We start from the raw sequence: 288,358 nt of genomic DNA, 5'->3' as shown, positions 1-288,358 counted from the left end.
TTATTTTACATTAAAATTATGAAATGTAACTGTTGCAGGGGTGAAGGAAGGGCACGGAGACTCGACCTAGGTACATAAGGTTTTATTTTAATGAACATTTTCTTTTTCCTTTGTGAGAGTCTTTCTCGGGCCAATATCGCAGGATTTACTGTTCCTGGACATGTCTGTAGTCTTCTTGGGACTTTTGGGGATTTCTTTGGGTTCTCTATAGACCACTTCTCCTCGGTTGCACCACCATAGGACATGGGGGGGAAGAAATAAGGACCAGTTAGGAATTATCCTTCGCAGACTATTACCACGGGAAACCTGGAGTGATGGGATGGGACACCGCTGGTTTGTGTATTCATACAAATCTCTATTTACACGGGGTGATACGACTGTGAGGTGAGGGTGTTTTGGAAACAGGGTAGAAAGGGAAGGGGAACACACGGAGTATGTACAATGCCCGCTATACAGGCAGTAACCGGCAGAGGTCTCTACTTCTGAAGGGCGCCTCCCCTCCTCCCCAACCAGCCTGATAAGCGCTGCTGTACCTGGTTGAGCCACACTCCTTCGTGAGTGTGGCTGGGCGATTCGCAGTGACGGTGGCCTCCAGGCGCTGGAACGTCCTTCTGTCGTCCCTCCTCTCGTCCTTTTCCTGTCTCCGTCTTGATGTAAGGTTCTTCTCCGTTCTCCTCCTGTACGGCGCTACACACCAAATACGCTCACCCGGTGTCATCACACGCCAAGCTTCTCACTTCCTCCTCTTTGTCCAATCCCGAAGCGTATACGTCATCCGTGGGCGGGGAGTCGTCTTCGAGGTACGCCCAGTTAAAGGTACCTTCGCTTTCTTCATCGGCGTTTTCTCTCCATAGGTACTGGGAGTCCGAGCTCCAATCGTTCTGGGGTGAGTGGAAAGAGGGAGGGGTAGTTGAATCAGTGACCCACCAGTCCACGTTTGGGGCCATCCCTACTGTCTGCCTAGTCTCCCCGCTACACACCTCCCCCCTTGGTTTCTCCCGATCAGGGAGATAACAAGACGTGGAAAGGTAGTCCGCATTACCATGTTCCCTACCTTTCTTGTGCTTAATCACAAACGAAAAAGGTTGTAAAAACAAGAACCATCTGAGGACTCGGGATTGTGGGACTTATTCCTGTACATCCACTGTAGTGGAGCGTGGTCGGTATATAGAACAAATGCTCTCCCTTCAAGATAATATTTAAGTTTCTCCACCGCCCACCTTATAGCTAGACACTCTCGTTCCACTGTGGGATACTTCATTTCTCTGGGGTGTAGCTTCCTGCTGATATAGAGAATGGGATGTTTGAGATTGTCTGATCCGATCTGTGATAATACTTCTCTATCCCTGTATTCGAGGCATCGGTGGCTAAGAAGAAGGTGTTGTTGAAGTTGGGGGCAATGAGAATGGGACTGGTAGTTATAGCTCTTTTTAGATCTTCAAAACCCTGTTTTGCTGTGTCAGGGGGGTGTTGTAGTTGATATGGAGGTACCTCCTTTTTTAGGAGGTCAGTGAGGGGACTGACAGCCTCTGCAAAGTTAGGTATGAACCTTCTGTAGTACCCTATTAATCCTAGGAAGGCTCTTAGGTCTTTTTTTGTGGAGGGGAAAAGGGTACCCAGAATAGCCTTGATCTTCTCCTCTTGAGGGGCAATAACTCCATCCCCTAACATAAAGCCCAGATATTTAACCTTAGAATAGGCAGCTCTTGACTTCTTGGCGTTGATGTGTAACCCCGCTGCTTCTAGTGCTAACAGGACAGTTTGGAGGTGTGTTAAATGCTCTTGCCACGAAGTACTGAATATGACGATATCGTCTAGATAGACTGAGCAGAAGGATTTGTGGGGTTGTAACACGTCGTTCATTAGTCTCTGAAAAGTGGCCGGAGCTCCATGGAGCCCAAAGGGAAGTACATTGAATTCAAAAAAGCCCTCGTCGATGACAAAAGCAGTTTTGCATTTGTTTTCTTCCTGGAGTGGCACCTGCCAATAGCCCTTGGTCAAGTCTAGCGTGGTTATGAAACAGTCTTCACCTAGCCGTTCAACCAATTCATCCACTCGTGGAATGGGATACGCATCTAAAGAGGAAATTGCGTTCAGTGATCGAAAGTCCATAAAGAACCTAGTTGATCGGTCCGGTTTCGGTACCATCACAATCAGAGAGGACCAACTGCTTCTGGATGGTCGTATAACCCCTAGGCATAATATTTCTTGTACTTCCCGTTTGATATCTTGTCGTCGGGCTTCGGGTATTCTATACGGTCTCATCTTTACATGTTTCCCTGGTTCTATCTCTATTTTATGTTCGATTAAGTTTGTTCGCCCAGGAGTATCCGAAAATATGTTAGCGAAAGGTTGTAACACTGTCGCTAGGTCGTTTTTCATTTAAAGCGTTAGTTCCTCATTCACAGGCAACTGCTCCAAGGTAGTCGTACCTGGAGCAGTGGGTAATCGAACTGGTTGTTCTTTGGTATGGGACCCAACCACTTATTTAGGAGGTTTATATGAAAACACTGTTTCCTTGTAGGTGATATTTGTAATCGATATGTGGTATTTCCCAGGGTCTCTATGACTGGATAGGGACCCATCCATTCACTCTGGAACTTCTGTGAGGAGGAGGGCAACAGTACTAATGCCCAATCTCCTACTACCATTTTCCTCCATTTCTTCCCTCTATCATATTGTTGTTTTTGGCGTTGTTGACTCTTTTCGGTATTCAAATACACTAGGTCCCTTAGTTTTCCTAGCTTGCTTTTTAACTGTTGCGTATACTCTAGGAGGGTTTTGGATGCATTCACTACCTCCCTTTCCAGGCGTCCCTAGTAATCTCCAGTAAAGACCTTGGTTGCCTCCCATACAGCAATTCAAAAGCAGAGTACCCTGTACTACTTTGGACCTGAGCTCTTAACACATAAAGAGCCAGAGGCAGTAGTTGGTCCCAATCCTTATGTTCTAGGGTCAACATTTCTCTTAAAGTGCACTTTAAAGTATGGTTATAACGTTCCACCAGACCATCCGTCTGGGGATGGTAATCCGAAGTTCGAATCTGGTTCAGACTCAACATCCTACAGACCTCCCTCATTAGTCTCGAAACAAAGGGTGTTCCCTGGTCTGTTAATATTTTCTTAGGGAACCTCACCCTTGAGAATAGTTCAAAAAACCTTTTGGCAATGTTTTTAGTAGTAGGGGCACGGAGTGCAAAGGCCTCAGGAAAACGAGTTGTGTAGTCAACAATCACCAAAGCATAGGTGTTTACTTTCGTTGTCCTAGGAAGGGGCCCCATTATATCTATCCCTACTCTCTCGAACGGATTACTAATGACCGGCAGTGGCTGCAGGGGCACAGCAGGGGGTTTATAAAGATTCTTTTTCTGACACACCTCACAGGTCCTACAATACTCTGTGGCTTCTTTATATATGCCTGGCCAGTAAAAACATTTTAACATGTTTTGAATGTTTTTTTCTGATCCCAAGTGTCCTGCGGTTAGATGAGCATGTGCATAGAAGAGAATCTGGTCCCTGAAGGCCTTTGGTACTAACAACTGGCTGGGCTCCCCTGCTTTTCCCTCTCGATATAATAGGTCATTTACTATGAGGAACCGTGGATATGGTGTATTTGGATCATTCTGGGTCCTGTGTGCCAACTCCCATGCGTTAAATAGTGTAGCATTTTTAGCTTGAGTGAATCTAAAGTTACGGTCTAGGTCCCATGGTTCGGATGTTGTTAGGGCTGACTTGGGTTTGGATTTTCCTTTTTCTACCTCTCTTACCTCTGTTTGAAATAAAGACAAAAAATCAGGATTGTCTAATCCTATTATTAGATCCTCTGGTAGAGATTCTACAGCTCCCACCCTCACTGTACAAGGCGTTCTCCCTGCAGGGTGTATGGTTATATGGGCTAAGGGGTAAGGTTTTACGTCACCGTGGACACATCTAATGTGTACAACGGTGTCTGGGAGGATTTGATCGGGATGTAGTAAGGATCTTTGTACAACTGACTGCCTGCACCCTGAGTCTAGCAGAGCCTTAATACTTTTCTGATTGACCAAAATACGTACGTAGAATGATGGTCCGATTTCTGCTGTAAACATCACAGTCTTCAGTATGTACCCCACCTCCATTGGTTCTTCCGTCTGTTTTCTCCGGGGATATAGGCGTGCAATGTGGCCCCACTCCCCACAGTAGAAACACTGTGGGCCCTTCATTATAGGGAATCTGATTTCGGTGGGTCTTGTTTTTATAGGCTCAGTCCCTGCTTTCTGCTTTCTCTCTGTTTTTGGTGCCTGTGTCGGTTTAGTGGGTGTTTCATTGTCCCACGGGAGAGCTCTTGGTTGTGCTCTAGTGTAGTTGGCAGCCATTTTGATTGCTTGGGCTGGAGTCAGACCCGAATGTTGCCTTAACCATCTTTGCGTCCCATAGGGAAGAGCCTCCATAAATTGTACCAAATATATACAATCCATAATGTCCTGTTTACTCTTATTTTCTGGTTTTATCCACTTATCAGCGGCGGCTTTTGAGCGAAAAAACAAAGTCTTGGGATTCTCTCCTGGTGTCCCTCTCTCCTTTCTGAATCGGACCCTGTAGGCCTCAGCATCTAAACATAAATGATCCAGTATTATAGTCTTAATCTCGTGGTATGGCGTAATCCCGTTAGTGGTGGCTACCTGGTAGTGGCCTGTGCCTCTTCAGTCAATAAGGGGGCTAGAAAGAACGGCCACTTGTCCTCGGGCCAACCACAGACCCTTGCAGTTCTCTCAAAATTTAGTCAGGAATGCATCAGGATCCTCCCCTGGCATATATTTCTGTAAGGCTACCCCTGAGGGGTGTGGCACTGGTGCCCGTCTTTCTGATATGGCAGTTATTCTGGGTTCTTTAATTGCTTTTTGTAGGGCTTCTATTTGGGCCGCCATGGCGTTATTGAAAACCTCTCGTTCCTCTTGTGCCGAGTTCATCTGGCGCTCAACGGCCCACTCCAGCTTCGCCTGCCCTTTTATTAGGTGTTGTATTAGTTGATCCATGTCAGGTGACCAGACGGAAGGGGATGATCCCACTTCTGACACCACTAGTTGCGAGGGTGAAGGACGGCGCGGAGACTCGACCTAGGTATATAAGGTTTTATTTTAATGAACGTTTTCTTTTTCCTTTGTGAGAGTCTTTCTTGGGCCAATATCGCAGGATTTACTGTTCCTAGACACGTCTGTAGTCTTCTTGGGTATTTTGGGGATTTCTTTGGGTCCTCTGTAGACCACTCCTCCTCGTTTGCGCCACCGTAGGACATGCGGGGGAAAGAAATAAGGACCAGTTAGGAATTATCCTTCGTAGACTATTACCACAGGAAACCGGGAGTGATGGGACACCGCTGGTTTGTGTATTCATACAAATCTCTATTTACACAGGTGGTACGACTGTGAAGTGAGGGTGTTTTGGGAACAGGGTAGAAAGGGAAGGGGAACACACGGAGTATGTACAATGCCCGCTATACAGGCAGTAACCGGCAGAGCGCTCTACTTCTGAAGGTCGCCTCCCCTCCTCCCCAACCAGCCTGATACGCGCTGCCGTACCTGGTTGAGCCACACTCCTCAGTGAGTGTGGCTGGGTGATTCGCAGTGACGGTGGCCTCCAGGCGCTGGAACCTCCTTCCGTCGTCCCTCCTCTCGTCCTTCTTCCGTCTCCGTCTCGATGTAAGGTCCTTCTCCATTCTCCTCCTGTACGCCGCTACACACCAAACACGCTCTCCCGGTGTCGTCACACGTTGAGTTTCTCACTTCCTCGTCTTTGTCCAATCCCGAAGCGTACACGTCATCCATGGATGTGGAGTCGTCTTCGAGGTACGCCCAGTTAAAGGTACCTTCGCTTTCTTCGTCGGCGTTTTCTCTCCATAGGTACTGGGAGTCCGAGCTCCAATCGTTCTGGGGTGAGTGTAAAGAGGGAGGGGTAGTTGAATGAGTGACCCACCAGTCCACGTTTGGGGCCATCCCTTCTGTCTGCCTAGTCTCCCCGCTACAGTAACTTTAAAAATAAAATAAATATAAGTATTTATAATAAAAATGTAGGAAATTACTATAAAAAGAAAGAAATATAATAATTAGTATATTTTAAAATTATCATTTACAAAACCTTAGAAATTCAATGAAAAAACCATAGGTTTCAGGCACGTTATAGTTAGGAAGTAGCATTTAAAAAACCTTGGAAATTCACTGAAAAAACCATAGGTTTCACCCATGTTATAGTTAGCTGGACATTTCTCTCATACAAAGCCATTGAAATGCCTCCGTTATAGTTAGTTCAGCTAACTCATGACATGGTCAGTGACATCACTCATGACATCACTGATGACATCTCAAATGACATCAATGATGACATCACTGATGACATTATCCTTGTGAAAGAGTGGGAGACCTCCTCTCAGCGTAATATAACCTTTGATACACACATTCCAAAATAGAAACTAAAAATGTCAAAACAATGGAGATACCAATACTAGTTACAACAACCTGTTCAGTAATTCCAACATCTACATACACATCCACTCATTCACCAACAGTTCTATATAGTCACACATACATGTACTCACTCATCATATGTACTCATACACCTATACATCCTGTTACACACAATACTCATCCATAGAGTTACTCACACATATACTCACACATGCAAATAAACTATCAAACATCCATTTACTTGCATACATACTTATTCTCTTAAACAATTACTTATAGAAACACAAACTTATTTATATAGGAACTCTTCCAATCTCTCACACTCTCACATATACTCACTTATATACATCAATACTCATATATACTAGTTTAAAACATATGTACTTACTTGTAAAGATACTATTGAGACAGTCGTTCACTCACTAACACACCGATACACACACTCATCCACCCATACAGTCCTGCACACATGCTGTCTTCAAAACACATACAGTGAGTCAGTCATTCATGCATCTATGCGCTAAGTAATACCCCCCACCAAACCATAGACACTCATACTGATACTCAAAAAACCAACTAATAACCCATATAGACACTCATGTAGCTACTCACCAACCCATGCAGCCACTTATACACAAAGTGAGACCCTGATACAGATATTTACATATTTAAACATTACTCGCTAATACATGTATTCACTAAGATAAACTTAATGAGAGCGTTATACAATCAATTTGACAAAAAAATCCATTTAGACACTTACATACCCATTTATTCTTCCATCGACCTTTAGATATACATATATAAAAATATTTATTTTTCATAAAGACACACATTCACTGGATGATGTCCTCAGTGATGTCATCAGCGATGTTATTTGAGATGTCATCAGTGATGTCATGAGTGATGTCACTGACCATGTCATGAGTGATGTAATATGTGACGTCATCAGCAGTGCATTGCGGGCGCGCGAGTTATAGTTAGCTGAACTAACTATAACGGAGGAATTTCAATGGTTTTGTATGAGAGAAATGTCCAGCTAACTATAACATGGGGGAAACCTATGGTTTTTTTCAGTGAATTTCTAAGGTTTTTTAAATGCTAACTCCTAACTATAACGTGCCTGAAACCTATGGTTTTTTCAGTGATATATATATATATATATATATATAAATCCAACGTTTGCTTCAAAGCAAAAAAATGCGCACTCGGTGAACTTTTTTCAGCAGAGATGGTTTATTTTCAGTTTACACGCTACGCGTTTCGACACACCTTGTGTCTTAATCACATGTGAATCACCCAGGTAAGTTCGGCTTGTTATGCACAAAAGTAAACATAAAAGAGGTAACCTAGAAGTTAAACGTATGTACATCATTTCATAATGTCTGTGAGAGGTACCGCCATTTTGTAGTGGAGTACTCATACACTAAAGCATATACTTTATAAAGATGTAATGCCTTCGATAGCCCACCCGCAAAAAACTATACTTGTTGTGAGAGAGACGGCAACCATACCTATGAAGTTCGTGATCGGAACGAGCCGGCGTCACCAACATTACCTCCTAATGCATCCTGGGACTTGAAGGAAATAGAGACGGGCCGATTGACACTCCCGTATGCTATGTCTCCCCAGAGTCGTGACCTGCAAGTCAGCGTAGGAGACCCGGAAAGGAAACAGCACCAACCAATGAAAAGGGACATAGACCAGGAGGCGGTCTCTTGGAGCAACGAGAACGAGGACGGACAAGGAGGGAGAGACGCCGAACGCCGGAGAAAGCCTGGAGAGGAACTGTGGAGTTCCAGAAAAAGACGGAGCCTGCCTTGGACCAGGACGACGACGAGTCGGGAGACCGGTGGACCGAGGAGTGGTGGTACTCGCCGGAGCAGGCTGGAGAGCGGCTGCAACTCACGGAGAGAGTTGCGGCGGAGCCGGTGAGTGGGGCGTACTCCGGGGACTTGGGACTTGGGAAAGGTGTAGAGGAGGGTAGCGGGTAGAGTTGTTATACTCGAGTCGGGAGGTGGGTAGCAGAATCTAACTACCTGAATGTTACATTGCCTTTGCCCGATATTACTTGTAGACGACTATAACACAGCTTCGTGTTCTTGGCACCTCACAGTCCCTCTTATGTTTGCCCAACCACGAACCTGATAGCATCCCACACGATTTTTGATTTACCTTATTTCCTACCCTCCCTCCTCCGAGCACATTTTTCTTAACTCAGCCTCCCTTTACCTACGGTGTGGGGACCGGTTTATTGTAATCAAAAGCGTTACAGAGTGACTGACGGCTCCCTTTATCTCTCTCTTCTATGAGCCTTCGGGGAGACCCCATCCTGTCGAAGAAGAGGAGTCGGGAACACCTAGGATTGGCCACGTTTCATCAAGCAGTTCAGAAGAAGAAGAAAACCAGGATCATAAACCATCTGTATCGCTAAATATCCCCATTACTACAAATAAACCACTTCCTTTTGGATCACATATACAGCCTTCTCGCCTGTTTGTTAAGCCCGTGCTCCCACACTTGTAAATTGAATAGTTAGCAAACAAAACACGTGATAACCACGTATATCACGTCCTGTCCGTATTTATAAAGTAAACAAATACAAACATGGTTGGATAAATATTCTCATCTGAATTCTTAAGGTCTAGTGCCTAAAGTCCGTGCGGGTGCCGTGTCATGCCTATGATTGCCAGGAGGCATACCAAAGTTGTTGGGTATCGGTAAACAGTGAATTTCTTTCGGTCTAGTGCCTAAAGAATAGAATCACATGCACGGGGCTAATAGTGACAGACATTATTAAAAGCAACTCTTTAGAGAAAAGCTGAGCATAACATAAGCCCTACAACCATGGGTAAGAGTGCACAGCTAGGTGAAGTGAAATACAACTTTCATACAAGTGAAGGTGTCTTTCATCCAGGTGAAGGGAAAAGAAAAGGCTCAAGGACCGTGAAGTGAACGTGACGGAAGTAACGCCTCTCTTCCATTTTTCCTACAAAAAACACATAAACATACAGTTAAAATCTCTTCAATAAAATCTTGATTATAAAGAGTTTACACAGTTTTAAAGTTCAAAAACACATTTGAGCCTTGTATTTTCTACTGTGACATGAACCTGTCAACATTTCATCATAGTTCGTTAAAAACATGAAAACATGGCTAGAGAATGGAATTTCGATCTTAACAGAGAGGGGTGTAGTAACTGAGCTTATTCCTCATGAAGATACGTGGCAAGTTCCTCATCGAGGTTGTGCCCCCCAGGAAACTTAGTTTCGAGCTCCATTATCCATCTTGACTCTTTCTTTCTGAGGGCTAGTTCCAGATTTCCACCCCTTCTACCTACGTTCACTTGTTCTACAGCATAGTATCGTAGGAAGGAATTGTTGGATTGGTGGAACTGTTGGAAGTGACGCGCAATAGGATATCTGTCATCTACGTGTGTAATGGGTCTAAGATGCTCTTGCACACGTTTTTTGGCCATACAGGCAGTGCTCCCCACATACCGAAGTTTGCAAGGGCACTCAAGAACGTAGATGACAAAATTAGTGTTGCATGTCAGGAATTGTTTGATCACCCTCTGTTCTTTTCTGCCTGGGATATCAATTGCTTTGACCATCACACTCGATTTACAGGCCTTACAGTGGCCACAGGGGTAAAAACCTTTAAGGCCCTGTATATGCTGTTTCTTTTCTGTGATATCAATGCCCTGGGTTGCGGGAATGGTATCTCGTACTGACAGACTCAAGTCCTCAAGTCCCCTGAGCAGTTCTTAGCCATGTTATCCAATGGGAGGTGGATAACATGGCTAAGAGCATTAGCCGGGTAATTCATGAATATCGCTGACTTTTCAGCGATATTCATGCATTCCGGCCGATTTATATCGCATTTGCGATAAACCTTGTTAATACCAAGGTTTATCTGCGATAAAAATCGCCGCAGCTCAGCGGTAAATTTTTGTCTCTAACCACGCAATAGCGATAATTATCGCTATTGCGTGGTAATATGCCCCACGGTTTTGCCCCTTTTTTAATATGAATATATATATGTACGTATATATATTACCTACTGGTGGTCACCAGTAGGTATATATAGTTAGGATTTTTTCTCTATGGAACTTTTGAAAATTCTATGTCTAACAACTTTGGCGTTTGTGGAAGGAATCGGCTGAAATTTTCAGAAAAATGGCACATTTTGTTTCTGTGCGGCCCCTGAAAATTTGGGGGGGTTCCGTGAAGGGGGGGCCGAGAAAAAAGGGGGGTCCCAAAACGCTTTTTTCCCATTCATTTTTCCATAGGGCCTTTGGCCTCACTTTTAGCTCGAACGGCTGAATGGATTTACACGAAACTTGGCAAAATTATAGGGACTGTTAGCCCGATGTGCCTTTGCTGGGTCTCAATATATGTGCTCCAGTGGATTTTGAGAAATTAACGTTTAAAAAAACAGATATATCTGTGATAGCGTCCCAGATAGCGCTCCAGATCGCGTACTTTTCGCGTAACGGAGCTTTGCGTAGCGAAGCTCATTGGATCTCCGGTGTCTGTCAACATTCTAAACAGTCCGGTGCGGCCGCCATCTTGTCTCTCGGTAGGATCGAGAGACAAGAGGAGGAGAAAAACGAAGGGGGAATTTAATGAAAGGGGGCAAGGTAGACCCTTCTTGACCCCCTAGGAATGATGTTGGGGTTATTAAAGGGTCCCGTGGGGTAAATAATAAAAATTAGATTTTTCGCGGTAGAAGCGCTTCTCGGTTCGCGAACCGGGTTGCAAACTGGTAGCGAAACGTGAATTCGCCATTTTGTGTTTCGATTTAATTAAATTACTAGGTATAAGGGGGTACGGGAGACGTATCCTGACCCCTTATGTTTTCTGAGGGTGGCTGAGGAGGCTCATATATGTTGATACATGTCTTCCAGCGGCTGTGCGTGAGCGTTTTTTTTTTTTTGGTGCGTGACGTCTGTTAACGTTCGATTCGATGGAAATCAGGAACTGTTGACCGCCATTTTGTCACTGCGAGTAAATATTTTGTTAAAAATAATTGTTATAAATTAATCCTTATTGATAAACATTGTCTGCGCCATCTTGCCTTTTTTGCAATGCCACACTTTTGTTGAGCACAGCAGCCATTTTAGGTGCCTTGACCAGACCCACTCTCTGCACGCCGCCGATCCTCAGCATGGCTCCCCACCCTCGCAATCATCTCCCCCACGCACTGGTCACCCCCGCTCTCTCTCTCATGCATGGGCCAGAAACCTCCTCCCATCTGCGCTGTTCTTCTCTGAAAATCACACCCTGTGCCCGCCCGACACCTCCCTTTCACCCTATTCACTACCGCACCCTCTGACACTCCTCTTCCTCTGTGTCCGATTGTCCAGGCCGGTCCCAGGCTATCACCTAGCCCTGCAGATGTAGTTTATGGCCCCAGCTGTAGAGAATCACCCCTCTTCAAAGGAGTTACAGTAGATCAAGGCCCCCACCCAATGAGATCCGTCACACCACACGCGTTCCTACTATCTGATAACCATCCTGTATTGTGCTTGGGGAGGGGATTCTCACTGTGAGGGTGTGTGGGTCCGAGCCTGAAGCGGAAGATTCCAGGGATGCCTCTTTGTACATCAAAGTTTTTACAATTATGTGTCACATTAAAAATATATAGCACTCCAACAAAGTAGTAGGATTATAACACTTTATTAACTTATAAATATATACAACGCTCCAACAAAGTAAACACGTTAAAAAAAACTTTTTAAACAACTATTTACGTGACATTGCTTTAACCAGGATAGACAAAGAAATGACACAGTGATGTAAAAGTTTCTGAAAGAAATGCCAAGAACGTCCCATGTGAAAGTGAATTTTATCTGGCAATTTTTTTCTTTTCCTTCTCATGAAAAGAAAGTTAATGCCAGGTTCGTTACCTGCCTCATCTGCAAAAAAAAAACTCTCGAGAGGGACCGAAAAAAAATATAGCTATGGTAGTCATACCATGCATCGGCACATGGAGAGGTGGCACCCTCTTAATTATTCTAAAGCACAACTTCGAGATTTGATGGATAATCCCCGACCGGCAAAAACATCCACCAATGACTTAGCAATAAGTGAGTCAGAGGCAAGGGAAACGGTCCCAAATCTGTAAAAGAACTTTAGGCAGATGAGATTGACTTGTGTAGCATGTGGAAAATTAATTTCATGCGGAGAGATGAGTATTACTTTAATAAATAGATCATATGAAAATCATCAATGTCCAAAACGTCCTAGAAAGTAATTTTTGTCATTTTTGAGGAAGAGAGATAACCTACAGTGGTACGGGGTCGTTTTCGTTCGTACTAGGGGGGCCAGGTGACATTCGTTCGGGGTGGCTTAGGGGCATTTAAAACAACTTCCCTGACACAGGTAGCATATAAAGTAGAGGCTAAATACCAGGATCTTTATCGATTGCTTTATGCTGTAGAAAAATGAAAAACCCACAACAAACGTGGACCATTCATATTGTCAATGTTTCTGCGTACTATACTTTTTAACCCTTAACTAATTGAGCTGCTTCATTTCACCTGCTTTTTAAAAAAAAAAAAAAAATCGGAAACAATGGCCATTTATTCGAAACTTACCAATCTACGCGTTACAACTACGTTTGCTTTTTCAAAAACCTTTAATAAAAATGTTGGTGCCCAAATACGGGCTTACAACCCGTGGGCCGGCCACGGAGCAGGCTGGAACTGTAAATGGGGGGGGGGGGGGTATTTATTTGTGGAAAACATAACAGAGAGTCAGTGGTCGTTGATTTCATAGTAAAAAGTGTGACAAGTGCAACAAAATCATATCGATAATTCATTGTGAGCAAGTACCAAAAGTGTCGACAATTCGAACCTTCAATAATAAATACAGTAATCAATGATGCATTAGAAGTTAATATCAATTCATTGTTTGAACGTGTAATCAGTACCCGTCCCATGTCAATTCATTGTTTGAACGTATAATCAATACCCATCCTGGATCAATTCATTGTCCGAACATATCATCAGTCTTATCCCATATCAATTCATGAGCTAAAAACTGCATACATATCTCATGATATCAAGGCTGAGCAATCGGGGCACAACAAGGAGTTGAGAGTTTCATTTGTACCGGCTCCATTTTGGGTGAGGTCAGGAAGGTCCAAGTATAGTCAAAATGTCTCCACCAACTCGTGGTTGGACCGGGACCTCTTTCGGCAGTCCAAAAGTTTTCGTTGAAGGGTAGCAGAGGGGACTGCCGACATGAACCATCAGTCAAAGTGGGGTGGGAAGCAACAATCTGTTCTACCGGGTCATACTGGTGTCCCACCGGAACTGATCAAGTTGGTAGTCTTGCAGGATTTGGTGATTTCAAGACTGAGGCCGGCGCCGGCATGGTCGTTCCGTGGATGATCATGGCAGTCATTCCCCATCGGGGGTCGGGGGCCCCCGTGGCTCTTATAGAATCTTCAAAGTTGAGGAGAACGTTTCTGGACGCAGGAAACTAGAAGCGTCGTTGCACCGCAACAGTGGATGAGACCCCCGCTGGGTGAGCGGAGCATCATTGCCTCGCAATAGTGGACGAGACCTTTTGTCGGGTGACTGCAGCGCCGCTGCATCGCAAGAGTGGAGGAACCCTTTTGTTGGGTGAGTGGAGCGTTGGGGGTGCAGCTGAGGGGCCCCCACCTGTGGGAGTGGGAGAGGCTCGTTCGCGCCGCCTCTCCCTCCCAGTGCACCCCACGCCGACACCTGGCGTTGATATCCGTGATGTCCGGACCAGGCGATAAGAGGGGGGGGTCGGAGGCAGAGGCAAGACATCCCCCCCGTGGCCTGCAGGGCGTCGCTTCAGGCCCGAACGGGGAGCTCATATCAAGCACACGTGGGAAGCGGGTCAGCGAGCCAGTCTAGAAGAACACCCTCCGGCCTTGTTGACTGAATCTTCATGGACTCACGCCAGGAATTCAAGGCAGCGAGCACGTCGCCAAGTGTAGGAAAACCTTTACAGTATTCAGCAAACGTGCCGACACCTGGCGTTGATATCCGTGATGTCCGGACCAGGCGATAAGAGGGGGGGGGGTCGGAGGCAGAGGCAAGACATCCCCCCCGTGGCCTGTAAGGCGGCAGAAGAAGGGAATCGGGAGACCAGTACATTTTGGGCCATCCACCCTACGGCTGATGGCGGTTAGCCGGGCCCCGCCCTGCACGTGTCGAGGCCTCATCTTCCGGATGGGCGTAACCGTGGCCCTGTTGCACTTCGGGAGTTTCCGGAATGCGGGTAGGTATCTGCTGATTTGTATCTATTTCATGTTACCGTTATTGGGCGTGGCGGGCGGTGGGACAGACATGCTTGGAGCAGTGGGGGGGTGGCGGAGCCTAGCTACCTCGTGGCTGCCGTAACGTCAAGCTTGGCTTTTTTCACCACTTCTATGTTTCTTATTTCTAGCGAAGTCAAAAACTTATCAGTGGCCTACTGATTTTGTTCGATTTCTTTCCCTTCCTTTTCAAGTGTGTTTCATGTTAAAGTTTCTGTTTATTAGGATACAGTAATTACTTCGTATTTTACATATGTCTTCTTTATTAGGGGTACTCTCCGGTTGAGCCAGATGATGTACCTCTAATAAATGGTCCGGGTGGAACTAGTTTCTCAATCAGTGGGGAGTAGATGGGCATGACAGATTACAACGGGGGACAAAGGTCCGCATTACCCACCCTTCACTACTTGCAAAGACTAGACAGAATATTTATTTTCCATGTTATTTGTGAACAGAGAATACCTCGAAAGAACTATTCCTTGAACAATAAATGTCCAGTCAATCAATCAATTAGTGGGGAGAAAAACAGTCATGACGGATTACAACGGGGGACAAAAGTCCGCATTACCTATCCTTCACTATCTGCAAAGGGAGACAGAATATTCCTATTCTTCTCTGTTTGTAGACAGGGTCCGATTATTGCTCTTTGAGATATTCCCTGTGACAGGGAATATCTCAAAGAGCAATAATCAATAAAAAATTTGCAGGATTATAACACTTTAATAACTTATAAATATATACATCGCAACAAAAACAGTAAACACCTTAAAACATTTTTTATTAAAACAGAGGCAAAAATGACAACTAACAGTAGTGATTTCCTGGGCGTGTGATGGAACTGGGATTGTTAATGGAAAAAGATCTACAGAGAAAGGTATTGGTGAATTATACTTCTCCGGAAATTTAAAACTCACAAATGTTTTATTTGTGTAATCGTTTCAGGTCAAACGGATTGTGGGACAATGTTCAGAATGGAAGAGTCACCGAAAGGCAAAAAGTTCCGCTTGACCCCGGGAGCCGGCCGCCTATGTCGGGTGCGATCTCAGGCTACACCAGGGCAACAAGACTTGGGGAGGGGGTCGGAGCCAAGCGTCTTCTCCGAGTCCGCGCCATCACACCGCCCCTCGGGGGCTTCCGTCAAGCGGTTTAGGGAGGTACCGTATCACATTGTTTTCAAATGCAGTCAGGTCCACAAACTCCCCCCACTTACTTTGAGAATAGTGAAGCTGCAGCAGGTGCAAATAAGGTTTAGACAGTGTTACAAGCGCTGCTCAGAACTCTGAACTATGGCACCCAACATCCAGGACTTATGCCATTTGTGCAAGGCAGTGACATCGAAGCAACTCAGGGACCAAAACCATGAACGAACACTCATGTATGAAAATCTTACTATTGATGCTTGACTGAGGCCAAGGAGATCAGAGTGCATGAGTCTCATGCTCGATCGATTGAGCTAGCCGGATCGGGCAACTAAAAGTATAAAATAGTTATGTAAATAGTTATTTAATAAAATGTTTTACCCTGTTACTTTGCTGGTGTGTTGTATATATTTATAATATTTGCATAGGGTTTCTCGTTATTTTGGGTGGGGTGGGTGGCGGAGCCGAGCTGTCTTGCAGCCATCATCGTGTGGAGCTCAGTTCATCTCACTAGTTTCGTATTTCTCATGAGGGGTTGTTCTTAATGTTTCTATTTTAGCGAGGTCAAAAAGAGATCCCATTAGTGGCCTACTGATTTTGCTCGATTCCTTTTGTTTTTTAAAACGATTTTTCACTATCTGCAAAGACTAAACAGAGTATTGCGACTTGTCTGTTTTTTTGTGGGGGTAGCAGTCATCAATAGAAATTATATTTATAATTTGAAGTATAATGCTGAATGTCACTCATTAGAAACATATTGTGGTGAAATTTTTAACCTATGTGCTGACGTAAGTGTTCCATAAACTACTGCTATGGTAACAGGCAAAATACTGTTTGGGGGTAGGGTATAATACGCAGGAATGCAGTAAAAATAAATGGGCAAGGGCTGTTTTGTTTTCCACTGTTGCAACATAAAGTGATCGATAAAAATCCGATAATCAGGCCTATCAGCGACTAAGACAGCAGGTCGAGTCTCTTTTGCTCAATGGCTCCCTCATGGGACGAAGAAACGCCCTTTTTCACGAAATAGGAATATTTTACTTGCAGGACAGTTGTTAATTTCTCGTGAAAATACATTAGCCTGGAACATTGTTAGTGATAAACTGTAAACATATCTGGGTCCTTTGCTTAAAAAAAAATATATAAAATATATTTGTGAATTAGAATAAGAATATATGTTACAGCTATAGATATTTGCTATTAAAAAAACATTGAAATTCACTGAAAAAACCATAGGTTTTAGGCCATATATAGTTAGGGATTAGCATTTACAAAACCTTAATTTACTCGCACAAAACCATAGAAATTCGCATATATAGTTAGATGCAATAACTATATATCGCGCACCCGCAACCCACTGCTGATGATGTCACATATTACATCATTCATGACATGGTCAGTGACATCACTGATGACATCACTGATGACATCTCAAATGACATCACTGATGACATCTCAAATGACATCACTGATGACATCTCAAATGACATCACTGATGACATCACTGATGACATCTCAAATGACATCACTGATAAAATCACTGATAACATCTCATTTGACATTACTGATCACATCACTGATGATATCATTCATGTGATAATACGATCAACCTCTTCAGACTCTAATATAACCTTAGATACAATCAGTGTAAACAGACTCTCACAGACTGTCACTCATCCATGGAGTTACTCACACACCTAGTCAGTCATGCAAAGAATCAATCACACCTCCATTTCCTCAACTATACTGTTTTTCACACCTTACTTAATCAAACATATACTAACACATATTTACTCTCTTATACAAGCACTGATACAAGTTCACAATGATCCATACAGCCACTCACACATTCACTGGCTCTTATGTACAGTTATTTATATATGTCAACTCTTACATGTACTGTGTTTTACTTATGTACTTATTTTGACATGTAGAACTGAGAAATCCAATCACTCACCAATACACTCATGCAGACAGTCAACCGCCCATACAGCTGTTTCAACATGCACTTTTGAACCCATACATCTAGTGAATCAACTGCTCACACATCTATGCACAGAGTCACACACCTCCCAGCCACCCCCACACACACACTCACTCTCCCATACAAATATTTGGGCAACCAATCAATAACCCATATAGTTACTCATATAGCTACTGATCAACACATGCAGCAGTTTACAGAACTACAGAAATAATGATGCACAAATTAAGACAGTTTAGTCACTAACCCATGCACTCAGTGAGACACATTTAATCATTCCCTCATACAGTCAGTCATGCACCTACTAAATCCTTCATCCAAACACTTATACATCCACTCATTCTTCAATATGTAAGACATATTTTAACTTTACAGAAACATACAGTCACTGGATGTTGTCTTCAGTGATGTCATCAGTGATGTCATTTGAGATGTCATCAGTGATGTCATCAGTGATGTCACTGACCATGTCATGAATGATGTAATATGTGACATCATCAGCAATGGGTTGCGGGTGCGCGATATATAGTTATTGCATCTAACTATATATGCGAATTTCTATGGTTTTGTGCGAGTAAATTAAGGTTTTGTAAATGCTAATCCCTAACTATATATAGCCTAAAACCTATGGTTTTTTCAGTGAATATATATATATATATATATATATATATATATACACATATGTATGTATATATATATATATATATATATATATATATATACATATGTATATATATATATATATATATATATATATATATATATATATATATTACCTACTGGCGGTCGCCAGTAGGTATATATAGTTAGGATTTTTTCTCTATGGGACTTTTGAAAATTCTATGTCTAATAACTTTGGCGTTTGTGGACGGAATCGGTTTCTGAGCAGCCCCTGAAAATTTGGGGGAGTTTCGTCAGGGGGGGGCCGAGAAAAAAGGGGGGTCCCAAAACAAGTTTTTTCCCATTCATTTTTCCATCGGGCGTTTGGCCTCACTTTCGATCGGCTGAATGGATTTGCACGAAACTTGGCAAAATTGTAGGGACTGTTAGCCCGATGTGCCTTTGCTGGGTCTAAATATATGTGCTCCAGTGGATTTTGAGAAATTAACGTTTTAAAAAACAGATATATCTGTGACAGCGTCCCGGGTAGCGATCGGTTCGCGTACTTTTCGCGTTACGGAACTTTGCGAAGCGAAGCTGATTGGCTCTCCGGTGTCTGTCAACATTCTGAACAGTTCGAAATGGCCGCCATCTTGTCTCTCGGTAGGATCGAGAGACAAGAGGAGGAGAAAAACGAAGGGGGAATTTAATGAAAGGGGGCAAGGTAGACCCCTCTTGACCCCCTAGGAATGATGTTGGAGTTATTAAAGGGTCCCGTGGGGCAAATAAAAAAAATTTGATTTTTCGCGGTAGAAGCGCTTCCCGGTTCGTGACCGGTAGCGAAACGGGAATTCGCCATTTTGTGTTTCGTTTTAATTAAATTACAAGATGGAGGAAAAACAATGTGAGAAATAGGTATAAGGGGGTAAAGAGATTTATCCTGACCCCCTATGTTTTCTGAGGGTGGCTGAGGATGCTCGTATATGTTGATACATGTCTTCCAGCGGCTGCGCGTGAGCGGATTTTTATGTTTTTTGCTGCGTGACGTCTGTTAACGTTCGATTCGAAGGAAATCAGGAAGTGTTGACCGCCATTTGTCACTGCGAGTAAATATATTGTTAAAAATAATTGTTATAAATTAATCCGTATTGATAAACATTGTTTGCGCCATTTTGCCTTTTTTCCAATGCCACACTTTTGTCGTGCACGGCAGCCATTTTAGATGCCTTGACCCGACCCACTCTCTGCACACCGCCGATCCTCAGCATGGCTCCCCACCCTAGCAAGCATCTCCCCCACGCACTGGTCACCCCCGCTCTCTCTCTCATGCATGGGCCATAAACCTCCCCCCTTCTGCGCTGCTCTTCCCTGAGAATCACACCCTGTGCCCGCCCGACACCTCCCTTTCACCCTATTCACTACCGTACTCCTCTTCCTCTGTGTCTGATTGTCCAGGCCGGTCCCAGGCTATCACTTATCCCTGTGGATGTAGTTTATGGCCCCAACTGTAAAGAATCACCCCTCTTCAAAGGAGTTACAGTAGATCAAGGCCCTCACCCCATGAGATCCGTCACACCACACGCGTTCCTACTATCTGATAACGATCCTGTATTGTGATTGGGGAGGGGATTCTCACTGTGAGGGTGTGTGGGACCGAGCCTGAAGCGGAAGATTCCAGGGATGCCTTTTTGTACATCAAAGTCTTCACAATTATGTGTCACATTAAAAATATATAGCACTCCAACAAAGTAGTAGGATTATAACACTTTAATAACTTATAAATATATACAACGCTCCAACAAAGTAAACACGTTAAAAAAAAACATTTTAAACAAAGCAACAATGGGCTGCTGAGAGGTGGCGTCAGTAGCGGTCCTTTGTGCGAATAGGCCGAAGGCAGCACAACGCGCTGAGATCCGGACGGCACCCAGGTGATGTCCAGTAAGTTGCCGCACTGGTCTTGGCATCCTACAATGCTGCGCCGAAAAACGGCATGGGGCGCCCTGGGGGGGGGGGGGGATGGGCGGCGCGAACGGGCCTCCCCAGGTGGAGGCTCCTCTGCTGCAGTGGGGCGCCCCTTTACCGTTTCAGTCGCCTTTCAGCTGTTTACCGCTCGCTTTTGCTGCACTGTGCCTCATCCGCCATTCAGCTGTTTACCGCCCGCTCTTGCGGCTACAGCGTCTCGCCCACCATCCAGTTGAGTTGCGCCCGCTCTTGCGGCTACGGCGTCTCGCCCACCATCCAGTTGAATTGCGCCCACTCTTGCGGTGCAGCGATAGGCGGCTGCCACAGGACTCTTAAAATGGCGTCCGGCTCTTCGGATTTGGGCCTGGTCCACTAAAATGGCCCTGGGACACATTTGAACTCGGACATTTGCCTGCTAGGGCTTGGACCCCATTCTCGAAAGCGTCCCCTCAGCCTTGAAGATTCTACAAAAGTCATCGGGCCCCCGACTCCCGCAGGCTTGCGGTGGGGAGCGGCTGCCATGATTGCCACGACGGAGCTACAAGATGGTGGTGCTCTCATGCTGAAGCCAGCTTCAGTTTGAAACATCCAGAAACACTGTAGACTATCAATTCGATGACTTCCGGTGGAGCCCCAACGTGACCCGGTAGGGAAGAACTTGCCCTCTCCTCTTTTGACTGATGGTTCTTGTTGCCTGTCCCCTCAGTTGTCATCTAATGGAACCTTTTTGGATTGGCGAGTGAGAAAAAAAAAGGTGGGGCTTTCATCGTTTGGGGAAAAAAAAAGTTTCAATCCAATGAAAAGTGTTATTTTTAGGTCATATGATCAAGCATTTCATCACTAGGAAACCAAAAGTAAAATGAACCAATGAAAAGTTTTATAAACAAGTCACATGACCTGTTATGCGGCTTTGGGCTATAAAAAGCTTACAAAATGCGTTGGCCTGTGAGGCGGCGTCAGTAGCGGACCGATGTGCGAATAGGCCGAAGGCAGCACAACGCGCCGAGATCCGGATGGCACTGAGGTGGTGTCCAGCAAGTTGCCGCACTGGTGTGGCCATCCTACAATGCTGTGCTGAAAGACGGCGTGGGGTGCCCGGGGGGGGGGAGGCGGCGTGAACTGGCCTCTCCCGCCTTCCCAGGTGGAGGCACCTCATCTGCAGTGCGGCGCCCCTTACCGTTTCACTCACCGTCCAGCAGAGTTGCGTCCGCACTTGCTGCTACAGAAGGCCGAAGGCAGCACAATGCGCCGAGATCCGGATGGCACCGAGGTGGTGTGGGGTGCCCCTTATCTTTTCACTCGCCGTCCAGCTGAGTTGCGTCCGCACTTGCTGCTACAGTAGGCCGAAGGCAGCACAACGCGCCGAGATCCGGATGGCACCGAGGTGGTGTCCAGCAAGTTTCACTGGTGTGGCCATCCTACGATGCTGCGCCGAAAGACGGCGTGGGGTGCCCCGGGGGGGGGAGGCGGCGCAAACGGGCCTCTCCCGCCTCCCCAGGTGGAGGCACCTCATCTGCAGTGGGGCGCCTCTTAGCGTTTCCCTCGCCGTCCAGCTGAGTTCCGCCCGCTCTTGCGGCACAGTGCCTCACCCGCCATCCAGCTGAGTTGCGTTCGCTCTTGCGGTACAGCGTCTTGCCCGCCATCCAGCTGAGTTCCCGCCCGCTCTTGCGGTACAGTGACTCACCCGCCATCCAGCTGAATTGCGCCCACTTTTGCAGTGCACCGATAGCCGGCTGCAACAGGACTCTCAAAATGGTGGCCGGCTCTTTGGATTTGGGCCTCGTTCACTAAAATGGCCCTGGGACACCTTGGAACTCGGACGCTTGCCTGCTAGGGCATGGGCCCCATTCACGAAAGCGTCCCCTCTTTTGACCGATTATTCTTGTTACCTATATCTTCTGTTGTCATTTAACGGAACCTTTTTGGACTGCCAAAAGGGGTTCTGGTCTGACCGCTGGTTGGTGGAGACATTTTGACTATATCCTGGACCTGCCCGGCCTTGCCCAAAATGGCGCCGGTATAAATGGGACTCGTAACTTCTTGTTGTGTACTGGTTGCCCAACCTTGATATCACGAGATACGTATGCAGTTTTGAAGCACATGGCGGGCGGGGACGAGTACTGATTGAACATTTGGACATCCCTATTGATATTAAGTTCTGATGTGCTATTGATTACTGTACTATTGAAAGTTCGAATTAACGTGCCCGCAAATGTATATCTAGATAATTTTATTGTAACTGGCCCTGTCGTACTTTAATTATAAAATGTACGTCCGCCGATTCCGCAACTGTTAGACACCTTAGTTCTTGCAACCTAATGGGTTGCCCGTTACGTTCTTCTACAGTATAAATGTCCATTCATCATATGCGATTCAAGTTTGCTCCGTGGCCGGCCCACGTGGTTATAGGCCCGTATTTGTATACTGACATTTTCACAATAAAGGTTTTTAAAACAAAACATGGTAGTAGTACCTAGATTGGTAAAGTTTTGAATAATAGCCACTGTTTTCGAATCAGTAAAAGGCAAATGAAATAAAGCAGCCCGATTACATGACGGTTAAAAGGTATAATACGCAGGAACGCAGTAAAGATAAATGGTCAAGGGCTGTTGTGTTTTCCACTCCTGCAACATAAAGTGATCGATAAGAATCCGATATTCATGCCTATCAGCGACTAAGACAGCAGGCCGAGCCTCTTTTGTTTAACGGCTCCCTCATGGGATGAAGAAACGCCCTTTTTCTCGAAATAGGAATATTTTACTTGCAGGACAGTTGTAAATTTCCCAGGAAAATACATTAGCCTGGAACATTGTTAGTGATAAACTGTAAATGCATCTGGGTCCTTTGCTTTACAAGTCAGAGTGAGAAAAAAAGGTGGGGCTTTCATCATTTGGGAAAAAAAATGTTCGAAAGCAATGAAAAGTGTTATTTTTAGGTCATATGACCAAGCCTTCCATCATTGGAAAAACAAAAGTAAAATGAACCAATGAAAAGTTTTATTAACAAGTCACATGACCTGTTATGCTTACGTTACGCGCTGCGCACCGCGCTCTGGATCGCTTCCGGGAAGCTGCGCCTCGCGCACCGGAGCACTTCCGGGTGCGCTAACGCGGCGCGTCATATGACGCATTACGCGACAACGCAGGTCCAGAATATAGTCAAAATGTCTCCACCAACCAGCGGTCGGAACACAACCCCTTTCAGCAGTCCAAAAAGTTCTGTTAAATGACAACAGAAGGGACAGGCAACAAGAACCATTAGTCAAAGAGGGGAGGACAACTTCTTCTCTACCGGGTCACGTTGGGGCTCCACCGGAAGTGATTGAATTGGTAGTCTGCAGTGTTTCTGGATGTTTCAGACTGACGCTGGCGTCAGCATGAGAGCACCACCATCTCGTGGCTACGTCGTGGCCATTCCGCGAGCAATCATGGCAGTCGCTCCCCACCGGAAGTCTACGGGAGTTGTAGAATCTTCAAGGCTGAGGGGACTCTTTTGGGAATGGGGCCCATGCCCTAGCAGTCAAGCGTCCGAGTTCCACGGTTGCCCAGAGCCATCTTTGCAGGCCTGGCCCAAGTCTGTGGAGCCAACCGCCATTTCGTGAGCTCCGTAGCAGCCGCCTGTCGCTGTACCGCAAGATTGGGTGCAATTCCGTTGGATGGCGGGTGAGACGTTGTAATAGCAAGAGCAGGCGCAATTCAGCTGGCCGAGCGAGGCACTGTGTCGCAAGAGCGGGCGCAAGTCAGCTGGTCGAGTGAAGCGCTGGGGTGTAGCTGAGAAACCTCCACCTGGGGAGGTGGGGGAGGTTCGTTCGTGCCGCCTCTCCCTTCTATTGCACCCCACGCCGTCTCCTGGCGCAGGTATATGTGATGGTCGGACCAGGGCACCGCAGGACGTGTCTTCAGGTCAAACAGGTTGTGGGGCAAGGTGTGGAGCAGGCGCAATTATCTCGGGGGCCTCCGTCAAGCGGTTCAGGGAGGCACCGCATCACATTGTTTTCCAATGCAGTCAGGTCCACAAACAGCCCCCATTTACTTTGAGAATAGTGAAGCTGCAGCAGGTGCAAATAAGCTTCAGACAGTGTTACAAGTGCTGCTCGGAACCCTCAACTATGGCACCCAACATCTAGGACTTATGCCATTTGTGCAAGGCAGTGACATCGAAGCATCTCAGGGACTAAGTAACATACCATATCCAGAGTCCTTCCCACAACCTCTGCCTTCCTTCTTACCTAGTTATTGTTCTTTCACTCCCACTCCAGGCTTTTAGTCTGTGGATGGAAAACCATGAACCTACTCACCTATGAAAATCTTACTATTGATGGTTGATTTTGAGCCCAAAATACAAAGGCTTGTTTGGATCGATGTTGCAGCAGGCTGCCATGTAAATAGATATTTAATAAAACGTTTTACCCTGTTACTTGTTGATTTTGAGCCCCAAATACAAAGGCTTGTTTGGATCGATGTTGCAGCAGGCTGCCATGTAAATAGTTATTTAACAAAACGTTTTACCCTGTTACTTTGCTGGTGTGTTGTATATATTTATAATATTTGCATAGGGTTTGTCGTTATTTTGGGTGGGGTGGGCGGCGGAGCCGAGCTGTCTTGCAGCCATCATGGTGTCGAGCTCAGTTCCTCTCACTAGTTTCGTATTTCTCATGAGGAGTTGTTCATAATGTTTCTATTTTAGCGAGGTCAAAAAGAGATCCCATTAGTGGCCTACTGATTTTGCTTGATTCCTTTTGTTTTTTTAACGATTTTTCACTATCTGTAAAGACTAAACAGAGTATTGCGACTCTGTGCTTGTTTGTAAATAGAGAATGAACCAAAGAGAACCAATTCCAAAACAATAAATGCTAGGATAACAATCAATCAAATGGAGAGGGAAGCAGGCACGACGGATTACAACGGGGGCAAAGGCCTGTGTTACCTACCCTTCACTATCTGCAAAGAGAGAATACTCCTAAAAGAAAAGAGGAGGGGGGGGGGGCAGCGTTCAAAGCACATCAGCGTGCATAAACACAAAAATGTTTTTACCTACCACGTACTTGACATTTTAAAGCTTTTGATATTTGCTATTAAAAAACCATTGAAATTCACTGAAAAAACCATAGGTTATAGACCATATATAGTTAGGAATTAGCATTTACAAAACCTAGAAAATTCACTGAAAAAACCATAGGTTATAGACCATATATAGTTAGGGATTAGCATTTACAAAACCTTATTTTACTCGCACAAAACCATTGAAATTCGCATATATAGTTAGTTGCACTAACTATATATCGCGCACCCGCAATCCACTGCTGATGATGTCACATATTACATCATTCATGACATGGTCAGTGACATCACTGATGACATCACTGATGACATCTCAAATGACATCACTGATGACATCACTGAAGACATCTCAAATGACATCACTGATGACATCACTGATGACATCTCATTTGACATTACTTATCACATCACTGATGACATCATTCATGTGATAATATGATGAACCTCTTCAGACTCTAATATAACGTTAGATACAATCAGTGTAAACAGACACTCACAGACTGTCACTCATCCATGGAGTTACTCACACACCTAGTCAGTCATGCAAAGAATCAATCACACCTCCATTTCCTCAACTATACAGTTATACACACCTTACTTATTCAAACATATACTAACACATATTTACTCTCTTATACAATCCCTGATACAAGTTTACAATGATCCATACAGCCACTCACACATTCACTGGCTCTTATGCACAGTTATTTATATATGTCAACTCTCACATGTACTGTGTTTTACATATGTACTTACTTTGACATGTAGCACTGAGATATCCATTCACTCACCAATACACTCATGCACAGTCAACTGTCCATACAGCTGTTTCCACCTGTACTTTTGAACCCATACATCTAGTGAATCAACTGCTCACACATCTATGGACAGAGTCATACACCTCCCAGCCACCGACACACACACTCAGTCTCCCATACAAATACTTGGGCAACCAATCAATAACCCATATAGTTACTCATATAGCTACTGATTTAAACATGCAACAGTTTACAGAACAACAGACATAATGATGCACAAATTAAGACAGTTTAGTCACTAACCCATGCACTCAGTGAGACACATTTAATCATTCTCTCATACAGTCAGTCATGCACCTACTAAATCCTTCATCCAGACACTTATTTATCCACTCATTCTTCAATATGTAAGACATAATTTAACTTTACAGAAACATACAGTCACTGGATGATGTCATCAGTGATGTCATTTGAGATGTCATCAGTGATGTCATCAGTGATGTCACTGACCATGTCATGAATGATGTAATATGTGACATCATCAGCAGTGGATTGCGGGTGCGCGATATATAGTTAGTGCAACTAACTATATATGCGAATTTCAATGGTTTTGTGCGAGTAAAATAAGGCTTTGTAAATGCTAATCCATAACTATATATGGTCTATAACCTATTGTTTTTTCAGTGAAAAAAAAATAAAAAAATAAAATATATATATATATATATATATATATATATATATATATATATATATATATATATATATATATATATATATATATATATATATATATATATATATATATATATATATTACCTACTGGCGATAGCCAGTAGGTATATATAGTTAGGATTTTTTCCCTATGGGATTTCTGAAAATTCTATGTCTAATAACTTTGGCGTTTGTGGACGGAATTGGCTGAAATTTTCAGGAAAATGGCACATTTTGTTTCTGAGCAGCTCCTGGAAATTTGGGGGGGGGTTCGTCAAGGGGGGGCCGAGAAAAAAGGGGGGTCCCAAAACGCGTTTTTCCCATGTTAATTTCCATAGGGCGGTTGGACTCACTTTTAGCCCGAACGGCTGAATGGATTTCCACGAAACTTGGCAAAATTGTAGGGACTGTTAGCCCGATGTGCCTTTGCTAGGTCTCAATATATGTGCTTCAGTGAATTTTGAGAAATTAACGTTTAAAACAAGATATATATCTGTAACAGCGCTCCGGGCTGCGCTCCGGTCCGCTTACTTTTCGCGTATCGGAACTTTGCGAAGCGAAGCTGATTGGCTCTCCGGTGTCTGTCAACATTCTAAACAGTCCGGCGCGGCCGCCATCTTGTCTCTCGGTAGGATCGAGAGACAAGAGGAGGCCAAAACAAAGGGGGAAATGAAGGAAAGGGGCAAGGTAGACCCCTTCTGACCCCCTAGGATTGATGAGGGGATATTATAGAGCCACGCTGGGCCCAAAAAAAAAAAAAAAAAATCCGTTTTTTTCGCCATAGAGACGCGTCTTGGTACGCGAACCGGGCAGCTAACCGGGCAGCTAACCGGCAGTGTAACGGGAGTCTGACGAGTAGCTGATTGGCTGTCAACATTGTAAACAGTCCGGAGCGGCCGCCATCTTGTCTCTCGGTAGGATCGAGAGACAAGAGGAGGCCAAAACAAAGGGGGAAATGAAGGAAAGGGGCAAGGTAGACCCCTTCTGACCCCCTAGGATTGATGAGGGGATATTATAGAGCCACGCTGGGCCCAAAAAAAAAAAAAAAAAAAAATCCGTTTTTTTCGCCATAGAGACGCGTCTTGGTACGCGAACCGGGCAGCTAACCGGGCAGCTAACCGGCAGTGTAACGGGAGTCTGAGGAGAAGCTGATTGGCTGTTATCATTGTAAACAGTCTGGAGCGGCCGCCATCTTGTCTCTCTGTGGGATCGAGAGACAAGAGGTGGAAAAAAAAAAAGGTGTAAATGAATGAAAGGGGTAAGGCAAACCCCTCCTGAACCCCTAGGATTGATGAGGGGGCTATTAAAGTTCCCTGGGGGGTGAAAAAAAAAATTGTGATTTTTCGCGGTAAAGGTGCTTCCTGATACGTTAACCGGGCAGCTAACCGGCAGCGTAACGGGAGTCCGACATATTGTGTTTTTTGAACGTTTATGATATGTGCACGTGTGGATTTTGTCTAATTAAGGTTAAAAAAATATATATATATCTTTAAGCGTGTTCTGGCGCGCTTACGTTTTGGGTTTGGTTTGCGCTGCAGAGACGATACGTCACGGTTATGCGATGCATCATGAGGCGTCTCACGGGCTACGTGATATGTCACTTAATAAAGAATATATTTTACAGCTATAGATATTAGCTTTTAAAAAACCAATGAAATTCACAGAAAAAACCATAGGTTATAGACCATATATAGTTAGGAATTTGCATTTACAAAACCTTGAAAATTCACTGAAAAAACCATAGGTTATAGACCATATATAGTTAGGGATTAGCATTTAAAAAACCTTATTTTACTCGCACAAAACCATTGAAATTCCATATAGATGCACTAACTATATATCGCGGACCCGCAATCCACTGCTAATGATGTCACATATTACATCATTCATGACATGGTCAGTGACATCACTGATGACATCACTGATGACAATCAAACACGGAAAGGGGACCTGCCCGCAATAATTTTAGTTAATGGCCTAGGAGAGGTCCTTTGTATTATAAAAATTGTCCTGAACCCAAGCAATTCATATAGCAAGTTAGTTTTTATCAAAATATATTTTTTTTATTTTCATGAATTCATTATCATTGTATATAGATATAAAAAGTTATACATTCAAATAAATAAACATCTTGGCAACAATTAAATGGTGGTTCTGACTTCATACTAACATACCCTTCACATTCTTACAAAAAACATTCACACATCATGCATCCTACAACACTAAGCAGAGATGATTTTCAGATGACAGGGGGACCGATGATCAAATGTCCGGGTTGGTTCAGAAGGTTCCTCAGTGGGAACAAACGCCAACGCGCGTTTCGGTGTATGGCCCCGTCCGGGGCAACACCTTCATCAGGGCAGAGTGGGGTAGAGAAGAAGGAACCACACAAGTATAGAAAATCTGTATGGAGAAACATATTAAAAACATATATTTTAGAACACAAACTTGCGTGGGTTCAAGGCACAATAAGGCAGGACTATATAAATACTCATGACAAATAATGACTAACAGTTTGTACCGTCTAGACTGGGCCCGGAGACAACATTTATGCTATAGAGAAACCACATCAATATATAGACATTTTTTGGAGAAAGAGAAGAAAAAAAAAAGAAAAGAAAAAGCATTTTAATGTCTAGATGGAAATATTAACGAAGGACTTCTCCTTTTAGCCAGATACAATGTTAGAGCTGTCTAAATTTTTTACCTACTGGTAACGGAAGGTGCTGGCGTATGGTTAACCACAGTAGGAGGCAATTTGCTTATGCCTAGGGGAGATCGGGTTGCTGTAGATAAATGGCTGGGATGGAGGGAATCCCGTTCCCACTTGTATGTGGCCGAGTCAATCCCACGGGGGAAAAAAAATGCAAGGATAAGTAAAATTGAGAGTCCCTAGGGTGGAAGAAAAGTTACATCAGTATGCTTGTCTTGCCCTGGGTTCGTTTTGGCCTAAAAGAGGAATGGTAAGGTACAGAGTCACAGTTTTTATACCCGCATACCTTCACATCAAGAGGGAGATATCGTGGAGGACAGTAGGGGGATGCTGACCTTGTCTGCTGCCCGTATGGGATAAATATACCTAAAACATCGGAAAAGGCAGTTTAGTTTCAACGCTAACTATCAGTATCGCCCCAACACCAAGGGAATCACACGTTATAACTAACATGGAGAATTATTACAAGAATACCTTTTCTAGGTTAGGGCGAAAACCACAGATGGATTCTGTTCAAAGCGGGGGCCGCCGGCTGAAATAGTAAATAGGACTTATCTACAAAAGACGGAAGAGAAGGAAGGTGGGATGAATGAGGGTTAGATTGCACGAAACATCGGCTAAAGGTAAAAATCAAGATAGAGGTCAGCCTACCACAGGTGATGTCTAGGGCGAATTCGGCAGTACTACCGTCAGGTTAGTTTCGAATTTAGTCAGGTCCCTTCTGGGCGGAGCCTAGGGGATGACAAACGGGTGTTATCGAAATGCGGGGATTAAACAGAGAAGGCGATTACTTGATTTAGTCAGCAAGCTTACCTGGCGCGTAGGCAAGGGGCAGTCTCCAGTCGGCGGTCCCGGTCGCTCGCACGAGGATAGGCGAAACGTATGACGTTTGGGTGCGACTATATATACTAAATTTGGGAGCCGGTATTGGGTTCAGGTGTGGGGGCGTGAGGGAATCCTAGCGTTTATGTGACATAGAGGACGGGTTTGGAAAGGTGTTCATTTCGGCGGTGAAACCGCGGCGGCCATCTTGTAATGGGGACCCTTCATAGCAGAACAGGGGTAGAGATTTAGGGTACTTTAAAGCGATCGGCGGACCAGAGGGGACCAGACCAGATGGAGGGGCACAATTAAACCAAGATTTACAGTAGGGCATTCGCCCACGGGCATTCCTCGTTCAGGCCCTTTTCCATGCTGTTCAGAAAAAAGATCCAAAAGACCTCACGTTTTTTTCTCAGTGATGTGGGGTTGGTACCTGCAGGAATTTGAATTTTTTCCAGTATGGACCATCTGAGGTCGTTTTCGGAATGCCCCTTGGATATCCAGTGTTCAACTAGAGGGGCTCCTCTTTTGCCAGTGCGTATGTTGGATTTATGCTCTCCAATGCGTAACCTGATCTCCCTTCCTGTTTCACCAACATATGGTGTTTTGCATGGACATAAGATAACGTAAATGCAATTGGAGGACCTACAGTTGCTCATTTTAGAGAGGTGGATGGTACGGGTGGGAGTCACTATTTCATTTCCCACTAGCGCGTTTGGGCATGCCTGGCATTTACCGCATTTGTGGTTTCCCGTCACTGGACCGGTCCCAGTGATGGAACTCTGTGTTAAGGGTTCCGGTATTCGCATTTTACCTTTCACCAAGTGATTTTTGAGGTTTTTATTGCGTTTAAATGCAAAAATGGGTTTTGGTAGCGCGCTTTGGTCTTGGTTTAGATTGAGCAAAAACCAACTGGAGTTGATTGCTTGTCTTAGTTGGTTATTTATGGTCGAGTGTCGGGTGATACAGACAATGGATTCCCTGGGATTAGGGTCCTTGGGTTCGAACATGGCTTCTCGGTTATAATAACGGGCCCGTTTGAAGCTATCCTTAACCAGCCGGTAAGGGTACCCCCGTTGCAACAACTTTTCCTTGAGTACATCTCCCTCAGTTAAGAAATTTTTGATGTCTGTACAATTCCTTCTAATGCGAAGGAATTGACTGAAGGGGATGTTGTCACGTTGGCAACGGGGGTGATAACTTCCATATTGCAGTATGGTGTTTCGGGCGGTGGGTTTGGTAAAGAGAGATACTGTGATCTCCTCATTGTCATGTTCGACCCATAGGTCCAAGAATTCAATCTTGTCTTGACTGAAATGGCTCGTGAACCTCAAATTGGGGTCTGCTGAATTGAGCCATGCAATATATTCAGTTAGGGTGATGTCATCCCCTTCCCAAATGAAAAAAATGTCGTCGATAAAGCGAGACCAAGCTCGCACGTTCTCGTAAAAAGGCGACATCTCATTATATACATGAATGCGCTCGAATTCGCCCATGTATAGGCAGGCAATGCTGGGGGCGCAAGCCGCGCCCATGCTGACTCCGCCTACCTGATGGTAAAAATTGTTATTGAACTCAAAATAGTTCTCCTTTAGTACTATTTTTAAGCAGTCCATGATGAAGTTGGAATTTTGTATCTGAGGGTTGGATGTTAGAATGCCTTGCACTACCGATAGGGCACCTTCCTGGGGGATGTTGGAGTAAAGAGACTCCACATCCAGGGTTACCAGGAGTTCCCTGTTGTGATGATAGGGGGTTCCCTCTACCTTGGAGATAAAATGGCCAGTATCTTTGATGAAAGAGTCTAAAGCTCCGACCAAAGGTTGGAGGAATTGGTCAATGTATTTTGATAGGGGCTCAAGGGCGGATCCTATCATGGATACAATGGGTCTTAAGGGTGGATCAAGTTGGTTTTTATGGGTTTTAGGAACCCCGTAGATAATCGGTATTCTGGTGAATGAAGGGGTGAGGAACTCAGCTTCTTGTTCACAGATATCACCGTTCATGACTCCTCTTTCGGTCGTTTGCAGGATACGACGCTTGAGGGCTGGTTCCGGGTTTCTGGTGATTTTTGCGTAATATTCAGGGGCAGATAGAAGAATGTTCATCTTATCTATGTAAGTAGGAGTGTCAAAGATAACAATGCCCCCTCCCTTATCACAGGGTTTTATGGTGAGTGAATCATTAGTTTCTAGGGACTTTAGGGTTTGTTCCTCAGTGCTGCTAAGGTTTTTGGGTCCTGTGGGGACAAATTTCAAGATTCTGTTGACCTTCAGAGTTACCGTTTTTTCAAACGTTCCTACCTCATGACCGATTTCTTCCAGACTCGGGGTGAAGGTGGATGGAGGTTTGAGACCTGATTTGTTATCAGAGTTTACTGAGGTCGGACGGTTGGAAAAGAATTTTTTGAGACGTATTTTTCTGAAGAAAGAATGTAAGTCCCTCAGGAATTCAAATCTGTTGAAATGGGTAGTGGGCACAAAGGATAGGCCCCTGGTGAGTAGTCCTACTGTCTCAGGGGTCATGTGCTTGTTGGACAGGTTAAATACTGGAATGGTTTTCACCTTGTCCAATATTGTTGGTGTCGGGTTTGTACATATGGCTGAGGAGGACCCTGATGGTAATTCCCTCTGGGGGGATTCCGATTTCTCGGTCTGTAATTCCCCCGGCGGTTCCCTAAAAAACGGTTGGGTCGTGGGGTTCGATCTATGTTATCCTGTCTGCCTGTCTGAGGGTAGTTGGTGTCGTAATTGGGGTCATAGTTGGAATTGTGTCCATCATCACCCTCAGAATCTGTGGTATCAGAGAATGTGGTTATACGTTGATGGCCCCATCTTTGATAACCACTTTGCTGGTCAGAACTATTTTGGGTGTTATAAAAATTACTGGTGAGGTAAGGATAGGCTCTCTCTTGGGTGAACAAGCGGATATCCTTGCGGAACTTATCCATTTTCCTTTTTAATAAATACTCGGAGAATGAGTCCAGTTCTGCTTCAATCTCCTCAAGTTTCTTTTTTCCTAGGTCTACTGCATCTTCAGATTTTAATTTGGCTTCCAATGTCTCGATTTCTTTGGCTAGGAGATCTAAAACCTGCCGGGCGGTCTCAATGATGAGCATCATCCAGTCCCTGGAGCAACGGTTCGCAATGAGAGCCCATTTCTCCAGGAACTGTCTGATCTCAACAAAGAGACCCGGGATGTTCCTTACTCGGAGGCCAATGGGGATGGTGCCTGCCTTAAGGTAGTCCAAGATAAACTTTGCATGTAATTCTGTACGTTTGGATTTTTTGCGGAGATTGAGGAGTTTAGACCAATCCCCTTGTAATCCTTTAGGTAGGGAGAAGGCCGATTCATTACTGGATGCAGCTCCGACCATTTTAGCAAATTCATCGTCGGAAAAGCCAAATGATTTAATACTTTCCATCTTATGATGTCCAAAAAAAGGAGTTGCTGGACGGAGAAACAGCAAGGATACAAAAGTTAGAAAAAAGAGAAGGTTGAATTAAATGAGGTTGAAACAACTACCTGTTAAGATAAAAGAAACAAAATCAGGACAACAAATATTCAAAGGGCCCAGATCGGGTTACGGAGACAATACTGACGTCATACGAGTATAATAGAACCAACAAACCCCCACAGCAAAGGCTGTGAAGAAACTTCAAATCGGAGGGGGACCCCACATCAATTTGGGCAGGTCGATGGGGAAAGTAACAATCAAACACGGAAAGGGGACCTGCCCGCAATAATTTTAGTTAATGGCCTAGGAGAGGTCCTTTGTATTATAAAAATTGTCCTGAACCCAAGCAATTCATATAGCAAGTTAGTTTTTATCAAAATATATTTTTTTTATTTTCATGAATTCATTATCATTGTATATAGATATAAAAAGTTATACATTCAAATAAATAAACATCTTGGCAACAATTAAATGGTGGTTCTGACTTCATACTAACATACCCTTCACATTCTTACAAAAAACATTCACACATCATGCATCCTACAACACTAAGCAGAGATGATTTTCAGATGACAGGGGGACCGATGATCAAATGTCCGGGTTGGTTCAGAAGGTTCCTCAGTGGGAACAAACGCCAACGCGCGTTTCGGTGTATGGCCCCGTCCGGGGCAACACCTTCATCAGGGCAGAGTGGGGTAGAGAAGAAGGAACCACACAAGTATAGAAAATCTGTATGGAGAAACATATTAAAAACATATATTTTAGAACACAAACTTGCGTGGGTTCAAGGCACAATAAGGCAGGACTATATAAATACTCATGACAAATAATGACTAACAGTTTGTACCGTCTAGACTGGGCCCGGAGACAACATTTATGCTATAGAGAAACCACATCAATATATAGACATTTTTTGGAGAAAGAGAAGAAAAAAAAAAAAGAAAAGAAAAAGCATTTTAATGTCTAGATGGAAATATTAACGAAGGACTTCTCCTTTTAGCCAGATACAATGTTAGAGCTGTCTAAATTTTTTACCTACTGGTAACGGAAGGTGCTGGCGTATGGTTAACCACAGTAGGAGGCAATTTGCTTATGCCTAGGGGAGATCGGGTTGCTGTAGATAAATGGCTGGGATGGAGGGAATCCCGTTCCCACTTGTATGTGGCCGAGTCAATCCCACGGGGGAAAAAAAATGCAAGGATAAGTAAAATTGAGAGTCCCTAGGGTGGAAGAAAAGTTACATCAGTATGCTTGTCTTGCCCTGGGTTCGTTTTGGCCTAAAAGAGGAATGGTAAGGTACAGAGTCACAGTTTTTATACCCGCATACCTTCACATCAAGAGGGAGATATCGTGGAGGACAGTAGGGGGATGCTGACCTTGTCTGCTGCCCGTATGGGATAAATATACCTAAAACATCGGAAAAGGCAGTTTAGTTTCAACGCTAACTATCAGTATCGCCCCAACACCAAGGGAATCACACGTTATAACTAACATGGAGAATTATTACAAGAATACCTTTTCTAGGTTAGGGCGAAAACCACAGATGGATTCTGTTCAAATGACATCACTGATGACATCACTGATGACATCTCAAATGACATCACTGATGACATCACTGACATCTCATTTGACATTACTGATTACATCACTGATGATATCATTTATGTGATAATACATCTTCAGACTCTAATATAACCTTAGATACACTCAGTGTAAACAGGCACTCACAGACTGTCACACATCCATGGAGTTACCCACACACCTAGTCAGTCATGCAAAGAATCAATCCCACCTCCATTTCCTCAACTATACAGTTATACACACCTTACTTATTCAAACATATACTAACACATATTTACTCTCTTATACAATCCTTGATACAAGTTCACAATGATTCATACAGCCACTCTCACATTCACTGGCTCTTATGTTCAGTTATTTATATATGTCAACTCTCACATGGAGTGTGTTTTACATATGTACTTACTTTAACATGTAGAACTGAGATATCCATTCACTCACCAATATACTCATGCACACAGTCAACTGTCCATACAGCTGTTTCTACATGCACTTTTGAACCCATACACCTAGGGAATCAACTGCTCACACATCTATGCACAGAGTTATACACCTCCCAGCCACCCACACACATACTCAGTCTCCCATACAAATACTTGGGCAACCATTCAATAACCCATATAGTTAATGATATAGCTACTGATTTAAACATGCAGCAGTTTACAGAAGAACATAAATAATGATTGCCAAATTAAGACACTTTAATCACTAACCCATGCACTCAGTGAGACACATTTAATCATTCTCTCATACAGTCAGTCATGCACCTACTAAATCCTTCATCCAGACACTTATACATCCACTCATTCTTCAATATGTAGGACATATTTTAACTTTACAGAAACATACAGTCACTGGGTGTTGTCATCAGTGATGTCATCAGTGATGTCATTTGAGATGTCATCAGTGATGTCATCAGTGATGTCACTGACCATGTCATGAATGATGTAATATGTGACATCATTAGCAGTGGATTGCGGGTCCGCGATATATAGTTAGTGCATCTAACTATATATGGAATTTCAATGGTTTTGTGCGAGTAAAATAAGGTTTTTTAAATGCTAATCCCTAACTATATATGGTCTATAACCTATGGTTTTTTCTGTGAATATATATATATATATTACCTACTGGCTATCGCCAGTAGGTATATATAGTTAGGATTATTTGTCTATGGAACTTTTGAAAATTCTATGTCTAATAACTTTGGCGTTTGTGGACGGAATCAACTGAAATTTTCAGGAAAATGGCACATTTTGTTTCTGAGCAGCCCCCGAAAATTTGGGGGGGTTTCGTCAAGGGGGGGCCGAGAAAAAAGGGGGGTCCCAAAACGCGTTTTTCCCATGTTAATTTCCATAGGGCCTTTGGCCTCACTTTTAGCTCGAACGGCTGAATGGATTTGCACGAAACTTGGAAAAATTGTAGGGACTGTTAGCCCGATGTGCCTTTGCTAGGTCTCAATATATGTGCTCCAGTGGATTTTGAGAAATTAACGTTCAAAACAAGATATATATCTGTAACAGCGCTCCGGGCTGCGCTCCGGTCCGCTTACTTTTCGCGAAACGGAACTTTGCGCGCAGAAAGCTGATTGGCTCTCCGGTGTCTGTCAACATTCTAAACAGTCCGGAGCGGCCGCCATCGTATCTCTCGGTAGGATCGAGAGAGAAGAAGAGGTGAAAAACGAAGGGGGAATTTAATGAAAGGGGGCAAGGTATACCTCTCTTGACCCCCTAGGAATGATGTTGGGGTTATTAAAGGGTCCCGTGGGGAAAATAAAAAAAAAATATTTTTCACGGTAGAAGCGCTTCCCGGGCCGCGAACTGGGCCGCAAACTGGTAGCGAAACGGGAATTCGCCATTTTGTGTTTCGTTTTAATTAAATTACTAGGTATAAGGGGGTGCGGGAGACGTATCCTGACCCCTTATGTTTTCTGAGGGTGGCTGAGGAGGCTCATATATGTTGATACATGTCTTCCAGCGGCTGTGCGTGAGCTTTTTTTTTTTTTTTTTGCTGCGTGACGTCTGTTAACGTTCGATTCGATGGAAATCAGGAAGTGTTGACCACCATTTTGTCACTGCGAGTAAATATTTTGTTATAAATGAATCCTTATTGATAAACATTGTCTGCGCCATCTTGCCTTTTTGTCCAATGCCACAATTTTGTCGTGCACGGCAGCCATTTTAGATGCCTTGACCAGACCCACTCTCTGCACGCCGTCGATTCTCAGCACGGCTCCCCACCCTCGCAAGCATCTCCCCCACGCACTGGTCACCCCCGCTCTCTCTCTCATGCATGGGCGATATACTTCCCCCCATCTGCGCTGCTCTTCCCTGAGAATCACACCCTGTGCCCGCCCGACACCTCCCTTTCACCCTATTCACCAATGTTCCCTCTAATTTTTTTCCTCTGTGTGCGGCAGTGGAGGGTCTCTGTGCGCTGCAACCATGGCTATGTGCGCCAGGAACCAAACCGCGCGTGTCTGCGGCGCCAAATGGCACTCCAAAATTTGTCTTTAAAAAGCTAAAAGATAGTGCATTTTCACACATACAGCGCCACAATAAGGGTCTTAAGGGCAGTTTGCAATATTGGATAAGCACGCCATGACATGAACTGGTTACACTAGCAAGTACACTTCAAGTTTAGAAAAGCACAAGACTTCAATGGTGGTACCATCATTAGATTTTAATAAATATTCTTAACTGGAGCACAGTTCATTGGGTGGGGAAATGCTGCGAGCCTATACAATATCATATACACAAGAAGGTAGAGGACTGTTCAGACACGTCAAGTGGCGTCACTAGATGGGTGACAGGGTTGCTTCTCACGGCGATCCTTGCCATTTTTCCAGTGCTGATAAACTCGGTCTAGGTCAACTTTCCCGTTCAGGAGGTAGGCCTTTGTCCTCATCAGCATGTCCAAATGCTTCTGCTCTAGTCTATTCCTCAATTTGCTCTTGATAGTATTCATGAGGCTGAATCCTCGTTCACAGTCTGCACTAGATGCTTGAAATGTTGCGCAGACATCAACAAGCTGAGACACGACACTATACTGAGCAGCATTGCGTACAGTGAAAGTCACCATGTCTTGAAAGGTGGTAAATAACCCACCCTTAACATGTTCTGCCACCACATATTTATAGTCTCTGTACTGCCGAACAACATCTTCTGGTGTTTCACAATCACCCAGGGCCAAGACATTTTTATACTTTTCAACAAGTCTTTCAATATTCTCAGTCCCAAAATCAAAATGCGCTTGTGTGGCTATTGCCTGGATCTCAAAACTTGCCCATTCTTTTAGCTCACCCTCAGGGAACCTTTTTTGCATGTGCTCACAAAGAAGGGAAACAAAAGACAAAATAGGCCCACTGTCAAACTCTTGCCTATCCTTGTACAAAACCATCAGCTCTCTTACATTGCTGCTCCAAAAGACAGTGTCCCCCAAATACTGTTGCTTAATTTCAAGACGCACCACAGTTTAACTCAACCCAACAATTACCTCTTCTGCCTGCACTCACGTGCGCCTCTTTAAATGTATGGGGTTCTTGCTGTGAACCTGCAACAGAAGAAAACATCGGTAAGTATATATGGTACTGCAATGTTCAAGACGCACCACAGTTTAACTCAACCCAACAATTACCTCTTCTGCCTGCACTCACGTGCGCCTCTTTAAATGTATGGGGTTCTGGCTGTGAAACCTGCAACAGAAGAAAACATCGGTAAGTATATATGGTACTGCAATGTTCAAGACGCACCACAGTTTAACTCAACCCAACAATTACCTCTTCTGCCTGCACTCACGGCTGCCTGTGCAATTGTCTTTGTAGTACGGTCTCACGAACCTACAAAAGAAAAAAGGGTGCAGATTGTGAATCTATTTACCCAGCAACCCCCAACCCAACGAGGAACGTAAACAGAATTACCTTGTCTTTGTGGTACTGGCACCTGACCACTGTAATCCAAATACCGTACAGACTGGAAACCTACAAGTGAAGACAAGTAAGTCAGCAAACGCCTGAAGAATTACAAACTGTGCATGGGACCGGTCAAGAGGCCCAAGACAAAAAATGACCAAATAATTACCTGGGATTTCAGCCTAGGACAAACAGGGGTGTGCCCATGTGTTCCATTATTAGCATCCATTATCTTAAACTGGTCTATAAATGTGAATCCCTGGGGAAAGCGGCATTACAGAAGGTGTAGCACAAAATACAAATTGCAAATGGTTGAGGTGGGTGAACAAGGTAACCCACAGGATGGCTGAGAAGCACACAATCCATCAAAAGATCCCACCTGAAGCTGCTGCAGTGGCGCGCCAAAATATGATTGGCTACGTTCAAGCAATTCTCAGGCAACCATAAATATGTCAAGATAACTGAAGAATGATGGACCTGCTGCAGAGAGATCTCAGTTTTGCCTACTGGAAGTTGACTCAATAAGTAGCTGAGGAGGTTGAAATGCCTGGCGAAAAGCTGGTGAACCATGCAGGATTGGAAGCAGAACTGGAGTACATCATGTTTGCTTGATGCCAACAAAGTCTTTCTTTGCGCATGGCTACTTGAAGGTTTTCGCTACATGTACTGTTTATATACGGGCTTCTTGGCTCACAAGGCATCTCACCCTTGCTTCACTCTTGGGCTCCCTCTGCGTGCTTCCCTTCCTTGCTGCACTCTCTGTGCTTCTCTCCCCTGCTGCACGCTCGTGCTCTCTAGAGATGTGGCCTAACAACCAGAGCTGCCATCTAAGTCACGTGCATACAAAACATGTTGCACTCCAAATGCTATAGGTGTCACATTCGCAAAAGTTATAACTATTGGCATAATTCATTGTAAATGACAAAGATATCCATTTAGCTATTTTAAAAACCAAAACTTTGTCCTTTACCAGCAAAGATTGCTTGACACTCTAAACTGATTCAGTTAACAGAGAAAGGAATGTTGCATTTCATTCATTTCACGCAGAGCCCTCCCTGCCCCTGTCTACTGTCCTTAAAGTCGAATTCCTTCAATAATCTCCCTGCCCACGTCCAGACAAGTCCTGCCCTGGAGACCCTGTGTCTATTCAGTGCGCTTTATGCCCCAGTGTTTCATTCGTGCCCCCCGCACCCCCCCAGGCCTCTCTTCCTCCCATGTGCATTCGCTGCCCTCCCTGTACCATGATGCATGAGGGCGCTCCTGTCCCACCCCCCAGCTGCTCGCCCTGCCTCATCTACATACAGTACCCTCCCTGCCTCCAAGTGCACTACCCTGTCCACTCACCAATGTCCGTTTGATGCCATCCCTGCCCCAGGTCCATTCACTAATCACTATATACTTATAAAACGCAATTCATGGAAATCTTAAATGTGCTTAAACAACTTACTAAAATAATGACTTTAATAAAAGTGTAAGGACGTGCATGTTTGAAAAGCTGACCTCAGCTCAGCCTTGTCCTTTAGCAGCAAAGATTGCTTGACACTCTAAACTGATTCAGTTAACAGAGAAAGGAATGTTGCATTTCATTCATTTCACGCAGAGCCCTCCCTGCCCCTGTCTACTGTCCTTAAAGTCGAATTCCTTCAATATTCTCCCTGCCCACGTCCAGTCAAGTCCTGCCCTGGAGACCCTGTGTCTATTCAGTGCGCTTTATGCCCCAGTGTTTCATTCGTGCCCCCCGCACCCCCCCAGGCCTCTCTTCCTCCCATGTGCATTCGCTGCCCTCCCTGTACCATGATGCATGAGGGCGCTCCTGTCCCACCCCCCAGCTGCTCGCCCTGCCTCATCTACATACAGTACCCTCCCTGCCTCCAAGTGCACTACCCTGTCCACTCACCAATGTCCGTTTGATGCCATCCCTGCCCCAGGTCCATTCACTAATCACTATATACTTATAAAACGCAATTCATGGAAATCTTAAATGTGCTTAAACAACTTACTAAAATAATGACTTTAATAAAAGTGTAAGGACGTGCATGTTTGAAAAGCTGACCTCAGCTCAGCCTTGTCCTTTAGCAGCAAAGATTGCTTGACACTCTAAACTGATTCAGTTAACAGAGAAAGGAATGTTGCATTTCATTCATTTCACGCAGAGAACTGAATAACATCGAAAGATACTAAAGAAGAAAGGCGCAATGCCAAGGCGTATGCAATAGGGGGGAGTTGTAGACCAAATTGCTTATACAAGGTGTCTGTTCTCAGAATGTTGTTTTTATATAATATAGCAGAAGCATACAATATTGAACAAGTTTACACATTACGAATCTAACAGACAAACCATTTACTGGAGTGATGCTTAACTGCATTTATTAGGTCCTTACTCCTGGAGGCTAGCTCCGCAAAATGATAATTCAGTTCAGTTTATGACCTTACCCCCAACCATGGTGTTAGTAACATGTCCAATAGAAAGCGATTCCATTGTCCAAGTAAAAGCTGGTTGGAAACAGCCAGAGGACATAATCTTAGTATTGGACATATGTATCTTGAAGGTATCCTTATTATTAAGCTAATTGTAATCTTACAGCCGCGGAAGTTGTGGTCTGTGACATTGATACAATGATCAACTCATCAGCGTATGCTACATTATTGATCCGATCCTTGAATGGCCCTTTTTAAAAAGGACCCTTCTCATTAGTCCAAGAATGCTGTCAAATCCACAATGTATAGAGCGAATAACAGCCGTGCCAAATTGCACCCCTGGTTCAGATCCTTGGTGGTAAGAATATTAAGGAAAAGACCCTTGCCTGTACCCAAGTGTCTGAATATAATTTTACCACAAAGGCAATTGGGTTTCGTCATTTCCACAAGATTATAAATTCTAATCTATTATTGGGGTTTCCCCTAGCTGGGCGCAGCTAACAGATTTAAGACCATGATGCTATCCAGAGCAGAGCAATTGTTCCCCAAACCCATGTGGGAGAATTATAACACCGTGTTATTGAGCACAAGCTTGGTTAAATAGGGGTGCTCTCGGTGTCCCGCAATGCTATTAGACAGGAGTTGTTTTGCAGTGACCACGGCTCACCGTTTATAAAATGCCTGCAGAATGGAGTCCGTGATTTCATTACCCTTCTAAGGCGCTCATGTACCGCATAAGCAAACGAGTTAGATACGTTCCCTGCGGGACAGGGCCACGTTGGGGTTGACATTTATGTTCACATAGTAAACTTTGAGACTACATAACGCAAAGGTTGTGACAGAAATAACGAGAACGCATTCGGCGTAAGTGCCTATCTTCTGACGGCCGTTTCACTGGGCGCCGAATAATGGTTTTGCTCTGTAACTAATGAAGGCCTAAGGGGCCGCGTTTCCAGCTTGTTAGCGAGATAACTGTTTTTTGCAGTGCGCTTTTAAAAACTGCATGAGGATACACGGACAAGCGACAGGACATTCACACGTGTCATGGAGAGGCGCCGAGGCGCTTTCTCTTACAGAAGTGTTCTACTCCGAAAAGTAGCTGGCTGTAGTGTCTGAGGGCCTACGACCAGACGCACGACCAGGTGTCTAAATGCCACAGTGAGCATACATGGAAACAAGAGAATGCCCGATAGGCGTGTGTCTAGCTGAGAAATGACTGCAAAGCTTCGGCAAAAAGTTTCACTTCTGTTTTTTTACTTCTGCCCTCTCCTATACCGAAATACAAATGCTGCCAGAGAGGCTCCTCACCCGATAACAGCATTCCCGCCTCCCGCCTCCCGCCGTGGAGAATACATTCGCCTCCGGCTTCCCGCCTCCCGCCGTGGTGAATACATTCGCCTCCGGCTTCCCGCCTCCCGCCGTGGTGAATACATTCGCCTCCCGCTTCCCGCCTCCCGCCGTGGTGAATACATTCGCCTCCCGCCTCCCGCCATGGTAAATACATTCCCCTCCCGCCTCCCGCCGTAGTAAATACATTCGCCTCCCGCCTCCCGCCTCCCGCCTCCCGCCTCGGTAAATACATTCTCCTTACCTGCAACTTCTCACGCCCGCACCGCCGCCAACCGCCGCCACCACCACTCGAAATGTGCTGCATGACATGGTCGCGCCGCTCGCTTTTTAAAAGCGGCGGGCGGCGCGAATCTCTTGCGACGGCCTGTGTGCGCGCTCCACGATAGGTGGTGCGCGCTGACGTCATTGAAGGTGCGCGCGCGCGCGCGCGCGGCCTAGAGGGAACAGTGCTATTCACTACCGCACCCTCTGACACTCCTCTTCCTCTGTGTCCGATTGTCCAGGCCGGACCCAGGCTATCACCTAGCCCTGCGGATGTAGTTTATGGCCCCAGCTGTAGAGAATCCAGACATACCAATCCTCCCGATTCAGGCGTGAGACTACTGATTTCAGTGCTAGTCTTCCGCCTCCCGATTCCTGCAAGGAAAAACCCGGGGGCATATTACCAACAACTAGCGATAATTTTTGTCTCTAACTTGTTTAGAGACAAAAATTATCGCCGCACATCGGCGAATTTTATCGCAGATAAACCTTGCTATTAGCAAGGTTTATCGCAAATGCGATAAAAAATGGCCGCAATGCATGAATATCGCTGAAAAGTCAGCGATATTCATGCATTATCCAGCAAATGCTCTTAGCCATGTTATCCACCTTCCATTGGATAACATGGCTAAAAACTGCTCAGGGCAGGTGTTAGCTTTTGGAGATATTCGCGCTTAGCGCGAATATCTCCAAAAGTTGGTAATAGGAGATAGCGATGGTTAGGGACTGTTTCCAGTCGCTAACATCTTGGCACGCCCACTTTGCATGTCATTAGTGATAAATATCACTGACATGCAAAGCGGGGCCCAATGAATCCTTATTGATAAACATTGTCTGCGCCATCTTGCCTTTTTGTCCAATGCCACAATTTTGTCGTGCACGGCAGCCATTTTAGATGCCTTGACCAGACCCTCTCTCTGCACGCCGTCGATTCTCAGCACGGTTCCCCACCCTCGCAAGCATCTCCCCACGCACTGGTCACCCCCGCTCTCTCTCTCATGCATGGGCCCTATACTTCCCCCCATCTGCGCTGCTCTTCCCTGAGAATCACACCCTGTGCCCGCCCGACACCTCCCTTTCACCCTATTCACTACCGCACCCTCTGACACTCCTCTTCCTCTGTGTCCGATTGTCCAGGCCGGACCCAGGCTATCACCTAGCCCTGCGGATGTAGTTTATGGCCCCAGCTGTAGAGAATCCAGACATACCAATCCTCCCGATTCAGGCGTGAGACCACTGATTTCAGTGCTAGTCTTCCGCCTCCCGATTCCTGCAAGGAAAAACCCGGGGGCATATTACCAACAACTAGCGATAATTTTTGTCTCTAACTTGTTTAGAGACAAAAATTATCGCCGCACATCGGCGAATTTTATCGCAGATAAACCTTGCTATTAGCAAGGTTTATCGCAAATGCGATAAAAAACGGCCGCAATGCATGAATATCGCTGAAAAGTCAGCGATATTCATGCATTATCCAGCAAATGCTCTTAGCCATGTTATCCACCTTCCATTGGATAACATGGCTAAAAACTGCTCAGGGCAGGTGTTAGCTTTTGGAGATATTCGCGCTTAGCGCGAATATCTCCAAAAGTTGGTAATAGGAGATAGCGATGGTTAGGGACTGTTTCCAGTCGCTAACATCTTGGCACGCCCACTTTGCATGTCATTAGTGATAAATATCACTGACATGCAAAGCGGGGCCCAAGATGGTCGCTATCTCCTTTTAGCTGTCACTAACTGGTGTTAGCGACAGCTTGGTAATAGGGAGATAATTTTATCTCCTTTTTTTTGGCTTTTAAAGCCAAAAAAGCGGAAATAAACCCCCTTGATAATATGCCCCACGATTCCTCGGGGGTTTCAGCTGACAGGGCTTGGTATTGTGTTACGTGCTAATTCTTCCAGGAAACGTCAGAGGGTCGATGCAGGGGTTCTAGAAGGGGTGATAAACCATTTAAGCCTCATGAACAAGCGCATGGTCTTTTAAAGATTTGTGAAGTACTCGGGCGGCGGTGTGTGTGTGCCCTCTAGCAGGAGCGGGCGTGGGGGCACTGCCAGCAACTTGCCAGGCCAGACAGTGTTCAACACGTGCATCACCCTTTCTCTGCCTGCTATTGCGCTCCATGCTTCGGAAAGGTAAGAAAAAGAACGTGCATTTGAGTTTGAAATGTCCGATCCTGTAGCAGTACACTTGCAAAGCCCACACATGACAATAACCAGATTCAAGGCCCCATTCACCCGATTTTTTAAAAAAATATAGTACTCCAAGAAAGTTGGATTATAAAACTTTATTAACTTTTAAATATAACGAACGCAACAAAAACTGTAAATATATTTAAACATTTTTTGATAAAAAAAAACAACAATGGTCAGAAGCTGTCTTTTGTGCGAATAGTCCCAAGGCAGCACAACGTGCTGAGTTGTGGAAGGCACCCAGGTGAAGAACCATCCCTTCTTTAAACCCCATGGTGACCAACTATAGTTTCAATGAGTGCTATGTCCCAGGTTTTACATAAAGTAGTGTTTACCTAGAGTGGTGCTGTGTAGGACACTCTGAATGGAAATTAACCAGAACTATAACGATAACAACAACAACAACAATAATATAACTTTTATGCCCAAATTACGCAAACATTTAGCTAATCTGCTAAAGGTGGGAGTCGCCATTTCTTTACAATAATCAATAATGAAAAATCAACATCAATAGGGTTGTCCGTATTCCCGATGCAGCACTATAGTGCAACATACACAGCACCTGGGGTGTCAAGAGTGAACAGGTCCTAGCTGCTTAACCAATGACTGACAAATGCTATATTAAACACTTACTATGTATAATACTTGCGTTCACAATAGTTTTACTTTACTAAACAGAACAAAAGATGTCCCCTGTAAGTAAACCCATATTAGCAGTTTCAGTTATTGAACATCCTAAGGTTTTATGACATGGGGAACAGTGGTGATATCCTGGGCCACCCATCCGTAGCCTCTCTAATCTCCATTACAATGTGTTTCTTGCTAAAATTAGCCAGAACTATAACCATAACAACAACAACAACAATAATATAACTTTAACGTCCAAATTACACAAAGATTTAGCTAATCTGGTAAAGGGGGGGAGTCGCCATTTCTTTGGATAATTTATTCATCCATCCGTAACCTCTCTAATCTCCATTACAATATGTTTCTTGCTGTCGCTAGCTGATGAAAAAACTAAAGTGATAACTTCCTCATCCTTATTTTGTCTTTCTTTGTTCCTTAAGATGTTATCTGTGTCAACCTCTTCCGAGAATGCTGATGCGTTAGGGATTTCCTTGTGTTTCTTAATAGCATTGGTGTCTGCACACTTCTTTGTCAATTCTGTGAACATGATAACTGCTTCATAAACAGACGATATCCTTGTTAAGTCATTAGTGTTAAGTGTGTCTGAAACTACAGTGCCCTTCTGTTTTTCTTTCTTCAGGCTCTACAGAGTTTTGTGTGTTGTTCTTTTGAGCGACAATTATTCCAGAGGTTTCAGGTTCACTTGTTTTGTCCTGCAGTGAGTTAACAGCTTTAGAGACTTCATGTTTATTTGCTATGTCCTGCTGTGCGTCAACTGCTTCAGAGACGTCAGCCTCATTTGTTATGTTTGACTAGATCCTGGACCTGCCCGGCAGCGCCCAAAATGGCGCCGGTGTAAATGGGACTCGTAACTGCTTGTTGTGTACTGGTTGCCCAACCTTGATATCACGAGATACGTATGCAGTTTTGAAGCACATGGCGGAGGCTCGTCTGCTGTAGTGGGGCGCCCCTTTATCGTTTCAGTCGCCATTCCGCCCGCTTTTGCTACACTGTGCCTTTTCCGCCATTCAGCTGTTTACCGCCCGCTCTTACGGCTACAGCGTCTCGCTCACCATGTAGTTGAGTTGCTCCCACTCTTGCGGTGCAGCGATAGGCGGCTGCCACAGGACTCTTAAAATGGCGGCCGGCTCTTCGGATTTGGGCCTGGTCCAGTAAAATGGCCCTGGGACACCTTGGAACTCGGACGCTTGTCTGCCAGGGCTTGGGTCCCATTCTCGAAAGCGTCCCCTCAGCCTTGAAGATTGTACAAAAGTCTTGGGGGCCCTCGACTCCCGCAGGCTTCCGGTGGGGAGCGGCTGCCATGATTGCTTGCGGAATGGCCACGACGGAGCTCCGAGATGGTGGTGCTCTCATCGTGACGCCAGCTTCAGTCTGAAACATCCAGAAACAAGGTGGGGCTTTCATCGTTTGGGAAAAAAAATGTTTTAATCCAATGAAAAGTGTTATTTTTAGGTCACATGACCTAGTCTTACATCATTAGGAAAACAAAAGTAAAATGAACCAATGAAAAGTTTTATTAACAAGTCACATGACCTGTTATGCTTACGTTACGCGCTGCGCGGCGCGCTCTGGATCGTTTCCGGGAAGCTGCGCCTTGCGCACCGGAGCACTTCCGGGTGCGCTAACGCGGCGCGTCATATGACGCATTACGCGACAACGCAGGTCCAGAATATAGTCAAAATGTCTTCACCAACCAGCGGTCGGAATACAACCGCTTTCAGCGGTCCAAAAAGTTCTGTTAAATCTTAAGAGCGGGAGCAACTCAACTACATGGTGAGCGAGACGCTGTAGTCGCAAGAGCGGGCGGTAAACAGCTGAATGGCGGAAGAGGCACAGAGTACCAAAAGCGGGCGGAATGGCAACTAAAACGGTAAAGGGGCGCCCCACTACAGCGTGTCTTCAGGTCAAACGGATTTTGGGACAAGGTCCAGAATGGAAGAGTCATCAAAAGGCAAAAAATTCCGCCGGACCCAGGGAGCCGGCCGCCTATATTGGGGGCGATCTCAGGCCACACCAGGGCAACACGACTTGGGGAGGGGGCAGGAGCCAAGCGCCCCCTCCCAGTCCGCGCCATCTCACCACCCCTCGGGGGCCTCCGTCAAGCGGTTTAGGGAGGCATCGTATCACATTGTTTTCCAATGCAGTCAGGTCCACAAACGGACCCCACTTACTTTGAATAGTGAAGCTGCAGCAGGTGCAAATAAGGTTTAGACAGTGTTACAAGCGCTGCTTAGAACTCTGAAGTATGGCACTCAACATCCAGAACTTATGCCATTTGTGTAAGGCAGTGACATCGAAGCAACTCAGGGACCAAAAGCATGAACGAATACTCACGTATGAAAATCTTATTTGGGGAAGGGGCAGGATCCAAACGCCCCCTCGCAGTTCGCGCCACTACACCGTATGTAGAAAATCTGAAGCCATCGTTCTACAAACTCTCAACGCTTGCTATCAGTGCATGAGTTTCATGCTCGATCGATTGAGCTAGCCGGATCGGGCAACAAAGAGTATAAAATAGTTATGTAAATAGTTATTTAATAAAATGTTTTACCCTGTTTCTTTGCTGGTGTGTTGTCTATATTTATAATATTTGCATAGGGTTTGTCGTTATTTTGGGCGGGGTGGGTGACGGAGCCGAGCTGTCTTGCAGCCCTCATGGTGTGGAGCTCAGTTCATTTCACTATTTTCGTATTTCTCATGAAGGGTTGTTCCTAATGTTTGTATTTTAGCGAGGTCAAAAAGAGATCCAATTAGTGGTCTACTGATTTTGCACGATTACTTTTATTTTTTTACACGATTATTCACTATCTGCAAAGACTAAACAGAGTATTGCGACTTTGTGCTTGTTTGTAAATAGAGAATGATCCAAAGAGAACCAATTCTAAAACAGTAAATGCTTGGATAACAATCAATCAAATGGAGAGACAAGCAGGTACGACGGATTACAACGGGGGTAAAGGTTTGCGTTAACTACCCTTCACTATCTGCAAAGAGAGAGTACTACTAAGAGAAAAGAGGGGAGTGGGGGGGGGAAGCATTCAAAGCACATGAGCGTGCATAAACACGAAAACGTTTTTACCTATCACGTACTTGACATTTGACAGCTTTTGATATTTGCTATTAAAAAACCATTGAAATTCACAGAAAAAAACATAGGTTATAGTCCATATATAGTTAGGAATTTGCATTTACAAAACCTTGAAAATTCAATGAAAAAACCATTGGTTATAGAACATATATAGTTAGGAATTTGCATTTACAAAACCTTATTTTACTCGCATAAAACCATTGAAATTCCATATATAGTTAGATGCGCTAACTATATATCGCGCATCCGCAATCCACTGCTGATGATGTCACATATTACATCATTCATGACATGGTTAGTGACATCACTGATGACATCACTGATGACATCTCAAATGACATCACTGATAAAATCACTGATAACATCTCATTTGACATGACTGATCACATCACTGATGATATCATTCATGTGATAATACCATGAACCTCTTCAGACTCTAATATAACCTTAGATACAATCAGTGTAAACAGACAGTCACAGACTGTCACTCATCCATGGAGTTACTCACACACCTAGTCAGTTATGCAAAAAATCAATCACACCTCCATTTTCTCAACTATACAGTTATACACACCTTACTTATTCAAACATATACTAACACATATTTACTTTACTCTCTTATACAATCCCTGATACATGTTCACAATGATCCATACAGCCACTCACACATTCACTGGCTCTTATGCACAGTTATTTATAGATGTCAACTCTCACATGTACTGTGTTTTACATATGTACTTACTTTGACATGTAGCACTGAGATATCCATTCACTCACTAATACACTCATGCACAGTCAACCGCCCATACAGCTGTTTCCACATGCACTTTTGAACCCATACATATAGTGAATCAACTACTCACACATCTATGTACAGAGTCACACACCTCCCAGCCACCCATACACACACACTCAGTTTCCCATACAAATACTTGGACAACCAATGAATAACCCATACAGTTACTCATATAGCTACTGATCAACATATGCAGCAGTTTGTAGAACAACAGATATAATGATGCACAAATTAAAACAGTTTAGTCACTAACCCATGCACTCAGTGAGACACATTTAATCACTCACTCATACAGCCAGTCATGCACCTACTAAATCCTTCATCCAGACACTTATACATCCACTCATTCTTCAATATGTAAGACATATTTTAACTTTACAGAAACAAACAGTCACTGGATGTTGTCATCAGTGATGTCATCAGTGATGTCATTTGAGATGTCATCAGTGATGTCATCAGTGATGTCACTAACCATGTCATGAATGATGTAATATGTGACATCATCAGCAGTGGATTGCGGGTGCGCGATATATAGTTAGCGCATCTAACTATATATGGAATTTCAATGGTTTTATGCGAGTAAAATAAGGTTTTGTAAATGCAAATTCCTAACTATATATGTTCTATAACCAATGGTTTTTTCATTGAATTTTCAAGGTTTTGTAAATGCAAATTCCTAACTATATATGGACTATAACCTATGGTTTTTTCTGTGAATATATATATATATATATGTATGAAAGCTCTACCCCTCCCGGTCCCGGGTGGGAATAAGGACAGCACACGCGGGAATTCTCGTTTAGAAGCAACCTTTACTTGCACAGACGCGTTTCGGAAGCCACGCTTCCTTCCTCAATGTTTGTTACACCGCAACGCGCGTCTAGGCGCCATTTTATTTCAAAATACACACACAGCTCTAGATGGTAAGCATAGAGAGAGGACTGACGCGTGAGCGCCATATTACTAGTGCATGTCATTCTACAGAGGCATAGCTGTCATTAAACATTAGAATTCCACATTGTTATTGATGTTCATTTAAGAGTAAACCTCGCAAATAATAAAAGGAAATTACTCTGTAATATAGCCGTGGATCGACAAGGAACCTCTCTCATCTATACGATGGGCCGTGGAGTAAGATCTCGCCGTGGATCGGCTTGTGGCAACTCGGAGGTTGCCATTTAATTCTCCAAGACCCCGTATCTCATTTTTACACATCTATGCTGTATGATCAATTCAAAAATATTAAAAAGTTGCAAAATACTTGACAATAATCCTGAAAATACCAAAAGAAAAATATAGTTTGTGCAATATTCATCTGAACAATTGTCCTCTTCAATTGATTCTTAAACACAAAAGCACCATCAGTCACAGAGAGATACGCATGGCAGGTAACGTTTTCATTTCGCTAGTTATTATTACATCTATGGCCATCATGAATACACTGCATGTCATTGCTTTGGTTCTATCCTTAACTTCCTAAGTGTACAGTCAATTCCTCCCCACAATTCAATCCTAGAGGGGCCTTTGTCTGGCAGTCTATAATTTATCGGGATTCTAACCTACGAAGTTTTTGTAGTTTATCTCCTCCCCTGATGTTATCAGAAATTGCATCCAGGCAAAAATACTGTAACAGACTCCTGTCGCTCTTATGCTTAATGGAAAAGTGTCTTGCGACAGGGTATGTAAAATCTCTGTTAACTATGGCCCGCATGTGTTCTAAAATGCGCAGTTTGACGGGATTTATAGTGCTGCCTATGTACTTAAGCCCACAGGGACAGAGAAGGCAATAGACTGCAAGTGGTGAAGTGCAGGTAAGGAATTGCTTGATTTTCTTTTTAGTTCTACACCCCACAATCTCATAGGAATAAACACTTTTACTGTTGGCACAGGCCTTGCACCGGCCACAGGGAAAGAAACCTTTCGCATCTTTTAATTTTCCTGTTCGTGTGGGGATGGGTGACAAATGGCTGTGTACCAAAGTGTCCCTCAAAGAACGTGCCCTTTTGAAAGTGATTAGGGGGTTTACAGGTATGTCACTCCCTATAATGTTGTCACTTTGCAATATATGCCAATGTCTTTTCAAGATACTTCTTAATTGTTGACAGTCTTGAGAGTACGGTGTGATCATTCTAAATTTTTCTGTGTTGGCTGAGGGTTTATTCTTTTTGACAAATAGGGTCTGTCTTGGTGGTATCCTTACCCTGTCTAAGGTATTCTGTAACAGTTGCTTGCTATACCCCCTGGCCTCAAATCTCTCGTTACTTTCCTGGGCCGCTAGCTCAAAGTCTTCATTGGTGGAACAGTTATGTTTCAACCGTAGAAGCTCGCCATACGGTATACTTTTGATGAGTTTATGGGGATGATTACTTGACGCATGTAGCGTGCTGTTTCCAGCCGTTGGCTTTCTATAGAGGGAGGTTTTGATTTTATTGTCGATCACCTCAATTTTTAAATCCAAGTACACTGCCTCACTGGTACTAGCCTGGCCGGTGAAAATCAAGTTGCAATCATTCTCATTCAACACTTTGATATATTGCCAGGCTGTCTCTACTGCGCCATTCCACACTATACACAAATCGTCTATATAATGATACCATGAAACAATACAGTTAGACCACTGCTCTTTCTCAGGGCCCCAGGCCTCCTGCTCCTCCCACCAGCCCACGAATAAATTCGCGTAGCTGGGGGGGAAGCAGGAACCCATGGCAGTACCGGAAAGCTGTCTAAACAAGGCATCCTGGAATAAAAAGATGTTATTATGGAGACAAAATGCAATTAACTCCATCAGCATTACGTTGTGCTGGGCATATTTCAAGGGTCTCTTCCCTAAAAAATATTGTATCGCCTTCATTCCTTGTGCATGCTCAATGCTCGTGTAGAGACTAGTAATGTCAAGAGTCAACAGGCAATACCCTGGATGCAAGTCGACTGATTCAATCTTTTCAATAAAATCGGCAGTGTCTCGGATATACGATTTTAAACCCAAAACTATATCAAACAGAAAGTGATCCAGAAACTTCGAAAGATTTTCGGTAAGGCTGCCCATGGATGAAATAATGGGGCGCCCTGGTGGTTTATCCATCCTCTTATGTACTTTGGGTAAGTAGTAAAAGGTGGGGGTAATTGGATGTATTGTTTTCAAAAAGAAATATTCTTCAGTCTCGAGCATCTGTTTGTCATGCCATTTTTTGAGCAATCCATGCAGTTCTTCAATACTGGACTGATATCTCTGTTTTGTAGTCAATTCATAACAAGACTTGTCCTGCAATTGTCGCATGGCTTCTAGGACGTAATCCTCACGTGACAGGATGACCACATTGCCGCCTTTGTCTGAAGGTTTACAGAGCACTCAAAAGCATTCCCCAAACCTCGCAGCGCTGTGATTCACTCGCTGCTTCCGCCTTGAGTGATCGCTCCCCTCGCTGCTCCTCACAGCGTGGTATCGTATTGCTGCACTGTAACCAAGTTGTGATATCTGCATAGCGCATTGTAACCAAGTTGTAATATTTGCATAGCGCCATTTTTTGTAAGCTTCGTAATTTCATAGCGCTATTATCCCACAGCGCTTACATTGCTTTGATTGCATTGTTGTGTGTGATTTCCCCCGGCGCCCTGCTCTGACCTCCCCTCCATTTTGATCCTGCTGTTGTTGTGTTCCCCTGAGCCCGCCACGCCTCCCAGCTGAGCCGCCCTCCCACAAGCACTCAAAAGCATTCCCCAAACCTCGCAGCGCTGTGATTCACTCGCTGCTTCCGCCTTGAGTGATCGCTCCCCTCGCTGCTCCTCACAGCGTGGTATTGTATTGCTGCACTGTAACCAAGTTGTGATATCTGCATAGCGCATTGTAACCAAGTTGTAATATTTGCATAGCGCCATTTTTTGTAAGCTTCGTAATTTCATAGCGCTATTATCCCACAGCGCTTACATTGCTTTGATTGCATTGTTGTGTGTGATTTCCCCCGGCGCCCTGCTCTGACCTCCCCTCCATTTTGATCCTGCTGTTGTTGTGTTCCCCTGAGCCCGCCACGCCTCCCAGCTGAGCCGCCCTCGCCCCTCCCCCTCCACTATCCATATATGACAGTAGTTCCCGCGCGCAGCGTCCACGCGCAGCGACCGCGCCCAATCCGCGCCGAAGGTGCGCCAAAGGTAAGCCCGTCTACGCCCGTCCGCGCCAAGCCCGCGCCCAGCGCCAGACCCCCTGCCCTTCGCGCTTCCCAGCCCTCTCGCATTACCTACGATGCCGCCACCCTCCTAGCCCTTAACCCCGGTCGCGCCCCCAACTGCGTCCAAGCCGCTCCTGGACGCACCCATGGACCGTTCTCCTGCTTCTCCTGCAAATTTAGCGGCACCGACAACATCTCCGCTACGACCACACCACAGATTCCCGACGCCAACCACCTACAATGCATCCTTCTCAACACCCGATCAGTCCACAGGCACGCCATTGACCTTTGGAACCTACTAGACACCATCTCTCCCGACGTCGCCTTCCTAACGGAAACATGGATGAACGCTTCCTCCGCCCCTGACATCGCCATCGCTATCCCTGATGACTATAAGATCACACGCAAAGACCGCACCGACCATACAGGAGGAGGAATCGCTATCGTCCATAAGAAATCCATCCGCATCTCTACCAGCTCCGACGCCAACCTCGCCAACTCCGAACACCTTCACTTCCAGATCCACATCGACCCCAAGACAACTCTTAGAGGCACCCTCCTTTACAGACCACCAGGACCCCGCGCAAAATTCAGTGAAGACATCACGGACTTCATCACCCCACACGCGCTCCCCTCCAAAGACTACATCCTTCTGGGAGACCTCAACTTCCACCTCGAAAAGATCAACGACCGCAACACCGCCACCCTCTTAGACAACCTCGCCAACCTCGGACTTAAACAACTGGTCACTTCCCCCACCCACATCGCAGGTCACACACTCGACCCCATCTTCACCTCCAGCAACCATGTCCCCTTCAGCCACACTACGGATCTCCTCTGGACTGACCACAGCTGCGTTCACTTCACCTACAACAAGCCGAAACCCATCATCCACCTCCAACCAACTCTACAAAGAAACTGGAACAAAATCACCACGGATCAGATCTCCACTTCGCTCCTTCGAACCTCCCCAGCCCTCTCTTCTAACGCCAACGAAGCCGCCTCCAACCTCACCCTTTGGTTATCCAACACCGCCGACACCTTAGCACCACTGAAAAAACGTCAACACAAACTTGGCAACAAGAAGGCCTCATGGTTCAATGATGATCTCAAGAAGTCCAAGAAACTGTGCCGCTCCCTTGAAAAGGCCTGGAAAAAAGACCCATCCACCAGCAACAAGGACGCCTTCAAAAGCGCCACCCGTATTCACCACCAACTGATCCGAAAAGCCAAGAAAACAGCATTCAAGGATCGACTTGACAACAACGCCCACAACAGCAAGGAACTTTTCAACATCGTCAAGGAATTTTCCAACCCCTCGGCCAACTCCAACGACATCACCCCCTCTCAAACCCTCTGCGACTCCCTAGCCTCTTTTTTCCACAACAAGATTGCTGACATCCACAACAGCTTTGACAACCAACCCGGATGCCAACCCACCCTACCATCTGCTGACCATCTTCCCCCCGTAAACACCCTTAACGCCTGGAACACAATCTCCACTGAGGACACCATCCGCCTGATGAATTCCATCCACTCTGGATCCCCCACAGACCCATGCCCTCACCACATCTTCAACAAAGCAGACTCCGTCATAGTTCCGCACCTCCGAGACGTCATCAACTGCTCCTTCAACTCCGCTACCTTCCCAGAAGACTGGAAACACGCTGAACTCACCGCCCTTCTGAAAAAACCAACAGCAGACCCCACCGAACTCAAAAACTACCGCCCCATCTCGCTTCTTCCATTCCCGGCCAAAGTCATCGAGAAAGCTGTCAACAACCAGCTCGCCGCCTTCCTCGAAGCCAACAAATCACTCGACCCCTCACAATCTGGCTTCCGAGCCAAACACAGCACTGAGACCGCTCTCATCGCAGCAACAGACGACATTCGAACTCTACTGGACAATGGAGACACAGTCGCCCTCATCCTCCTCGACCTCTCTGCAGCCTTCGACACAGTCTGCCACTGCACCCTTTTACAACGCCTCAGAAACATCGGAATCCAAGGAAAAGCACTGGAATGGATCACCTCGTTCCTCACCGGAAGAACCCAGAGAGTCCGCCTCCCACCATTCAAGTCCGAGGCCTCTGAAATCATCTGCGGCGTACCTCAAGGATCCTCACTCAGTCCCACCCTCTTCAACGTATACATGAGCCCCCTCGCGGCCATCGCCCGCCAACACAACCTCAACATCATCTCTTACGCGGATGACACTCAACTGATCCTTTCTCTCACCAAGGACCCCAGCACCGCCAAAACTAACCTACACGAAGGAATGAAAGAAGTCGCCGAATGGATGAAACAAAGCCGTCTGAAACTGAACTCAGACAAAACAGAAGTCCTCATCTTAGGTACATCCCCCTCTGCATGGGACGACTCCTGGTGGCCGGAAGCCCTCGGAAAAGCACCCATCCCGACAGACCACGCACGGAACCTCGGCGTCATCCTGGATTCTTCACTCTCAATGAACAGACAAGTCAGCGCCGTATCCTCTTCCTGCTTTAACATTCTTCGCATGCTCAGAAAAACATTTCGCTGGATCCCCTCCGAAACAAGGAAATCAGTCACCCACGCTCTAGTCACGAGCCGACTGGACTACGGAAACACCCTCTACGCAGGTACCACCGCTAAACTCCAGAAGAAACTACAACGAATCCAAAACGCCTCAGCCAGGCTCATATTAGACATCCCACGCAACAAACACATCTCTGGTCACCTTAAAGACCTCCACTGGCTACCCGTCAATAAGAGGATCACTTTCCGACTGCTTACCCACGCACACAAATCACTCTACGACATCGGTCCAGATTGCCTCAACTCTCGACTGTCCTTCTACACCCCCTCCCGCCAACTTCGCTCTTCCAGCCAAGCCTTCGCCACTGTACCTCGCATCAACAAGACCACCATGGGAGGCAGATCCTTTTCATACCTGGCTGCCAAAACATGGAACTCACTCCCCGCTTACCTTCGCCTCACCCAGAATCACCTAGCGTTCAGAAAGCAGCTTAAAACGTGGATATTTGACAAATAATCCTCCTCCCCTTCCTAAGCGCCTTGAAACCCTCTGGGTATGTAGTGCGCTATACAAATTTTATGACTTGACTTGACTTGACTCTTCGGCCAATGTTTTTAATGCGGTCCGCTGTTGTTCAGTTAAGTTGTTTCTACGTCCCGATGGTTTTTTGTGCATGCGCATTTTTCTTAGATCACTGATCACTAGCTCTGAGAAAGTGTCTATCATGTCTGTTTGTGTTGGAGGCACAAATTTCGACGTGAGTTTGAGACCACTATTAGGAGCCTCTTGTTCAACGTCCACAGCCTTTAATCTCTGAGTTAGGCTGTCCATTGGTATTGCTGTTGTTCCTGCTGTGTTCTCCAATCGTAATTCTTCAAGCAGTTCCAAAGAGGTTAGGTCACTCACTTTCAACAGATCAGTGTCTTTGTAGCGTGATCGAATTAGTTTTGCTTCATCTGTAGTTGGTTTGGTCTTGAAAAATTTGTGCAGGCGAAGTCTTCTAATGAATTGAAACAGATCAATTCTGGTCTGGGTGTATTCGAGGTTACTATCGGGGCAGAAGGTTAGTCCCAATTTGAGGACTGACTCTTCTGAGGGTGAGAGCGTTCTTGTGGAGAGGTTAATGATTGTGAGATGGTCTGTCTTTTCTTCGGATCCTACCATCTTGATCCCCTTTTGGCTCTTGTCTTGCGTGTTGGAGCCTCCGCATTTACCGCTCTCCCTCTTCCTCTGCCTCTTCCGACCGCCCCTTCTGGTTTTTCCCCGTCTTCTGGGGGTTTGTTCTTCCCTCCCCTCAACCAGTGCAATCGGATCACTTGAACCTCCGTTTGAAAAGGGGTATCCTCGGTGTGTTGCAGGGTTCTGGTTTCATCTTCAGATTGTTCACCCTCTGTAACCTCAGACTCCGATGTATCAACGTTCATCGGTGCGGCCGCACCGGCAGCTTTGTTCCTGCTTAACAAATCCTTCCGTGTCTGATCGTACTTCTTAGAGAACGTGAGGACTCGGCCCATAGCATAGTCCCTTTCGTCTCTATCAAATTTTTCTTGTTTCCGAGTGCGTATTTTTAGCTCATACTTTTCCAGTCGTTTCTTCATCTGGGTTCTTAGCTGGTCTTGCTGTACTTTGTCGTCATTGGATGCTAGCTCTGTTTCCATAGTCTCGATTTCTTTGAGGACCTTCTCTCTATCGCTCCAAGCGAATTGAACTAGGATTTCTAGCATCCCTTCGCAACATTTAGCAATATGTGCTGCCCAGGTTTCAAGAAGCAGTGGGTCCGGGTGCTCGTAAGCGGGAATTGTAAATATCCGCAAACCTCTTGGCACTCGTTTAACTTCTATGTATCCTTGGAGTGATGTACCTTCCCACCACTTACGAAGCTCACGCTCGTATAGTTTCTCCAGTTTTCCAAACTGCGAGGCCAATGGACTGGGAGCTTCAGTTGTTTTCGTCACTGGTTGAGTGGTAACGGCAGGATTTTTATTTTTAAACATTCCCGTCGCTAAGTCGCGACGTTGCGAGATGTTAAACATGCTGTTATTTACAGCATGTTATAAACAGCATGTTTAACATCTCGCAACGTCGCGACTTAGCGACGGGAATGTTTAAAAATAAAAATCCTGACGTTACCACTCAACCAGTGACGAAAACAACTGAAGCTCCCAGTCCATTGGCCACGCAGTTTGGAAAACTGGAGAAACTATACGAGCGTGAGCTTCGTAAGTGGTGGGAAGGTACATCACTCCAAGGATACATAGAAGTTAAACGAGTGCCAAGAGGTTTGCGGATATTTACAATTCCCGCTTACGAGCACCCGGACCCACTGCTTCTTGAAACCTTGGCAGCACATATTGCTAAATCTTGCGAAGGGATGCTAGAAATCCTAGTTCAATTCGCTTGGAGCGATAGAGAGAAGGTCCTCAAAGAAATCGAGACTATGGAAACAGAGCTAGCATCCAATGACGACAAAGTACAGCAAGACCAGCTAAGAACCCAGATGAAGAAACGACTGGAAAAGTATGAGCTAAAAATACGCACTCGGAAACAAGAAAAATTTGATAGAGACGAAAGGGACTATGCTATTGCCGAGTCCTCACGTTCTCTAAGAAGTACGATCAGACACGGAAGGATTTGTTAAGCAGGAACAAAGCTGCCGGTGTGGCCGCACCGATGAACGTTGATGCATCGGAGTCTGAGGTTACAGAGGGTGAACAATCTGAAGATGAAACCAGAACCCTGCAACACACCGAGGATACCCCTTTTCAAACGGAGGTTCAAGTGATCCGATTGAACTGGTTGAGGGGAGGGAAGAACAAACCCCCAGAAGACGGAGAAAAACCAGAAGGGGCGGTCGGAAGAGGCAGAGGAAGAGGGAGAGCGGTAAATGCGGAGGCTCCAACACGCAAGACAAGAGCCAAAAGGGGATCAAGATGGTAGGATCCGAAGAAAAGACAGACCATCTCACAATCATTACCTCTCCACAAGAACGCTCTCACCCTCAGAAGAGTCAGTCCTCAAATTGGGACTAACCTTCTGCCCCGATAGTAACCTCGAATACACCCAGACCAGAATTGATCTGTTTCAATTCATTAGAAGACTTCGCCTGCACAAATCTTTCAAGATCAAACCAACTACAGATGAAGCAAAACTAATTCGATCACGCTACAAAGACACTGATCTGTTGAAAGTGAGTGACCTAACCTCTTTGGAACTGCTTGAAGAATTACGATTGGAGAACACAGCAGGAACAACAGCAATACCAATGGACAGCCTAACTCAGAGATTAAAGGCTGTGGACGTTGAACAAGAGGCTCCTAATAGTGGTCTCAAACTCAAGTCGAAATTTGTGCCTCCAACACAAACAGACATGATAGACACTTTCTCAGAGCTAGTGATCAGTGATCTAAGAAAAATGCGCATGCACAAAAAACCATCGGGACGTAGAAACAACTTAACTGAACAACAGCGGCCCGCATTAAAAACATTGGCCGAAGACACATCAATAGTCTGTAAACCTTCAGACAAAGGCGGCAATGTGGTCATCCTGTCACGTGAGGATTACGTCCTAGAAGCCATGCGACAATTGCAGGACAAGTCTTGTTATGAATTGACTACAAAACAGAGATATCAGTCCAGTATTGAAGAACTGCATGGATTGCTCAAAAAATGGCATGACAGATGCTCGAGACTGAAGAATATTTCTTTTTGAAAACAATACATCCAATTACCCCACCTTTTACTACTTACCCAAAGTACATAAGAGGATGGATAAACCACCAGGGCGCCCCATTATTTTATCCATGGGCAGCCTTACCGAAAATCTTTCGAAGTTTCTGGATCACTTTCTGTTTGATATAGTTTTGGGTTTAAAATCGTATATCCGAGACACTGCCGATTTTATTGAAAAGATTGAATCAGTCGACTGGCATCCAGGGTATTGCCTGTTGACTCTTGACATTACTAGTCTCTACACGAGCATTGAGCATGCACAAGGAATGAAGGCGATACAATATTTTTTAGGGAAAAGACGCTTGAAATATGCCCAGCACAACGTAATGTTGATGGAGTTAATTGCATTTTGTCTCCATAATAACATCTTTTTATTCCAGGATGCCTTGTTTAGACAGCTTTCCGGTACTGCCATGGGTTCCTGCTTCGCCCCCAGCTACGCGAATTTATTCGTGGGCTGGTGGGAGGAGCAGGAGGCCTGGGGCCCTGAGAAAGAGCAGTGGTCTAACTGTATCGTTTCATGGTATCGTTATATAGACGATTTGTGTATAGTGTGGAATGGCTCAGTAGAGACAGCCTGGCAATATATCAAAGTGTTGAATGAGAATGATTGCAACTTGATTTTCACCGGCCAGGCTAGTACCAGTGAGACAGTGTACTTGGATTTAAAAATTGAGGTGATCAACAATAAAATCAAAACCTCCCTCTATAGAAAGCCAACGGCAGGAAACAGCACGCTACATGCGTCAAGTAATCATCCCCATAAACTCATCAAAAGTATACCGTATGGCGAGCTTCTACGGTTGAAACGTAACTGTTCCACCAATGAAGACTTTGAGCTGGCGGCCCAGGAAAGTAACGAGAGATTTGAGGCCAGGGGGTATAGCAAGCAACTGTTACAGAATACCTTAGACAGGGTAAGGATACCACCAAGACAGACCCTATTTGTCAAAAAGAATAAACCCTCAGCGAACACAGAAAAATTTAGAATGATCACACCGTACTCTCAAGACTGTCAACAATTAAGAAGTATCTTGAAAAGACATTGGCATATATTGCAAAGTGACAACATTATAGGGAGTGACATACCTGTAAACCCCCTAATCACTTTCAAAAGGGCACGTTCTTTGAGGGACACTTTGGTACACAGCCATTTGTCACCCATCCCCACACGAACAGGAAAATTAAAAGATGCGAAAGGTTTCTTTCCCTGTGGCCGGTGCAAGGCCTGTGCCAACAGTAAAAGGGTTTATTCCTATGAGATTGTGGGGTGTAGAACTAAAAAGAAAATCAAGCAATTCCTTACCTGCACTTCACCATTTGCAGTCTATTGCCTTCTCTGTCCCTGTGGGCTTAAGTACATAGGTAGCACTATAAATCCCGTCAAACTGCGCATTTTAGAACACATGCGGGCCATAGTTAACAGAGATTTTACATACCCTGTCGCAAGACACTTTTCCATTAAGCATAAGAGCGACAGGAGTCTGTTACAGTATTTTTGCCTGGATGCAATTTCTGATAACATCAGGGGAGGAGATAAACTACAAAAACTTCGTAGGTTAGAATCCCGATACATTATAGACTGCCAGACAAAGGCCCCTCTAGGATTGAATTGTGGGGAGGAATTGACTGTACACTTAGGAAGTTAAGGATAGAACCAAAGCGATGACATGCAGTGTATTCATGATGGCCATAGATGTAATAATAACTAGCGAAATTAAAACGTTACCTGCCATGCGTATCTCTCTGTGACTGATGGTGCTTTTGTGTTTAAGAATCAATTGAAGAGGACAATTGTTCAGATGAATATTGCACAAACTATATTTTTCTTTTGGTATTTTCAGGATTATTGTCAAGTATTTTGCAACTTTTTAATATTTTTGAATTGATCATACAGCATAGATGTGTAAAAATGAGATACGGGGTCTTGGAGAATTAAATGGCAACCTCCGAGTTGTCACAAGCCGATCCACGGCGAGATCTTACTCCACGGCCCATCGTATAGATGAGAGAGGTTCCTTGCCGATCCACGGCTATATTACAGAGTAATTTCCTTTTATTATTTGCGAGGTTTACTCTTAAATGAACATCAATAACAATGTGGAATTCTAATGTTTAATGACAGCTATGCCTCTGTAGAATGACATGCACTAGTAATATGGCGCTCACGCGTCAGTCCTCTCTCTATGCTTACCATCTAGAGCTGTGTGTGTATTTTGAAATAAAATGGTGCCTAGACGCGCGTTGCGGTGTAACAAACATTGAGGAAGGAAGTGTGGCTTCCGAAACGCGTCTGTGCAAGTAAAGGTTGCTTCTAAACGAGAATTCCCGCGTGTGCTGTCCTTATTCCCACCCGGGACCGGGAGGGGTAGAGCTTTCGTATTTTAAGCGCGAGGCTCCGACGCGCTTGGACCTGCACCCGCCGTAAGAGTGCCCCGTACCTTGGAGCAGCGAGCAAGGATATATATATATATATATATATATATATGTTCTTATGCTTGTAGTTTTCAATACACTAATGCCATTCTCTGTTTTATGTCATAATGTAAAATGTAAACATTCAAAACTGTATTTCTGTATGTGCCTTCAACTAGCTTCCAATAATACTATCCTTTCAATGCTTAATTTGTAATACTATAAATGAGTCTTCTTTTAAGTGTCAACGAGGGAAAACTTTTCTTTCTTTTTATATGTTTGTGCGCATGCACATCTAAGTATACATTAGGAGTTCAGAGCAGTACAACATGATGTACACCTTCTGAAAAGGTGCCCCTTGCTACACCACCTGCAATCCCTGGAAGATCCGAAGCTGTTCCTTTTCCACAGCTTCCTCAGCAATTATTATTTGGCGAGGAGAAAGCTGGCCTTCCACCCCAAAACCAAGGTCAATCTACTTCATGGATGTAGGCCCATTAAACTTTGCCTTCTAAAACCCAATGAATCCCAAATATGGACTGTGTAGTGCAAGCACCACCAGGTTTATATCAGGCATGGGTTGACTGGGAAGTGTTCCTACCACACAAGACTGGACAAAACATGGTCAGAATACACTGTCTACACCGTCCACACCTTCTGCAGTCGTGCCACCGGTAGAACAACCTGTTCCCCTACCCACCACCTCAGCACTTGCATTGCCTTCCTATCCATCTTCCCTGATCCAATCCTTATCTGCGAGATTCCATCTTCGTTCTGCAGAACCTGTTCACTTCCCTAGCTGATCTAAATATCCTCCCAATATGGCTGCCACTACCCAGCAGTCAGTAGACAAAGGAGGATCGCCCAAGTCATTTCCTGTCATTTCTTTTCTGTGTCCTGTCACCCAAGCTGATGCAAGTGAGTGGTATTTTTCATTTTCATTTATGTATTTTCTTAATTATAATCTCTAAGCTTGCTATAGCAGCTTTGAGTCCTCTTTTATTTTTAACCCATATGCATCATGTTTCACCCGACCAGGCCTTGCCTTAGCAGTTCTCCGGTAGGGTGCATGGAGCTGTGTGGGTGCTGCACAGCATGTTGTACACTGTGCCCAATCCATCATGGTGCATCCTAGTGCCCTTGGGTGATCTCGTGAGATCTGGCATTGGTTAGAAAACGTCCAAAAATTGAAGTTTACATTGGTTTCAAAGCGGTGATGGTTTGTAGCTGTGGTTCGACTTCTTAGTGCGTGCTCCAGCATTTGGAGCACAATGGGGGTGACCGTTGAGAAGCCTCCAGGACCATCGTCAGGGTATCCATCAGTAACTACTATATAATTAATGATTCAGCAGGCCATAGAATTCTGCTGCATTTAGTGCCAGACAAGGCTCTCCTCCAGCAAAGGGGCTTCATTTAGAACCAGTGACTCGCTGATCGTGATTTAGTGGAAGGCCAGAAAAGAGGCTGGTTTATTCAGGAGCTGAAATTTCTGCTTTATTACAGCATTTAATAGATAATATTGCCCTTCCCACTTCCGAACCTATGGTTGGAGGGAGGATTTCCTGTCTCAATACATGCGCCTACAACCGCAGTCCCTTTCAATGCATGCTGCTATCAGGAACAAATGGAGAGAGATAGATAAATCCTCTATCCCCTGTTTTCAGGCAAGGCAGTGGATAATCTGCTGATGAGTTTCCAGCTTTGGTTAAAGTGGACAACCTTATTGAAGGGCTTGTCGTGTCTTAACATCAATAACGACAAACACCAGTACTGTGTGTTCAGGAGATTTATTTCTTGCTTGTTCCCAGTTCCCTGTCCCTACTCTAACTGCCCCTTTCCTGTCTCTGCCCCTCCTCTTCCTCCAACCCCGTGACTCCTCCCAGCCCAACTACTAGACCGTGTACATCATTACATCTCCCCCTTTGTTAACTAATCCGATCATAGTTCTTCAATCAGTCTCTTTGGTTTGGGTATGTCTCTTCGAGGTCGGAAACACATTCCAGCCTCTGCAGGCGCATCTTCCAGTTGCCTGTCACACATCAGGGTTGGACTCGGTTAACTCAGTCCGTCTGCATCTCGTTGTGCTGGATCCCTATCAAGTGTTTCTTTCATGCCCGGAGTGCATTTCTGAAAATGAGACACGTTTCGAGTGATCCTTCTTTTTTCAGACTCGGCGGTGATCATGGTGCCTTTTTGCTGAGTGACGATTAATGGTTTTTCTTTGAACCGACAATCCGTCTTCTTGGCCTGCTCTTGTTTGACCACTACACAGTCTCCTGTCCGTAGGGAGGGAGACTTGGCTCTCCGTCTCGTGTCCACATATGTTTTCATCCTGCTTTTTCCTGCTTGATCAGCCATCACTGTTTCTCGATGGGTGCGTGTTGGGGACACAGGTGTCAGAGGCCCTTCCCACGTCGGGATCCTTGTCCTGATGGGTTGCCCCAGCATGAGAGTGGCAGGACACTTTCTGGTGGTCGCGTGTGGGGTAGTCCGATAGGCTCTTAGCACCTCATTGAGAGCTACTTGTAAGTCCTTCTTTTCCAACGTGGCTTGTCGAAAAGTCTTTTTCAGAGTGGCCATGAACCGCTCAATGGTGCCATTGGCTTGTGGCCACAGCGGTTTGATTTTCCGATGTCGAAAGTTTAGATGCTTTGCGAATTCACTGATTCAGAAAAGGGGGTGGTGATGGACAGAGTATCTGAATTAAACAGAACACTCCTAGCCAGTCAACAGATCAGGGCTTGATCCATCACCGTTTTTAGCTCACTTCACCATCCCAGCTCAGAACCTGGCTACATGCAAATTAGTCTGTCCCTGGCCCAGTGCATCATGGGAACAGGGCAGACCAACCTACCAAGCCAATTCTTATACTGGGAAGGAAACAAGCTTCCGGGGACCGGTTTCTGGCATTACAGCCGTCTTCGGCCCGGCTTGCTTGAATCCTGATGGTGCAGTGAGCAAGGGACTCACATCTGAGTATACCCTTCCACGCTTATGGTGGACAAAACGATTCAGAAAAGGGGGTGGCGATGGACAGAGTATCTGAATTAAACAGAACACTCATACCCAGTCAACAGATCAGGGCTTGATCCATCACCGTTTTTTAGCTCACTGCACCATCCCAGCTCAGAACCTAGCTACATCCAAATTAGTCTGTCCCTGGCCCATTGCATCATGGGAACAGGGCAGACCACACTACCAAGCCAATTCTTATACTGGGAAGGAAACAAGCTTCCGGGGACCGGTTTCTGGCATTAGAGCCGTCTTCGGCCCGGCTTGCTTGAATCCTGATGGTGCAATGAGCAAGGGACTCACATCTGAGTATACCCTTCCACGCTTATGGTGGACAAAACGATTCAGAAAAGGGGGTGGTGATGGACAGAGTATCTGAATTAAACAGAACACTCATACCTAGTCAACAGATCAGGGCTTGATCCATCACCGTTTTTTAGCTCACTGCACCATCCCAGCTCAGAACCTGGCTACATGCAAATTAGTCTGTCCCTGGCCAAGTGCATCATGGGAACAGGGCAGACCAAACTACCAAGCCAATTCTTATACTGGGAAGGAAACAAGCTTCCGGGGACCGGTTTCTGGCATTACAGCCGTCTTCGGCCCGGCTTGCTTGAATCCTGATGGTGCAATGAGCAAGGGACTCATGTCTGAGTACACCCTGCCACACCTATAGTGGCCAAAAACGATTCAGAAAAGGGGTGGTGATGAACAGAGTGTCTGAATTAAGCAGACCACTCTTACCCAGTCCAAAGATCAGGGCTTGATCCATCACCGTTATTTAGCTCGCTGCACCATCCCAGCTCAGAACCTGGCTATATGCAAATTAGTCTGTCCCTGGCCCAGTGCATCATGGGAACAGGGCAGACCAAACTACCAAGCCAATTCTTATACTGGGAAGGAAACAAGCTTCCGGGGACCGGTTTCTGGCATTACAGCCTTCTTCGGCCCGGCTTGCTTGAATCCTGATGGTGCAATGAGCAAGGGACTCACATCTGAGTATACCCTTCCACGCTTATGGTGGACAAAACGATTCAGAATAGGGGGTGGTGATGGACAGAGTATCTGAATTAAACAGAACACTCATACCCAGTCAACAGATCAGGGCTTGATCCATCACCGTTTTTTAGCTCACTGCACCATCCCAGCTCAGAACCTAGCTACATGCAAATTAGTCTGTCCCTGGCCCAGTGCATCATGGGAACAGGGCAGACCAAACTACCAAGCCAATTCTTATCCTGGGAAGGAAACAAGCTTCCGGGGACCGGTTTCTGGCATTACAGCCGTCTTCGGCCCGGCTTGCTTGAATCCTGATGGTGCAATGAGCAAGGGACTCACATCTGAGTATACCCTTCCACGCTTATGGTGGACAAAACGATTCAGAAAAGGGGGTGGTGATGGACAGAGTATCTGAATTAAACAGAACACTCATACCCAGTCAACAGATCAGGGCTTGATCCATCACCGTTTTTTAGCTCACTGCACCATCCCAGCTCAGAACCTGGCTACATGCAAATTAGTCTGTCCCTGACCCAGTGCATCATGGGAACAGGGCAGACCAAACTACCAGTTCATCACCACCCCCTTTTCTGAATTATTTTTGGCCACTATAGATGTGGCAGGGTATACTCAGACATGGGTCCCTTGCTCACTGCACCATCAGGATTCAAGCAAGCCGGGCCGACGACGGCTGAAATGCCAGAAACCGGTCCCCGGAAGCTTGTCTCCTTTCCGGTGAAGAATTGGCTTGGTAGTTTGGTCTGCCCTGTTCCCATGATGCACTGGGCCAGGGACAAACTAATTTGCATATAGCCAGGTTCTGAGCTGGGATGGTGCAGTGAGCTAAATAACGGTGATGGATCAAGCCCTGATCTTTGGACTGGGTAAGAGTGGTCTGCTTAATTCAGACACTCTGTTCATCACCACCCCCTTTTCTGAATCGTTTTTGACCACTATAGGAGTGGCAGGCTACACTCAGACATGAGTCCCTTGCTCACTGCACCATCAGGATTCAAGCAAGCCGGGCCGACGACGGCTGAAATGCCAGAAACCGGTCCCCGGAAGCTTGTCTCCTTTCCGGTGAAGAATTGGCTTGTAGTTTGGTCTGCCCTGTTCCCATGATGCACTGGGCCAGGGACAGACTAATTTGCATATAGCCAGGTTCTGAGCTGGGATGGTGCAGTGAGCTAAATAACGGTGATGGAACAAGCCCTGATCTTTGGACTGGGTAAGAGTGGTCTGCTTAATTCAGACACTCTGTTTATCACCACTCCCTTTTCTGAATCGTTTTTGGCCACTATAGGTGTGGCAGGGTATACTCAGACATGAGTCCCTTGCTCACTGCACCATCAGGATTCAAGCAAGCCGGGCCGACGACGGCTGAAATGCCAGAAACCGGTCCCCGGAAGCTTGTCTCCTTTACGGGGTAAAGAATTGGCTTGGTAGTTTGGTCTGCCCTGTTCCCATGATGCACTGGGCCAGGGACAGACTAATTTGCATATAGCCAGGTTCTGAGCTGGGATGGTGCAGCGAGCTAAATAACAGTGATGGATCAATCCCTGATCTTTGGACTGGGTAAGAGTGGTCTGCTTAATTCAGACACTCTGTTCATCACCACCCCCTTTTCTGAATCGTTTTTGGCCACTATAGGTGTGGCAGGGTGTACTCAGACATGAGTCCCTTGCTCACTGCACCATCAGGATTCAAGCAAGCCGGGCCGACGACGGCTGAAATGCCAGAAACCGGTCCCCGGAAGCTTGTCTCCTTTCCGATGAAGAATTGGCTTGGTAGTTTGGTCTGCCCTGTTCCCATGATGCACTGGGCCAGGGACAGACTAATTTGCATATAGCCAGGTTCTGAGCTGGGATGGTGCAGTGAGCTAAATAACGGTGATGGATCAAGCCCTGATCTTTGGACTGGGTAAGAGTGGTCTGCTTAATTCAGACACTCTGTTCATCACCACCCCCTTTTCTGAATCATTTTTGGCCACTATAGGTGTGGCAGGGTATACTCAGACATGAGTCCCTTGCTCACTGCACCATCAGGATTCAAGCAAGCCGGGCCGACAACGGCTGTAATGCCAGAAACCGCTCCCCGGAAGCTTGTCTCCTTTCCGGTGAAGAATTGGCTTGGTAGTTTGGTCTGCCCTGTTCCCATGATGCACTGGGCCAGGGACAGACTAATTTGCATATAGCCAGGTTCTGAGCTGGGATGGTGCAGTGAGCTAAATAACGGTGATGGATCAAGCCCTGATCTTTGGACTGGGTAAGAGTGGTCTGCTTAATTCAGACACTCTGTTCATCACCACCCCCTTTTCTGAATCGTTTTTGACCACTATAGGAGTGGCAGGCTATACTCAGACATGAGTCCATTGCTCACTGCACCATCAGGATTCAAGCAAGCCGGGCCGACGACGGCTGAAATGCCAGAAACCGGTCCCCGGAAGCTTGTCTCCTTTCCGGTGAAGAATTGGCTTGTAGTTTGGTCTGCCCTGTTCCCATGATGCACTGGGCCAGGGACAGACTAATTTGCATATAGCCAGGTTCTGAGCTGGGATGGTGCAGTGAGCTAAATAACGGTGATGGAACAAGCCCTGATCTTTGGACTGGGTAAGAGTGGTCTGCTTAATTCAGACACTCTGTTTATCACCACTCCCTTTTCTGAATCGTTTTTGGCCACTATAGGTGTGGCAGGGTATACTCAGACATGACTCCCTTGCTCACTGCACCATCAGGATTCAAGCAAGCCGGGCCGACGACGGCTGAAATGCCAGAAACCGGTCCCCGGAAGCTTGTCTCCTTTACGGGGTAAAGAATTGGCTTGGTAGTTTGGTCTGCCCTGTTCCCATGATGCACTGGGCCAGGGACAGACTAATTTGCATATAGCCAGGTTCTGAGCTGGGATGGTGCAGCGAGCTAAATAACGGTGATGGATCAATCCCTGATCTTTGGACTGGGTAAGAGTGGTCTGCTTAATTCAGACACTCTGTTCATCACCACCCCCTTTTCTGAATCGTTTTTGGTCACTATAGGTGTGGCAGGGTGTACTCAGACATGAGTCCCTTGCTCACTGCACCATCAGGATTCAAGCAAGCCGGGCCGACGACGGCTGAAATGCCAGAAACCGGTCCCCGGAAGCTTGTCTCCTTTCCGATGAAGAATTGGCTTGGTAGTTTGGTCTGCCCTGTTCCCATGATGCACTGGGCCAGGGACAGACTAATTTGCATATAGCCAGGTTCTGAGCTGGGATGGTGCAGTGAGCTAAATAACGGTGATGGATCAAGCCCTGATCTTTGGACTGGGTAAGAGTGGTCTGCTTAATTCAGACACTCTGTTCATCACCACCCCCTTTTCTGAATCATTTTTGGCCACTATAGGTGTGGCAGGGTATACTCAGACATGAGTCCCTTGCTCACTGCACCATCAGGATTCAAGCAAGCCGGGCCGACAACGGCTGTAATGCCAGAAACCGCTCCCCAGAAGCTTGTCTCCTTTCCGGTGAAGAATTGGCTTGGTAGTTTGGTCTGCCCTGTTCCCATGATGCACTGGGCCAGGGACAGACTAATTTGCATATAGCCAGGTTCTGAGCTGGGATGGTGCAGTGAGCTAAATAACGGTGATGGATCAAGCCCTGATCTTTGGACTGGGTAAGAGTGGTCTGCTTAATTCAGACACTCTGTTCATCACCACCCCCTTTTCTGAATTGTTTTTGGCCACTATAGATGTGGCAGGGTATACTCAGACATGAGTCCCTTGCTCACTGCACCATCAGGATTCAAGCAAGCCGGGCCGACGACGGCTGAAATGCCAGAAACCGGTCCCCGGAAGCTTGTCTCCTTTCCGGTGAAGAATTGGCTTGGTAGTTTGGTCTGCCCTGTTCCCATGATGCACTGGGCCAGGGACAGACTAATTTGCATATAGCCAGGTTCTGAGCTGGGATGATGCAGTGAGCTAAATAACGGTGATGGATCAAGCCCTGATCTTTGGACTAGGTAAGAGTGGTCTGCTTAATTCAGACACTCTGTTCATCACCACCCCCTTTTCTGAATCGTTGCGAATTCACTGAACTCATGACTGCTGAAGGGGGGGGCCATTGTCTGTCTTGAGTTCCTTGGAAACACCCCACGCAGCAAAGACCTCATCTAATACAGCAATGGTGCTGGAGGCGTTGGTGGAAGACACAAACTGAGCTATTGGGAACCTCGAGTATTCATCCATGATAGCCACCACATACTTGCCGGATTGGAGGGGCCCATAGAAGTCCATGGCAAGTTCCTGCCATACCCCACTGGGCAATTTAGTCATTTGAAGGGGAGTCGGGGGTTCTCCAGGCTTCACCAGTTGACACTGGGGACAGTCCTTGAGGGTGAGCTCTACCATTTGATCGAGTTGAGGGAACCAGACTCGCTCCCTTAAAGCTCTCTTGGTGGCAACAACTCCCCTATGGCCTTCGTGGGCAAGATTGACCACTCCTTGACGTAGCTGCCTCGGGATGACAATCCAATGGTCCCTCAGTAGGAGCCCCTCTGAGGTCGCTGACAACTCGTCACTGACATGTCGGAATGCTTGCATTTCCTGACGGATTTGTGGGTCACTTACTTCATCCTCACTGTCATGTCTCCAGCGATGTGTGCGCAGTCGGCGCACTACCTTCTGAAGGATATTGTCTTGCGCAGTAGCGTCCTTGATCACTTCCAAAGGGACTGCCGGTGGCCGGGCTACACCTACCACAAAGTGTATGTACTCTTCAGTTATCGACGGGTGTGAGGCGTGAGATGCTTGAGGGTGTCTGGACATGTAGTCCGCCGGATTCTCACCCTTCCCAGGTTTATGAATGATGGTGAACGTGTATTGCTGCAGACATAGACCCCACCTTTCAATGCGGGGCGGCATCTTGGCTTTGGGATTACCGAAAATGGTGACAAGAGCCTGGTGATCCGTAATCATGGTGAAATGTTTGCCAAAGATGAACACATGGAAATGTTTGCATGCCCACACGACCGCTAGGCTCTCTTTCTCGGGCTGAGAGTAAGCCTTCCTAGTGTCGGATAGGCTGCGACTGGCGTATGCCACAATGTGACGCCGATCAGTGTCACTATCATATTGAGCCAGGATGGCACCCAACCCCACTGGACTGGCATCCACCATGATCTCCGTCTTCCTTTTGGTGTTGAAATAGGCCAGATTGTTCGCCGATTCCACCGCCTGCTTGATCTCTTGGAAAGCCCGTTCACACTGACGGCTCCACACAAATGGTTGTCCTTGCTTAGTGAGGGAACGAAGTGGATGACTGATCGTGGCATAGTCCTTGATGTATCTGGAGCAATAGCTTGCCATGCCCAGAAACGATCTTATGTCACTCACATCGTGAGGGCTCTTAGTAGTGTTGAGCGCTGTTACTTTCTCAGGGTCGGGCTTCATTCCAGCCCCGGAGAACACATGACCGAAGAACTTACGGGTGGACTGATGGAACTCACACTTGTCCTTGTTAAGAGTTAAATTAGCTTCAAGGAGAGCATGGCACACTCGATCCAAGGCTTTGTCATGTTCCTGCGTGTTTGATCCTTATATCAAAATGTTGTCACTGTAGATCAAGGAATTCGGGATATGCCTGATGGTTTGGCGTATGATCTCTTGGAATATTTCTGCTGCAGAGGAGATACCGAAGCTCAGCTGTTTGTAACGAAACAAACCCAGATGGGTGGCAAATGTTGTAATGTACCTTGATTTTTCGTGCAACTCTAGCTGATGGTATCCCTTATTTAGATCAAGTTTTGCGAATACCCGGGCTCCATTCAGTGCCGATATCATATCGCTCAGGTGAGGCCCTGGGTGACGCTCTCGTTCTATGGCCGTGTTGGGGAGCCTCATGTCCACACATAGCCGTACTTTCTCCGGAGTTCCCTTTTTCGGAACAATTACGACCGGTGACACCCATGGTGTGGGGCCATCCGTTTTTTCAATAATGTCCGCTTGAAGTAGTTCTTGAATTTCTTCCTCTACTGCCTGCTGAAGGTGGAAAGGCACTCGCCTTGGATGCTGAGCAATAGGGCGCACTTGGTCGTTGATGTGTAGGCGAATCAGACACTTGTTCATTTTTTCCAAGCCCACTGAATAGCTTGGGAAACTTGCGTACAATGTCCGGATTATCATGGACCCTGTACAGGATCTCAACCAGTCTGAGTCGCTCTGCTGTGGACAGGCTGAGGAGATAATCAGCCTCCGGTCCCTCAATGACGTGAATGTACGCCGATACTGCTGTGGATTCGTGCTTGAGCGTCGTTGCAAACTTGCCCAGGCAGGGAAGTGGTTTCTTCGCCATCCAGGTGAACACCCTGACATGTGCTGGACTCAGGACAGGCGTTGGCTTCATCTTGTTATATTCGGTCACAGGCATGTAATTCAGTGATGCCACACTGTCAAGCACAAATTTGGTGGCATGAGTCCCCACTTTGATATCTAGCGGAGGATACTTTTTTAGCTGGTCCGGGTCGGCCACCATGCATATATATTCATCTGTGAATGTGGTCTCCTGAGAGGTCGACCTCGATTCCCTCGACGGTGACCTTCTGATCCATTGAGATCTGTGAGAGTCCCTGCTGCAGTGTGACGAGCTAGAAGATAATAGCGCTATGTCTTGGACAGCTTTTGCATGGTGTCGCTTGTCCTCGGGCGAGATCTGGTTGTCTCACTCCTTCTCTCCTTGCTGTATACTCCACACATGACTTCAAAATGGTTCTTACGTCCGCATTTTCTGCACTGTTGGCCCATTGCTGGGCAAGTGTCTGTGTGTGGAAATCATACCCACATAGGTAACATTTCCGTGGACGTTCTGGCCTCTTGGCGTGGTTCGATTTCTTGTCTCTCCTTCTTGATTCATAGCGTTGATGACGTCTGTGTGTGTGTCTGGATGCTGGACGAGACCTTCTCAGATGATCATTTGATCTTCGCTGAGCGTTGGTGTTTTGAGTCCAATATGCTTGCTCCTTTTTCTCACCACGCCCTGTCTCCATGTTCTTGGCATGCTCTTCTGCCTGGTCGTATACTCTCGTCATTTCCTCTATCTCGTCCAGATCATGGCTTTTCCTTAGCAATCGCCTTCGAAGTGTCTCTGAATGACAACCCTCAATGACTCTCAGTCAAATGGCATCCTCCGTTGAGAACGAGTCAAAATTGCAATACTGCGACAGTCGGCGTAGTCGCGATATGAATGTGCTCATCATTTCATCTTTGTTTTGACGTGCCTGATGAAAAACATATCTCTCGTAGTCCACGTTTCTTTTGTGCACAAACTTTCTGTTGAGTGCGTCTTGCACTTTGTCATAGGTCCCTTTATCATCCGTCGGTAATTCTTTGATCACTTTTCCAATCTCTTTGCAAACCAGATTGCGGAGTGTAATTAGCTTGTCTCTGTCTCCTGTGACTTTCGACCCTTCTAGGTAATCTTCGAAATCCTCCAACCACTCCTGCCATCGAGGGCCCATGCTTCCACCAGCCACAGGGTCAGTGGTTCGGGGGGGCGCAGATGCGAGACTATGGGCATGACAGGGGCAGTCACAGCTGCACCACCTCCGTTTCGGTGCGGTGAGTTCGACATGGTTGACCTGGCTGACCAACGGACTTTCTGTCAGGTTCTACACTTGCTAGTGCCTGCTATTGCAGTGACCAATGCTTGTTTGTGCACTTATCAATGTTTGTTTTGTAACCTTCACTGCTTGTTTTGTGGTGTTCAATGCTTGTTTTGCAACTTCTTATTTTCAAGTGCTTGTTTGCAATTGTCAATGCTTGTTTTGCAACTTTCAATGCTTGTTTTTGCAACTTTCAATGCTTGTTTCTTTCAGCCGGGTGCTGCGTGACTTCAAAATGGCCGCTCATGATTTTCACATAGGGTGTCCCAATGGTTGCCTGACTCTAAGATGGCCGCCGTACATGAAATCTCGATCCACACGAGATTTGCTTTCATTCAGGCATGCTCACTCTCCGGGACTCACCGGCAGCCGATTTCTGCACGCGATATCACTTGTCAGTGTCCCTGCGCTCCCAAACCTTCAGGATCTCCAGGTAGACACAGGGAAATGCTCTCAGCGTCGGTGGATGCTGGACCGGCTGTCTCTCACGCATCGGGGGTGAGACGTCTCTTCCACGCGTCCTGGCGTTCTTCGTCGGGACGCTTTTACACGCCTTGGGCAGCACCTCACTCGCTCTTTGACCGCTGGGGCAGTAGGCAGAATCGGGGTAGGCACCCGACTTCTCCTCGTGGGTCGCGCACCAGTTTGCACGCATCGAGGGTGACTCGAGGTTTTGGCGCGAATCAACGCGCCGCTTCAAACACCCCAGCCCTCGATGCCGCTTCCTCCCTCAGGGCTCTACGCGACTGCCAGATCGCGGAGCAGGGGCAATGACTGCTAGCCTCTTGTTCTGGGCGGCAGACCTACTTCAGCCACACATGGCTCCCCAGCGTTTCCTTTTCTTTCACGCTGCCGGGACAGGGACGCTTCTCCTGGGGGTTCCTGTGGGTGGCTGACTGCACCATCCCACCCTCGTCACAAGTTGTTGTGTCTTAACATCAATAACGACAAACACCAGTACTGTGTGTTCAGGAGATTTATTTCTTGCTTGTTCCCAGTTCCCTGTACCTACTCTAACTGCCCGTTTCCTGTCTCTGCCCCTCCTCTTCCTCCAACCCTGTGACGCCTCCCATCCCAACTACTAGACCGTGTACATCATTACAGGGCTGTCCTTGCAAGGGAATATTATGGCAGAAAATGCATCTCCTCCGGAACCAGTGGATAAAAAGGTAGAGGGAGCGGTTAAGAGTTCATATACAGCCTCTAATTTTGTCCTCGGAATCTACACCTATAAGACTTACAAGGTGCAGTCCCTCTTGAAGGACTTTCTTCACTTGGCTGACAATATGGCTGAGGGAGCAATCTGTTTATGTCTCGACTGTCATGGAACAGCAGGTCTTTTTTATGCACATTTATCATTCAATAATCTTTGTGCATCCGCAGCAGCTTCAGGGTCAACCGTTTCAGCATGCTGTCACCTATAAATGCAAACATGGAAGGTGGATAAGTCATAAAAATCCTGCTTTATATAGTTTCCATTTGATAGTTGTTCTTTTTTGACCAGCAATTAGAAAACATGATTAAAAGACTGGAAAAAGAGATGGTTTCTCCAATAGTCTTTTTTCTTCCGCTTCTACAAGAGGCCCTTTGCAGAATGGGGTCGTGGCCAGGGAGCCCCAAATCCTGACAAATCCCATTTTCAAAGTACTGTTTCCTCCACCAGCTCTGCAGCTTTGTCTAAGCACAGACAATCAAAGGAATTGACCAGTGGGGGGGCCGGTTGTTTTATTTCAAGGGCATGCGGATACAAACAATTTCAGATCAATGGGCAATCAGTCAGGTGTAAGAAGGATATTACTTGGAGTTGACAGACCTACCTTCAGATCATTTTCGGCCTACCCCACTTCCAAGGGATCGACAGAGGAATCTTGCTCTCTTGGAGGGAGTCCACAGCCTGCTGGTGAAAAACGATATTTGTCTCGTGCCACCCCTCTAGCAGGGCAGGGGTTATTACTCAATACTGTTTTTGGTACAGAAGCTTTTAGGCGGCTTTTAAACTGTGCTCAACCTCAAAGGTCCCAACAGCTCCCCAGAACATTGTATGTTCAAAATGACCACACCACACATCACTCCTTTTACAGGGAGATTACCTGGCATCCTTTGGACATGAAAGATGCTTAACTCTATCTTCCCATTTTTACACCTTATCAATGGTTTCCGCGGGTTGCTGTGGGCCAGCATTACCAGTTTCAGTTATTACGAAGCTCCAAAGGTTTTGAGGTATTCCACTACCTTGATGACTGGTTAATCATTTCTCCTTTTTTTAAGGCAGAGAGAGATGTCAAGGAGGTGTGTACTCTTCTTCAAACCTACGGATTTCTCATCAACTTTGAGAAGTCGCAATTCATCCTGACTCAGACTCTTCAGTTCATCAGAGCCTGGTTTTGGATGGACATAGGGGGAGCCGTTCTGTCACCACAGCGATCCACAAGCTATTTTCCGATCTAGAAGAACTGTTGCAGTGTCATCAAGCACCGGCAAGGTTATGGTTGCCCTCTCAGGGAGAAATGGCATTGACCCTGGCCATTCTTCGCCGGTGCAGGCTTCACCTTTATCCATCGGTCCATCATGTCTTGCCCCATTGGGATCCTGTATTTCAGAACTACGAGGCACAGATTCCTGTTATTCCACAGAAAGATTGGATCTTCAGTGGTGGCTCAGTCTACACAGCTTTACAGGGCAGACCAGTTGAGGCAGTCATCTTCAGTGGTCATTTCAACAGATGCCAGCAAGATCGGTTGGGGCAGTTCAGGGGTCCCCTACAGCCCAAGAGAGATGGACACTTCAGGAATCTCAATGTTCACCCAATTGGAGGGAAATGGTGGCTGTCAGGTCAGCCCTGTGTTTTCTTTCTCCCTCAGATCAGGCAGCAGAAGGCTTGCATTCAGTCAGACAATCAGGTGGTGGCAGCCTATATAAACCGTCCGGGGCGATGATCCGTTAACTTTATTGTCTCTACAAGGAGATATGCACTTGGGCAGAGTCCAGTCTTCTTTCTCTAAAAGTAGTTTAACTTCTGGGAGGGAGAATGCGTCTGAGTAGAGGTTTTCCATCCTTGGTTTTCCTTTGTCTCTCTCATGCGATCTTTCAGGAAATTTGCTGCCCATTTAGTCCTCCATGGTTGGACCTATTTTTGAACAAAGAGAAACCTACTTTTCGCCATGTTTGCTATTTGGTCATAGCCAGGGAGGCATGGCAAAATATGCGTTCTCAGTGAAATGACCTCCTGGTCTTTACTGCTTCCCTCTCATTATTCTTTTTTAACATTTGTAAAGCACAGCGTTCACACAGCAGGCATCTTGGTGCTGAGTGTCAGTCTACACCGAGGTTTCTCAAGGGAAATGCAGATGGGGGAGCTGTGTAATACTTTGGCTAAGTAGTAAAAAGCCATGCCTTCAGATTCCTGCTAATGCTCAGCACGTCTGTGTTTGTTCTCAAGGTAATTGGTAGTTTATTTCAGATTTGTGCTGCTTTTACTTGAAAGGAACTCCCACCAAACCATGTCTTTTTAAAACTAGGCACACAGATCAGGCTTACTGAAGACCATCTTGGGGTGAGGGTTTATATTAACAACATTTATTTTGTAGACGCCTAGGTCCAATTCCATTTACGGCTTTGTGCATTATGCACATGGCCTTAAAGATACATCTTTCCTTATCTGGTAACCAGTGGAGTTCTTTCAAAGTGCCAGACCCTGAGTCAAACCTAGTCTTGTTCACCGCTAATTTGGCAGCCAACACTTGTATCCTATAGTGCCTTTTGAACAGATATTCTAGAGCTCCTTTCAAAAGAGAATTACAATAATGTAGCCTGCTTAACACTGCACATTGCACTACCAACTTCATAGCATGTTGTGGTAAAAGAGGGGCACTTTTTCTTAAGCTTGTCAGCAGTCCATGGCAGGTAGCCATTGTTTTGTTAACCCGAGCCTCCACAGAAAGTTTTTTATCAATCTGGACTCCTAGGTAGGGCCGGACTGGGAAGAGAAACCGGCCCTGGCAAACTGCTCAGCCGGCTCCCCCTTGGGTGAGGGGGAGTGCAGCCGAGCAGTTTGCGAGGGCCGGTTTCGGATGATTTTGTTACAGGGGGCCGATACTGCCGACCCCCAGTAACAAAAACGGCCCCCCAGGGTCCCAAAACCAGCCCCCACCCTAGTGGCCCACCGGGGAAACGCCCGGTGCCCTCTATGCCCAGTCTGGCCCTGCTCCTAGGTTCCGGACTGATTGAACGGTTTATAGGTCTTTGCCCTTTGTCCACAGCCAGAAATCTTTCAGACGTTGTCACTGTAATTTCCCCGGGGAACAGCACAGGAATTCAGTTTTGCTTCTGTTAAATTTAAGTATATTCCTATTGAGCCAATTAGCCATCTCAGTTAAACAAACATGAACGTTTTCTAGCTGAGTAGAATCATTATTATATAACAATATTATTAATTGAGTGTCATCAGTGTAGTTTATAAATGAGACCACAAAGGATTTGATCAAGGTGAGAAATGGCTGAAGATAAACATTAAACAGAATGGGGCTCAAGGATGATCCCTGTGGTACTCCATGTTGGATTTCTTTAAATTGCAACCCAGAAGGGAGGAGGAATATTGCCTGAAGTTTTCCAGAAAGGTAGGAGTCAAACCAGTTAAAAAGGGTGCCACCTACCCCAATCCATTTTAGTCGATCAAGTAGGATCTGGTGGTTTAGGGTGTCAGAGCTGGCCAAAAGATCCAACAGGACCAGGACCGCTCTAGCTAGCCCTATGGGTAGGGCGTATCGTAGGTGAAAGGTAGGACATGTACCTCAAGTGTGTGACATGTCCTGGTAGTGACAAACAGCCATTTTGGTTTCTCACTGTTGTGAGGCTGCCCTCCCATAGGAATGCATTGGGGATACCCTGATAAGAGTTTCAGTGGTAATTCCTTATATGAGAGGAGCAGCATGGTCAAGTTTGATATATTTGAAATAGTGATAATAAATGCTACACAATGGTGTGCGCAGATTTATTATACCTATTTTAGAAATGCCACTTCTAGAAGTTGGCATTTCTGTGTGCTGTGTGTCTGCCTGCCTGATGTGGATTGCATGTCTGGCTTTGGAGTGACGGGCTTGTGAGGTGTGTGTGGCTCCAGGGAGGGCAGGGTGAGTCATCGCTAGGCTGAATAGGGGATCTGCATTTGGAGTAGTGGGAGGAGTAGTCCCCTGACCATGAATAGGTCTGTGTCTGCCTGTGTGAATGCTGGCTCTGCCCCCCTGTGGTGGTCTGATGACTGAGTCCCCACCTGACAATGGGGAAGAGGATCCCTGTAAACAGAGTGCTCTAAACCTCCACAGAACCACCAGTTCAGACTGGTTCTCCAAGCCCTGTGCCAAGGGCAGGCAAAGGAAAATGGGATATATATATGCTAGGGCTGTGACCCCAGGAAGGGGTTCTTTCTGGCGACTTGGGGGGAGACTTGCTGCTGCTGGGCCTCAGGAGGAACCGCCATGAGGAACCGCCATGAGGGACTGCCTCCCTGCTGGAGGGCCCTTGTGCTGGCCTCCCTGGGCCCAGCTTTGCCCCCCCTGAACTCTGGAGCCCTAGTGCCTTGTGAGAGCTATATTTTTATTACTGTAGCCCCAGCCCCAATCCTGCCAGGAGAAGGAAGAAGCATGTGTGTACTGCAGCGCTGGGCTGGCTGACGATTTAGGGGGATTCCCGACGTGGGGATTCCCCCGCATTGCTGGCATTTTGTGGGTGTCCTCCCCGCATGGATGCTTATTTAATAGCGGGAACCCACTCCGTGTTTTAGATCCTTTAGCGGGATCCCACCACATGTTTGTGCTCTTTTAGCGGGAGCCCACCCTGTGTTTGTCCTTTTAATAGCGGGAGCCCACCCCGCATTGAAGAAGACGCGGAGAAAGGAACAGCCGAGATGCAGTCTCCTGTGCGGACCGGAAGCCAGGCTGGGAGTGCCTGAGCTGGGGCGTAGCTAAGTGGGAAGGGCTGTGCCGGAGGAAGTCAGGCAACATGGCGCCTGATGTGAGGCGAAGCTCCTGTATCAATGGAGAGAACCCCATGGAGTCCCGAAGTCAGCGTGTACCTGAGCGGGACTCCCGTGAGCTGGAAGAGAGCCCCACATGCTGCCAAGCCTGACTGTAGAAGTGAGGAGAGGCTCCGGGAGCGGGATCCGCCGATGCACATTGTCGGTGCCTTCCGGCTAACAAGAAGCGGGGGCTCTTTGATGCATGGAGTGTGCCGGGAGCAGCGCCAGAGGAGACCAGAAAGTCCCAGAAGAGCCCGGTGAGTGGGGGCTGACCCAAGAACATTGTTTTGTGCTCCTGTGGCACATTTAGTGCCAGTGCCAGTGCCGTGATTGTTGCACATTTTCTTTTTGTGATGAGAAGGGAATGAGACACACTCCCTCTCCCCCAGCGCATTGCGCACCTTGACTTTGCTGCTTTGGCAGCCAGAGAGCTAATTGAGAAGGCCTATCTTGAGCTCTGACATTTTGGACATAGGGCATTTGATCCCCATAGGAAGGCCAGTTGGCCTGGGGTTTTGGTTTACGCTCAGGTGCTGTGTGCACTTTATCTGTGATGATGCAGAATGTTTTCGGATGTTTAGGATGTTTTTGCATAAGGTGTTCATGCCTACAGATATTACATAATGTGTTTATGCTATGAGGTTTATGCATAATGTGGTTAGTCCTAATATGGTTGTTGCCTAATGTGTTATGTTGATGATGATGCCAAAGGTTATGCATAATGTGTTTTATGCCAATGTGATGCAGACATAATGCGTTTACGTTGCAGGTGATATTGCTAAGTACAGTATTTTACCAGTAGTTACTGGTTGTGTTCTATATGTCATTCTAGTGCTTTCTAAAGGTTCTGACAGTGGCCCGATTGGCCCTGTCCTGTATATAACCCCCTGTGAATATTGCCTAGTGCCAGTTGGCACAGTGTATAGTGTGTGATTTTGATTCTAATGTGTTTATGATAATACAAAGGTTATTTTTGATGTAACCTTGTGTGGAGTTTCTTTTGTGGTGCGCCTAGTGTGTTGCTGCTGTGTGAGTGTGTTGCGCAAACGCTTTACACATTGCCTCTGGGATAAGCCTGACTGCTCGGGCCAAGCTACCAAAGGGGTGAGCAGGGTTATCTTCAGCTTCTAACTCCCTTGCCCTGAATAGAGTGATGGTTGCTACCTGGCTTAGGCGAATGCCCTAGCCAACCAGAACTCCCATTTCTAACAGCAACCTTCGTTGCATTCACCAGGGCCTTCATAAAAAACAAAAGTTGTGTCCCTACCTTAAAAAACAAATGTTTATTCCTCAAACACACACTCTGAACTTCTGAACAATAGCTAGTTCTTTTTGATTTTCACCAGTTCCACCATGGGATCTTCCCGTGGTTCCTCGAGTTTTAACTCAGCCTCCTTTTGAGTCCCTTGATTCAGTTGATCTCAAGCTTTTGACACTAAAGCTGTTCTTTCAGTGGTAATTTGTTCAGGGCAGTGAGTGGGGGGCCTTGCTTCCACTTTCCCCTTTTATTGTTTTTTTTCCAACCACAGTAGCTCTTCGTCCTAGTCCATCCTTTGTGCCAAAAGTTGCATCTGTTTTCCACTGTTCTAAGGATATTTTCCTTCCAGTTATTGTGCCTGAGGCCTCCTCAGCTGAGGAAGAAAGGCTTCATAGTTTGGACGTACATTGAGCCTTGTATATTTATTTATGCAGATCCAATGCATTTCGCAAGTTGATGCTCTACTTGTGACATATGACTTGCCAAATAAGGGCTCTCGACCTTCAACTTCAACCCTTTCTAGGATGATTAAATCCACTATCATGTTATGGGTTAGCTCACATTCCTCTCCCTTCAGTTGTTGATGGTCGGGCCACTAGGGGTTGTTCAGCCTCATGAACCTCTTTTAAGGGAGCTTCTTTGCGGGGCGTTTGCTTTTCTGCCACATGGCAAACACCACAAACTTTCCAATTATCTACTTCAGTTGAGGGAAGGTTTTTCTACTTCTTTTGGGGATTGTGTATTGTGCTGCCACAACCGTTAAAATGTTGTTTAATTCAGAGCTTTTTTTCTAAAGTATATCACTGCCACATTAGTACCCTTTCTTTTTGATTGACATATTTTAAATTAGCATTTTCATATAAAACACTCACATCGTTGCACTCTTATTATTTCTTGCTTTTTTTCTAACATTTTCTTTTAGCTTTTACTGTCTTAACTAACAAATGCCTTGACATAAAGTGACAGTAAGTATCAGTGCACTTACTAGTAAGAACAATTCCGAGTAGGTTTCTAAACTTGAGACACTATGAGTGTTCGCTATTGACTGTGCGCAAATTGTGTCCCCAAGAATATGTGTTTGTATGTATGTGTATATGTATATAGTTATCAAATCAAGCTTTATTTGACTATTTGCAAAATAACCATAAAAGCACAGTAAAAATAAGTTAAAACAAAACATGTACAAGTACATTCGCTAGGAAAACTGGGTGAGCAAACACAAACTTTATAGCTAATCGTTAAATTCTCAAAATTAAAATTAAATTAAATTAAATAGTTATCAAAAAGTACTACCTGCTGGTACAGGGAACTGCCATGGGTACTTCATTATACTAACCTATGCTAATCTACTAGTGGGTTGATGGGAGGCAGAGATAACATGAAGTGAGGAAAACAAATTGAAGATGGAGCAGATAGCCTTGTGGGTTCCTTTTATTGATGATCTATTTTTAATTTGGGAAAGTGATGAATCTAACTTGGAGTGTTTTTTGCAATCATTGGATAACAGCAAGCTGAATTTCAAATTCACTTATGATCGTCAAGATAAGGAGGTCTGTTATTTGTATAATGGGATCTACATTGAAAATGAGAAATTTTGCACAAAGTCATACCGAAAACCCACGAGTACACATAGCATTTTACACACTAAAAGTGGACATCCAAAATTATTAAAATGGAGCAAGCCCTATGGTGACTTCCTCAGAGCCAGGCGGATCTGCTCAGAGCAACCTATCTTTGATCAACAAGTAACAGAGATGTAGGAACGGTTAAAAATATGTGGGTAACCAGATACTATGTTGTATGATGCTCTGCAAAGAACCAAAGCAAAGAAGTGTGAGACATTACTGTTAGTTATACCAAAGGAAGGGTCAACAGTTGATAATGATGATAGCATTAGTACATTACAGATTAGGATTTGGAAAATCAAGATACAAGAGAATTGTTAAAACAAAATTGGAATTTCCTCAAAATGGATGAGGATCTCAAAAGTATATTAACTGAATCCCCTAACATAACAAAGAAAAACTGCATAATTGGGACATCTGTTAACTAACAGTTACATGAAACCTGAATGTCTGCAGTCAAACGTCAGGGCATAGGCCCCTTGCTCACTGACCCACTGGATTCAAGCTAGCCTGGCTGATGAAGGGTAATACCCAGAAACTGGTCCCAGGATGCTTTTTTCCGTTCCAGAGAGGGCCCGGCTTGGCAGTCCGGAATGGACTGTTCCCATGAGGCACAGGGTTAAGACTGATTTACATATGGCTGGATCTAAACTTGTGTGGCATGGTGAGCAAAAGAACATGGATTTAACCCAGATCTCTTGACTGGGGGTGTTATTCGGTATTCCGTCCATCATTTGCTTGCGTAGCACTATTCTGCTGTGAGACACGTTTTTTTTGCCACTTCTTTGTCTTGAATGGTTTTGTAATATTTCTGAAACCAACTTGCAGGTTCGTTGTGCTGGTTCAGTGGAGTACCCTTTAGGTATCGGCTGTCTTTTTGTAGATGTATTTATTCATTGCAAACGCAAATAGCAAATGCAACTATACAAAGTCTGTTTTCCACATTGAACACAGATTTAAAAAATCTTCTACTAGAAGGTGCTCACAGATAAGATTCCTGGCAAGCAATGTTTCAGACCTTACTTCTCTCCTAGGGGTACCATTGTTTTTTTACTTACAATTTCAGTGCTGATATAGTATACTCTGAAAGGTCTACAGTGTTTTGTTTGCAGAGACTGTTGTATGTATAATTAAATAGCCAAATATTTTACTTCGTCCAACTTAATTTTAAATGGAATCGCACTGATTCGGTTGAGCTGTTTTTGTATTGCAATTTGGGACAAATTGCACACCGCTCTCTTCCCTAACCCCCACCACATACTGAAATGACTTACTTTACCCTACCTATGTTTATTTTGTTAAATAAGTCTTTGTCAATGAGCTAAAGTCTTTGTATAGCACACTGCCATACTACATGCACTCACTAGGCACAAAATGTACACACACAGTAAGTCTGGGAAGCCCAGTCCCTCCACCCTGGCAAACAAAACAACATAAATAAAAACCATTAGCGGGGCGTGGCCAGCAGCCAATTGGAATGGCCGCACACTAGCGAGGCTCTGGAGCACTCGTCCAACATCCATCACGAATCCTGATAAAAATTTGATTCTGAACCCTGATACTGGTGAACTTCATGCCCTGGCGGTGGCGAGTACCCGATGCCCACGGATCTAATGCCTGCCGGCATGAAAACCACCCAAAGAAGTGGGGGGCTGCGGGGTGAATAGGCTACAAGATGGCAGCTCGGCGATCGCACTGACATTGCCATAAAGCAGCGAAACCCCGACCCGGCGGTGCTTTGAATTTGCCTTGTCTGCCTGCTGCAAGGATTGTGGACGTGTCCGATCAGGGGCAGCCCGCGGAAAGAACTCTTCCCCCGAGGTGAGGGAGCGGAGCCGGAGTGCTTGCTCTCAGATGGCAACACGCCGGCTCGGGAGAGGTCGGAGCAGACGGGAAGCTGTCCCTGGGTCCTACAGTCGAGCGGTGTCCTGATATTGTGGCTGTGCCCACCTCGGCCTAATTTGTGCCCGCACAGGCGGGGGAGGCCCCCCTGCTGCCCTGAGGAGCAGCCCAGAGGTGAGATCACCGGTGCATGGACCAGAAGAAACCCACGGCAGCACCCGCGGGAGGCCGGTCATTGACGAGGGAGCTGCGACTGGAGATGTGGTGAGCCTTCCAGTGAGGTGGAGACAGTGATCATAGTACTGACCTGAGGTATGAGACACTAGGTGAGAGCCCATGTGCCAGTTCCTGGGTCAGTGGCTGTATGAGATCATAGGTTGGCCGGATAATCTAGGAGGTCCCTGAACTGCACTCCTGCGGCCTGCATGATGGTCCCCCACCCTGAGACTCCGGTGGGGAAGCACGCTGCTTCACTATACCTGTATATACCAAGTGGGGCCTTCATAACAGTTGCGAAAAAAGGACCCCTCGACAACTTCTCCTGCCACAAAAGTCAGTAAAGGGAGAAGAGGGGCACCTGCGTCCATCGTTTTACACCACCTGCGAGTACCCGGACCGGGAAACCTGACAGGCCGCAGGTGGCACGTGTGACCCGGGCTGGCGGCAGAGACTATTGCTCCTGGCCCCCATTACGTCTCCTATTGTCTGCCGAGCATGGAAGGATCATGGCGGGGGGAGAGGTACTAAAACTTTGATGCAGACTAAAATCGACAAATTTGCATGGTCTAAATCTGGAGAAGACCAGGGGGTCTCTCAGTCAGAGGTCCGTGACGAAGTGGGGTCATCACCCACTCCACAAGACCTAACGCTCCAAGATATCATGACCGCCATTACTGGAGTGCGTACCTCCCTGGAGACCCGAATTGACGTAGTGAATGTTGAGGTCTCACTCATAAGGGCAGACCTCCGGAAAATGGACGATAAAGTCTAAAAGATTGAAGAGGTCACAACGCAACTCACAAAGGAAACCTCCCAACTTAAACGAGAAGTACAGCGGCTGGGCGATGCCCAAGCAAAGATAGAGGTACAACTGGATGACCACGAAGGGCAGGCATGGCGGAACAACATACGCATCCTGGGGATTCCAGAACGGGCCGAGGGTCAGGCTGCTAAACTCTCTTTGGCGAGGACTTGATCTCCAATAGCCTAAAGCCAAAGGGACTATCCAACTACTTCTCTATTGAACGGGCTCATGGAATCCCGGGGGGCGACCTAAGCCTGGAGCTCCCCCTCGGCCAGTAGTATTCAGAGTCTTTAACTTCCGAGATCGAGATGCTATCTTCCAGGCCGCACACCTCTGCCCGCCACTCTCTATAGAGAACAGTGCCATTACCATTTTTCTGGGCTTCACCACTAAAGTCCAAAACCAAAGGTGCTGCATTTTAACGGTTAAGAAGGTGCTACGAGAACCGGACATTAAATATGCAATGCTCTTCCCGGCGAAGTCACGGGTTAATGCAAAAGGAAAAACCTGGTTCGTCTCCTCTCCTGAGGACAAATGGGACTGGCTTGAAGGGTGGCGCCGAGTGGGGAGGCCCGCAATGGAGAAACCCATGACCTGTTACACAACAGGATGAACCCCCGCCACTGGGTCCCGGTCCGATCCTGCTGCTAAAGACACTGAGCCGCCCCCTGGGAGCTGAGGAACCCTTGGACCTTGACCTACCTTAAAGTCGAACACCACAGCTAAGTGACTCTGAATGCGTCTGTGTTGTATCCGTATGCGAATGTTTGAGGTCCATAGTCGGGGGCTCTGTCTGGACACTGCTGAACCATGCAATGGGACGCAGAGTGTTTGCCTACTGACTTTTCGGAAACAAGAGGGAGAATACTTTTTCTATTGTACTTGCCATGTAGCATACTTTGGGAGGAGGTCCATAACTAATTTGCAGCTTGTTTGTTGAATGATGTTCAGATTCGGGCGGGGTGGCTGCCCACCAGGCACCTCTGTTAGTATGGGGGGGAAACAGGCACTCTGCCATGTTGGGGAGTGGCTAGTTGTAGATCCACTGGCAGGGTGGGTGGTGGTGGATGGGATGGGGGGTTGTTATGTTTTTTGTATACAAATTCCATTGTATGCAACACTGCTCCCAGTCACAAACATTATTGTCACTAATGCACATTGTGGTCTTCAACCGCGTCGCGCACTCTGTTTGCATACATGCTGCCCCATGGTTCATTCCGGGGATCATATATACTTACCCATGCCTGTGACATGGGTAGTAATTCAGTAAAGACGTCACTTTCTACTCTGATGTGGAATGTCAATGGGTTAGGGGACAAACTGAAGATGGGCCTGGTGCTGCAATACCTTAAACACCACACCCTTGATCTAGTCCTAGTGCAGGAATCTCACCTGGTTGGCAATAATTGCAAAGCTCTGTCCAGTTGGGGTTACAAACTTCTTATCCATGCAGGGTACACTTACGGCTCCCAAGATCCGGGTATTTTAGTGAAAAGAAGTCTTCTACTCACAATGACGCGCACATGGGCAGATCCCCAAGGCAGGTTTGCGGTCTTAGAGGCTAGCTGGGAAGGGAAAGCTCTCAATGTTGTCTCAGCCTACATTCCGCCAGCACTGGGAGGGGAGCCATTAGCTGATTTTGGGAAAATCTTACTAGATCTCCCGGAGGGTCTGCCGATTCTGGGGGGATTTTACTATGACGCCAAATGACCTAATAGATCGATACCCGGCACACCCCCAACACTGTTCTAGCACGCACATGGCATACTTTTTCGCAGCCATGGGTGTCACTGATATATGGTGCTATTTCCATCCAGACCTGACACACTTTACCAACCACTCGGGCCATATCGATAACTTTAGGAAACCACGCTGTTTGCCCCAGGGCATCTCGGATCCCCCCTAGTGTGGGCGGAATTCACACATTACAAAAGGTGACAGCGCAACACTATAGTTATCAATCCCTGGCTGCTCCGGATCCCGGATATAAAAGAGAGCCTACTATCACAGTCCGAGAACTATTTGAAAGAAAATGTCGGGTCGGTGGACTCTGCGCAAACAATAGGGGAGGCCTTTAAAACAGTAGTGAAAGGTCATGCATTGGCTCTCAAGGTGTGGTATGATAAGAAGCAAAATCTACAGCTAGAACATCTTGAGGAAGAACTGCAGCAACTTGAGATGGCACACTCCTGTTCCCCAGTGCACTTTCGGAGCATAGTCTAACCACAAAGCAACTTGAAAATAAAACCCTAGCCCAGGAACAGGCTGGTGCACGCTTACTGGCCACACGTCACAGGCTTTACGAGCTTGGTGACCGAGCGGGCAAGCTGCTCGTGTGGTTGGAAAAAGGGAACAGTCAGAGCAGTGGGTCCCTTGTCTTACAATTAATAACACACAGATGTTAACGGACCCCCGGGCAATCGCGGATGCCTTTGCGGATAACATGGAACTGATATACATGCCCTCTGCCGTGGCCACAGCAGAGGACTCACACTACTTACTAGGGGACATGCGTCTACCTGTCCAGTCCCCGGAGAAAAGAGACGAGCTAGAGGTCGATCTCACTGACGAGGAGATCGGCTCCGCAATTAACTGCATACAATCGGGGAAGGCTATGGGGCCCAATGGGGTCCCGATTGAATTCCTCAAATCTACTGCCTCACTTGTTGTGCCCCACCTATAGACCATGTATTATGAGAGCTACGGTAAAGTGATCCTGCCAGTGAACAACGATTGGCCTATATTGTGGTTATCTGTAAGCCGAGAAAACCCTGATAGTTGCTACTCATATAGGCCAATTTCCCTGATCAACGCTGAGGCCAAAATTCTTGCGAAGATCCTGGCTGCCCGCCTTACCCCAGATCTCACGTTATTGGTCCATGCTGACCAGTCTGGCTTTATGCCAAACCGCAACACAGCATTAAATATCTGTTGCCTCCACAATGTTATGGGGCCCTAAACACGTCATAGGGGAAGACGCTGTTGTGGTGACTTTGGACGCCAGGAGGCGTTTGACTTCATCGAGTGGCCATACCTCTTCGAGGTGCTGCGACGCTTCGTATTTGGCCCGAAATTCATGGAATGAGCCAAGCTGCTTTACACAGACTTCAAGGGTCAGGTATGGGTCAATAACCCCCTCTTAAGAACGTTCTCACTGAGAAGGGGCATGAGACAGGGATGCCCCCTGTCCCCAATGATTTATTCATTGATTTTGGAGCCACTGGCATCATGGGCCAGGGGAGATCCGGTATTACGAAGGCTGAAATGGGCGGAGGGACGTGATAGATTGTAATTTTCCTGTTACAGAATGCCCTAATTTATGTTGTGAATATGTTAGCCTAATGTGTCTAACCAATATGCAGTTACAGCCTATTATTCATGTGCTGCAACCCACTGAGCTATTTTTGTAATATGCAAGCTTCAATTGGATAGAATTGTTTCTGTAATGGTTAAGCTTTTGTCTTATTTTTGCCTTCTAAGTTAGAAGACTTGTTCTAGTACATTGCCTTCCATCCGTTAGGTTCCCATTATTGATATTTTTGTATACTTTCCTATAAGAGAGAGAAGCTTGTCTATGGCAGACAGATTTCTGATGCTGACATTTGCTCTGCAGCTCCAATGTCTCATGGTACAGTTTTCCCCCCTCCCTTATGAGCAGACAATCCCTGTTTCAGCATTTCTTGCCTCGAGCTAGTTTTGCAGAAATGTTTTCATGCCCTGGAGTAGCAGAGCTTCGGCTCTGTGGCCTTGAGGGGTGATAACAGTGTTGCCTTCGCAGGTGCAGATGCCTCATGTATGAGTTCATTGTTCACCCTCTGCTGAGCCCAGTACTTTTCCAGTCTGGGCGTGGTTTTACTCTGCCATGCTATGTGATAATGTATTGCTGTGATGAGAGGAGTCAGTCCTCTCGATGCACTCCATGGGGTGTAGACCTGACAGGGCCCATCTGCAGATGAATATTATGGCCAATAAAATATATTTCTAATTCTTCTCCACTGCCTGGCTGGCTTATTATATGAGAATGATAGATGAGTGAGGTAAGTCGCTCAGGTGGATTTGAGCCACTCTTATCAGATGGCGCCCGAACAGGCACTCCGCGATAAGGATCTTTCTCACCCGTAGGTGGGTAGCAGAAGGCCGGGGACCCTCTGGTCGGCACGGTGGGTCTGGGTACCCACTTTGATGCCGAGCTTGGTTCTCGCAGCGCTGCCCCACCCTGCTGATCAGGAGAGGTCCCGGTTCATGATCCTGCGCCGGGGTCCAGACGGCGGAACTTTGGAGCTGACCGTGTTGGTCCCAGCAGCCGGCGGTGGAGAACAGTGGATGTTGGGTTCCGCGAACAGGAGGTGAGTGGTCCGACTGGTGATTGAAGGAGCTAGGGTGCTCTAGGGACTAGCGTGTCCCCAGTGGTTAAGAGACCGGTGTGTCTCCAGTGGTAAAGGAGCCGGTGTGCTCCTGGGGCTAGTGTGCGAGTGGTGCTCTGACAGACTTAACGGAGGTTGGGAGGACATTTGTTTGCGGTCATCCAATCGGGTGGTACTGTGGTGGAGGTGTGGCTCATTGCGGGTAGGCTCCGGAACTCACCCCGAACCCCTAGGGTGGTGGTTCGGCGGGAGTGGGTCCTGGGTCTCCTGTGGTAAAGTGCGCAGCGATCTGTAGTGCCACCCGGGTGGCGGATGTGTCCTCCATCCTCAGAACAGTTAATGTACTGTTCGGTCTGCGGTAGGGTCCAGGTTCTCCAGGACTTGGTCGACGGGCCTTGTCCCATTATGGTAACACGTGTTTGGCAGGGACTTAATGCATAGGATGTATGTGCGTGGGCGAATGTAAGTGGTTGTGCGTGGAGATAGTTGCTTGGTCTTTTGTGTTCGGTTATGTGTGGGTTCCTTGGCGGTATCTGATTGAGTGAGTTTGGTGGTGTTTGATTGAGGGTGCAAGATGCCGCGTTTCAGTAAGTTGCAATGTTTTAGGTGTTGCTGCAGTTCAACTGATGTCAGATTGGCCGAGAGCCAACCCGCTCCTGTAAAAGACTCTTTTAATTCTGAGATGTGTGTAAATATGGATTTATCCTGATTTTGTTTAATATTTTTTGATGCAGTTAAGATAGATTACTTGCAGGAGAGACTGTTTGGTATGCACAGCTGTCAGAGCATGTTTAATTCCCTAAGGTTGTGGCAGAAAGAGGTTCAGCAAAGACAGGTGAGAGGACTTATGATAGCTCAGAATATGGACAGATCAACAGTTTAGTTTTAAAGGAAGACAAAATGTGTACATTTGGAATGTGCAAGGTGTTCCCATTTAAATTTGCTTGTAATGGCTCAGGGGGCAATGTGAGCAGTGATTAAGAGGATTGGGTATGTATTTCATGTAATATGTTTGATTTGGTTATAATTGGTTTGGTTTGAGAGCAGTCTGTGGGTTGCCTTTTGTTTGTGTAAATGTTTGTTTAAATGAAGTGAGTGCATCTTTTTGCATGAGTTAGATTGTCTGGTCATTGTGAGCTACCTGAGATGGTTGCGCCTGGGTATCAGTGTGTTTTTCATGTAGTTTTAAAGTGCATGCAGGGCTGTGCTCTATGGAAAAGAATTTGGTTTCTTTCATCCCCTTAATTTGTGAACAGTAGAAGATGAAGAAAAGAATAAGGATTTGATTACCAGTAATTAGAATGTATATTAATAAGAATTTAGAAAGAGTGTAAAGTTAGAAGGAAGTGAAAGAAAAAAAAAGAGAAATGTATTTTTTAAAATAGGGCATGTCGAAAGAGTTAGGAAAGACTTATTGGCTTTGTCAGCACCAGAATGACGAGCACAGAGTGCGATGCAGATTTGGCCTTGGTGATGGATGCCTGTGGGGCCAGGGAGGCTGGCTAGCAGCCCAGAATTCTTAGCTCTTGGAAGATGGTAAGAGTGAAATGCATTTTCTGAACGGCAAAAGAGGCCTCCAAAGGGGGTGGAGAGCTGGAGTTGTTTAGTTAGTTTTAAACTGACCTGTTGAGTGGATGTGTTTCAGTCCACAATAAAATAAAAGGGATTGTAGAACTCTGGGCTGGGAAGGTTTAGAATGACAGTGTGTGAATTCTATTCCGTTCTGGAAGGGTTAAATAGAAAAAGAGAGAATGTGAGCAGGGCTATTGTGGAAGATTATGTAGAATGGAAATATAGATGCTTGCAAAGCAGGGCAACTTCCCTACCCCTCCCAATGAGAGAGGGAGAAGGGAGGGGGGATAGACGAGCAGAGCAGCGGTGACCTTGTGTGATAACAGCATTCCAATGGGTTCGCAGAGCACAGACAGAAGATTATGGGAGGGGGCTAGGAGGCCCAGCTATTGGCACGGACAGGCAGAGATACACAGTTGGAGCCATGTGAATTGTGAATTTGGAGCAAGTCTGCATAATTATTAGTGCAAACTGCTGGTTTAGACTAAAGTATGATGCAGTTGTTCAGAACACATGTGATTTAGTATCAGGAACAAACTTATGAATAATTTTCAACAGGTTATTCCATTTGGACATAGAGAATTACACTTTAAAATGGCCTAGTCTGAGAAAAGAAGGATTGTTTTGAGAAAAATTAATTTACCAGATATGTTAGTGAGTGTTTCAGATGCAATAGTATAAGAACATGTTACCTAGTACTCCTATTGTTTGAATAGTATTCAGAATAAGAGATTGATTTGTGTGCAGTTTAAAGGCAAGAAGAAAAAGAGATTTATTGGTTGTCTGTTGTGTCCATTTTTGTTGTTGATTTTTTTTGTTTCACTGTTGGTCCATGTCATAGTATACAGGTTTTCTATTTAAATAAATATTGAGTTGGGGGGGTGGTCTCTGATTGGCATACTGATTAGTGTTTTTGCTAGTGGATCCCTAGTGGAGAGTACTGATCATGCGAGGGTAGGTATCTAATATTGATTGTGTTGCTCATAAGAGTGGTCTGGTGGGAATGTATATATGCGTGTATATATTGGATTTGTATAAAGGTCTTTGTATGCAGTTTGTCCATGGGACACCATTGCAGTGGGCCCAGTGCCCCACCCACTGAGTAGAGGTGCAGAGTGTGTTTGTGCAAATGTCAAAATGTTAACATAACACAGTTAGAGCTGTGATTTTACCCAGAAGATGCCTTTTTTTGTTTAAAGATTAGAAAGTGCATTGGTTATTAAAAAAAAGGCCCATTTAGATAGGGACAGATGTCTGTGCAGAAATAGATTTGGTACCCAATATGGAAATTCCTGGTTCATGACAATTGAAAGCTGTAAAAGTAAATGTATATCTTTTTCTCTTTTTAATGCTGCTAAATGTTTTGTCTTTTGGCTGGAGGCTGGGGGCTCGTCCTGTCTAAGACAGCAGACAGGGTTATTTTTTTTAGAAGAGAACTTGGGGTTCTCTTTACATTGAAAGGATGTTAGGGTGTGAATGAGCTCCAAGCATAGGTTTTAAAGTAAGTATTTGTATAAGGTATTTTTACTAAGTGGTTGCCTTTCTGTCCAATATTTTGTGTGGTGTTGTTTTTTTTCTTTGTGGTTTGATTTGTTTCGTTTCAGTGCAATGGGAAATATTCTTATCTCTGTATTATGGTGAGTATTGATGCAACATTGTGTTAGACAGATTATGTGGGCACTGACACCGCATGATGCATGACATGTATGAGAAAAATATAGTCCTTTGAGTAACTAATATTGTGTTTTTCTTTTTGTGGCCCTTGTGTTTGGTATATGTATTATTGCGTATTATTTTATGTTATACGCATGTAAATATTGTGTGTTTTATGTTTTCTTTGGCTTATTGTGCATTGTGGTAGGTATGCTGATCGATCTTAAGGCTGACAAATTAAGGAGGCCAGCATACTGGGTTTTGGGCTGCAGTTTCACTGTGGATGAAATGCATGGCATTCTGTTGTGTTTCACAGCTCCTTTGCATGTGTTGCTGGGATTGGTCTATGCTTTCTGTGCTTAGCACAGCCAGTATACCTGCTGCCTTGGTATGCTTGTTCTTATTTTATGTATGTTTCTGTTTTGTGTTGTTTTGACAATTCTATTTTTGATACTAGTACAAGCTCCTCTGTGGGGAATTTGTTCTGGTCCCTAAATTTCACAGACAACACTTCAGCAGTGTATGTCTATTTTTGTTAAATGGTATAGAAGAAAAAAAAAGATGAGTTCTACGGTGTACTCATGGTGTTGTGTCACAAGCCTGACCATTACCTACGTAATTTTTGTTCTTTAATAGATTTCCCTTTTGCCGCCCTTTCCCTAATGAATGTCGCATAGTGCCTGGTTATGGGGGATTTTTACCATTTGCTTGTCCTTACTCCTTCATGGGAATAAAAGGCCTCAAAAGAAGTAGTGTGTTTTGTAATAGATAAATGATTATAATGAATTCTCGATATTAATAGGCACACACATCATTTTATGGCAATGACATTTGTACATGTGCTAAAAGATGTTCTAGCCCTCTCAAAAGTGCTATGTATCTCCTACAATTTTGTTTATGCCCAGTGCTACACCCGGGGGTTGATGGTTTTGACTGAAGTGAAATATGTTTCAGATTTCCTTCTGTCAAAAATGGGGGAGGAGCTAGCTCCCCGCTAGCTCTCCTATAAATTAGGACTAGGTAACATGTATATTGCTCCCTCCTTTTCTCCACTTTTTATTAGCCTGTCCTGCTTTGCTCTAAAAGGGGAATTAGATGTGGGTAGTTTTGTTCTACAAGTGTTGGGTAATAACACCATTATTGTAGTCGTGCGAGTACATTGCTAGTTCTTTATTAGCTAGTCTGTGAAAATAAACTGATAGTCTTTATTAGAGAAGACTCCCCAGACTAATGTTTCCTTATTTGACCTTTGAAGGGAACAATAGTTCTGTACTTTTTTTCTTGTTTCACATTCCTAGGTAACGACATCATTATTGTGCAGCACTGAGTAAAGGTGCACAGGTATCACAAGTCTCTTATCTTTTAGCCTGTATAGTTGAGCTGACATGGTCTACATAGTGAAAAAGGTGAAAGATGCTTGTGTGATCCTCAGCAAAATATCCTCAGCAAAATATTTTTTCTGTTGAAATTATAGCTTTGTAGAAGTTACTTTCCTGCTGCTTCCCATAGTATGTGAGCATGGTCATGAGCAAAATATAGTTGTTTTGAGTAAAAAAAAAAAAAAGGAGAATATTAGAAGTGTTTGAAGTTTTGCACAACAGTGAAGGTTCACAAAGTAGACGCTGTGTGCATGCTATAGGAATAGCGGTTTGAAATTCCCTTTTTGAAGGTTCGCAAGTGAAAATGCGGGAATACAACATGTCTGTTTTGTTCTATTTTTCTCTTCTCTTAGAATTAACGCATACGTCCATCCACAGGTAATACAGTGGAAAAGTCAGATATGTAATGTATTACCTATTGTTAGCACAAATTTATTGATAGGCCTGAGATGTTTTTTTCATTCCAATTCACACCGCCTAGCAAATGTTTGGGGTGTCCCGAGACCAAATTGTTTTGACCCTTTGCTGACAGACTATTTGTATGCTTTGACTAAAGATCTTCGTTCCCTTCATCAGCAGGTAGCAGACACACTGAAGCCGCAACCGGAGGGGCCTGGACAAACCATCCAACATGAGGACTGCGTCGACATCCGAAGATACCAGCGGAAGTCTTACTTTGAGCCGAGGCAGGTGCTGCTTGCCATCCAAACCGCACTCAAGATCCGGGGTCATAAGTCGTGCACCCATGCTAGCCGTGTAAAGAGGGTCCCGCTTCTGTTGCCCTATGATGAGTGGGTGAGAAAGGGCGTCGCTGATGACAAATACGCTTCTCTGCTGAGCCCAGTCCTTTTCCAGTCTGGGCGTGGTTTTACTCTGCCATGCTATGTGATAATGTATTGCTGTGATGAGAGGAGTCAGTCCTCTCGATGCACTCCCTGGGGTGTAGACCTGACAGGGCCCATCTGCAGATGAATATTATGGCCAATAAAATATATTTCTAATTCTTCTCCACTGCCTGGCTGGCTTATTATATGAGAATGATAGATGAGTGAGGTAAGTCGCTCAGGTGGATTTGAGCCACTCTTATCAGACGGGAGGACAGAATATCCCTCTACACTGATGATATTCTACTATATCTGGCATCTCCAACAAAATCAGTGCATATACTTTTTATTTATTTATTTATTTAGTATATTTATAGAGCGCAAGCCTGTCACCCAGAGGGCATCCTGGCGCTTTGAGCTTAAGCAACAGCACTATTCACTTACACAGCATTTTTTGGAAATAAGTGCGTTTTTAGGGCTTTCCGGAACGGAAGATAGTTGCTGTGGCTTCTCAGAGAAAGAGGCAGGGAGTTCCATAGCTTGGCAGCCGCCACACTGAATGAACGGCCGCCCATCCTGACTCTCTGAAACCTCAGGACTACCAACAGCTGCGCAGAAGAGGATGGGAGAGGTCGCGAGGCAGAGTACCAAGAGAACATGTTCTGCTAAGGTATCAGGCCCTGATGGTGTACAGCTTTGAACACTAAACACGCGGCTTTGTACAGCACCCTCAGATGTACCGGGAGCCAGTGTAACTCTCTCAAAGCCAGGGTAGAAGAACTAGACCTAGGCCATGAGGGGGCCAACTTGGCGGCCGTGTTCTGCACGCGTTGTAACTTCCCCACCAGATTTTTTGGGGCCTCCAGAAGTAGCGCGTTACAATAATCTACACGACTTAGAATAGTACCGCGAACTACTTCCGGCCTGGCGTGAGCGGGGAGAAGGGGCAGAACTTTACGCAGCATGCGTAACAGCATCATGCACGTGGACGTGGTTTTATTAACGTGCAGGTCGAGCTGTAGGTTTGGGCAGAAGATCACCCCCAAGTTGCGAGCAGATGGTGCAGCCGAGACTGGCTCGGGGAAGGAGGCTGGCCAAAAGTTCTCTGGCAGTGTCCGTGAGATCCGATCGGTAGAACAATAAAGAACCTCAGTCTTCGCACTATTAAATTGTAGGGAGTTGGCCCGTAACCAGTCCGCTGTGGCTGCCATGCAGCAATGGAATGTCTCCAGCGAGACCGCTTTATCACCCTCCAAGGAAAAGACCAGCTGGGTATCATCGGCATAGTTAAATGCAGAGACACCAAAAGATTTAATAAGCTGGACCAGGGGGCGGAGGTACATTTTGAAAAGTATTGGGCTGATGGCCGAGCCCTGTGGCACCCCCTGCCCTACTTTCCTTGGTTCGGAGCAGAATGGAGGAAGCGATACCAGCTGTTGCCGACTGTCAAGGTAAGATATGAGCCAGTCTCTTGCTTCCTCTGTGACCCCACACTCTTCAAGTCTCTTGATGAGGGTTCGATGGCACACCGTATCGAACGCGGCCGACATGTCGAGCAGCACTAAGAAGGCTGCCCGACCACTGTCGACGCGCGAACGAAGATTGTTCAATACGGTACAAGCGCAGACTCCGTCCCGTGCCCGGGACGGAAACCAAACTGTGCCTCATCGAACCAACCGATGTTTTCCAAGAAGCCTGAGAGCGAGCGGGTCACCCATTTTTCCATGATTTTAATAGGGGTGGGCTCCGTGCACGGAGTGTGCGTAGTGCCGCCTAATCCGCATTTTGCGGAGCTGGCGTAGCCAGGCGGCACTACGCACGCTCCGCAGACGGAGCGTAGCTGGCCGCCACCCGCCTCCCTCCCGCCCTCCCGCCATACTTTCAAATAAAGGAATCAAATAATTTAAAAAGCACTTACCCTGCCGCTGCTGCCCGCCGCGTCCCCGGGGCTCGCTATCTTCCGTCTTCCGTCTTCTTTACTCATGCGCATGCGCGGGCGGCCGCGCATGCGCATTTTCACGAGAAAATGCGCATGCGCGGCCGCCCGCGCATGCGCATGAGTAAAGAAGACGGAAGACGGAAGATAGCGAGCCCCGGGGACGCGGCGGGCAGCGGCGGCAAGGTAAGTGCTTTTTAAATTATTTGATTCCTTTATTTGAAAGTATGGCGGGAGGGCGGGAGGGAGGCGGGTGGCGGGGCTGGCGGCCAGTGGTGTTTGCGGAGTGGGGCTACGCGGAGTGCGGAGGTGGGCGTAGTTTCTCGCCCACTTCGCGTAGCTCCGCGAAGCCCCACTCCGCCAACTCCGCCCAGGGTTAGATTTTAATAGGAAAGGGGAGCAAGGAAATTGGCCGATAGTTGGACAGACAAGTCGGGTCCAGCGTTGGCTTCTTAAGCAGAGGAGACACTACTGCTAACTTCCAACACTCAGGGACGGATGCCAACTCCAGAGACTGGAGGCAGATGGAATGCAACGGTTGAAAAAGTTCCGCCTGAAACGCCTTCCAAAATTTGGGAGGCAGCGGATCACGCGGAGAGCCAGAGGATACCGTGTTAGCCAGACTGCAAAATTCCTCGAAAGAGGGACGAGGAAAGGATTTTAGTTGGGGTCGACTGGAAGGAGAAACCGGAGCTCCCAAACTAAAAGCAGGAATGCTCAACTGGGGTCGACTGGGTGAGTTGTCCGGAGCTCCCAGACCAGAGCCGAAGGCATCTGTCTGGGGTCGACTGGACAAGTCACCCGAAGTTCCCAGGACAGGGACTGCAGTTGGAAGGCACGGTCCGGTCGGCTGGGGTCAACTGGATAACCCATTCGGAGCTCCCGGGCCAGGACAAGAGTCAACTGGCCGGGGTCGACTGAGCGGGCTAACCGGAGCTCCCAGATCGAGAGTACTGGGCAAGGGATGTTTTAAGCCCTCTAAGATCTTAGCAGTTTTTACTTCAAAAGCCCCCGCCAGGGAGTCGCACAGGGCCTGCGATACAGGGACCGTATTAGCGGCACATATAGGGTGGGACATGTCCCTGACGATTTTAAACAGTGCTTGCGATTTATTAGGCGCCTGATTCAAGGTAGATTCCAGAAAGGTCACCTTAGCAAGCTTAATCTGCGCTTTATAGTCCTGCAGTATGAGCCTGAACGAGGCCTTTGCTGATGGTAGATATTGCTTCCTCCAAGCCCTCTCCGCACGTCTACAGCTCAGCTTCAGCTGTCGAAGCTCTTCCGTATACCAGGGGGAAGGCCGATTCACTCTCCCACGGGACTTACAAAATGGGGCCACCTTGTCCAGCGTGTTAGTATTCGATTGGCAGAGAGTAGAGTAACTTTCCTCCATATATATATATATACATTTTAACATCTTCACTAACTTTGGTAAATATTTGGATTACTCCATTAATTGGTCCAAATCCGTGATTTTTGCCCTCCACGGCCCAATCCCTGCACTTCCACCCGACTGTGACATTGAAATGGCCACCAAGGGTTTTCGGTACCTAGGGATCTATGTTACCCCTGATCCTGTATTGTTCAACATTAAGAACTCAGCTGCGCCTCTGGACAGATTGTGCAGCGATGTAAACATTAGCGAACATTACCCCTTTCCCTGTTGGGCCGAGCCAAGCTTTACAAGATGTTAGCTCTCCCCTGTTTCCTGTATATACTCCAGAACTGCCCATACAAGATCCCTGACTCATATTTTAAAAATATTGAGAGTGAGGTTCAGACTCTGCTGTGGGATGAAATGGCGCCCCGTATTGCCATGACTAAATTGACCAAGGGATGGTAAGATGGAGTATAGCACTCCCAGATATGCGTCTGTACTATTGGGCTTCACAGCTAGTGGTAGTGAACCAATGGCTGTATCACCCCCCGACAGACCGCCTTTCTTCTGGATAGGTAAGAAATGGGTAGGGAGGGCTATCTAGGGGCCCTCTACTCGAAGGCTGGGAAGGGCCGATATCTAGGCATTACAGTCCTCACACTGGATGTCTGGCGTCAAGCCAATCGTAGGCTTGGCTGGCTTGATGTATTAACCAGGGCTACCCCATTGTTGTCAGCCCAAAAGCTGGGTTCCCTCTGCAACCAGCCGTACTTCGACAGATGGGACACTATCAGTTTCTCAACAATAGGTCACCTGGGGAAAAAGGGTAAAATACTGCAATTCACAGAACTGAGAGAGGAGTATCAACTTGCTCAGGGAGAGGTCTTTTGCTATCTCCAGATTTGTCATGCTCTCACAACAGCTCTCCAGGGTGCCGAGGAATTGCCGGAGTCATCTCCCCTCGAAGATCTTCTCCTCTCTGAACCACTGCCAAAAACAGCAGTGTCGCTCACATACCGGAAGCTCTGTAATAATCTGCCAGATCTTGGACAACTCGAGGATGACGACTGGCAAACAGCGCTGATGTCCCCCAGGGAATCCGACAAACCTCTCAGGCTCCGACTTGTCCAACTAAAAGTCCTTCATAGAACATACCTCACAGATATCACCCTTGTAAAGATTGGGAGCCGACAAAACTCTCTGTGTCTCTGTTGTTGCAATAGGGGGGCAACATTTTAGCACATCATATGGGAGTGTTCACCTATTCAGGCCCTATGGGAGACAGCCACACAGCATATGCAACGAGCACTACAGAAAGATATTACATTGACACCACTGTTGGGGCTCCTCAACATTTGGGAGGCGGCAGATCTCATGGAGGTTGAGCAGTAGTGAGTCACCCTGGGATACACATTGGTAAAACGGAACATAGCGACAAAGTGGGGAGCAGCTGACACTCCATCTTCTGGAAACTGGGCAAGAGACCTAGATAACTGTATGATCGCAGAAAAAGAGGTTTTCAAGTCTAGAGGCTGCCCCAAGAAGTGGGATAGGAAATGGGGAAAGTGGAATATTTACATGAGGGACATATGTGTCTTGCTGACCACGGAAATGGACATGACGGAGCGCCGATGGGGCGGAGGAGGTGTGGAGGGCTGAGTGAAACCGAGATTCTGAGTGGTAAAGTTTATAGACAATATATGTTGGATTATGTATTGATCACTTCTATTTATGTGACTGGTATTGCTTTATTTCCTATAAAAACAACTGTTAAAAAAACATTAGCATTTACAACGCCGATAGGTCGAACGTCGAAATGCGAGACCTATAACATTGCAAATGGTTGTTCTAATTTCCAAAGTAAAAGTAATGATGATTGAGAGAGGTAATGAGGATTGATTATATGTGTAAGTAGAGTTAATGATGATTGGTTATTTACGAATGAAGGTACTTTCAGAGATTACGTGAGATGAAAAAACTGGGGGGCCTCTCATAGGGGTGTGGCTGATGTAAATAAGGGCATAGCTTAAAACATTCAAGCTAAAAATCTGTGTGCCGCTCGACTGACATTTTGCTACTTATATCATTCCTTCCAGATATATAATACAACCAGTGGTCGAAGTGGGCGGGATCGGCAGGGCACGGTGTGCCCCTACTTCTCTAATTTCATAGAGTCCGTTCTCCTACTTTCTTATTTTAAACATACCACCCGGACGGCAGACATCACCAAAGCCGATAGATAAGGCTCAGCTTTTGGGGATGGGTGGAATGGGCAGAGAAGGACAAGGACTCTGTCTTTTCCTTTGTGCCCAAAGAAGACAAGGACAGTGTCCAGTTCTCCTGCCGCTGTCAACTGCTACCCCCCCATCGTTATTCCCCATCTTCCCTCTCTTCCTGTCTCGCTCCTCCTCATTTAGTGAAAACCGAGACTTCAAGAAACAAGTATTACCTTCTCTTTCCTCCTTTTGTTTATCTGCTCCCCTGTGAAATGGGTCCAAAAAAGAAAAACACTTTTCCTGGAAACTTTGTCTTTTTCTGACATTTTTCAATTTCCAAGTGCAGCCTCGGGTGGAGAGAAATAAAACATTCAAAATATGAAAAATAACTAACTGGGCAAGACAGAGTGGTTGCAAGGTAGCCAGATTAATTTATTCACTCCTAAACACATTAGTGCCACTTTACAGTGTTTGCCAGTGAAGCGCTACTTTCATTTTCTGGTCTCACATTGAACAACATTGCTTTCCCTGGGTGGGAAAGTGCTCTATTCCTGTAGGTACTGAAATACCTGCTTGATGTGTGAATTGGAAAACAAAATGTGTTCAGCTGCTGTGTGTTCACGAATGTGGTCTTTTTAAACCATACTGCTTATGTTTTGTAATGATATAAGCAATGGGCATTGAAACGGGTCCCTTCTGGGCCCTGTAGTCATGGATATTAACTTTTCAGGCAAAAGCACTCACTAATTTCTGAATAATGAGTGTAAAAAGAAAAAGTTAACCATGTTGTTCCTGCTTACATTTCACCTGCTTTACTTAATCTTGCTTCCTCTTATGAGTGTTAGCTTTTTCTAGGATGTTTATTTTTTTGTAGGCAGCATATTGCTCTTGTCTAGTGCTTAATTTGAATTGATTCAGAAAAGGGGGTGGTGATGAACAGAGTGTCTGAATTAAGCAGACCACTCTTACCCAGTCCAAAGATCAGGGCTTGATCCATCACCGTTATTTATCCATAATAAATAACCACCACTCCCTTTTCTGAATCGTTTTGTCCACCATAAGCGTGGAAGGGTATACTCAGATGTGAGTCCCTTGCTCATTGCACCATCAGGATTCAAGCAAGCCGGGCTGAAGACGGCTGTAATGCCAGAAACCGGTCCCCGGAAGCTTGTTTCCTTCCCAGTAAAAGAATTGGCTTGGTAGTTTGGTCTGCCCTGTTCCCATGATGCACTGGGCCAGGGACAGACTAATTTGCATGTTGCCAGGTTCTGAGCTGGGATGGTGCAGTGAGCTAAAAAACGGTGATGGATCAAGCCCTGATCTGTTGACTGGGTATGAGTGTTCTGTTTAATTCAGATACTCTGTCCATCACCACTCCCTTTTCTGAATCGTTTTGTCCACCATAAGCGTGGAAGGGTATACTCAGATGTGAGTCCCTTGCTCATTGCACCATCAGGATTCAAGCAAGCCGGGCCGAAGACGGCTGTAATGCCAGAAACCGGTCCCCGGAAGCTTGTTTCCTTCCCAGTAAAAGAATTGGCTTGGTAGTTTGGTCTGCCCTGTTCCCATGATGCACTGGGCCAGGGACAGACTAATTTGCATGTAGCCAGGTTCTGAGCTGGGATGGTGCAGTGAGCTAAAAAACGGTGATGGATGAAGCCCTGATCTGTTGACTGGGTATGAGTGTTCTGTTTAATTCAGATACTCTGTCCATCACCACTCCCTTTTCTGAATCGTTTTGTCCACCATAAGCGTGGAAGGGTATAGTCAGATGTCAGTCCCTTGCTCATTGCACCATCAGGATTCAAGCAAGCCGGGCCGAAGATGGCTGTAATGCCAGAAACCGGTCCCCGGAAGCTTGTTTCCTTCCCAGTAAAAGAATTGGCTTGGTAGTTTGGTCTGCCCTGTTCCCATGATGCACTGGGCCAGGGACAGACTAATTTGCATGTAGCCAGGTTCTGAGCTGGGATAGTGCAGTGAGCTAAAAAACGGTGATGGATCAAGCCCTGATCTGTTGACTGGGTATGAGTGTTCTGTTTAATTCAGATACTCTGTCCATCACCACTCCCTTTTCTGAATCGTTTTGTCCACCATAAGCGTGGAAGGGTATACTCAGATGTGAGTCCCTTGCTCATTGCACCATCAGGATTCAAGCAAGCCGGGCCGAAGACGGCTGTAATGCCAGAAACCGGTCCCCGGAAGCTTGTTTCCTTCCCAGTAAAAGAATTGGCTTGGTAGTTTGGTCTGCCCTGTTCCCATGATGCACTGGGCCAGGGACAGACTAATTTGCATGTAGCCAGGTTCTGAGCTGGGATGGTGCAGTGAGCTAAAAAACGGTGATGGATCAAGCCCTGATCTGTTGACTGGGTATGAGTGTTCTGTTTAATTCAGATACTCTGTCCATCACCACTCCCTTTTCTGAATCGTTTTGTCCACCATAAGCGTGGAAGGGTATACTCAGATGTGAGTCCCTTGCTCATTGCACCATCAGGATTCAAGCAAGCCGGGCCGAAGACGGCTGTAATGCCAGAAACCGGTCCCCGGAAGCTTGTTTCCTTCCCAGTAAAAGAATTGGCTTGGTAGTTTGGTCTGCCCTGTTCCCATGATGCACTGGGCCAGGGACAGACTAATTTGCATGTAGCCAGGTTCTGAGCTGGGATGGTGCAGTGAGCTAAAAAACGGTGATGGATCAAGCCCTGATCTGTTGACTGGGTATGAGTGTTCTGTTTAATTCAGATACTCTGTCCATCACCACTCCCTTTTCTGAATCGTTTTGTCCACCATAAGCGTGGAAGGGTATACTCAGATGTGAGTCCCTTGCTCATTGCACCATCAGGATTCAAGCAAGCCGGGCCGAAGACGGCTGTAATGCCAGAAACCGGTCCCCGGAAGCTTGTTTCCTTCCCAGTAAAAGAATTGGCTTGGTAGTTTGGTCTGCCCTGTTCCCATGATGCACTGGGCCAGGGACAGACTAATTTGCATGTAGCCAGGTTCTGAGCTGGGATGGTGCAGTGAGCTAAAAAACGGTGATGGATCAAGCCCTGATCTGTTGACTGGGTATGAGTGTTCTGTTTAATTCAGATACTCTGTCCATCACCACTCCCTTTTCTGAATCGTTTTGTCCACCATAAGCGTGGAAGGGTATACTCAGATGTGAGTCCCTTGCTCATTGCACCATCAGGATTCAAGCAAGCCGGGCCGAAGACGGCTGTAATGCCAGAAACCGGTCCCCGGAAGCTTGTTTCCTTCCCAGTAAAAGAATTGGCTTAGTAGTTTGGTCTGCCCTGTTCCCATGATGCACTGGGCCAGGGACAGACTAATTTGCATGTAGCCAGGTTCTGAGCTGGGATGGTGCATTGAGCTAAACAACGGTGATGGATCAAGCCCTGATGTGTTGACTGGGTATGAGTGTTCTGTTTAATTCAGATACTCTGTCCATCAGCACTCCCTTTTCTGAATCATTAATTTGAATTGAGTCACATCCAGGTGTTTATAGCGGGTCAGTGCAGTGCAAGTTTCTCTCAGTGGGGCAGTATGGTGTTCAGTGGGGGGTGGATGTGACACTATGGTCAGAGCTGCTGAATTTGGTAAGGGGGAACCAGGTTCAGCCTTCATGACTAGTCCACCAGACCACTCCCTCAGAGGGAGCACATTCCCATGCTAGACCTTAGTAGGCCTGCCAGATCTTGAAAGCCCTGGTGTCTTAGCACCAGGAGGTGGACCCTAGCAGTGGCAAGTTTGGGTTAACCTTGAAGTCCTGTCCGCCACAGTTCATCCTGAAGTTCACCTCCAGTCTTGCAGGCAGACCTATGGAGCAGCACACCATAGAGTGACAGTGACTCTGTCACTGAGGTCACAGCACCCTTGAGCAGGGTGGCTCCAGGGCAGTGTGACAGCAACAGGAGCTGACCAGCCACAGTCCGTGCAGGTAAAAGCGCTGGGGCAGAGGGCTGGGTAAGGGGGGATTTTGAAGGACGATCTGAGGGAAAATTAAATAATTAACTTCCCCTCTGCATCGCCCCTTGAAATCCCCCCTTACATGGCCCCAACACCCCACCGCTATTAACTATACGACCGTGGCTGGATCTGACTTCAGGTGAGGGCGTCGTGTTTGCAAGTATAATATGGGTTTAAAAGCAGTTGATGCCTCCTTCCTGGCCTCCAACAATTTTCGGCAACAATAAAAATGTCATGATAACTCCAGTGGTTAATGTTCTTAGCAGAGATAGATAGTGTTTTGTCTAGTGGACGTTTTGACTCATGGAAAGGAAGCGCAGATAGTTAATATGCCTGCTGCTAAGAAAAGGTACCATGCAGGTCACAAAGTGCATATAATGTAAATAGGTCAGTGGGTTACTGCTTTTGTCAGAGAGACCCTATTGTTACTTGCAGTAAATAAGTTAAAATTATAACATAGAACAGTCAGCTATTAACTGTCATGTAAGAGTTGTATGCAAACTGCAAAGTATAAATTAGAGCGTTATGGTTTTTTCCCTAGAATTTGATTATCCTAATGTTGCAAAAAAGGGTTTATTTGGGTAGACATCAATTCTGATTATTAAAGACAACCCCCAACCATGGTATTACGTTTTAAATTCTGAGTTTGTGTTTCTCCAGACCAATCACTATAAAACTATGCTGCCTACTAGTATGGTTGTCATGTGACTCCTACACCTTGTAGTCCTGTCTTATGTAACATTTCCTATACAGTGATTTACACACATATAGTTGATTGACTCTGTGTAATATGTGTGATATAAAGTGCTCTGACACCCTACACAGGTATTAGTGGTGCTGTAAATTTTCTGATACTTTATTATTTTGACATTTTTACACATGCTAACAGTCTCTGCAAATATTTTTCTGTATTAGTACCAGTGGAACATACAACAGCAGCAGTGAGAAAGGTGACCAGTCAACCTTTGCAAAGGGCCCTCCACCTCACAGCAGCACAAGTCAAATTTTTTAGTAACTTTTGATCCGTTTGAGCTATAAACAATTTATTAGTTACATTTGTCAGATTATGCAGCAGATGATGTATTATCTGGCATACATGGCAGAACCATAATTATGTGGAAAACATTTGTAAACTAGGATATTTTGCCATTCATGTTTGAACAGCTCTTGTGGAGAAAGGGAGGAGTGCTGAAAACAGAAACAGGGAGACAAATGGCTTGCGATTGCACTTTTAAGGATATTTGGGACATTCTGTGATTGGAAACGTATCCCACTTTGTGAATGTATTTTAATGTCAATAACTCATATTAAACCTCAAATAAACATGTGTATCCATTGGTCAAATTAAATAGCAGAATAAGCTGTACCGGTTAGTGAAACGGGAAACAAACGCTAAAAATGTGGATCATTTTCTCTTTCAGTCACACCTCTCACTCCGCCCACTGATCCAATCCACAGGTTATTACCACCCTCTGATTCTCCGCCCACAGTTCCCCTACTTTTGTTCGCCCACAGGAATACGACAAGCCAGAACTAGTGGCTTTGCCAATGGTTGTTAGTTGCATAAAATAAATGTACAACATGCAGACATATAACTATGGCTTTGTTGTATATGATATTTGTTGTGTCCTGCTGGACATGTTCTAGTGTCTCAGCAGACACGGAGTTTGTTAACCACTTCCTTGGGGGAGGGGGGCACACATGAAGTCAACACGCATCCATCACAGTGAGCCTGTTAATAAAAGGGGCCCGGGTGCATGTGCTCATTGCCAGTTGACTAAGTATACATACCGTATCTGTCAATTATTACTCCAATGTGGGCCTAGGGCCCACAACACAACAATGGCGATGAGGCGGGTCTGACCCCGCATGCTGGCGGAAAGAGACTAATGCTCCTCAAGGAGAAGGATTACCCTGTTTGTACCCTACCCCACAGGCTTTCGGAGGACATCAGTCATGGAAAAAGGGGAGGACTTCCCTGAGAGAGTACCGCCTTAATCCCCTTTCTGGAGTAGGAGATAGAGGCATCTGCCGCTGCAGCCTGCACGGTGCAGGCCGGCACATCGCTTCACACAAAAATTGACCCCTTGCCTCCCTACTCCTGCCCCCTGTTGAGGGATTGCAAGAGGAAGGTAGAGCAGAGAACGTGGTGAGAAGCAGCGCCATCGACCGAAAGAAAGTGAGTTACTTTTCACATATGACCATGCACCAATGAGTCTAAGTTCCATTTGATGAGGCATCCGTAAGCAGCCCCCGCCTGACACTAGTTTTCCCCAGAATAAGCAGCACCTCCCAGCAACGTGCAGCGAGTCATTAACAAGCAGTGGCACGGCCATACTGATACTGAATGGCCTGCTAATGGCAAATGAAGGTGGCACCCCCATCGGCAAGGGAGAAAGAATAAGCCTGCACCAACACTGCCTAGTTCCCCCCTTCTGCATCAACACCACCCGTGCAGCGATAGGCCCGTAAGGAAGCCAGGTGCAACAGCCTCTTGAAACGGCTGCTCACTGTGCAGCACACAGCGACAGAGTCCTGACAGCAAAGAAAGTGCATGCCTTACCTGTGTATTCAGGGCCTAGCGGGAGGGTTGCAGTCCATTGTCACCTTCCACAATGATGAGAGGCATGCCCGTGGCCTGCCAAGTCTCCGCCTGCAGGGAAGTGAAGCATAGATTGACCCGTGGCCACCTACCCCAGCATCTTTCACAGAGTGGCTGCTGTGGTCCATATCTTCTGCAACAGGACTGAGCCTTTGAATGCAGTGGGCCCAGCTTTGGGTTTCCGTGGAATGTGTGCTGCACTGCCACCCAGCATGAAAAAGAGGCACCAATATTCTGCAGCTGCACAGCAATCCCTTTCTACCTTGCGGTGGAAGGCTGCTGTGGTAGTAATGCACTGCCACCAAGTGATCACAGCACCACACCACACCACACCCAAAGAAAACACATCAAGCAGCCCGGGGCTAGGCCTGTTTAAAGGAGCATGCCCTCTTGCATGTGTGTCAAGCTGGCGATGTACCACCACGACCTTACCAAAAGCAGCATATGCAAAGCAACCTGTAACGTAGCCTAAAACGCCAACACCTGCAGCCCCTTGCGGAAGAGAGCCACTGTGACCTGTGCCCGCTGTGAACTCCAAATGTCTCTAAGAAAGACAAGGAGAACCCTACTCACATAGGAACCAGGGCATTATATTATATCATAGAACAAAGGTTCCTGTGGTATGGTACTTGTATAATGAAAATTCAGTTGTTTGCTTAATAGCAGATTATAACGACACAGAAAGGTCTATTAGGGATGTCGAAAAGAAGCGCACAGACAATTTTGAATAAATCTCAACAATGTTTATATTTCAAAACACTAGTTGCATAATTATACAATGATATTCAATTTGTCACATAATCATGTGAAAACAAAAAACAACAAAAGGGTGCCACAAGGAATTGAACCTATAATTAGTGCCTATGATTATATATGGTCACTAAACAGAATTATTTATTAATACTTTGGTCATTTTCCTTCCTTTTGGTCATCCTATGAGAAACCATTGTGCTTATGTCTATTTTGTGTTGTTTGAATTAGTTTTGGTTTCATATATACACTTGGGACACTGTGCACCCTTTTTTCATAAATTTGAAAAAAGATACTTCCGTCTCCAATTCATTTGTCTGATACGTTCTGACAAAGGAGGTTCCTTTGTTCAGCAATTTTTCTTCATAATTGGACAATGGGTAACTTGAGATATTAATTACGAGTTTTTGGTCTGACTCCGCAATCCCGTCTTCTTTGATTGTTCTTTTTCTTTCTCTTTCTCTTTTTCCTTGTCCTCTTCTCGTCTTTTGTCTCCTGTTTGTGTCATTGGTAAATCCGGTGGTTTGCTCGGTGGTAAATCCTTCTCTAAAAAAACACTTGACGATGCTTCAGGTGTGATATTGGTCGAATCAGAAACCGGAGGACCTGTTTTTTGAGGTTGTTGAGATATAGGTTGTCTTGTAGTACTTAAATCGCTGTCTGAAACCACACTTTCATCTGAAGAAGCTGGCTGTTGTTTCTTGCCGGTAAACCTCCTTTTTGCATAGACTTCCGCCCAAGTGTATGCTTCATTCAGCTTATAATCGATGGTATCACGCTTAAACTTGCGTAGTTTTGTTTCTTGTAACTCCTTTCCATATTTATCTAGCCGTATGTTGGTATCTTCCAGGATTTTAGCCCATTGGTCTTCTTCCATTCTTTCTGACAATTCACGTTTTATATTGAAGATTTTTTCCTCTAGATCCCGTATGGTTTTTGCAAGTTCTTCTATTAACAACAAAATTAAATCCAAGGAACACTTGTTTAAAATCTCAAACCATTTTTCCATGAATTTCGGATTGTTATTCAGTCTATATAGCATAGGTCGAATAGCTAATCTAAGACCTCTAGGGATCCTTTTCACCCGGTGATATTGAATTAAAGTTGTTGCGTGTAGTCGTTGATTCAACTCCCGTGGGGTTAAGTATTCCAATTGTTTTAATTGTTGTGTCACAGATCCTCCTTGAGTATCAAAAGTTTTGGCCTCCTTAATAAGTTTGTATATTTGACTGGCTTCATCTGCTGTATAAGCCTTGGTATTTGCGCGATTCTCCGTAATTGAGGCAATTGAGTCAAAAGACATCTTCAATTAGGTGCTAGTTCCCTTGGGTTGCAGTGAGAGTATATATGATGAATGAGGAAGGGTACTGCACTCAGTTTCAACTGCTTGTTTAAACCTATTGTTTCGATACGTTTGCTGTACTAGATTAGTGCCTGCCCACTTGTGTAAAATATGAATAAGGCCTGGTGCAATGAATCACCAGGACTCTAGTACGCACTACAAAAAATTGTAATTCTCCTTTACACCGTTATATTTATTTTCATCAGTATTTCAGCATCATGAGAATATCACATTTGTATTTTTCCTTCATACATTTTTACTTGTGAAATCAGTAATTATTTCATTGTTACAGCATTATAGGTACAATCAAACAATAAAGTTTTCAAAACACAAAAAATAGAAAAAACCCAATGCATTTCGGGGCATTTGCCCCTTCGTCGGGGGTCTGTTGAAAAAAGATACAAACAAGGAGAATGTTACTTTCTTTACTAATGGGAGTGTTTAATTCAACGATCTGTAGTTACTCAACTAATCCTTACCCAAAGTACGTGGGAATAATAGGGTTCTCTTGTGAGCTTGTTTTAATTGTTTGGTAGTATTCTGTAAAAAGGAGAGTTCAACCATGATTAAGTAAGAGGTTGCTTGTAAATCACCAAGGTTAAAAATATTTTTGGTAAGGGGTACCGGATCAAATTACCTGTAGTTTGATTTGTACTGCGTTATCTACAATAAAAGGGAGCAACGTATATTAAGAAGACATTCTTATGATGAAACCAAAACTAAGTTAAACGCGTGTTAAGACTCGAGTGGTTGGCTCACCTGCGTATTTTCAGTCTCGCATACGTGAAAGGAAACCTGAATTTAACAAAAATCGCCCGTCAGTGTGCCATTCTATTCAAAGATCTTAGTGAGTTGTAGATGGGAAATAATTTACGCTTACCTGCGAGCCTTGTGATTTAGACTTCGGTCTCGCTGCTGTTTCCGTTCGCGATACTAAAAAAACGAAGGGATAAGACTATTATAATGCCTGCTATATCGACTGTCGTTAAGTGTATACAGGATTTTTTCAGTTAAGCTTACCGTTCAACTTTGGTTATTCCTGTTTGAACCAACAACCGTCACCTAGCTCGCCGGCTGGGAACTAAACGGTAACCACAAGTCTTTCTTTGATTTTAACTTTCATGCTGTATAGAAATAGACGATTTAGAAAAGGGGGTGGTGATGAACAGAGTGTCTGAGTTAAACAGACCACTCTTACCCAGTCCAAAGATCAGGGCTTGATCCATCACCGTTATTTATCTCACTGCCCCATCCCAGCTCAGAACCTGGCTAAATGCAAATCAGTCTGTCCCTGGCCCAGTGCATCATGGGAACAGGGCAGACTCAACTACCAAGCCAATTCTTCACCAGAAAGGAGACAAGCTACCGGGGACCGGTTTCTGGCATTTCAGCCTTCTTCGGCCCGGCTTGCTTGAATCCTGATGGAGCAGTGAGAAAGGGACTCATGTCTGAGTATACCCTGCCACACCTATAGTGGCCAAAAACGATTTAGAAAAGGGGGTGGTGATGAACAGAGTGTCTGAGTTAAACAGACCACTCTTACCCAGTCCAAAGATCAGGGCTTGATCCATCACCGTTATTTATCTCACTGCCCCATCCCAGCTCAGAACCTGGCTATATGCAAATCAGTCTGTCCCTGGCCCAGTGCATCATGGGAACAGGGCAGACTCAACTACCAAGCCAATTCTTCACCAGAAAGGAGACAAGCTACCGGGGACCGGTTTCTGGCATTTCAGCCTTCTTCGGCCCGGCTTGCTTGAATCCTGATGGAGCAGTGAGAAAGGGACTCATGTCTGAGTATACCCTGCCACACCTATAGTGGCCAAAAACGATTTAGAAAAGGGGGTGGTGATGAACAGAGTGTCTGAGTTAAACAGACCACTCTTACCCAGTCCAAAGATCAGGGCTTGATCCATCACCGTTATTTATCTCACTGCCCCATCCCAGCTCAGAACCTGGCTATATGCAAATCAGTCTGTCCCTGGCCCAGTGCATCATGGGAACAGGGCAGACTCAACTACCAAGCCAATTCTTCACCAGAAAGGAGACAAGCTACCGGGGACCGGTTTCTGGCATTTCAGCCTTCTTCGGCCCGGCTTGCTTGAATCCTGATGGAGCAGTGAGAAAGGGACTCATGTCTGAGTATACCCTGCCACACCTATAGTGGCCAAAAACGATTTAGAAAAGGGGGTGGTGATGAACAGAGTGTCTGAGTTAAACAGACCACTCTTACCCAGTCCAAAGATCAGGGCTTGATCCATCACCGTTATTTATCTCACTGCCCCATCCCAGCTCAGAACCTGGCTATATGCAAATCAGTCTGTCCCTGGCCCAGTGCATCATGGGAACAGGGCAGACTCAATTACCAAGCCAATTCTTCACCAGAAAGGAGACAAGCTACCGGGGACCGGTTTCTGGCATTTCAGCCTTCTTCGGCCCGGCTTGCTTGAATCCTGATGGAGCAGTGAGAAAGGGACTCATGTCTGAGTATACCCTGCCACACCTATAGTGGCCAAAAACGATTTAGAAAAGGGGGTGGTGATGAACAGAGTGTCTGAGTTAAACAGACCACTCTTACCCAGTCCAAAGATCAGGGCTTGATCCATCACCGTTATTTATCTCACTGCCCCATCCCAGCTCAGAACCTGGCTATATGCAAATCAGTCTGTCCCTGGCCCAGTGCATCAGAGACTCTGTCCCTCACCACCCCTTGTTGTAAATATTTTTGTCCACCCTAAGCGTGGAAGGGTATTCTCAGATGTGAGACCCTTGCTCATTGCACCATCAGGATTCAAGCAAACCGGGCCGAAGACGGCTGTAATGCCAGAAACCGGTCCCCGGGAGCTTGTTTCCTTCCCAGTGTAAGAATTGGCTTTTGTAGTTTGGTTTGCCCTGTTCCCATCATGCACTGGGACAGGAACAGACTAATTTGCATACAGCCAGGTTCTGAAACTGGGATGGTGCAGTGAGCTAAAAAACGGTGTTGGATCTAGCCCTGATCTCTTGACTGGGTGAGAGCTTTCTGCTTAATTCAGAGACTCTGTCCCTCACCACCCCTTGTTGTAAATATTTTTGTCCACCCTAAGCGTGGAAGGGTATTCTCAGATGTGAGACCCTTGCTCATTGCACCATCAGGATTCAAGCAAACCGGGCCGAAGACGGCTGTAATGCCAGAAACCGGTCCCCGGGAGCTTGTTTCCTTCCCAGTGTAAGAATTGGCTTTTGTAGTTTGGTTTGCCCTGTTCCCATCATGCACTGGGACAGGAACAGACTAATTTGCATACAACCAGGTTCTGAAACTGGGATGGTGCAGTGAGCTAAAAAACGGTGTTGGATCTAGCCCTGATCTCTTGACTGGGTGAGAGCTTTCTGCTTAATTCAGAGACTCTGTCCCTCACCACCCCTTGTTGTAAATATTTTTGTCCACCCTAAGCGTGGAAGGGTATTCTCAGATGTGAGACCCTTGCTCATTGCACCATCAGGATTCAAGCAAACCGGGCCGAAGACGGCTGTAATGCCAGAAACCGGTCCCCGGGAGCTTGTTTCCTTCCCAGTGTAAGAATTGGCTTTTGTAGTTTGGTTTGCCCTGTTCCCATCATGCACTGGGACAGGAACAGACTAATTTGCATACAGCCAGGTTCTGAAACTGGGATGGTGCAGTGAGCTAAAAAACGGTGTTGGATCTAGCCCTGATCTCTTGACTGGGTGAGAGCTTTCTGCTTAATTCAGAGACTCTGTCCCTCACCACCCCTTGTTGTAAGTATAGAAATAGACAGCGGATTTTTGCCGGTGCACGCCTTTGGGAAGTTTTTTTTCTTATTTGAAAAAAACAACTTTATGTGACTTAATGTAGCTTTTATGCTGTCAAGCGTGTACACATAGACAGCAGATACTAAACCATGATCGCCATTCCATGAATTTCTCATTTTGATTGTCAATGACAACTTGAAAGAAGGGTATTCTTTCGTGAAGTCGATATTCTAGTTAAAAAGCGAACTTTCCCTTGAAATATACATGGCTATTAATCAGAGCGATGTTAGTTCCAAAATATTTGAGAGTTTCATTTTTAGGGGATTTCCTAACGCATTTATTTGGAAAAATATGTAATTTTCTGCTTTGGTCTATTGTCTTTACAAATCAGCGTTGCTATTTACAACGTCGTGTGTCGAAAAAGTTAGTCAGACATTTATTGTAGATACGGGGGTGAACTATTCAAACTTTTAGCCCCTTAGTTGGTATTCATATGGTGGAAAAATTACAATCTATTTTAGATGAAGCGACCTATTCACATAAAATTCCTCCTTATTGTCATAACCATTTCCTGAACGAGTTAGAAAACAACCCTGCCTATATACATTCTATACATATGCTATTCTCTATAGATAGTTTATGATGGGAGGAGGAGCTTCGCGGGCAAGCAAGATGGCCGCGTAAGCTCGGAGCTCCGGAGACCTTCCGACCCTCCGCATAAATCCTGGTCGAAATCCTGATCCACGGTGGTGGACTCTAGTTGGCGAATGGTCGTAGATACGGGATCTACTTTCCGATCCAAAATCCGACACTCCTTGACGAAGATAGGTTGTGTTGCAATTCGGTGCCAGGGGCGCACCATTGTCTCGGGGATGGCCGACGGCTGCGATAACGCAGTGCATGATCGATATGCTGAGTGAGTGCCTCCTGTTCCAGCTGGCGGAGCGAACTGAGCTGCGGAGTGGCCTATCGCTGACTGAACATTTGTGGTAGCTACGCTCCGCACTCGCTTGAGTGCCTGAAGGGATGTCAGAGTGCTACCCTTTGTTCTGCCACTGGATCCAACATGGCTGGCAGGGGTGATCCTGACAGAACGGCGAACTGGGTCAGCAGGAAGACAGTCCAACCTCAGACCAACAAGATCGACCGGTACGCCCAGCAAAGGACCTCGCCAACGGTGGACGTTCAATCCAAAGACTCCCTACGTGCGGGCTCGCCAGACGGGTCGGAGCCCACGCTCCGGGACATCATGGGGGCTATCGCTGGCATCAGAACAAAGATGCATAAGCAGCACGAGGTCCTGGCGCACAAAGTTGATACCCTGGCGATCGACCTCAACCTGATTAGGGCCGACCTTGGTAAAACAAATGACAGAGTGAAATCGCTTGATATTAAAACTGCCAGCCTCACGACCGATGTCTCGGACCTGCAGACGGAGGTCCGGAATTTGAGGTCGATCAATGACCTGTTCCCAAGGCGGCTGGAGGACTTTGAGGGACGTGCCAGGCGGCAAAATGTGCGCATTATTGGGGTACCGGAGGGTGCAGAGGACTCGGCCACCGACCTCTTTGTCGAGGAACTGATCAAGACTCATCTGGCCCCGGCGGGCCTCAGCCATTTCTTCTCGGTCGAGCGGGCCCACAGAATGCCGGGTGGACCTCCGAAGACGGGCGTCGCACCGAGACCCATCATCGCCCGCTTATTCAACTTCAGAGATCGAGATGCGATCCTACAGGCTTCGAGGCGACATGGACCCCTCAAGTTCCAGAACGCAGATGTTAACTTCTACCCGGACTTTACTAGGACTGTTCAGCGACAGCGCCAAAGTTTTGCGGGAGTGAAGCGGCGTCTCAGAGACTTGGGGATGAAATACTCCATGATGTTCCCCGCTAAACTGCGTATTGAACGCGATGGCCGCCCTATGTTTTTTGATATGCCTGAGGCCGCGAGTGACTGGCTGGACACTTTGCCACGCCGACGCGAGGAACAGGAGGAACATTCCGAGGGTGCCTCTGGAGGCCCCGATCATCAGGAGTAGTACTCATCACACTAACTTTGTCGGTTGGTGTACCTGTTGACTATGACCAATAATGCCAAGCTGTTGCACTTTAATGTGACTATCCTTTTCCTTACATGGAGGGTGGCGGGGGGGGACTACGTGATCTCCTTTCTCCTCTAGGGTCTTCTTGTAGCTTAGTTTATGGGGCGACAGGCACACTGCTGGTTGGGGGGGCTCTTTAGTCTAATGCAGGGGTGCAGGGTGGGGGGTGGTGTGAGGGTTGGTTTTGTGTGCTTTCTTTGTTTCTTCTTTCCTTCTCTTAGGCAATGTGTTGTATGCTCTGATTCATTTACTGCATCGGTGGGTCCTACTGGGGTCGGCGGGGGCCTGAGGTTCGACGATGGGGGGTAGGAAATTAAAAGTTCTGTGTTGGAATGTTAATGGCTTGGGTGATCGCATTAAGAGAGGGGTGGTTTTGCAATTGTTCAAAAGAAATATGCCTGATGTTGTTCTGTTGCAGGAGACACACTTGGTGGGGAATACATGCCGTGCGCTCAACAGGAAGGGTTTCAAGATGGTGGCACATTCAGGGTTCTCTTCGGGGTCCCGGGGGGCGGGGATTATGGTGCGCACGTCTCTCCCTTTTGAGATTGACTCCACTATCGTGGACGAGAGGGGGTGGTACGCTGCCATCACGGGACGGTGGGAGGGGCGTGCTTTGATTCTGGTTTCAGTTTATGTTCCCCCGGGGTTGCAAAACAACACTTTTCAGGACCTTGGAAGCGCCATTTTGAACCTGCCTGCGGGGTTGCTTATTGTGGGTGGTGACTTCAACTCGGTCTGCTCCGGTACCTTGGACAGACATCCGCCTAGAGACCTCCATAGCTCACAATCATGGCTGCCTGACTTCCTTGATACTATGGGGTTGGTCGATTGCTGGAGACTCATGCATCCCACCCAGAGCCAATGCTCATTTCATTCTGGAGCACATGGTAGCCTCTCGAGAATAGATTATGTCCTTGCCTTGGCGGCCCATGCGCCGGCGATCTCGGAGGCCCGCTTGTTGGCGAGAGGCATCTCGGACCACTCCCCGGTGTGGGTGTCCTTCGATTTTGATATTGTGGTTGCCGAGCGGCCCGTGGTGGTCAATCCATGGTACTTTCGGAACCCAAAGACGCGCGGACTCTTGGCCAAGGCTATTGAGTTCTATTTCAATGAGAATAATGGGTCGGTTACATCAGCCGCCACCTTATGGGAGGCGTTTAAGACGGTCTTGCGAGGTGAGGCCTTTGCCCTCATAGCGGACGTCCGTAGGAACAGAGATGCCGACATGATGCGCATTGAGACAGAGATTATGGAGCTTGACTCTCAATTGGAGGCGGGCCCTACGCCTGAGCTGCTCCATACCCTCTCTCTTAAGCAACTGGAATACCGCGATCTCGCCTCCGACGCTGCTATCGTCATGGGTAGAGAACAACAGGGTAGGATTTACGATGTCGGTGACAAGGCGGGCAAACTCCTAGCTTGGCTTGACAAGAAGGAGAGAGCCGGTCGCGTAGTTCCGGAAGTGTTGGGGGACGACGGCTTGCTGGTCACTGACCCAAGGGCAATCGTTGAGTCGTTCTCGGACTACTTTCGGGGCATTTACACTTCGGTCTCGGACCGGTCTGAGGCCGACTCGTTTGCTCTCTTGGCAGATATTGATCTCCCGCGCCTGTCGGAGGCAGACCGTGACGACCTGGAAAGGGGCATTACCGCGGACGAGATTGCCCTCGCCATTCGCTCCCTAAGGTCTTGCAAAGCGCCTGGCTCCAATGGTATTCCTGTGGAACTTTATCAAATCAAACCGGATGTTGTTTCCTCGCACTTGCGGAACATGTTCCTGGAGGCGCGGGAGGCGGGCATGCTTCCTCACGACCAGAGGCTGGCCACCATTGTGGTTATCCATAAGGAAGGATAGCCAAGAGATTTGTGCCGATCGTATCGCCCCATCTCTCTATTAAACGCGGAGCCTAAGATTCTAGCCAAACTGCTCGCCAACCGACTGATTGGCGCAATTGGCGACTTAGTGCACCCGGACCAGTCGGGCTTTATTCCATGCCGCAACACTGCTTAACCTTCGGAGACTTCACGGAGCCCTGGCTAGGGCCCACATGCTTGAGGAGCCAGCTGTTCTGGCGTCGTTGGATGCCACGATGGCTTATGACTCCCTGGAATGGAGTTACCTGTGGGCAGTGGTGGCGAAGCTCGGCTTCGGTCCGGAATTCGTAGGATGGGTCAAACTTCTGTACGCTAACCCGTTGGCTAATGTAGCGGTCAATGGTCGAGTTTCGGCACCTTTTGTTCTTCAGAGGGGCACCAGGCAGGGCTGTCCTCTGTTGCCCCTCTTGTTCGCACTTGCACTCGAACCATTGGCGGCATGGTTACGCAACCACCCAGACATACATGGCATTCGATGGTCCCCTGACTTCGAGGACCGAGTGTCATTATATGCAGATGACATCCTTCTGTATCTCACTTCCCCTTGCAAGTCTCTCATTGTGGCCTGCGACGTGCTTCGACTCTTTGGTCAGTACTCCGGCCTGGTTATTAATTGGTCGAAGTCGCATTTGTATGTCCTGAAAGGGGGGACGCCTCGTCTCCCGAGAGGCTGCGGCATACAGGTGGCGAGACAGGGTTTCAAATACTTGGGGATTTACATCTCCACGGACCCTAAAGCACGATACGAAAACAATCTGCTTCCCCCTCTTCTTCGTCTCCGGCGTGATGTAGAGAGGTGGCGTAAGCTTCCTCTTTCCCTGCTTGGGCGCGCGGCGCTATTCAAGATGATGTCCTTGCCCAGATTCCTTTACGCCCTGCAAAACACTCAGGACCCGGTCCCGGCCCGATACTTTGGCGAAATTGAGAGCTTGCAACGTGCCCTACTTTGGGATGGTCGGCCCCGCATTGCTATCACGAAGCTCACGCTCCTGTGGTACGATGGGGGGATAGCGCTGCCCGACGTGCGAAGATACTACTGGGCCTCCCAGTTGGCGGCCATTAATCATGGCCTATATGGCCCTGTGGATAGTCCAGGGTACGCCATGGATCGATGGCTCCTGAATGGCGGGAAATATCATAGGGCGCTGTATACGAGGTCTCTTGATAAGCGGATGTCTGGGCCAACGAAAACTGCTGTACACATCTGGAGAGCGATCACAAAGGCACAGGGGTGGAAAGACAGGCTTACAAAGGTGACCCCACTCTATGATTCTGTTATTCTGGGTAAACTATGGCACACTAAAGGCTTTGATAAGTGGGACATGAACGAGATTTCCAGGGTTGAGGACATGATGTTGCGAGGGGAGGTAAAGTCTTTTGCCCAACTACAGACGGAGTTTCAGCTGGGTGGAACGGAATATTTTCGGTACGCTCAGCTGAGACACGCACTTTTGTCCGCTATGCCGGAGGGTGAGGTGATTCCCGACAGTTCTCCCTTAGAGGATCGAGTACTGGATGGCCATATGCCGGACAGTGCTATCTCCTTGACATATAAGAAGCTGATCAATGTCCGCACAGATCTCCTCCTGGGGGTGAGAGATCAGTGGGTGCGGGATGGGATAGAGATCGACGACGAGGACTGGCAATGTGCTGTGTCATCCCCCAAGGAGGTCGCTATCCTCTCCCGTCTTCGATTGGTGCAGCTAAAGATCTTGCATAGAGTTTATGTCACTGGCCCCAGGCTTATACATATGGGACATTCGGCTGATGGCCTCTGTAGGCGTGGTTGTGGTGCTCTCGCCACCTTCATGCACATCATTTGGGAATGCAACGTGATAGCTTCCTACTGGAGGCGAGTGCACATGATCATGAGCGAGGTGACCAGAGTAGAAGTACACGCGGAGGCCCGAAGATGCCTCTTAAATATCTGGGGCCCGACATATTACAACATTGCCCAGACCCAGTGGGTGACCCTTGGAAATATGGTTGCGAAGCGGGACATTGCACAGATGTGGGGAGCAACAACAGCCCCGAAGGTGGTACAGTGGAAGGCCAATATGGATTGGTGTATGTTCCGGGAAAAGACTGTATATGTTCCCAAGGGTAAACCTAAAAAATGGCAGAAATTGTGGGGGGCTTGGAATAAGTATAGGGGTGACATTTGCATACCTCCAGAACCCGTTTCGCAGGAAGAACACTTGACCCCATAGCCCATGATTCCAACTGGCGATTAGATATCTCTATTATCCTGTGTTTCCTTCTACCGCCGTTCTTAGTATCTCTATTATTCTGATTATAACTGTGGTCATTGTGCTTGACCGACTCCTCGACTAGGCCTCACTGCACATTGGTTTCATTGCCTTTTTTCTTAGCGCCCGTTTCGGCGCCTCTTTCTGTACCTTTTCCCCTTTTCTTCTGATATAAAAAACTGAAAAACTTAACCTTCATTCGTTCTGATATTCTGCTTCTTGCACTCTGATTTACTGCATTTCGTATTGCTGCCTAGCCTCCGGGATTTAAGGCCGAATAGCTGTGTGCACTATTTGAAAATAAAGGTTTTAAAAATTAAAAAAAAAAAAAGATAGTTTATGATGACAAACTTTATATACAACTGCCTATATTACAATCTATATGGATCTTTATTATGAAATACATTTATTTATGATGGCAATCATATATAACCACATGTTTTTAATGGTAAAAAATAGTGTTGTATATGTATATATCACTGTGTGTTAGGATCACTATAGGTGTGCCTAAACCTTAGAGGAAACATATGATTTCCATCTTGTCATTTAGCCCATTTGGGACTAGTGTCTGTAATTTTGGTATCCAGAAAGCTTCTCTCTGTAGAAGAATTTTAGAATTATCTACTCCTAGCCTTTGTGGCACTAGTTCAATGATTTGAAAACGAAGTTGAGCTATAGTGTAGTTTTTTTCAATCCAATGTTGCGCCAACGGCGACGTGTGGTTTCTGTTACGTATTCGACTTTTGTGCTCAGAAAGTCTTAGATTTAACTTTCTATCAGTTTTCCCAATATATAATAGCCCACACGGGCATTTAATCGAGTAAACCACGTGTTCTGAGTCACAATTCGTTGTGTGTCTAAGCATTATTTTTTCACCGGTGCGTGGATGCAATAAAATGTTTTCTGGTATAACATTGTTACAGTTTTTGCAATTAAAACACCGGATTGTACCTTTGTAGACCGATTCTTGTTGCGAGATTTCCTTCATTGGTTTGCTTAGAAGCTCTTTCAGATTTTGGGCCCTTTTGTATGCGAATAGTGGCCTCTCTTCAAATAGTGTCCCAAAGTCCTTTTCAGCTAGTAAGATCTCCCATCTTTTTAGAATTACTCTCTTTATATCCCTGGATGCGGTTGAGTATTTTGACACAAAGACCATTCTTGTGTTTGACGTTTTTGGTTTCTTTTTCAAGAGTTCTGTCCGCGGTATTGCTTTGATTTTTTCCAGATGTGCCTCAAGTAGTTTTTTAGGGTAACCTCTGTCTAGGTATCTCTGCTTCTGACCCTCCAGACTCTTATCACATTGTTCTGTGTTTGAAGATATTCGTTTAATCCTCATAAACTGTGATACGGGCAAATTATTTATCAAATTTGCCGGGTGAAAACTGCTATATATTAGAGCCGTATTTTTGTCCGTTTCCTTCTTGTACAGTTTTGTTTGGATGGAATTATTCTTAATTTCTACAAGAACATCAAGAAAGGGTAGCGATGTTTTGCTTATATTGTGTGTGAACTGGATTCTTGGATCAACTAGGTTCAGGCTGTTAATGTTGTTTAGTAATTCAGATGTTGGGCGATTCCATATTAAAAATATGTCATCTATATAGCGTCTGTAATAGACTAAGCCTTGTTGCCAAGTCGGATCTTCCAGGATGTATTCGAGCTCAAATTTTGCCATGTAGATGTTGGCATATACACATGCCCCCGGAAATCCCATTGCTGTGCCCGTTAACTGGTTGTAGTATTTATCTTGCCAAAGAAAATAGCTATTAAGGAGACAAAATTCCAATAGTTGTAGTAGCAAAATTTTCAACTCCTCTGGCTTATCTGTTCTGAGTAAAGCCCACTCCATAGCTTCTATCCCTTGTTTATGCGGAATAGACGTATACAAAGCAGTGACGTCTATAGTGCAAAGTGTCCATCCTGTGCATCCTGCTGTTGTAATGTTTGCAAGACTTCTAAGGAAGTCTGACGTGTCCTGTAAATAGGTTGGCCAGTTTTGAATGAACGACTGCATGTGTGCATCAATAAAGATTCCAAGATTTTCAAAAATTGATGAGCACCCTGATACTATTGGCCTGAAGGGAGAGTTGTTGATATCTTTATGCACCTTAGGCAAAAAGTAAATTTTCGGTCTTCTTGGGTATATCTGCTTAAGATACCGTTTAGTAGTGTTGTCAATCCAGGTTAATTCCTCAGCATTATTGAGTATGGTTTCCAGATTTTGAGAGATGCTAGTGGTTGGGTCTTGTTCTAACTGAGCATAAGTATTTGTATCCTGCACATGTTCATCCCCTTTTCGTTTGTAGAAGTCTGTGTCCGTTATTACAAGTCCTCCACCCTTGTCTGCTTTTTGAATCATTGTGGTGTCATTTTTTGCAAGCCGCTGTAGAGCACTGTACTCTGCTCTTGTTAAATTGTTAAGTTTTCTTTTATAATTAATCTTACTCAGATCTGCTTTTACCAAAATTTCAAAGGTATCCAGACTCTTGTGAGATATGGGTGCCATGAAACTACTTTTAGGTTTGAATTGTTTATTCGTTTCATCTTGTGCATCTGTTGGATTCAAAACTGTAAAGAAATGTTTCAGCCTCAGGACTCTCATAAATTTGAAAAAAGATACTTCCGTCTCCAATTCATTTGTCTGATACGTTCTGACAAAGGAGGTTCATTTTTTTCAGCAATTTTTCTTCATAATTGGACAATGGGTAACTTGCGATATTAATTACGAGTTTTTGGTCTGACTCCGCAATCCCGTCTTCTTTGATTGTTCTTTTTCTTTCTCTTTCTCTTTTTCCTTGTCCTCTTCTCGTCTTTTGTCTCCTGTTTGTGTCATTGGTAAATCCGGTGGTTTGCTCGGTGGTAAATCCTTCTCTAAAAAAACACTTGACGATGCTTCAGTTGTGATATTGGTCGAATCAGAAACCTGAGGACCTGTTTTTTGAGGTTGTTGAGATATAGGTTGTCTTGTAGTACTTAAATCGCTGTCTGAAACCACACTTTCATCTGAAGAAGCTGGCTGTTGTTTCTTGCCGGTAAACCTCCTTTTTGCATAGACTTCCGCCCAAGTGTATGCTTCATTCAGCTTATAATCGATGGTATCACGCTTAAACTTGCGTAGTTTTGTTTCTTGTAACTCCTTTCCATATTTATCTAGCCGTATGTTGGTATCTTCCAGGAATATAGCCCATTGGTCTTTTTCCATTCTTTCTGACAATTCACGTTTTATATTGAAGATTTTTTCCTCTAGATCCCGTATGGTTTTTGCAAGTTCTTCTATTAACAACAAAATTAAATCCAAGGAACACTTGTTTAAAATCTCAAACCATTTTTCCATGAATTTCGGATTGTTATTCAGTCTATATAGCATAGGTCGAATAGCTAATCTAAGACCTCTAGGGATCCTTTTCACCCGGTGATATTGAATTAAAGTTGTTGCGTGTAGTCGTTGATTTAACTCCCGTGGGGTTAAGTATTCCAATTGTTTTAATTGTTGTGTCACAGATCCTCCTTGAGTATCAAAAGTTTTGGCCTCCTTAATAAGTTTGTATATTTGACTGGCTTCATCTGCTGTATAAGCCTTGGTATTTGCGCGATTCTCCGTAATTGACGCAATTGAGTCAAAAGACATCTTCAATTAGGTGCTAGTTCCCTTGGGTTGCAGTGAGAGTATATATGATGAATGAGGAAGGGTACTGCACTCAGTTTCAACTGCTTGTTTAAACCTATTGTTTCGATACGTTTGCTGTACTAGATTAGTGCCTGCCCACTTGTGTAAAATATGAATAAGGCCTGGTGCAATGAATCACCAGGACTCTAGTACGCACTACAAAAAATTGTAATTCTCCTTTACACCGTTATATTTATTTTCATCAGTATTTCAGCATCATGAGAATATCACATTTGTATTTTTTCTTCATACATTTTTACTTGTGAAATCAGTAATTATTTCATTGTTACAGCATTATAGGTACAATCAAACAATAAAGTTTTCAAAACACAAAAAATAGAAAAAACCCAATGCATTTTGGGGCATTTGCCCCTTCGTCGGAGGTCTGTTGAAAAAAGATACAAACAAGGAGAATGTTACTTTCTTTACTAATGGGAGTGTTTAATTCAACGATTTGTAGTTACTCAACTAATCCTTACCCAAAGTACGTGGGAATAATAGGGTTCTCTTGTGAGCTTGTTTTAATTGTTTGGCAGTATTCTGTAAAAAGGAGAGTTCAACCATGATTAAGTAAGAGGTTGCTTGTAAATCACCAAGGTTAAAAATATTTTTGGTAAGGGGTACCGGATCAAATTACCTGTAGTTTGATTTGTACTGCGTTATCTACAATAAAAGGGAGCAACGTATATTAAGAAGACATTCTTATAATGAAACCAAAACTAAGTTAAACGCGTGTTAAGACTCGAGTGGTTGGCTCACCTGCGTATTTTCAGAGTCTCGCATACGTGAAAGGAAACCTGAATTAAACAAAAATCGCCCGTCAGTGTGCCATTCTATTCAAAGATCTTAGTGAGTTGTAGATGGGAAATAATTTACGCTTTTACCTGCGAGCCTTGTGATTTAGAGTTCGGTCTCGCTGCTGTTTCCGTTCGCGATACTAAAAAAACAAAGGGATAAGACTATTGGAAAGGGGCGACCATTCGGTCCCCCCGAACATATGGTGGAGTACCACGATCCCCCCGGGAAGCCATCTTGGGCGGGAGGCGGGTCTCGGCTGGTATGCCCGAAGCGGCGTAGCCGGGGCGCGCCTTTTTCCCGCCCTAGAGTGGGTTGTCCTAGACACTGACGCGCCCGGCCACGCCCTCGGAGGCAGGCGGGGGCGGGTTTACGCCCGCCCTGAAGACGGATAAAAGGAGCAGAAGCCAAGAAAGCATCCTCTTGTTCCTGTGCTCTGAAGCTGCACCTCCCCGCTGCACGTGAGCTCGAGACGGAACGAAGAGCCAATTTTGAGCGTTGTAATCTTTCTTTTTGTTTTACAGATATTCCGTCTGAGAATGCCCAAGAAAGTCGGGAAGCGGGTCAGTACCGATCAGATGCTCCGCATGCTCATGAAGGAGGTAGCCGATTTGAAGAAGCAGGTGGCGGCTAAGGACGGGGAGGGAGGACCGAAACGGCCTTTGCCGGGAGCAGTCCCCGGTGGGAGAGGCAAGAGGTCCAGAAGGGGGGCACGCGGGGGGGGAAACCCCGGTTCCCGATACCCCACTTGAGGAGCCAGCCCCGACGCCGAAAGAAGGGAATCCGATCCCCGTGGTGGTCACCCCCGTGAACGGGGAGGATATGCCTCCCGAGTTAGCGACGCAATTGGCAGCGTGGTTGGGAAAAGATAGCGAGGGCACCACGGCTGACGATGCCCGCGCAGTAATGAGGCAACTGCGGGAATCTAGGGAGGCTGCGAAGGCACCATCTTCTGTTAACGCATCAGGCCCAGGTTCGGTGGCAGATGCAGCGTCTGGTTCAGGTAAGCGGCCATTGCCGATTGCGGGGGAGGGGTCTGTACCTTCACGAAGGGAAAAGGTGGCTCAGCATGTTCCACTGGAAGTTAAGGAAAAGATTTGGGCAAATAAGTATGTGAACATTTTTTCTTTGCTTACCGATCATTACGAGATGGAGCATGTAAAGAGCCAAAAGGAGCTCATGCATCCGAGTGTTTGGCGCGCAAAAATGGCCGCCTTTAAGGTTGACGAAAACATTGGTACTTGGGGCAGGGCATGGGGCATTTTTACCTCCATCATGGGAGAGCGCAGGCCCGAGTTGTTGACCGAGTTGCCAATTTATCAATCACGTATCATGGAGTATTCCGTAGCATATGGGGGCAATCAGTGGTTCTGCTATGACAATCTTTTTAGAAAAGCTAAGGAACACGACCCGATTTTGACTTGGGATTGTTACGACTCCGTGTCATGGCAAAAAATGGAGAGTACAGGAATGTTGAAGGTACCATTGTTAGGGAGTAACGGGGGGGAATCTTCCCGCCAAAACTCTGGGACACCCTTTCGGACGGGTGCAGGTAACGAGTACCACTCGAAGCCGAGTGGCAACACAGGTAAAAGGGGGATCTGTTGGAGTTTTAACAGAGGGAAATGTACAAGGCCCCAGGGGTCATGCAAATTCAGACATGAGTGTGGGGGGTGTGGGCAGCCATCCCATCCTGAGTCCATGTGCAGAGCCAAAACGGGTGATAACGGTGGTAAGGGAGGCACCAAACAGGTCTGATATAGTCCGAGGGGCGCCTTTACCTACCCCGATTGATACCATGGCAATGATTCCTTGGCTCAACGAATACCCGGATCATGCTTCCGCTGGGGTGTTGCGAAACGGGTTTTCATATGGTTTCCGCATCCCAGTGGGGGATTTTCAAGGTGTAGCAAATTGTAAGAATCAACTGTCGGTCTTGCAGCACACGGCGGTGGTACAGGTAAAGATTGGGAAAGAGGTGACTCGAGGTCGCGTCGCCGGTCCATTCGATTTGCCACCGGTTGCTAACTTTGTTTGTTCCCCTCTAGGGGTGGTCCCCAAGAAGGACCCGGGTGAGTTTCGGCTGATACATAACTTGTCAGCCCCACGTGGTCTTTCCGTGAATGACGCGATAGACCTGGAAGTGTGTTCGGTGCGGTATGCATCTTTCGATGAGGCCGTTGCCATGTTGAATCGCCTGGGGCCCGGGACGCTGATGGCAAAATCGGACATCGAGTCAGCGTTCCGGTTGCTCCCGGTACACCCAGACGATCAGCGTCTCCTTGGTTTTCAGTTTCAGGGTCGCTATTACATGGATAGATGTATGCCAATGGGGTGCTCGATTTCCTGTGCCTATTTCGAGAAGTTCAGTTGTTTTCTGCAATGGGTATTCACAAGGAAGACAGGTTTTCAACATGTTATGCACTATCTCGATGACTTTCTGTTTTTGGGGGCAGCCGGGGATCCTGAGTGTGGACAGGCTTTACATGAATTTCGTGTCTTAATGAATCAATTCGGTGTGCCATTGGCACCAGGTAAGACTGTGGGTCCCTCGACCTTGCTCGAGTTTCTGGGAATCGAGCTCGACTCGGTAGAAGGTTGTTTTCGATTACCCAAGGAAAAAGTGTTAAAATTCAGGTTATCCCTTGAGACATGTATTCGTGCAACAAAAGTAAACCTGCATCAATTGCAACAGGTGGTGGGTCAGTTGAATTTTGCCCTGAGAGTGATGCCAATGGCGCGCCCCTTTTCCCGTTCGATTGCACAAGCCATGGTCGGCCTGAAGGAAGGTCATCATCGCACGAGGCTCTCGGCAGAGGTTCGCCAGGACATGCGCATTTGGTTGGCATTCCTGGCGGATTTCAATGGTCGAGTTGTCTGGAATAGGCCGGCGATGTCCTCCGAAGAGCTGGGGCTGTGGACAGATTCGGCGGGGAGTATAGGTTTTGGTGCCATATTTGGCGCACAATGGTCGGCTCAAAAATGGCCGGCATGGTGGCACGAGTGCGGTTTGACAAGTAACATTGCTTTTCTCGAACTTTTCCCTATTTTGGTGGCACTGAAAACGTGGCCCGAGGGGTTCCGTGATCACTCTGTGGTATTCTGGTCTGATAACATGTCCGTGGTTGAGTGTATCAATAGTCAGGCAGCACGATGCAAATTGATTCTGAGACTGCTCAAAGAAATTGTGTTGTTATGCATGCAACTGAATGTACTGTTTAGGGCAAGACATGTGCCGGGGGTGATGAACCAAGCGGCTGATGCGCTTTCTCGTTTCCGTATGCAGGCCTTCTGGGGTTTTCTGCCCACAGCGGACCCGGTGGCGGCACCCTTTCCCGAAGCTCTCTGGTCTCTCGGTGCCCCGAACTACAAAACCTCGTGGGAGAGAGTTTAGCACCCAGGACGAGGAAGGCATATGAAGGGGCGTTCCGTTCCTATTGGGCCTTTTTGGGTACTGCTAGGGGGGAACTTTGGGGTCAGGAAGAGTTTGTAGTGAAATTTCTGCTCTCCTTACGTCGGGCGGGCAAATCAGTAGCTACGGCCCAGAGGCATCGGGCCGCCATTTCCTTTATGGCAAAGGCTCATGGGATCCAGGACCCGACAGCGTCTTTCGTTGTGCAGAAAGCGCTAAGTGGGTGGCAACGCCTTGAGGGTCGCAGATTAGATGAGAGGCACCCGATAGGTCTGGATAGGCTGACCCTCTTATGGTCCGTACTCCCGGCAACGTGTTCATCCCAGTACGAAGCAGTGTTGTTCCGAGCCGCATTTGCACTAGCATTCCATGGGGCTATGCGGGTAAGCGAATTAGTGGCGAAGAACAAGCGGGATACGATGGGGGGATTGTGCCGGGAGCACATTCAGGTCAGGGGGGAGACGATGACGGTCTCGTTTGTTAGGTCCAAATCCGATCAGGGTGCAATCGGGGACTGCGTAATCATTCAGAGGATCCCCGGTTCTTCCATGTGCCCTGTGGTGTGCGTAGAGAAATACTTAGCGCAGAGGGTGGCAGCATGGGGGGGGACCTTGTTGAGACACGCTGACGCCACCCCACTGACGAGGTTTCAGTTCCAGAGGGTGCTTGCGATGTCGATTTCGGCCGCGGGCTTGAACCCCGGCGAGTTCGGGACCCATTCCTTTCGGATAGGGGCTGCTACTGAGGCTACAGCCAAGGGTCTGAGTGTAGAGGAAGTGAAACGTGTGGGGCGTTGGTCCTCGAACTGTTATAAAAGGTATGTGCGCTTGCACATGTTGTGAAGCTGTAATGATATACTCACGCTTCTTGTTTTTGTTTGGTTTTCAGTTGCGCAAGCTTACGAAGCGGGGCGGACTGTGCAGTCGACCCGACACCTGGGGACCAGCGGTCAGACATCACCGACTGCGAAAAAGGAGGTGTGGGTCGTGGGCCACTCATACGTGAGGCGTGCCGCGGACGTATTCAAAGCAGGTGATATGATTCACGTGGCTGGGGAATACGGGTACAGGGTGTCCTTCTACGGAAAGGGCGGGCTCTGTATTGACCAGTTTCAATCCTTTTTCGAGGGTTTGTTAGGGCGGACAAGGTCACCGCCGTCTATAATCATAGTCCATCTTGGGGGCAACGATCTGGTGGCCACTGGTAGACGACTTCTTCTTGAGGCAATGCTTTCCACAGTAAGTTGGTTGGCTAGAAGAGTTCCAGGGTGCACAATCGCATGGTCCCATATGATCCTACGGAAAGTGTGGCGGGGGGCTATTTCGGTTTCTGCTCTGAATCATTCCGTAAGGAAAATAAATAACAAAGTGAGTAGATTGTTTCGTTCAAGTACACTGCATTCTGTTTCGCATGGTTGTATCAAAGGGGACAATATGTATTTGGGGGACGGGGTTCATTTGTCCCGGGTGGGGAATGAGTTACTCATAGGAGACCTCATAGCTTGGTTGAAGGGTTTGAAACATGACCTTTAGGCAGGAGTGGGGGGTCCGGATAGCCGGTCAACTATCCGGGCCTGTGGCGGTAAGGTCATGATCGGTGAGCAGTAATTGGAAGATCCCTATGGGGGGGCGTCACCCATTACGGATGGGAGCGCTCGGGGGAGGTGGCCAATTGGCCCCTCAACGGGGAGGCGGTCCCGTCTAAGGATAGGCCGCCGGAAGGAAAGGAAAGGTGGTCAAGGCCCCTTCCTGGATAGGAGGAGCTACGGGCCCTCCTGGGGAATTTCCCGGGGCCAGGACATCTGCGACGGCAGATGGGTAAGTTGTGTGGGGTGCGGGAGGGGGTTTACGCTACCTTTTAGACACCTCACACGAGTCCTCGAACGACCGTTAAATGGCGTCGAGTTCATTGGGGCCCCCGTCAAGTCCAAGGGAAATTGGTAGATGCACTTGAGATACGCCTCTGTGCGGTCGCTCCCCTCACAAGTGAGGGTGGTATTTCTGGTTTAGGGATCTGACACCGGTTACGACCTTGCCGTTGGCCCTTAACGTTAGGATGTACAATTTCAAGTCAAATGTTTTGTAGGATGTTAGTTCGGCTAGGAGAACCTTTGTATTAGAGATCTGTTAAGGTTAGCCAAACATCGTAATGTGGAAATGAAATTGTACATAATATGAAACTGTTATTTTAATGTTTTGATTTTGTTTCATATTTTAATAAATACGGCCGGGAAGGGTAACTCCCTTCCCGCCTTCCAAAAGTTCAAGAACTGTTTCCGGTTTCCCAATTCTTGGGGATTGTGTTGAGAGGGGGTGGCGGGTATCTCAGCCATATGGAAAGGGGCGACCATTCGGTCCCCCCGAACGTATGGTGGAGTACCACGATCCCCCCGGGAAGCCATCTTGGGCGGGAGGCGGGTCTCGGCTGGTATGCCCGAAGCGGCGTAGCCGGGGCGCGCCTTTTTCCCGCCCTAGAGTGGGTTGTCCTAGACACTGACGCGGCCGGCCACGCCCTCGGAGGCAGGCGGGGGCGGGTTTACGCCCGCCCTGAAGACGGATAAAAGGAGCAGAAGCCAAGAAAGCATCCTCTTGTTCCTGTGCTCTGAAGCTGCACCTCCCCGCTGCACGTGAGCTCGAGACGGAACGAAGAGCCAATTTTGACCCACCCACCAGCCCCTGAGGACAGCGAGTTGTTTTGAATAAAGTTTGGATATGATAACTCTTTTCTTGCAGGTTGTGATGATTGTCGTGAAATTTTTGAATATGCAATAAAGAATGGTTATTTTCAGTATGTTTTGCAAATAAAGTAATTTTGCACTAGGATTGATCAGTATTCATGCTTGTAATAAGTTATGTTTGTTTTGTAATCTTAGTAAGGTAAGTAGAATTGTCGTATTTATTTTGGTCGGGCGGTAAGGTCATGATCGGTGAGCAGTAATTGGAAGATCCCTATGGGGGGGCGTCACCACTGTTCCCTCTAGGCCGCGCGCGCGCGCGCGCGCGCACCTTCAATGACGTCAGCGCGCACCACCTATCGTGGAGCGCGCACACAGGCCGTCGCAAGAGATTCGCGCCGCCCGCCGCTTTTAAAAAGCGAGCGGCGCGACCATGTCATGCAGCACATTTCGAGTGGTGGTGGCGGCGGTTGGCGGCGGTGCGGGCGTGAGAAGTTGCAGGTAAGGAGAATGTATTTACTGAGGCGGGAGGCGGGAGGCGGGAGGCGGGAGGCGAATGTATTTACTACGGCGGGAGGCGGGAGGGGAATGTATTTACCATGGCGGGAGGCGGGAGGCGAATGTATTCACCACGGCGGGAGGCGGGAAGCGGGAGGCGAATGTATTCACCACGGCGGGAGGCGGGAAGCCGGAGGCGAATGTATTCACCACGGCGGGAGGCGGGAAGCCGGAGGCGAATGTATTCTCCACGGCGGGAGGCGGGAGGCGGGAATGCTGTTATCGGGTGAGGAGCCTCTCTGGCAGCATTTGTATTTCGGTATAGGAGAGGGCAGAAGTAAAAAAACAGAAGTGAAACTTTTTGCCGAAGCTTTGCAGTCATTTCTCAGCTGGACACACGCCTATCGGGCATTCTCTTGTTTCCATGTATGCTCACTGTGGCATTTAGACACCTGGTCGTGCGTCTGGTCGTAGGCCCTCAGACACTACAGCCAGCTACTTTTCGGAGTAGAACACTTCTGTAAGAGAAAGCGCCTCGGCGCCTCTCCATGACACGTGTGAATGTCCTGTCGCTTGTCCGTGTATCCTCATGCAGTTTTTAAAAGCGCACTGCAAAAAACAGTTATCTCGCTAACAAGCTGGAAACGCGGCCCCTTAGGCCTTCATTAGTTACAGAGCAAAACCATTATTCGGCGCCCAGTGAAACGGCCGTCAGAAGATAGGCACTTACGCCGAATGCGTTCTCGTTATTTCTGTCACAACCTTTGCGTTATGTAGTCTCAAAGTTTACTATGTGAACATAAATGTCAACCCCAACGTGGCCCTGTCCCGCAGGGAACGTATCTAACTCGTTTGCTTATGCGGTACATGAGCGCCTTAGAAGGGTAATGAAATCACGGACTCCATTCTGCAGGCATTTTATAAACGGTGAGCCGTGGTCACTGCAAAACAACTCCTGTCTAATAGCATTGCGGGACACCGAGAGCACCCCTATTTAACCAAGCTTGTGCTCAATAACACGGTGTTATAATTCTCCCACATGGGTTTGGGGAACAATTGCTCTGCTCTGGATAGCATCATGGTCTTAAATCTGTTAGCTGCGCCCAGCTAGGGGAAACCCCAATAATAGATTAGAATTTATAATCTTGTGGAAATGACGAAACCCAATTGCCTTTGTGGTAAAATTATATTCAGACACTTGGGTACAGGCAAGGGTCTTTTCCTTAATATTCTTACCACCAAGGATCTGAACCAGGGGTGCAATTTGGCACGGCTGTTATTCGCTCTATACATTGTGGATTTGACAGCATTCTTGGACTAATGAGAAGGGTCCTTTTTAAAAAGGGCCATTCAAGGATCGGATCAATAATGTAGCATACGCTGATGAGTTGATCATTGTATCAATGTCACAGACCACAACTTCCGCGGCTGTAAGATTACAATTAGCTTAATAATAAGGATACCTTCAAGATACATATGTCCAATACTAAGATTATGTCCTCTGGCTGTTTCCAACCAGCTTTTACTTGGACAATGGAATCGCTTTCTATTGGACATGTTACTAACACCATGGTTGGGGGTAAGGTCATAAACTGAACTGAATTATCATTTTGCGGAGCTAGCCTCCAGGAGTAAGGACCTAATAAATGCAGTTAAGCATCACTCCAGTAAATGGTTTGTCTGTTAGATTCGTAATGTGTAAACTTGTTCAATATTGTATGCTTCTGCTATATTATATAAAAACAACATTCTGAGAACAGACACCTTGTATAAGCAATTTGGTCTACAACTCCCCCCTATTGCATACGCCTTGGCATTGCGCCTTTCTTCTTTAGTATCTTTCGATGTTATTCAGTTCTCTGCGTGAAATGAATGAAATGCAACATTCCTTTCTCTGTTAACTGAATCAGTTTAGAGTGTCAAGCAATCTTTGCTGCTAAAGGACAAGGCTGAGCTGAGGTCAGCTTTTCAAACATGCACGTCCTTACACTTTTATTAAAGTCATTATTTTAGTAAGTTGTTTAAGCACATTTAAGATTTCCATGAATTGCGTTTTATAAGTATATAGTGATTAGTGAATGGACCTGGGGCAGGGATGGCATCAAACGGACATTGGTGAGTGGACAGGGTAGTGCACTTGGAGGCAGGGAGGGTACTGTATGTAGATGAGGCAGGGCGAGCAGCTGGGGGGTGGGACAGGAGCGCCCTCATGCATCATGGTACAGGGAGGGCAGCGAATGCACATGGGAGGAAGAGAGGCCTGGGGGGATGCGGGGGGCACGAATGAAACACTGGGGCATAAAGCGCACTGAATAGACACAGGGTCTCCAGGGCAGGACTTGACTGGACGTGGGCAGGGAGAATATTGAAGGAATTCGACTTTAAGGACAGTAGACAGGGGCAGGGAGGGCTCTGCGTGAAATGAATGAAATGCAACATTCCTTTCTCTGTTAACTGAATCAGTTTAGAGTGTCAAGCAATCTTTGCTGCTAAAGGACAAGGCTGAGCTGAGGTCAGCTTTTCAAACATGCACGTCCTTACACTTTTATTAAAGTCATTATTTTAGTAAGTTGTTTAAGCACATTTAAGATTTCCATGAATTGCGTTTTATAAGTATATAGTGATTAGTGAATGGACCTGGGGCAGGGATGGCATCAAACGGACATTGGTGAGTGGACAGGGTAGTGCACTTGGAGGCAGGGAGGGTACTGTATGTAGATGAGGCAGGGCGAGCAGCTGGGGGGTGGGACAGGAGCGCCCTCATGCATCATGGTACAGGGAGGGCAGCGAATGCACATGGGAGGAAGAGAGGCCTGGGGGGGTGCGGGGGGCACGAATGAAACACTGGGGCATAAAGCGCACTGAATAGACACAGGGTCTCCAGGGCAGGACTTGTCTGGACGTGGGCAGGGAGATTATTGAAGGAATTCGACTTTAAGGACAGTAGACAGGGGCAGGGAGGGCTCTGCGTGAAATGAATGAAATGCAGCATTCCTTTCTCTGTTAACTGAATCAGTTTAGAGTGTCAAGCAATCTTTGCTGGTAAAGGACAAAGTTTTGGTTTTTAAAATAGCTAAATGGATATCTTTGTCATTTACAATGAATTATGCCAATAGTTATAACTTTTGCGAATGTGACACCTATAGCATTTGGAGTGCAACATGTTTTGTATGCACGTGACTTAGATGGCAGCTCTGGTTGTTAGGCCACATCTCTAGAGAGCACGAGCGTGCAGCAGGGGAGAGAAGCACAGAGAGTGCAGCAAGGAAGGGAAGCACGCAGAGGGAGCCCAAGAGTGAAGCAAGGGTGAGATGCCTTGTGAGCCAAGAAGCCCGTATATAAACAGTACATGTAGCGAAAACCTTCAAGTAGCCATGCGCAAAGAAAGACTTTGTTGGCATCAAGCAAACATGATGTACTCCAGTTCTGCTTCCAATCCTGCATGGTTCACCAGCTTTTCGCCAGGCATTTCAACCTCCTCAGCTACTTATTGAGTCAACTTCCAGTAGGCAAAACTGAGATCTCTCTGCAGCAGGTCCATCATTCTTCAGTTATCTTGACATATTTATGGTTGCCTGAGAATTGCTTGAACGTAGCCAATCATATTTTGGCGCGCCACTGCAGCAGCTTCAGGTGGGATCTTTTGATGGATTGTGTGCTTCTCAGCCATCCTGTGGGTTACCTTGTTCACCCACCTCAACCATTTGCAATTTGTATTTTGTGCTACACCTTCTGTAATGCCGCTTTCCCCAGGGATTCACATTTATAGACCAGTTTAAGATAATGGATGCTAATAATGGAACACATGGGCACACCCCTGTTTGTCCTAGGCTGAAATCCCAGGTAATTATTTGGTCATTTTTTGTCTTGGGCCTCTTGACCGGTCCCATGCACAGTTTGTAATTCTTCAGGCGTTTGCTGACTTACTTGTCTTCACTTGTAGGTTTCCAGTCTGTACGGTATTTGGATTACAGTGGTCAGGTGCCAGTACCACAAAGACAAGGTAATTCTGTTTACGTTCCTCGTTGGGTTGGGGGTTGCTGGGTAAATAGATTCACAATCTGCACCCTTTTTTCTTTTGTAGGTTCGTGAGACCGTACTACAAAGACAATTGCACAGGCAGCCGTGAGTGCAGGCAGAAGAGGTAATTGTTGGGTTGAGTTAAACTGTGGTGCGTCTTGAACATTGCAGTACCATATATACTTACCGATGTTTTCTTCTGTTGCAGGTTTCACAGCCAGAACCCCATACATTTAAAGAGGCGCACGTGAGTGCAGGCAGAAGAGGTAATTGTTGGGTTGAGTTAAACTGTGGTGCGTCTTGAACATTGCAGTACCATATATACTTACCGATGTTTTCTTCTGTTGCAGGTTCACAGCAAGAACCCCATACATTTAAAGAGGCGCACGTGAGTGCAGGCAGAAGAGGTAATTGTTGGGTTGAGTTAAACTGTGGTGCGTCTTGAAATTAAGCAACAGTATTTGGGGGACACTGTCTTTTGGAGCAGCAATGTAAGAGAGCTGATGGTTTTGTACAAGGATAGGCAAGAGTTTGACAGTGGGCCTATTTTGTCTTTTGTTTCCCTTCTTTGTGAGCACATGCAAAAAAGGTTCCCTGAGGGTGAGCTAAAAGAATGGGCAAGTTTTGAGATCCAGGCAATAGCCACACAAGCGCATTTTGATTTTGGGACTGAGAATATTGAAAGACTTGTTGAAAAGTATAAAAATGTCTTGGCCCTGGGTGATTGTGAAACACCAGAAGATGTTGTTCGGCAGTACAGAGACTATAAATATGTGGTGGCAGAACATGTTAAGGGTGGGTTATTTACCACCTTTCAAGACATGGTGACTTTCACTGTACGCAATGCTGCTCAGTATAGTGTCGTGTCTCAGCTTGTTGATGTCTGCGCAACATTTCAAGCATCTAGTGCAGACTGTGAACGAGGATTCAGCCTCATGAATACTATCAAGAGCAAATTGAGGAATAGACTAGAGCAGAAGCATTTGGACATGCTGATGAGGACAAAGGCCTACCTCCTGAACGGGAAAGTTGACCTAGACCGAGTTTATCAGCACTGGAAAAATGGCAAGGATCGCCGTGAGAAGCAACCCTGTCACCCATCTAGTGACGCCACTTGACGTGTCTGAACAGTCCTCTACCTTCTTGTGTATATGATATTGTATAGGCTCGCAGCATTTCCCCACCCAATGAACTGTGCTCCAGTTAAGAATATTTATTAAAATCTAATGATGGTACCACCATTGAAGTCTTGTGCTTTTCTAAACTTGAAGTGTACTTGCTAGTGTAACCAGTTCATGTCATGGCGTGCTTATCCAATATTGCAAACTGCCCTTAAGACCCTTATTGTGGCGCTGTATGTGTGAAAATGCACTATCTTTTAGCTTTTTAAAGACAAATTTTGGAGTGCCATTTGGCGCCGCAGACACGCGCGGTTTGGTTCCTGGCGCACATAGCCATGGTTGCAGCGCACAGAGACCCTCCACTGCCGCACACAGAGGAAAAAAATTAGAGGGAACATTGGGCGTCACCCATTACGGATGGGAGCGCTCGGGGGAGGTGGCCAATTGGCCCCTCAACGGGGAGGCGGTCCCGTCTAAGGATAGGCCGCCGGAAGGAAAGGAAAGGTGGTCAAGGCCCCTTCCTGGATAGGAGGGGCTACGGGCCCTCCTGGGGAATTTCCCGGGGCCAGGACATCTGCGACGGCAGATGGGTAAGTTGTGTGGGGTGCGGGAGGGGGTTTACGCTACCTTTTAGACACCTCACACGAGTCCTCGAACGACCGTTAAATGGCGTCGAGTTCATTGGGGCCCCCGTCAAGTCCAAGGGAAATTGGTAGATGCACTTGAGGTACGCCTCTGTGCGGTCGCTCCCCTCACAAGTGAGGGTGGTATTTCTGGTTTAGGGATCTGACACCGGTTACGACCTTGCCGTTGGCCCTTAACGTTAGGATGTACAATTTCAAGTCAAATGTTTTGTAGGATGTTAGTTCGGCTAGGAGAACCTTTGTATTAGAGATCTGTTAAGGTTAGCCAAACATCGTAATGTGGAAATGAAATTGTACATAATATGAAACTGTTATTTTAATGTTTTGATTTTGTTTCATATTTTAATAAATACGGCCGGGAAGGGTAACTCCCTTCCCGCCTTCCAAAAGTTCAAGAACTGTTTCCGGTTTCCCAATTCTTGGGGATTGTGTTGAGAGGGGGTGGCGGGTATCTCAGCCATATATAAGGCCTGCTATATCGACTGTCGTTAAGTGTATACGGGATTTTTTCAGTTAAGCTTACCGTTCAACTTTGGTTATTCCTGTTTGAACCAACAACCGTCACCTAGCTCGCCGGCTGGGAACTAAACGGTAACCACGAGTCTTTCTTTGATTTTAACTTTCATGCTGTATAGAAATAGACAGCGGATTTTTGCCGGTGCACGCCTTTGGGAAGTTTTTTTTCTTATTTGAAAAAAACAACTTTATGTGACTTAATGTAGCTTTTATGCTGTCAAGCGTGTACACATAGACAGCGGATACTAAACCATGATCGCCATTCCATGAATTTCTCATTTTGATTGTCAATGACAACTTGAAAGAAGGGTATTCTTTCGTGAAGTCGATATTCTAGATAAAAAGCGAACTTTCCCTTGAAATATACATGGCTATTAATCAGAGCGATGTTAGTTCCAAAATATTTGAGAGTTTCATTTTTAGGGGATTTCCTAACGCATTTATTTGGAAAAATATGTAATTTTCTGCTTTGGTCTATTGTCTTTACAAATCAGCGTTGCTATTTACAACGTCGTGTGTCGAAAAAGTTAGTCAGACATTTATTGTCTGGATACGAAAATTACAGACACTAATCCCAAATGGGTTAAATGACAAGATGGAAATGGTATGTTTCCTGTAAGGTTTAGACACACCTATAGTGATCCTAACACACAGTGATATATACATATACAACACTATTTTTTACCATTAAAAACATGTGGTTATATAAGATTGCCATCATAAATAAATGTATTTCATAATAAAGATCCATATAGATTGTAATATAGGCAGTTGTATATAAAGTTTGTCATCATAAACTATCTATAGAGAATAGCATATGTATAGAATGTATATAGGCAGGGTTATTTTCTAACTCGTTCAGGAAATGGTTTTGACAATAAGGAGGAATTTTATGTGAATAGGTCGCTTCATCTAAAATAGATTGTAATTTTTCCACCATATGAATACCAACTATGGGGCTAAAAGTTTGAATAGTTCACCCCCGTATCTACAATAAATGTCTGACTAACTAAATTCACTCTGTCATTTGTTTTACCAAGGTCGGCCCTAATCAGGTTGAGGTCGATCGCCAGGGTATCAACTTTGTGCGCCAGGACCTCGTGCTGCTTATGCATCTCTGTTCTGATGCCAGCGATAGCCCCCATGATGTCCCGGAGCGTGGGCTCCGACCCGTCTGGCGAGCCCGCACGTAGGGAGTCTTTGGATTGAACGTCCACCGTTGGCGAGGTCCTTTGCTGGGCGTACCGGTCGATCTTGTTGGTCTGAGGTTGGACCGTCTTCCTGCTGACCCGGTTCGCCGTTCTGTCAGGATCACCCCTGCCAGCCATGTTGGATCCAGTGGCAGAACAAAGGGTAGCACTCTGACATCCCTTCAGGCACTCAAGCGAGTGCGGAGCGTAGCTACCACAAATGTTCAGTCAGCGATAGGCCACTCCGCAGCTCCGTTCGCTCCGCCAGCTGGAACAGGAGGCACTCACTCAGCATATCGATCATGCACTGCGTTATCGCAGCCGTCGGCCATCCCCGAGACAATGGTGCGCCCCTGGCACCGAATTGCAACACAACGTATCTTCGTCAAGGAGTGTCGGATTTTGGATCGGAAAGTAGATCCCGTGTCTACGACCATTCGCCAACTAGAGTCCACCACCGTGGATCAGGATTTCGACCAGGATTTATGCGGAGGGTCGGAAGGTCTCCGGAGCTCCGAGCTTACGCGGCCATCTTGCTTGCCCGCGAAGCTCCTCCTCCCTCATAAACTATCTATAGAGAATAGCATATGTATAGAATGTATATAGGCAGGGTTGTTTTCTAACTCGTTCAGGAAATGGTTATGACAATAAGGAGGAATTTTATGTGAATAGGTCGCTTCATCTAAAATAGATTGTAATTTTTCCACCATATGAATACCAACTAAGGGGCTAAAAGTTTGAATAGTTCACCCCCGTATCTACAATAAATGTCTGACTAACTTTTTCGACACACGACGTTGTAAATAGCAACGCTGATTTGTAAAGACAATAGACCAAAGCAGAAAATTACATATTTTTCCAAATAAATGCGTTAGGAAATCCCCTAAAAATGAAACTCTCAAATATTTTGGAACTAACATCGCTCTGATTAATAGCCATGTATATTTCAAGGGAAAGTTCGCTTTTTATCTAGAATATCGACTTCACGAAAGAATACCCTTCTTTCAAGTTGTCATTGACAATCAAAATGAGAAATTCATGGAATGGCGATCATGGTTTAGTATCCGCTGTCTATGTGTACACGCTTGACAGCAAAAAAAAGCTACATTAAGTCACATAAAGTTGTTTTTTTCAAATAAGAAAAAAAACTTCCCAAAGGCGTGCACCGGCAAAAATCCGCTGTCTATTTCTATACAGCATGAAAGTTAAAATCAAAGAAAGACTCGTGGTTACCGTTTAGTTCCCACCCGGCGAGCTAGGTGACGGTTGTTGGTTCAAACAGGAATAACCAAAGTTGAACGGTAAGCTTAACTGAAAAAATCCCGTATACACTTAACGACAGTCGATATAGCAGGCATTATAATAGTCTTATCCCTTCCTGTTTTTTAGTATCGCGAACGGAAACAGCAGCGAGACCGAAGTCTCAATCACAAGGCTCACAGGTAAAAGCGTAAATTATTTCCCATCTACAACTCACTAAGATCTTTGAATAGAATGGCACACTAACGGGCGATTTTTGTTTAATTCAGGTTTCCTTTCACGTATGCGAGAGTCTGAAAATACGCAGGTGAGCCAACCACTCGAGTCTTAACACGCGTTTAACTTAGTTTTGGTTTCATCATAAGAATGTCTTCTTAATATACGTTGCTCCCTTTTATGGTAGATAACGCAGTACAAATCAAACTACAGGTAATTTGATCCGGTACCCCTTACCAAAAATATTTTTAACCTTGGTGATTTACAAGCAACCTCTTACTTAATCATGGTTGAACTCTCCTTTTTACAGAATACTGCCAAACAATTAAAACAAGCTCACAAGAGAACCCTATTATTCCCACGTACTTTGGGTAAGGATTAGTTGAGTAACTACAGATCGTTGAATTAAACACTCCCATTAGTAAAGAAAGTAACATTCTCCTTGTTTGTATCTTTTTTCAACAGACCCCCGACGAAGGGGCAAATGCCCCAAAATGCATTGGGTTTTTTCAATTTTTTGTGTTTTGAAAACTTTATTGTTTGATTGTAACTATAATGCTGTAACAATGAAATAATTACTGATTTCACAAGTAAAAATGTATGAAGAAAAAATACAAATGTGATATTCTCATGATGCTGAAATACTGATGAAAATAAATATAACGGTGTAAAGGAGAATTACAATTTTTTGTAGTGCGTACTAGAGTCCTGGTGATTCATTGCACCAGGCCTTATTCATATTTTACACAAGTGGGCAGGCACTAATCTAGTACAGCACACGTATCGAAACAATAGGTTTAAACAAGCAGTTGAAACTGAGTGCAGTACCCTTCCTCATTCATCATAACTACATCATTATTGCCACGTGCATGACACCGCACTCAGCAGGAAAGGTGAAAGTGTGACCGGAGTGTGTACCCTAAGAATCGGACAACCGACCAAGTTCCGGAGGGGAAGTTGTGAGTGGCCGGGCTGGACACTGAAGAGAACTCGAGCAGCTAAAGGAGCGCATCCCAACACATCAAAAGCCAGTGTAGGGAGTGACAAACAGAGAATATACTGGCAACCGCCCAGCGGGAGACCGAGAGTAAGCCGCAAACCTGCGCGAACAAAGTCTGATGCCTCACGTTTCTCAGCGTGTCCATCACGCCACGGTCACAAACATACTAGTAGCCTCAGAAGTCTAAGTGCATGGATGTAACTGCCTCCCCAAAGCAAATTGAGGCACCAGGCCACCCCCTGTTTCAGGTGATCGACTCAAGACTGAAAGCTTGCAACCATCAAGGCAAGTCATCACCAACTGTTGTCCAGATTCACCACACGGCTGGAGCCCTACACTGTTGCTAAACCAGCCGACAAGCAAACCGAGAGGCCACCTGCTGACCTGGCTTACACCTGAACTGTAGCAGCGAGAGCATGTCCTGATCAAGACCCATCCACCCCAAAGGTTTGTGCGAGCGACTGGCTTCTTGGTGGTCTTGCAGCTGCCCCCAGTCGGCACACATGCAGCCATACTCAACAAAGGGCCTCCCCAGGCGGGAGAGTTGGACTTGATATTGCCCCACCGACGGGTTACAGGATACAGCAAAGTAGTCTAGCAGAGACTTCAGTCACTCAAGCAACACCATTGTGAATCTTCACCTTGGGCTCCCACCATGCTCTTGACGCACCCTGTTTAATGAGCTGTTAGTACCCACCACATACCATCCTCTACGTCAGCGAAGGGGAGTCACCTCAGACCGAAAGGCATGTTTCCACCTGCATGGTATGAGAGTGCAGCTAATGTCTCCAAGCCAGTGTTCGTGTCCTGAACCACTCAGGTTAAATTATGAGTGCCCCTTAGATCGTCCTGCTGCAGTCAGAGGCACCAGCCCCTGTTTGCTGTCTTCCTGCTGCCTGACACGAGAAGCTGATGGACCCTGTGATGTATAGTTAATTGTTGTTTACCCCTACAGGTTGGACTAGTGATTATTTTGTTTTCATTAAAATTTGGGAGGAATGTTGTGTCCTGGTGGACACGTTCCAGTGTCTCAGGAGACACAGAGTTTGTTAACTACTCCCTTGGGGGAGTGGGCACACATGCACCCCACACCTATCCATCACAAGCGTCATGAGTGACGTGAGCCGGTTAATAAAAGCGGCCTGGGTGCACATGCTTGTGGCCAGTTGACTAAGTAAACATATAGTGTCTGCGTCAATTATTACTTCAATGTGGGCCCTACAACACACCAATATTGAAAATGCTTTAGTTCTTGTATTAGAGGTTGTGACCTAAGGGGCTAAAGCTGTCGACTTTGGAGTTGGAGAAGCAGGTCAAATCTCAGTGTAGGCTCAACATCCTGTTATTCTGCACAATTCACATTATCTCCCTGTGCCTACCAAAAATAAATGTGCCCTTGGTAATGTAAATGGCGCTCATGTAAGCCATCCGAGTTCGCTCAAATATGGAACTGCAACAAAAAAACAGTTCAATCAAAAGCAGTGAACTGCTGTAGAGTTAAGATTTCCTTTTTCCTACCCTGAGGGTGAAGGCAAAAATGGACAGCCCGATAGGTGTCGGGGTGCCCACTTGGGGAGGGGCACAAAGCAGCATACAAGTGATAGGCTAAGGGGCACTAGGAACTCTTAAATGAATGGACAACCACGCAGTGTGAATACTGGTCGGACATGAAGTCACAAGCGACTTCCGTCCTTTTATTTATATCCTTCTGGTCACGCCTGGCCAGAAGGTGCTACAATGTGTGCATGTGGTTCCGGGGCTCAGCCGAGACCCTCGGACCACTAGAGCGCTACATCCCTTCCCAAGTTAGTCTTTTAACCACAACCAGATTAATGAACATTAACAGGCAAAGTCCGGCAGCTTCTGGTTGGGTCTTGGATTTGGTCGGAGATTGTATCGTTGCCTCCCTCTTGCTGGTGTTCGAGTGTCATTTTGTCGGGGAGGAGATTGTGACAGTGGCACAGTTGCATCAGTGAGTGATTCTGTGTGGGCAAGCTCTTCACTACTTTCCGTGGGTTCGCCTGCCAGTGGTTCATCAGCTCGCTCTTCACAACCAGGGTCAGATGGAATTTGTTTAAACCACAAGATGTTACGTGTCACCTCCTCTCCATTTCTCTGCACTGTGATTGCCGTTCCTTTTGTGTTTTTGATTGTCCAGGGTTCAGCCTCATATGGAGTGCAGAATTTCCCGCCGGGTCGTCTGGCTCGGATTAGTACGTGGTCTCCTGGTGCGAGCGCTCGTTCCTGAGCTCTCCGCTTCCTGCTTGCTCTTTCGTTGTTCCGCCTTCTCCTTTCTTGGGTGTCCTCAGGGGAGTATGATTCAGGTCTCCAGTCTTCGGCCATCAGAAGTAAGTCCTGTCCTTCCTTGATCCCGCAAGCATGAGCGACCATGGTGACCTCCGAGTGGTGCTGTGAGGCGTACTTCGATACTCTCCGAGAAAGCGTTGGAGCGCACTTTCAGGGTTGGTACCTTCCACTGCGGCGATCCCAAGGACCTTGTTAATCGTTCATATGAATCTTTCGACCTCGCCATTGGCCTGTGCCCATTGTGGCGTGATGCGATGATGCATCACTCCTAATCCTCGCAGGAATTTTTTGAAATCACTCCCTTGAAATGGGGGTCCGTTGTCGGTCTTGAGAATCTGCGGGATTCCAAACATAGCAAAGACTTTGTCCAAGATCGGTTGAATGCTCACGAAGCTAGTGGACGTGGACACCTCCACAATGGGGTATTTTGTGTAACTGTCTATGAGCACTACCGTTACCTTCCTGTCGGGAAGCTGCCAAAGTCTAGGCTGACCCATGACCATGGGGATAGCGCCGGGACTTCTGTGATTATGGGGGCTGGTGCTTCAGGGCCACTAGTCAGCTGGAATGCCCGGCAGTTCTGTACCACTTTGTCGACGTCACTCTCTAAATCAGGAAACCACACCTTCTCATGCATTCTGGCCTTCATGCGTCGGGTACCTTGATGTCCTGAGTGTGCCAGCACCGTTGCTTGCTCCTGGAGGGTCAAAGGTATCACAATTCGGCACCCTCTCAATATCAAATCATTCTCTGCCATGCTGAGTTCATTGTGTACCTTCCAAAACTTCCCCAGACGGGATCGATCTACTTCACTCCAATATTGGGTGTTTCGTAGAAATCCGTCCCAGGATCTTGCTTGAATTGCTTCAACGACTCTTTGAATCACTATGTCACTGGGGTATTGGCTCACTATCGTCGGTGCTGATAGAGTTTGGGGACGCGATCCTTGGGCTATCATGTTCACTGACTCTTCTATGTGGGCATCCTGTTCGTCTTCTGTCATCACCCTTGCAGCCGGGTGTCGAGATAGGAAATCGGCCGGGTTCTTTGCTCCAGGTCTGTAAGCGAGGTCCATCTGATATTGTTGTATTTGGATTGCCCATCGTTCAATTCGAGGCGGTGGATGAGGCGCGGTTCCCTTGAGCAGGGGTATTAGTGGTTGGTGGTCGGTGACCATTCGGAACGGGCATCCGGTGATGTATAATTGAAAATGGTTGCAAGCCCATTTAACAGCTAAAGCTTCTCATTCTATCTGGGAGTATCTTGCTTCCGTTGCGGGGAGTGCTTTGCTGGCAAAAGCTAGAGGGGCCCACACTCTGTCTCCTGAGTCAGTAATGCTCCCAGACCAACCGGGCTGGCGTCTACTAGTATCTCCGTTCGCTTCGAAGTATCAAAGTACGCCATGGTGGTTCCGTCTAGTAGGGTGTCCTTAATTTTGGTGAACGCTTCTTCCTCGTCTCGGTTCCACTTTCAGGGGCTATCTTTCTTTGTCAGGTTGCGAAGGGGTTCTGCAATGGTTGCTAGGCCAGGGATAAATCTCGCGCAGTATTGGGCCATGCCCAGGAAGCTCCTTACTTCAGACGCTGTCATCGGAGCAGGGGCATGCTTGATGGCTTGGGATTTCCGGGGTCTACCCTGACTCCTTCAGCATCGAACACGTATCTAAAGAATTCTATGGATTTCTGGAAAAACTTGCATTTATCCTTGTGCAGGGTTACTCCGTGTTCTGCCAGCCTTTTGAGGGTCGCTCTTAACCTGCGGTGATGTTCCTCACTTGTTTTAGAGGGTATTAAGATGTCATAGGTGACGTTGAGCACTCCTTGTAAGCCTGACAGTATCTCTTTGATGGTGTTCTGGAATATTTCAGCGGCTGAAGATATTCCGAAGTATAATCGCTTGTAGCGTCTGAGGCCTAGGTGGGTCGAGAATGTGGTGATGTACCTACTCTCTTCTGCCAACCTCAACTGGTGGTAGCCAGCGTTCAGATCTAGTTTTGAAAACCACTGGGCTCCGTTGAGGTCCGCTAGGATGTCATCTACTGTCGGCGTGATATGTCTTTCTCTTTTGATCGCTTTGTTGGGCATTCGCATATCAATGCAGATCCTTATCTTCCCGGGCTGTCGAGGCTTTTCTGCTATCACCATAGGTGACACCCACGGTGTTGGGCCAGTCACTTTTTCAATGACTCCTTGTTTCTCTAGTTGGGCGAGTTCTTGTTCAACGGCTGCCCGCAGATGGAATGGAATTCTCCTGTGTCTTAGCGCAATTGGCTGGATGGCTTTGCCAATATGAAGTTTCACAGGTGGCTTCTTGATTGTTCCTAGGCCCTTGAAGAGCGATGGGAAGAGTTGCAGGATGTCCTCGGTTTGTAAGCTCTTCACTGCATTGGCGAACGCGATGAGGTTTAGGTCTTCCACTGTATGACTCCCGACCAGGAGATCAGCTTCCTTGTCCACTACGTGGAATGTTGCCGTTACTTCCCGTTCTTCGGACTTGACCTGTACTACCATCTTCCCACGCAGGGTGAGCGGTTCTTGGCTTCCATAAGTCAGTATCCGGACTTTTGATGGCGTTAGTTGCGATCTCGGGTTGAGTGCTTTGTAGTGCTGTATCCCCATCACATTAACGGTGGCGCCTGTGTCTATTACTCCTGTTACCGAAGATCCATCGATTTGAATTTGGCATTTGGGTTGCGGCCTCCGCCGTCTCTTCAGGTCACTTGTGAAGGATACAAAGTAACACTCATCATCCTCTTCTGTCGAGGAGTCGTCCAGGCGGTCGTATCGCTGATGCTGGGGCTTCGCTGATCGGAGTGACTGGGTGTCATCTAACTCTAGCTGCCTCACGGCTCCTGACAACGTCTTCTTCCCGGATTGACTTCTTCCGCGGAACCCTCCTCTGCAGACGCTGGCGAAGTGGTTCAGTACTCCACACTTCGAGCAAGTCTTCCCACGAGCGGGAAAGCCTTCTGGGTCGTGTTCTTCACGTCCGCAATAGCCACATAGCAATCGTCGTGGGGTCTTTGTTGGCCATCGCCCACGCCCACTTCGTCCAGTGTTGCAGACGGCATCCACGCTCTCGGTCTTCACTGTTGCTCCTGTGTTAGCGTTGGGGTTGAGGCCAGCCTCCATTGCCGACGACCTGACATCAGATAATTCATGCGACCGTGCAAGTAATAATATTTCTTCTAGTGTGATCCAGCGATGACGCAGTATCAGCCTTCTCAGTTGTTTGTTGCGACATCCCTGTATCAGCTGCGTGGTGACTTCTTTCGTTTGATCGTCTTCCGGGCACATGCTGATCAGCTCTCTTAATCGTGCATGGAAGGCGTCCATTGTCTCTCCTTCCCTCTGTCTCTATTGCCTGAATTTGAAACGCTCGTAATGTGGGTTGAGCTGTGGGTCGAAGTGCGCATTCAATGCTCGTACCACGGCATCATTTTCATCCGTTTCTCCTGTATTTGGGAGATGAGCGAAGAGCTTGTAGATTTCATCGCCACAAAAGTGTAGCAAGAGCGACCTTTTGACCTCGTTGTCTTTTTCTCTGGTGGCTACAAAGTAGTTATTCAGCTGTCCCAGCCATACTGCCCACCTCGGGGCTGCTGTCGCTGGATCGACGAGCTCGCTAAAAGGGGGTAGCGCGGGGGAGGAGCTTCGCGCGCAACCAAGATGGACGCGTGAGCACAGGGCTCCCGAGACCCTTTCCGCCTCCCGCATCTATCCTGCAACGTATCCTGATTTGGACGACGGGTACTCTTAGTGGATGCCCTGCTGATACGACATCCTTTTTCGAAATTCGATTTGGCCGCCGGGAACCGGACTTACAGAACTTTGAAACTTGCGGCCTAGACCATCCACGGACTTGAGTCCCCGAGGTACCCAGGTGGCAATTGAACAACAACGGCCTGTGCGACACGTCCACTGCCCCTGTGGTACTTTCGGTTTTGCTTTTGGTCATTGTTGACGGCGACTTGCTGCCGGTCGACACGCCTGATCTGACTCTTGCTGCCAGCTCTACGCTTGTTTTTTGACCTCGTCCCCTCGCCTCTACAAGTTTGCTGCGGAGGGAACCATTCTGACCAGATCCCAAAGGTTCCGTGAGAGCTTGTCTCCCATTATGGCGGGCAAGGCGGATACCGAGAAGCGTGCAACCAGAGGTGCACACCGAGGGGGGGTTGTCCAATCCCACAGTATAGATCGCTATACCCGCCCGAAAGGATCCCCTGGCGGTGTGAGTAAAGTCTTTGATGAGACTGGTGATGGCTCTCCTGCAACTGAGGAGCAGACACTGAAGGACGTTATGGGCGCCATCGCAAGTGTCCAGACATCTATGGGCCAGCAGTACAAAACGCTGGCTGCTAAGATGGACACTGTGGCGATCGAAGTCAATCTTATCAGGACGGACTTGGGGAAAACCAATCAGCGGGTCAAGTCCCTGGACATCAAGACCGCGAGCCTTACTACGGATGTCTCGGATCTTCAGACCGAAGTCCGCAATCTCCGAACGTCTAACGACTTGTTTGCCCGTCGGCTGGATGATTTCGAGAGCCGGGCCAGGCGCAACAACGTTCGCATTGTTGGTGTTCCGGAGAATTCCGTAGACTTATCCACGGACCTTCTGGTGGAGGGCCTTGTTCTAAAGCATTTGGCACCAAAGGGCCTCAGTAAATTTTTCATGGTGGAGCGTGCCTACAGAGTCCCCGGCGGGAAGTCCAAACTGGGGGCCTCTCCGAGGCCTATCATAGCCAGGATTTTTAATTTTCGGGACAGAGATGCTATTCTTCAGGCATCACGCACCAATGGTCCCACTAAATTTGAAAATGCGTCGATCAGTTTTTATCCTGACTTTACACAGGCGGTGCAGAAACAATGTATGGGCTTCACGGGGGTGAAACGGCACCTCAGGGACATGGGACTGAAGTACGCCATGCTTTTCCCGGCACGCCTGAGGATTGAATATGAGGAACGTGCGCTCTTCTTTGACCGCCCCGAGGTAGTAAGTGACTGGCTTGATACTCTGCCGACACATCGTACCAGCCCCGAAAGATCGAGGGGCGCTGAAGGTGGCCTGGAAGAACAGGAGCAGTGAGTCTGCGCCGGCAAGCCAATTCTATGGACTTATGGCAGTGGCTCTATGACTGGTATGTATATACAATGTGAATACCCGGGGTGGGGGGAATCGGGACTCTTCCTCCTCTGGGGTTTTTTTTCTCTCTTCTTGTAGGTTAGTTCAATGGGGCGACAGGCACACTGCAAGTTGGGGTGGCTTTTTGGTCTACCGCAGGGGTTCAGGGTGGGGGGTGTGTTTTGGGGATTTCCTTGGGGGTGGTGGGGGGTCTTTACTTTTTTGTTTGTTTCGAGGCTGCCCTTTGTTGCATATCTTGTCTCTTGTGCCTGTTTCTTGGCGGGGGGTTGTTGTTCTTATTTCTGGGATGGGGGGTAGGGGGCTGAGGGTACTGAGCTGGAACGTCAATGATCTGGGGGATAGGATAAAGCGGGGGATAGTCTTGCAATACTTGAAGCGTTGCTCCCCAGATATTGTTTTACTCCAGGAGACGCATCTAATAGGAAACACGTGCCATGCACTGAACAGACAGGGCTACCACCTGGTGGCTCACTCTGGATTCACCACTGGGTCGAGAGGGGCGGGCGTCCTGGTTAGGAACTCCCTCCCCCTGGAGATAGATGACACTGTGCTGGATGATAGAGGCCGATATGCGGCCATTACGGGCCGCTGGGAGGGGAAGACGATCTCCGTTTTATCTGTGTATGTCCTACCCGGCCTACAGTCCACCACATTTTCTGATCTGGGTAGGGTGGTTCTGGGGTTGCCTGAGGGCATGTTGGTCGTGGGTGGTGACTTTAATTCGGTTGTCAGCGGTGATAAAGATCGTAGCCCCCCCCAGACTTCTCCCGACATCGCAACTATGGCTGGGTAACTTTTTGGATACGTTGGGTCTAGCGGATTGTTGGCGGCAACTGCACCCCGGACAGCAGCAGTATACCTTTTACTCGGGAGCTCAGGGGAGTCTCTCGAGGCTTGATTATATCCTTATACCGGCGGTGCAGCTGGTCTCTGTAAGGGAAATTAGGCATTTAGCTAGGGGGATCTCAGACCACTCCCCACTCTGGCTCACTATTGACGCGCAGTTGGAAACCGGGGGTCGGGTGGCGCCGATTAACCCCTGGCACCTTTGTAACCCTAAAATAAGAGCCGAAATTGTTAAGTGCATGGATTACTACTTTGCTGAGAATGAGGGATCGGTGTCCTCCCCCATCTCTTTGTGGGAGGCTTATAAGACTGTGATCCGTGGTCAAACCCTGTCCTTGATTGCTAGCGCGAGGAAGCGCAAGAACGTGGAAGTGGTTGGTCTGGAAAATGACATTACTGCATTGGAGGAGAGGATGGAGTCTGGAGCTACACCCGAGGGTATACATTCTCTGGCCCTTAAACAGTCTGACTACAGAGCTCTGGTGACTGACGCGTTCAAGGCAATGAATCGTGAGCAACAGGGGCGTTTGTATGATGTTGGTGATAAAGCGGGGAAGTTGATTGCTTGGTTGGATAAAAGGGATAGATTGAATCGGGTGGTGCCTGTTGTTGAAAAGGTGGATGGAACGCGAGTGGTGGACCCGGTTGAGATAGTTGAGGTCTTTGCCTAGCACTTTCAGAAGGTTTACACGCCGGTCTCGGATAGGCCGGAGGAGGACTCGCATTTGCTGCTTCGGGATATTGCGTTGCCTAGCCTGTCGGATTCGGACAAGGAGCTTATGGAGGCGGACCTTTCCGCCGATGAAATAGCGCTCGCTATCCGTTCCCTTCGTTCGGGGAAGGCTTCAGGTCCGAATGGCATCCCGGTTGAGCTGTACAAGCTGTGCCCTGACAAAATGGCGCCGTATCTTCGTCGGATGTTTACGGCATCGCAAGATCTCGGATCCCTTCCGCGGGTTCAGAGACTGGCGTCCATTGTGGTCATCCATAAAAATGGAAAGCCCCGTGAACAATGTTTATCGTACCGGCCGATTTCGCTTTTGAATGTGGAGCCTAAGATCCTGGCGAAGCTTTTGGCGAATCGGCTGATAACGGTGGTTAGCGACTTGATACACCCGGACCAATCTGGATTCTTGTTCTGCATTTTGAGATCCTTTGGGAAAAATTCTGGCTTGGTCATCAATTGGGCCAAGTCCTGTATCTACCCTCTAACAGGAGAGTTGCCCTCTCTGCCCTGCACCTGCCCGATATCGGTCTCGTGTGTCGGCTTTAAGTACTTGGGGATTTACATATCGTTGGACCCCACAGCGCGCTATGAGCGGAATTTTTTGCCTCCGCTTGCCCGGCTTAGATCAGATGTCGCGGCGTGGTGTGGCTTGCCGTTGTCCCCCTTGGGTAGAGCGGCCCTCTTTAAGATGATGTCTCTCCCCCGATTCCTGTATGCCATCCACAATACACTTGACCTGGTGCCTGCCAGTTATTTCCGAGAAATTGAAAGCCTCCAGAGGAAGCTGGTATGGGGCGGGCGACCCCGCATAGCATTGGCAAAATTGACTCTGCCCTGGTATGACGGTGGTATAGCGCTGCCTGATATCAAACGCTACTACTGGGCATCCCAACTGAGTGCGGTCAATCATGCTTTGTACGGTCCTGTCCCGAATCCCGCATTCGAGATGGATAGGTGGCAGCTACACGGGGGCGACTATAACAGGGCGCTATACTCCAGAGCTGCCAGGAAGAATCTGACGGGCCCCACCGGGGTGGCGGTACGAGTATGGGGTAGTGCGACTACGGCCACGGGGTGGACGGACAAGCTAACTAGAGCAACCCCCCTGTATGCTGCAGAGAGACTGGGCAGTCTATGGACGACGAAGGGTTTCGATAGATGGGACCTTATTGGTATCAGTAAGGTCGGTGACCTCTGGGTCAAGAACAGAGTCAAGACATTTGACGAATTAAAACATGAATACAAATTGAGTGATAGGGAATACTTCCGATATATCCAGGTCCGCCACGGGCTTGAATCGGTCTTCCCGGCCGGGTCTGCTATTCCTGAGTCCTCTCCCTTGGAAGATGGAGTGCTTGACGGGTACGTCCCCGATAGCACTATATCTCTCATCTACAAAAAACTCATTAACGACCGCTCGGACCTTCTTGTACAGCTTCGTGAGGCTTGGACCGACGATGGACTGGAGTTAGACGATGAAGATTGGCAGGCTGCGATATCCTCCTCCAAAGAGGTCACAATTCCGGCGCGTCTCCGGCTGGTGCAATTAAAGATTTTGCACCGTGTCTATGTCATGGGTCCACGACTGATGCGTATGGGTTATTCAGCGGATGGGCTGTGTAGGCGTGGCTGTGGTATGCTTGCTACCTTCCTTCACATTATATGGGAATGTCCGGCGGTTGTGGTTTTCTGGAATCGAGTACATGCTGTGATGGGAGAGGTGACGGGTGTGGAGTTATTGCCTGAGGCCAGACGCTGCTTGTTGAACATCTGGGAACCGAATGATTGCAGTGTTACTCAGACTCAGTGGGCCACCCTCTGTAACATGATCGCAAAAAGGGACATTGCCCAATTGTGGGGGTCTCAAAGGGCACATTTAGTCTCAACTTGGAAAGAAAACATGGACTGGTGCATGTTTAAAGAAAAAATTGTATATGTCTCCTGCGGTAGGCCCAAGAAATGGGGAAGGATATGGGGTCAAAGGAATTCGTACCGAGGAGAGATCTGCACTCCCCCTTTTGTAGAAGCTTCTGACATTCCCCTGTCCCCTTGACTGTGCGTTTCAGGTCATTTGCTTCCTGTTGTCTGTGAATCATTGGTTTGCTCTGACCCCCCCCCCCTCCCTCCTTAAGATCTTCATCCTTCATAAAGTTGCTCCCTGATCAATTAGCTCCCCCCTACCGCATGAGACAGCCAATACACTGTAGAGTTTCGGCCTCAAACCTTTTTTCTGTTTTCTTTTTGTTTGTTTATAAAACATAAAATGTGAAACCTTTTATTTATCCTCCTACCGCCACAGGTTCTCTACAATGTCGGACATTATCGCTGCCGGGCCCTCGGGTTGTCGGCTGATGAGCTGTGTATTGTTGTGCTTTTGATATTTATTGCTACTGACCAGCCTCTGTGGTTGTAGGTCTGTAACTGTACTCCTTTTCTTTATAATAAAGGTTTAAAAAAAAATAATAATAATAAATAAAGGGGGTAGCGCTTGTATCTGTGAGTGCGCTGACTGCTGCACCTGGGGTCCTGCTTGCTGTACCGGAGGCGGTCCTGCCAGGGGTAAGGCTTGCTGTTGCCACCCTGCTGCAGCATTTGGTGGGTTTCCTGCTTGTTGTCCTCCCGCCGCTGCGTTTGGTGGGTTAGACATGGTGGCGTTTGAGTCCCTTCGCTAATTTTACTTGCTGGGGCCAATGCTTGCTTGCTGCCTTTGTTCTGTGCCAGTGCTTGTTTCTTTCTCTGACTCTGTTGCCTGATGCACGTAGTGCTGGTGTTGCTGTCTTTAATTTATCCCTGTGCCTGTGTTGTCATTTTGGTTAGACCAATGCTTGTTGATGGGACTATTGGATGGGCCAATGCTTGTTTATTTAGCTGGCCTGTCGTGTGTTCAAACTGTCTCTTTCTCTTTATTTTTCCTTCTGGTGTCCTGTTTGCTGCTGTCCTCGTGCGTGACCTTCGCGCGTACACTCCTGGGCTCTCCCTCAGCCCTGCCGGTCTCTGCCTCGTGTTCTTGTCGGAGACCTCTACACGCGTCTCTGACGCTGGGTGCTGGCCTCGTGCTCACTGCGCATGCGCGCGCTTTGTATTCGGCCGATCAGGCCTCTCCAGCGCTGGGCCTGCTCCTGGCTTGCGCCTCGTGACACCGCGCCTGCCGCTCCCTCATGCAGCTTTTCCTCACGCTGCTTAACGGCTTTGGCCTTCGAGACCACAGGCTTCCTCGGGGTCAACAGTTGCTCGACAGCCACGTTGCAGGCTGGTCCGGTGCCGGCTACCACGCTGCATGCTGCTCTGGTGAGATTCTGCCTTCTTTGTTTAGGGTGTCGTTACCGGCATCCCACCCTCGTCGCCAGTGTCGGGGTGCCCACTTGGGGAGGGGCACTAAGCAGCATACAAGTGAAAGGCTAAGGGGGCACTAAGAACTCTTAAATGAATGGACAACCACGCAGTGTGAATGGTCGGACCGGAAGTCACGAGCGACTCTGGTCCTTTTATTTATAGCCTTCTGGCCACGCCTGGCCAAAAGGTGCGACAATGTGTGCATGTGGTTCCGGGGCTCAGCCGAGACCCTCGGACCACTAGAGCGCTACATCAGGGACCCATGGCAGCACCTGCTTTTTAGAGCTGGCGGTACTGAGCACTGGCAGGACCCTGTCCACTTAAAGTGCTTGTACATTTTTAGATGAATTCAAGTATATTTACTTGATAAAGGATCTGTGATTTAATAAAGCAGAAGGAAGTTTAAGCATAATATTCCAAGCTGGTTCTACTATAGAGTTGTCTAGCCACGGCATATGATAAGTGGATTAACCAAGGGGATTCCCGCAGCTGGCATCGTGAGGAGTACGCCGCGATGGGAAAACATGTCGTCACTCGACTCCAACAATGTCGTGTACATGGACCTTCAGATGCCTATCCGGGAGAAGGAAGTTGGTAATGCAAGATGGCCGCAGTAGGAGATGTGAACAATAAGGTTGACAGTCTAGTCTTTCTTCTAGTCTTGGACCCGGTTGCCCTTCAGCCTGTGGTTGTGAATGATCTACGTACGATGCGACGTCACACCGCCTCCGCCTGTCACTATCGTGTAGCGACTATCCATACCCAATCGCGTCATTCGCCGGTTCGCTCTGTGCTGTGACAGCGTGCACTTCCCGGACGTCCTCGGAGCTGCCACCATGAACACTTTACCCTACTTCTGCAAGGGGGAGGTGGTGAAGGGCTTCGGCCGCGGTTCCAAGGAGCTGGGGATACCCACTGGTGAGTCCTGCTGCCTGGGTGTTGTGAAACATGCTGGGGCAGCGTACGCATTTCCCCTTTGCCTTCTTCTATGATAATACAGCGCACCTCAACTGTTTTCCCACACCTACAGCACGGCTCATTAATCATCACCCCACAGGAGGTAGATTTTGCGGTTCCTGGTGCGGTGATTCAGTGTGCTACCTGGTTTGTTTTAGAGATACGCTTCAGGAGGAAAACGAATGAATCCCAACCTCGTGTGGATCACATTTTCTATTAAACGTACACAGTTTACCAGTGACCCTTTTAACAGCATATTTTAAGCACAGCCGTAACGTAGCTAATTTTAATGATAACAGGTCCCTCCACTCGTGACCCAAAGTATGTCGCTTATCATTGGAAGATTTGACGTGTGTAAATTCAGACGGCAAGAATTATTTTATTTTCCAAAGTGCTCATATTCATTGGTATGTTGTACTCGAAAGGGGGAAAACGACTCCGGCATCCTATAAATTTGGCAGCAGAAAGGCGGCTGAGTGACGAGGAGCGTACTCTGGGAATCTACGCACGCTGAAATTAGCAGCAAGACTTCCGGAAAAGTTATATGATCACAAACACCCTGCATTTAAATCGTCTTAAGGGGCTATGGCACCTGCTCCAGATTGTGTACCTAGCAAGTTCCAAGGTATAATTTAGGTTAGAGCTATGGTGGTTAATATATTTGCTGGAGAGGTCAGTGAGTTGTGCAATCGCTGGATTCTCTCTTCATGACTCATCATAAAACAGCATAGAGTTAATGTGTCCGCTGCTAAATCTCCCACATGCAGGTCACGACAGTTTGCTTTATGTATACAGCTTAGTGGTTACTGCTTTTCTTGCAGAGATAGTTGTGTTACATACAGGTCCTAGATACGGTCTTGTAATATAGCTTACTGATTTGTGTGTCGGCATCAGAGAGCGCTATGCGCACTGCAAAGGCATACGTTTAGAACTTTGCTGTTTTTTCTGAGTCTTTTATTAGTCAAAAAATGCTATAAATGTTGATTATTTTTTTTGGCAGGATTAAATACTTAAGTGCCACGTACATGGTTATTTGTGTAGTTTTTCATAAATAGATATGTCCGACGACATTATGAAAGTGCAAAACGTGTATCTAACATACAGGTCTTGGGAACATAACTTGGCTCTAAATCATTTTAGTTTAGTTTTAAGCACTTGTGAGCGATAAGATGAGTGCCATTGTTTTCTTTAGTTGTATTGATGTCACCGTGTTACGTGCTAGCTATCTCAAAGCCAGCCTGTACCATAAGTAGTGCTGACAGACCGTTAAGTGATAACTTTATTTTAGGTCCTTCTGGAGCTGAAAATAAGGTCTTCACTTTCACTTTCATCAGGTCGTTGCTCGGAATGCAAATCTCAAGTGTATGGGCTGCTGAATGCTCTACAGCCTGCGAGTTGCACTGCTCACAGGCAGCTTATTTCACTGGGGCTGCCCTGGATCCAGCCCAGTAATAACTGCTGGGTCTATAATCTATCTGGACCCCCCTTCTTTCCAATACGGACATGCCCTTTTTAACAGATCTCCCTCGCCTTACATTTATATAGGTTATTCAGCTCTCTTGCTGGTTCTCATTTTTCACTAGTTTGTTGGCCCTTCTCTTTGACTGTCCTCCTTCCCCCATCCCTTCACCTATGTTCCTCTTCTTTCTTTCTTTTTTTTTTTTTCTTTTCTTCATTGTATTGTATTGTGCAGTGGTCACAGATTTTGGCAGCAGTTGCCCCATTTCTGTTGAGGGAAAACAACGAATGGGGACAACGGCCGACTGGCAACCCTCGCGGGCAGCACCTGCAGCATGTGCTGTACTCCAAGTTGAGCGTTTTGCAGTGTGTTGTAAGCACGCCACCGTGCACCGGGTTTTAGGCGAGGATGTGTTTGGCAATAGTGGCAACATGACATAAGTTTTCCTTTCTGAGTTTATCTATACGTCTTTAACTGTTGCTGCTCGCATTGTTCATGTAAATTACGCCTTTTGTAGGTTTTCGAAGCAATGTTAGCAGTGCGATGCTTGCAATTGCGCACACAACACACAAAGCGCTACACAACATCGGACCTACTTACCTCAACAACGACTCAGCTTCCACACCCCCACCCAAAGCCTTTGCTCAGCCAACCTCACCCTCGCCACAGTCCCTCGTATCTGGAAAACCACAGCCGGCGGAAGATCCTTCTCCTACCTCGCCGCCAAGACCTGGAATACTCTCCCAAACAACCTACGACAGACTCAGGACCTGCTGGCCTTCAGAAGACTGCTCAAGACCTGGCTCTTCGATTAGTAGCCCCCCCCCCCCCCCCCCCCCCCCCCCCCCAGCGCCTTGAGACCCTCACTGGTATGTAGCGCGCTTTAGAAAGGTAATGCTTGATTGATTGATTGCATCTGAAACTCATCTTTGCCCTCTCATCCACTGAGTTGTTTAACGTGATTATCTGCAAGGAAAAAAAGCCTGGCATTTAATTTTAGTTTACGTTTCACAACTCTGCGCTTTGGCACTATGACATAGTACATGAGAATCAACATTTTTCATCAACCAACGGCATACTGCTTTGTGGGGCTTGTTTTTTTAGTTGTAGTTTTTAGGTCGAGGGACCTATAAGCTGCGCAAAGTGAAGCTTCCGGTCCGGAGATTTAATGTTACTTAGTAGGGCTTTAGAACCCGCCTCCCTGCCCTGTCTCTCCTCCATTGGCTGGTTTCCTAAACGGAGGCCAGCCATTGGAGAAGAGAGCCGTCCCTCCAAAGAAGCTCCGTCTTTTTCGGATTCGGGGGCGTGATTTTTTGCGTTCTTTAGACAGTGACGTTGTCTGTCACTCAGAACAACAAAACCATGCCCCGATTCCGAAAAATTCAAAAGCTTGCGGCCGCCATTTTTTTTCACCGCAGTGAAGATGAGCATCGAGCCTCTGCCCCCGTTTATGCTGTTTTTTTGTCACAGGAGTTTGGTGAATTTACACCTCTGGGTGAGGCGCTGGCAAACCAGTGACGTTTAGACAGAATACTCAGAGGAAACATTAGCATAATACTAGTGCACCGAAGAAGGTATGTGTTAATAAGCGCTGCCCTCTGAATCCAACACTCTTCTGGACCATGGACATGAGGCACTTTTCCGGCCCTTCACACTTCCTGCAGCGAAATAGGCAATGGCTTCATAGCGGTTCATGCCCACACGCCTGGAAGCTAGGCGTTATGTACACAATGATTGCTGACGTATGTTCAGTGGCGCAGCCATAGTGTCCTTAGCCCCAGTGCAAGGAAGTAAATGACCCCTCCCCCGCTCGCCAGCGCTCCCCTCGGCTGGCAGCAGAGGCGGCGCTCTCACCTCTCCAGCCCGTCATGGGTTAATCCTGGCTGGGAGGGGGAGGGGTGTGCTCGGCTCTGCCCCCCCTGCTCCTCTCCCAGTGTGGCACAGCGCGCTCGGGGCTGCTGAGTGAGAAGACCCAGCAGTGCCCGTCGACCAGCCCCACACGGGCATGGCAGAGGAGAGATGAAGGTGTCCTCGTGCAATGTTTCCCTCTGCCCCCTCCCCAAAACCCCCCTGGAGCGCCCGACCTAGGAAGCCGCTGGCTTGGAGACGGCGCAAGGTATGCATCAGCCACCTAGAGAAGGACGTGTTTGACTTTGTGTGTGGCTAGCGCTCCGTGCGTGGAAGATGCTTCAAGGCGCTTATTTGTGGAAGTAGCTAACAGATCGCACGGTTTCTGTTGTAGCAGTACTCATTTGCGAAGCAAAAGAACTGGCGATAGATGGCTGCCCCACACTGTTTCCGATGCCCGTGAGGTGGCGTTGCATTTCAGAGATGGAAGTCACCCCTTTCAAACAGACAGTGATGGCTGCAGTGCTCCAGCGCAGTTCTCATGATCGGAGCAGGTAGCGTTTTCACTATTTCGATGAAGCCCCTTGTGCAAGTCTAATGGTATGTGTAAAGAGCGCTAGATCAAGTGCTCTAGTGCAGTGTTCATGTACCATAATATGCTTAGGCAGTGAGTTTAGTGATAAGATGCAGTGCCCCCGGGAAGTATGCAAGCCTCATACTGTGACTATGCAATGTTAGATGCAGTGAGCACTTGTACTATTTATGTCCTTTATAGTGAGCAGGCAGTGCTCTGTTTATTTCGCAAATGCGACAGGCTGAGATCATATAAATGATGTATGATTATGATGTAAGCATGCAGGTTGGAGAGTCCCAGTGCAGCTAACGTGTATGTGAATAAAGCAGGCAGTGTAAGAGGGAGGCCCCCGTACAGTGGACATATACTGTGCTGTAAGCTGACAGTGTATGATGCACTCACTGCCCGTGTTCAGTAGGTAGGTCTCTAGTTGTGAACAGTGTTAAGATGCGGAGCTACTGTGCATGTCTCATGATGAAAGAAGTACCACACTGCATCAAGACTTTGGAAGACACAGTCCAGAGCCCCAGCGCAGTGTCCGGGTTTCAGTCCATGACAACACAGCGTACAAAGCAGCGCTCTCGTTCAGTGTGCACGTGTTGTTCTGCTCATAAGTATGTGCTGAATGTTGAGTTTTCACGAGTGTCTAAGTCTCATGCTGTGCACTGGCAGCGTGTTCACTGACAAATTATTACTTTCCACGTCACACGCGATCTCATGCAGTGAGAAGCAGTGCCACGATGTGGTGCACCATACAGCAAGGTGGCCCAATGGAGTGCGCATGCAGTGGGAGATGCAGCGCTCAAAACTGTGCAAGCCTCGCACGTTAAGATGGCTTTCACTAGTAATCCACACATCCCACTGTCTCACCAGGCAGTGGGGCATTTAGCATCCTCCACTGCAGTTTGCACATCTCATGCTGTGAGCAAGCAGTGGCTTCGTGCAGCGACCCAGTGTAGTGCTATTGACAGAGTTTGATATGTATTTACACAATATAGCGCCCAATCGGCCATTAATTAGTAAGTGAGCGTCCGATGCAGTGCGTAGGCAGTGGAAGGTGCACACCCTGTCTGGTGAGGCAGTGGGGTGAGCGCATAACTAGTGAATGACATCCCACACGGCCATCTTAATGTGCGAGGCTTGCACAACTGTGGGCGCTGCATCTTACACTGCATGCATACTCCATTACACAACCTTGCCCTGTGCAGCCTCCAGTGCAGTGCGCATAACTCATGCCGTCACCAGAGAGTAGGTTAAATGACGAGTTGCAATTTGATCCCCACTGTAGCGTGACCATCTCAGGCACGTGATCTGGCGTCTAAAAATGCAGTGCCATGTGCAGTTTGCACGTCTGTTCTTGTGACCAAGCAGCGTAGGGCACGATGCCTCTTCATAAGTATTCTGTAAGTTGGCACTGTAAGATGCAGTGCCTGTGTCCAAGGGATCGCACAGCTTTGCGGTGGTGAGCACGCACAGCAAGATACCGGTGAGGTTAGCTTATGACAGAAATAATAACGTGTGTATGTATAAATGTAGCCCACCCACCCCCCCTCCCAGGGTCAGCACTTCTCCCTTGTAAAGAAGATGTGGCCTCACACAGAGCCGAGCAGAGTTGCTGAAACAGGGAGAGACCTATCTACGCACACCCGAAAGTCGGGCCACGGTGTAATCCTGTTCTAGCAAGCCGCGGGTATTTAATTCATTATAAATACATTTATGTGATAATAGTCACTGAGCCCTGCCTCCTCAGAATCCCATGAGGCCATTTTGTTTTGAGGTGTCTGACATAGTCAACAAATAGCACAGGAGCTCTAATGGTCGATGGTACCCCTCCACTGGCAGCTCCTAGTTTCCGCAAACATCGGTCACACTTGTAGATTTCTCACCACCTACAGTTAGGTCTAGGGAGGTGCCCCCTGAATGTGCTGTTTTTTCTTGCCTTCTGCCCCCTTGCTGTGCTTGTTCTCCTGCCCCCTGGCTGTGCTTGTTCTCCTGCCCCCTGGCTGTGCTTGTTCTCCTGCCCCCTGGCTGTGCTTGTTCTCCTGCCGCCTGGCTGTGCTTGTTCTCCTGCCCCCTGGCTGTGCTTGTTCTCCTGCCCCCTGGCTGTGCTTGCTCTCCTGCCCCCCTCGCTGTGCTTGCTCTCCTGTGTGTGTGTGTGTGTGTGTGTGTGTGTATGTTGCTCTGGGTGTGTATTGCTCCCCTGCACCCTGGCTGTGCCTGCTCCCCTGCACCCTGGCTGTGCCTGCTCCCCTGCACCCTGGCTGTGCCTGCTCCCCTGCCCCCTGGCTGTGCTTGCTCCCCTGGCTGTGCTTGCTCCCCTGCCCCCTGGCTGTGCTTGCTCCCCTGCCCCCTGGCTGTGCTTGCTCCCCTGCCCCCTGGCTGTGCTTGTTCTCCTGCCCCCTGGCTGTGCTTGTTCTCCTGCCCCCTGGCTGTGCTTGTTCTCCTGCCCCCTGGCTGTGCTTGTTCTCCTGCCCCCTGGCTGTGCTTGTTCTCCTGCCCCCTGGCTGTGCTTGCTCTCCTGCCCCTTGGTTGTGCTTGCTCTCTTGCCCCCTCGCTGTGCTCGCTCTACAGTGTGTATGTGCTCTGGGTGTATATGTGGCTCTGGGTGTGTGTGTGTGTGGCTCTGGGTGTGTGGCTCTGGGTGTGTGTGTGTGTGGCTCTGGGTGTGTGTGTGTGTAAATGCAATAGGTCATGCATTTGCAAGCGATTAAGCAATTGGCATTGAAAATTACAATGCCATTTATTTAACGATTAAGCTATTGGCAATGTAAATGACAATGCCATTTATTTATGATTTAAAAAAAAAAAATCATGTGCAATGCCAATAGCTCTACCTTTAATAATGCCGAGACCATTGCATTGTAAATGCTTGTTTATTTTTTTAATAGTTTCACTATGGGATCAAAACCCCAGTATACACAGTGCTGTTGGCTAAAATGGCAGAATTGGTCACTTGTCCGCTATGTTTTAAAATTTTACAAAGTTGCGTTGTCAGGGGTGTTGTACTTTAAGAAAATGGTCTTTTCACCTGTTTTAAACTTTTGCAAGTGGACTACCACATTAAAACAAAAACATGCATATTTTACATGTAAATCCAAAAGTAAACCTTGCTCATAAATTTTGTGAGCTTTCACTCGCATCATGCATTAAAACAAGTCTTGGCAATGGGAATACATTTTTTCATATGTGTAGTGGGAACTTTTATACCAAGCTTCATTACACAATGACGGTACAACATGCTTAGCAGCAGCAAAACCTACCCTAACACAAATATGTTAATCAGGGCACAAGTCCTAATAAAAGAAGTGGGGGGACGCTCCAAGTTAGGGGGTGTCCCAACAGGAAGTGAAATCACAAAATTTGCCGGTCTCTGTCTAAAATGTGTGAATACATTCAAGATACAAGTAGAGGTATTATACTGCAATAAGTGGCAGTCACTCAACACACTATATACAGGATCCATTCCTCTGCGGATTACACGGTTATTACAGACTCGGGCATCTGTCGGGGTTCCTGGAAGTGACATGCTCGGTGTGTTGACAGCGCAGCTCCATGAAGCCTTGGCGCCTGTGCTCTGAGAAAGGTTGGCAAGGGGAGGGCGCGAGTTGGAAGGGGAGATTAGTCTGAGCCTCGGGTGCATTTGAAAGGCTATCATTCGCGCGCAGGTGCAGACCGGCTCCATCTTTTGGGCAGGGGGGACGGCGCCCACCCGGTAAAAAAACAGTGAAGTAAGTGGTGTGATGCCGTCCACCTGCGTGGTACCCCAACTCAAGCCCTTAACTTGAGGTCAGGTGGCAGTAACAGAAGGAACATAACACGAATATCTCACCCATACATGACCAGTACAGCACAGGTAGCTAACTCATTAACAAATGAGTGAGCGGTGGTAAACGACATTTGTGCCATTCTCATAAACCTAAAAGAAGTTAAAAACTCCTGGTAGGAACAGCCAAACCTCTTATGGAATTGATATACATTCATATGCTTGTATAGGATGCTGAACCCTTGTGTACCTAGTGTGGGATGCTTCATCAGTGGGTTCCATATCTTGCAGTGGGAAGGATTCAAGAGTAGTAATGGTCACTGGTTTACAGTTTCTTGGTACTGGTTCCCTAGTTTTGGGGCATGTATGTCACTATGTCAACTTTATTTTCTTCTTCCTTTTTTAAACTGTCAGACTTCAATTAAAATTATATGTGGGTGAGATAAACATTGTGTTTACTGGTGTCTCCCTACCACAAGATTTAAAAAGAAAGACTGGTCAACAGGCACTACTTATCTTTTCCATCGACATGTATCTGCGCATGAATATTGCCCTTAGTGGTAAAGCGTCTGCTCATAAAACACACGTATCTTACATCCAATATTGTTAGAGTGCCTCCTTCCTAGTGTATGTTCTGCAGCCTCAGAAGAGAGGTGGTAGGAGGAGGGCAATGGAGAAAGTTTCCTCAGGCCGCACTACTTGAAGAGGCATGCTATTGGTGAGGATGTTAACACGTGCTGCATTTTTTACAGGGTGATTCACTGTAATCCTAGTAAGGACTATGAAACAGTCCATACCCACACTGTCAAGCCATTGTTGCAGCTGAGTGGGTGTGGGAAGCTGATGTGTATAGTCCTTAATAATGGAACCAAATGTCCAGTCCCAAAGCATCTCTTACTATGCTTCCAGTGCCAATAGGGCAGTGGTAGTAGGGCAGTGATGGCCGGGTCCCATAATTCTCTGCAACCTTGTCTGTGTGGCATCCTGTCTAGAAAAGGATCACCTTGGAGGCTGAGAAGAACAGCTCTGCGCTCACCCTGGCTCCCATGCACTGCTGCAAGTGTTGCTGACTGTTACTTGATTTATAGCGAAAGTCACATTTCTGCATTAAAAACTGTCTTTTTGGAATCTTTTCACTTTTGCACCTTAGATTATATCACTGCACTTAGTGGCCTTTATTGGAATTAGTGAACCACACCCTTTCTACCATGTCAATTTAATTAATGACTCAAAAGGCAAGCCACTTGTCTTGTTTCCTGCTATATAAGCCTATATGTTCATAGATAGAGCAATAGTGTGGCTTATTAATCCTGAACTCCATTATTTGGAGGAGCTCTCAAATGGGATGCTCATTTAAAAGGGGACACAAGGAAGAAAAGTCACCATTAGGGTCACGCTGATTGGTAAAGTTTGGAAGTCAGGATTGAAACCAGATGTCTTGATTAGACATTGTGCAATCCTGATCCTGGATAGGTATCGCATTCTTTTCTACTTCTACCCTGTTGACAATTTCAAGATGCAAGTCAATTGTCTTAGGCCACCTACACAAGGCATTTATTGTTGTTATAGATGAAGTAACATTACGCTGTATTACACAGTATTAGAGAGAGGTTTATGTACAGTACACATCCTGATATGCATTATTTCAAGGGGCTCTGAAATGTTATGGTCACTGAAAATAAGGCAGAGTGAATAAAATAATTGCCCAGCGGGACACCGTTTGGTCAAGCTCTGAAACCGTGACTAAACCAGGGTCTCTGGGTCAGGACCTCACAACGACTTTTTGCCTTTGGTCCAACAAACGATTCTGACTGGCCTGGGCATGTTGTGTAAGTACCTTCAAAATATCCTTTGTGTTTTTAGAGGATGGGGCAGCAGCATTGGAAATACCCCTCTTCATAGAAGAGGTACACCTTGGTCAGAAACCATGCAAGCTTCCCAACTTCAGAGGACAGGTACAGCTGGGGTAGCATCGGCATACTCCTTCCCCGTCGCAGGAACGGTTCAAATTGAGCAGCAGCAGTGCAGACTCTTCTTTTTCACCGAACTGGGGCTGTATGACAGTAGCAAAGCCAGCTTCCCTCTCTCGCAGAAGGCAATAAGTATAATCTTCCATTTCCTTAGTTCAGATCCAGCATGGCAGAGTTGTATAAACTTCCATCGCTCACAGAACATAAACAGTTAAGGTATGAGTTCCATATAGGTATAGGTGGATGAGTGGTTAAAATGCAAGTCTTGGCAATATTCTTGCTTAGCGTCCTGGAACTCCTGCTGCTGTCAGTGGGACACCTGGTGTTGGTGTTGATTCTGTTGTTTAGTGTTGATTCTGTTGTTTTCCATGTATTGAAAGTAGACATCACTCAAAAGGTCATTGCTATTTGGAGCAGATTCACTGCAGCATAACTAACTATGCTCTAAGCACACATAAAGGTTCCAACTTCCTTGAAAGGTTTTTATACACGTGCACCAGGAGCTGTGCCATTCCAGGCTCAGTGCTGCACCTGTTAAAAATGTCGTGGGCCTCAGTGCAACAGCCTACATAATTCTCTAATGTATAGCTCTACTAAATTTACGATTTGAGAAAAAAGATGATCTAGCGATCCACTTGAAGAGTTAAATTGAGTAATTTTGAGCACATTGGATTATGGACAGAGATTCACTTTTGCTGCAAAAACTGTGGACAAAGGATTTCGCATCGAGAATACAACTAATGGCAAGAGCTTTTTGGGCACATCTGTTTTCTGCATGTGTAAAATACTAGAAAATGTATAAAACATTCAGAATCGGATTTCTTCTGACTTTGTCAAGACCAAATATTTCACACTGTCTTGTATCCAGACAGGATGCATTTTGGAAGATGGACATTTTAACAGTCAAACAGTCTCGTAGTCATGGAGCGCTCAAGTACCATAAATGTAATGGTTCTATTAAAGGTATTTTGAGGACTAAGGGTCAGATGTAGGTAAAAGTCATTTACCGATTCTTAAATACCGAATTTTACCGAATCGGTATTCAAGAATCGGTAAATGAGATGTAGGTAAAAAATCGGTATCAAATACCGATTCAGAAAAAATCGGTATCGGACTTTCGTATTTACCGAATCGGTAATTACCGAATCGCAAATGGCCATTCAACCCTATGGGCCAAAAGGAATGCATTGGAAATTCCGAATTGGTAAATACCGAATCAGTAAATTCCGAATCGGAAAGCAAGCAAAAGTAAAACGAATGAAAACAGCCAATCAGGTGCCACCACCCTCCACCTCCCTACCAGGGAGTGGCTACCCAGTCAGCTGCAACTCATTAGAAGGTTCTGGAGAGGCAGTCAGAGCTGAGCAGAGAGACAGAGTAGCATGGAGAGTTTGTTTAGGGTGAAATACAGGAAAAATGGCAAGCAGCACTGAGAGCCAGAAGGCTGAGAGAAACAGAAAATTAAAGTTCAGCAGCATGGAGTTACAGGTACTGGTGGAGGAAGTGGTGAGAGTCCACAAACAGCTATTTGGCAGGCAGTCCCTCACTGTACCTGAGTCAGCTAAAAGAAAACTGTGGCTTGCCATAGGAGAGAAGGTAAATGCAGTGGGTGTGACATCCAGGAGCATTGAGGACCTGAAGAAAAGATTTTATGATATCGGGAGCCTCACCAAAAAAAAGATGGCAGAAATCCATAAGCAGGCTGGTGTCACCGGTAGAGGCAGGAACCCACCGCCCCCCCTGACTGACCTGGAGGAACTGGTGGCCTAAACCATTGAGCCTGACAGTGTTGTGGGAGTAGGAGATGTGGACAGCTCAGCCAGAGCTACAAGAAAAGGTAAGAGGCTTGCGCAGCATGACACCCCATAGCAACCAGCTTCCCTTTAGCCTTTGTGTACAGGCCAACCCCAGTCCAGTACTGCTAGCACTATACAGGTATATTGAAGGTGGGTGACCCAATAAACCCTTGCGAGCTTGGGCTAAAATATGGTATATGCAAAATTGCTTACAAGGGATTTTTTTGAACCTTATTTTGAAACAGAAGGCTGATCAAACTTGACTGGCACATTTGAGATCAACTTAAATTAATTAACAACCTGTTTCTCATTGGATTAAACGTTTACTTATTTGACAAAAGTGGTAACAACCCACTATAGAAAAATGCTACACGGGAAGTAGTTTTTGTGAAAAATTATTTTATATATCAAATATTCATTTCATGGGGTACAATTAAAAAAGCAGTGAAAAATAATCAACAGTGAAGAATGAACAAGTGGACAAGATATAGAGTAATTATTCTTTCAGATCCACTTGCGTTGTAGTCCACTCTTTTTGTGAAGGATACAATAACCATATTGTTACCTTATTGTTTTAAGACAATAAGGTAACAATATGGTTATTGTATCCTTCACAGGGGTTCACCTATACAAAAGATTGAAAGTCCTGAGGATGCCCTTGAGGATTTATCAATAAGAAGGCCGAAACGCCGACATATCAGTCCACATCTCTCTTTGTCAGATTAATTCAATGCAACGTTATTTTTGGTTACAGTGACAAAGTCTCGTTGTGTTAATATTCAAAAAGAGTGGACTACAACGCAAGTGGATCTGAAAGAATAATTACTCTATATCTTGTCCACTTGTTCATTCTTCATTGTTGATTATTTTTCACTGCTTTTTAATTGTACCCCATGAAATGAATATTTGATATATAAAATAATTTTTCACAAAAACTACTTCCCGTGTAGCATTTTCTATAGTGAGTTGTTACCACTTTTGTCAAAAAAGTAAATGTTTAATCAAATGAGAAACAGGTTGTCAATTAATTTAAGTTGATCTCAAATCTGCCAGTCAAGTTTGATCAGCCTTCTGTTTCAAAATAAGGTTCAAAAAAATCCCTTGTAAGCAATTTTGCATATACCAGCACTATACAGGAGCAATGCATTATGGGAAATGTAGTCAGCAAATGTAGGACCATGTGTAAGTGCACAGACATCAGCAAGGCACTGAAAGCAAATCAGAGGAATGAAAGTTAAATGTGCAAAGCATTTATTGTAGTGACTCTGACACATTAGCACTCAGTTGACATACGCTTCTTTATACCTAGGGGCAACATCAGGCAGTGGACCATCTGCATCAGAAGGGACAGCACCGGCGAGGGAGGAGAGTGTGGAGGCAGGGCCAAGCACTGTACAAGCCTCGCAGGAGGAGGAAGACACCACTGCCATCTTCAATGAGGATGATACTGTACAGTCCCTCGTGTTTCCCCACTCCCCACACCTTTCTCAATCCCCCCCATTGGTGGTCTCACCAGAGAACTCCCCATCACGGTGCCTGTCAGCACCTGCAACCTCACCAGCCAGGAGGAGAATCGTGGCCCCACTGAGAGTTATGGTGGGAGCAGAGGGTGAGGCTCCAGCAACCGTACAAGTCACTCCTGCTGCACTGCAGTCCACCAATCAGTCCAGCAGCTCTCGCAGACGCCAACGCACTCCCAGCAGTGCAGGTCCACCTGGAGATGGCACTGTGTTCCGTGGCCTTGAGGGGAGCATGGTGCGCATCCAGCGCATGCAGGGGAAATCAATACAGGCCTGCCACCGCCAATTCCGAATCCTAAACCAACAAATCGGAGACATGGGCAAGGGCATCAGTGACTTAGTAGACAGTAATAGGGAGGTTGCATCAGGAATGCATCAATTGACCACCGCCATCACCCAGCTCTGCGCTAAAATGGATACCCTGGAGCACACAAGGCGCAGGGATGCGCGTGTGCACAATAGGGCCTTGAATCGTCTGGCCACTGCAACATCCCAGCTATGCCGTAGAGGCGTCAATATGCAGGAGAGCCTCACGCAGAACACGGCGGAGGTCACCAGGGGCATGGCCAGGATCACCAGTGCCCTGGAGGCCATGATACTTTCACATACTGCTGTAAATCCTGCCCTGGACGTGGCAGAGGCAGACAACAGCAGTAGCCGCAGCAGCTTGGCAAGCTCTGTGGTTGAGCCACGCAGGAGCACCAGGCGCTCCGCTGAGCCTGCAGGCCATGCAGAAGGCAGTGAGCTACATCCCAGTGGCTCTGGGAAGCGCGGCCGCAAATGACATTGCCGGTGTGGGTGAGGCAACCCGGGACATACAGTCCCCACGTTTATTTAGTTTGTTTTGTTGCACATCAGTGCATGAACGTTGTGGCAACATTAAATTTCGTTCTTCACATTCACAACCTGTCTGTGTCTCTTTACTCACTCAGAAATATTTGTGTAATCTCCTCACGTCTGTATCTGCCATCACTTGGTGTTGACACTCCAGCAGGTTGTGTTTCAGGCACAACAATGTCGTCGTCATGATCCTCGTAGTCTGACAACTCCACCTCAGTACCCTTCTTCACCGCAAGGTTGTGCAACATGGCACACGCAGCAATGATCTTACAGCAGGTGATGGGGGTATACTGCTTTGCACCTCCACTCTTGTGCAGGCATCTTTTATTAATATTAAATGAAATTTGTAGAGCGCGCTGACACCATGGGTTTCCTGGCGCTATGGGACATCGAATTCCGGGACTGAGGTAAGGTAATCTGCTTTTCCAGATGCCAAAGTTCTGTTCAACCACATTCCTTGTGCTTTTGTGGGCCCGGTTATACCTCCTTTGGCTGGGTGTTGAGGGGTTGAGGTAGGGGGTGAGTATGAATGAGCGGAGGGCATATGCACTGTCTCCTAGAAGGAAAAGGGAACACATTACTCACATGCATACATGTACTTCATACTGCAATCTGTATTATGGGGGTCACACACTGTGTCTTACCTAGGAGGTATCCTTCACCAAATTCCCCTGCAGTCAGCCGTGCATAGATCCCGCTGTTTTGAAATATATAGGAGTCGTGGGTACTCCCAGGGAATTTTGCCACAAGGTCAGTGATGGCTCACTTTGCATTGCAAATCACCTGCACATTGATTGTGTGCGTTGACTTCCTATTCCGGTATATGTATTCGGTGTCAGCAGGGGGACAAATGGGAATGTGCGTGCCATCAATGCAGCCAATGATATGGGGGAATCGTGCCATCTGGTAGAAGTCTGCTTTTGTTTGGACCAGTTCCGCATGGGTTGCAGGAAAATAAATGTATTGGTCCATCCTCTGTAACATGGCGTCAAGGAATTTGTGGAAAAACCTTGACAGGCTGCTCTGGGGTCACCCCACCTACCGCAGCAACCACACTCTGGTAGCTGCCAGACGCAAGCAGGTGTAGGCTGCATAGCACCTGCACGTGCGGTGGGATAGCGTGTGCCCTTGGGGTGGTGTGCTCCAACAGTGGTTGGAGGTCCCTGATGAGGTCCAAAATGGTGTCTGAGTCCAACCTGTACCTCTGGAGAATCTCTGCCTCTGTGAGCATGAACAGGGTGATCCTCTCTCTCTGTAGACCTGCTCCTCTCTCTGCCATTCCCTCTCTCCTTCCTGCTGTAGCCGTAGCCTTCTTGCAATGACATAAAATGCCGCCATTGTGCAAGTAGAATTGCATTTTGGGTCCTTTTTTATGGGTTGCAGTTGGTTACCACCTGATTCCAATCCATGGTAAATACCGACTCTTAAATACCGATTTTGAGGCTAATCCGGTATTTCTGTGCTTACCTACATCTCAGTGATCATTTTTACCACTTCTTATTTTCCGAATCGGTATTTTACTGATTCGGTAACTTTACCGATTCAGTAACTTTACCGATTCTGTAATTTTTCCGATTCGGTAACTTTACCGATTCGGTAAAATTACCGAATCGGAGGGATTTCGGACTCCTACATCCCAATGGCTCAATACCGGTCGGTAACGGCCGAAAATCGGTAATTTCGGCCGTTACCGACCGGTATTGGGCCACCTACATCTGGCCCTAAGGCTTCACAAGAAATTCAAAAAGTAATATCAATGGTGCATTTTTAAAAAAAATTATTTTTATTGATATATAACAAATAATGAAACAAAGTTACGCAAACAGATTATGGTATACAGAATGGTATAGAACATAGAATAAAGGGGAACCCTGATTGTACGAATCAGACCGCCCGGCTGGAGGAGCACAAATGTCGCCACGGTAAGCATTCCACGGCCCCCAAACCTTTATCCACTTTTCAGGCCAGCCTCTCGCAACATGCACGGCACGCTCCCGGAACATACACCAGTCCAGATCCTGGGCCCATTCAGTGTGCTGCGGTGGTTGGGTTGCTCCCCAAAGCTGTGCTATATTACGCTTCGCAATCATGCAGGCCAGTGTCAGCCATTGCTTTAGGTATTGATTAAGATCCGTGGGTTCCCAGATATTCAAGAGACATCTGCGCGCTTCCAATCTCACCTCATAGCCCAGGACCTCGTTCAATGTGTCGTGAGTGGCGTGCCAATAATTCTGAACACTATCACAGTGCAACAGTATGTGCAGAAACGTCGCAACCTCTCCACAGCCTCTCTTGCATTCCTCATTCGTACTCCATCCCATCCTCACCAGACCCGGACCCGTGCAATACGATCTATGTAAGATCTTTATTTGCACCAGACGCAACCTCATCTGTATCGCTACTACTCTAGGAGAGGACACAGCTTCAACCCAATCCTCATTGTCTATCTCCAAACCATCAGCAACCCACGCAACCCTGAGTGACCCCAACGGGTCTTCCATGTGATTAATCAACTTTCGATAAATCAGTGAAATGGTTTTTCATGGTATATGCCCATCCAATACACAGTCCTCAAGAGGGGAGGCCTCGGGGAGGGCTTCCCCCGGTAGCACATGGGAGAGGAGGGCGTGCCTGACCTGCAGATAACGAAACCGCTCATTGTTATGAAGGTGATGACTCTGCTGGAGCGCTTCGAAGGACAGTATTTCCCCTTCCCCCCAGACATCTTTAATCTGACCGATACCAATCAACTCCCACTTGTCAAATCCTTTGGTGGTCCACAGATTGCCCAATTTGGCGGAGCTAAAGAGAGGGGTCGTGAGAGACTATCTCCCTTCCCATCCCAGACTCCTGTTAGCCGCATGCCAGACCTTCACCGCATGTGAAGTGGGGCCCCCGAGTGAAAACCGTCTCGGACGATTATACAAGGCCCGAAGGAAATCTCCCCCGGGCGATTGACTACGATCCATAGAGTATCCAGGGTCTCCAGGCAAGCCATAAACTATATGGTTAATAGCCGCCAACTAGGAGGCCCAATAATATTTCTTCAGATCAGGAAGCCCGATACCTCCATCATACCAGGCCAGGGTGAGTTTAGGATAAGCGATACGGGGTCTACCATCCCATAGAAGTTGTCTCTGAAGCACCTCTATCTCCTTAAAATATTTAGCGGGAACAGGGTCCATAGCGTTTTGGAGAGCATATAAGAACCGAGGAAGCGCCAACATTTTAAACAATACTGCCCTACCCAGGAGAGACAGAGGCAAATCCCTCCAGCGCTGAATATCAGCACGTAATCTCGCCAGCGGAGGCGACAAGCTCTCCACTTATCTCGTCTTGGCATCCAAGGCAATATAAATTCCCAAATACACAAAGCCCGTGGTAGTAATTTGAAGAGGGCTGGTCTGTGGAATCACCGGCGGGTCCCCCGACAATACTAACATTACAGATTTCGCCCAATTAATAGCAAAGCCCGAGAACTCACCAAACACTCTGAGAATGTCGAGAAAGACAAGCAAAGAAGATCTAGGCGAAGTAAGATGAAGAAGCACATCATCAGCATAAAGCAAAATTTTGTCTTCCCAATCCGGGGACCACCGCATCCCACGCACAGACCTATCCCATCTGACCCAAGCCGCCAATGGCTCCAGCGGCAACGCAAAGAGAAGGGGCGACAGAGGACATCCCTGCCGTGCCCCTCTCTCCAAAGCAAAATCACAGGATTGACAGTTGTTCACAACAACGCGAGCCAAAGGGGCAGTATATAGCAGGCGCACCCATCCAATAAACTCAGGCCCGAAACCCAGCTTCTCCAACACAGCGAATAGGTACGACCGTTCGACCCGGTCAAAAGCCATGGTGGCGTCCAGGGACACCAACACGGCTGGTTGCGACAAATCTCGGGCCCTACCCAGTACTCCGTGTAAACGCCGAAGGTTCAACGCAGTGTTGCGGCGTGGCATAAAGCCCGACTAGTCCGGGTGTACCAAGGTGGAGATCACCTTTACCAACCTGATCGCCAGTATTTTGGCCAAGATCTTGGGTTCTGCGTTAAGCAAAGGGATGGGCCTATAGGAAGAGGGGGAGGTTCGGGGTTTACCTGGCTTGTGGATAACAACTATATTCGCGATCCGCTGATCAAAGGGGAGGCTATCAGACTCTTTATTCTCAAGAAACATGGCTTTAATATGCGGCGCAATTTTGTAAGCATTCAATTTAAAGAGTTCAATCGGAATACCATTGGGACCTGTCGCCTTCCCCGAGTTAATACTCTTGATGGCACCCGCTATTTCATCATCCGTAATCGCCGAATCCGTATTTTTCCGATCTTCTTCAGACAAACTAGGCATGATAATGTCTCTAATCATCTCGGCTTGCTCAGCGCCAGTATATGCGTCTGAGGAAGCATTGACACTCTGATAGTAGCAGCCAAAGGATTCAGCGATCCTCTGAGGATCCGTAAGAGCCTCAGGACCATCACTCTCAAGCTCAGGTACCAACCGAGAGGCGCGTTCTCCACGCTCAAGCCACGCTATAAGCTTGCCAGCTCTATCGCCGTGCTCTACTCTGCCGTGCTCTACTCTGGACATCGTTATGTTGCGTTACCGCCGATTCCCTGGACAGCCTGTGGTACTCGTCCTGCTTGAGGTGCAGCTGATGCTGATTCTCAGCCGAAGCACCGCCAGCAACTTGCTTCTCCAAATCAACAACCTCCGCTTCAACAGTATTAATCTCCGCCAAGCGTCTCTTTTTCTTACCCGCGATGAGAGACAGAGCCTCTCCGCGTAGAACAATTTTATATGCCTCCCATAGCGTCCGCGCAGAATCCACCGTACCCTGATTATATTGAAAGTACTGTTCTGAAGCCCTACATATTTCTGTCCTAATGACGGGGTCTCGAAGGTGCCAGGCGTTGATCAGCGCCACTCTACCCACCGTAGGCTGTCCCATCTCAACTCGAACCCCAACTGGGGAGTGATCGGAAACTCCTCTACCCAAATGACGCGCCTCCCTGATAGTGTCCGCCATGGCCGCCGGCAATAGGATATAGTCAAGTCGCGACATAGAGCCATGTGCCGCCGAGAGATGTGTATAGCTACGTAGTGCAGGATTCAAGAGACCCCACACATCAATCGGACCCAAAGATTCCAAAAATTCGGGGAGCCATTGACGCGATGGGGGGAGCGATCTTGGCGGGGTACGGTCTAAATTGCCATCAACGACGGTATTAAAGTTGCCACCAAGAAGAAGAAGACCAAGTGGGAGTGAAAGAAAAACCTTAGCAAGATCCTTAAAGGTGTCAGATTGGAGGCCCGGGGGGACATAGATAGAAAGAAAAGTGACAACTTTATACCCGACCCTCCCAGAGACACCCACATATCTGCCCCGCTGATCAGACCACGCAGCTTGAATCTCCCATGGAAAGAACTTCTTCACCAAGATTCCAACCCCCCTGGAGCCTGTCGAGAACCCCGCATGCACAATCAGTTTATATCCCCCTCTATGAAGGGCCATACAACGGTTACCAACAAGATGCGTCTCCTGCAAAAGTACCACATCGGGTGAATGACGCCTGATAAGCTGGCCAACCATCCCTCTCTTAATTTTGTCACCCAGACCATTCACGTTCCAACTCAACACCCGGATCCCCGATCCATGATTAGAGCAAGACATTCACCCCACTCCACATGAGCACATTCAAATCTGCCAACACCCAATGCAATTCAAAACGAAACTGAAACCAAAAAGAAACTAAGAACTCCCGCCCCCCCCTCCCTCAAAACTCCACCCCCTCCCTGCACCCCTGCATTAGGACAACACCCCAACCCCAACAGTGTGCCTGTCGCCCCTCCCAACAATGATAACTAAAAGTAGGAAGAGGAGGCGCCTGCCGCACAGCTCCAAACCCCTTCCCCCAAGAATCATGCCGGAGGAACAAACGTATTAGCCCAATGCATTACTGTTACACGTTTAGAAAAGGTTATATCCACCCCCGTGTCCAAAAGTCAATTGAGTCGTATAATACAGAAGTCTCTCATTCCGGGCCCTGCCGCTCATCTTCAGCCTCTTGTCGCCGGTCTTCAGCACCATCAGCCAACACAGTGTCCAACCAATCTGATGCCACCTCTGCATTGTCAAAAAACCATGTCTTCCCATTCGCTTCGACTCGTAGCTTGGCAGGATGTAGCATCGAGTATTTCATCTCTTTGTCTCTCATCCTCCGCTTGAGTTGGAGGAAACTCTGATGCATCCTCTGTACAGCTTGTGTAAAGTTCGGAAAGAAGGACACAGTAGTATTTTCATAACGTAGCGGGCGGGCCGTCCGCCCGTGAGGCCTGAAGTATGACATCACGGTCCCGAAAATTCAGGACTCTCGCGATCATGGGTCTAGGTGGCGCCCCTACTTTCGGCGGCCCGCCCGCAACTCTATGTGCCCTCTCCACTGTAAAAAGCTTGCTGAGTCCCTTAGGCTTCAAATGTTTAAGGATCGGGTCTTCCACAAAGAGATCAGGGGTACGATCTTTTGCCTTTTCCGGTACACCTAGGATGCGAACGTTGTTGCGTCTATTACGGCCCTCATAGTCATCCAGGAGCCGTCGGGTCTCCTCCCTTGCTGCTTGCAATGCCCGGACCTCTCTCTGCACCTCAGCGACGTCGTCTACCAGGCTGGTCGTTTTGATGTCCAGGGACTTCACTTTTTCGCTAGTCTTAGCGTGATCCGTGTGAAGAAGGTTAACATCAATTTTAACCGAGTCCAGTTTGGTATCGAGCGCATCCATCCTGGTCCCCATAGGCGCCTCAATTCTAGTGACGACATCCATTATGTCTTTCAAGGAAGGCTCGGAGCAGCCACTTGGGGAGGCCGGTCTGGTTGCGGGGTGTTGCCTCTGGTCACTCGGAGATCCCTTAGGAAGCGTATATCTATCCAGTTTATTTGACTGGACCGCTCTCTGTCCTCTCCCACCTTTGGGGGGAGGTTTCTCGATCTCCGGCCTCGCCGCCATGGTGGGTGATCGAGGGGCTTCAATCGACCGACCAATGTCGCACAAATTCACACCTCCGACAACACTTCACACCTCCTCAGCGCTCCACGAGCCAAACCAATAACAGTCAAGTAGTGCAGAGAGAGCCCCCTCAAAAAGCCCAGTAGTCAGGGAAAATTCCTGGTAGCGATTTCCAGAGGAGGCACCACTTCCGGTCGACACTGCCGCTGTTGTCGCATTAGCGCCCGGCCACAACTGCCACCATGGTCCGCGGCTCTGGTAACGGAAAGGCCCAAAACTTCAGACGACGATCCGGGAGGGTAGAATTGCACCTTTCGAGCCGCAATTTCACCAGAGGGCAGCAATACTATTCCCCCATCGAATGCGGTCCTCAGGTCACAGGATATCTGGCAGGATAGACAAACGGGGGAACGGGTCTTATGGAGCTACACGATCACGCGGCCATCTTGGTCCCGTGCTAGAATGGTGCATTTTTTTTTTTTGTTAAAGATATTTTTATTGAAAATACAGGAAGGAAGAAATAACAGAAGAGAGAAAGGATGGAAACATATGAAATGTAAAGAAGAGCCCTCGCAGGAGCTAACTCCACATGACCAAGAAGCAGTAACCTTGATGAAGGGCCGTACAGCGTGACTGCTCTAGGCAAGATAAGGCTCGAAGTCCGCCAGTAACAGCGTCGATCCCCCCGAGGAGCCCTGGAGGGGCATAAACCCACACTGGCACCAGGCAAAAGCTGTCCAAGTCCGAGGCTGTCGACCAGTTCCAATAGCTCCTCCATGTGTCTTGGCCATGAGAAAGACATTGCAGCGAGGTCGAACAAAAAAAAAACCACCCCCCCTCTGAAAAAAACAAACCTTCCCCCCCCCCACCCCAATTGCTCCATCCATCTACCAACCCCCCCTCCCCCCAGTGGTGGCAGCCTAGCAACAGGCATTCGCTCAAACAGTCTTCACACCTGAAACAGATGTAAGGAGCGTAAGGTGGGTGGACAGACAGCCGATGGCAACCCTCGAGAAAGAAAGCGGACTAATGGGCCCCACCTGAAAATGAAATTCTTAAAGTCACTTCTGAAAATATCAGCCATACGTTCCACACTCCACAGCTTCCACAACTTAGCAAACCAGAGGGAAAGTGCAGGGGCCTCCTTCTTCTTCCATGCCGCAGCCAAGGTCAACTTGGCCGCACCTATGCAGAGCCAAAGGATTTGTTTATCTGCCTTGGTCTGATGCTCCAAAAGCGGGTCCCGAAGACCCAGGAGCACAAAGCCTATGGAGTCCGGAATCGGGTAGCCCAGCATTTCCCTGATATGAGACAGTATCTCCTCCCAGTAGGGGCGTATGATGGGGCAATCCCACCAGATATGGCGAAAGTCCCCAAGGAAACCACAGCCCCGCCAACACCTATCTGATGCAGAGGGAAATATCTTTTTCAAGCGGGTCGGGTACAGATACCAATCCAGCATTGTCTTCATATGGGCCTCCCGAAGATCAATAGAATGATTGAATTTGTGTAAATCATGCCAGAGGCGGGACCACTCCTCGTCGGAGATATCTCGCCCCAGGTGCTCTTCCCACAGACCCATGTATCTAGGGCGAGGCGAGATAGCAGTAGTCAATAGCAGATCATAGAGGAATGAAATCACCCCTTTCATAGATGATGTGCGGGTGATAGAGGATTCGAAATCTGTGGGAGGCCTCGTCGCTGCATCCCGCACCTCTGGTGACAATGCCCAGTGGAGCAGTTGGGCGTGCCGGTAACGCTCGGTAGGTAGCACCGCATAGTCACGCATGCAATTATGGAAGGTGAGCGGCTCATACCCATGAAACAGGTGTGTGAGTGCGTGGCAACCTCCCGCCCTCCACCCGTCAAAGGGCCCTTCAACGAGAGCCGGCGGAAAGGCCGGATTAAAGTGGATCGGCGTGAAGGGGGATGGGAAGGAGGTCCACCTCTCGTCACTAGAGACCGAGTCCCAGACCTTCAGAGTGGTACTCGTAGGAGTGCTGATGTAGGCGTTGCGAGGCCGATCCCCCCTCGCCTTCCAAACCAGGTCCCATATCGATCTTCCCGCCACACTCCTGTCCATATGTAACCAGTGCTTCTCCGACTCCATTTGGGTCCACTCGGCCAGCACCCGGAGTTGCGCCGCTTTATAATAGAGATGCATGTCTGGGAGGCCAACCCCGCCCTTCTTCAAAGGCCGACGCAGCGTAAGAAAGGAAAGTCTAGCTCAGCCTCCCTGCCAGATATAGCGCAGAATCATAGATTTAAGACGCCTAAAAAAATCCCCCTCCAAAGTGATAGGGAGAGCTTGGAACAGGTACAAGAGCTCGGGGAGCATCGTCATCTTAATGGCATGCACGCGTCCCAACCAGGAGATGAACATGGGCTTCCAACGATTAAGCTCGGTCTGTATCTGGGTCAGCAGGGGAGGGAAGTTGGCCGCCTAGAGGGTAGCGACGGACGAGGTCAGCCGGACCCCAAGATATTGTATGGAGGAACTAGACCATGACAGGGGCGTGAGCGTTCGGATGCGGTCCACTTCAGCGGGCGGCAGCGTGAGGTTGAGGATGTAGGATTTGCCAGGATTGACCCGAAAACGCGCCACCGTTTCAAACTGGGAAAGCACTTCCTGCACACGTGGGAGGGAAGTCCCGGGTCTGCTAGTGACAATAAAACGTCATCAGCAAAGAGGGATATTTTATGCTGTTCCCCCGAAAAGGGGAGACCAACAATATCCGGGTCCTCCCGTACCCTAAGGGCAAGAGGCTCGATGCTGAGCGCAAAGAGTAGAGGAGATAGGGGGCAGCCCTGCCTCGTACCCCGGGAATGTGCAAAAAAGGGTGAAACATGGCCGTTCACCATAACCCTCGAGCGTGGACCATGGTAGTTGGCCCGAAGCATATCAATAAATTTGGTAGAAAAACCAAAGGCCTGCAAAGTACTAAAGAGGAAGTTCCAATCCACCCGATCAAACGCCTTTTCAGCGTCGAGGCCCACCAAGACCGCTGGGATCTTAAAGCGATTAGCCTTCTCGATCAGGTGAATCAACCTTCTGGTGTTGTCGTGGGTCTGGCGACCTTTTATGAAGCCCGATTGATCGGGGTGAATAAGGGCAGGCATGAGGTCCTGGAGCCGGGCAGCTAAGATAGAAGAGTACAATTTAGCATCTACGTTTAACAGGGCTATGGGCCGGTACGATTCACATTTAGAGGGATCCTTCCCGGCTTTGGGAATAATCGAGATCATTGCTTCCGCCATGGTGCCCGTAGTTTGGCCCGCCTCCCTCATGCCATTGAAAAGAGTCACCAAATAGTCCCCCAGCTCAGACGCAAACGTTTGATAGAAGGGAGCCGTAAAGCCGTCCGGGCCAGGCGCCTTCTGCGGTTTAAGGGACCGAATGGCGGTCAACACCTCTTTCCTAGTGAAGGGGGCCTCCAAGAGGTCATTCCATTCCTTGGAGACTTGCGGGAGTGGAGAAGCCTCTAAGTATTCCTGCTGTTCAGCCGGCGCCAGGTGGTCTGCGGAGTAGAGGGCGGCATAAAAGTCGCCGAAAAGCTCGACCTTGATCGCATCCCTATGTTCCACAGCGCCGGAGGGCGTCCGGATGCCACCCACATATTCCCTCTCACGCTTATCACGGAGCTGCCGTGCCAGATGTTTCCCCACTTTGTTGCCTTGAGCATAAGAGAGGCGCCGTAAGCGCAAGAGGGTATACTCTGCCCGATTATTATAGTGGGCCCTGAGTTTACCCCGCACCGTAGCAAGAGGGCGAAGGGTCTTTCGAGAAGGATTCTGCTTATGTGCAGTTTCTAGTGTCGCCAGCTCCGCCTCCAGCGCCTCCCTTTCCTCGCGCCTAAGCTTGTTCAGGGCGGAGTTCAGCGCAATGCACGTGCCCCGTGTCGTCGCCTTAAAGGCGTCCCATTGGGTGAAGACCGAGGTGTCTCCAGCTTTGTTGAGCTCAAAAAACTCACCAATGGCCGCCCTAAGTTTTTTGCAGGATTCCTCATCGCGCGTAAGGGAGATAGGGAAGTACCATTTGCGGTGTGGGGACGTCTCTGGGGCCCAGGTCAAGCACGTCGCCAAAAGACTGTGATCTGACACAGAGAGCGGAAATATTTTACTGTCCCGCAAGTCACCCTGTAAAGACTGATTTAGAAAGATGTAATCGAGACGTGAATACGTGTGGTGAACATGGGAATAGAACGTGTAATCCCTAGTGTGGGGGTGGAGGGCGCGCCAGTTATCAATAAGGCCTAGACTGACCAATGTGTCGCGGAACTCAGGGGAGAAGAGACCCGCCTCCGTCCTCTGCTGATGCGAGCAATCAAGACTTTTGTCCCAAACCAAATTAAAATCCCCCATCACTATCAATGCACCCTCCCCAAAGTCCCCCACCTCCCTCAAATAGGCCTCAAGGAACCCATTCTGGCCCGCATTCGGTGCATAGACAACCACCCACGTGCAAAGCTTACCCAGGAGCATCCCCTTCACCATCAGCCATCCACCCTCCTTGTCACCCCGCAACCCCATGGGCTGAAACTGAAGAGTAGAGCGGAACAGAAGTGCCACCCCTCGGTGCTTAGTAGTGGCAGAGGATTTGTAAATCAGGGGGTACTGCCTGTGCTTAAGCCTAGATTCGTCTTTACGGGCCAAATGAGTTTCCTGCAGACCCACCACATCCAAATGATGATCAAGAATATACTTCCACACTGACGTTTTTGAGGAGAATTAAGGCCTTTAACATTCCAGGAGCCTATCGTAACAGGCATCATTTAGTCAACGCCCTCCCCCCCACCCCCCCGCTCCAATCAGTGCCCCCCATAATGCCAGAATCAAACCAAATACACTCACAGTCACACCAAATCCCCTGCCGCCACCACTGAGCCCATTCCCAAACAACCCTTCCACCATCCAAAGGAGCCTCAAAACAATATACAAAAGAGAGAGAATCAGAACTAGAAAAAGAACAATGAAAGTCGGACATGACCATAAGGGTCGGGGGTAGAAGACCCGGGTAATGCCCCCCTCGAGTTCAGGGTCGGGGTAACCCTCCATTGGAGCACGGTCCCTCAGAGACCTGAGATGGTAGAGCCCCCCCGGCCCCACGGGCCGCTGTCGGGGGAGCCTAGGCCGCTGAAGAGCTGTCCACCCAGCTCGACTCAGTCACCAGGGCCAGCGAAGCCAAAACCTCTCCCCTCTCACTTTGGCTCGCCGATGGAGTCGGACCCTCCGCCACACCATGTCGGCCCACTCTCTGCCACGCTGGGGAGCGGGAACGGCGACGTCGTCTCGGGGAGGCGCTGGCGCCCGCAGACGCGGCTGCTTCCTCCATGCCTAGAAGTTCCCTGGCAGCTGCTAGAGATCTCACTTGCACCAGTCTATTCTGCCATCTGAAAATGAGCCAAAAGGGGTGACCCCAGGAGTAGGACACCCCGTGCTCCCTCAGGAAGGCTGTGATCGGGCGGAAGTCCCGTCGTTTTTGCAGGGTGGAAGCCGCCAGGTCTTGAAAAAACTGAGGGTTGTGCCCACGAAAAAGCAAGTTGTTGGTGTCCCTCGCCTTCCGCAGGATTGTCTCCTTCAATTAAAAATCATGGACACAAACAAGAATGTCGGGTGGCGGCGAGCGCGCGCCACGCGGCGGTCCAACACGGTGTACTCTGTCCATGCGAACCTCCGTGCGGCCGCCCTCCGCCAGAATTTGCAGAAACAAGGCGTCCACATACTCCCGCAAGTTCTCACCCTCTCCTTCCCAGGGTACCGCTCGGATCCGAATGTTATTACGGCGGGACCGGTTTTCCAAATCTTCGCAGTGGGCCTGAAGATCTAAATTCTGCTCGCGTAGCTGGAGCATGTCCTGCTGTAGCTGATGGACGTCACCATTGAGGCCCAGATCATGGTCCTCCAGGGTCGCAACCCGTTCTCCGATGCCGTCCACGTCCCGACGGACCTCACGGAGATCGGAAGCCAGTTGCGACTTCAGTTCTGTGATATCGTCTTTGATTGATGCAAAAAGTTCAATCAAGAAGGCCTTCGTGACTGGGCCCTCTCCGTCGTCCTTGGCCGGGGACTTGCTAGAGCCGGGGGGCGATCCGGACGGCCCTATCCCAGGACCGTCCTTCCCTGGCTTATTCATGCGATTCCTCGTCGTCATGGTGCGGCGCCTTAGCCTACTTCTGGGCTCCTCGCGACTTCCCGGAGCGTCTCGGATAGCAAGCCACGCTCCGTCACACCCTCCGCGATCTCTGCTCCGTAGTCACCGGGAGGCCGATGCGATCAGAAGGCAGCACTCGCCGTGTCGCTCAACGCCCGTTGAATCGCCCCAAGGCATAGAGGGTTAGGGGCAAGATGGCACCTCCTCTTCGTCCCACATCCTTCTGCGCTGTCCAGCAGCCGCTAGACAGGTCGGCGCCTCCTCGTCCCCTCCGCTCAGGCGCCAAGAGCCAGATGGGTCACTGGGGCGACAGGTGGGCTCGCTACAATCCCAGTTGGGGGGTCCCGCAAAGCAAGCGCTACACTAGTCAACTTGCTAGGGTTCAGGGTCCCCTCGTGCTAAGAGCTGATGCAACCCAGGCGAGGCTCCGTAGGCCGCTCCAGCGCTCGTGCGTCACCACTCCGACACCTCAGCTAAGTCCGCCGTTCCAGGTCGTAGCTCGACGGGAGAAGGCTCAAACGCATTCAGGGCACCCTAGTGACCCCAGGAGAGTCAATTCCGGGGCTGAAATCGCCCCGATGCAGCTACACAAAGCTATGAATGGCTCGGGGTGCCGGAGGAGCTCGCAGGCACGTCTTACTCCGTCGCCATCTTGGCCACGCCCCCCAGAATGGTGCATTTTTAACCATTTTCCTAATACATTGTCTAAAAGGCAGTGGGTGTCAGATGGTTTGATACATAAGTTCGTGATTTTTTTTATACTTTAGGATTCCTTTTGTCCTTACGAGCATTATTTCTCAGCAACACTACATATATTTGTGTGTCCATCTGAAAAATAATCAATGGAGAAGTGTAAATTGCATATCATAAAAATGTTTGTACTACAGGAACAACGTGCCTATCTGATGCACTGTTACCTAACCGAGAAAATGCCAGTAATGGCAGGTTTAAGGGCTGTGTCAGAAGCTAAAATACTCATTTATTTTTCCACTCCAGAAGAGACAAGACATTCTTATTTTACAAAGTCTGTGGGTTGGTACAGCAGAAAAAATAAATGTAGATGAGTCTACAATCCTATGATTACAACACAGTTTAGGAATATTTGGATCTCTCTGAGTTAAGCGTTTCATTTCTAGACTGAGATTCTGCTGAGTTACAATATTGGGTTTTTGCTTTGGCTGGTGAAAAAGTGATAAACATATGATGCTGTTTATGCTTTGCTGATGAGGAAACACTTGTTTACATACTGCGTATTGGAAATGTCTGGTCCTCCAAGACTTTAAGACAATACTTCATTCTTTGAGAATCCGGAATTGCAGCGGTGCAGTCATTGAGTATTTTTGAGTGGCACCATTCTTTCCACCCTCCCCTCCCCCCAACCCAAATTGACTGGGTGTTTTTTTAAATACATTGATGTGGTGCTATGTGAATGTTTACTTTGTTTATTTTTATAGTATAGTGTTAGTACGTTTTTTATTGTATTGATGTTCACTACACTCTTTGGCATGGGATTAAATAGTTTGTAGCTTCCATAAGTACAGGTCATGGCAGATACATGGTTCTATTTAGAAGTTTCTTCTTAGCATGACTTCTTTCAATTCTGCAATAAATGTGTGTTTTTTATTCATAATCTGAACTGCCACTATTTTATGTTGGAGTGGCCTTAAGTAAGGTAATGATGCCATGGGCCCTAATGCAGGCAAAGAAAATGGGCAAATCCGTGTACCCCCTAGTTGGACGTGAAGGTAGCTATAGGTGTGCTGCAGTACACCTCTTAAATCACTGCGCCTGGATGCCAGTGCATGCCCTGCACTAGTGATTACTAGGCCCCTGGAAAGCTGTCAGTAACATTACAGTATCTGCCATTATGTTCCATAGTACTGTCACCAAAGGGTATGTGATATGTCTCCATTCCCCAAATTACCTTTTCCTTGGAGAAATCTGTCCTGGTTGCTGCTAGAGACGTAGCTGCATTTAGACCTTAATAAAGAAATAGAGATGTAACTGCATTCTTGCGCATGGCTGCTGAAAACACGAGATATGATTTAGAAACTACAAGCACAAACAAGTTGGAGCTGTAGGGAATATGTGGTTGAATTAGTTGCAGCTACTCATTTCAGGTTACAATCGACGTGTGGAATACACATGAAGGTGCACCGGGTGGCTCTCTGAAATAAACCTCCTGTAGGCAATAATAATGTTCCACTTTGCGTTATTCAGAAAAGGAAAACTATTTTGTTCTAGTTTCCAGTTGCTATCCTCTAGTGGCATTAGGTGGATGCTTTTGACAGTTTAGCACCCAGAGACAGTGTTGGTTGTGTTGTGCGCATATGAATGGTTTTGCATAATTAACTCACCGTAACATATTGACGTCCACGGTTGCTGTGTACTTGTTCAGTAGACCTATTATCCACTGTTTGCACAGCGCTTGTACAAACTTTGTAGGGCCATTAGACTGGAGTGTCACATTGACATGACATATACACGTTAGCCCAACAAATCTTTTCCCTTCCAAGCTCTCTAGAATATTTTCATCCATTTTCTTTCACCAACTCAGGAAATTAAATGAACACACTACACTGTACGTATAGAAAGTTAATTTAAAACATTCTGGTAAGACCTAGTAAAGCTGCATAGACAAAAAGAAAAGAGAAACACAAACCTCGTAATAATAAAATGAATCCTTTTAAAAAAGTAGGCAGTTGCTTGTGATGCTGCAGCTAGGACATGCCTGTTCTTCAAGTGTGAGTACTTCATCTTGCCTCAAAGATGTCTCTTGTTGTTTCCGCAGCACTTCACCTGTCACAAAGACTAGTACTTATTCCATCAATAAACAAAGAGGCAGATTCCCATCACAGCTCAACATTTTTGTAGCAACAGGTACACGGGCCAAATACAATTCAACCCAAGTTTCCCCACCCATGACCATCTGCATCCACTCAGACGAGACAAATTGTGGAAATCCACTCAAGGCAACAAAGCAGTATGAGATCCCAGTCTCTTCATGCATTCACTCTAAATAGTTGTTGGTCCAATCTTTACCCTCTTTGCGCAGTCACCAGCACCTCTCAAGCAACATCTGCTTTTAAATAACACACTTGAGGTCATTTTATAAATTTGCACTTGTCTTTTAGCAAAATCATTCTACTAGTGACAACACTTTCAATGGTAACTTCTTGAGGAATATGCAGAGAGATAGGAAGGACCTGTACAACTAATATAATAGGAAGGTTGCCTCCTGGAGATTTCCGCAAAGTGAAAACAAGATGCTCTTTGTGAACGGGATGACCTTTGACCATCTAATCCATAATTATTTGTTTTCAGTGGAAGATATTTCCTGTAAAAACATTTGCAGATGTGGGTCCTTGAACGACATTGCTAGACACAGACCTCTTTATTTAAAAACTGCATAATAATTTCTGACTGATGCAAATCCTGAGCCCAGTTAGTTCTTAGGTGCTATTTTCATGATTTAGACAGAAGGGAAAACATCTCTTGAACGATTTCACAAAGCATGCCATGGCTTCCCCTATTCCATCCAATTTGTATTTGTGCATTTCAAGACCCTTTTGCCAATACTACCATGTCGTTGAGAACAAATGGCTACTTGGATTGTTCTTCATAGCTACCCATAGAGAATTTACTGTGATACGGCGAGATCAGAACAAGTGTTTTTAATTATTGGGTATCATCCAGCACTGATACCCGAACTAGACCAGAGCTGTGCAATGTGAGTGGATAGCCTGAGAGTAAAAGGCACATACTGCTCCAGAACAACTCCACATAGCTGCACAGGATGTGTTAAAATACATGCTACTGTAAATCAACCTGCTCAGTCAGAGAAATAAATGTCCTCAGGGCCAGTATGTGGTGAGACATGCCAGAAGCTGCCCAAAATAATGAACCAGCCCAGTTTTAACACCGTAATCAACAAAAGATATAAAAAAACACCTGTTCACTACTTCACAATAGGAACACACAATAGAAGGCCTGCTTTAACACACAAATGAAGGCCTGACTTTTGTCGTATTGAAAGGGAACTTTGCAAACAGGTCTTCTGCACTCCCGATTTTTGAAAATGGCGTACCAAAACAAGAGTTTTTTACTAGTTATTTTTATTTCACACTCCATTTCAAGATACACCAAGGAAACCCACACACATATGGGTTCTATGTCTCAATAAGGCCCCCATTAAGAGTGCCACAGAGGATATTCTGAAATGTATTGCATGGCATAAAATCAAACTTCGCATGAATAAGAATTTTTTGGGTGCATGAAGGAGCAAGTTTTACAAATTCAGGCCTTGAAATGAGGCATTCCGGGTAGGTGTTTGTGCTAACTACACGAAATTCCGGCTATCGTGATACTTACCGGACACCCCTCTCAATCAGGAAACAACTCAAAACCTGGCTGTTCGAACAGTAGCGACCCCAGCCCCCCCCAGCGCCTTGAGACCCTACGGGTGAGTAGCGCGCTATACAAATTCTGTTGATTGATTGACCCCTCACCTCAGGTGACCTGGTGAAATTTATGTGGGTAAATACATTTTTGGCAGTGCAGTGCTTGATGCAAAACTTGAAATTCCGGTAGGTGTGGTAAGAGGTGTTACTGCGCGCACCGGAATTTAAAGGGGAATTCATAATGAGGACAGTAGTTGAATTTTCAATGCAGTGTCAAATTGGTGCCCACACCAACAAAGCTAGCACCTAGGAACAGCTAGGTAATGACCAGCTACCCACCAGCATTCAGGGAATACGCCCCTCCAGCCCATTGCTAGGTGATTTAAACCCGCTAGGAGTGTGGTCTCCTAACACCACTGTGGGTATGGTGTATGAGTTGATAAACAGGTCCGGTTTAGGACACTTGTTCTCACTCAACTTTACTGTTGAACAACCAAAGCACACTTTATAGGCCAACATTCAATACCTATTCAACAATTTAATGTATCCCTTAAGTTTATTCCAGCAGCTTTAACATTTTAGAATTTCTGCTTGTGTATGTACTGCCAAAGTTTTTTTTTTTTTTTATGTAACCGGCCACGTTTTCAATAGATGCATAACACATATAATGCTCGCTACGTTTAATTTGTTAATCTCGAAATGGGTTTGCGTAATTTATACTCTGTCTTGCACAAGTGTTCTTTGGCAAGCACTGTTGCCACACCATTTCTGAGTAGTAGTTGGGAAATTGTCCTGTGCTGTTAATGCTTAATCCTTGTGGGTTTTACTTTTAATTACTGATGACTAGGTTCACAGCTTGTGCTTTTAAGCATATCATATGCCAGAGTGTGTGTCATGCTCAGTTTATCAGCACTGTTAGACACTAGTAGGTCATCATTACTGCGTATGCAACTGCCAATGTTTCTGTACTTGCGAAAACTTGATAAATATTGCCATGATGTAACTAAACCCCATCAAAGTAGGGACACTCCTCTGCTGTTCATACAAGCAAACACGTACTGGCTCCCTAAGGTGGACGGACCGGAGTAATATTTGTACTAATGCCATGGATGCTGAAAGTGGCTGGTGTACGTTGCGGGTCTCTGCAGCAGATAAAAAGCAGTTTGTATTTTCTTGCTGGCGGGGTCGGTGTTTGCACCAGCAGCTCTGGGCGAAGCAAAATTGGTATCCGTGTGATTCGAAGTGCCTTCTCCGTGTATGTATGCGAGATAGCGCTTTAGGACACGTTAAAGCAGACAAAGTTTAGATAATGGTGGTAAAACTTACGAAAAACTTAAACTGTTTGAATAGGGACATACCGTAACAATCGTTGAGAAAGCTGTTAGAGCTGGCTTTTTAACAGTTAAAATCTTGGTTTAGTATGAAGATTTGTTATTTACGTTTTGTAAGATTGTGTACTCAAGGTATTTTAAAATGCTTGAAGACTGCACTAGTAGGACAGAGGTTAAAAGAACAAGCATTGGCATAGCCAATAGGCCTCGCCTTTGGGACCTTATAAGTATTTAGTTATGCAGCACAATATTCTTGGTGCAACAACATCAACTTTTGCATGGCTAAACACTTATAAGGTCCCAAAGTCGAGATCTATTGGCTATGCCAATGCTTGTTTATATATGCGCATAAAGAAAGAGCCTTTTGGGCCCCACATAACTGATCGTCTGGTAAACTGAATTACCTAAAAGAAGGATCCTTTAATATCACTAAACCATTCCTCTGGCCCGCTCAGCATCAAATACATCTTCCATCATTTACTTCTTTTGTAAGTGTGCATTTGGTTTCCGCAGTAACCGCACAATGCAGGTCAAAGGGCGCGCTTCACTGTCAGAGGGCACTGTCTTTTAGTCAAAGAAACGGGGTCGAAAAATACAAAGGCCCAGTAAAGAGTAGAGTGCTGTTAATGAGTTCATTGATATGGCCCCTCGACTCCCCTCCTCCACTCTCAGCTGTTCGCTTTTGAACCTTCGTGCATGGGGGTGTGGTGAATGAGCTAATGGGGTGGGGGGGGCAGGATATAGTCACTCAGAGCCTCTCCCTGCCATAGTCTGAGTTACATGGGAAGGGTTTATCAGCACCGCATTGCTGCCCAAGTGGTTCATCAAGAGGTGGGACAGACGCCACAGTGATTAGAAAGGCTAGAAGGGCTGGGGCGGAGCCATGGCAGCAGAGCCCTGCATTGTCTGAAGGACGACTTCCCGTAAAGTTAAGGAAAGCCGGACAGAGCTCTTAACAGTGACTTACAGAGCAGGGTTTTTTGTTCACGCAGACAAACGCCACAGAACGGCCGTATGTTGATCCTATAGGGGCTGAGATCGTTTTGCAAATTCCTATGAGTGCGTGAGAAAGATGCCCTGACTTCCGCATTGCAGGTTGCGTGGGCCAGCAACTATGCTGTTAGGAAGAAGGTAATCAGATCAGGAGAAGGGTTTCATTGAATTCAGGTGGGGACAAAGAGAGGAGCTCGTTGAATATATTCTGGCAAGTTGGATGTTTCTGTGGAAAGTTAAGGGGTGGACTGGGTGATTTCCCGCTCCAGATCATGCTGTATCACCCCAGTACAGACTCTTTCTGGTCTGCCGCAGGCATTTCGGCGTCATCCTATTGGTCACTGCATTGAATGTGTGACAATGGGTTTCAATCTCGTGGGGCAGGAGAAATGGTTGCATAAAATGGTGCTCCTCCAATTCCTAACAAGCATTGCCTACGCGGCAGTAATAGTAACGCTGCGCTGCTGTGAAAGAGAAAGTCATCACGATCACTGTGAAAGCGAAAGTGATCGCGATGACGCGCTAAAATATGCAAGGGATGAGCACAAGCTGGTTGACGATTTGGGGGCACTTCCAAAAGCTGCTACTAAATGTTTCTCCGACAGCGCATGCGCGCGACCCAGCAAGACCTACAAATGGGGTTGAAATTTCATTTTAACCTTCAGAGCAGGCATCCCTAAGTCTGATAATGAGTGAATGCGAAGCTACGTTCTCTTCTGAGGGGGGCTGCTCTGCTTTTAATATGACCGTTATAGCACTACTGAATAGAGCTGCCATACTCTGGATGGCACAGAGCATTGGCCTCTCTTCACAGCAGCTGTGACATAAATTGCACAGTACCTGGGCATGTTGCATAGCTTGCATCAGATGAACCTTGCATTTCTCACCAGAGCAGCTAGAAGTTTATTGGGACACTAGTTTCCAGTCATATCAGGTCCTTTACATGTCAACTGGGATGTTATAGGCATGTATGTTGTTATCCGAGTTGGACCGTGAGGGTACTTTTCGCTGAGGCTGTTCCGAATTTGGTTGGGCAGTAGCAGGGCTTCACGAGCACTGAAATACTTTTATTTCAATTCCTGCTCTTTCCAGCATGAATCTAGGTTGTTTTGTAATATATCCAATAATTTCTCACCATTTTCTAACAAATGCATTTTACTCTTGGAGAAAGATAAGTGGGAATAATTCTTATACATCCTATACATAAAAATGCCCTTCCCCCCTCAATTCTTTATTTATCTGTCTCTCAACCTTTTAAACATCTTTGTTCTTCCATTGTTTCCTTATTAAAGGCATCTCAAATACAACACAGAAACCAAACTTTAATTCACCAGGTTGTGTTTTGCAGTTGTTTACATATATTTAGTTGAACCATGTTTCCTCGAATCTACTTCCCAGCAACTGCTATCAGAATTCAGCTTTTCTGTTTGTTTCCCCTGTTCCTCTTTTTCCTCTCATACAGACCTCAAGTTGTCACAGGCTTCACATGCGCTAAAGAGATCCAAATGAACCTTCAGATTCAAATGGAATTACCCTGGCTATGCTCCTTACTTGCAATGTTGGAAACTCATGATCTTTCAGGCAGCGGCGTGCTTACTCTTCTAGCAGCAGTCCCACATCCTTTGCTCTTGACTTTCATAGGCTACACCATTTCTGCACTCAGTTATTAAGCAGGCAGATTAAAGTTTCAATTCACTTTTTTATCCCATATGCTCAAAGGTCCAGGCTCCAATCATGAAGCCATACATTAATTTTGCTGCACAGTGAAAACAGTAAAAGAGACCGAGAACAAAGCTTTCGGTCAGCTTAGTACCCCTTCCCTGACCATGTCCCAATGCCATGGCAGACTTCTTGCCTCCGAAACGGGGCATCAGAGGCAAAGGATTTTACATACCACTAAGGTCCGTAAAGAGCCACCATTTTGGTTGTACATCACCCCTCCTTATTTAATGCATTTAAAGGTATAGTTTTATAATCTGAGGTGTACTTGTCTACTGCTGCGAAGACGAGATATCTATTCCAATGTATAAGATGTTCTGACTTGTGTATGTGATTGATTATCACAAACCTTTCACTGGTAGAGAGAGTGCCATTGGAAAATACAGTGACTGGTAAGTTCAGCTTGCTTTACTGACAGTGGTTCCAAGATGGAAACATTTGTACATGTGCAATGTATGACTATATGCCAGTTTTTAATACTCCCAGAATGTTGCTTCATATTGCGGATATACTTGCAGGAGTATGGAAGACTTTAAGATATTGACAATCTTTTGATGAGGGTTTTCTTTACCTATCCACAGCAAATTTTCCTGAAGATGTAGTTGACAATCTTCCTTCGGATATATGCACTGGCATATACTATGGCTGGGGTTGTGTCGGTGATGGAGACGTACACAAGATGGTTATGAGCATTGGCTGGAACCCATTCTATAAAAACACTAAGAAGTCAGCGGTAAGAGCATAACCCCATAGCTTGTTTAGGATGACTATTGTGTTCAAACTCTTAACCCATTTTCACGATTTGTGAAAGTTCAGTATCCAAAAACTCAGTGTTGCCCGTTGTGCTACATTACGGTTACATTGGAGATTATTCAAGTTTGTTATTGCAAAAGACTTTTTGATACAGATTGAGATGGATGTTAATGTTACTAAGTGTACATGAACTTTAGTGATTTGCTTTGGTAATTGCACTCTAATTACCGAATTGTTTCAAAGTGATGGGCACAAGAAAAACCAACAAGCATTGGCATATCCAATAGGGCTCGCCAGAGCTATTGGTTTTGGCAATGTATTTAAGCTATGCTGTAAAGCAGCATGGCTACTGTGCAGCATGTTGAAAAGTTATAATATAAAAAGTGTTAAGTATTTTTGTTACCTTATATGTAATCAATAAGACATTATATAGAACTGATCGACCCTATTAAAAAAAAGAATTAACATGAAAAATGTCTTCTAGTTTTCGTTATTTTTTCTAATATTACAATTAAGACCAGTAACCTTTCTATTATGGTGGGAAAGCATATTTTCAGTCTTCCATGGTACTCCTGGGGGGGAGATGGAAGGAAGAGGGGGGGGTTGGGGTGTTCAGCTCATTGTTAAATTTCCTTGCATGTATGTATGTATAAGTGAAACTCAGAAGCGCAAATAGGTATGTTAATAATTGCTAAACCCTTTCGAGATTGGGAGAAAATGGTTTTTTGCTTTTTATTGCGTCACTTTTTTTTGCTTTTTTTTAGCACTAACTCTGACCCAAAGGTATTGGAGTGCTTTAGGTGAGCACCAGTTACATTGCACAAGTGCAAATTTATTTTTGGTATGCAAGGGGAGATTAATGATTTGCCTAGAATAGATAGATAGACACTAAAATAGACACATTGAAGTATACTTCCATATTCACACAATAAAGTACTAAGGCTAAAACCAGGGCCACTGGAATTATACAGCACAGCTAAGTAAATCATGTGGCAGGAGAAGGCAAAATTACATCAACTCACCACAACTGAAACAGACTAGGTATGGAGATCGGTTTATAAACACAAGACCACAAACACACTTGCAGTCACATACCACAGCCTAAAGAAAACACAAACACACAAACCTACGGAGGTTAACACATACCTGAAAATAAACACTTTCGAAAAGAGACAATTATACATAAACGCACACACAAAGAGTTAGCCAGTGAGACATACTTATGAGCACAAGCTTGACCTAAAAAACCTGTAAATATGTTTTGTTCGGCAGCATTGACGACGCTGTAAGTTCACAGTGGCCCTGCGCCACAAAATAAAACGTCTCCTGTATTTCTAAGACTGTTTTAATTTTGCGCATTTGCGCATGAAAAAGCATGCAAAAACACATCAATAAACTTTTGTACACAGCAGAGTTAAACAATTTCTAATTTTGTACTTTGATCCAACTGAATACTTTTTTCTGCAAAGCGGCCTTTAACGCCATTCAAAAGGGTTTCTGAAAAAGCATCTTTCACTAAAGTGCCCAAATTCTAAATCGATCCCTCCTTTGCTCTAACCGTGATCACCAAAGCGCCTGAGGCGTTAACTGGGTGTGTGAAGCCCACTGTGTGATTCGTTTAACCTATGTCATTCTTTCATGCACTTATTAATTTGTAGGTTGTTAGAAAATAATCCCACCGCTGCCACCAATGTTAGAAATGGGATCTCTGGTTGGCTAAAGCTTGCACCAAATCCAGGCATAGACCACCACTCTAGTCAGGGCAAGGGAGTTACACCCAAAGATAACCCCTGCTCAACCCCTTGGTAGCTTGGCACGAGCAGTCAGGCTTATCCCGGAGGCCATGTGTAAAGCATTTGCGCACGCACACAGCAACAACATTCCAGGCACACTACAAAAGGAACTACACACAAGGTTATATAAAAAAATAGGCTTTTTATTCTCATAACACATTAGAATAGTAAACACATAATATACATGGGGCCACCTGGCACTGGGTCATATCTACAAGGGATTATATACACCCAACAGGGCCCACTGCGCCACTGTCAGAACCATCACAAAGCGTACTTAGTAAAAGTAAAACATGTCATCAACGTACAACCAGTAACCACTAGTAATCACTGTACTTAGCATCAGCCTGTAACATAAACTACATTATGCACAGTATCACATTTAGGCACGGAATACATTCTGCGCCAACCTCACAAGCATAAAACACAGCAGAGAATATCTCAGACCTAGCCACAGTAGGCAAAACCTCATAATCATAAAAACCACATTTTAGAGGCATAAATCAGGGTGTGTAAATCATAGTATGTAAGTTAAATTTCCAAGCACAACATGATCACCATAGGGCCTGGTGCCCTATTAACCGAATAATCCTCCTGGCAACCTCAAAGGGGCTCAACACCTGTGTCCCGAATGTCAGGGCTGCTGCCTATGCAGCGGAAGTCAAGGTGCTCCACTGCGCAAACCTAAACGTAGCAGCTGCCCACTACTTGCTGGGCAGCTGGGAAACTCTGGCACCTCTGTGCCTTCTGGACAGATAGGCAAACGTTGCAGCTTCCTGCGTTGGTGCGGCACAGCTGGGGTAGGATAATGTGCTCCGATCAGGGAGTCCCCCTGGGGCCCTTAAAAACAAATAGCCCATCATTGGAGCACACTGGCTCTTGAAACTAAACATGCCCACAAAATGTAGTAGCTGTAAATTAAACTATGGGCCCAGCGCATGGTGCCCTCCGGCCCCCATGGGGCGTCTAAATGACCTTGCCCCACATGTTGGAGCCACCCGGGCTCTGAACTAAACTCATGGCACACGTTAGAGCGGCCCGCTGCCAGACGGGGCTTCTGAGGCTGTGTGCCTTTCAACAGGCACCAACACCTAGAGCCGCAACGGAGCGCCACTCACCAGCTCTCCCTGGAGGCTGGACTCTCCCGGTTTCCTCTTCGCTTCACCCGGGTCGTCCCCTACTGGGACCCGGGACTCTTTAGCGGCGCTTGGGGCAACACGCGGGGCTCTCCCTCGGCCACGGGAGCCCCAGCCCTTCTCTTCGCCTGGCTTCACCCGGCCCCCCTCATGGGACCCGGGACTTCATCACGGAGCCTGCGTGGGTCTGACCGGATCTCTGGTGGCGGGGCGAGACTTCCTCTCCTCGCTCCACCCATGTCCCAGGCAAACGTGCCTGACATCCTGGTCGGAAGGACCGCGCCGCAGCGGTGATTTCGCGAAACAGGCAAATCGCGGGGTGGGCTCCCTCCAAGGCCGCCATAGCAGGGTGGGCACCCGCAGCAAAAGCAAACATAGAGCGAGGTGGACACCCGCAAAACCAGCATACGGCGGGGGGTGCTCCCGCTCACCAGAAACAACAAAAGCGGATAATGAGGGGTAGGCTCCCTCTCAATTCACAATATGAAGCGGGCTGGGCACCCGCTCAAAGTGGCAATTTGCAGCGTAGGCACCCGCAACATATGCAGCATAAGCAGGCTGGGCACCCGTAAATCAGGCATCACGGGGGAATCCCTACTAGGGGGATTCCCTCTCCAAAGGGGGGCTGCAGGGCTGCGCAGCACACGCTTCTTCCTTTCAGGGGAATTTAGAATACAGCACTCCTCATCAACAGAGAGCCAATCGCTCTTCCAAGTAAAGCGCTCACAGGACGCTAAGAAGCTAAGGAGCCACAGCTCCAGAAGCAGGTAAAGGTCCAGGAGAGGTTTCAGGGGCAGAGCTGTGCCCAGGGGCTAGCACACAGGGCCCACCAGCAGGGAGGCAGCCCCATGGCGGTCCCTCCTGGGCCCCACCAGCAGCATTCCCCCCCCTCCTCAAGTCAAGTGAACAACAACACGCATGGGGTCACAGCCCCTATATTTATATGCCCTTTTCCTTTGTGTCACAGCACAGGGCTTGGGGATACCAGTCAGAACTGGTTTAGGGAAGCTTTGGAGCACTTTGTTCTGCTCAGCTCCTCTCTCCTTTGTCAGGTGGGGGCTCAGTGATTAGACTCACCACAGGGGGCGGATCCAGCATTGTGGAGGGAAGGCACAGTCCTATTCAGGTCCCTGGTGCAACTCCTCCCACCCATCTGCATGCAGATCTCTCTATCCACCACTGGGCAGACTCCCTCTGTCTCCTGGAGCCACACCTCTCAGCTCCTGTCAATCACAAGCCACACATGCAATTCACCTCTGTGCCTTCTGGACAGATAGGCAAACGTTGCAGCTGCCCGCGTTGGTGCGGCACAGCTGGGGTAGGATAATGTGCTCCGATCAGGGAGTCCCCCTGGGGCCCTTAAAAACAAATAGCCCATCTTTGGAGCGCACTGGCTCTTGAAACTAAACATGCCCACAAAATGTAGTAGCTGTAAATTAAACTATGGGCCCAGAGCATGGTGCCCTCCGGCCCCCATGGGGCGTCTAAATGACCTTGCCCCACATGTTGGAGCCATCCGGGCTCTGAACTAAACTCATGGCACACGTTAGAGCGGCCCGCTGCCAGACAGGGCTTCTGAGGCTCTGTGCCTTCAACAGGCACCAACACCTAGAGCCGCAACGGAGCGCCACTCACCAGCTCTCCCTGGAGGCTGGACTCTCCCGGTCTCCTCTTCGCTTCACCCGGGTCGTCCCCTACTGGGACCCGGGACTCTTTAGCGGCGCTTGGGGCAACACGCGGGGCTCTCCCTCGGCCACGGGAGCCCCAGCCCTTCTCTTCTCCAGGCTTCACCCGGCCCCCCTCATGGGACCCGGGACTTCATCACGGAGCCTGTGTGGGTCTGACCGGATCTCTGGTGGCGGGGCGAGACTTCCTCTCCTCGCTCCACCCATGTCCCAGGCAAACGTGCATGACATCCTGGTCGGAATGACCGCGCTGCAGCGGTGATTTTGCGAAACAGGCAAATTGCGGGGTAGGCTCCCTCCAAGGCCGCCATAGCAGGGTGGGCACCCGCAGCAAAAGCAAACATAGAGCGAGGTGGACACCCGCAAAACCAGCATACGGCGGGGGGTGCTCCCGCTCACCAGAAACAACAAAAGCGGATAATGAGGGGTAGGCTCCCTCTCAATTCACAATATGAAGCGGGCTCGGCACCCGCTCAAATGGCAATTTGCAGCGTAGGCACCCGCAACATATGCAGCATAAGCAGGCTGGGCACCCGTAAATCAGGCATCACGGGGGAATCCCTACTAGGGGGATTCCCTCTCCAAAGGGGGGCTGCAGAGCTGCGCAGCACACGCTTCTCCCTTTCAGGGGAATTTAGAATACAGCGCTCCTCATCAACAGAGAGCCAATCGCTCTTCCAAGTAAAAGTAAAGCGCTCACAGGACGCTAAGAAGCTAAGGAGCCACAGCTCCAGAAGCAGGTAAAGGTCCAGGAGAGGTTTCAGGGGCAGAGCTGTGCCCAGGGGCCAGCACACAGGGCCCTCCAGCAGGGAGGCAGCCCCATGGCGGTCCCTCCTGGGCCCCAGCAGCAGCAAGCCCCCCCCCTCTGTCAGGATCAGGAACAGAACAGGCAAAGTCCAAGGAAGGTTTCAGGGGCAGAGCTGTGCCCAGCACACAGGGCCCTCCAGCAGGGAGCCCATGGCGGTCCCTCCTGGGCCCCACCAGCAGCATTCCCCCCCCCCCATCTCAAGTCAAGTGAACAACAACACACATGGGGTCACAGCCCCTATATTTATATGCCCTTTTCCTTTGTGTCACAGCACAGGGCTTGGGGATACCAGTCAGAACTGGTTAAGGGAAGCTTTTGAGCACTTTGTTTTGCTCAGCTCCTCTCTCCTTTGTCAGGTGGGGGCTCAGTGATTAGACGCACCACAGGGGGCGGATCCAGCATTGTGGAGGGAAGGCACAGTCCTATTCAGGTCCCTGGTGCAACTCCTCCCACCCATCTGCATGCAGATCTCTCTATTCACCACTGGGCAGACTCCCTCTGTCTCCTGGAGCCACACCTCTCAGCTCCTGTCAATCACAAGCCATACATGCAATTCACATCAGGCAGGCAGACACACAGTACACAGACGTGTCAACTTCTTAAAGTGCCATTTCTCCACCAGTGACCATAAATATGCGCACACCATTGCGCAGCATTAATCCTCACGAGTTTATATATACTAAACTCACCCCTGCACTCCTCTCATACCAGGAATTACCATGGACACACATATCCCCCATGCATTCCTATGGGAGGGCAGGCCAATCTCACCACACGCACTCGGAGCACGCACTTTGCACTGGGCCACAGTGCAAAAGTGCCCAGAGGCCTAAAATCACTACCACCATGTCAGAGCTTAAGGCAACAAGTTCAGGGGTGAACCTGCCAAAAAGGGCCAAGTCCAATATAGGTGTTCATTAGTTGATTCACTCATGTACTCAAAATGTAGCGGGTTTATGTTAAACACATGATCAGATTACCTGGAATCTGGGGAACTGGGTTCAAGTCTTGGCAATGACGCTGAACATCCTGTGATTCTGGGCAAATCACTTAATCTCCCCTGGCTAACAAAACTGAATGTGTCCTCATGTGCTATGTAAAGCGCTCTGATACACGATTTGGGTCAAGTTTGCGCTATATAAAACTCGGGGGGGGGAAAAAAGCGCTTGAGTGTAGAGTCGTGCGCGATACAAGAAAGCCCATCCATGCTGTTGTTGAACAGAGCATTTACCATCCCCCTCGGACTGCGGCGCTTTTGGCGGGTTCTAGCCCAGCCCTGCCCGGTGCAGCTGTGACACCAACTGTACGGGAACAGAGCTGGACGTCCAGTGCATGAACACATTAGGCTCCAGGGCACAAATCGCTGTCGGAGAGTCTTACATACATCACAAGATCAAAGCCAGAACAACAAAGAGCGCTAATGGCCGGTATCTGGAAATCTTCAGACTTCCAGGGAGATCTGCATCTGGAAACCAAAGCGACGTGAGTTTAGAGGATTTAGCATTGCGGTCAGAGCTTAAGAACTGGGAAACCTTTTTCGAGCCCTGGTGTGAGAGAGAAGCACTTTGCCGAAGAGCGTGTCAGGCAGCAGGCAGGACAAAAGCAATTACAGGAAACAGTGCTCAGCCGCGCGGCCACAAAGTGAAAGCGAAGCGAAGTCTTTGAAATACAAAACCGAACAGATGGCACACAGTGCGCCCCTGCTCGTAACCGCAAGCCATAGGCCATGGGCGGATACATGGTGGGACATGTAGCCGCCTTTGACCAATTGCATGCTGTCTTATTTAGAAAGACACACGCAAAGACCAAATAAAATAATGCACTAAAAAAACTTATGCAGAAGCGTGTGGAAAGCCCTGAGTGATTCCAAGAGGTCCTTTTCCTAAAGCAGCACATGCTTGCTGCGCTAGGCTCGACCAAAAAAGGAGAACGACAAAAAAAAGTACAAGTCACAGCGGCACAGTACTCCCTGTCGAAAAATCAACCATAAGTGATGGAAGGCACAGACGAGTATCAGCAAGTAATTGCAGCATGCTTATCATCCAGACAGGATGAAGCATAGCACAAACAAAGTAAGTGCAGAGCAGTAAACACATACAGCATTTCTGCGCATGAGTGGCAACTCTATTTAGCAGCTGTAGTCTTACATAGGCCGGGCAGGTACCTCGCTCCTAGGGTAAGAGTCAACAGCCCCTTCAGCCAGGGGAGGGCAGGATTCTTATAAGCTCAATAATTAAAGTTTGAGCTAACCATCTGTTAGTTCCAGCTGACCTGTATTTTGCAAGAGGTATGTTTTGAAAGGTTACCAAATGTCTCCGTCTAGAAGAGGGAGGCAATATATATGCATACATTTCTAGTTGTTCATTGCAATACACTAGGTCCGCAGTTGACTGCTTGAACTTGGAGGCTCATCCTCAAGCCATATCTTACACGTAGCCTAGGAGACCTACACTGGGTCCACCTCCATTTCATAGCTAGTTATTGCAGATAGAGCTGCAAATATCTTCCAGTATTTATGTACCACAGGGCACGCCTATGCTAAATGCAAGAAGCCTGCACCCAATTTCTCACAGCTTGTCATCTTGTCTTAAGCCATATCTATGTAATGATTTGGGGTATAGAATGCGTGATTCTGGAATTTAAAATGTATGGTACAAAATCTGCTGCAGAAGGCCTGACCAGCTTGAGTGTAGATACATTTCCAGACCGTGGGGCATAGCTTGTGAAGCCAACCTGGTGGACGCTCTTTAACGAAGCTCCGCATGAATACCTCTAATACTGCTTTTATCCAACAACGTACTGGCTATCGAAAGTTCCCCTAGTTGATTCCTGTGCCTTACACTACAGGGTAAAGCTATGGAGGCGACTTGGAATGCAGAGAATGCCCTGCAGCTCTGACCTGCTGACCGCAGCACTATCGGATCGCGTTGGCGGTGGGGTAGAGGATGCTCCTTGGCTTGGGCCTTCCTGAATGGAGTTAACTGCGTTGGAAGTGAGGCTCCATAGACATTGTTCTCCCTCCAATCTCCTTGCAACACAGAGGCCATGAAGGCTGGCTGAGTCCCGAGGTGTGGGCCAATGCGGTCGGCGCTGAGAACCATGGGCTTGTTCTGCTGCGGCACCCATGCTGCGTAGATACCGCACTCACTTCCGGAAGAGACGCCCCGCTAACTGCTCCAAATCACCTTCCAGAGCTCCTCCAATGTGTGAACACTCTCCTTCCCAGTCACATTATACCGGGGCCTCTAGTGGGGGGGGGGGGGACAGGAATCTAACCTGGAAACTCACCTGGACGCAACACCCTTAGTACCGTCCGAGAACCAGGTAGACCTGGATCTCTCTCAAAGTCCCGCATCATAACTCCTCTGCTACTTAATGTCCACAGGACATGATCCCTTTCTTAACTAAACGTTGTTCCACTAATGGCAGTCGCGTATCTGTCAACTGATGAGAGGGATCCAGTACTCATGATTCCCCCTCTATGTTTATTAATTACCTTTTTAATTTTCCTTTTTAGCACACAGGGGCTTTTGGGGTAGAAGTATGGGGTGGGGAGGGAAATGGGGGGGGGGTTTGGGGATTCAGTACAGTGTTACTGTTGTTAGTATTAGCTTGTTTTATTGTTTGTTGTAGGTTTCCTTTCCTGCTCAGACGCACACCCGTATTATATTCCATTCTGCACTTGCCAAGACAGGGCCTCTACTCCTACTTCGCAAGCACGCGCTCCTGTCTGCAAATCAGGCAGGATGTATCCCTTCCTCTCCTCCTTTCTATACAGCACACTTATCCCCCCCCTTGATGGCATCCTTTTGCATTTTGTCCTGGAATGTTAATGGCCTCCTGGACAGGGTGAAGTGAACTGCAGTCCTTACCTTTTCACACTGCCACCTCCCAGAGGCTCTCCTGCTCCAAGAAACCCACCTTATGGGTGACCGCTGCCCCTTCCTGGCACGTAAGGGATACAATAGTGTCTTTCACACCGGCTGTACGCCTGGATCCCTAGGAGTGGCCATTCTGCTGCGTCATTCCTTCCTCCTCTCCGTTTCTTGTGAAGTCTGCGGCCCACAGGTCCACTACCTTGCCCTTACTGGAATGCTTGAACGCAAGACCTTCAATCTGGTAAGTGTGTATGCTCTAACTGCGGCCCTTGGCACCTTTCTCCATGATGTGTCCGGGATGCTCCTGGACTTCCACAGGGGCTGACCGTTATCTGTGGGGACTACAACACGGTTCCCGTCCCATGGGATGATGCCACAGGACCTCCCACAATATTCAGGCGCGCCGGAGCCCATCATCTCTCTAACTGGGCCACTGCCTTGGGACTTTGTGACGCATGGAGGATTTGGAACCCGAGGCGCTGACCATATACACATACTTCAGCTGCCCATCACTTCCGTTCACATATAGACATTGTCTTCATGCCCGTCCTCAATTGTTGTGCCATTTCTTATGCCCAGAGGCTCTATCAAGGCATAGCTGATCACGCTCATCTCGATCTTGGTTCCCCCAGAGATAGTCCACGACCCATGTGTCATCTTAGTGCAAATGTGTCTCCAAGACCAAACCTATGTCCAAGCCTTGAATGAAGAACTGCAAACGTATTTCCACAATAAAGAGGGCCCGGTTGTTGCACTCTCTGGGCCGCCAGAAAGGCCACTGTGTGGGGATTTGCAAGTGGGCATATCCGTATGTAGGAGCGCGCCCGCTCCCTTCACAACACTCAGTTGGAGGCGCATGCCCTCTGGCTAGAGAGAAATCTTGTGACTTATCCCTGTGGCGATACCTTCAGATAACTGAATTTTCTATGTGAAGACATTCTCCTTCAATCCCTGAAAGCTGCCAAACATCTATGGCGTGCCCCTCGGCCAGAGTCTACAGGTGGGGGAGATAAGAATGGGAACTTGCTGTACTGGCTAGCCTCCCACCAGCAAGTAAATAAGATTGTGCCGGAAATTGTCGATGAATGCGGTAGCTCCTTCCATACCTTCCCTGAGATTACATTTATACATCGCTCCCCTCGGGTGAGACACTGCCTTTGCCACTCAGTTCCTCGAAGATGTTCCTCTCCCCTGCCTCTCTCTATGACCGAGGTCCGAGTGTTAGACAAGCTGTTTTCGGCCTTGAGGTTGGGGCATACTTGTTGAAGTTGGCTCCCGGAAAGACTCCTGGTCCTGATAGGTTTTCTGCAGTAAACTACAGGGTGTTTCGCGATATCCTGGCCCCGCAACTCCTAGCCCTAGGTTGGAGAGTTGGCTGCCTTTCTTGCAGAGATAGACATTGCAACAATCGCGGTGAATCCCAAAGCACAGCTTCCGTCTCCAACATGCACAGCTAAACCTCCAGTATCCCTCATCAACGGGGAAGTTAAGATCTTTGCGATCCTCTTAGCCACCAAACTCAAACAAGTTCTACGTACATTGATGCATCACGATCAATGTGGCGTCATGCCAGCCTGTAGCACAAGACACTGCCTTCAATGGCTTCATGTGGCCCTAGCCCAGCGACATATATTGCCCCCTTACTTAGCCTTGCTTTTCATTGATTCTGAAAAAGTGTTTGACACAGTGGACAGGGGCTACCTTCAGCTGTTCTGGCACAGCTAGGATCGGACCTCGCTTCAGTGGACTGGTCAAGGCTCTTTATTTCAATCCTACAGCAGTGGTTCAGAACAATGGAGTACTCTCCCATGCTTTCCTGATTGGCTGAGGGACCAGATCGGGCTGTCCACGGTCCCAGCTCCTCTTCGCACTTGTGATCGACCCACTGGAGCAGCTCATCCGCATTGATGCAAAGGTATGTGGATGAAGATGGAGGGACGGCCATGAAGATCATATAGCCTTATATGCAGGCGAATTCCTGCTTTATTTGGCGAAACCCGCAATGAGTGGCCTCTGCTGTCTCCACCTCCTGCATTGCTTTGGAGAGGCATCCGGTCTCGGGGTGAACTCCTCAGAATCTCTATTAGTGCCCCTGACCACCTTTCAGGACTGCATCGACTGGCAGGCTACCATACCCATCCGTCGTTTTAGCTTTAAATAACTGGGCATCTGGGTTGAACTACAATATGAACTTACCTATCTATCCTTGTGTTTGCATTAATAAAAGAGTCCCAAAGACTTTTTTGGGGAAAACTAACCATTTAGGACAAATTTTGATGATGTGGTCCAAATGTTTCTGCTTTATAGTCACATAGCCAGCATGTACTCTTTCCTTTAAAACAAGGGTTCCAGGATCCTCCAAATTGGAACATAATAGCATACTCCCAAATCTCTTGTATTTTCTTGTTTTAACTGCCTCCAGGTTTGAATCCAGATGCTGTTGCTTAATGATGAGGTAGGAGTTATTAACCAGATCAGAGTGTTTATAGTTCGGCCAGACAGCGAGTTAGCTTAGATCAAGGAAATCATGTTATCTGATCTTCTTGCCAGTATCATTCAGGTTTATAGCCAAGTTGTTATATTTATTTTGTTTTAGTTGTTTCAAAATTAACCCCTTTATCATGGAAATCTGAGTAGTCACTGTTCATACTTTCCGCACACATTTCTTTTTATACTCCATTATTTTTATGTGGTTTAAATATTGCAAATTCGTAGAGCATTAGTGGGACAGGCTTCCATTTAAGTATTGTTACTGATTGAACAACAGCTCTTCCTCATTATAGGCTAGCAAAAGTTCTTACACACTTAGTGATCATAATTTATTTTTGCTTCTTGTGAGCCTGTGCTCGAACCAAGATAGCTATTTGTCAACAATAACTTCTAAGTATTGATATTGATCTACATGTTCCTATGTTGCTTTTCCAAGTTGCCATACCAATTACTTTATGTTTTCCCAAATGTAATTACTTTTGCTTTTGAGTCGTTGACGGATAGTATAACACCGAGCAAGCTAGGAGAAAGCATGACCCCTAGCTTGCTGGGTGTGTGAGGATTTTAGTTCCAACAAGGATTATTTCCCTCCTGTGTGCCTTCACTCACTTTGATTTCAACTTTCGATAGAGTTTTTCTCTCTGAGGAACCGTGTACTCTCCTTTGTTATATTGTGGTCAGGGCACGTACATTGGACCCCGTAAAAAAGCCATCCCTGTCCCTCCTTTTGTTAGAATCGTTGTCAGATAGGTCATTCTCCATATTATATTCATTGATTTTTAATAACTGGTGTTTTGAAGTTAATGGTAGTAAGACCTTGTCATCGGCTTAGACCTAATGTGGGTGGTAAACCTTGCACTCTGTCCAGATAATCTGCTAAATCAGCATTGTGTATATTAAGAACAACAAAGAACGAAGATTCAGCCTTGTTTTAGGGGTCAACTTATTCTTACATGGTATTTGATTCTCAGCCAAGTGTCTTTATGTAGCTGTATTTTTATAAGATGTAATATGGAATGTTTACTTTATCGAAGGCTGTACTATAATCGATAAAGCAAACATAATGGTGGTGTTTATTATGCTGGCCTTAACTACAATGAACAGTGTTGCAATATTATCAACAGTTGAACAACCAGAACGAGAAATCCTGTTTTGGCTGAAGGGTAGTCGCTGTTTATCATTGTTAATTTATTGAATATATGTTTTACTAGTAACTTGCCTTCACAGTCTAAAAGGTCTATAAGCCAGTAGTTCTTAGGGTCATTTTTTGGCCTTGTTTTGTGAATAGGATGGATGATGGAGCCTTTCCATGATGTGGGAATTTCCGTGGATGACAGGACATATGAGAATATTTGAAAATGTAGCGAGTGGGATCTGTTTTTAATACTTAGATTCTGCCCTGCTGCTCTTGAGAAGTGGCTATTTTGATCAAGGTGATCATTTCTTTTTCAGTTATAGTCAGTAAGATTTTGTAATAACGGACAAAAAGAATAGAACCAATTTTGTTACTTTGCATATAGGTCTTTTAAATGGGTTGCCCAAATATCGCTTGAACTGAAGTCCTCATTTGAAGTTCTCGGAGACTTAGTACCTTGCCTAATCTGGGACAAAAATAGCTTGGTGTTATTTGACATAGTCCTGGAAGTTTCCCTCTACCTCATTCATTCTTTGTCTCCTTTGAAGCTTTGTTTGTTTAATCTGGAGATCCCATCCAGAGAAGCAAAATCTTTTTAGGAGGGCTCTTATTTCTTTTTGTGTGGTACCTTTATGCATTTGTGATCAAGCTATTTGTATTGTGTTGTGATTCACCATAATTCCTAAGTTTGTTGTGATTGTTTCTTATGAAAAAAGTAAAAAATTAAGGGTATCAATAATTCCCAGTCACACAGCCAGTTTATCTGTTTTTGTTCAAGTTAAGCATACGGTGACAATCTGGTTTGAATTAAGTCTGGTTTTTGTAGTCATTGTGTTTTTAGAGGTAAGGTCCAGCTTTCAATCTTAGGTTTGTTATTTATTGATAATATGAATTTGTTCATTAAGGCATTCTCAAAATATTAATTAAAATATTGTAATTTGTGATTGTCATTAAAATAAAATAGTATCTCCTTAGGGTTGTGATCACTTTCTCATTGAGAAAAAAAAAGTGTTTGCAGTTGTTAAAGTTGGAATATTGAAGAAATGTATAACCAAATATACTGTTTGAGTTCACATTTTGAAAAATAGTTTTTGCTGGTTTATGAATAAAACTGAACTGTAATCTAGGTTGGTTATTAGGTTGTTTGTGAGCCTACTGATTGCTTAGGGCATCTTTTTGTTTATCGGATTTGAAAATTATGGTCTGGTATGTCCTCAGAACCTGGTCGAGTTGTTGGTGGTACGTTTTGATTGAAATCGCCTTTTAAAATTACAAATATGAATGTGACTCTAAGATCAGTTTTAGTTAATCTAAAGTTTAATAATATTTCTTTTTTTCTTAATTAATAAAGGAGGAAAATAAACATTTTTCACTAGAATGTGTTTGTGTAGCGATCTTCCAGTAAGACTGTCTGGAAGTTTTTTGATTTAAATTTGATAATGGATTACTTCATTTCCAGACTGTTGTTTATTAAGGTTTGAAGTGCTTCACTTGAATTACCTGACGTATTTTTTTGCAACCATTATTTTATACATGGAAAAGTTAGGTAAATTAAATGATGAATTCTTCCAAGATCCAAGACTATTTAGTGGTTGTTTGAATAAGTAAGTAGACTAGTACCACTGAAGTGAATATGTCTCTTCAATCCAGTGGTATTCCAGTAATAGTCGAAAAACCTGAATATTGCATCATTGCATGATTCTTCCATTTTTTATGGTTGTTGTAGGAGGATGTGGTTTGTAGCCTATTGTTGGGGGTCATAATTACGGCGACTACCTTATGATCAGCTTGGAGAAACTTGTTGGTTATAATGTGCAAATTAACATAGTTGAGTAGGTACTCTGGTCCCTTTAGGTTATAGATTCTTTTGGATGAGGATGAAGTGTTTTCCTTGTTTGGTCTTCTTATTTGCAGTATTCCCTGGAAAGGAAACTGTATCATCTACTCTTTGACCTTCAGTGAAAGCTGCCCATTATGTGTAAATTCAGGCTTACATTATCAATTCTTGTATTCCTACATTTGTGTTACAAGGGAATTCTCTCTATTCGTATTGCCCTCCCATCTTGCCTATTGATAGATGTTGTGAGGGAGACATGATGGAGTAAGGGGTGACAGTATTTTCCATCTGCCTCAGTGCTTAGTTTTTTATGCTTTTTCCTTGGATGTTAGGTCAAAGTAGAAGGAAATATATGCCTTTATTATATCTCATATCTACAAAATAGCTTTCTGAGTGGGAAATAAATTAAAAACATTTAAGAACTTGATACAATAAATGTCCATTGTACAGAATTTTGGAGGCTTTTCGCTTTAATTTAGTTTTCACGCTGTTGCAGTATTCAGAATCAAGGGAACATCAAGGTGCATAGGAAGAGCTTTAATTTACTAGAGTGTCAAGAGATAATTTAGGAATTCATTGGTAGGGTTGGTTATGAGGAGAGAAAGTTGAATGAATAGAAACAACCCGTTCATGAGCCCTTCTTTAATGCCCACATCTTAGGATTCCACATAGTCCTTCCTCACTGCCTGGACTCCCTATTTCTTCACTGCTCAGCAACCACTTAAGTACTCTACTTGTTTCCCTTATTTTTTCTTCCCCCAGATGATTCCCTGTGACTGTAATGGTTGTGTGATGCAGACATTGGTAGAAAGGCGCCACGTCTCGGAAGTATTCTATTGATGGTGTTTTTGGTTCAGATCCCTAGTTTGGTCATGGGACCGCTGTTGCGCTCCTCACACGTCCGTGGCCTGCTCAACCTATGAGTCGGTGCTCTCTTTGCCCGCTAGATGGCACTGGTCAGGCACGTCTAACTGGCTCCGCAGCGCATGCCGTTCTCCCATTTCACAGCAGGTGAGAGCCTATAGTTGGGGCCCGCAAGCCACAGAGCCTTGTCTCCGCTGTTCAGGGTTATGCCCGATCAGCCAGTTCGGTATTGTTCCCCGCATTCTGAATAATTACGCCCCCACCTGGGGTCTGTATTGCGAGGCTTGATCACATTGATGCTCTTTGGGCCTGTACCGCACCACAGGCTTGAAAGCCTTGTTTGGGGCAACACATCCGGGACAGCACAGCCCAGTAAGTGGAAAGGTCACTGGGATTGGTGCATCCCCATCGTGAGCCCCAAACCCACCCACATTGTCATTATCCCGGCACCCAATGTTGCACATGCGTGTGGGCTGTGTACAGCAGAATAAACAGAAGTTGCCTCCCACTCCTGCACACGTGCATGCTGCATGAAAGCACAATTCAAATACTGGTTATTCACTCCTTCCTCATTATAGTAATATGCTAATGATTTCTGCATCCCGCAGTGCAATAAGTTAAACATGGAGGCTTCTGAGGCAACCTATGAGGAGTAGGATTCCCTTTCATATTTTTAGTGGGATGAGCACTTTTATGAGGTGGGGAATCCCTCAATTTACAGGGCTGTAAATGGAACAGCGTCTCTCCGATAGCATCGTGCCAAGGTCCAGGCCCCTGTCCCGAAAAAACGCCATGCTCCCACCCTATGGATGCTCTAGTTGAAACTCCCCTCCCCCTTAAAAAGGAAATGTGAGGAAGGGGTGGATAGAGATGGGCTTGAGCACCTTAAACCGGCCGTCTTGGCCAAGTCAATTCCCCAGGAAGCCCCGCCCCCCCTTGCACCTGCTACCTCTTCTCCCGAGCCCTGATACTCCTAACCAGCAGGACGGCGATTCCCCAGGGAACTCCGAGGATGAGGCTGGTTCCTCGATGCCTTAGCACCCGTCTACCAACCCCATTCCCCTCAAGTATGTGATTCATATGTGTTGGATCATGACCACATCATTCACCCTAGGTCAACTGTGTAGGCCCCAGATGACCAGGTTGCTAAGTTTGTCGCTGGGCGCTTCCGCAAATCTTTTGAGAAGGAGGCTAGAAATAGCCTCAGGGCGAAGTGCCCACGACCTACCCTGGAGGGCAAGGTGGTCCTTTTAAGGTTACACACCCAAGGCCCATAAATTTTTCTGCCTGAGACACAGCTCTTATAGAATTCTTGGCTCTCCTCCACAAAGGAGCCATCTTACACTCAGACCTGCCTCCCAATGTTTTTTTTAAGCAATGTCTTTCTAGTCAACAAGTCTGAAGGCGGGTGCGGGTTAGTTATCAATCTCTGAGATTTTAACGAGTGGTTGGTGTAACCCCACTTCAAAATGGAAGGAATTCATCTCCTCATGGATGTCTTGCTCCCATCAGACTTGATGGTGGGTCTGGATCTGAAAGACGCTTACCTGTCCATCCCATTTTTTTCTCCCCATTGCAGATTTCTGTATTTCAAGTGGCCGGTGTAGGTTTTTGAGTTGACCAGGCTCCAATTCGGCCTATCTTCAGGGCTGTGGTGTTTCACCAAGGTGCTCAGACTGGCGATAGAGTTCCTCAGAGCACAGGTCATCCGGTTAATTGTTTACTTGGACGACATGTTGCTCGTGGCCCAATACCCTAAAAAATGTTTTACCCAGCTTCAGATCTTTATAGACCTTTTGTAAAGCCTGGGTTTTGTAATCAACTAGAAGAAGACTCTTCTCTTCCCCCTCCCAAAGAACGACCTTCTTGGGCTTCATCGTTGACTCCAGGTCTGCGTCTTCCGAGCCTTTCCTTTCGGAAGATGGCCAAAATAAGACACAAACTTTGCCAGACGCTAGCCAGGCCCTGCAAATTCATGGCAAAGGATTTTTTGAACTTCTGTCCAGAGCATTAAATCTCTGTCATGGCGGAATACCTTCTGAGCCAGGCCAACCAGGTGGCGGATTGGCTCTCCAGATACCTTCACAACTCTAGTCTATGCATCCAGGATCCTCGGGTCTTCCAGTGGATGCCTCCTGGGGCTCTTTCTTCGTGGACCTGTTTGCGCCCTGCCTCGATTATCACCTGTCCAAATTCTTCAACTGGAGGCCGGACTCCAGGAATGGAGCTAGGAAAGGGGTTATGCCTCCCCCCCCCCCCCCTTTTGAATGATCACTCTGTCATCAGCTCAGGTCCGCGGGCAGGTGGCGGAGGTAGTCCTGATAACCCCCATTTGGAGGTCGCCAATATGGTTTCTAGTTCTTATGGAACTTTCTTGTGATTCTCCAATCTGTCTTCCATACATTATGTTGGATCCGGATCGGACCCTGCATCGCCAGGTATCTGAGGGTTCCCTCCAGTTGATGGCATGGTGGATTTCAAGTGACACTGGTCACTCCCAGGCCTTTTGCGACAGGCTGAGTTTCTCCTGTCCCAAACCTGGGTGGAACGTCCCACCGAACTATTTCATTCTTCCTACACAAGATGGGTCTGTTTCTGTCTGCAATGGGATCTAGATCCTGTGGTAACTGATATAGTGCAGTTATTGAATTTTCTGTCCAGCCTGGTGGAGGACGGATTAACACAGTCAGATCTGCCATTTGGCAGGGCATGCCCCTGTCAACGGGGCCCCGGTGGGAGACCAGCCTGTCGTTTGCCAGCTGCTTCGAGGCATCGGCCTTTCCCTTACCCGTGAACCTCGATATTTGGTTCTGTGGGATGTAAATTTTGTCCTGAACCTTTTTCTGTCCTTGCAGCTGAACAGTTTCATATCCAAAAAGTAGCTTTTGGCTTTATTGGCAATGCTGCTTTGCCTCGCTTCATGTAGACCTGTCTCGATTGTGCGAGTTTTGAATATTTCAGCTAGAGTATGTTCCCCGGAAGTCAAATACTCTTACAGTCTCTTACCCAGCGTTCAGTGACTCTTCCAAGTTGTGCGATGTGCGATGCCTTAATGCATATGAGGAAATGACTCGAGGGCGATAGACAGCTCCTCATTGCATTGAGGAAAACCATATAAGGCAGTATCCTCCCCTACAATAGCCTGTTGGGTCCATTAGGTGATGCAAGAAGCAGACATAGTTGCCAAAATGTTTGGAGCACAATCCGCAAGAGAAGCAATGGCCTCCAAATTATTTTGTCTGGCGGCATGTCTGGGGGACCTGATGTGTGCAGCAGAGTGGTCCTCAGACTTGACCATGTTATGTTAGCATTTTGTAAAGGTCCTGGTTAGTCCAAACCGGAGTATCCTTGCGCTGGATTCCAGCTGTTACTCAGATAATGAGAGTCCCTGCACTGTTAATGGGCAAGGCCATTTCTAAAAAGCCAGGTTTTTAGATGTTTCCGAAAAAGGACCTCAGAGGGTTCTAATCTAAGATTGAGTGGGACCCAGGTCCACTGTTTGGCTGCTAAAAAACCTAAAGGAGCTACCACCAAGATGTGTTCTGTAAAATTTAGGGATTCTGGTCAAACCAGTTCCAGATGATATCAAACACTGACTTGGAAGGTAAGGTTTATTCAGAAAAGAGAGCTAACCGTGGCCTTTTTTGTTGATGATTCTACGTACAAAGCACATGGCTTTGAAGGAGATCCTCTCCTCAATAGGGAGCCAATGAAGTTTTACCAGGGCTTGCCCAGTCAAAGCGGGTCTGGGAATATTCAGGAGCAGTCATGCTGCTTTATTTTGTAGCCTTTGGAGCATTTTAAGCCTGCCCTTAGAGTCTCCCAAATAGCTTACATTTGAGTAGTCCATTCGCGATCCTACTAGGGCTTGAACTACCGTTCTTTTTTGCAGGATCTGGTAGAAGCCCCAGAATCTTCCGAATAATTTTTAGGGTACCAGAAGAGGTACTGACTAGAGTTGAAACTTTATCTTCAAATGATAAGGTAGAATTGAACCGGATTCCAAGGTTTTTCACCTTAGCTTTGGGAACCGGCATAGGGCCTAGCTCGTTTGGACACCACAATGTGGACCAGATAAAATATTGTTTGCCTACTAACAGAATGTCTGTTTTATTTGCATTCCATGTCAGACAGCTGTCCTTCATCCGGTTGGCCAGGTCTACCAGACATAGTTTGAAATCATTGGCTGCTTCGTTGTTATCCTGAGCCAACGTTCTAATCAGCTAGGTGTCATTAGTGTAGAATTCTATTGTGACACCCTGGCCCTCAATATGTTCGGCTAAAGGGTGTATGTATAAGTTAAATAGGGTCGGACTCAGGGCTGAGCCCTGAGGCACTCCCTGCTGCAGCTACAGTATCTTTGAGGTGTAGGGCTGCTGGCTCAACTGATTAGTGTGACCCTGCAAGAAGTTTGCAATCCAGCCCAACACGGTGCCCCCGTAATTCTGTAGCCTTTCTAATAGCAGTCCATGAGATAATGTATCGAAAGCTGCACTTAGGTCAAGCATGACAAGTGCAGCTGTCTTGCCTTTATCTGCTGCAAGACGCCATGACTGATGCAAATAGGAGAGCCGATTCTGCGCTGAAGAATGAGTCTCATGTAGAAGTACTTTCTCTTACACGAAGTTCATCAGCTGTTTGACAAATTTTTCCACAACTTTTGCAAAGAAAGGCAGCAAGGATATGGGTCTCAGATTCTCAGGTACTCTAGGATCTAATGTTGGTTTCTTCAAGAGTTGGATCACCATAGCCTGTTTCCAATCAGAGAGAACATGCCCTGACACGAATGGTAAATCGATCAAGTTAGTGAGCACAGGGGCTATCACTTCCCTGCCTCGCTCTTATATGGCAGGGGAGGCGGGGATTCAATGGATATCAAGATTTTACTTAGGACATAAGGCAGTAGGTCTCAGCCTCCAAAATAGTTTTCAGGTTTGAAAAGCCGTCGGGAACGGTGGTTGATAATGGATCAGATGTAGGAAACTGAAAGTTTCTAGCATTTTCAGGAAAGGAAGTATAGATGGTGTTTATCTCTCGAAAAAAGAGAAAGCGATCTGATCGCAGAGAGCAGTGGAGGGTGGATTTGACCCAGCTGTATGTTCTAAGGATGACTATCTGAAAAAGTTCCCTTGAGGAGTTTTTGACTACTCAATTTTCTGGGTATAAAAATTAGCACACGTGTACCTCAGATCTCTGTGATATTCTTTCAGAGAATCTAGGTACATTGTTTTGTTGTGAACATCATAATCTTTCCGCCACAGGCGTTCCAGCTGCTTGCAAGTTTTCCTCTTATCTAGCAATGCCACAGTAAACCATTCTGCCGAAGGTTTGGAGTGCATGCTGGGTTTAGAGTTTAATGGGGTCAAAGCATCCATGTCCTGATTAATTCACCCTTTGCTTGTCTGTTAGCAGTATGACAGAAATTAAGTTCTAATACTTCCTGATTTTGGCGTAATGAGGGACCATTTATGTGCTCTCTTTTTATGGGATTGTGCTATTGGCAGAGGGAATTCAAAGATTTGGAAAGGAACCTAAAAATAATCCGACCATGCCATGGGGATAAGAAGACCTGCCACTATCAAAGTCGAATTGGTAAAAATTGGGTCTATCATTTGACCGTGTGCATGTGTAGGCGTCAGTAGAAGCTGCTTGAGCTGTAACAGCCCAAGATCAATAGTCAGGCCTCTAGCTACGGGGCAATTGACTTTGCCAATATTGAAAGTGAGGTCCCCGGTTTTTAACAAATTACGTTTCTACTTGAAGTTGGTGATGGAGGTGGCTCAGTTGGTGGGGTGAGTAAGCTTTAAACTAGGATAATCCTCTACTCTAGTCCTGAGATAGAATGAAAATATGCCGAACAATGTGAAGGTAAATTTTTATTCTATTAAGGACACAGAGGCGAGGATTATCCCACCCGCCGATCATTAAGATGCAAACTCTCCCCGTATCATAGTAAGTAAGGCTGTTTTTCATTATGGATATTACAATTGAATGTTCTGATGTCAATGTGCTGAAGTTTTTCTGCCTTGTGCGAAATTAATGTTTGTCATGTGACCTGTTGTGACAAAATACGATCTAAAACAATTTCTGACATGGTGTGTTTTTGTAGGAAACAATTGATTGAAACTGGACTTGTGATACTGAATTAATGGTGTGATTAGCGCTAAGAAAGAGGGAGTCCAAGCAGTGAGGAAGGACTATGGGAAAATCGTTTTTTCCAAAAATGTAAATATGTGCTGTTTGAAAATATGGTATTAAATCAAAGAAAGAAATAGCATAATCCTCGCCTCCGTGCCCTTAATAGAATTGAAACTTACTTTGTTAGGCAAATTTTAATTGAGCCGGCCACATGAGCCTGACAATCCTCCTTTTTTCCCTCTGTCTTTGCATTCATGTATACGAAGCGTATGCTAGCCGCTCCTAGTACTGCAAGATAAAACAAAAACATGCAGGTAAAAAAAATAGTGACATTTCGTAAATTAGTGTACCTTTCTTGTTTTAGGAAACCCACATTATACATACTTTCGAAGAAGATTTTTATGGAGAAACCCTCAGTATTGTTATTGCTGGGTATATTAGACCAGAAAGAACCTTTAACTCGTTGGGTAAGTAAACTAAAATTATTTTCTTTTCAATTTAATTCAGGCTTCCTTTACTTGCACATATACTTACAAAAGCAAAGTACTGTAACAACTGCCAACTGTGCTACTATTTGCCTCTCTTTCTTAAAGTGCTTTGATGCACATAATAAAGTGTTTGCCTATGTATACATCAACATTTCCAGCAAACCTGAGTTTTATTAAGTGTAAATGTCTGATTTGACCGAAGGTTTTTTTCTCTTGTTTAAAATACTGTGCCAGCATTCTAAAAACTCATGAGGATTACACAGTTCGATTGCATATCAAGAACAGCTCATGCACAAAGTATGGTTCAATTGACATAGTCTAGGAACAGAATCGTCTATACACTCCTGCCCTACATCCCTACCAGGAGTGAGCTCTGAAAGGCCTTCGTGAGTGTTCCCCCTCCCCCCACTCCTCCCTCATCTGTCACCCTCCCTCATCATGAACTACAGGATTACCTGTCAGCTGGTTTAACATCTTCACCCATTCCATAAGGTCATTCTCTGTATTTGTGACCGTTCAGATCAACTTTAATCGAAGTTCTTCTATGAGGACCGACTTGACTTATCCTCGTGCCATTTTGACAGTCTGGGACTCTGGGACAACCAGTGTATTGCTGTGCAGCGTTTCTCCAATAGGAGACCCAGGTTTGCAGACCTGTGGGGCATTTTCCTGTTTTTGCTTGGGCACCACACTAAGGGGTCTATTAGGATGGCGGACGGATGCATGACCGCTGTGCTGGAGGCGGCGGAAAATGCACCTCATCGTCTGGCAGCAGCGGCCTTCCGTCCGCCATATTAGGAAGGGGAACTGGGCACATTTACCGTCCGCCGCGGAAAAACGTGAACCGCCGCGGGAACACACCAGACACCACGGCGGACGGAGCCAATCCAGGCTCACCGCCGTGCAGAATAACGTCCGACCGTCCGCAATATTACGTAGTCGAAAACAAACCAGAACACCGCGTTAGAAACACCTCCATCTCATGGACGGCGGAAGGACCACAAAGGAGAGGGAAAGCAGTGCCACGAGACCCACCGCACGGACCCGACCGCCATGGACCCAGCCCTACACGCCTTCCCGGCCCTCTTTGTACTTCACTATCAGCAAGTCATGCACCGTCGTGGAAGCCACCGCAGGTACGCAAGCATGCAATACACACATACCACGCCACAGCATGCATGAACATGGTTACCTGTTCACACCAGCAGCGTCGGAATGGCAACAAGGGCACTAGGGCAATGCCCGAGGGGCCGGTGTCCAGTCCCAGCTGAGGGCTGCTTTTGGGGGCAGCCGTGGTGGACCGATTTGGGCGGTCTCTGCATTTGTAAATGACAGTCAGCGGCCCAGTGGGTGCCTGAGAGGCCTTTCTGTAAGTAAATGGGCGTTCATTGCCACCCTCCCATCAATGGCAGAGGTGTCACTCCCTTACTCTTGCTGGGCCGGCCAAGTAATATATGTATATTGAGCGGTGCAGGGGGCATAATCAAAACTTGCCTCACTTGTTGTCAGGTGCGTCACCAGTGTGAACTAATCCATGGTAGACAGGGCATGTTGTAAATCACAAGAAATCCCCACTGCAAGTACACAACCAGCACGGACACTGACAAAGTACACAACAGGAGTAACTGCCTTTATTAAACATCACAAAGATAGCACTCTGATGCACCCAGGAGCCAGCCCAGGGGCCAGTACACATTGCAGAGCATGTCCATGAGAAGCTGCACGACCAAGGGGCAAGAAGCAGCACAGTTCCAGGCAGGGCAATGAGAGAGTGCAGAGCATGTCCATGAGAAGCAGCACAACCGAGGAGCAAGAAGCAGCACAGTTCCAGGCAGGGCAATGAGAGTGCAGAGCATGTCCATGAGAAGCTACAAAACCAAGGGGCAAGAAGCAACACAGTTACCACTGAGCCAGTGGCCAGAACAGAGCAGGTACATCTGAGGCAGCTCAGGGATATGTGGTGCATAGACACTGCCATGGACAACAACACCACCAGGGTGCCAACAATGGACAGTCCAGCCAGCAATGTAAAAGAGATGTGTGTGAGGGGGACTGAAACTCACACCACAGAATCAGGTGGACTGTGTACCATCGGAGGTGCAGACACACTGGCAGCACCTGACGTAGGAGACTGAACAACAGACACAACGCTAGCATCTGATACATGAGAGATGGCTCCATACACAATGGCAGTACCTGATACAGGAGAGTGAACAACAGACACAGTGCTAGCATCTGATACATGAGAGATGGCTCCATACACAATGGCAGTACGTGATACAGGAGAGTGAACAACAGACACCATGCTAGTATCTTCTACATGAGAGTGAACCACAGATACAGTGTCAGTACAAGATACAGGAGAGCGAACTACAGACACAGTGCTAGTATCTAATACATGTGAGTGAACAACAGACAAAGTGGCAGTACCTGATACAGGAGACCGAACAACAGACACAGTGCTAGTATCTGACAACTGAGAGTGGACAACAGACACAGTGCCAATATCTGACACATGAGTGAACTGCAGCTGAGGTTGTGACATCACTGTACTGATGACCCACTGGGCTGTATGGTCCAGGAGGCTGGGTGGCACTGGAAGCTGGAGACAGCTGTACAGGAGAGACAGTATGAGGCTCAGTTGTTTGCAGTGTGTGTGTCTACGCTTTTTGGGGATCTGTGAGGCGGTGTGGACTTGCTAGGATTGGGAAGTGGTGCTGGCTCCACAGACACTTCCCATCAAAGGTGGATCATGTGCTGGTGGTGGTCTGCTCTCTGGGGACGTGCTGGACCCTGCTGAACGCTTGCTCTGGCCCTGCCTTCTGCCCTCAAACACATGTGTAACAGGGGACCCCACAACACTGTGCTCCTTCCTCTGCTTTACCGGGGTGGTGTTGGGAGTCGAGGTATGTGGAGAATCGACCTCTGAGACATGTACCTTACGATCCCTCACCAACACCAGCTTCAGGGTAGGCATGGCTGATGGCTGTATGTCCTCGGGGGATGTCTTGTCCCTGGGAGGTGCCTTGTCCCTGGGAGGTGCCTTGTCCCTGGGAGGTGCCTTGTCCCTGGGAGGTGCCTGGTCCCTGGGAGGTGCCTGGTCCCTGGGAGGTGCCTGGTCCCTGGGAGGTGCCTGGTCCCTGGGAGGTGCCTGGTCCCTGGGAGGTGCCTGGTCCCTGGGAGGTGCCTGGTCCCTGGGAGGTGCCTGGTCCCTGGGAGGTGCCTTTTCCCTGGGAGGTGCCTTTTTCCTGGGAGGTGCCTTTTCCCTGGGAGGTGCCTTTTCCCTGGGAGGTGCCTTTTCCCTGGGAGGTGCCTTGTCCCTGGGAGGTGCCTTGTCCCTGGGAGATGCCTTGTCCCTGGGAGATGCCTTGTCCCTGGGAGTGGACATGGATGGGGACGCCTGAGTGCCCTGTGTCTCATCTGAGGGGCAGCTGATGTCGTGCCCTGCGCTGCCTTTAGCTTTCCCAGGGGATGGTGTCTGTTGCCTGTGTTGCTTTGCCTGCTGCTTGTGTTGGCTCCGTGTGCCATATCCAGAGTGTGAGGCAGGATCGGAGAGGTCACTCTCCTCTGTTACAGCCTGTGGTGTGGACGCAGGGACAGAAGCTGAACTTTAGGCATGTGACAGCTGAATGGCTGCCTTCACTTTCGAGGACAAGTACTGGACAGTCCTGTGTATACCAGCCACATCCCCATGCATCCCCTCCATGAAAGCTACCACCTGGCCCAACCTCCTGTCGTGGTCCAGGAATGCATTTAGCATGTTAGTCTGACCCACACACAGCTGGCGTAGCAGGTCAACTTCCTCAGCACTGAGGGAGGTTTTCCACACAGGGTCAGGTGCAGCAGTGCCTGGACCAAAGGACACTCTGCGTCTCCGACTCTAGCGAGCACGGGCAGTACTTGTTGCAGTTTGCGGGAGTGTGGGCCCTGTAGGCTGTGTGCCGGTTGAGGGGGTTGATTTCCCACTCCCTGTGTCACCTAACAATGAAGACTCACCCCCGCTGTCGGATGACGAGGATGTTGGTGTCTCAACACGTGAGTCCTCATGGTCACCACTGCCACCCTCAACGATGCTGCTCACATCTGTCTCGGTCATATCCTGTGTTACATCAGAGCACGATGCATTGTCACCAACTGCCTCTGTTGTCTGTCTGACACTGCCCTCGTCCAATGCTGAAAGAGAGAGAGATGTGGGTACATGTAAGTGCCAGAGTCACAAACTTCAGAGGCAAATGGCAGACAGACCTGGAAGTCAAAACAACATGTCGTAACCAGCCTGTGCATCCACAACCTCCTTCACCTATCCCCATTAGCACAAATTGCTTGCACATGTGAAACATGTGCGTCAAACATCCATGGCACGTCAATGCGGACAAATATGCAGGTAATGCAATGAGGCCGCAGGTCTGATTGTGAAGTACAGGGCCAGACACAGGAATGCACCATGTATGTCATGCTGCAGGAAAACCATGACAACTGCACACAGCACAGCGTCCACTCACAAGCAATTGAAGCACACTGCCAACATCACAGAGGCATGTGTACTGGCTCTGACATGCAACCTATGTAGGCACACATTAAGAAAATGAGCCCATACTGTAGATTCACCCCCAGATTCCTGCTGTTCCTCACTCAAACGTGCAGCCAGATCAGGATGTGTCACTACCAGGATGTGTGCCATCAGTAGGGTCATGGTACGGTGTGCCAAATTTGCCAGCACGTGGAATCACCCCAGTGTCATCTCCGCCACGTTCCTGCTGAGCCTGGAGATGTCATCCCACCGCTTGTGACAGTGTATATGTTGCCTGTTGCACACCCCCACGGCACGCACATCGCGTGCTATGGCCCTCCATATGGCCTTACACTGGTGAAGTTTGAGCTAAGGATTTGGGAGGTAAGTGGAAGACTTGTCAGTGTACATTAGTCAGTCAACACAGGCACACTGTACATGTGAATCACATAAACATAGCCGGGGAACAGCGGATATGGCTGGTAGGTACATATGCCATGAGACTTACATAAAAGGCATGGGAAGACGCACACAAACTAGATAGCTGGTATGGGTTTTGGAACAGCACATGTACCAGCATAGACATATCTTCTTGGTGCCCATGGGTGAATCAGATGTCATATCATAGTAGCAAATCAGCCTGTGAGTGAACCAGACAAACCCCACAATGTCCAGGCAGGGCTGGAGCACACCCACATTGCCCTAAAATGCACACCACCGACCGACATGGCCCTGGTTGGAAAGAGATCTGTGCCATGGCCCCAACATGGAGGGACATGGACATGCAATTCCCACACCACCCCCACGGGTTATCACATGCACACAACAGACCTGAGTCAGCCCACTAATTACTAGCTTTCATATGGCATGTGCTCTGCGACACTGCGTGCCACACCCATCTCAAAGTGCGGACAGCGAATCATGAGGAACTGGGTACACATCACATCACCATGCACACAGCATGCCCAACTGTGTCCCACACAGCCCCCAGCATGCCCAGACAGCAGATGCACAGAGTAAGTGGTGCACACCATGCCCCCTCATTCACATCACACTGCACTTACCAGCACTCCAGGGGCACCGTATAGCCTCCCATACTGGTTGAGCACCCCGTCCACAAGGACATCCAGCTCCTCAGTGGTGAAGGGGTGGGACCGGATCTGCACAACTCTCGACATCACGGTGTCCAGGACAGTGGCACGGCAGCACCTGATTCTGTAGGGAGCAGGCAGCAGCAGGTAGAGGTGGTGGGTGCAGGCAGCACTGGCTGGAGACTGGATCTGCAGCAACAGCACTGGGTGTTGTAGGGAGCAGGCAGCAGCAGGTAGAGGTGATGGGGTGCAGACAGCAGTGGCTGGAAGCAGTGGAGACGTGGTGCACACTCCCACACATATATAGGGCCCAGAGGTAATTTCATCGGTACATGGCAGCTGCAATTGGTGTCCCAGGTCTGTCTTATTTAAAACTCTCCAATGACTGGCCCGCGGTGCCAGTGCACGCCTTCCGCGATTTTCAAACTTGCATTTTGCAACTGCGATGGCGGTTCCCATTGGCTGTTGAATAGGGTGCCATGGCGGGGACACACCGGCGCGGTCATGCGTGCGCTGCCGCTAGGGTGCATCTTTCAAATGCATCCAGTTTCCGGCACCGCGATGGAGGTTCACGCAAACCGCGTGGGCGGGGCAGGCTTTCTGCAACATTTAAATCTACATTGTGAAATGGCAGTTGGTAGGTCCCTCCATGCAGATAGCGGTACCCAGCGCCGTTCCCCGGCGGTGAGTCACCACCCATGCCCATTCAGTCTAGGGGCCCGCCATGCAGATAGCGGTACCCACCGCCGTTCCCGGCGGTGAGTCACCGCCCATGCCCATTCAGTCTAGGGTCCCGCCATGCAGATAGCGGTACCCACCGCCGTTCCCCGGTGGTGAGTCACCGCCTTGCCCATTCAGTCAAGGGCCCGCCATGCAGATAGCGGTACCCACCGCCGTTCCCCGGCGGTGAGTCACCGCCCATGCCCATTCAGTATAGGGGCCCGCCATGCAGATAGCGGTACTGCCGGGGAACGGCGGTGGGTACCCCCATCTGCACGGCGGGACCCTAGACTGAATGGGCATGGGCGGTGACTCACTGCCGGGGAACGGCGGTGGGCCCCGCTATCTGCATGGCGGGCCCCTAAACTGAATGGGCATGGGCGGTGACTCACCGCCGGGGAACGGCGGTGGGTACCGCTATCTGCATGGAGGGACCTACCAACTGCCATTTCACTATGTAGATTTAAATGTTGCGGAAAGCCTGCCGCTCCCCCGCGGTATGTGTGAACCTCCATCGCGGTGCCGGAAACTGGATGCATTTGAAAGATGCACCCTAGCGGCAGCGCACGCATGACCGCGCTGGTTTGTCGCCGCCATGGCACCCTATTCAACAGCCAATGGGAAACGCCTTCTTGGAGGCTGAATGCAAGTTTTATATTTGCGGCAGGCGTGCACTGCCAGCGCAAGCCAATAACTGCATGGTCAGGCACACATTCAGTGTTGGCAAGGGGATATGGGTGGCAAAGCAGGTACATGGTACCTGCCAACACATCATGCTGTGGCATGGGCGCTGTTCAAGGGTCTCCATTTCCCACCATGATCATGCAACAGGGCAGTGCAAACATTGCAAGTTACCCACCTAGACCAGTGCTGAGTGCACATGCCAGTCCACTGCACATCTGTGACAATGTAGTGATGTGGTGGCTCACATGTGACATGGGTTGTTGGTTAACATTTACACAGTTCAGTGTTACCATGGACCTGCAGATTGTGTTCCATGTGAGTCTCTGCTTGTTCTGTGCAGCGACGTGATGATGTGATGGATGCACTGTGATTGTGTTGCTGTGTGATGTATGCTTGATGGATTGCCGTCTCATGTATCCATGTCTAGTCCATGCAAATTTAGTCAGAGGTGATGACCTCATGGACTGTGTATTTATGTATTGGCATGGTGCAGCACAAAGATTGGGGCTGTGGGGATGCAGATCCACACATGAGGTGTATGTTGCACAATCAAGGCTGTCTGTGCTACATATGGAAACTTGCCTTTGTGCATACACATGGCTGTGATGTCATTGTGGGATGTCAATTTGTGGCAAGTCTACAGGTGGGCCATTGTAGTGTGCCAGGGCCAACCCACATGTAGTCTGTGGTACCATCACTGGTGATGTCAGTCATTGTTGTTGCTTTGTCTGTCATGATCACAAATGTGGTACAGCTGTGTTGTGTTCAGAATTGACATGTGCTCCCATCCTAGGAGGGTTCCGAATGTGCACCGTCCATACACTGTGTTGGAGGACATTGTGGCCGACGAGGTGATACACAGATTCTGCTTGGACCGTCACACATTGCAGATCTGGTTGCCCAACGGGAGCTCCACCTGCAGCCACGCAGGGACTATCCAGGTGCAATAACACCAACGGCCAAGGTGATGGCGGCACTTCACTTCTTCGCTACTGGCACTTTCCAGCACACAATTGGTACAGCAGGGGGGATGTCCCAACCCATGTTTAGTGTGGTACTGCGTGATGTCCAGGCAGCCATGATGCTGTTTAAGCATGAATATATCCATTTTCCAGGGGCAGCAGAATTGCCAGCTGTGAAGGCTGATTTCTACGCTCTGGGTCGGATTCCAAATGTGGTGGGTGCCATTGATGGCACACATATTGGTCTGGTTCCACCACAGTCACGTGAACATATTTATCGTAATCGGAAGCATTACCACTCCATCAACGTCCAAGTGGTGTGCCAGGCCAATCAGATCATCTCGCATGTGTGTGCCAGATTTCCAGGCTCTACACAGGACTCCCACATCCTGCGGAGCAACATTGTGCCCTAACTGATGGCGAATATGCATCCAGAACGTGGCTGGCTTGTTGGTGAGTTGTAAGTGTCAACCACTGTGTTGTATGTGTGCCCTGATGACCCACACCACAGTGGTAATGTTGGATGTGCCTGTCCACCTCTCCCATAGGTGACTCTGCATATCTGAACCGCCCATGGTTGTTGAGCCCAGTACGGAATCCCACTACCCCAGGCAAACAGCGATATAGGGGCCGATTATGATCGCGGACGGACTTGCGTCCGTCCGCGGTCATTGAGGAGGAGGGGACGTCCGCATGGGCTGTGGAGTCCCCTCCTGTGCGATTAGGATGTTACCGCCAGGGTGGCGGTCACATCCTCTATTTTTAACATTGCGGCGGGTACGGCTTCAAGCTGCACCCGCGGCAATGTTAAAAATGCACGCATTGCATTTGCATGCAGAAAGAGGCAGGCACCGCACGGTGCCTGCCGCTTTCTGCATACAAATGCAGGGGGGTACCATAGGTACCCCCCATGTGCACCCCCTACCCCCCCTTCACTTAGGGGGCCCGCAACGGGCCGCCGCAGTGAAGTTACACATGCTTTTCCACGGCGGAAAAGCCGCCGCGGAAAAGCATGTTTGCAGGCACATACTAATCTGGCGGACGGTGTCTGAGAGACACCGTCACCAGATTAGTGCTTTTCCTCCGCGGTTGTAAGCCAACCGCGGAGGAAAAGCTGCGGACGGAAACCAGGACCCACCAGCCATCCTAATGTGGCGGTGGGTCTTTGGTGGGTCCGCTGCGGATTTTCCGCATCCTCCGGGCCGGCGGTGGCTTCCGCCGGCCCGGAGGATGCGGAAAATCCGCAATCATAATGAGCCCCATAATGTGGCACATGGCAAGACACGTCGGGTGGTGGAGCGCACATTTGGGCTGCTGAAGTCAAGGTTCCGCTGCCTGGACAAGACCGGAGGGGCCTGCCTTACCCGCAAAGGTCTGCAAAATCGTGGTCGCCTGCTGCATGCTCCACAACCTGGCCCTGCGCAAGGGGATCTCCCTGATCCTGGACCCTGCAAACCAACAAGTGGCTCCGCATGCTATCCCGCACGTGTCCAGTGATGATGATAGTGGAGAGGAGGAAGGTGTGGACCAGAGACGTCAGCTCATTGAATGCTATTTCCCTTGAAGGTGGGTGTCAACGTACAGTGTTGACATGGTATGCGGGAGGGGTGGTTGGTGATGTCTGGATGTGGGTTGTGACTGCTGCCTGTGGTTGGCTCTGTGCTGGATGCAAACGTGTGTGGGACATGGTAGTCATGCACGGCTCAAGAATGGGTATGTTGTGACTGGTGCAAATTGTTGAGTGGATAGATAGCACATCCGTGAAGTGCGGTGTGGTGTGAAGGCTGTGATGCAGTCTCCTGACATGTGTATGTTGTTCCCTTGTTCTCCCTAGGTCGATTCATTTTCACCATGACTACAGACAGGCATTGCTCCTTGGACATGGTAACGTTTACATCATTGTACACCCTGTGATTAAAACATGGAGTACACGCAGACATGAGTGTTTCAAGGGTGTTTATTTACAATGGTGGCAGTGTTGGTGGAGTGCATATTTAAAAGATGGGTGTGGGGTCAGCAAGTTGAAAGTCATGAAGGATGAGAACATCGTGTAGAACCCACATTGTTGTGGGAACCCAGTACAACAGATATATGCGATGGCCCGGCGGTGTGGGGGAGGATAGTCAGCAGAGTGAATCACAGACTCAGGGCATGGTGAAGTCAGCACTGGCTCCTGGTCTGGCGGCTGGCTGGTGCTTTGCCACTGGTTTCACCTGGCTGTTTCTTTGGACGTCCCCTCTGTATTTTGGCCGGAGGGGGGCTGCTGTGGGGGCAGCTTGCTCGGGGGACACATCCCTCTCTGTGGCCTCGGGGGATGTTTGTGGAATGACATCCTGCAGGCCACTGGGGGGAGTGGGAGTTGGTATATGGCCTGCAGGCTGCTCCCTCCGAGCCGCTGCTTGCTGCCCCATGATGTCCACCAGTTGTGCCATCCTGTTGTCGATGGATGGAACTCAAGAGCTCCCGGTGCTCCAGTGTGTCTTGCCGTGCCTCTGCCTGTGCGCGCTCATATACGTCCACAACCGTGCTGATGGCATCCAGGGCCTCGGCACCACAATTGGGTGGGTGTTGCTGGCCACCTGCTCTTGCACCTGCCCTCTTGTCCGGGACCTGTTGCCTCACCTGGGTCCTAGCACAGAAACTCTCCCTGCTCTCCCTGGATGTGGATGATGTTTCATTGTCCAATGGGTCTGGGAGAGTGGCACAGGGAAGACTTGTTGCAGTGGTGGTGGTGGTGGTGGTGGTGGTGGTAGTGGCAGTACAGGTCCCGACGGCAGGGGCCACTGTTGTTGTTGTGGTCAAGGTGGCGGTGACAGCAATGTCCTGGGACCGTGAAGGCACTGGCGACTCTGGTGTATCGGCTTCATACACAGCATCCAAGGCGTCCAGGTCATCTGCACCGGAGAGTCCATTGTCTGAGGGGGGTGCCTGGTGTTGCCGGTTGCTGACATTTCTTGCCAGTTCACGATCACCTGTTGTACAAAGGATAGAGAGTCATCCTACTTGTCTTTGTGCAGGGCTTTCCCTTGAGACGTTTTTCATATTTTACACAAGTAATAAAGCCCTTTCTAATCGGGGATGTGGAATTTTGTAAAAATATCTTCTTGTCCAAGTTTCATAAAGGTTCAGAAATCGGTCTGTCCTGTAAAGACAAATTAAATGAAAAAACCCGAAAACTCCACTTGTCCCGGTTGGTTCCACGAAGTGAGGTGACAAATTATGACCGCATTCTTATCATATCAGAACTCCTGGTATGTTACAGCTCCTAGGATATCAGGTTTTTAATTCTAGCAAAGCTTTAATTTTGCACCTTTCTGCAAATCTATAATTCAATTTAATTCAAAAGACCTTTATTCGAATTGCATAAAATTCATAAAAGCAACATTCAATAAAACAGTCCCATAATCTCTTTTACAAATCTATTTACAATAGTTAGAATTTGTTTCAGCTCTCATACGTCAAATACAGACGGGCTTTCCATCGTTTTACGTGCACGAGTTATCAATCTCAAGAAAGTGCTGGTGCGAAAAAACAATTTATCTGTGTCAAGAGAAATCAACATTAGATAAGAATCCCTTAAAGAAAGGGGTCTACGTTTTCTAAAATATGATGATAAAAACCATTAAATATACTTTAAATAAAATGTACAGAAAAATAGGAAATGCAGATCATTTTGTTTACTTATCCCGTCACAAGGGCATGGTTTAAAATGTGATGTCTGATGGTAACCCAAGGGGAAACACAATTCTTTTTTTTACAGTACCAGCCCTTAGACGGAACAGCAACGATCTTTTCCAGTTGGTCATGGGTAGGGTAAGATATAGTGGGAGTGGTTGCCTAATCAAGTCATTCCCCATGTAAGTCACAACTGATGATTTGAGTAATTCCTTTCCCATTCTTTCGGAATTATAAAGTGCATATAGTGTGTGTTTTAACTCATTCTGGATGGGTCAGAGAAAAGGTCTCCCCTACCCACAGCACACAGGGTCTTAGAAACTCCCGGGAGCCAGGGAATTGCTAAACCCTTTTCACAGCTAAGACAATAATTTATGATGTCCTGTGTTAGGGCAGCTGAGTTATTCTTCCAGATCCTGAGCCAGAACAGAGCTGGTCTGGACCTGATGAAATCACATACATAGGGCAGGTTTAGTTCATTATAACAAATGAACTCAGAAGAAGAGATTGGGGCACTCAAGATCATTCTACAAAAAAGATTTACTTCTTGTTGGATGCTATAACTGTTTCCCAAACCCCAAACCTCAGCCCCATATGTGTGTGTGTACACACTGTAATTTAACATTTTTTAAAATGGCTTTAGAGACACCTATTTTCTTTGGGCGGGGCAAGCTCAAGATGGAATTGATGGCTTTTGAGAACTTGCCCGTGGCGTGGACCAAATGTCCACTCCACGAGCCGTTCGCAGCAAACACCATACCCAAATACAGGAATGTACTCGCAGATTCCAACTTGTCAATCCCCACACGTATAGTATTAAGCTTCCGTTTCCTTGGGCCACAAGACATAATAAAAGATTTTTTTAAATTCACACGCAGATCTAGGGCCTCCATATATTGTACAAAAGTTTTAAGAAGTAGGTGGAGCGCATTTGGGGTGCGGCCCATAAGGACTGCATCATCTGCGTATAAGAGGACCGGTAGCGGTTGCCCCTTGATTATTGGTACGTCTGGAGTCACCTGTTATAGGGAATTGGTTAGCCCATTGATATAAATGATAAAAAGCAGGGGAGCTAAAACGCACCCCTGTCTAACCCCTCTTCCTACTTTAATAGGCCCAGAGTCTTCCCCACCCACCCAATGCTAACTTGCGCTTTAAGGTCAGTATGGAGATAAGCCGAAAAGTTTACAAGAGCCTTATCCAGTCCATAGTCCAAAAGAATGGACAAAAGTTTAGATCTGTTGACTAGATCGAAAGCGGATGAAAGATCCATAAGTGCAAGCTAAATAGGGGACGATCGAGCAATGTTATACTTGTCAATCACCAGTTTCAGGTTTAAACATTGCTCCACCGTGCCCACCCTGCTTCTAAACCCCATCTGACAGGGGTCCAACAATTCACAGTCTTCCGTCCACTCCAACATCCTATTATAAAGAACTTGCCCCAAGATTTTTAAAGTGTTATCTAAGAGCGAGATTGGCCTATAGTTGATCGGATCTGACCTATCGCCTTTTTTGAATATTGGGACGATTGTGCTAGTGGACCAGGTATTGGGCATAGGCACTAAGGGCAAACTATTGAAAACGTTGAGTAAGATTGGTGCCCATAAATCAGGGCTCCACTTAATAACATCTATTGGAAGACCATCAGGACCAGGAGCCTTGTTACCAAGGCTCTGTCTGATGGATACCTCTACCTTGTTGAGACCAATCTGCAGGCAGCGCAGTTGCCCAGGAACAAAGCTTATTGTCTTCTCAATTGGAATGGCGTATATTTTAGAGAAGTGGACCTCCAAGGCACTACTGGTTATGGTGCAACTGGTTGTGGTTAATTGTTTGCCCATGTCTCGCATTTTTCTGACGGCAGTCCAGAAGAAGTCACTGCTTTTCTGATTTGCGCTTTCGACCAGTTACTCCCACTGCTCCGTCAGTAATGCGACTTTCCGCTCAGCAATTCTAGATTTATAATCTTTCCTAGCTACCTGTAACTCTGCTATACATCTGTATTTTCTAGTTAAAGCCCTGCGCAATGCCCTATTTGCAGTCGAGCAGGCGGAGTTAAACCACCTTGGCTCTTTCTCTGTCTTTGGTAAAGGGACTGTTAGGCAAGTTTTTATAACCAAGCAAAATTTGCCAATGTCCATGATTACCCTTAAACCGTTCCCATCAAAAGATAGGCAAGAGTTAATCAGGTGGGAATGTTCCTTTTTCACAATTTGTAGTATGACACCACTATCGACTCCGCTCCATTTCAATCGCAAGCCATCTCTTGAAGGGGTGATGTCTCTTGCTCCATGCAAGTTAGCATATACGGGGCTTGGGCCTAAGAGTAGGGTAACTATAAGAGGGTTATGCTCGCCAAATGATGTTTCCAACACTGTGGTCGTTATTATTAGATCTATTAAATGAGGGGACATAAAAATGAAATCAATTGTCGAAGAGCAATCTCTACCTTTAAAGGTAGGGGCATAGTAATTGCTAGCAGAATGTCCTGCTTCCAAAGCGTTACTGAGAATATGCTCAGTTAACAAGTTATCTAGTTCTAGGCCCCTTCGCTCAGCTAGGTCAAGTTGAGTTTTCCCCTTAGACCGATGGTTCATCGTGATTTTCGCATTAAAATCCCCCCCCAATGAGGATCCTTTCTCCTCATCTGTATCTGTATTTTGTTCCAAGTTTAAAAGAACGTTGGAGAGCTCTGTGAAATTTCTATTTAGGACAGAATTAAAATCATTATTATAAAAATGTATTAAATAAATCCGGGTCTGTCTTTTGTATTCTAGAACCTGTATATTCTGGCTCTTAGTTGGTAAATCCCTAATAATACCACCAGCCGATATTTTGATCCCAATAAATAGGCCGCCTATTGCGCAACCAAAATCAGGCTTGGGTGCTGTCACGCTAAAACAATAGTAGCCCTCTATATACAAATTTTCAGTGGCCCATGTCTCCTGAAACATGACAATATCTTTATCACCCTATAACTGTACCCATTGCAGGTCTGACAATCTTGATTCTAACCCAGCAACGTTCCAGCTAAGGATTGTCAAGTCTGACTTACTAGTAGGAATGGCTGGCTTCCTCCTATCACCTCTATCTATGGCTAGCTCAACATTTGTCAGTATTATATTCTCATTCCCTTGTTTTGCTATAAGTAAGGGAATTTGGTCATGCGTTACTGTTCCCTTAACTGGTTTGATTTGGGTGGGTGATGAATGTTCCCATATTACACTTGCCTCCTGAAGTTTGGTACCGCCCTTATGATTTGCCAGTCAGTCGTGATCGTCCAGGTTTGAAAACACTTGTTCAAACCGATTATGCGTTGGGATATTATATGTGTACCTCGCCTCGTCTCGGGGCATATTTTGGTTATTCCTTGGGTTACTCATATCTCTTAGATTGTGCTGGGGAGGGATAGTGAAACATGGGTGGGGCATTGGATACATTGGAAATGTCGCCTGATGACACAATTGGGGGTTATTCCTAAAGTTGAAATTAGGATCCATTAAATTCCTATAAAAATAGCCTAGAGGGAGAAGAGTTGTATTAAACTCCCAAGGGGAAGGCAGTGGGGCGTTAGCAAGCGTATTCTGGGCCCAATGGGGGGATCTGAAATTTATAATTATACAGTCCTCCTCAAATTTTTTCCTAAGCGGGCCCACCGATCCCACCCTTTGTGTTAGGATAATCTGATTGGCTTCTTCCATTGTAAAGTTGCAATTTGCAAACAGCCAATGGAGGGTTTTATTTTTAAGGCTCGCAGGATTTTCCTCTTGATCCTTCCGCAATTTAGGGACATTAACTAAAACCACAACATAGGCCCCGCATTCCGAGGGTAAACTGATACGGGCCGGTACCTGTCTCACATTGGTTACTGGAGTCTGGCCCTCCTTATCTGCTTGGGGATACTAAGTGCCCCTATTAACTTGTCCAGCGGGTGCCACTTTGCTATTATCTGAGGCTGGGTTTACACCTCCTGAACTAGTTGCCTTTGTCAGACTTGATTTAGGTACCTGTTTCACTGGGGGTTGTGTGCTTACTATGTTTTTGCTCGTACTAGGAGTTAGGGAGGGAGCTTCATTACGGGCATCTATTTTTGTATTAGTTATATTATTTTTGACCTTCGTTCCAGTAATTGTCCCTGGGTTGGTTTTTCTTGTTAGATTAAGCCCTGTGCTAAATTTCGCTACTTGTTCATCTATAGCTCCCAGCCTCTTTTCAATATTTGAGGTTTTTAAACTAATGGGCCCTAATAAGGTAGAAAACAGGGTCTCCATTCTCCCCCAGAAACCTTCGTTCACCATCTCTGTTCTTGCCTCTGAGGTTTGGGTATCTATATCATTGGGCTGTCCCTCGCCCTTGTCCCCTCTCTGCCCTACTGGGTTATGTGCCACCCTCCGTTGCTTACGCCCACCTTTGCCCCTTTGCTTGTTTGTTGGGAACTCGTTAATAGTGTGTTTCAGTTTACTCTTAGCTTTTTGCCCCCTAGTTCGTACTAATGGACTATCAATGTTTTCCTTCTCCATGTCTACCAAATCAATACTTGAGCAAGCTTCTGTGCCCTCTAGTTATACCGAATCATCTACTATGAATGGAGGCGAGTCTTGGCTCACAATCATATTTGGTAACAACATGGTAGGAGTAGATGAGAGCCTGCTTCCTGTATCGGGATGGTCTGATGGCATCATATCCTGTATTGGGCAGTTCTCGTTAGACTCTGCTCCAGGTAGCCCTGCGTATGATGCGGCAAGCAAAGAGTCAAATGAAGTAGCCAGAACCATAGATGTGTTATCTGGGTGCATAAGCGTAGGCACACTTGGGGGAAGCGATAGGTGTCTTTCAGTGTTCTCTATGGCTGTTACCACAACCCCGATGGTCTTCTGCAACATTTATTCGATTGTAGTTAGGCTTGGTAATGGGGTAGCAGTAGTTGTTGTGGATGTTTTCTGCCTGTTTTTCGGTCCTAACACTACAGGTGTTCTCTTCCCCATATTGTATGTGGTTCAAATACAGTCACAGAGAAAATAGGACAGTGAGTAACTCTCGTTAACAAGGGGACACTAATTACCACAGGGTCAAGAAATATAGGTCCAGATTTATCACTGACCTGGTGGTTCAACGACTATATGATATGTCCTGCCAAGGGGGGTGGCCCAGCCCAGCCTTGGCCAGCCCCGGACGGCCACAGACGGCCTGCCCTTTGCCCGTGGTTAGCCCGGCAGCGCCCACGCGCGTCCGCAACGCGGAGAAAGCTGCCGCTGTTTGAGCGTCTCCGGGCGCGCTGAGGCGGAAGTGGGCGGTGCTGGTCGCTGTGCAGGCTGGTCGCTGTAGTCTCCCCCCCCACAGCGGCCGTGCAGTGTCACGAGCAAGGGCGGCGGGGGAAACACACAGCGTCAGGGCCCCAGGAGCAAGTGTGACAGCAAGTGATGCGGTAGGTCTGCTTTGCCCCTCACAGAATTTCAGATGTCCCCGCTCCACCGAGGGAGCTGCCGCTGTTTAAGCGCCTCCGGGCGCGCTAAGGCGGAAGTAGCCGGTGCTGGTCGCTGTGCAGGCTGAGAGCTGTAGTCTCCCCACCCAGCAGCCGTGCGGTGTCACGAGCAACGGCGGCGGAGGAAACACACAGCGTCAGGGCCCCAGGAGCAAGTGTGGCAGCAAGTGATGCAGTAGGTCTGCTTTGCCCCTCACGGAATTTCAGATGTCCCCATGCAAATCTATTTAAATGGGAGCTGGAGTTTCTAGGCTGGAATGCTCAAAGTCTGTGCAACTTAAATATTTAAAGGTATTCAGCAACTCCTTACCAATTCTATTTCCACACTGTAGATGGTTGGAATTTTTCTCCTGGTTAGGGCTAAAGGGTAAAAAAATCCGGGCTGTGGCAAAAGGGGGTGAAGAGAAAGTGAGTTTACAAGAACTCGGTAGATTTCTCTTGAACAAATATATATGTGAATATTTGCTGATACGAAAATGTAATTCACAAACGTTTTCTAGGAGTATCATTTTCATGGCCACTTATGTAAGTCTCAGGAGTTCCAGAAAGTCCAATGCAACAACTTATACCTTTCCAATGCAACAACTTATACCTTTAGGTGCACTTTTGTGACTTTTTTTTTTTTAATTATTGGGACCGCAATTTATTTTGCAGTTACCCATAAAGATTTCCACGAAGATTCCCATCTGATTTGTATTCTGATTCTCCATTATTAATCTTTCTTTTTAAATACTGTCACCCGTCAAACACTTTTTTGCTAAATGGTGCCCCAGACAAAGGTAAACCTGCACATAGTTTGGCAAAACGTGTTTTTTAGGTTGAAATCTTTATTTTTCAAGAGTTTATTTTGAAGGCAAACAATCATTTGCTTTCATGCTAATGCATGTATTTTCATATAATAAGGCAGCATTGTAATTAGCCTTAAATTGTTACATTTTGTAACATGTCCACATTTTTATACTTTACCAAAGAGGATGATGGACGGAGCGTTTGAGAAAATCAAACACTCACCCCCAGTCAACTGATCTGGGTTTAATCCATCATCATTCTTTAGCTCACTCCACCACCCCAGTTCAGACATGGCCATATGCAAATCAGTCTGACCCTGTGCCTCATGGGAACAGTCTAGACCGAACTGCCAAGCCGTGTCTTCCCTGGACAAGACGTAGGTCCCGTGCTCTTCATGCCACTGGAATCAAGCTATCCTGGCTGAAGAGGGGTGAAACCCCGTAAAAGGTCCTAGGATGCTTGTTTCAGGGAGGACCTGGCTTGGCAGTTCGGGCTGGACTGTTCCCATGAGGCACAGGGTCAAGATATGGCCATATGCAAATAAGTGACCCTGTGCCTCATGGGAACAGTCCAGCCCGAACTGCCAAGCCATGTCCTCCCTGGACTGGAAACTAGCATCCTGGGACCGGTTTCAGGTTCATAACCCTCACCAGCCAAGCTATATTGAATCCAGTGGCAAAGTGAGCAAGGGACCCACGTCTGGGCATACCCAGCCAACTTAAGGTGAACAAAGCGATACCAAAGGGGATGATGGATAGAGCGTTTGAGCAAATCAAACACTCACCACTCACCCCCAGTCAACTGATCTGAGTTTAATCCATCATTATTCTTTAGCTCACTCCACCACCCCAGTTCAGACATGGCCATATGAAAATCAGTCTGACCCTGTGCCTCATGGGAACAGTCTAGACCGAACTGCCAAGCTGCCAAGCTGTGTCTTCCCTGGACAAGAAGTAGGTCCCATGCTCTTCATGCCACTGGGATCAAGCTATCCTGGCTGAAGCGGGGTGAAACCCCGAAAACGGTCCTAGGATGCTTGTTTCAGGAAGGACCTGGCTTGGCAGTTCGGGCTGGACTGTTCCCATGAGGCACAGGGTCAAGACTGATTTGCATATAGCCTGTGTTCAAACTGGAATGGCATGGTGAGCAAAAAACGATGGATTTAGGCCCAGATCTCTCTACTGGGGTGCATGTATGACATTGTTCTGCATTCTGTCCATCAATTGTTGTTTTTGCATATTTTTATACTGGAACCACTTTGACTAATACAAGTTTAGTACAACGCTTGTGACATTTATTTGGACCAACCACCTTAATAGCATTAATGAATCTAATGTATAAGTTTTTACAAATGAATACAAACTTGCCTTTGTTAACGACGGTTCTATTTCAGAGATCCATACAGTAGTACTGCAAGTTGGCAACCAATGTGATTGTGCTGCAGGGGATAGGCCTACTTAGCAGTAGACGAAATAAGCATGAAAGCTTGTTAACCCCCCTCCCCAAAAAAAAAAAAATAGGTTCAATAAATCAAGTGATAGGGATTGCACTCCTCTGCTCTAGTATTGTGAGCCACAAAGTGTCTTTCTTTTTCTTCAGTAGACTACATTCCTTCTATTTGATCATCATTTCTATGGTCAACTTCAGATCTGGGTTTAACTTGTCAGTTTACAGCCTAATGTTTCTAGGTGCTGTCCCAAATAGAGTAAGGAAAATCTCCTACTCTACAACGTATTTTTCTTATAGCAGATATCTTGTTCACCATCCATCCTTATTTTTCTTTTAGAGAGCACTGATGATTATGGCCTTGTGTGTTAGTTCATACAAAGCATGCACCACCTCAAGAGCTGTGTAGGAAGCCATCTTTTTTCCCCTGATCACCCCCGTTTTCGGACTGATGCTAGTGGTTACTGACTCTAAAGGTGCCTTGGGCTCTGCTAACCTGACCAAGGCCAGTGCTCTATCCTGTAAAAGGTGTCTGTTAATTGGTGTAATTCTAGTTAGCAAAGACAATCTACCTGTAAGTCCTTAGTATATGGTGAGGCAGGTATGTTTAGAAACCCCAGTGGATTTAATACACTTAAGTGTGCACTGCTGTGGTGTCTGATGTCATTTTAAAGTGAACCTATGTTAGCAACAAGGACCCCCTGATAAGGATCAATATCCTGGGACAGGGTAAACAATATGTGTGAAATAACGCTCCCAGGCATACAATCAATTACACAATAGATTAAACAAACAAACTAGTGCAGTTTAGAAAAAATACATTTTTAATATAATTAAAAAAGGAATGATAAAATTCAGTGCATTAATCAGACTTGATAAAATAACAATATGGTGATACATATGTATTCACAAGAAATTAAAAAAGGTTAGATGGCATCCAGTCGACGCGTTTCGACATTAAGAATATGCCTTCATCAGGACTTTACCATCAATTTCTAAAGTAGTACTCATGTACAAAGATAGTACTATTCTCTTGTAGCATTGATTTATTTAAGGTCCAGAGAGATGACACTTCCCCCTAAAGAGTTATGGTACGTTCCTCATCTGGGGTCTGTTTTTCGGTGTGGCACCACGACTAATGTACTTTTGTACAGATTAAAACCAAGGATTATTCAAGCGCTGTCTCTTAACGTTGCCACTCATTCCTCATGATGTGGTATTTAACAATTTGTGTATGTATATATCTTAGGCGTCGTGCCTACTGCTCAGTTAGACTGCCGTTTGCATATTGCTCCTGCAAATAATGAGGCGCTGATTCTTTCTAATGCCGTTCACCCCTCGCAGTCAAAGTTCTCAATGTATGGCGATGGCGTCACAATCACTATTCTCTGTTTGCGCCGTACGCACGTTACTCCGGGACAGGCGAGGGTCTTGCCGATAAAGGTTACTCTTCCAGCGAGTCAGCTTTCAGGAAAGGCAGCCCTTGGACCGATCACACAGATCATTTGGGGCCTCGCCCACTAACGGGTGCCTCTTGTCACCCAATAATTACATGCCTTTCCAATTTGAAAGGCAGCAATATTGTGCCTATCAAAAGAGTATTGCAACCTCATATACAGTGTCAATTGGCAACATTAAATTCCTCTCTGCAAAAAAACACATGCTACTGAAAACAGGGATTTAATACAGCCTTTTATATCCCGCTAAAGTTTGCATCCTAATGAGCAGTGCACTCATTTTTCTGAAAAACCGACACAGCCAGCAAAAATCTACAACAAAATCTTAAGCGCTCTTTGGCTCAAGACAGAGGTGGCTAGAGCAATAACAAGGACTAAAGAGACAACTAAAATTTGTAGCAGACAAGGGGTTGTGGCCAGGCAACTAACTGATATAATAACAGACAATTACTTGTATGGAACACAAGGCACCCACAGGCACTGGAAGGTACATATGTATCCTGCGCTCCTGAATCCTGGACCAGTTTAGATTACCGGTTAGTCACAAGAGATGTCTTCACATGGGCTAACCGTGTAGAACACTTCCCCAGGTCCCTTCAAGATAACTCCCCATTATTACTTTAACTTCTTTTTCTTGGTCTGGGCCATGCTATGCTTACCTGGAGGCTCCCAAATGGAGGTGTACAAGACGCGCTATTTAAAGAAGATAGTAGGCAGAAGATAGTAGACTATTTACCCTTAACGAACAATCGGTTAGTAGCCCATCTACATTACAGGAAGCCTTAAAGTTAGCGATCAGGGGACTGTGCATTGCCAAGCAGGCTGTTAGCTAAATCTGACTACAGGGCGCAATCCTGATAAGGACAACGAAGGAAGGTGCTATCAACAGAAACGCCCCTGCCCTCAGCCCCGCGGCCCTAAATAGGAATACTGCTGCATGATAATACATGAAGGACCAGATACCCACCCTGAGCACATACACTGCGGTACCATAAAGAACTGAGAGAGCCACGTGCGGAGCCCGCCCCAACCGAAACCCGGCTGACTGAGCGTAGGAACGCGGGGCAAGAGCCGGAGTGACAGCTGGACGGAGAACACACGTCAATACCCCCTCCCCCGGATTGTTCCTTGTAAATACCGTCCGGTGCTGATAACCAATAGAGGAACAGTAGACACTATGGCGGGGAAAGGCTCCAAAGTGGCACGACACAAACTCGCATTGAGCGATACGCCTGCAACAAAAATACCTCACCCCCAGCGGACGCAAGATTGAACGCCACAAGGACGGCAGATGGCGCAGGGGTGAAAAAAGCGACACTGGACGATGTGATGCGGGCACTGACGCAGGTGCAGACCACGGTGGGCTCCATTTCCACAGAGATAACTCTCATACGAGCAGATCTCCACAAAATGGCTGAAAAAGTGGGATCGCTGGAACTGGTCACAAAATCCTTGGTGGAGGATGTCGGAACTACAAACAGCGATGGAGAAAATAACGGCAGAGAACAAAGCGCTGAAAGAAAAGCTGGACGACCAGGAAGGGCGCTCCCGAAGAAACAACATAAGAATCCTCGGAGTTCCGGAATCTGAAGGTACCAGGGCAACTGATCTCTTCGTGGAAGACCTGATTAAATCGAAACTCCAACCTAAGGGTCTGTCGACCTTCTTCTCTGTCGAGAGGGCGCATAGAGTGCCGGGAGGACGGCCAAAACTAGGGGCATCTCCGAGACCTATCTTAGCGAGGCTATTTAACTTCCGGGACAGGGATGCCATCCTACAGGCAGCAAGAGTATCCCCTCCGGTGAAGATCCAGAACTCCACTCTGGCCTTCTTCCCGGACTACACAGCGGAGGTGGCCCGTACGCGGAAGACAATTCTAGAAATTAAAAAAGAATTGAGACCGAGAGAGATCCCATACTCCATGTTGTTCCCAGCCAGACTGCGGGTGGTGGCCGAAAACAAGACATGGTTTTTTGACAATCCGGAAGTAGCCTGAGACTGGCTGGATGGCTGGAGACCGTCTTCTCAATCCCGCCGCTCGGGCAGTAACACTAGAGATCAACGTACGGATGACCGGGCGGACGCTCAAGCGATGGGACCTGAGGCAGTGAGTCGCTCACCAACAAGAAACCGTGTTCACGGGGACATAGAGACGGAAGAATAACAGTCCGGTGGGCAAGGACCATTTATTTGTGATGGAATTGCCGAGTGGGCTGCCATGGACACTGGGCTGAGGACCTCCGAGGAGAGTATGAGGGGTCGCTGACTCCGTAGTGTTCTTCACCCTCAACGAGCAAGTAACGAGTATATGTGTGGGTTGGGTTAGGCACTCTGCTAAATTGGGATGGCGGGCAGTTCAAAGTCCGTGTAGCAGGGGTACAAGGGAGGGGGGGACCACGGGGGAAAGGAGGATGTTAAAGTTTGATTGTTTGAACTGTTTGACTCTTAAGGAATATGCGAGGTACATTACATGGCACAATGTGCTGGTTAACACACGCCGGTCACGATGGCATCAGTCCAAGTCACGAATAGACCCACCACTACAGGCCAACACTAACAACTATATGGATAGTCATAGACCGGGACTACTGATGCCGTCCCATATGGAGTTCATCTCCGTCTCTGCAATTAAGCGATGGCACAAGTTGCGCAGACTGATAACATAGAGAGGAGTCCTCACTCGGGCCCGGTGACTCCACTGCAATTGATGTCCTGGAATGTGAGGGGACTGGGGGACAAGATAAAGAGAGGCTTGGTCCTGCAGAACATCAGAAGGATAAATCCTGATCTGGTCCTCTTACAGGAAACACATCTAATAGGTGACACCAGTAAGGCACTATATAGACGAGGCTACCGCATGATAGTCCACTCAGACTTCACTTCAGGATCCCGGGGGACAGGTATTTTAATGAAGAAGACATCCCGGTTCATACTACAGACCATCAAAACTGATGATCACGGCCGCTTTGCAGCGGCATGTGGGCAATGGGAAGGAACGCCCCTTAACATAGTGTCTATCTATATTCCACCGGCAATGCATGCGGCTGCACTTCCAGACCTGGGCAGATTCCTGTTAGAACTCCCGGAGGGTGATCTAGTAGTGGGGGGAGACTTTAACGCTGTAGCTCATAACACACAGGATAGGTTTCCAGTCAGAACCCAGACGCCCGGCCCATCCCGCTTTAGTCAAGTCAAGTCAAGTCATAAAATTTGAATAGCGCACTACATACCCAGAGGGTTTCAAGGCGCTTAGGAAGGGGAGGAGGATTATTTGTCAAATATCCACGTTTTAAGCTGCTTTCTGAACGCTAGGTGGTTCTGGGTGAGGCGCAGGTAAGCGGGGAGTGAGTTCCATGTTTTAGCAGCCAGGTATGAAAAGGATCTGCCTCCCATGGTGGTCTTGTTGATGCGAGGTACAGTGGCGAGGGCTTGGCTGGAAGACCGTAGTTGGCGGGGGGGGGTGTAGAAGGACAGTCGAGAGTTGAGGCAATCTGGTCACATGTCGTAGAGTGATTTGTGTGCGTGGGTAAGCAGTCGGAAAGTGATCCTCTTATTGACGGGTAGCCAGTGGAGGTCTTTAAGGTGACCAGAGATGTGTTCGTTGCGTGGGATGTCTAATATGAGCCTGGCTGATGCGTTTTGGATTCGTTGGAGTTTTTTCTGGAGTTTTGCGGTAGTACCCGCGTAGAGGGTGTTTCCGTAGTCCAGTCGGCTCGTGACCAGAGCGTGGGTGACTGTTTTCCTTGTTTCGGAGGGGATCCAGCAAAATGTTTTTCTGAGAATGCGAAGAATGTTGAAGCATGAAGAGGATACGGCGCTGACTTGTCTGTTCATCGAAAGTGAGGAATCCAGGATGACGCCCAGGTTCCGTGCGTGGTCTGTCGGGATGGGTGCTTTTCCGAGGGCTTCCGGCCACCAGGAGTCGTCCCATGAAGAGGGGGAAGTACCTAAGATGAGGACTTCTGTTTTGTCTGAGTTCAGTTTCAGACGGCTTTGTTTCATCCATTCGGCAACTTCTTTCATTCCTTCGTGTAGGTTAGTTTTGGCGGTGCTGGGGTCATTGGTGAGAGAGAGGATTAGTTGAGTGTCGTCCGCGTAGGAGATGATGTTGAGGTTGTGTTGGCGTGCGATGGCCGCGAGGGGGCTCATGTATACGTTGAAGAGGGTGGGACTGAGTGAGGATCCTTGAGGTACGCCGCAGATGACTTCAGAGGCCTCGGACTTGAATGGAGGAAGGCGGACTCTCTGGGTTCTTCCGGTGAGGAACGAGGTGATCCATTCAAGTGCTTTTCCTTGGATTCCGATGTTATTGAGGCGTTGTAGGAGGGTGCTGTGGCAGACTGTATCGAATGCTGCAGAGAGGTCGAGGAGGATGAGGGCGACTGTGTCTCCATTGTCCAGTAGAGTTCGAATGTCGTCTGTTGCTGCGATGAGGGCGGTCTCAGTGCTATGTTTTGCTCGGAAGCCAGATTGTGAGGGGTCGAGGGATTTGTTGGCTTCGAGGAAAGCGGCGAGTTGGTTGTTGACGGCTTTCTCGATGACTTTGGCCGGGAATGGAAGAAGCGAGATGGGGCGGTAATTTTTGAGTTCGGTGGGGTCCGCTGTTGGTTTTTTCAGAAGGGCGGTGAGTTCAGCGTGTTTCCAGTCTTCTGGGAAGGTGGCGGAGTTGAAGGAGCAGTTGATGACGTCTCGGAGGCACAAGGTCTACAGGACATATGGCGGCGTCTTCACCCTGAAGGCCAACAATACACCTATCACTCGGCAACCCACAACAGCCTATCCCGAATTGACTACTTCCTCACACTGGGAGAGGGCTGCCTCACAATAAGTGACATGATAATCAGACCCCGGGGTATATCAGACTACTCCCCACTAACGTTAAGCTTGTCATGTTCTGAAAGTACACGCAAAAGAATATATCCAATTTACCCAGGGTATCTCGGGGTCCCTCACATCCGTAAGGTCTTGAAAACAACGACCAAGTATTACTTTTCAGAAAATGCAGACTCTGTAACATCCCCCACGACCCTATGGGAGGCCTATAAAACAGTGTTACGGGGACAGGCGATTGCGACGATAGCAGGACATAAACGTACGCAACAACAAGAACTGATAGATTTAGAACTGAAACTGGAAAAGGCTAACGCGGAACACATGGCAGACCCGACAGAGGATGCGCTTCATGCGCTTCGCCTCTGCCAACAATTACATGACGACCACCTTAGACGACGGACAGTTGAGAGCATAGAGGCGACAACACACAGAGTATATGATATAGGGGACAAAGCCAGTAAATTCCTGGCATGGCTAGATAAAAAAAGAGAAGGCAGCAGGAATATACTGCAATTAAGAGACGCGGAGGGGCTGATACACTCACGCCCCTCCGAAATTATAAACATCCTAGCTGATCACTTCCAAGGGGTGTATACCCCGGAAGCGGAGATCACAGCGGAGGCGGCGATAGCAGCGCTTACTAATGTACAGACCGAGACCCTGCCGCAAGAGGCTGTGGACGACCTAGAAGCAGACCTATCGGTGGAAGAAATACGGACGGCAATTAACGCGCTTCACACGGGTAAGGCGCTGGGCCCCAATGGGATCCCGATCGAATGGTTTCAGACTATGACGGATCTGCTGTGCAAGCCCTTGCTAGCCATGTTTGTGGAGAGTCAGGAGAGAGGAACATTGCCCCTGGATCAACGAATGGCGACCATCCTGGCCATTCTGAAACCGGGTAAGTCACCCACTGAATGCACCTCATACCGTCCGATTTCACTTCTTAATGCAGAAGCAAAAATTCTGGCGACACTGCTAGCCAATAGACTGTTGCCCCACCTCCCACACCTGATTCACCCAGACCAATCGGGCTTCATGCCACATAGAAGCACGGCTTTGAACCTCAGACGCGTGCAAGGAGCACTAGCAAGAGCCCACATGCTGACAGACCCGGCGGCCATACTATCATTAGATGCCAGAATGGCGTTCGATATGGTGGAATGGCACTACCTCTTCGCAGTACTAGCCCATATGGGCTTTGGCCCCAGGTTCATCTCCTGGATAAGACTATTATACACGGATCCTGTCGCACACGTAGCTGCCAATGGCCACATCTCCCGAGAAATCCCTCTAGCCAGAGGGACGCGGCAGGGCTGCCCACTCTCACCCCTACTGTTTGCTTTGGTCATAGAACCATTGGCCACGGTCCTTAGGACTACCCCATTATTAAAAGGAGTGCAGTGGGGAGATAATTGGGAAGATAGAGTTTCCCTATATGCCGATGACATGCTGATCTATCGGTCTGACCCGGAGGCCGGCATCCCGAGTTTATTGGCACTATGTGATACACATGGAATAAACTCTGGATATACGATTAACTGGTCAAAATCGGTCATCTACGTATTATGAGGTCCTGCCCCGAACCTACCTAGTGACTGCCCATTAACGATTGCAAGTACCTCGTTTAAATATCTGGGCGTCTACATCACTCGAGACGCGGAGGTATTCTATGCACAGAACTTACTACCGCCACTCGTTTGCTTAAAGGCAGACGTGAGGCATTGGAAAGCCCTCCCTCTAACGCTGCTGGGAAGAGCGGCATTGTTTAAAATGATGGCGTTGCCACGTCTCCTGTATATATTGGAAAACACCCCGGATGTGGTACCACCTTCCTACTTTCGGAGGGTGACTGCGGTGGTGACAGGTCTGCTATAGGGAGAGCGCCCAGCCAGGGTGGCACATATAAAACTTAATCGAGGATGGTATGACGGGGGAATAGCCCTGCCAAACATACAATTGTATTACTGGGCATCACAACTTAAGGTGATAAACCAGTGGATCCACGCCCCGCAGAACGACCTGGCGTACCTAGCAGACAGAGCACAACTAGGTACATACAGCCTCCTGGCCCCACTATATAATCAAGGTCTCACGGTGAAGTTGATTGGCCCAACCAGACACACTGTGCTGCTTTGGCATAAGGCGCAGACACAACTCAAATGGAGTGGGGTTATTACTAAACTTACACCATTGTGGGACGCCAAACAGCTCGGCTGCCTGAGATTTAGTAAGGGATTTACCCAATGGGATAATATTGGAATCACAACAGTGGGAGACTTATGGACCAGCAACGGGATGGTCCCTTTCTCACAGTTGCAGCAGCAGTATGAGTTGGGCTCCAACGAAACCTATAGATACATACAAATATGGCATGCATTGATGACAGTTATCGAGCCAGGGTCGACAGTCCCCGAATCTTCACCGCTGGAGGACCGTTTGGTCACTGATTTTATGCAAACAGGCGCCACATCCCTCACCTACCGGAAGCTATTGAATAATCTTCCAGACCCCCTGCTTAAACTAAAGGAGAAATGGGAGGCTGAACTGGGTGCCATGGATGAGACAGACTGGACCGCCGCGTTGGCATCGCCACGAGAGGCAGGCGTTTCAGCACGATTTAGACTGTTGCAATTTAAGATACTGCACAGAGTTTACTACACTAGAACCACCCTGCATAAACTACACAGAGCGGAACACCCGAACTGCCTTTGAGGTTGTGGTGAGGAAGGGATACTGATACACACACTTTAAGGCTGCCCGGTTATCACTGCATACTGGAGACAAGTCATGCGCACCATTTCCCAAACCTTAGAGACGTCACTTGCACCGGACCCACGGGTATGCTTATTGAATGTATGGGAAAGAAGTGATCAGACGCGTCGGGGGCAGCAGTGGGTGACGATTGGGGTCATGGTTGCCAAGCGAGATATAGCGCAGAAGTGGGGGGTGGCGGAGTCACCGACTTTAGCGCAGTGGTGCAGGGCAATGGACAGACTTATGGTGATTGAGCGAGCAGTATACAAAATGAGAGCTAACCCTCGCAAGTGGAATAAGATTTGGCAAGCATGGAACAGATATAGGGGGGATCTGTGTGAACCTTTACCCGAGGATGACCTAGATAGTTCAGGGGACGAAGAAGGGATGGATGACTGATACACCAGAGGACGGTTGAGAGGAGTCGGGAAGGTGACTGGGACACGAACGCATCTAAGTTCCACTAGGACATGGGGACAGGAGAGGGATATGGAGGGATGCCTGGGACACGCAACCAGCATGAGGTGCTTAAAGTACACTGCCTTTGATGCCTGTAAAGACCTAAACTTAATGAGTCTAAAGTTTTTCTACATAAAAATAAAAGTAAGACTAGTCATACTACATACATACTATGCGAATGCCCTATGTAAATTGTCGACAAAAGCTGCCGGACCGGAAGGTTGTCGGCTGAAGAGCTGTGTAACAATGAAGGTGAATTTCTGTATGGTTAACGACGAACCACTGGGTTAAATTGAACTAAGATGTATTTCTGGTAATTACAAATAAAGTCTTACAACCAAAAAATAAAAAATAAAAATCCAATTGGTAGAAACGGAGTTATGAAAACTAGTGTCTAAAAGATCAAAGCTACAAACTAAGACCTCTAGTCGCAGGAGACCAGGCAAAAGTCAAAAGTTGAGGCCGACCGCGATGGAGCGCGGTCCGGATACCACAAATGGGTTGGGCCTGGTGAGCGTTTACCTTTTGGACTTTGAAAAATTCCTGAAGAAAATGTTCTGAGAAGGTAAAGTTTAGTGGGGCAAGGCTGCTGGAGGTGTCTGAGAAGGGAGTTTCGTGATTAGATGGCCTTTGGTCGAAGCCGCAGTGAAGATTTCTACATTCAGACTTAGTCACTGAAATAGAAGTTGAACATCTCCAGTGGGATAATGCAGAGGGCTGTAGTTGAAGACTCTTACACAAGTTTGCATACCCCTTTGTCGAAGGACCGCTAACACTGATTTACTGCAGCGGAGGTGAACTTAGCAGGAGAAGCCACAAAGTCAATCCATCCAGCGATGCATCTTGGGTGGAGATAGGGGTGCATGTTGGTCCTGGTCTCCTGGTTCCAAGAGCACATTTTGGCCAAGTTTTGTCTAAGTTCTCAGTTTTAGAAATTGCCCGTCTGAGGACCTTTAGCACTGCAACCAAGGGTCTAGGTCTGGTGGTACACCTCTTGGGTATTCAGGACTGACTTCGGCTGGGCCCGGGTGCGGATTAAAGAGGATGGGTGCCTTTTATGCCACTGTGGCTCTGCACAGGAAGCCAGCAAACAAGCCCTTGGAGTCACTTCTGGGAATTCTGGGTGCAGATGAAGATGCAAGGCTGGCCTCTGAGGGTTCAAGGCAGGCTCAAGACAGTAAAGAAGTCCTTCCAGATACAGCAGCAGGGTGGCAGAGTGCACAGCAGGTCACAGCAGCACGCAGTGCTCAAAGTCGTTCCGCAAGTCCAATAGTGAACTGAAAAGTGGGTCTGAAGGTCCTATTTGTATACCCTGGTGCCCTTCTGGAAGGTGGGAGTAGTTTTTAGAAAGGTTCTTTGAAGTGCATGGAATTTCCCGACTCTCTACCATGGCTCCAAGCTGTCTGCAGTGACATTACAAGATTGTTACACCCCTTGTATGAAAGCAGAGCACATGCTAGTCCGGTTAAAGGGGGCTGTGCTTAGCTACTCCCCCATCCTGCTAGCAGATTTTCCCATTGAGGCACACCTATCCCTCAATTGTGTTACTGTCTGGGAGGAATTCACAAAGCTGTCGGCTACACCCAGTCATGTGACCCAAGACTGTTGTGTTCTATCTAGGACCCCGATCAATATTGTGACCTCATACCCCTATACGGCTATAATCAATTGATATCCCTATAATGGCATAAACGATCAGAGCCATATTTCAGTAACTCGTCTCTGCAGCTCATTACAGTACATGACACAGCAGAAGCCACTTCCTTAGATTCCTAGATAACACACAGAGTTCTTTCAACAGATAAAACCCCCAGCAACCTGGGAAAGTCCCGCTTGCTATGTTTTGATTAGTAATAGAACTCTAATGAGCACTGTAAGAACGACCAGTTCTTAGTGACATCTTTATTGACGTCTTATGTCCAAAAACGTACGTCAAACTCGGCACCTTTCAGGTATAAATAATACCAACGTTGCCTTAAGCAAACACAGCGATGGTGGTGAATACAGGAGCAGAACAGCTGTCCCTTGCAGAGCCCAACAGGTGCGAGAAGCCCACGGACGCTGCCCCTCCTCCTTGACGTGCTGAGGAAGACGCTGTCTTTTCTCCTGCCGAGAAATCCAGCTCCGCCGTTTCCAGCCTACCCTTGCGGGTAACTGGAATATCGAGTCCTGAGAGGAGATACCAGACCTCCAACATTCTATTCCAGCGGTACGGTGCTGACTAAACCCTTAGAGAGAATTCTTGAAGCAAACCCTTGGCAAAACCAACTTAACTTAAACTGGCTACTTACTCCCTCCCAAGTATTAGGCTTAGGTCAGGTACACTGGGGTAGCCGTAGTTAGAAACAGCAGTTGAGTACTTTAGCCAAATGTATATATGAATGTATATATTTTACAAATTTTAACTATCATATGGCTAAGAAACCATATCAATGCTTTTACAGTATTATTTCGCAATACTCCTTTTACTGTACGCACTTTTTATAATAACAAGTCTTGCAATTGTGGCAATTCATTTCTCTTGCATGAGAAGAGACTGTTCAATAAATAATACCGTTTTATTGAAAACGCCCGTCTCTCTATTCTCCGCATCCAGGTGAAAGTAATTTTGCACAACTGACTGAGTGAAATAGCTGTCTATTGTTTCACACGACTCTAGAGATTGACTCTTATTCTGAGGAGCAAAGTTGTCATGTTAATGTGGTTGTTGGAAAACTGAATCCCTTCTTGTCTGAGCCAGGGAAGCTGATCACTTCCTATTCAGTCAAGAAAGTTTCCAGTGACCTCTGAGCTAGCTGGTACAAACCCAATTAAGTCTAACATAGTCAGTAGAGACCTGGAAGACCGCACTTCTACGTCTACACTGCTGTTTATGTTATTCCAATGCGCAGGGCCTATAGGGAAAATAGGAACTACACTACATGGCGCCCAACATTTGGTAAGGCGATAAAACTAATGCAAGACGTTAGAGTAACTCAGTTGTGCATTTTTTCACACAGACCCTTTCTCCCGTAAATACTCCAATAGACATCTGGAGTGGGTGAAAGGTTAAAATCCGCCCGAACTTAGTAGGAAGAGATTCCTATGTAGAGTTTCTGGTTTATTCAACGTTGAAGGATACAGTGTTCCAAAATATTGTGCACCTAATCTTTGTCTCCTTGAAGACCTACTCTGCAGAAACTTTCATTTATACATTGTCAGTAGAAAATAACAGGACCGCTGATACCTCAGTAAATGCGACTCAGCGTGAATCCGATGAAACAGGGATTTACCCCCCGGATGCAAATATCATCCCAGTGAACTTAAAAAAAACTATAACGTTAAATCTTATAGAAAACGGACTGACCTCACGAGGTGGTACCGTCGTCTTCGTGATAGAGGCACATGAATATCGGCAGACAGAGGTATTCTATTCTTGGATAAAATTTCCAGCGGCAAACGCTACAACACACGAGTTCCACTATTACAAAATAGAGGAACCACCAGATGAGTACGCTCCTTTCGAGGAGATTGAAATCCCATTAAAATACCAAGAGCATCTGCTCTGGTTTAAAGGCTCCCTAAAACACAATGATCATATTACCAAGCTCGGTCCACTAGTTAGACCAGGAGCAACGTGGCCGGTTCTAGCCAGCTACACACCACATCCGGACATTGATAAAATGTCAAAAGAAGAGCTGTTAGCACAGCTAAAAACATTAATTAAAATACATAGACAATTAGTCCAATATGTAATGCGGACTGCAACAGTCCAAACAGCTGTTAATGTCCCACAGCTGCCCCTCATCAGGGGAACACAAATAAAATTACACCACAGAACATACAATCATGTCTTGGTAAAACACCCATAAAACGGGAACAAATTCCTTTCTGGTTAGCACAGAAAATTACTCAAATAGAGGCAGTATTTCCGAATACTACCCCTATTGAGAAACACAGAATTCTGACCATCTGCCTTCCAATGGGGGTCGCACCACACGTGGAGGAGTGTGACACTTGGGGTACAGTCTTTGCTTCCATTTACACAAAAACACATGGTGTTCCGTCAATGGCGGTAATACCAGATGTGCTAAAACAGATTCAGAATGAATACGGTCCAGAACCTGCTTTAACTCTTGGTATGAAATTACTGAAAGACTTCAAGCAGGTCTCGGCTATATTACTAGCCAATATAAAAGGAGAAGCAGCATCTGTGGCGATCCGCCAGAAATTGAAGGAAACAGATATAACAGATCAACCAATTGAGCTTGCCAGAATTATAGAAAAATGCTATGAAGAATTAGGTAGAGACAGCTTGAGTGGGAAACCAGTAAAACCCCAACTACTTGAAAATCCTGAAAAATTATTTATTAAAAATAATCAAAATACTGCAAAGAGAAACTGGGATGGAAATAAACAGTCCACTCCCAAGGAAAAAGTTTTCCAGTCCAGAGGAAGGTCTCCTCGACGGAGGGAAAGAACTCCGACTCGAGAACACCAGTCTCCCCAGAGGGAGCACTCTGAGAAAAGATATAACCTTAGAAATAGGGATAACTTGAAAAAGCCTGATAGATATCAAAGTATTGATACACGTCCCTCTCCATGTTTTTCGCAGAAATCGGAAAGAAGAGGACGGTCAGACCCAGGAGAGCACACCAAGTCCAAAGACAAGGAACCTGCTCAAAGTAAAAAATTACAATTTCCAAAGAAGAAGGTAGCCAGTATTAGAGTAATCGAACATGCCGAGAATACTGAGGACACAGCTGAAAAACGGGGAGTGGGCACAGACGATGCTAGACAGTGCAGCAGAAATCACCATAGCTCGCAAGATCCTGATGAGTCATCTGGAGACAGTGGACACGATGAATACATTCAAGTAGAAACTGCTGACACCAGAGTTAGCGAGCCCCATAAGATATACGAAATAACACTGCGTATAGAGGGAGATAAGACTAGAAAAATAAGGGGTCTATTTTGGGATAACCTCTCAAATGACTATGACATCCTGTTAGCTGAGAAAGATTGGCCCCCAGAGTTTGTCAGGGAGTGCCCTCGTGGCGAAGAAATGATTATGCCTGCCTTCTCGAATCACATTCCGATTCACACTAAATATATATATGCAAGGAAATTGGCAGTAGCCCAGTCACCAGCATTATATAAAAAATCATGTAGGATGGAATGAGGACTCTCCTCCTCACAAAATCCAGTTAAAATGTCAACTGACTGCACAAAGGCAGTACCCAGTCAAGCAAGAAGCTAAAAAACAAGTCAGGGAGATTTTAGATCCACTTGAATACCAGGGGGTGATTGAAACATGCACCTCTCAAATGAACAATCCTTTGTTTCCTGTCTCCAAACCAGACGATTCATATCGTCTAGTCTTGGACTACAGACACCTAAACTCATGTTGCAAAACATTTGCAGTACAAAATTTGCATAGTGCTGCACTAATGAATAACCTAGTTCGCAAAAAATATAAAACGACATTAGACATATCTAATGGTTTCGTTTGTCAAAATATTGCACCAGAAAGCAGGTACTTGACCGCTTTCTCAATAATGGGGTCACAGAAATTTTCTGTAGGCTCCCACAGGGGTTCAAGAATAGCCCAGGATTATTTTCAGCCAGAGTAACAGAGTTACTACAAATGTATGATGATGAGGCAGTATCTTATGTCGATGACATCTATCTCACAGACGACGACTTGGAGACTCACTTGAAAAGGGTGAACACCATAATACTTGGTTTCGCAGCAGAGGGTTACAAATTCAACTTTAAAAAGTCTCGAATTACCCATCTGACAGTACTATTTTTAGGGTACGAATTATCAAGTGAAGGAAAAAGCCTGGCGGACAACTTCTTAGAAAAATGCGCTGTACTCCAAGCACCAAAAACGCTGAAGAACTTACAATCGATTCTAGACTTCCTGAATTTCGGAAGAACTTACATTCTAAATTATGCGGAGAGAGTTAAACCTCTCTACGAACTAATTAAACCTGATTTTAAACCAATCAACTGGACTCAAAAACACACAGAAATTTTGAGATCACTGCAAACAGACATGTTAGCAAAAACAAAATTAGATACACGTGACAATACAATCGACCTTGTAATCCGAGTCATCCCAGGAAGATGTGGATTCACATACCTGACCTCTAATGAGGGAGAAACGGTACCAATAGCTTACAAATCTCATTTGTACACACAAGCAGAAAAAACATTCAGTCTCACAGAAAATACTGTGAAAGCAGTGCAAACTGCTATAGCAAAAGAACGAGAACTAGCACATGGCAAAAGGATCATTGTTCTCACAGCGGAATCCGCCTTCGAGGCGCTATTCAGCCCAGTAAACCTGCCTACAGTAGCACTGGATCCGAAATGGATACAGTGGGAAAATTCTCTTGCCGCAGAAGACGTGAAATACTATTTCGCTCGCACATGAAAAAACTGAATGATTTAAATTATGAAAAAGAATATCCTCTGCCAATCGAAATTCACCCTGTAGAACAGTACTCCTGTATAATCTATACAGACAGATTTGTACAACATTACAATGTAGAAAATAAATCCTACGATGCAGCCTGTGCGATTGTTAAAGGTCGCTGGCTCTGCGGTAAATTCAGACCGAAAATAACAAAAACTAAATCACTGAGAAAATGTTCGGCTCAGCGAGCTGAAATCAGATCTTCAAAGATGGCGCTTGAAAATGCGGAACGTGAATTCCCGACACTAATCGTGTGCGATTCGCATTTTTGCGTCAACTCCTACAATAATGATTTGCAGAGCTGGATTCAAAATGATTACAAGGATTACACAGGTGCCACAATCAAGCATAAAATGCTTTGGAAGCAAGTAGTTCTTTTACAGAAAGAACTAAAAAAGACTCACGTGATACACACTCTGAGTCATCAACGTGATGGCGTTCACGTTGCAGGGAATTCATTGGCTAGAACAGCCATAGCGGAAGCAACTAAACCGGCTTCCGTAGCCACAAAAAAGCGTTCAGAAAAATACATAGACACGGGGAAACGATGCTGGCGGTAAAAACGTCTTCAAAAGACAACTGTGCAGCACTACCCGTGAACTATCCACTTAATTTTACATACGTAATTGATGCAAACTTCGTTCCTTTTGCTCGAATCCCTGGAGTGGGGGATAGGGTAATTCCACACATGAACCAGAGAATCTTTTTAATAGCAGACGCACACATGGGATTGGGTCCAAGGCACAAAAAAATCAAAGAATCTCTGACAGAATTACAATCAGAGTACTGGTGGCCGGAGATGAGCCTGCACCACTATAAATATGTAAAGAACTGTCCCGACTGTGACAGAGATCGCAGCAGCGAGTCAAGCGGAGTAATGCCATGGCCTGGTATGTAGGTAGCGTAATGCTGTCTATATGCAATCCAGCGTCCTATTAAATATTTAAGACTACATTCACTTTAAAAATGTGGCCCCAGCGCTCGGCTGATGCCAAAACTGTTATAAAAGATCTGCGAGTCTTTATCGGCACATACGCAATTGCCATGTTCCATTCTGACCAGGGTCCTGCTTTCAGCTCTCGAGCTTATAAGGAGGCCATGGCCAGTATGGGAATTGGGTTGGGATTCTCTTGTCCATTTCACCCTGAGGGGAACAGTGTAGTGGAAAGAAAAAACCGAGACATAAAGCAATCTATAACAGCGAGGGTATTAGGTTCGGGTGATGGGTGGGTCAAACATTTAATAAGTGTCCAACGTAGTCTTAACAACCTACCAAGAAGTTCTCTAAAAGGTTTCTGCCCGTACAAACTATTGTTCGGAACTAGACTGCATATTCAGGATCTTGATAGTCAGGCTTCAGTGGTAAAAGATAAAAATAAAGACTTTGACATCAAAGATCGTTTGGCTGTTTTACAGGACTTGAATGAAACAAGAAAATCCTTAAGCAACATAAAATTAAAGCAACAGCCAACTACCACTGAAGACACACCACCTGTCCCAGCAAGACCTGTCTGGATTCCAAAGATTGGGGATCTGATCAGAGAAAAAAATAGCGGTGAAGAAGGAATTTGGGCCTTCTTACAGAAAAGCAGTACCTGTCTTAGCAATCAACGGAACAAGATCAGTAGTACTACCGCCCCTTGCTGGTAAAAAGGAGAACAGAGTTGTATCAATCGACCTGGTAAAACCACAAGCATGTGGCCTATAATCAACAGTAGTCCAAGTGGACTCCCAAGAAATAACAGAATACCCAAATTTGCAACAATCCAAGAGGTTCAAACTGAAAGACTAATCACATTTGATAAATCTGCAGTACACAGAGAAGGACTATGCAATAATGCCATGGAACTCGTGCCTCTTGAAACACAGATTGAAACAGTTCGTCATGAAACACCAGTCTACAATGATGTGGCATCAGAATGTGCTAATGAAAAGCAATTGGAGAAAACAATTCCAACAATTGACAGAACTGCCTCTGGCTACTTCATCAACTTCGATAACTTTTTGGAAGATCAAAGCGACGGTGAAGTAACGCCAGATACAAAGACTTTTAAAGAAAAAGCAACAGAACTCTTTCATCAAATCAAAGAAACCTATCTTATTTCTCCTTGGTTAGAATTTTGGTTTGGGTTAGGTGTATTTTTCCTCCTGCTTTGGCTCATCATGGTACTTTGTTTGGGAAAATTCATTGAGGGAAAATACAGTTCAATGGACACAGCAAGTCAGAACATCAACTTAGTTCTAAAACCACACAAATCATCCCACGTGAAGAAAAGAGGACTATCATCAGTAAATGTCACAGCCATTCCAATACCCGGCGGGGTAGTGTGGGACAAGACTGACTATGAAATATATGGCCCTGTGGAAATCTTGAAATATCCTCACCAGTTCAAGGTCTCATTAAGTGACTTTGTAAAACCAAGTACATTCGCTGATGATTGGGATTTTGAAAGTATAAATAATATTATGTCTGATTTAGTGCTGTCAGCAAAATTTACAGAACATGATTATTTACAAGGTTCATCTAGTTATGAACAAATGTACTGTTTCTCACATTACGGAGACCATTACTTACATAAATCTGCTCAACCTAGAAATGTTTTTAAATATAACCAATGGGAACATTGTGCTACACCACCTAAAAGCAGTTCAAAAACTTTTTATGAGAAATTCCAATACTTCTCAGGGTTTAACACAAGCAATGCTGAAACATTTTATTATAAACTGTTGGATAAAACCGGGAAGAAAACAATGCTGACAAACACTAAATTGATATATTCAGAAGCATTTTATGAAAAAATGATGACATTTGGTTTTGATTTCTGGAAAAACAACATTGAAACAAAAACCATCTGGGGTACAAAAGATTGGCAGGTACAAGGCCTAGAAGCATTATTTCGAGCCTGCATGATCCCAGAACAAATAATGTTCTTAAATGACACAATACACCAAACAACCTGTCTTGGCCTAGCTAAGATAAAAGACCTTAATAAACCGTCTATTCCAAAGCCAATACCTGATAAAGCAACCACAGATATTGAAATAGACGTATCAAAAATTTTACATCTAAACAGAACACATCCTGATTGATAAAAATGGTTAATCTGGCCTACTGACACAAATAACTGTCAAGATGGATTCCTGAACAAAACACAGGGGTTAACAATGACCAGACCAGACCCTACATACTCCCAGAGACAACATCCAGGGATAGTAACAACATACAGTATAGGGAAACTCTGCCTCGAATGACTAGAAACATCCACACTGGGAGAAATTAAGCAACACTTCTCTTTACTTAAAGATGGTGCTGACTTGCGTGATTTCATTATGGGACCATGCAAACAGCGTCAAAAACATTTCATAGCGGCCAGCATATATGCGGCATACAACGAGGCTTGGAAAGAAACTCGAATTGAAACAGCTGAAAAAATACGAGAAATTGATCGTATTAATTTGGAAAAATCACTTTCTGTTGTGGACAATGGGTTAATGACTCTGTCCTCCAGAATATATTCACTGGACAGTATTGTATCATCTGCCATCGATATAATAGACAAAGACTTGCTAATGTTACAACATGGCCAGTCCCAATTACGTTCTATTGTACAGCTAGGCTGGATGCTGCAAAATCTTCGTTCAGGCTATGTGCCATGGCGTTTAATCAACACAACGTCATTGTTTTTCATCTTTAACCTTACTGATAAACAAATCAGCTTGGCACAGAAAGGAGCAGACTATACAATCCTGAGCATCGAAAAACTTGAGAGATTACCATTGACCATGTCAGAAAGACCTGTCATTGAAAGGATAATACACGGGATTATCACAATTCCGATAACAACTTTCCGCTTTAAAAATAGCCTTGAGTATATACCGACTGGCCAGTATGAACAGTTGGGTAAAGGGTACATTAACCACATGGCTGCTGGGCGTTTTCCCCCCCTGTGCTGGAAAATGCCATTTTAGTGGCACCATGACGAGCTCAGCTCGTCATCAGCACACGACACCTTTTGGTGATGACGAGCTGAGCTCGTCATCAGCATCGAAAGGGTTAAGTCATCATGGAAATTACCATATACACACACATGCTACAGTGACTACAACAAAAATGTATTTCTTAGTGGTGAAAATTGCAAACATTCACTAAGCGGTATACTTTTGTGCCAGGGTATTAATTTACATAGGGCCTCTGAAGGGACTTTAAACAACCTTTCATGCCACCAGCACGTCACACCTGCAACGGAGACAGAGCCTTTCTTTAAGCAACTTTCTAACGGAAGTTACATTCTAATAACGGATCACAGCTGTTGTGGCTTGATGCCAGGGAAAGCATATCTCGTAAGCGTAACTTCCATGGTCACTTGCTGTATGCAAGCATTGTTTCCAAACGGCCCTGGAGATTCCGAGACGCCGATTTGGCCTCCTTTGAATGTCTCTTCTATACAAATTGATACTTTAAGCAGAATGAAGTCTGTGCTATTACAGACAACAGTGCACATCACGTCATCAAAAGAGACGTATGATCTCCAAGTTGCAAGGACAACATCGGAGCTACATGACCGTTTATCAACAAATTGCCCCGTGCATTTCACAGAAATGCTTAGCCAAATTCTAAATATGTCGGATGCCGTAGGTATCTCAAACGTAATTAAGACAATTTTTTAGGGACTGTTACTACCATTCAAAGCTATTCTGGGCATTATTCCCAATTTTGTCCATTCAGTCTTTGGCGGCATACCCCTAACTTTGGGACTTGTAGCAGGCATTTAATTTTTGACCCTCCTGCTCCGATATGGCAAGCGAAAACACAGACATGACTCCGGCAAGGATGGAAGAAACGATCCTAGCAGTACGGTACCGGGACCGCATAACTAGAGTCCTTGGATTGGCCCGGCTGAGAGATCTGAACATGACCTGGTTTCTTTCATTCAGACCTATATTGCAGACCTGCATCTTACCTGTGCTTTGATGTATGCTATGCGGAGAAGAATGTGTTAGACACCTGTCTTGCACTACCATCAGCAGTACCAATGGATATCGATACTTTGCTAAGTCCTGTAACGGCTCACGCATCGTGTTGTCCCCAGCGGCTACCAATCCTGATGACTGCATTCGTTGAGACTCCTGCGCTACGACGAGGTGGCGGCAGTGAAGCGGTAAATGAAAGCAACATCACCCAGGTATGGCCTTCTGTGAGCATTGCTGATCCAAACATCGATGATAGCAATCATTCTCACAACTGCCAGGTTACTGCACTATCGAACCTTGTCGAACTGTCACCTGAATATGTAGAGCTATTCTTTAAGAGCCTGTCTGATATGATGTTCTCCCCTGAACAGCAACAATGATTTTTGGAAAAAACATTCCGGCGCACAGCGTTCCCATGAACTCTGAATTTGGCCTTCAGTTTTGATCAACAAAAACTACTGAAAAGGGTTTGGAACTCTATTCCCCCGTTCACCATGAAAGAAAAATTTTGAATCAGACAATTTTTCAAAATATTTACCTTTTTCTGGCACAAATACTTTTGCTTAAAGTAGAACTATTCATAAAGAACAGAACTTCTATTTTTAGTAAATCTAGAGACATTATATTACCACGGCCTCTAGCACATTTTTTACAGCAATTGTATTTATATGTGATGAAATAGTCTCGCCCTTCTTTCTGTATTTAGAGACTTTTCATGTGTAATTTTCCGCGAAATCGTTCAAACTGATTACATATGCAATAATTATTGAATGATTACTATGCTTAAAAACGTACAGTACCTATATTATCATGTATTTCAACTACGCCATTTCAAATGCAATATGTATTTTGGGGTGGGTAGGAATACACGCGCATCCTATTGCTTTAGTTTTTAGTAATTTGATGGACATAAATTCGTGGAGTGGGTGTTGTGTTCTATCTAGGACCCCGATCAATATTGTGACCTCATGCCCCTATACGGCTATAATCAATTAATATCCCTATAATGGCATAAACGATCAGAGCCATATTTCAGTAACTAGTCTCTGCAGCTCATTACAGTACATGACACAGCGGAAGCCACTTCCTTAGATTCCTAGATGACACACAGAGTTCTTTCAACAGATAAAACCCCCAGCAACCTGGGAAAGCCCCGCTTGCTATGTTTTGATTAGTAATAGAACTCTAATGAGCACTGTAAGAACAACCAGTTCTTAGTGACATCTTTATTGACGTCTTATGTCCAAAAACTTACGTCAAACTCGGCACCTTTCAGGTATAAATAATACCAACGTTGCCTTAAGCAAACACAGCGATGATGGTGAATACAGGAGCAGAACAGCTGTCCCTTGCAGAGCCCAACAGATGCGAGAAGCCCACGGACGCTGCCCCTCCTCCTCCTTGACGCGCTGAGGAAGACGCTGTCTTTTCTCCTGCCAAGAAAATCCAGCTCCGGCGTTTCCAGCCTACCCTTGCGGGTAACTGGACTATCGAGTCCTGAGAGGAGATACCAGACCTCCAACATTCTATTCCAGAGGTACGGTGCTGACTAAACCCTTAGGAAGAATTCTTGAAGCAAACCCTTGGCAAAACCAACTTAACTTAAACTGGCTACTTACTCCCTCCCGAATATTAGGCTTAGGTCAGGTACACTGGGGTAGCCGTAGTTAGAAATACCAGTTGAGGACGTTAGCCAAATGTATATATGAATGTATATATTTTACTCATTTTAACTATCATATGGCTAAGAAACCATATCAATGCTTTTACAGTATTATTTCACAATACTCATTTTACTGTACGCACTTTTTATAATAACAAGTCTTGCAATTGTGGCAATTCATTTCTCTTGTATGAGAAGAAAGACTGTTCAATAAATAATACCGTTTTATTGAAAACGCCCGTCTCTCTATTCTCCGCATCCAGGTGAAAGTAATTTTGCACAACTGACTGAGTGAAATAGCTGTCTATTGTTTCACACGACTCTAGAGATTGACTCTTATTCTGAGGAGCAAAGTTGTCATGTTAATGCGGTTGTTGGAAAACTGAATCCCTTCTTGTCTGAGCCAGGGAATCTGATCACTTCCTATTCAGTCAAGAAAGTTTCCAGTGACCTCTGAGCTAGATGGTACAAACCCAATTAAGTCTAACATACTCAGTAGAGACCTGGAAGACCGCACTTCTACGTCTACACTGCTGTTTATGTTATTCCAATGCGCAGGGCCTATAGGGAAAATAGGAACTACACTACAAGACAGACTGAAGGCACAAAGGGCCTAGGGCAGAAAGAAATGCCACCTTTCTAAAAGTTGCATTTCTAAAATTGTAATGACAAATTTGACTCTGCCATTAAAGCGGGTTTATCATTACAATTTCATAGGTACCAAACATGCTATATCTACCTGCTCCTAATTAGGAGTTACAGCTTATTAAATGTAATAAGGAATCCCCAAAGGTATCCTGTGGGAGTGGTAGGCCTCACAGTAATCAAAAGTAAATTTAGGAGTTTTTGACTACCATGACATGTAAAAGACTGTGTCCAACCTTTTTATTACATAGCACTCTGCCCTATGGGCTACCTAGGTCCTACTGTAGGGGTGACTTGTATGTAACAAAACATGAGTTTAAGGCTTGGCCAGGGGTTTTAAATGCCTAGTCTACATGGCAGTTTAGAACTGCATTTAGGCTGCGGTTTGGGACATGTTTTGAAGTGCCACTTGAGTAGGTGACACAAAAAGGACCAGACACACTGGTAGCATTTAATTCACAGACCCTGGGTATATGGTATACTGCTCTACCAGGGACTTATAAGTAAATTAAATGTCAATTAGGTATATGCCAATCGAACCATGTTTAGGGGAGTGAGCACAAGCACTGGTTAGCAGTGGTAAAGTGAGCAGAACCCCAAGACCAACAAAAACAAATGTCAGCAAAAAAGGGAGGCAAATAAGCAAAACGTTTGAGGGAAGACCACCCTAAGGCCGAAATGTTTAGAATTACCTAGTTTGAAGTCTTATATTTATCACCACATCCATCAACCTAAATGAAAGCTGCCCAATGGACTCCTAAAATAGGGGACCTCGCAATTATCATTTTGAAGCCGACATCACTGGTCAAATGAGATATGTTGCAAAGTTGTGAATAACATATAAAGTGTGGTGTATGTACGCGCAGAACATGTTAAGATGAATATTAAATAATTAGAGCCTGAAAAAAGTAGAGCAGAACTTTAGGAAGGGGAATGTTGGTTCCCCACTAAATATGACCTCCGTATTCTTATAGTCTCGACTTTTACTTCCTACCGTTTGGGAAATGACTCCATTTAGGTTGAATTGACAATGTAGGCATTAGAATGTATGGCTGCTGTGCGTGGGAGGTGGAAACTGTGCGTTTCAAGTTCATCTTCTAAAAGATCTTGTTCTTTGAGCACACTCGGTTCTTCTAACTTTCATACTTCATAATTACTGTTTGTAAAATTTGATGGCTAGCAAATGATAGATGTAACGTTTATCTTTCTTCTATCTTTGCAGATGCACTCATTTCTGCCATACACTCTGACATTGAAGAGGCCAAGAAACAACTTGATTTGCCAGAATTCACAAAACTCAAAGACCAGTTCTTCAACAACACTGGAAACAATATAATGAATGGTCATTGACAAGCCTTTCCTACAGCCTTTTTCATATCCTAATTTGTCATCATGTGGATATTTTTGTTTTGAGAATCAATTGCTGCAGCCACTATAAATGTTATATTTCAGTATATATTCTGTACCATATTACTTCATCGACAAGTATTGCACTAGAGTTAGGAAGCAATGCATTGAAAACTGATGTCCGCTTTGTCCAGTGCACCAAGTTTTCTCATACTTTCTACTCCTTAACTTCATTTGAAGAATACCAGTTTGGAAGTTCCATAATATTTTTTTTACAGAAAATGTAAGACGTGATGAGAAGAATGTAGGCTTATTTATTGTAAGTTTAGCTGCAGGAAACGTTTGTAACTTTAAGAAATGCGTCACAAAAATATGACTTGATCTCTAATGGATTGTAGGTGTTACAGGCAAAAATGGTGGCAATACAGTTTATTAAAATTGTTATTACATTTATACAAATATATTTTAGATGGCAGTCTTGACCATTTATTAAGCACTGTGTTAAGTACACACTGCTTCTAAAATGCACAATATTTTTCGCTTCATTTCGTGAACCCAACTAAAGTAAATTTTGTCGACTGGGCACGCCTCCTCTTCCCCTGCACTTATGCAATGAAAGCAGTAAAATTAAACTATCCTAAAAAAACGTTCGTATGGCTCTTCAGCTACCTCAGTCTGTAGCCATTGTCCGTTCCTTATATACGACTATATTTTGCGGCATGTTGACAAGGTTTACTCTTATTAATGTGACGGCACACATACACATTAGAATGAGAAAACTCACTGAGCCTGTACAATGTAAACACCAATGCTTGGAGATAGCTCTTGGTCCTGTTTTTTAGTAAGCCTTATTTTATCCTGGCTTCCACTGACCTCTATGATTGTAATGGGAATATTTGATAATTACATCCATGGCATAAAATTAAGTGTGGTGTGGGGGCGTGCGATTTGTGAAGCTTTGGTGATTGTAATGTGATGAAACAATTAATAACATCTCTTTACATACTTTTCAAAACAAGCCAACTATTTAGGCCAGCTAGCTAGATGTTCAGATTTTTTTGATGCCAAGTTATTCCACACGTTTCTTCTCCATAAGAGATGACCCTTTATCGGGAGACCATTATTATTGGCTTTAAAGTTTTGTAACTGGATCTCCAAGGCAGTTCCGTGCTTTTTGTACACTTCCAAAGCAAATCTCTTGTCTTAGTGCCCCCATGTTGCGTATTTATTTTCCTACATCTCATTCCTATAATGATTCTCCTTCTAGACACAGAGTGCCTTGCATTACTAACTGCAGTTAACCACAAGTTGTACCTTCATTTCTCTCTTTTTTAGGAGAGCATTTAAGGTCAGTTTTGCGGGATACCTGAAGTGCAATTGAGCGTTTTTGTTTCTGGTCCCTTTTTGTACTATCTCTTTGTGCTGATCTCGCTGTAAAATTGTCACCTGTCGCCACACAACCCCTAGCATCTTGTTTTCTTACAATGTCAGCTGTCTTGCAGCTTTCTTTAAGAGTCAAAATGTTTCACAAAATACCAACTTAAATATTTGCTGTAATTCTACCTGGGCTGTGGTTTGAGCATCACTGTGGTAGTCAAATGGTATACTGCATGAATTTTCAAAAATAAGTAATGGGAACCTTGAAATGTTCGGCTGAACAGTGGGATACGATTGCCCGCTAGGGTCATGGTCATAATGTTGAAAATGAAGGTTGCAGTGTTGCAACAAAATCCAAGTTGGGTAATCAACCAAATGTGATGGCAGAAGTTAAGTTTGTGAAATGTTTACTTGCATACATTCCGGGTTCTAAGCCTAGCACCTTTGTTTTGCAGTGTAGACTTAACATTGCAGTATTTTCAATGCTTAGGGGGCATCTACTCTTTGTAATGTATTCATAAATACATTTGTCAGTTAACTAACGGGGTACCAGGATTAATCCACCTTTCGGTTCACCTGTGTTTGGCCAATTGTCTCAGTTTTTCTGATGAACGCGATTTTCTCATTTTGTTCTTTGTGTTTACCAGTTCAGCTAGTTTACATTGCCATATTATGTTTTGTAGGTGAATGGTAAATAAAGCATTTGCAGCACTTCACCGACATGCTGACTCTATTCCAACATGAAAATCTTAACTGTAGGATATTGTCTCAGTGTCTACTAGGATCCCTCTAATAGGAATTACTACTTACAGCACCTGCATTGGCACTTGCAAGCCAGCAGTCTGGTCAGGGGGACCCTAGAGCAGTGATGCAGAGCAGATTAAGACAGTCAACCAAAGCGAAAACCCTTGTTTCTTTGGACATGTAAGCGTTGCAACATATGATAGACTAGACTAAATATTCTGTTGTCTATGAAAATGGACAAGCTATTGGTTTATATTTTTTTTAGGCCTGATCTTCAGGCTTGGTAGCCTGCTGTGGCCTCCAGTAATAAATATGCGCCTGTCGCACTGCTAATGCAGTGGTTGTTGTGGAAGCCTAACTTACTCATTTTTATTTAACAACCTGCATTGTGAGTTCCAAACAGGCCTCACTCAGATAACCCATGCTTACACAAGTCTGCCTGCAGGTACGGCCAACAGTAGATCTGCAGAAATAATTCGGAATTTTAAACAGAGGACCAGCACTTCCCCCCTGAAGAATTGAGGCAAGGTTATCAATTTCACAACACTTGACTGCTGTAGTCTCTTGACTCAAAGTGAAATGAATCTTGTACTGATGTTACTATTGTGCTTAAGTCATGACGGACTCACTTATGAGGCTGGAGAAAAGCATAACCATAGTTGTGGATCACGATCTAAATTTCACTTTAGGGAATCTGTTAACTGGATCTACTGTTCTAGATTAGAAAGTTTAAACCCTTGATGTTGGTTTGATCTGGAACTGTTTTGTGGCAGATCACAACTGTCACGGAAACCACCAATTTGCAGATCATGCTGTTAAGGAGGGACCTCCCGTCAACTATACAAACACTTGATCACTGTCATGATATAGCTTATATAGCCCTGATATGACTGGTGGAATACGGTATGTTCAGTGCACCCACCGAGATGCAAAAACTATGAAGGACCGAAAGTGAGGAAGCCAGATTATGCCTGGACACATAGTAATCAGATCTCTCCATCCCAGTTTTGAACAAGTACTAATGGCTACAAGTGGGAAAATAAATATTTAAATTTTTGTGCCATCTGCAGACCCTGTGTAGAAATATGCCAAGCACACTGTGGAAGCTAATTCCCCAGGTCCAGCCTTTGTTGGGCATTACTTAATTAGTTGTTATTCCAAGTTCAGTCTCGATTATGTCCGTGCTCAGATCTTGACTCTAGAACACCTTAAATCCATCATTCAGCCTTCTTTCAAGAATGCCCCGAATACACAGGTGCGCAAGAATGTTTTTTTTGTCTACTATCTTACCACTGCTGGTGTTACTTTTAAGTAGACAGTACCCCCAATAACCTCTGTACAGATTTTTGGAAGTTGTCTTGGCCAAGACGAGAGGCTTCAAACCTCCTGCTAGAGTGGTCTGTGTTACTCACTCTAACCAGAGATGATCAAATGTTTTACACCAGTAGCTTCTTAGGTGCTGTGAAGTAGCTGCAACAATGCATATCTTCATAGCACAGATAACAATAATTCAAAATATAAATGATGGTCATTAACTACCTGTATGCACAAGAACTGTGTCCTCGTCTTTGTTGCAATTTATTTATTTTGACTCTCGTAGGAGGACAGATACTTTATGGATTAATGTGTCAGTGGCAACGTGTTCTGGATATTTATGTCAAACGTGTCATCATTAGTTTACCTTTTCTTTTTGTCCTGTGTATGGGAGTATTACACACATTGTCATTTATTGATATTGCTCAATACATTTTTGACTCTAGATGATTTAAATATGTTATCTGAAAGTGGATACAAATTGTCTTGCATTACCTAACAAATTTGGTCTGGAAATTCCTAGGTTCTGAATTTAGAATATGGATCTTAAGAGTGTAACGGAATGTTTTTTTTCTACGTGGAAACATAATTTCCTCCTGCGGAAATTAAAAGAATCACCAAAAATGTGTTAATCTATGCAATTCATAGACAGGAGTCCGTGATACATATATTTATACATTTATCTGAATCATGCCAACAAGGAAGGAAGGAGGTCTGTATTTGTTTCTGTATTCGGTTTCGGTGCGCGCACACTGCTCTAGTAAATTAGAAACATAAATGGGAACTTGACGTCCACCCTTCAAATCTCTGATGAATGAGAAAAATTCACCTCAAAAGACAAAGTCGAGCCTCTGGGTCAACTCCACATCCTGTGATTCTGGGCAAATCACTTAATCTCCCCACGCCTACAAAAAATATTAATGTGTTCTTGTGTAACGTAACTGGTGCTCATGTAAAGCTCTCCAATACCTTCAGGTCAAGTTTGCGATATATCGAAAATAAATAAATAAAAAAGAAAGTCAGTACTTAATTTGTGCCCATGGTTACAGCTGCTCGGCAATAGCACCTATTTCGTTACACCGGCACATATTTATGGCAGTGCGCCATTTAGTGGCTGTCAGTCTATTAAAAAAAAACACTTTAGCAAAGTGTTTAACAATTCAATATACAACTAAAGAAAATTATAATATTAGATCTGGCCATTCTTAAGGATTTGGGTCAACTAGTACAGCATTTGATGGAATGAAGTGGTAAGAATGTGTTCTTGTTACTTGTATTTTTTTAGCACTGGAGAGACCTGTGCGGCGACAGGCAGCAGTGGCCTCCTGCAAAATATCTTGGGCCCTCACAAATTAAGTGCTGCTTGGCATTCTCAGGAGGTCACTATCAGTGTTCTTGAATCACTTTGGGGAAATACCCTGAAGGCATTTGCAATCTGTAGTACTGTACAGTGATGCGATTATGTTGACAGTGTTTCTATTACAAAACATAGCAAAATAGATTTATCAGTTTTTCTTGGGGTGTGGGCCAATATATTTTTCTTGTGGGAGGTGGAAAGCAAAAGCATATTTTTTCCTTCCTAGAAACATTGCCGCGGTCAATTCTGCGGTTAAGTACTCATTTTAAATTGCCTTTTTTATAAAACATTCTACTTAACTGCCAAATGAACTAATGATGTCAAGTGGATTTTGTCTAGATTGCAAAATCAAATACCCTCTGAATCATTATCTATCCTAGCACCAGCATTTTAGAACTTGCTTCATACAACCCTTGCCCACCCATTTTGTTAAGCTCCATCCAATAGTCCATATTTCTTCTAATTTTAAAATGGTGGTGGACATACTTGCAGATTTTCAGCTGCCATAAGTTAAGCTTACATTCCTAAAGTGCTTTAGTGTACAGTGTTTCTTTAGGTCTGTAAAAAGTATGCGAATCAGACCCATTGTGATAGTTACGACAGAGAACATGATATTTTCACGACCTCCTTCTGTTACTAAACATTAGTTGAGCGCAAGAGGAGTGAGTTGGGGCACTTGCTGATGCACACCATTAACAGGTTTCAGTTGCAGTTTTAAAGATCGAGTCTCTGAATTGTGTTGAGTTGCACCCTTCTAGAAGTTCCAATTATTTCATGTGATCTCGAACTGCTACCTTCACCAGTTACATACCCTGCTGTAGCCATTGATGTCTCAATTACACCCAACCATTTTTGAGAGAACTTAAAAGCTGATTGCATGATGGTGATATTAAAGAATGTTGGGGGAGAGAAAGGTAATGTAGATGGAAATATTTTAATTAGTTGGCAGTACAAAGTACGTTATTTGAGGAGATATTTACTTTGTTGTTTAAAGTCTGAATCAAAATTTAGACTTTAACATTGAAAATTAGCTTTGTTGATTACTTCAACGCTCAACAAAGAAAATCACAATCCAGGTCACCCATACCTTATCCATTTCCTTGCAGTGCCTTAAATCAAGCTGTTAATAAAAGTTAATGTAATCACTTTTGTTGGTCCAAATGCAGGTCGTATGCTAAATGTGACTAAGGTATGGAAAATAACTTTCCCTTTCCTAATATACTGCTTCACAGCGGATAGTTTGGGTTTTGTATAAAATATTAGAAAATTGGAATGTTGGGAGCTCCATTGAACAGAATGGCGAGCTCCGGGCTTCTAATGGCCGGTAGAAGCCTGGAGCTCCAACATTCCAATGTTTGTTTAAAGCTGTTGCTGTAAACAATAGGCCTCACGGAGCCCAAGGGGATTTCAACCTTCTCGGCTCCATGAGGCCTTTGTTTTACAAAGTAGAACATTCTTCCTCCACTGGTCGGAATGTTCCAATAGCCTTAGAGCCCTCCGTATAGGGCTCTACCAGCCATTAAAGGCTTGCTCCCTTGTTAAAGGCCCTCGTCTTAGGCTCAGACCTTTAAAGCTGGTGTGGGCCTTTAATGGTCGGTAGAGCCCACTACGGAGGGCCCTAAGGCTATAGCAGAGCCCATATTTGCTGCTTCATTATGCAAGAAGGTATGCCATAATTAGATAATACATGGAAGCCTGCAATCCCTATATAAAAGCCATTCTCCAGTTTTCTTAGTGTAGTCAGTGTGACCTCTCTAGTCACCTGAAATGACGAAGCAGCTCAACTTTAATAAGTTATTACAGTTGACTTGTGACGCCATAATGTCTGCTGCCACAGCAAGCAGCCAAGGTGAACGGCAGGTCACAGAGCATAATTACAGCTTCAGTTTAGATAACAAAAACGAGAACCAATTTTTCATCCTTCTGATTTGTTTTCCTGAAACGAAGAGTGACTAGCAGAAAGGGGATAGTTATGGTAACTAGTTTATTTTGCGCATACTATAGGTCATTAGAGGAAAGATAGAATCTCTGCATGTTTCTACAGATCATGTGCTACACCATTTTTTTTGTCTGTTTCACAATTGATTGATTTTAATATATTTTTGCAACAAATTATTAACTGCATTTTGGTGTGTTTAATTTTACACTACAGATGCCATGTTTATTCTTCATGTATGTAACCAAAGATTTAAGGAGTTTATGTGAAGGGTGATGATGTGACCATGTTCTAATTGAAATAAAATACCTCCTGCTCTGTCAAAAAGATATTGGAAGTAACTTCGAGAATCCTTGACCTTATAATGTAACTCAGCCTTTTGCCTTGTTCCTCTATATGATCATGGTGACTTTCCTTTCCTTCTAATGTATGGCGTGTGGTACTTTGTTAAAGAATCCAAATCAGGTAGGCACTTTATCGTTCCATATTTTAGCGTTACCAAAACGTGTACATTGTTAATGTGCGCTACATCAGTCAAACGTGTTGTGTATTTTCTTCATCTGAGCGCGGCTTTGCTGTTGAAAAAAAGTACCACTTCCTGTAAAATGTAACCAAATGCAACCATAATGTAAACAAAACAAATAAGGCATTTCATTTGCAAATCACTTGTAATTGAAATTTGTGGAAAATTTGGAGACACTAGATGTGCATTTGTTTATTGAAGTTCGGCATCAGTCCCATCGTCTGGCTGCGTTAGTTCAATAAAAAAATCCTGAAATTATGTATAAATAAAAACTACGGAAAATTGCAAGTTAGCAGATGTTTGAGCCATATCTATCCATCTTGCTAATAAGATATTGATGTTTGCGTTGTCATAACATTTGGGTTATTTTTCAGGTTCACTTGCATAATCAAGTGTTACATCGCAGGACATTACAAAGACTAATAGTTTTTTACCCACCTATTATTTGTCATTTAAAAAAAGTTACTGTATATTAAATGATATCATACTAATCGGCTGATGTAAAACATTAGATTCAGTTTGTTTATAGGAGTGTGAGGTGGACGTTCATTTCCAAATCATTTTGGAAACAGACATGACAGAAGTATTACGTTTTATATTTATTGGAAATTCTTAATTGATCAGTTTGTTCTTATTCCTTGCCAAGTTGCACTTAAATCAAGCTGCTTGTACGTGTATGAATTTGTACTTGTAGTCATAAATTCTGGCACCAGTCTCTTTAACATATGCTGAGCTGAGCTACTAAGTGGTAGCCCATACTGCAAATGTTTACAAACACTGTCATTTTATATGTTGTGTACAGGAAAATAAACTATTTTCAAAATTCCGTTTTGTGGTTTTTTTTGTGTGTGTACTGGATGTTTATATAGTGCACAGCTGACATGGGTACAAGAGGCTTTTACACATATAAGAACAAGCTGCATTGAATGGAAAAGCAACATGTACTATTACCTGTAGCATGCAATCCAATGGAAAAAATGAGCGTGGAAACAGTTTAAGAAATGTGCTTTGCAAATATGGGTTTTACGGAGTTTTGAAAACCAGGTTTGCCTGATGCACCCCTAAAGTCTTGGGGGCGAGACAGGAGAAAGTTATCTTATGCTTATTAGCAGGATTTCTAGAATTGCCTTATCCCTCCTATAATTGAAGTAACCACAAGTGACATTTGTAAAGTAATAAGCTAGTTTCTGAAACCAGACCATGTATTCCTCCTTGAAAGTATTCAGGTCCTCGAGGAGGATCCATATATGGCCCTGCGGATGTGATCAGTTCCCCGTTAATGTGTGACAAGACAGATGCCTGTACAACAGTCATCCCTTGCAATCAGTGTTTTTTTGTTGTTGTTTTCTGCAGGAGGTGTTCCTGCCAGGGAACATATTTTAAATACAAACATAGTAAGAAAACCCTACCGATTTCAGAGATGGCTATTTTGGATGGTATCCCGAAAGGCTTAATATATTCAGTCTCTGCGTTAATCTGAGGTACAAGGAAGAAACTTGATCTACGGTAAATTTAAGTGTCGAAAGAGGTCTGGCATCCAAATCTTTAGGTTCTCCAGAAAGACCTTCAAGTAAATAATGATGCTATGGCATACAAATTTCATGGAGAGCCAAGACTCCTTGCATATTGGGCGAGTCCAATACCCTGGTGATCTACAGGAGCCCTTGGGGTTCCATATGGATATTAAAAAGTATGAGAGTATAGAACCGTGAGGATTGTGCTATGTTATATGGCATGATTTTGCGACCTTACCTTGTAATATGCTTCAAAACTGTCTTGTGTCCAGTAAAGCAAAACGTTTAGCTCAACCCTGACTCCCTGTGGTTTTTAGCAAAATGGCTTAAACAAAGGAACAAGTCTAAAGCATTTAGAAGCGCCACACATCAAAATAAGAAAGTCACACTACACAAAAGAAATGCAACGCAATGTGTATAAATAGATATTTTTACAAATTTTTAGATACCAAGACATATTTTTAAGTTAAACTTAAATCCCAGCTTTTTAGTTCAAGGCACAAACAAGCATTGGTAACTGTAATGTTTAGAAACCTTTGAAAGAGTTTTGTTTGGTTCGCCGGCCCAGGTTGGGCGACCAAACCTGCCAGGAAGGAGGTCAGGGGTGCCAATAAGGAGTACTTGGACAGTGACCTGGTCACTAAAGCAGTCTCAAGTCCAGTTACAGACTTTAAATCAAGAGCTTCTTAGACTTCAATGGAGTGGTCCTGATCGTGGGGATGCAAGATGATGAAAGAAGCTGTGGGTGTTGTGTGGTTGACAGGGATGTCCTTGCGGTTATTTCTTGATCCAGGGGTAAGGTGGGGCGACGGGTTTGTGTCCCTTGAAGTCCTCTTTGCGTCAGTAGAATGCCAGGTGTGGCTGGGCTATCGGTCTCTGTACACAGTGAGCCAGCGTTATACTTTGGTGAAGGCCAGTGTTAAAAATGGTATTCCTGGTTTGCTGATGTTTGCACCCAGGTCAAGCAGGAACCATCACTAGTCAGGGTAAGCTAGATGCACACTAAAAAATAACCTGTGCTCACCCTCTGGTAGCTTGGCACAGAGCAGTCCGGCTTCTCTAAAAAGACAATGTGTAAAGTATTTGTGCAACACACACAGTGCCACAATAAATGCACCACAAAAAGACTCTACAAAGGTTTAAAAACGTAGAGAAATATATTCTGAACAAACAAAAGACCAAAACTCCAAGGTACATAATTTAAGATTTTTAATTTAAAGGAGAAAATACAGTAAAGCCCTGAAAGGCACCTAGCGCTAAAAATGGTTAATTTAGGTCTCGCTGAACCAGTGCAAAGTCACAGTTCCGGCCGACCTCGGGGAAGCGTAGCCATGCCACAGGGCCTAGGCAGGTCCCGGTGAACTAAGTACCTTTCCTGGTCGCATGCAACCAAATGCGTCAATCTGATCCACGCAGTAAAGGTAATATGTTAATTCCCAAGATGGGTGCCGGAGTTGAGAGGCGTCGAGCAATGTGCTTAATTCTGTCACGCAGTTTAGGGGATGCATCAATCCCACCAAGATGCAGTGGCGGCGATACGTTAATCTCTGGAGGCAAAGCACTGGTTCTGAAGTGATGCTCCGATTTTACTCCTGCAACCTGGCAGATGCGCCGGTTCTGCTATACACACACAGGAGGTGCATCAAAATTCGTGTTGCAAGTATCTGGGCCACTTCTAGTGAGCCAGGCACAGAAGCAGGGGTAGAGACCTTAATATCCCTTAGTCTCAAGCAACTGGAGGCAAGCCAACAAGCCCATGAATATCACTTGGAGTGAAGGCAGAGTCCAGCTCTCCTTCACCAGAGTCAGGTAGCAGCAGGGCAACATGCAGAAAAGCAGTCCTCCCATAAAAGCAGTCCAGTTGAGTCCTTTAAGCAGCTCAGTCGTCCTTCTGGACAGAGGTTCAGGTCAAGATCCAGAAGTGTCTGATTTCAGGGATGCGAGACCCAGTACTTCTACTCACAAATGCTTTTGATGTAGGGGCTGACTTCTAAGCAGTCTCTGAAGTGCAAAATTATCCCTTTCAACCCAGTACCGTCTGCCAGGCTATCATTGGGGGGCGGGGAGGTAAATCGGTGCTTTGTGTGTGGACAGGACACTACCTGTTGAAGTGTGTCAGCCGCTCTCATTCCTCCCTGCCCAGGATGACCCATCGGAATGCAGATGAGTACTCAGAATGCAGATGAGCCTCACCTCCTTACTGTGTTTGTGGCTGTCTGGAGGGTATGCATAAAGCGTAGCTGTCACTCAGCCAAGATGTATATTGGAGACAGGCTATCAGGGCACGAAGAGTTACAAGCACAGAGAACTATCCACCTTCTAAAATTGGTGTTAATAAAACAGTAATATTAAATCCAGCTTCACCAGTATGGAGGATTTGTCATTAACTTTCCAAACACGAAAAAGCTACTCTTCTCTGATCAGGAATTACAGCTTAAAAGTGTATTAAAGAATTCCCAATGTTAATTTATGAGAGGAGTAGGCCTCGCAGTAGTGAAAAATGAATCAGCGGTTTGTCAAAACCAGGATGTGCAAAACATACCAGTACATGTCCTATCTTTCATCTAAACAGCACTCTGCCATTAGGGCTAACTAGTGCCTACCTCAGGGGTGACTTATGTGTAATACAAGAGGAGTTTTAATCTTGGCAAGTAAGGCACATAGGCCCTGCAGTGGCAGGCCTGAGACAGATTGCAAGGCTCTTTTTGTGCGTGGCACAATCTGTGCTGCAGGGACCCACTAGTAGCATTTCTTTTACAGGCTCTGGGAATATAGTATACCACTTCACAGGGGACTTGCAAGTAAATCAATCACGCTAAACAGATTTTACCATGCTTAGAGGAGAGAGCACATTCACTTTAGCATTGGTTAGCAGTCTTAACTTGCCCAGAGTCCTAAAGCCTACAAAACAAAGTCAGAAAAAGAGGAGGAGGAAGGTAAAATGTTCGGGTTGACACTTCAGAGAGTGCCATTTTCCAACTGCCGGTGTCAGTCTTTGGCAATCAATCTGCACTCAGATGACACTCCCTAGTCCAGCAGACGCTCGTGCAAATTGTGATAATTGAGGATCGGTTTCTTGGGTTGCCCAGTGGCAGTCAGCGGTGGTTCGAAGAATGTTGCTACTGACTTGCCGTAATGGGCTACTTCAGATTTGGTGGTCCTGGTGATGGATTTAGGGAGTCAGCCTAAGAAAATAGCGAAGCCCAACAATAAATGTTACCCTACCCAGTCTTTCAGTTACATAGAGCTGCTTTTCCAAGCTTAGTGTCACTATTCACAAGCAAAGGGAAGGTAGTAAATTATAGAGAAAGACTTAGTCATCTAGAACATCAAGAGGTCTCACTATAGAACTTCAATATACACAAAACAAGATAAGATATAAATATCCACTTCTTTGGACCGTAGTCTGTTAAACCAACATACAGCAACTTCATATGTACATTAGATTCACTAAAAAAAAACACAATTAAAATGTACACCTACAATTCTAAGCAGGAATAAAATATAAATATATAAAAACAACCTGCTGAAACTATTGATAAAATACGTTTATTAACATCCCGATACTCGGGAATTAGTTCTTTCCTTATTTTAACTGTCCCTACCCCTCTATTCATTCCATTTGCTTACAGCTACGAAAAATCTCCCAATTGTGATAGCAACACCTAAAAAACATATCAATCAGATTCTATAAAAATATTATACGAGATCTTTATCTTATTCTACATTTATTAAAAATAAGTCTTAAATACTGTCGCCTAAAATTAACAAAATAATTATAATTTATTAAAATATGCATACTGTAACATTTAGTATTTAACTGACACTCCCAGAAATGATCTGCATTCATCAATCTTCCACGTCCCTGGGAGAAAGTGAACCCAGGATTTAGGCCTACTCAAAACTTAAAATATTCTCTCAAACATTTTCAAGCCCCCCACCGAAGTTCATGTTCTAACTTTTAGGCAATCTAAATGAGAGTTCTATGCAACTTATGTGAGAACTTCCTTCCTAGATAATTATATGTAGTAGCCTCTTTAACCAACTTTTCCCCAATGTACAATTTATATATTCTGGTTTTCTCCCCACTACTAAAACATTTGTTTTACCACTAATATTAAATGATTTACCTTGCAATAATTATTAAAAATTGTTCAACTTCCTTTGGAGACCTACCTGGGTCCCATCAAGTATAACAAGGTCATCGGCTTATAATGGGCAAAGTATATGGTGACCACTTATCCTTGGGCGGGGAGGGGAGGACAATTACATTTTTAAGAAAGTGGGAGCAAGAGTTTAAACAAGTGACCCCAACGGTGCCACACACCCCTCTAGCGTCTTGAGACCCAACTGGTGAGTAGGGCGCCTTAGTAACTCCTGATTGATTGATTGGGAAATCAGCCAAATACAGTGCAAAAAGCATAGGAGCCAGAACTCAACGCTGCCAGAAGTCATTATTTATATTGATTTGACTTGAGGGGGATCGATTAAAATCTAGCTTCCCTCTTGCCCACTTTCCATTATGTACTTCTCTCAGTACTGCAAGGAGACACTTGCATATTTCTCTCCCTGCCTTTTTTTGCCAAAGTATGTTTCCTTTAACAAGATCAGAAGCAGAATGAAAGTCTACAAAACAGCAGAATAATTTCCCACTTGTTTAGATTGCTTTTTGGTACATAGCCCAAAGACTAAAACTGTGTTCAATAGTGGAGTGTTTGCTCTTAAATCCATCTTGTTCAATAGGGATTATGTTCTTGACCTCAATCCACTCCTTTAAATACAGGAGGATCGGTTTGGTAAATAACTTTGGCCCAACTGATTTGATGATAGTTTTTGGGGTTAAATGGGTCACTTGTTTTTATAAGTTGATTTAATATTAGCTCCCTGACAAACTCCTTGGAAATGTTCCTCTCTTCAAGAAGTCAACAGAGGCAATATTCAAAAAGCTGGCCAACCAATCTGGATCGGATTTGACTAGAACTATCAGGACATTGTCAAGACCCGCAGACCTTGTAAGGTTTGTACCCGTAAAAGTGTTTTTTTTGGTTGCAGACCGAGATATGTAAACTAATAGATCCTCATCCGGGCCCACCCAGTCTCCAAATACTACCTCAATGTTTGCCGAGTACAGCTTCCATAAAAAGTCAAATCAGGCTTCTGGTATATTGAAAATCAAAGTATTTGTACTTTTATTCCCTCCTTCATTCATCACTTCCCAAAATGTATTCATGTCATTTAATGCTATTACAGCCAACATCCTATCCCAATTGGTTCTGTAATACTTACTCTTTTTTCTTTATTTAAATTACCATACTTTGTGTGTTATTTGAGAATACTTGCTTCCCTCTCCAGATTTATTTCTTCCCCCTTAAATTCCGTTGCTTTCTTTAACAGTTTTTTTAGATTTTGACATTCCGAATCCAACCAGACTGTGCGCAAGTTTTTTTTATGTTGTGTGTGTGTTAGAATTAAATGTGTCACTGCCCCATCCTCTATACCGTATACTGTGTTATGTTCGCATTCATGAAGCTGTTTTATATTGATCGCTATTGCAAACGCATGTGGCCAGTTCCTTCTAACATTGTGCAGGCTAAAATTAGCACCTGAGACGCCATTTTTTGCCATTTAACCTCCATGTTATGCTGTGATTGAAACCCAGCCCCTGTGCTCCTTTCTGCTTGTCTCCGCAAAAAGCTGCTGTTCAGTTGTTCCCTCTTATCATATTCAAGGTTGAAACCCAGATGTACTAAATGAATAGTTTATTCTGCTTTCGCATGTCTATCCCTGGTCATAGTTATGCTCCCACATAAGAGATAGCTGAGACCGAGCAAGATGACCTTGGGAGCCTGATAACGTGTATCTATACTGCAGGTGGTAGCTCATCCTTCTGTGCCTTCTTTGTTCAGCCTTTGCCCAAGCTGTACTTTTCTCCCAGGGGCGGGGCTTGGGAAGTGTTGGAAAGCTTATTTTGTGTACCAAGTGTTCTGAAGGCAGTCCCTCGACAGCTATCCAGTGACGCTGGTCAAACCGTACTCCACTGCAGTGTACTTGCTAATAAAGTGTTAGATTGTTTTCTCAACTGTCATCCCGACTCTTCATTTCAGGGAAGACCAAGAGGTGGTCGCGATTGACCCGGGTGGTCCATTTCGGGTCACTTCCATCAGTTGGCGCTTGAACAGGGACTCCATCGGGCTGATCCATCTCGCTCGTAATTGTGTAGAGGACAGGGCGCGTCTGGTCGGATGGGTGGATCGGGGATCCCCACACAATAGAGCTTAGTTTTTGCAGCTGCTCTGCCTGTCTGGTCGTGCGGTGCCTTGCCCAGCAGTCCTCCCGGTTGAGGTCCTGAAAAGACGAAACCCTTGGATCCGACCGTTTGGTCCGAAGAGTCAGTGGTGGAGTACACCTCTGCTTGACCTTTGTGCACCAAGTGAGTTTGTCTTGCTTCTTGGTAAATATGGTGACATCTTGAATAAATTTGAACATGGTCTGAGGACCATTCCTAGCTTGTTTGAACTTACTTGATGGGTCTGTGGACCCTTGAGATACAGAGTGTTTGCAAACGCTCTGCCAGGCCACCTGCTGAATTTAATTTACTCCTAAAAAGGCCTGGGGCTAGAGCCTATCCTCTTGTCTTGGTACAGTCTCCGGACTGTCTTGTCTTTGTACAGTCTCGGGACTGTCTTGGTTTTGGTGCAGTCTACGGACAGCCTCTTGGATTTCCTTTGTTTGATGTGTTATTTGTTTTGTGTGAACAGTGAATGTGTCTTGTATTAAGATGCCTTGTCTGAGCAAACTATGGTGTTTGGGGTGCCGCTGTTGTTCTGCCGAAGCTTGGCTATAGGGGGAGACAACCTGCGCCTCCGGAAGGCACCTCGAATTCTGCCCTTCCTGTTCCTGCATCCGGCCCTTCTGTCTCTGACCTGGCTGCTTCAGCTACAGCTCCGCCTGTCCCCTCCCTGGCTTTGCAAGCTTTGAGTGCAGTAGCTGCAGGTCCTTCTGCTGTGTCTGGAAACCCCGTTCATGTTTCCCCCCTTCTCTCACACCTTTGACACAGTCATTACTAACACTAGTGCCCGTCCCTTCATCTTTTGTGTCTTTTCCAGATATTTCATCCCCAGCTTCATTGGGTGCCTGGACACCAGTGCGTGGTTTAGACGAGAAGAATAGGGCTGTGGCACTGGAAGAATGGGGCGGGTGCCGATTCGATCCGATGTTGAAAATGAGGAGAAAAAGATGGTAGCTGATCAGGCTGCACAGTGGGCACGGCATCCAATCTACAGTGTACAGGACGTGTGGATTGTTTTGAAAGCTGTTGAGCCATTTGTACAGCAATAATCCGCTACATTGGTAGGGTTGTGGGAACAGTGTTTTGGTGGTGTGGCACCCCAAATAATTTCTGACATTCAAGACCGCGTATATGCTACTGACATGGCCCCTAATTATGTTTTTAGTAATGTTGCACCGATGATTGGTTATGGAGATAGGTTGCATCTGAAAACACCGACGATTGTGTCGCAATTCTCGATCAGGGAGGTGCATCCTATTTTTCATCCTGAGATTCCAGAATGGCGTAATGCACAGGAAGCTGTTGTTCAGCAACAGTTAGAGGCTCGTTTTCAGGAGCAATGGGTTTACACTCTGGGAAAGGAGTCAGGTGATATCCCTTAAGAGTCAGCTGCCAGACCCTTGGAAAAAGCAGACTGCATATTAGAAAGAATTAAAGGAGGCTCCTCGTCGACAGTGATGACGCTGGCAAACATTGAGATATTTTTGGGTTGTTGGTACCAGTGGACATATGGAGGCAGGTCCATACGCAGGACCATGCTGTGGAGTTGAGTGGCACTTGGAATGAGATTAGGGCATGGGATCAGAAGTGAAAGCCTGGTGAGAAGCCTAAGGCTGAGATACTAACTTTGCTGAGTTGTATCATTACTTATATGCATTCTCTCATTCCACCCAGATGAGTAGATTGGGATAAGTTAGCAGAGTGTCGTCAGAAGAAAGATGAAAGTGTGGCTGATTTATTCACTCCATTTGAAGGGGGTGTTTCTGGATTTTAGTGGACAAGATTGTTCTTTAACAGTTTTGTTACAAACCCACTTCCTGAGATGGAGACTTGGTTGCAGGCTTCTGAGAACACCTGGACTACCTCCTCTCCTTCAGTGATATTGAGTATGGCTCAGTATGATGAGCATAGGGAAAAACAGGAGAAGGAAAAGGTGGAGAAGAAGAATAAGGAGCTGAAGACTAAGGTACTAATGCAGCAGGCCCCAAGGGGTCCGGCAGGAGACGTGGCACTGGTCCGGCCCAGCGGTCACGTGGCACTGGCAGAAGCAGCGCTCCCATGGGGCCAAACCAGTGTGTATATTGTAAAAAGGAGGGACACTGGCGGAGTGAGTGTCCGGAGTTGTGGCAGAAGGTCGCGGTCTCCAGAGGACGAGGTTCAAGTGAAGAGAGCCATGGTGAAAATGGTCGTGATGAAGTCCAGGCTGGTACATATTCGGCGGGTTGTTACGATCAGAACTATTTTGATGGCCCTCGGGGAGGGCACAGCTATCACGATAATTATGATTTGGACGAGGTGTCAGATGTCCTATAACTAGGACAGCCAAGGACAGGGTAAGGGACCAGTTCAAATACCTGTAGATCACAGTCATCCTTGCGTCGCAGCAGATGCGCATGGTTCGGCTCAGAAATGTTTGGTGGATATAGGTGCAATGAATACCTCTGTTTCTCTTTCACTGGTCCCCGGGGAGCTCTGTCTGACCATAACAATGTCTCTAGGTTTTTCAGGCATACCGGTTGTGAGCCCCATTTCTGAACCCCTTTCTTTCACTATTGACCCTTTCACTGTGGACTCGCCATTCTTATTGACAACGAATTGCGGAGAAAATTTAATGGGATTTGATTTGTTGTAAAAGTGGCATGCTACGATTTCATGTTTTCCAGATGGCGTTTATATGACAGTAGGACCGGATGTAGCCAGTACCAAATAGTGTTTTTCAAAAGATGCAGAGCTTCCTGCTGAATTTAAAGATGACCGCCCATGTTGTGGCCAACAGGAGATAGACGTAGGGTTGTTGCAGATACCACCAGTCTCTATTACGATTAAAGACAACGCTGTGCTACCTCGTATTCCCAAGTACAAAAGACTGAAAGCAGGGTAACAAGCTTTGTTGCAGATTATACAGGATTTGATCAAATCAGGGGTGGTTGAGGAGACAGTTGTGAATGTGTGTAATAGCCCTAGTCTCCCGATCCTCTCAAACACTTTCTCTCGAATTCTGCTAATGTTCATCCCGATGTCTATCGCTTTGTGATTGATTTGGGGAAGGTTAACAAAATAGTGGTCCCTCAGTTTCGGGTGGTACCTGACATTATCGCTCTCATAACGATGATTCTGCCCACAGCCAAATTATTTTCTGTGATTGACTTGAAAAATACTTTTTTTAGCATCCCTACCTACCCGAATAGCTTTTTGGTTTTACCTTAGCAGGCTGGAGTTTCCTATTCTGTCGAGCTCCTCAAGGGTATACTGAAAGTCCTAGTATATATATAGTCCAGTCTTGAAAAGTCGGTTGGTTTTAATCTCTCTTCCTTCAGGTAATGTATTTTTGCAATATGTGCACGACATTGTGGTAACTTCCGATACTGAAGAGGGTTGCAAGGATGCCACAGTCAAATTATTGCTACATTTGGCACAGTACGGACATGAAGTGTCCCATTCAAAGTTCCAATATTGTCGACAGGAGGTCACCTATTTAGGTCACCATCTGTCAAAGGAGGAAAGGAGGCTAACACCTGAACGAGTTCATGCCATTGTTAAGATGCCATTGTTAAGAGGGATGTACGTGCTTTCATAGGCATCACCACGTATTGTCGTCATTGGATACCTGGTTACTCTTTACTGACAAAGCCTTTACAACTACTAAGGATTTGCATGAAATGTTACCCTGGATACATGAATGTCAGCACACTTTTGAGCAATTAAAAGTTGTGCTTTGCACCTGTGCTTGGTACGCCGGATTATCAGAAGCCTTTCGTGTTGTACGTACACAAAAAAGGCTGGCTGTGCTCTTTCTGTGTTAACACAAGCCTTTGGAGGTAAGCAGAGGCCGTGTGCTTATTTCTCTGCCTTTCTTGACACTGTCGCTAGAGCCCTCCCGAGCTGTTCAAGAGCAGCCGCGGCTGTCTCTATTTGACAATCAGCAGGGCTTGTCCTCAGTACCGATCTCACGGTAATGCTACCCCATGCTGTAGACACACTTCTGAACACGACAAAGACGCAGCACCTTACCAGTGCTCGTCTGACTGGCTATTAATTGACCCTGTTTAGGCCACACATTACCATTCAAAGATGTGAAACTCTAAACCCAGCCATGTTACTACCCCTCCCTTCGGAAAAAATGAGGACACGGATGTCAATGATTGCTTATTCGGAACGGTAGAAGAGACGAAGGGTAGACCTGACTGATGTTCCCTTATCTGACCTGCAAGGGGAACTATATGTCTATGGCTCTGGTTTCAAACTGTCAGATGGCACCACCACTGCAGCGTATGCTATTACAACACTGCGCATTACAGTTGAGACATCACGTGCTCCCTACCAATCGGCACAAGTTGCAGAGTTCGTTGCTCTTTTCCTAGAATGTGAGTTAAGTGAGGGATTTACTGTCAATATTTATACTGACAGCCAGTATGCGTCCGGAGTGGCCCATAATTTTGGGCGGCTTTGGGCAGAGAGGGGATTCCTGACTTCCCACGGTACGTAGATACAACACGGCCCTCTGACACACAGGCTTTTATCAGCCCTGACACTTCCCAAGAGATTAGCAACAGTGAAGTGCAGTGCCCATAAGGCGATTACTGATGATGTGGAGAGGGGAAATGCGTTTGCAGGTCAGACAGTTAAAGTAACAGCCAGGTCTAAGATGAAGAGAATGTTTGTGGCGGGACCAGCCAAATGGGTGCCTGAAAATGGGATGTTTGAGGACACACTGGAGAACGTGAAAGAAATACAGAGTGAGGCAACAGTTGAGGAGCTGGCAACGTGGCAGGGGAGTACGGGACGTTTAGATGGGGAGGCATGCTGGACTGACAGGTCGGAAAAGCAAAGATGGATTTTACCAGACATAGCTGCCAAGGTTTCAAATTGGTATGTGTGACATATTCATAATTTCAGTGAAATTATGAGTGACATTTCAATGGCTAGGAGTGACATTTTCTTGCAAGCAAAAGGAAGTAATGAAGATGACGAGGAAAACCTAAATATCACAAATTACAACTGTTTAGCCTTACGAGAAACTCTAAAAACTCACCGAACTAAAGTGTGCTAATGGTAGGCAGCTGAAAATTGAGCAGAGCACTGCAGAGTCGGACTGCGTGACCTCACAGTTGTAGTTGTTTCTGTGTTTGCTGCAGTTTTCATGTCTGTTCTCTTATAAGTTTTTTTTTTTTGTACCACCACCCCTCCATTGTAATGAATTTTTCTACCTTGGAAAGAAAAATGGTTGTGGAGGTCCTAATATGATCCAAATCGGTGTCTTGCAGGCTAGACACAGATTAGTAGCGTGTTTCTAATACACTAAAGCTTGCTAAGGAAGTAGCCACTTTCTCTACAAAAGTACCCATAAAGAAACTACATATGAAAAATGTAATATTGATACAGTCTGTAACGCACTACAAAACATTATTATACATAGATTTGAAATGATAAAGTAATTGAATGTAAAATATGTTATTTAAAGGTTTTTGAGTTTCATTTTGTACAAATAAGGAGGCAAAAGTCACTGAATCTCAATGATATTTGATAAATAAAGATGTTGGGATTACAGAAAAGTAATTGCTTGCTATATTATTTCACTTCTGACAGATGTGTGCAAATGCAAATATCACACAAGTGCTTCAAGGCACTGTAAGAAAGACATTTCCTAAAAATAAACACGTACAAATTAAGTATTTCATGGCTGAATTAATCCCCAGCATTCAGCCCCATGGCCCCTAATTCTACCATCCCTCAAAGCAAGTGCAAGCTCTCACTTCATTCCTTCTTGGTACCTGCTAAAAAGCTCGGAGGACTTTGAAACTCCCTATGAGTATCAAAAGGGCACAAGGCACGCTGGATTATAGCATATAGAGCTGAATTTCTGTCGGACTGCTGGGCATTTTAGTTTCAAAAGTCTTGAATTAGAATTCAACCATGACGACAAGGTTATTAAGAAGTATTGTAATTTAACCGTTCGAGAGCCACAATAGGATCGAACAAGATGCCTGGCTGACCTCAAGGTCCTCTTTCATGTCAATCTGATCGCGCCGCACTAGTCCTGAATCAACCCAGTAGCAGAGACAAAAAAATACGCCTTAGCAAACCATATAACACTTTCAAACTTCAGTTTAACCAGTACAAAAAAAGAATTATAAAACAACAGCTTTGCAACTTCACATGCATATAAATCACCTTAATTCCAGTGGTGCCTTCTGTCTGTGAAGTCCCAACGGGTGCTGACAAACCTTGTAACCTGCAGAGTTTTGTGCTAGTGGCGTGTGTATGTATGCAGGTACAGCAGTAGCACCAGCCCCTGCCCTTGGGCATGAGACACGACGAATGATCCTGGGGTCTGGTGTTCTCTTGGGCTCCAGGTGCAAAGTGAGAGCTGTGCAGCCAACAACTAACTTAATAGCGGAGCTGCTCAGAGTGCGCAGAAGCTGGTTGTCTCATCAGCAGCTATTGGGCCCCACTCGTGACGTCAGCTAACAGCTATGCCGTGGCGTGCACAACTAGAGCTGCCTCAGTCAGCAACCTAAATTGAAAGATGATGTCGCAACCATCCTAGAAATAAAAACTGGTGCTGCAGCGGCAACTGAACGGAGCATAACAATCCTATGTAATATACAGACGTAATCAATTTCAATATTTATTAAAGACTTGGAACTCCAAAGAGGTCCACATAAAATACATACAAGTTATTAAAAATAAAGAGGAAGCACATAACAAGCACAATCCACAAACTATCATAACATTGTTAACAGTCTACCTTAAATTTGCAAAATTTTAAAAGTAGATGCAAACAATATTAACGGAGAGCTCAAGTCATACAGTGCCTAAGATTTTCCACATGACAGCTCCTAGGATGTACATAGGGGATTATAAAGGCTGGCAGTTCATTTCATAAAAAAGCTAAAGTTTCAATTCATCTAGAGAATCAATTTAAAATTAGGGACAAAGAAATAAAACATGGGTATCTTTTCACACCTGTGCAAAAAGCATTACAATAGCAGCCGACTCACTAAAAAATGTACAAGATGCAAATTAATAAAAACTAAGATACTAATGTTTTACAAATGAAAAAGATAGCTAAAAGACTAGCTAAAAAAATAACCATCTATTAATAAAGTGTGCTAAAAAGGTAGAAAAAATAATAAAGTTTTAGTCACACTGCTTCGTTTTTTATCCAAAATTAGCAGTCTCAAATTGATGCTGCACTTTTTACACGATCTTGTGTGAACGTCATTACAGAATTAAAATATATACATAAATTCCTTAAAATAATTAAATAGTTTTACGCACACTGCTTCATTTTTAGGACAGAAGAGATAATCTTGAGCTGATGCTACATTTATTTATTTATTTTTTTAAATCTTTTTGTTAAACAATAAAACAAAGTTACATAAAATAACTCTCAGGTAAACGTCAGCAATGCAAATGCACAGGTTACAATACAATACAGAATGAAATATTCCACAGTTAATAGTTAGGGTCCATCGGATTCTTGCAGTGTTGTATCGAGGCCTGACGCAGGCGGATCACAAATGTCACCTCCGTGACTATTCCACGCTCCCCAAATCTTATTCCATTTCCACCGGCACCCCTGGGCCACATATACTGACTTCTCCCTAAACATACACCAATCAAGGTCTTCCGCCCACTTGGTGACCCGGGGCGGCTGACTAGCTCCCCAGAGTTGTGCTATATTGCGCTTAGCCACCATGTATGTCAACGTAACCCACTGTTTTTGGTAGACACTCAAATCTGATGGTTCCCACACGTTCAACAGACATCTCCGAGCCTCTGGCTTCACCTCTACTCCCAACACTTCCCCCAACTCACCATGTATTCCGGCCCAGTATGTCTGTACCATATCACAATGCCACAGTGTATGCATCAGGGTGCCTCCCTCTCCACACTCCCGTCTACCGGCACCACTCTCAGCTCGCCCCATTCGTACCAGGCGCGGCCCTGTGATATAAGATCTATGCAGGATCTTCAGCTGCACCAATCGGAGCCGCATCTGAATAGCAACTACCTTGGGAGAGGCCACTGCCTCAGTCCAGTCCTCATCGTCCAACTCTAGCCCATCTGCACACCACTGAGCTCGAATCTTCAGCAGTGGGTCTTTGGAATGATTTACCAGTTTACGATAGATCAGCGATATTGTCTTCTCCGGGATATGCCTGTCTAGTACTCGGTCCTCCAGAGGGGACGCCTCCGGGAGAACCGCACCCCTTGGGACAAGTGTAGTCAAGGCATGCCTCACCTGTAGATAGCGGAAATATTTGTTTTGATGCAAGTTATATTGTTTTACCAGGGACTCAAACGTGTGAACAGCACCTTTCCCCCAGACATCCTTAATCCTAGAAATGCCAATGAGGTCCCACTTATCGAAGCCCTTGGTCTTCAACATACAACCCAACTTCTCAGAATTGAACAGAGGGGTGGTCAATGTAAGTCTACCCTCCCATCCTAAACATTTATTGGCCTCATGCCACACCCGTATCACATGCAGTTGGACCAGTCAGGGGGAACTTGCCAGGTCTAGAGAATAAAGCTCTGTCAATCATCCCTCCGGGGGCTTGACCCCGGTCCATAGCGCAACCCGTATCCCCTGGAATCCCATAGACTATATTGTTTACTGCAGCCAACTGAGAGGCCCAGTAGTACTTACGGAAATCCGGAAGCCCAATCCCACCATCGTACCATGGGAGGGTCAACTTTCTGAAAGCTATACGCGCACTACCACCCCAGAGGAGCTGCCTCTGGAGGGCCTCTATCTCCTTGAAATAAGCCACCGGCACCGGGTCCATCGAGTTCTGTAATACATACAACAACCGAGGGAGCGCCATCATCTTGAACAAAACGGCCCTCCCGAGCAAAGAGAGCGGGAGGGACCTCCAGCGCTCCACGTCCGCCCTACACCTACTCAACGGAGCAGCCAGGTTATTCTCATAGCGCAACCTCGGATCAAGCGTGATATAAATACCCAGATACCGAAACCCAGTTGTTTCAATCTGCACAGGGCACGACCGCGGGACCACCGGAGGCTCCCCGACCAATACAAAAATCACCGACTTGGCCCAATTAATGACCAAGCTGGAATATCTGCTAAAGATAGCCAATACTTCCAGAAAAGCCCCAAACGACTCCTTGGGCCTGGTAAGGTAGAGCAACACATCGTCGGGATATAACGAAATCTTGTCTCCCCAGTCGGAAGTCCACTGCAGGCCCCGGATCGACCTGTCCCATCGCACCCACGCAGCCAACGGCTCCATAGCGAGCGCAAAAAGGAGAGGGGACAGAGGGCATCCCTGTCTAGTTCCCCTTCCCAACTGAAAATCACAAGACTTGCAGTTGTTAACAATCACTCTAGCTAGGGGCTTAGTGTACAGTAAGCGCACCCAACTAATGAATTCACTTCCAAAGCCCAGCTTTTCCAACACCGCAAACAAATACCGCCACTCCACCCGATCAAATGCCATTGAAGCGTCCAAGGAGACCAACACCGTTGTTTCAAGTATTTTCGAGGCCCCCCCCAAGGACCCCCTGTAACCGACGCAGATTCAGCACCGTATTTTGACGTGGCATAAAGCCAGACTGGTCCGAATGAATTCGGGACGTGATCACCTTGACTAACCTGGTCGCCAGGAGCTTGGCCAATATCTTAGGCTCCGCATTAAGGAGTGATATGGGCCTTTTAGTAGGAGCATTGAGTCTTAGGTCTGCCCGCTTTATAGAGAACCACTACATTGGAAATACGCTGATCATAGGGGAGCTCTCCGCACGCCTTACTTTCCATAAACATGGCGCGAACATATGGAGCTAGTTTATTAGCACTCAACTTATACAATTCGATAGGGATCCCGTTCGGACCAGTCGCCTTACCAGATTTTATCTGCCTAATCGCTTGGGCAACCTTATCGTCCGTCAGCGCGGAATCGAGGAAACCCCTATCATCCTCTGACAAACAAGGCATAGCGATGTCCCTGATCATCTCACAATTTTCAGCCACCGTAAAGGCACTCCCGGCCATATAAACCTTCTGATAATAATCAGCAAACTCATCTGCCACTTCCTGTGGATCCGTAAGCGTCAGCGACTCCGACCCCTCCAACTCCGGCACCAATACAGAGGTCCGCTCCCCATGTTCAAGCCAAGCAATCAACTTTCCGGCCTTATCTCCATGTTCATAAATACGACTCTGGACCGCTGCATGGCTCGCTACCGCCTTATCCCTGACTAGCACTCTATACTCTTCCTCACGGAGACGTAACTGATGAAGATCAGCCGGCGCATGTGTCTCGGTCACTTTCTCTTCCAAGCGCGCAATTTCCACCTTCTTCTGAACCATTTCCGCTTGTGCCTCCTTCTTCTTCCCGGCCACCAGGGACAACACTTCCCCTCTCGCCACTGTCTTATACGCTTCCCAAAGGGTTTGAGCGGAGCCTACCGATCCTATATTCTCCCGAAAATAACAATCCGACATCCGACGAACTTCTTTCCTAATGGTGGGATCCTTCAGGTGCCACGCACTAAGGGGAGCAACCCTGCCAACCGCCGGCAGCTCTAGGTCAAGGTACACCCACTATGGGGAGTAATCAGATATTCCTCTCCCGAGGTAGCGCGCCTCCCGAATCTTAGGCGCCATCACCGCCGGAAGCAACATACAGTCCAGTCTAGAGAGGCTACCATGAGCCGCCGAGACATGAGTATAATGCGTGGCTGTCGGGTTACGTACACGCCAACTGTCAATCAGACACAGAGCTGCCAGAAAGTCCGGCAACCATATTTGTGATTGTCGGATTACACAGGACGGACTACGATCCATTTCACCATCTAAAACTGAATTAAAGTTTCCGCCGATTACTAGATCCCCAAGAGGTAGAGGGAGGAAAACGCTGCCAAGATCACGATAGGTTTTGTTCTGCAGGCCAGGTGGCACGTATACTGACAATAAGACATGAGTATAATGCGTGGCTGTCGGGTTACGTACACGCCAACTGTCAATCAGACACAGAGCTGCCAGAAAGTCCGGCAACCATATTTGTGATTGTCGGATTACACAGGACGGACTACGATCCATTTCACCATCTAAAACTGAATTAAAGTTGCCGCCGATTACTAGATCCCCAAGAGGTAGAGGGAGGAAAACGCTGCCAAGATCACGATAGGTTTTGTTCTGCAGGCCAGGTGGCACGTATACTGACAATAAGACAACAGTCCGGCCCCCAACCTGCCCAGATACCCCTACATATCTACCCCTCTGGTCAATCCAAGTGTCCAGCACAGACAGCGGGAATTAATTCTTAATCAAAATCCCAACACCCCTTGAACCAGAAATGAAGCCAGCATGTGCCACTAACTTGTACCCTCCCTTGTGGAGTGCCAAACATTTATTGCCAATTAAGTGGGTCTCTTGTAGAAGCACCACATCCGGAGAATGCCGCCTAATTAACTGACTCCTCATCTTTCTCTTGATCTTGTCTCCCAGGCCATTGACGTTCCAACTCAAAGTTTTCATCCGCCGACCCCTTAGCTCTACGTGATTCCGCACCCATGCAACACAAGTCTCGCTACAATGTCAACACCTGATAGAGAAAAAAAAATAAAGAAACCACACTTACACCATAACATCCCCCCCCCTACACCCCCTACCCTGCCCCCCTGCACTCGGCATTCGCCAAACCCCAACTCACAGTGTGCCTGTCGCCCCATACTCAAACTATACTACTATCTAAATATAGATATGAGGAGGAGTACAGTGCCCCCGACCCCCAACCCCCGGCCGAATTAAATACAGTCCCATGTCCCACACCAGGAGAGCGGACACACAATTAAAATCCCCCCCCCCCCCCATATCACCACCCCCACACCACAGTCTATGGCCGCTCATGAAATCACTGATCCTGTGCTTTTCCTTCATCCTCGCCACTGCGCCCCCGCGGCTCCGTCTGTGTCTGAAGACCATCAACCCAGTCCGACGCCATTTCGGGATTGTCAAAAAAACGGACCTTTCCATGAGCCTCAACTCGGAGCTTAGCAGGGAACATCATAGCATACTTGTAGCCTTTGTCCCGAAGCCGCTGCTTAACTCCAAGAAAGCTTTGCTGCTGTCTCTGTACTTTCGGGGTGAAGTCCAGATAGAAGTTAAGAGTCGAATTTTCAAACTTCAAAGGCCCCTTCGACCTGGAGGCCTGCAAAATCGCATCCCTGTCCCTAAAATTGAGGATCCTTACAATCATCGGTCAAGGAGGGATGCCCGGTCGCGGCTGACCGCCAGGAACCCTATGTGCCCTCTCGACGGTAAAAAAGGTACTCAGGCCTTTAGGTTGCAGGTGATTCAAAATAATGTCTTCAACGAACAGGTCTGGGGCCCGTCCCTCAGCTTTTTCCGAGACCCCCGTAAGACGCACATTGTTCTTCCGGGCCCTTCCTTCTAACTCGTCCAACTGGCGACTCGCGCCCTCTCCAGCGGCCTTCAAGCTTCGCACCTCCCGCTGAAGTTCCGTCACATCATCAGTCAGGCTCGCCGTCTTAATATCCAGGGACTTCACCTTTTCACTAGTTTTAGTGAGGTCAGTCTGGATCAGGTTGACCTCTATGGTCGCCATACCAAATTATGATCCAGCGATTCAATTTTTTGGCCCAGAGATGTTTTAACACCATCGATGGCCGCCATCACATCGTGTAGTGTGAGTTCAGGATTGGAACCAGAAGCATCGGTCCCACCATCTTGCGTCCGACCAGATCCTACGGGCGAGCCCTTAGGCATCGTATACCGATCCAATTTATTGGACTGCACTTGGCGGGCTCCTCTAGTAGATTTAGCCTGGGACTTCTCTGCCTCAGGTTTGGTCGCCATCACAACTTCTGGAGCAGGGCCGCCTGTTCTCCGAGGCCACAAATTTCCCTCAGCACCTCGGCCAACTCCCAGGGGACTTTGTCTCTCCGAACTCTACTTGTTCTATCGTAGTCTGTTCTGGTACCTCCACATCCGAAGCCGTTGCACTCGTCTACAGTCGACTGGTGTGCAGGGGCGGGGGAAGGCCCCGTGGGGGGTCGCCCCTACCAAAGCGACCGTGACCGGCAACTAATATGGGGGTCGGACCGGCCACTTCCGGTGCCCAAGCCCGCTGTTGTTCAACTCGGGTCGGGGTCGAATCACACCCAAGACCCCGGTCACCTTCCGGTCGTAGGCCCCAAACTTGCTGACCCCACAACTTTGCAGTCCAATGTGGGAACCTGTCGCGGAACCTCTCATTTGATGCCGCCTCCTTTCTGCCACGCAATTCGATCACTGGGACAGGATTTCAGTCAGGATATTCCCGGTGGCGGCGGGGGTCTCAGGAGTCCCATGCTCACGCGGCCATCTTGGATGTGCGCGAAGTTCCTCCCCTGATGCTACATTTTTAACAGAATTTTGCAAAAACATCGGACGAAGCCAGCGGTGACGGCTCTATGCCAAAGCTGGACATACAAACAAAACATGGTCCAGAATCTGGTTACTCAGTGTACACAAATTACACATTTTCCCATTATTTAGGTTCTGAGACCAGTTTGCTGTAAGGTCATTTAGAGGCAAGAGATTCATGCGTCCTAAAATAAGCAAGCGTCGAGGGCTGTGTTCTAAATTCCAGTATAAATATTTTTGTGCTGTTCTCAGAGAATTTTTCCTAATTATTAGTTTTAGTCTTTCTTTAGAGTTACAAGATTGAATATCTCTATCAAAACTAATTCGGCCACTCAGAGCTTTTAAGAGAGACTTAAATCCTGATAATGGAAGAGTAAGCACTGATTCTTCTTGTATACTAAAGGTTTTTAGTGCCAATAAAAAGTCACAGTAAAAAGTATAGTTACCTTCCTTAACATCAAAGATTTCATGACATAAAACACCTCTTAGTGAATCTGTCTCGCTATGTTTTAGCTGATAGCCCCATCGTAAAACCCTGGATAAGCCTTGAATATAGGAACTTATCAAACCAAATTCCAATCTAATTGCTGCCGTTGGAACTAAAGTGTTAAAATTACAAATTTTTCGGAATATCTGACCTTCAACCTTGTCCAAAAAACTCCAATCTTTAACAGGAATTGATTCTATTGCATAGAGCAGGGTTGGAGGGATTTTTGCCTTAAAAATAGTCAATAAATGTAAAAAATGTCTTCTACCCATAGCGCTATAAAAAATGTGCAAGCCATTGGCATGCGAAACGGCTTTACTAGTGCAGTGTAAAATGTGAGGTTTATTTTTCAAGCTGCTTGTTAAGTTTCCCTAAATAAAGGTAAGAGTCTACTACCTCCAGCCTTTCAGGACCGATTTGCCAGTTAAAGTCATACGATTTTCTGTAATATACAGACTCACAACACCTGGGACTATGGAAGCTAAAAATGTGAGACAATGCATTTTAATGCGGTGATGCGGACCACCACATTAAAATGTGTTCGTATCATGCCTGATGCGTGGTACTTGACAGGGCTGACCAGATGCATATGTATTCCCTGTAGTTACAATGGCACATGGCCCAGCTCACATTAGTGAGTAAGGGATATGTAAACTACTGGATCCTGTATGGTGAAATGACAATATCCTTAAAGTAGCTGCTCACCTAGGGAACCACTGCATGGTTTGCCTGACTCATAATTCTGGGAAGGAGTACCCCTACACCTGCTAGCAATTTTGCACCCTCTTCTTCCCTTTCAAGGTTCTCCAGATGGATTACATCAAAATGGAATGAGTTAACAACTTGAAGTACGTGCTGGTGGTTGTTTGTGCGTTCAGCAAGTGTGTTGAGGCTTATCCCACTAAAGAGAACACAATCATAGAGAAGGGAAAGGCCCTTTTGAGGAGCTGTTCTCGTGCTTCGGGCGCCCTGCTTGATTTGGAGTGACAACGGGAGACACTTCAATGCGAAAGTTATTCAGCTGGTGTGTGTTGGTTTGGGCACATTAGGCAGAAATTTCATGCAGCAAACCACTCCTAATCAGCAGGTTTAGTTGAGAATTACAATGGTACTCTCGTTAAAGCTGGCAAAGATCAAGGAGAGCACAGGATTGCAATGGCCAGATGCTCTACCACTTGCCCTATTATCCACAAGGGTGACAGCTCATTCTAGAATAGGATTATCCCTGAACGAGGTTGTTTTTGGTCATCCTGCAAATGTGTGGGGTGTTCCCTGACATTTTTTTAGAAATCCAAAGACCATTTCTTGTAGATTACTTATGCAAGTCCTGCTCCCCACACAGACTGCAGTGAAGGTGGACAGCTGGAAGCACTGGATTCACTCATCGCACTACCAGCAAGTCCCCCTGCCTCTCCCCTACGACAAATGGGTCATGGACGGCATACGAGACCACGAGACGGAGAAGGTGCCACGTTTCATTCCTTTTTCTGATGCCCGACTGACCTGGGCACAGATGTAGGAGGAGAATGACGCTGCTTTGAATGAGGTGGTCCCCCAGAAATAAGTGCTGCCCAGTTTTCTCCTCCACCTGGCTCACAGGAGCTTGAGTCTCAGTCCCCTGCACCCTCTGAATTTAAGATCATCTTCCGTGAAGAGACAGTGCCTAGAGTGACTAGGAACAGTTTGCGTCCCCGAAGGAGGGACAATGCACCAAAGGCAAAGTCAGATTAGTAGGTATGGGCTTCATGGATGTAGACTAGGGGTCCATGTACCTTGTCTGTAGTACCAACGATAGATCGGAGAAAGGGATATTGGTGCATTGTCTGAGATAAGTGGGGGGTGTCTTCCCAGGAGGGAGGGAGGGTGCCCTAGCCTGAGCGAAGAGACATTAAAGGGTTGTGACTGTGCAGCCCCACCGTGAAGTGCGCTGTAGCACCATCGTTGATGAACAATAAGAATATATGGACACTGAACCGTGCGCCTTTATTTTTAATTTTTCCATTTTTAGGTCTTGCCTTCGCAAAGCGCATGCGTTGCAAAGGAAAAAGACCTTTTCCGAACGCTTAGGCTTTTCAGCCAAGCACCTGCACGCGTTCCATTGCCTTCAATGGCAACGCGTGCACGTCAGAGATTCACTCGTGGGAGCGCGCGGCTCATCTGGTCGCAATTATCGCTCCTGCGAGTGAATCGCACCTGCCCCCCTCCTCCCCCTGCTGCGTTGCGAGCATGCCAGCGCACGTTCCTACCATATGTGTCTCCGCTTTGAGTCGCCTCTCTGCTACGCTCTCTCTGCGCATGTCGAGGTGAGTTCCGTCTGGAATTCCAGAGGCTAGAAGACAAACCCCACATGAGCACATTGATAGGGGAGCGGGGCAGGCGTGAGGAATCCTTTAAACCACT

The 288,358-nt window shown here is 46.4% G+C and overlaps 1 protein-coding gene across 2 annotated transcripts; it reads left to right on the top strand.

The window, feature by feature from the left end:
• The first annotated feature begins 154,439 nt into the window (after positions 1–154,439).
• On the top strand, positions 154,440–265,098 carry RFK (riboflavin kinase). 2 transcript variants are annotated; one of them, XM_086950978.1, is made up of 4 exons: positions 154,455–154,653; positions 190,642–190,793; positions 212,942–213,044; positions 256,897–265,098. In XM_086950978.1, the coding sequence occupies exons 1-4, from the start codon at positions 154,572–154,574 to the stop codon at positions 257,022–257,024; spliced, it is 465 nt and encodes a 154-aa protein (XP_086807104.1). In that variant the 5' UTR covers positions 154,455–154,571; the 3' UTR covers positions 257,025–265,098. The 2 variants fall into 2 exon arrangements, with proteins under 2 accessions (XP_086807103.1, XP_086807104.1); XM_086950977.1 differs by lacking the exons at positions 190,642–190,793; positions 212,942–213,044; positions 256,897–265,098 and adding an exon at positions 167,412–168,523 and having other exon boundaries at positions 154,440–154,653.
• Positions 265,099–288,358: the final 23,260 nt, after the last annotated feature.

Source organism: Lissotriton vulgaris, unplaced genomic scaffold (assembly GCF_964263255.1).
Source record: "Lissotriton vulgaris unplaced genomic scaffold, aLisVul1.2 SCAFFOLD_720, whole genome shotgun sequence".
Taxonomy (NCBI): domain Eukaryota; kingdom Metazoa; phylum Chordata; class Amphibia; order Caudata; family Salamandridae; genus Lissotriton; species Lissotriton vulgaris.
The sequence above is the reverse complement of the archived record's forward strand: the minus strand, read 5'-3'. Positions and strand labels throughout refer to the sequence as shown.

Coding starts and splice junctions, on each gene's coding strand:
- RFK (XM_086950977.1), top strand. CDS start 154,572: ATGAACACTTTACCCTACTTCTGCAAGGGGGAGGTGGTGAAGGGCTTC. Junction 154,654..167,411: donor GGAGCTGGGGATACCCACTG/GTGAGTCCTGCT, acceptor CTTTATACCTAG/GGGCAACATCAGGCAGTGGA.